Source organism: Euleptes europaea, chromosome 1, assembly GCF_029931775.1.
Source record: "Euleptes europaea isolate rEulEur1 chromosome 1, rEulEur1.hap1, whole genome shotgun sequence".
In the NCBI taxonomy this organism is placed as follows: Eukaryota; Metazoa; Chordata; class Lepidosauria; order Squamata; family Sphaerodactylidae; genus Euleptes; species Euleptes europaea.
In genome coordinates, this window is record NC_079312.1 from 141,660,207 (window position 1) to 141,947,088 (window position 286,882).

General features: G+C 42.8%; 1 protein-coding gene across 1 annotated transcript; it reads right to left on the reverse strand.

Annotated features, from left to right (window-relative positions):
- Window positions 1–8,770: 8,770 nt before the first annotated feature.
- LOC130476773 (ABC-type organic anion transporter ABCA8-like) lies at window positions 8,771–154,694 on the reverse strand. The gene is made up of 39 exons (XM_056848765.1): window positions 154,544–154,694; window positions 151,413–151,571; window positions 133,419–133,519; window positions 131,452–131,678; window positions 130,463–130,601; window positions 129,510–129,695; window positions 129,051–129,183; window positions 115,235–115,391; window positions 114,327–114,385; window positions 111,812–111,922; window positions 104,237–104,412; window positions 99,342–99,461; window positions 98,619–98,757; window positions 98,279–98,369; window positions 96,601–96,740; window positions 96,287–96,403; window positions 95,431–95,626; window positions 87,711–87,874; window positions 84,296–84,423; window positions 83,330–83,467; window positions 76,731–76,838; window positions 72,331–72,504; window positions 68,140–68,269; window positions 58,345–58,442; window positions 52,905–52,917; window positions 51,412–51,434; window positions 48,664–48,690; window positions 46,959–47,050; window positions 41,878–42,001; window positions 36,352–36,478; window positions 28,622–28,713; window positions 27,347–27,528; window positions 25,956–26,031; window positions 23,632–23,726; window positions 20,568–20,687; window positions 18,154–18,294; window positions 14,387–14,466; window positions 10,193–10,248; window positions 8,771–8,887 (listed from the first exon to the last, which is right to left on the reverse strand). Exons 1-39 carry the CDS (start codon window positions 154,692–154,694, stop codon window positions 8,789–8,791), a joined length of 4,689 nt encoding a protein of 1,562 aa, XP_056704743.1. The 3' UTR covers window positions 8,771–8,788.
- Between the last annotated feature and the right edge of the window lie 132,188 nt (window positions 154,695–286,882).

Genomic DNA, 286,882 nt, shown 5'->3' on the forward strand with positions numbered 1-286,882 from the left:
GGGCAGAGAATCATTGTGGCCACAGAGCTTCTCTTCCCCAAACAGCCAATGGCCTGAATGCTACGAATCTACACCTGAAAAATAATTGGTATTTTGTGGATTTCAGGGGGGACATAGCTGCCAGTATTCCAGGTTATTTCGTTCCCAAATACCAGTTTGTTATTCTGGCTCAGGCTTATTTTGAAATTATTCAGGTTTTGAAATTATTCAGTGAAATTATTCACTCCAGAGGGGGCTGGAGTGGCTGTTTTCCAAGCAAATGACACTAAAATTGCAGTGGTGTTAGTGCTGCCTGTCCACTAAAGATCCCCCCCCCCCAAGATTTCAAGTGAATTGGACCAAGTGGTCCTATTCTATGGGCCCCTGAATAAGATGCCCCAGCCATCCTACATTATTTCCTGTTGGGAGGGGGGATTCCATGCTTTCTCCAGGGCAAAGAATACCAATAACAAAACCAACAAGCCCAACAGAACCAAGAACAAACCAGAAAATCCCAGCAGAACCATAGGCCAGTATGACAAGTCCAACGTATCCCATTGGAAGCAAAGGAAAGGACAGTATTTTCAGCCCGACAGATGCTATGTCAAACTACAGAAGCCAAGCAGAACCAAGGGCAAATGTAGTAGTGAAAGCCCAACAGAACCAAATGTCAAACCAAAGAATTCCTCCAGAACCAACCTGGCAAGCTCCCTCTTATGTGTGATCCCATTTGCCTGCCTGCCTCTTCTCCTCTCTGAATATTTCCAGGAATATTTGGGATCAGGATACCCATATTGCCAAGTTTCCAAAATATCCATCTGGATCCTAAGAATATCTGAAATTTGGACAAGATATATCCAAGTGCACATCACTACTGACTACCTTCTCCTACCCTAGAGTGTGCTCAAACCAATAAGGAGAGGCATTCCTCCTCAAAGGGTTGTGAGACCCAGCACTATTTATGTTGCAGCTTCAAGACACTCACCATTGCGGCCAGCACTTTTCTGCCAAAATAAGGCAGTGGCTCCTCCCCACCTCCTAGTGGCAGATGCAGAGTCTGGTGCTCAGTAGATGAATATAACTCCAACAGTGCTTTCCAGAACACAAGGTAGAAATACTTATTTTCCCCATAATCTCCAACAGCTAAAGAAGGAGTTTGCTAAGGGAAATGTAACCAATTGTGAAAGGGTCCTGGGTTTGGACAGGAAGAGGCAGGACCCTAAGGGCACTGGGCCCTTCCCATGGTCCCTGGCTGGTACTGGCGGGATGGAGGGAGAATGAAATCCAGGGGGAAATTGTGGAAGAGAATTAAGGCAGGGAAGGAGGGCAGGCGGTGTCAGAGGAATAAGGCTCAGGAGGAGACATGTGATTTGAGAATTAAGGCCTGGCAGGAAGGGAGAGGAAGCTATAATTAAGCCAGAGAAGGAGTAGGTGGGTGGAGAAAATCTCTGCAAGGCATGTCCTGATTGGGGTGGAAGGGCTGGGGAGAGTGTATTGGGCAGTAGGTTGTGGAGGGAGGCTTTCCCAGCTGAAAGGAAATTTTAAAATAGGTCTGAAGTGGGAAGGACTGTGATTGATTCCAAGGCAGTAAGATCATTTCTCCATCAGCCAAGTGTACTGAGATGCATGGCAGTGAGGGTGGCCCAATTGCGTGGAGGCCGGGTGTCCCCTCATGGATTAGAATGGGGGAAGACCTGGCCTCCAGAGGCCAGCTTGACTCCTATGGATCCCAGTGGTTGATAGGGCAGTATTAACACAAACCACAACTCCCTTCTTTTTTACATCAACTACAGAGGTAAATACTTTGCCTGTTTTTTTATTGCTTAAGATATGCTCATGCTTTGATTTTATACGAGTTTCCTGAAGACATGTCTACTTTTAATTTTCCTAATGAGTAAAAAAAATTGTTTAAAAGGTGAATTTAATCCATTAATATTTATCAAGATGATCTTTATCTTATCCATCTTGTTCAGTTATTTTATAATATGCATAGATGTGCATTAATGCACATAAACTGATCCATCTGTTTGACAGCAACCAAATCTTTGCCACAGGTCCCAAAATGGTTTCTCAGAGCCCTGGGAACTTTTGGTTCATTTTGAGAAAGCAGTGCCTTGCTCTTTCTTGTTAGCTTTGGTCCCATATGCCCTTATGACATAGTGGGGTGCAGAGACAGATAGGGGGCCTAACACTACTACTAGATGTGGTTGCACTCCCCCTGAAGAAGCAGATCCATAGCTTGGGTGTGCTACTAGATTGTGACCTATGGTTGGAGGCTAAGCACTGCTTCGTGGCATTTAGCAACTTTTATTAGGCCCAGCTGTTTGCCAGCTACCACCATTCCTTGAAAAGGGTATTCCGGCCACCAGGATCCACATTCTGAACACATCCAAGAGAGATTACTGTAATGCAAAATGGGGTTGTGCATAACAGAATTCCTGAGCTGAAGATATATATGGAAATCACTGGTTCAGGTTGTTACAATTAAATCTTGGAATGGGAATAGAAATCTAGGATTCTTGGGAATTATGAATCCCCTTCCCCCAAGCAATCCATGCTTTTTCCCTGTTCAATTTTTTCCAGTATTTTTCTTTGATTCAACTGATTTTCTAGGCAATGGGATTTCTCCTTTTATATTGGATCCTTGCAAGGGAAGAGCACAGATCACTCGCAGCCAGCCACCTTTGGAGACAAGCAGCACAAAGCTGAGATTCTCCTTTGCTCCCTCCTTTGTGGGGGGTAGAGCCCTTCAATCAATCAAACACTTTATTACGGCCTTGCCAGAAAAATACATATAGTTAGTTCAACGGGCAAATATACTCATATACATACTATATGTTGTTAAAACATAATCCTTCTTTCTCGGAACTCAGTCCTAAACAATCTGAATACATAACTACATAGCCTTTTGAGGTTGATCCTTCACTCCTTAGACTCTTAGACTGACGGATTTTAATTGCTACTGCGCAGAACCTGGCAGTGGAGGATGTAGAGGGTAGAGCCCTTATTTTCTTTACAATTACAATAGGTGGGGGGATCTTGTTCAGGGGCCTGTAGAATTGGTCCTCTTGGTCCAATTTGCTTGAAACTTGGAGGTTCTTTAGTGAACAGGCAGCACTACAGTGCAATTGGGTATCATTTGGTTGAAAAAGCCCCCCCACACACAGTCATCCATTGGGAATAATGGCAAAGCTAAGGTTCTTGCTCACTTCTTTCTTCCCTCCTACCTTTGTGGAAACAGATCCCTTGGTTTTCTGTAGAAAGGTATAAAAAAATTGTCAGTCAGTCACTGCAATTATAAGAAAATGTAATGAATGCAGATAGGGTTTTAAAAACTGAACCCCTCAGTCCAATTCACTTGAAACTTTGCATGGTCCTTCAGATTAGAGGACGGACTATGTTCTGTGTAACTTTGGTGCCATTATCTTTATTAATAGCTGCCCAAGACTCTGCAATAGATTCCCCACTGAAAATGGTCCGGAAGCTCCATAACCCAGAAAACCTCATGGATTTGAATCCCAAGCTGCCGATGTCCTACATGAACATTAGCATTTATGGGGGGAGGAATCCCCTTGATCTCCGGATATAAAAATATAATTTTTTCTTAGCACATAACTCTAACACACAATACATGGGCTGCCTTTGAAAATGGTTCGGAAACTTCAGTTGGTCCAAAACGCAATGGCTAGGCTACTCTTAGGGGCTAGTTAAAGGGAACGTATCACCCCTGTGCAGAAAGATCGGCACTGGTTACCCATCTGTTTCCAGGCACATTTCAAATTGCTGATTTTTACCTTTTAAGGCCCTAACCGGTCTGGGGCCAGGGTACCTCAAGGAATGTCTCCTACCTTACTATCTAGTCCACCAGGTAAGATCTACCACTCAGTCCCTGCTGTCTGTGCTCAAGCCCTGCTGTCTTCAGAGGTGACGTGGGTGGTAACTAGACAGGGAATTTTCTATGGTGACAATTTGCCCAACCCTTTAAGAATTGCCTGTCACCTACTTTACTTTCATTTAGGTGTAACACATTGTGGCACCCAGGCTTTTAGAGGTTTTATCTCATCGGCTTTTTAATAGTTTGCTTCTGTTGTATGGATACTTTTATTATGCAGTTTTTAAATTGTAAAATGCCTCACGGAAGACTCTAAAGAGGTGACATAGAAATGTTCTAAAGAAAGAAAGAAAGAAGGGTAGTGAAAGAAAATCGACTTTTAGATCTCAGAGATCTGCTTAAGTATAGTGTAGCTTTTAAAGTTTGTTTGGTTACCTTATTCATTGTCTTACAAAATGTTAGAAATAAGGGTCTCATTCCCGGTCTTATTTTTGAGATGCTGCTATTTCTAGGGTTGCCAACCTCCAGGTAGTTGAGATAAGAAATTACCTGTGCTGAATCAAGTAAAAGACTAGGATAATTAACAGCACGTGGGCTCCATGGAATCAGGGGTAGGTAGGGCTAGAATAACAATCAGCTGGTAGCTATTGGTACAGAGAAATGAACAAGACACATAAAAAATCAAAAATGAAAATTCGAAGGTCAAAAAGGCCACCCTGCATAATATTAATCACACCAAAGAATTAAATTAAATAGTATATTAAAGATCATATACAATATTTCAAACAGTGTACATGTTGCCACAATGGACACAGTGAAACTGTTAATTAGTACATTAGTAATCATATACCAGATTGATGTATAGATAATATACAATATGTGAAAAAGGCACAACCAAGGAAAAAACTGTTAGCTTCACAGTATAGCAATAGACTAGAACAGAAATTTAAAAGAGGACTGTTAACTTCACAAGTCAGTGATAAACAAAAATAGGAATTTTTCAAGATTTAGCCACCAAGGTTTTCAAGAATAAAAGATTGCCAAAGGTTTTCAAAGGTAAGGTATTAACTAGAGTCTTAACGTCTAAACTCAGTCCAGGTGGAAACCACGAGGACTGCGCGGCGTTAGGCAACCACTGAGGACCTGAAGAATTCAGGAGGTTCTTGTGGGAGGCAAGAGAGCTGTCTTTACAGTGTCCAATCAGAGGGTCAAGGGTAGCAGAACGTGGTGCCGGTCTGGACATGTTTCGATAACTTCGTCAGCTCCTGGAATTAATTCAACGGTGTGCCGGCTGATATAGTTTACTTGCTGTTTGCCAGCTATGGTTTCTAAAATAAAGTTTAAAAAATACTTTTTTTGCTATTACAACTGATCCCCAGCCGATAGAGATCAGTTCCCCTGGCACTGAAGTCCCTCCCCTCCACAAAACCCGCCCTCCTCAGGTTCCACCCCAAAAACCTCCCACTGGTGGCAAGGAGGGACCTGGCAACTCTTGCTGTTTCATACATCTCTCTGGCCCTCCTGCAGAAAGTCTCTCTATGTTCAGTCTGGAAACTTCTATTAGCAGTACACTGCCCTTCCCTTTGGTTTGGGATTGAGCCTTGGTTGTTATCAAAACTCATTGCAATTGTGGTAGTACATATGAGCCTGTTATTTTTTTTTTCTGTGCCTTGTTGGAGGGTTGGTTGTTGAATTTTCCCAGGGGATCCTCTCCACATATTTGTCCCCTGGAAAAATCTTTCTTCCTTTCTTCTTAGTCTATCAATGTCATTGGTATTATCCTGGATTGTATCAGACCAAGTAGTTACTTCCTATAATCATGCATTTTACATTTTATTAATGTCAACAACTTTATATTATTGATTGTAGTCTGTTTTGTTTTTTATTTTATCTTCTATTGTTTTATTCTTGCATGTATACCTTGGAAATCATTGGCTTAGATTCTATGGAGCACTTCTGGTGATGGGAGGGATTTTTGTCAGCAGAGCATATTTTCTCACCCCTCCTGCTACAGTCCAAAATGCCCCAGGAAAATGCTGCTTGTAAGGGACAGAGAACCCTCAGGATGAGGGGGGAGTCAGAGGTCTGTAATGAGAGGGGGGAATTGGCTAAATTCCACCCCTTGCTTTAATGGAATATTTCCACAGGATCCATCTCATTGGTGCAAGGAAATGTATAAATCTTTTAAATAAAAACTAGTATTGCTGATTTATCTTTCAGCCTTTTAATTTCCATCTCCAGACATGGAAATTCAACTGTAATCAGAACTGCATCCTTTGATGCAATGGTTTTCAAAGTAAATACAAAGTAAAAGCCAGCGTCACCATGGCAGTTTTACAGAAGCGTGCAAATACAAAATTTTCAGACAAATATGCAAAGACCTTAAAAACTAGATCTCTCTAGGATTTATTCCTCCTTTTAAATGTTTTTAATGTTTTATTTTTTATAGATGTTTAAAACAGAAGAAAAATTAAAAATCATATCAAAACAACAATTACAATTATATTAAAAGAAAAACAAAGCGTCTACATATATAAATAAACAATGATATAAAATAAACAATAAATGATAATAGAAGTTATGAAAATAGTGATATAACAATTAGTATTAAATAGTGATTATAATAATAATTTTAGCATAAATCATATGATACTCGATGTTAAATAATTAAGATGAATTGTAATGAAACAGAATAGATTTTTAAAAACCTTGCAGTGGCTATTGCTATTATACATTTCTAAAAATACTTCCCAAATATTGAAAATTGAGTTCATCTATTATCATCTATCCATAATATATTGAAATGTTCCCCCCTTTTAACACATTTTCAAGACGTATCAAGAATATTATTAATAATTCATATATATGATTTCAACTACCTCCTCTGCTTCCCATTTTTCAAAAAAATAATATAAGTAGTATGCTTTACATTTATTTTGAAATTATTTAATTGGTCTTTTATTAATATAGTTCATTAATTTTGCTGTCACTGCATATTCAGTTTGTTTCCCAGCATGCACACTTGTCTGCTTTCTATTCTGCTGCAAATGTAACTCTGGCCACTGTTATCATGTATGTAAGCAATCCTTCTGAAATTTTTGGAATATTTTTGGGCAAAATGCCCAATAGCATATGAAGGGAGGTTATGAAAACAGGCCAAGGCCTAGCTTGAGTAGCTACTGACCAAAAGAGCCTGACCAATGTAAAATTGGCTTAGTTAAAAGCTTGACATTAGCAAGAATCAGTAATCACATGCTTTAGCTAAAAAATGAACTCTGTGCAAGGAAAAGAGACCATTGTGCAGGGAACGTAAAACAGTTCACAGCAACTTTTGGGAATTCTGCTTACAACACTGAGTGGGTTCTGTTGTACCAGTGCTCTTACAAGTTTAATAACAGTTAAGGTTGGTCTGAAACTATGTCAGGAAACTGCTCTGTAGGGGTATGCGCAGATGGCTTAATCAGCTCTATTAGCATTATTTTATATTGTCTTAATGCCAAATGTAGTTGTTTACTCATATGTATAAAACCGCAAGACATCTTGTGACTATCTGAGAGGTTTGCTTTTGCTGACTTAGAGAAAATGCTCAGACTTCCCTCTCCATGTAATAAATTCTTCCTGTCAATCCTCTGTGTCTTATCGGAGCAAGCCATTATCCACAAACCCCAATCTTTGAGTAGGGGGAGACAGGCTTGATTTCCCCTTCACATACTCTTGGCTTTCATAGTAAATTTAATTTCGGCATGTATTTCTTTCCAAATGTTTTTGGTCATTTTGTACTTCCACCACATGTGATAAAAAGTGCTGTCTACTTGTTTACATTTCCAACATTTCTCTTTGTAGTTCTTGTCCATCTTCTCGTTATCCTTTGGAGTAATATACCACCAATAAAACATCTTACACCAGTTTTCTCAGGAATGTTTGACTGGCTGTGAATTTTATATCTTTCGTCCATATGTTTTCCCATTGTTGGAGAGATATTTCTTCCTCAAATTTTTGCAACCATCTTACCATACATGTTTTCACTGGTTTTGTTCCTGTGTTAAATTGAAATAGCTTATAAATTTGTCCTAATATATGTTGTTTTTGATGTTAATCATCTTCAGTCAGCTTCCTTATTATGCCTCTTCCTATGAATATCCTTTTTAAATCTTGAAACTAGTTGAAAATATAGTAGCTATTGTTAGAAAGATTTCATGGTTTGTCTATCATTGGTTGGTGCATGCTTTGAGAAGTGACTAACCAACAGACAGCAGTAGCAGAAAATTAACGGAATTTGAACAAATTATTTCGAAATCAGGTGATCATTTGTTAGCTAAACTCTATCAACTTCTACTATCTTACGAAACAGCTCTGGAACAAGTAAAAACATCTATGATAAAATGGATGCAAAACATTGGAGAGGTGATACATATGACAACATGGGAAAGGCTATGGACAAATGAAATTAAATTTACATCCTCACAACAGATCAGAGAACTGGTACAAGATGTTTTACAGATGGCATCTTTATCATTTGCCAATACTTGATTTCTCCCTGAGAATTTATCATATCTCCATATGTTATAAAGTCATCCTTTTTTAATCACTTTTTGATGTAGGTCACACACACTATTTGAATAAATAGTATATTTTTTCTTTGTCCCTAGCTTTAATGCACATGGCTACTATGGGTATTAGTCACACAGAAGTAGAGAGATGAATAAACTTCAGGTTGTTGTCTTACGAGGTCTCCATTCTACAGGCATGCAACTCTATTATTTGAGTAAATACAAAAGTACACAGAAAGTATCCAGTGGGGAGGGTTTAAAATATTGATATAAACAATGTATAAACAGGTTCTAACTGCTGGTGCAAGCTACTTTGTTTCAAATGGTTGCACAGAACAAATGAGGCAGAGACACTGCATGCTGTTCCATCTCCCTCACATCCTCAAAGGATCAGCAGACTAAATCTTTGGATTAAGCCAACAGCGGCTTAGAAATCATCCTGCTGCAGTTGTTTCCATTCAAAAATTGAATCCAGAGCCACATCGAAATGATCTCGCTCTTGTTCTTTGCAAAGTTCTAGGAAAACCTAGTAATGCAAGAAAAACATAGCTTCTTCAGCTGACTGAAAGGAATTGCATGCATTTTAACAAGGTCATTTGCGGCTGGAGAAGCTAATGGTCATTTTAATTTATTTGAATGAGTAAATAAAAAAAATAAGTTTCAATCAAATTTGATCAGAACTCAAGAGTCTGTTTTTAGTGATGTACTCTAGATTTATCAGATACCAGTCCTCTCAAATTCATTACTCTCAAATATGGCAACTAACTGCAGTCCATATGAACACATGAAGCTGCCTTATACTGAACCAGATCATTGGTTCACCAAAGTCAGAATTGCCTATTTAGACTGGGAGAAACTCTCAAGGGTCTCAAGCAGAGGTCTTGCACATCACCTACGGCCAGATCTTTTAACTGGAGATGCTAGGGATTGAACCTGGGACCCTCTGCATGTCAAGCAGAGGCTCAGCAACCAAGCCACAGCCCCTCCTCTAATAATCCACACTATCAGCTTTGGCAGCTCTGATCGGGTTGGATCCAGTGATCCATCCGTCTTTCCTTTGTTCTCTTCTACCCAGCAGCCCCACTGCTGACAAAAGAGGAAGTAAAAGGCAGTTTCATCCTCTTTCCCCTCCTCAGCATAGTCCCACAATCTGTGTGAATATTAGTCTATTCAGGTCTTGTATTAGTCTATGTAGGTAGTCTATATAGGTAGTGGTTAATGTGTTGGACTAGGATCTGGGAAACCCAGGTTCAAATCCCCACTCTGCCATGGAAACTTGCTGGGTGATCTTGGGCCAGTCATACACTCTCAGCTTCGACTCTGGCAAATATTTGGATGGGAGACCTCCCAGGAATACTAGGAGTGTGATGCAGAGGCCGGCAATGGCAAACTACCTCTGAACATCTCTTGCCTTGAAAACCTTACAAGGTTGCCATAGGTCAGCTGTGACTTGAATGCAAAAAAAAGAAAGGTCTTGTGACCCCAGGTATCAACTTTCCTTGAGTTGCAAAGTACTATTGGGGGGCAGAGAAACAAGAGTATTGGATTATATGGATTATTGGATCCAACCCATCATATGTAAACAAAATATGCCAATCACCTGCTTGGCAATAGTACTGGATGTAGAGATCCAGTTACTATATGCTAGTGACTATATGCCCACTTCTGTTTTGCACTTAGTTCTTGATCAAGAAGAGAATGTACACAAAGAAACTGGATTATGGTGAATGGAGACATCTTCCACCTAGATTAACCCTTTCCATCAAGGATATGACACAGCTGTTTCTTACTATAAATGTTGTGCTGTTGTTGTATTTTTAAATTACATTACCTGTTCCAAAGTGTTCAGAGAAAAGCTGTACTCCTCCAGACTGAAGGTTCTTTTAACTGTGTGGATATAAAGTTAACTGAATTATGTTTTGCTGCCAGTTGGACAATATTACACAGCTGGTTTCTGCAATACAGTTTGAGCCAACTCATGCTGAAATTTGTCTGCATACATTTGGTTAGAGCCAGACTAACAGCCCATTCCTGAGGGGAGGGAGTTACACCGTCGCTGTGGGTGGCACAGCAATGGCGTAGCTGGGATGGCTCCTAAGCAGTTCACTGTGCCACGGCCCGCCAAGAAAAACTGTAAAAAAGCAGAAAATACATGGGAAGCGCTCAATGGCGTGGGTGCTCCAGGGTGATGGGGGCAGGGCTGAGGAGATGGCATGAGTGGGGAGGTGGATACCCGGGGTGGGGCCAGGCAACGGTGGGGAGGAGCAAGGGGTGGAGGGGCAGCAGTAGGCACGGCCAGCCAGGTGTGAGCCCCACCCCTGCACCAGAGATGATTGTAGGGAGGGAAGAGCCAGGCAGTCAGAGGCAAGCGGTGGGTGTGGCCAGCGGGGCCCAGCAGGGGGTTCTCCTGGAGTCAGAAGGGAGGATGGGTGAGGGCATGCTTGTGGTGACAACTTCCCCGCCCCACATGCACCAACCCAACGTGGGCTGGAATCACCTGCAGCCACCCCCAAGCATGCCAGCCACAGTGGGGGTGTGGGGCGTGGGTGGGAGCTGAAGGGTGGAGGAGGTGGGGGTTAATGTCTCAATCGCTGGAGGGGGCCATCCCCTGGCATGGGCGCATGTCTTTGGGGGAGCTCTCGGAAGCAGCAGCGAGGGCAGCCTGGGCAGGGGAAGGGCCCATTGCACATGTCAGGCTTTCCAGAGACTCCTGCACCCATGCCTGGTCCTCCACGAGGTTCTGGCCCAGACCAAGCGTCATCTCCAGGTGGCCCCTGGCAGCAGTCACATTAGTGGCTGGGGTCTCCATCCAGTGATTGGCCCATGCAGTCATCTTCTGCCACTCACGGCGGGCTTCCAGCTGCTTCCTCTCAATGGTGGTCCACATGGAGGAGGTCAGGGGATGGGCTGGGCTGGGCTGAGACCCCATACCAGTGGCCCCCAACTTCCCCATTCCCCACCCACCCATTCAGAGAGACAAGGACTACAGACGTTGAGGCAAGAGGACTATTAACTTGGGGGCAGCGGGAGTACAGAGATCAGGCCATTGGGGCTGGCCAAAGGGGCAACAATGTGGCCGGCAGGGGTTCAAGAGATGGGTGGGACATCTTGGCCTGGCTGCAGTTGGCTGCTGCCAGAGCATCCCTTCCCCCCCTGCTGCCAGCGCTGGAGTTGGGGTGCCGCTCGGAGTGGAGGTGTTGGGTTCCTGGCTGTCTGGCCAGCCTGCTGCTTCTCCAGGGCTGGGGACACAGGCCACGGTCTGAGGGCTGGATCAGTGGGCAATTGGTGATAGCATGTGTTCCCATTGAGAGGATGGACATGGCCCTGGCACAGGGTGGTGGTGCACCAGTGGCCCATCGGGACTGGTGTCGACGCCATTGGTGGCATGGGCATCAGACCCTCATGCCTGTGCTCCGTTCCCCTGCAGCTGGGCTATGAATGTGTTGTCAGCGCCCCTGGCAATGCAGGCGATGAGGCCTGGCTGAGCATCGACTCAGCTGTGCATCCCTTCCAATGGCATAACTTTCCGCTGTCAAATGTGGATGTTTCTGTGCCAAAAGCCCTTAGGAACCTGACTAGGGCTGGGAATATCGATAAACCTGAGCCTAAAATAAGCCGAAAAATTGCCATTCTGGCTTATTTTCGGCTCTGGTTTACCAGTAGCAAAAGGCAGAGGGAATAAGTCGAGCCGAATAGGCAATTCCCAGTAAAGCCGATTAGAGAATTGGCTTTTTAGGAATCGGCTTTTCCCCTGGCTTTTGATGCAAGGAGAGCTATTTCCTTGCTTCCTGCTGCAACTTACCTTGATTTTTTTGCTAGGGAGGAGAATCTAATGTGGGGAAGGAAGGAGGGGCATGAACTTTCATTTGCCAGGTCAGGAAGAACAGTGTTCTTTGGCCAATCACAGAAGTTGGAATTATTTTTAAACTTTTCTGTACTTGGGCAAAGAAAGACCTGGCCATTCCTGAGAGGTTTGAGAGTTTGGTGGCTTCCTGATTCTCCCTCTGCGTTCCTGGGTCTTGGTACCTCATCCTGACCTGCTGGATTACTTACTTGCTGCATGGATTGCTTTGGATTGCTTTGAATTGCATTGGATTCCTCCCTGCCTGCCTGCCTGCCTGCCTGCTGCCTGGAGGAGAAGACATCGAAACATTTGAGAATATCATCATTTTTCTTTTCAACTAGTTGCATTTGGGGGCTTATTTTCTAAATGTTGCTAGTGGGGTGGAGTTTGAAGGACTGATTGAGGGGGGGATCATGCTTCTTTCTACTGTTTGCTTGCTCAAACACAGTTAGATTATTTGTGGGCCTTTCAATTTGCTACATTTTGCTAAAAGCAAGCAGGCCTTTGTCCTGCTGTGGCTTGGTGGTGGTGGGGAATTGCTTCTTTGAGGGGCTGATTTGTTTCCCATTCCCAGTTCAACTGTTTGGATTCTGGCTGGGCCTGAAGTTCTGAATTCTGCTTGGCTAGTTGGTTGGTTGGTGTTTTCCTAGTTTTTTTTGTGGGGGGGGGGAAACCCCTTGGTTGTTGTTGTAATTGGTCTCAGTTTGTTTAGAGAGAGGGTTTTTCTGGCAGTCTGGTGTCTTCTAGTGTGCCACATCTGGGCCGGCAGCAGAGCCCCCAGACCTCCAGCTACCTGGCATCATGTGGCTGGATGTGGGTTGTGTGGCAGAGCGTGCCTGGGTGCTGGTGTCTGGCCTCCACCCAGCGCATAGTGTAGGTTTTGTATGGGATGGCAAAAGGGCCCCACTTTTGAGTTTGTTGTGGTGTGTTGTGTTTCACTATTAGACTTCTCTATGTGGTTTCTTGTGCTGTTGAATTGCGTTGGTGTCTGCTGGTGTAGGTAGGGCTTGTGTGAGTTATTTCTCTGCTTTTCCACCAGTACATAGACCAGTCCTCCCATAGCTTTCAATGGGCCATTATTATTATTATTATTTTTGCCTGGGCCTGTGCAAAGCTATGGGAAAGTCTATGGGGAAAGTCTATGCGAAGCTCCTGGGGGGGTCATTTTTGCAGGTAGAGGTCCCAAATATTCAGGGTAGCTTGAAGGGACTCTCCTTGCAAGAACCCCCAAGTTTGGTGACGATTGGGTCATGGGTCCAATTTTATGGGTCTGGTAGAGGCCCCTCCTCCATAGTAGCAATGCAAAATAGTCTTTTGTATTCCTTTTCTATGGAGGAGGGGGCGACCCAGACCCCATAAAATCGGATCCCCTGACCCAATCTTCACCAAACGTGGGGGTTCTTGCAAGGAGAGTCCCTTCAAGCTACCCTGAATATTTGGGACCTTTACCTGCAAAAATGACACCCCCCCCAGGAGCTGCAAAAAGGCTTTAATGGCCGAATTTTGGGGGGAAACCCAAAAATAACAGAATTCCCATATTTACCAGTATGGAAATGCAACTTTTTTGGGGTTTCCCGGAAAAAAATCGGGACCAATAAACCCAAATTTTACTGTTGTTTTTGTTTTTGTTTTTTTGCACAGCCCTAAACACGACTAGCGCCAGTTACATCCCTGGGGATGCCCCCTTTGGCGACAGCGTAGGCCCTTGTGCTGTTCTGGCACTGGCACGTAGGTTGGACTGCAGCTCCTGTGACATTGATCCCTGCCGCCTCTCCACGGCGGCCTAAATGCACTCACACCAGTGCCCATGCCAGTTTAGACAGCTCAAGTGGCATTTACACTGGCACTGGCCTTCCACAGCCTTCTAAGCTGATTTGGCCCCCAACCTCAGGAATGGGCTGTAAATTTTCCATCTGAAGAGCTGAACTTTCCTCCCCCTCCCTTTGTAGCTTGCTGATCTCCATGAACTGCTGCTCCTGGAGGATAGGGGACCACAAAGAATGACTTCAATAAAGTCTGCAGAAGATAGGGGGAAATGGCAAAAAATTCTGTTTGTGGAAATTTTAGTCTGGAACTAACCCATACTTTTCACAGCTATGAGAATACATGGTGCCTCTCACTCATCAGTCATCAACAGAAAATAATGGTCAAGATTGTCAGAACCAAGTTTCATATATCTACCTTTCTCTAGCTTGGAGAAGGCTTTTGACAGAGGCAGTGCATCCTCCATTGGTACTTTGTAGACCAATAAAGTGGATATCCTAAGAGGAGGAAAAACAATATTTAGCAATTAATACTCTTGCAGAAAACAACAATATGGGCTACAGGAAACCTCCAATCTTTCTGACTGAAGTTGGTTTTTGTTTGTTTGTTTTACATATCCAAGCAAGATGAGCAGCAGACTGCAAGGGATTGTATAACCAACAATTTTCAGGGTGTGAGTTATGTACCTCACAAAACATATGTATGAAGGTCCCAAGGACTCAAGATACACTTGCAACATAAATCACTTCCACCTGTAAATATGTTCCTAAGTGTGATAAAGAAGATTGGAGAAAAGGAAGAAACAATTAGTATTGTTTCCTTATCTTGTTCACCTTCTCTGTTGTTCACCAAGAAAATGCTGGATTTGGTGTACTATACTGACGGTGAGGGTGAACCCATTAAGATCTGGGGTGGGGAACCTTTTTTTTTTGCCAAGGGACATTTGGATATTTATAACATCAATCACTGGCCATACAAAATTATCAACTTAAAAATTAGCCGACAAAGCCCCAAGCAGGCAGCTGCCCCAGATGACCTCCCCCACGCGGGCAAGCAGGCAGGCATCCAACCGGTGGCACACTTGCCCACTTGGTGGCACAGGATGGTCTGTTGCACCTGCCGGGCGTAGCCATCCAGCCACATGCCGGAGTTGCTCCTGCTCCGCATGGTCAGGACTGGATTCTACAGCCGGCTCCTGCTACCTCCGCCTGCAGGGATGAAATGAGGACACACTGGCTAAGAACTCCCCCCCCCCACGCATTCTGGCCCTGCCCCCTTTAACCCCCCCATTGTCGCCACTTCCGCCCCCAGCCCTCTTGTAGTACAGAGGGAATACGTTTCTCCACGTATGGGAAAGGGTTAATACAGTTTATTGGGCGGTCCTAGCAGCTCCATAGCTAACTCTTCTGCAAGGGGGGGGGAAGGTTCCTTTTCTCGGCAAAACAAACTCACATCCGCCTTGAATAGAGGCTATTTTTGTCACCATAGTGGGCGGATCACCAGTCTTAGATCCTTCTGAGCTAGAGATCTGCCAGGACCCATGACGGGCCAGACCAAATGATTTTGCAGGCCTTAAACGGCCCCCGGGCCCTACGTTCCCCACCCCTGCATTAAGATGGTCCGCCCCGGTGCTTGATGGCTCCTGATGTCTTCCTGACTGCACTTTGGGACCTCAGCTGCTTACAATTATGTCTAGGCCCTGACCGCTGTCTGGAACAGGGAAATTGCTTAGGCTGTTGACAGCCCTAAGTGCCCTCTCCCCCAACAGAGCCAAGCAGTCTCCTTAGTTTACAGGGGAACTGATGGCAATGAAATGGGAAAGATGACAGCTAGAGCATAGTTAGCAGAAACCTCAGAGCGACACTGATTGAACACAGCAGAGAGCCCATATTAGAGCCTATTCTGTGAGAGTGATGGCAGCAAAAAAGGAATATTTCACCACCACCGTTGCATCTGTACATAATTGTCCAGCGAAGCTGTTCTGTGCAGCTCAGAGTTTCTTACATCATAGTCCCAGGGAATTGGACTCTGACCACATGATGGCCTGCTGTGATCAATTTGCTAATTACTTTGCAGATGAAATTGCCTAGACTGAATGGATCTGGGCAATTAGCAAATTGATCACAGCAGGCCATCATGTGATACTGGAGTGGTTGCACGCTCAGATGCTTGACTGATTTATATGGATACTATTCAGCTTGTGGCACCCAAGGATGTAGACAGGATCCTTGAAGAAGTGAGGCCTACCACTTGTGTCCTTGGCCTTTGCCTTTCCGGCTGATAAAAGCTGCCAGAGGAGGCTGGCAGAGTGGGTAAAGGGGAGAGGTAAATGCTTCCTTGAGAGCAGGAGTTGCAGTGCCAATGCACAAGGAAAAACCCCTCCCTGAGCCTTATCAAATTGGCGAACATTTGGCAGTCTCCAATCTTCGATTCTTGGGCAAGGTGCTAGAGTGAGTGGTTGCTTCTCAGCTCCAGGGGCTCTTGTAAGAGACTGGTTTGCTGGACCCATTTCAATCTGGCTTTAGGATGGGATTTGGGACAGATACTGCTTTGTTCACCTTGTTAGATGACCTCTACCAAAAACTGAGATCTCCCATTTCTGGGATAGGGTTACACTCCCCTTGAAAAGTCAGGTGCACAGGTTGGAAGTGCTGGTCAACACAGCGATCACCTTAGAAAATCAGGTGGCTGCTGTTTTTTGGAGTGCTTTTGACCAGCTTCCACAGGTATGCCAATTGCATCCATTCCTGACTCAGTCTGATCTAGCTACAGTAACCCATGCCTTAGTTACATCTACAGTAGACTATTGCAATGCACTCTACTGGGGCTATCCTGGAGGAGTGTTCAGAGGCTGCAGCTAGTTCAGAATGCTTCAGCTAGGCTGCTGGTCAGGGCCAGTTACTGCAACCCCAATATTACTGCAATTACACAGGCTTCTGATCCACTTCAAAGCCCAACTCCAGGTGTTGGTTTTGACCTGTAACACCCTACATTGCGTAGCACTGGGGTATCTTATACATTCCTCCCTGAGAACTAAGATTATAGGAAGAGAGCCTATTGACGGTCCTATCATCCAAAGAAGCTCATCTGGTGGGCGCACAAGAGAGGTACATTGGCAGCCCTACTATTATGGAACAAACTCCCCAGGGAGGTGTGCTTGGCCCCCTAATTCTCAATCTTTAGTAGGCAGTTGAAGACAGCTTTATTTACAATGGCATTTAATTAGTTTTAGCTCTTCTGGCTACTGGCAGTTTTAAATTATTGATTTTAAAGTATGGGTTTTATGTATTTCTATGCATTTTATAGTGTTTGTATTGTAAGCCACCTTGAATTCCTATAAGGTAGAATAATGAATGTTTTAAATAATGAATGTTTTAAGGAAGAGGAAGAAGAAGCCAAACTGAACAAGAATATAAAGCACAAGTTGGGGGCCTATAAGAAACGGCAGAGGAGGATAGTATGCATTATTAGGAAATTCACCCCCAACTCCATATTGCAGCCCTGCTAAACTCGAGAGCTCAGTGTGTAGTTTCCTGCTCATCTAGCACTGAACCTGGGTGGTAAAATGGAAGAGAGGAATATTAATACCTCTCCCTCTCAATGCTCAATGGGAGAGATGGGGTGGAGATGGGAGTAGAAAGAATGTGTGTCTCAGGGCATACATCCCCACCCCTCATTTCACACATACCCATTCCAGGATATTATATGATATTAAGAGTTCTGCCCCTTCAAAGCTTAAAAAATCCTTTATTTAAGACCACAGAAATGCTGTTCCTCTAGTCTTAGTTAATCATTCCAAAAACAAATCAGAGCTCTGAAAAGCATGCACTATTCTGGAGTAGCAGCATCCTCTACCATAAGCAGGCCAACTGTCTCTTATCCTGTTTTCCTCCCCACCCCACGCCCTAACTCAAATACTGCCTTCAGTATTCTGTAGCTCCTGGAAAGCAATCAGCATGTTCTGTAATTGTTGGGTCTTTTGTCTTTATTCTTTTTTTTACAAAATAATATTTTTCTGATAGAGCAGGTCACCCATAAATATGCAGAATCACCAACCTTGTCTGTAAAGTGTCCAATTCATTTATGTAGTCCTGGGACCATTAAATTTACAATTTGAAGGAATTACCCTATGTAAAATAATTCAAGAAATCTTGTAGCAAACTGTAGACAGATTTGGTAGTTACCTTTCCTGGCGAGCTGCATGTGGGAAGATCTGCAGAATCTCAGCGTTCACAAGCTCACCTTGCTCTACTCCCATTACTTTTATTTGCAGCAAATAATTTTTGCCAAATTTGCTTTTCAGATACTGAATAGAACCAAGGCATCTACAAAAAGAAAGAATCAATATGCAACACAGGGGCACAAACTGCAATTAATCATAATTTTCTTACCTTTGAAACTACTGCAGGCTCTGAGTACTTATATAATCGAACATGCCACATGATAATTATTTTATTTTTCTTGATGTTTGCTATTTGATAAGTATTCAGCTTAGGACTATCAGTTAAATAACTTTAAAGCCTTTTATGCACAGATTGTTTCCGTTTGGATATGCTGCTCTCTCAATGCACAGTGTTTGCAGTCAAATTCTCAAATCATTCTGCACAGGGGCTTTTCCCTGGAGTATTTGGGATTACTTGGAGTAAATTTCTGCATGCGCCAGTAAAAATGTGGAGCATCTGAGCCAAGGGGGGAGGGTCATCATCAATGTTGTCATTGTTATGTGGCTTGCCACCCCCTTTTTTTGATCATGCATGTGCTCTAGTGATAAATCAATCTTGCAATAGATCACAGGCAGGGAAAAGGCACTTATGCATGGCACCCCCCCTCCCTGGATTCTTCCATTTTAACTGAGTTGAGTAGCTGTGTATCCCCCCCATGTGGGGTGTTTGAAGAGGATGTTAAATGGAGACTGGAGAAATAAGCAGCCGCATAAAGTAGTTTGTGATTATTTCAGCATTCTCTCCCTAATCCTACACTCCCAAACAAAACAAAACAAAACAAAACCCTTTTCTCTCAGCCAAGGTCTGAAACTGACTAACACTTGGTGTAAAACTGACCAAATAAGCAGCTGAATGAGTCCTCTGTGATTACTTCAGCATTCTCTCCCTAGATGGGATTCGAGGGGAGGAGTTGGATGAAGGGGAAAGACAAGTGGAAGGGAGAAGCAAGAATGGGTGTGGGGAGAAAAGCCCAAATTGACAAGTATGCACAGGACCAGCTTTCAATTTTGGATTGAGGCAGACTTTAAACTTGGGCTAAAACAGCATCCATAAAACACAGGGAAAACGTGAGGGGAGAGTGAGGCGATTTCTAAAGGTTGGAGAAAATGTGCAGAATGAAAACAAAACCCCGAAGAAGTCGGAGGTGGGGGGCAACGGAAACAGCCCATGCATAAAAGGTCCAAGGCTCACATGGCTCATCTGACAATTTAACATAGATCACAAATAAGCTCCAAGAAAAGACAAAGAAATGAATAGTTACGCTTTTCAAAAACATTTCATCAGATGACGAGAGAGAAATGGTTGACTATCAAGTTCAACATGAAAGGCAGAAGCTGTTAATGAACTCTTAATGAGAAGGCCTTGTTACTGGAGGAGTAGGATCTAATCCAGTGCTGTGGGCACAGAGGCTGTACAAGGGTAAAAACTCAACTATAGTGCAAATGAAGGAAGAAATCTTTTTCATTCCATATGGTAAGAATGGTGTATGAAAAGTTTTCAAGAATGTGAGGGCATTCCACCTATCATTAGAGTAATCATATGCCCAGTTTGATCCTCTGTGCTGTGAGATTCAAGGGCACTGCCTAGCCTTGACACTGAAAACAAAGAAAAGGAATTCTGAGTGAAGAGGAAGCATGATGTATCTATATCATTTTAGTATCTAGCAAATGAAGGTCATGGAATGTGAGTGGGGTACATTTGGAACCGTCTGAGTAGTCTTCTAAGTACTTTAGTTATTAAAGACAGAACTGGGAGGTCACAGAGTAATGGTTCCCTCATCCCAATGCAGTAGAAAAACATAATCCCGGGACTTCCTCCTCATACATATTGTGCTGCATTATATAGCCTTTGACACCGTGGGCTGAAAAGTGGCCAATCTCAGGATTGAAATATCTCCTCCAGCTAATGAAGGGAAATATAATTCATCTGCTGTTATGTCTGTTCTGCTGAATGCACCTGCCCACATGTTATCCAACCTAGGCATCTGCACAGCTGCACCGAAATCTCTGAAACTGAATGAAGTCCACAGGCCTAGAGCTATTGCAGAGAATCAGGGATGTGATTCCTCTAGGGTTACCACTTCTGGGTTGGGAAATTTTTGGAGATTTTGGGGTGAAACCGATCTCTGTAATCTGGCAGTCACTTGTAATTCCAGGAGATCTCTAGGCCTCACCTGGAGGTTAGCAACCCTATGTTACCACCCTGCTTGCTGATGTAAAATTGTGCTGTTATGTTCTCCATAGGACCCTGAACTACTTTGCCTATGAGAAGCAGGAGGAACAAAATAAAGGCCTGTGAAGACTCCTTCACCTCTCATCAGCATATTATTTGCTCCTTATCCTGTTCCAGAAAATAAGATGCCCTGTGAAACCTACCTGAGCAGTCCAGACACCATGATAGCAACTCGGTCACACATCGCCTCAGCCTCTTCCATATTGTGAGTTGTCAAAATGGCTCCTTGGTCTTTGCCCTTTAGTAAAGCATGAATCACTTTCCTGCAGACAACATACAGTTTACTATGGGAAAGGAATGTTGTGGAAGACAAAATGGCCTGACCCTACCAGCTTGTTTTGAACCTGCTTTATGCAAAATGCAGCGCTAGCTATAGATGTAAGAAGAATGGAGCACTTCTTGCCCCAGACCAGTGACAATAAGGAAAAGCTATGCCAAAAACAACTATGGCAGAAGAGGCACCAGACAGAGAAGTTCCTGTTGGGAGAGACAGAAAGATGCCAAAGAAGCTACAAGAGAGGGAAGAACGTGGAAGAGGAATCTGGGTAAGAGTACTTGGGCCAGCACCTAGGGTTTCCCAATCCAGTTTGAGAAATCCCAAGGCATTTTGGAGTGACCAGAGTTTGGAGAAGGGAGCTCAGCAGGGATGTAATATAGATTCTGCCCTCCAAAGCTGCCATTTACTCTAGGGGAGTTAACCTGGGTAGAAGGGTGGCCAGCTCTGGGTAGGAAAATTCCTGAAGATTTAGGAATGGAGCCTTGGAAGGGCAGAAACTGGAGAGGAGGAAGGAGCTCAGCAAAGATGTGAGGCCATGGAGTCTACCCTTCAAAGTCGTCATTTTCTCCAGGGAAACTGATCTCTGTAGTCTCAAGATCAGTTGTAATTAAAGGAGCTCTCCAGGTTCCACCTGGAGCTTGGCAAGCCTATTCTATAGTTTTGAGATCAGTTGTAATTCCAGAAGATCTCCTGACCCCCCAACCCTTGAGGTTGGTAACTCTACATGCATCTCTTTCTCATGGAAGTTAACCAGAGACTCATCTTCTCAATCTGTAGAATATATATTTGTACCACCAAGGTTATGTTCTGAATCCTTGCTTTGGGTGTCCTTGCCTTTTGAAATTATGCAAATGGAAACCCAAGAGAGAGCCTTTTCAGTTGTGGCACCAAAACTATGGAAATCTTTCCTAGAGATATTAATTTGTCCCCTTCTATCACTGTCTTCCACCAGCAGGTAAAGGCTTCTTTGTTCCATCTAACATTCATTTAGTGATACCACATTCCTACCATTTGTTTTAATTCCTGTTTTCTGTGCTTTTACATGTGTATTTTAGCTTAGGTTTTAATTGGCTTTATGAAGTGTTTTTATAACGCTTAATTTTAACTCTTAGCCAGTCTTACTTGGCACTGATTGGGCTAAATGGCAGGATATAAATTTTGTAAATAAATAATATAATAATGATATTTTATCTGCAGCGGTCAATAAGGCACTTCTAAAATAAAACATTTGATAATTATGCTGTGTGTGTGTAAACTGCCATCAAGTCATAGCAACTAATGGCAACCCAGTACGGTTTTCAAGGCAAGAGACTAACAGAGGTGGTTTGCCATTGCCTTCCTCTCCGCAGTGACCCTTGTATTCCTTGGTAGTCTCCCATCCAAGTACTAACCAGGGCCAACCCTGCTTAACTTCTGGGGTCTGGTGAGATCAGGCTAGCTTGGGCTATCCAGGTCAGGACAATCATGCTGTAGCAACTATAAATGTGAAAGTACAGGTTTAATATCTTCTACAGTAGAAATACTGTTTTAAATGAATATACAGTTACTTTGTAAAACTGAGTTTCTGATCTCAGAATTGACATTAATTTAAGAGTTGCATCACAGAGATAGTTTTAGGCATAGTGTTGCCCAAGATTAAGTAGCCACCCAAATATCCCTACTTGCTCCTCTTCATGCCCTGCACCTGATACCATGGTCTTCACTTCTTAGTTGGGGTGTGCACTTGGTAAAGCAGAACAGAAAAAAAGTTGGAAAATACCATACCAGTACTTTTCAGCGCTTTTTGGGGGGGCCAAAAAAGAGAGGCTTTTTAAACTGTAGCTGGAAATCCTGATCCCGAAAAAGTTGAAAAAATCAGTTTTCTGGGATTATTTCAGGATCACTGGCTACAGCAGTAGAACCCCCTCCCCCAAAAAATGCGCTGGCACATTTGTACTGAGCATTAAGTTTAAATCCCCCCTCCCTTCGTCTCCATTATAGACTATGGGGAAACGTTCTGGGGCTTGGGGAAACTGTTTTTTAAGGTAGAGGCACAAAATTTTCAGCATAGGTCTCCTTACAATAACTGCCAAGTTTGGTAAAGATTGGCTCAGGGTCTAATTTTATGGGGGGGGAGCATTTTTCTCCATTATTTTCAATGGAGGATAGATGGGGGCACCCTCTTTATGGGCCCATAAAATTAGATTCCCTGACACAATCTTTATCACACTTGATGCTTCTTGTAAGAAGAGTTACCAGCATCAATGCTGAAAATTTGGTGTTTCTACCTTAAAAAACAGCCCCCGCCCCGAGCCCTGGAAAGATTCTCCATAGGGTATAATGGAGCCTAATTTTTTCAAATTCTCGAAAAAACCACAAAAAAACCATACCGGTATGAGGATTCGGGAATATTCAGGAATCCCCAAAATTTCCAGTTTCAATATACTCAAATTCAAATTCTCCTGAATTTTTTTTTTTTGCACACCCCTGCTTTTCAGTTCCTATACCCAGTCCTGACTTCCCCACACCATTTCTTGCCTCACAGTGAGCTCTGGCCCAAACGTTCTACTTCTCTCTGGTCACCTGGGCCTCAGCCACACCGATGCCTTTTCCATCATCCTCCATACTCTTGTCATGCCACTTCAGCTATCTTTTGCCTAACTAGTTCTGATAGTACAGACACTATTTCCTTTGTTCATCTTTGGTAGTTTTTGAACAACAAAAGCAAGATCACTCCATAATGCGTGGGAGATTAAAGTCACTTAATTTTATGGGAGATTTTTAGGCTACTTAGTAAATGTACCTGAGTATCTGAATTAATAGAAGTATCTGAACAACACTGAACAATTACAATTATTTATTTAGGTGCTGAAATATAAGCATAGATACGTATTTAGTGTTAATGGTCTGCGATGAACTGTCAATTTACAAAACCAGTTCTAAACACTCACCACACTTGATGTTTTCCTTTGGGATCCATTCCTGCTGTCGGTTCATCTAGTAACATCACAGTTGGATTACCCAGCACACTCAGAGCAAAGCATAACTAATATGGAGGAAAACAGATTTTATCTTTGCGAGGGAGATAGCATACTCCTGGACAGACTGTGTGTCTTTAGTGACAACCACCCAGATGAAGAGGCCCCAGAAATCTATTTTCCAAAGCATGGATGAGAACATGATAAAATATGCCAATTAGCATGCAAGAGATGTTTATAATGCATTTCATTTATAACATAACTTTCTTCCAAGGCATTCAGGATGGAGCACAGAGGGCTATCATATTTTCTCAAGAAACCTGCAATGTAGATTAGTTTGAGAGAAAATTATAATCCCAGGACCCCAATGGGTTTTGAACACTCAAATCTAATGCCAATCTTACAGCAAAGGCGTAGAATTTCAGAGATTTGTTTCCTGCCACAGTGTAATACTCTTTTACCAAATACCAACTAACCCTGGAAGTAATATCAGTGCAGTCCTGAACAGAGTTAAACCCTTCTAAGCCATTTGAGTTCCATGGAGCTGGGGGAGGGTGTAACTCTGTTTAGGATTCCAAGGTACATACTGTACTGGATGTATAATGCAAGTAAGACTTCTTGAATACTTGAAAATAAGTCCCACTCCCATTTAGACATTTTAACAGACAATATTCAATCAGAACCAGCTGCATTTGCAGTACAGGGAATATATGCTAGGGTATATGCTGTCTTCATTATACTTGGTTCCACCTCCTTTTATTCACCCCTATCAAGCCAATGAAATCTGAAGATTCATCTCAAAGTTAGCACTATGAATAGAGCCAGTGTGGTGTACAGGACAGGGGCCTAGATTTGAATCCACGTTCTGGCATGTAAGTCTGCTCGGTGACTTTGGACCAGTTACACATTCTCAGCCTAATCTAACTCCTGGATGCTTCCCTGTCAATGGAGGCCCAGGTCACAGCCATGGTCAAGGCGGCCTTCTTCCATCGCCGCTGGGCCTGGCAGTTGGAACCTTACCTCTCCCACCCTGATCTAGCTTTGGTGATCCATGCAACAGTCACCTCTAGGCTGGATTACTGCAATTTACTCTACGTAGGGCTGCCCTCAAGATTGATCTGAAGGCTCCAGCTGGTAGACAATGCTGCAGCGAGGCTCCTTACAGGGACTCACTGTGGGAACATATACAGCCAATGCTTCATCAACTGCACTGGCTCCAGCTGGAATACCAGATCAGGTTCAAGGTGCTGGTTTTGACCTTTAAAGCCGTACACGGTCAGGGACCCTTGTATCTTCAGGACTGCCTCTTCTGGTTCACCCCCCCCCCCCAAGAACATTACATTAGTCAGATAACAACTTACTGGTGGTCCCTGGCCCTAAGAATGTGCAGCTGTCCTTGATAAGAGCCAGGGCTTTTTCAGCCCTGGCTCCGGCCTGATGGAACTCCCTCTTGAGCAACATCAGGGCCCTGTGGGACCTCAAAGAGTTCCACAGGGCTTGTAAAGCGGAGTTGTTCCACCAGGCCTACAACCAAGGACAGCTGCAATGTCATCAGTGCTGCCCTCCCGCCATTTTATTTTAGTTAGGTTTATGACCTATGGGGGATTATCTGGCTGCAATAGTTTAGCGGTAACCATCTTTTTTGTCATCATCTACTGTTTTAAGATGATTATTTACAATTGTTTTTAGTGCTAGGTGTGTTTTAATGAATATTTACTGTGCCTGTAGGCTGGTTTTAATGTTGTTACCCACTCTGAGCCTGGCTTTGGCTGGGAAGGGCAGGGCAGGCTAGAAATTGAAAATAATAAACAAACAAAAATAAATAACTCACAGGGTTGTTGTGAAGATAAAATAGAGGAGAGGAACATAGTATCCTTTGGGGTCTGGTGGTAGGATTAGGTTTACCTATCCAGATAGCACACAGGAGACTCTGGAAGCTTCAGCAACAGGTTTCTTTATTGCTTCACAAATACTTGGAACTTCACAACTACACACACACAGAACTAGAACTAAGTGAGGCCCCTTCAATACAGGCTTTGATAGGAGAAACAGAAACTAGTTTGTGAGGGCTCACTTAAAGGCATACACACATATATACATCAATATATATTACAAGGAAAATCATGAAAGCTGCTCTGGCTCCCCACTGGGGAGAAAGACAGATTAGAAGGGAAATAAATAAATAATAAATAAATAAATAAATAAATACAAGGCATGAATGGTTGTAATATAGGCATAATTCAAGGACAGTTAACATTAAATACGTGGCCCACAAGTTCAACATTAATGAAACTTACTTTCCTACTTAATCCAGGAGCCAGTTTCTTGCTTGCCTTTTTCAAATGTTCTTGAAGTTCAAGAGCTTGCACAAGTCTGAAAGCAAGAACCATATATGGTTTATTCTGAAACTGATCCCTTTCACATGAGACTGGGAAAAAAAATACAGTATTCCAAAAAAACTTCAAGGATGCTTCAATAACCTTGGTTGCAAACTCCAAAGAGGGAGCCCTGTTAATCTGTTTTCACAAAAATAAAAAGGAGTCTTATGTCACCTTAAAAACTAACAGATTTATTACAGCATAAACTTTCATGGACTAGAACCCACTTCATCAGATGCTTGAAGTGTATCCATAGCTGGCTAAGGTTATACATGGTTACACAAAAAACTGTCAACAGTGACGTCAAAACGGGCATGGTGCAAGAGTACAGGCTGTAATATTTCTCTGTAAAATTCAAATGTATTCAATATGAGCATAAAGATTCACAGCCATGGTAATTAGCTATTACACATCCTCCCTAGTGTTACTAACACCTTAACACATAAGAAATGCCTCACTCAATTCATGCTATGGTCAACACTAATAAATTCAAATCCCCAAATTTCATGCTGATATCTCCCTTTCAACTTCTTCTTTGACTTAAGAACTCTGGCTTTGAAGACAGCAACAGAGTACCTTGGAAGGCTCCCACTATTTTCTAATTATTCCTATTTTTTAAGCTAGATGACTATCCAACTGAAAATGCATTATGACTAATGTTCAGATATTTTGTTTGTTTGTTTGTTTGTTTGATTTCTATCCCACCCTCCATCCCCAACTGAAGCCAGACTCACGGCAGCTAACTTCATAAAATACAACAATATAATAAGATGAAACCATAAAAACATACCTAGAATTTTAAAAATCAATTTAAATTCAACCAATTAAAAATGTAATATCTAATAACAGATGGCGTACCCTCAGAAAACAGGCCACGTCAAGCCTGGTAATGCAGCCAGGGCCCCCTAATTCAATCCAGGATAGCACCAAAGAAGGAGGGGTGGATAGGGATGCCAGATTCAATGGAATTGTTGCTGTCCTCAACTATAGGCCTGGCGGAATATCTCTGTTTTGCAGAATTCTTTCAAATCCCACAGGACCCTGGTCTCACTGGAAAGAGAATTCCAGCAGCCTGGGGCCAGGGCCAAAAAAGCCCTGGCCCTAGTTGAGAACAGCTGGATACTCTTAGGGCCAGGGACCACTAATATGTAAGAACCGCTATTGATCGCCCCTCCCACCTCCCTAAATGTCAAAATTCACAATAACTGGCTTTCCTAATCCTAATCCATAAATCTGGAAAGTAGATTTTATTCTCGGCATCCCATAACTCTCTCGTGAATCATATAAGCAGGACCTTTCACGCCTCATACTTATCAATGGCAATTGCAGCAGCATCTTTCCTTATCCCTTTCACAGCTGCATAAATCTCCAGATGTTCTCGCACAGTCAAGTTGGACCAAAGGGCATTCTCCTGAGGACAGTAGCCAAGAAAACCTGTAGCATTTTCTTCTGTTGCAAGTGATGTAATCACACTGGCCTTTTTTATTAGCACCTGTTCAAAACATCTGGGGTTATGATCTTCTTTGAACTTGTTCACCATAAATGCAACTTTTAACATTTCAAAGACTGCAAGGGGGGACGACGACATGTGATGAACCAAGTATGGGACAATTAATGGGGAGAATTTGTAACAGTGCCGTATAGGCCTAGTGAAATGAGAAGGACTAGGCTAACACCTTTGTGATGTACAAGGAAGCAATCAGCATGCCAACTGCTAAGGTAAGGAGCAATTGTGCAGGTTAATTTCACAAAAAATATTACTAAATTCAGTATTTCGAACTTTGCTAATAAAAATAATCTTTGTTGATTAACCATGCAATCCTGGAGGGGGTGGTCGAAAGCCCATAGGAACTGGCGTAACCTCACGCCAGTGTCAGTTCCCCTTTGCACTGTGATAAGGGGCACTTATGTGGTGCGGGGGCACTTACGCCAGCCCCAGAGAGCGACGCAGCAGTGCGGCGCTGGGATAGCGGCACAGCCTCCCCACTGGCGTTGTTCTGGCGGAGCTCACCATGATTTGGGAGGCGTTCCTCAAGATGGAGCTGCCTTTAGGCAGCTTCCTCACCCCTTTTGCCCTGGGAATGCCCTCTCACACTGCGGTGTTGCTATGCCAGCTATTTTGCTGATGTAGCCCCACTAAAGGCAATGGGACTATTTTCCAATTTCCTATTTTTAAATGGAGTTTTTCACCTTTATTCCAGCTGGGAAGCCTCTGTGGAGGCAGCACGCCTGCGCTGCTCCTGGCTGCCGCATTTCTCTCACCCCCTTAGGAATGGGCTGCCCATCTTACTCTGTGACTACTTTTCTATTTACATAATTCATTTTGGTTGGATAGGGGCTGACAAGTATCAGACCTTTTGGGAAAAGAGCCATTCTTGAAAAGGGGTGTGGGGGAAAAAATGGGAAGGATTTGGCAGATGTCAGGAGACAGGCTATAGACTGAGAGTGAATAGATCCCTACACAGGTTAAAATGTGTTTGGGGTGCTTGGAAAATATACGCTATGTCAGAATGAGTGACACAAAGACTGAAGAATAATTATCACAAATATTACTTTCATTTGTATTATAAAGAGGCGAATGATACCTGTCCAGCAGTCAGTTCTGCGTCTCCTGTAATCATATTGATTGTTGTAGTTTTACCAGCCCCATTGGGCCCCAATAGCCCCAAAACTTCTCCTAGAAAAAAACATATATGCATTTTTGAAGTAAGAATTGCAGTATGCTAGACTATTTCTTTTTCATTTTGGATTGTCTCATCATAGGGTTAGGAAAACTTGAGGGCAGCAGGAAAAGAGGAAGACCCAAGAAGAGATAGATTGACTCAATAAAGGAAGCCACAGCCTTCAATTTGCAAGATCTGAGCAAGGCTGTCAAAGACAGGACATTTTGGAGGACTTTCATTCATAGGGTCGCCATGAATCGGAAGCGACTTGACGGCACTTAACACACACACACACACACACACACACAGACTATTTCTATGCCACCTTTCTACCCAAATAAATTCTTCAAGGTGGCAAACATCAAACATTAAAACATTTCAACATTAAAAAAACATTTAAAATAAAGTCTATATACAATAATTCAATAAAAATGTATAAACACATAATATTAAAACCAATTATTGATGTATGCCAAACTGAACAAAACTGAACCATGAAGCATAATATAACAAAATAAAAATACATAAAGTGCATTAAAGTTTCAATATAGTAAGAGGAAAGGAATACAAAAAATGCAGGGATATATAAAAAGGTATGAAAATTATACAATAAATTGAACAGTCTGAGCTTGCCAGACATTATTCCACAAAGTTCAGTTCAACTTGGTTGCTGGCTTTTGAATTTGTACCCTTGTTCTAATTCATTTCACTGTTATCATGGAATAAGAGTTATGCATCATACATCAACATGTGCACACTCGACCCATATCTAGGATCTTCAAGTACATCTACTAAAAAGGGTGATCAAGATACTAACAGAGAAGAAGGCAGTTCATTTATCAAGAGAACAATTTACTATAACAGATTTTGCAGGGAAGTGAGGAAATTAAATGGTTTTACTCTGTAACAGAAAAAGAACAAAATAACACTCATTGAACCTACTCCTTCAGCGCATTCCTGAACCATCTCCCGTGCAACCCTATGAAAGGTTGAATGGGTTTTCTCGCGAAGGGAAAGGTTTCGGCCTGGGGGGGGGAGCAAAACCTCCTTTGGAGGCAGCGCAGCTGTGCTGAAACCAGTACAGCCATTCCTCTCAGGAATGCGCTGTTGGGAGCCAATCAAATGACTAATATTTAGCAAGAAGGAATGTTGCAACCATTAGGCATACACACTGCAGCTCTCCTCCCAATTTGTGAATGCATGTAAAGTTTGCAGCGAGGGTGTGGGATTGGAGACCTGAAGGAAGGAAGATGGGATATAGCAGGGGAAGGAAAACAGAGGTTGCAAGTGACTGTGGGCTCATCTACATTAGACGTGCGATGCAGGCCTGGTCAATAGTCCCCTTCCGTGCACTGAGAAGGTGGCATGCAGCACAGAAAAGGTGCCAGGACTCTTTTCCAGGGACATTTTTTCCTCTCAGTCTGCCCCTGGATGCTTTGGATGTGGCACTCTGTTTAAGAATTGGCAATCGTGACACAACACTAATGTATGAATCAGCAATCTAAGGCATTGGATCGGCTGATACTGAAGAGTCCAGATACAAATTTAGCAATATTTACTTAATAGCCCACAGGCCACATTGCTAGCCCAAATAAAAAACAGGTTACCTACCTGTTACTGTTGTTCATTAACTGCTCATCTATGTATAGGGTTGCCAACTGCCAGGTAGTGGCGGCACGAGGGCTCAAATACAAAACCACACTGGAACTGAACAGAAATCATGTATTATGCTGAACAGCATTACCTCATGCAAAAACAATACAGAAAAGAAACATGCTCAGCACAGGCATTCAAAATAAACAATCAATGTAACATAAACCAAGGAAGCAAAGACGCAAACGGGGCAAAATGCTCCCAAAGTTCTCAGTTGCAATCAAAAGTAAGCGGGAAAATCCCGTTATCAAGGTCCAAGTCTCAAGTCCTAAAGGTCCGTGGTAACAAAGGAAGAAACAAGGGAGAACGTGTGGCTAGTCGTTGGTGCACGTTTCAAAGGCTTTCTTCAGCTCCAAAGATTATAAGGCAACTGTGGCTTTTAATCCAAAATTTGATGTAAGCCAGTTGTCCCGAAGACCGTCAGCTGCGAAGTAAGGAATGAATAATAAAGTTCTTGGAGCTGAAGAAAGCCTTTGAAATGTGCACCAACGACTAGCCACACGTTCTCCCTTGTTTCTTTCTTTGTTACTACGGACCTTTAGGACTTGAGACTTGGACCTTGATAACGGGATTTTCCTGCTTACTTTTGATTGCAACTGAGAACTTTGGGAGCATTTAGCCCCGTTTGCGTCTTTGCTTCCTTGGTTTATGTTACATTGATTGTTTATTTTGAATGCCTGTGCTGAGCATGTTTCTTTTCTGTATTGTTTTTGCATGAGGTAATGCTGTTCAGCATAATACATGATTTCTGTTCAGTTCCAGTGTGGTTTTGTATTTGAGCCCTCGTGCCGCCATTTTCTTTAACGTAGTTAAATACGGCACAGGTGTATCCGTTATTGTAACTGCCAGGTAGTAGCAGGAGACCTCCTGCTAATTCAACTGATCTCCAGATCACCTGGAGAAAATGGCCATTGAACTCTATGGCACTGAAGTCCCTCCTGTCCCCAAACCCAACCCTCCTCAGGCTCCACCCCAAAAACCTCCTGCCGGTGGTGAAGAGGGACCTGGCAACCCTAGCTATGTATTCATATTTATGGGCGACGTAGATGGATTTGTCAAAGTCCTGCCCTTTCCTAACAATCTCCTTAAAACCTGATTGGAATGTTCATTGAGCTGCTAACAGCCAATCAAGGTCTATGTAATCTTGGCAGAGCATGTGGGGTGAGGGGAGTTGGATGAAAAAAGCGGCTAACCTGCCATTTCCCCCCATCAGACTGGGGTTAGCTGGCAGAAAGGCAGTTTAGGGAATTCTTCGTCTCAGGACATGTAACTGGTAATCACTTATTAATTAATTAAGTGTTGTTATTGCTGTTGTTATCTAATCAATATATTGATATATAGATTCAATATATTTAAGGTGTGTATTGGAATATAACTAAAATTTATTGGAATAGAAAGAAGTATGTGTGAAGTGTGAAAGTGAGATAAGGTCCAAACGCTGAAATTCCTGGGAGATTACATAAGGGGTGCTAATAAATGGACTAAAATCCCTTTAAGATCAATGAGTGGCATGAGAACAAACAGTGGGGGCAAATGAAGGGCAAAGAAGGGATAACAGAAAGAATGTGCCAATTAATAGGATGGAATATTATGGTCAGGTGGCTAAAAGCAGAAACATTTATTAAGTTATAAGACTTCAGTGGAAGCAGTCAGGTAAAGTATGGTGATCAGGAGAAACACATACAGGCAGCCCATTCCTAAAGGGGAGTTAGTTGAAAGCCAGGGATGGTGCAGTGATGCCACCTCCTGAGCGGGTCCCCAGCTGGAAAATTTTTTTAAATGAAGTTTAAAAAGAACTCCCCCATGGGGTTTCATGGGGCTATGCCACCTATTTTGCAGATGTAACTCTATGCCTAGAAAATGGTGCGTTCCCGGTAGAAGGGGCTTTGGAAGCGCCTAAAGGCAGCTCTGTCCACAGGAATGCACTGGGAATGCCCCCGGATGCCAGTGCAAGCACTTACCCCGGAAAAACACCGCTCGGGATTAGTGCCGGCACACAAGGCTCATGCTGCTGCTTTGCTCCCCTGAGCCAGTGTAAGTCGCCCTGCTCCAGCATCCATGCCACTTTGCACACAGCAAGTGGCATGGATGCCAGCGTTGGGGTCATGCCGGCTCCTAAGTGGCTCCGTTCCCCTTCATGATTGCATGGTAAATGAGTAATTGTCATTTGTTAGTCTTCCAAAGTGGAGGAAAGCTAAAGGGCCAGATCATAGTCTGATTTTAAAAGGCTTTGGTAGTCCAGCAATTCATAATTGTCTCTAAAAATTTTTTTATTTAGAAACATTTTATGTTGCCTTTCCAGGAACTGCCAAAGGCAGCTTACAAAATAAAAAATAATAAAACAAAACATTAAAAGGTATTAATCTAGCATTCAAAACCCGGTCCAGAATAAAAACACAGACCATAAAACAGACCACTGACAGCTTAAAATAACTAGGTTCCAGAGAGTAACCACGTTGGTCGGCAGTAGAAGAGATAGATTTAAGTCCAGTAGCACCTTAGAGACTAACAAGATTTTCAGGGTATAAGGTTTTGTGAGTTAACACTCCCTTTGTCAGATACCTGACAAAAGGAGCCTCAACTCTTGAAAGCTTATACCCAGTGAAGATTAAAGTTTACAGCAGTTTCCAAACTAAAACAGTATTAAAAAATAAAACCCTTTAATTAAAAGTGTGGGTGGACAGAAATGTTCAAACAGAAACATCAAACTACAGATTGGCTGACCTTTGCTCACTCTTCTCAGAAGATAATATTTTATTAATAACTGTTTCTTATGTCCTGTGCCCAATGTGTGCTATGATACACTTGTAAATTTTTCTTCCCCCTTCCAAGGATTTAAATAAAAGTTAGTTTTAGTTTGTTAATAATTCAAGACTCCTGATATGTTTTAAGAGCAGATGAGGTATTTTCCTTTATATTAACCAAAATAAGATAGGAGAGGAGAAGCTCTACACGAGTAATACTTTTCTATAAGATGGGGAGGTGGGGGTAGAAAACCAGTAAACTTCTTGGTTTTTTTACCTCATAGGAATCCTCGTAATGCCTTCTCACGTTGACAGCCCATTCCTGAGCTGAAGCCGTTTCCCCTATGCCGTTAAACAAACAAAAAAAGCCATTTCGCCCCGTTGAAAACAGCGAGGCTGCGCCTGCAAAATAGCAGGCGCAGCAACGCCATTCTGGCCGCCGGCACAAGTAGCCAAAAGGGGGTAGGAAGCCACCTAACCAGTGGCTCCACCCCCACCCCGCCCCCAGAACACCCCCTGCACCAGCACTGCCTCGCTACGCCATTGCGGGTGCCACGGAGAGGCCGCTCTGGCGCAGGGGAGAGGCATGGCTCTGTGGCACTTGGGTGCCGGCGGAGCCACCCTCCCCACCGGCGTAAGTGCGTGTAATCTTGTGATTACACGCACTTACACCAGAAGAGGGGTCAGGCCGTCTCCTAAGAAGTTTGCCCCCCCCCTTCAGGAATGGGCTGTAAGAGGTTTTAACTCCAGCACAATGGTATTTCTGACAACTTGCTGCTATTTACCGGTAAGTTAATCTAAGATGGGCTGGTAGTCCGAAAGGCAACAAGGATGGGAAAGAAATCAAATAAAATCCAATTCATATTACCCCAGAGGAAACATTATTATTTGATGTGGGGGGGGGGACTATTTTTCACTGCTCATCAGAACAGGAAAAATGGTTATCCCTCAACAAATGTGCTGCTACCTTTCGGGTGGTGGAGAGCCACCCCAGCATTTTTACACTTAGTGGGCATCTCCTATAGCAAATTGGAGAAATTTGCAACGTTGTGGTCAGACTGAGATGAGGAAGTATGTGTCTCTGAGATCAATAGAAGCAAACCAAGCTCCTGGTTTTCAGAGGAGTATTTTCACCATTCTGAACTTCTTGGGGCGTATGTAATTGTCAACCCTTCCCAGGTAGAAGATCCTCCATCCTTCTTGGGAATAGTAAAATACCTGGAATAACCCTTGAGACTCATTTGAGATGGTGATACTGCTTCTATTGCCTCTAGCAGGAAGAAGGATTCCATCTTTAGCAGAAGGATGGGGCGGGGTGGGGGGGAAGCATACCCAAGCCTGATAATAGCGAGGATCCAAGCTGTCAGATATTACACTTTTCCATATCACAAGATATTCAGGAGGTTGTTGAACAGCCAATGGGAGAGGTTAACAAAAGGGTCAAAAACTCTTTTGTTAACTCAGTACTGAGAGGCAGGATACTTTTTAAAAAATTTGGTGGCTCAGTGTTGAGGAGTTCAGGATTCACAGTTTAGGGTCTTGGTGGACACTGTAGGCACTGAGACCAGGGCAGATGGTTCCTGAGCCATCAAAATTGCCACATTGGCTAGAACTTTGGAACCTGAGAGTGCTCTTCCGCAGAAGGTGGTGCAGAGGCTGGTAGATCAGTTGTGACTTGCCTGTTTGATATATTTGAGGCTGTGAGTGCATGTCTGTAGGCACAAGAGACGTCAATTGCCACCATCAGTCAAAGGCTTCTTCCCACACTGACAACGGAGTGTCAGGGCCTCCCCAGTGGCAAACGTGAATCCAGGAACAAAGTCTTATCCAAGGATAACCAGGATGAGCCACAGGCCGTCCTGGGGGAAGATCAGAAGGCTCAGGGGACATCTGGCACCAGTGCTGTCCCCATAGACTCAGAGCCCCTGGATCCCAAGGTTTCAGTCAAAGGTCCTGTCCCTGAAGCCTCAGCTCAAGATAATCCTGCCAACACGCCAGCCTGAGGCAGCTATCCCACTGCGTTGTAGGGCCACCAGTCCCTTAGGTCCCTCCAACAGGAATAGCAGAGATGGCAAGCCTGTGAGAAGGGAGATCATCAATGATGAAGTGCCAGGCTGACAGCCCATGTTTCAGTTTAGGGTTGTCAAACTCCAGGTGGGGCCTAGAGAGCTCCTGGCCATTACAACTGATCTTCAGAGTACAGAGATTAATTCCCCTGGAGAAAATGGCTGCTTTGGAGTATGGAATCTATGGCATTGTGCCCTACCCTCCTCAAACCTTGCCCTCCCCAGGCCCCCCCCTCGCAAATCTGCAGGAATTTCCTAGCCTGGAGTTGGCAATCATATTATAGCTACCAAGCCAGATTATTGCCTGAGCGCATTCCGTGCTTCAGAGAACTGAGACTCCATCAAGCTCTGACTTGATCAAGTTCAGAAACAAATGGGGCTTCTTCCATTTCAGGATAACCATCTTCGAGTACTTGAAGGGCTGTCACATAGAGGAGTGTGCTGAGTTGTTTTCTGTTGCCCCATAAGGTCGGACCAGAAAGAACGGGTTGAAATTAAATCAAAAGAGTTTCCGGCTAGACATTAGGAAGAATTTTCTAACAGTTAGAGCGGTTCTTCAGTGGAACAGGCTTCCTCGGGAGGTGGTAAGCTCTCCTTCCCTGGAGGTTTTTAAGAAGAGGTTAGACGGCCAGCAGTGCTGATTCTATAAGCTTAAGCAGATGATGAGAGGGAACACATCTTGGTCATCTTCTGGGCATGTAATGGGGGGGGCACTGGGGGTGTGGGGGGGAGGTAGTTGTAAATTTCCTGCATTGTGCAGGGGGTTGGACTAGATGACCCTGGTGGTCCCTTCCAACTCTATGATTCTATGATATTTAAAGTCCTGGACTAAGGTGGTTCAGCCACTTTGCATGGCCAGTGTGCTTCTGCTTTCTTTATGAATACAGACCCAGCTAAACCCCAGTTGTGACCTTGACCTCAGTACTGCTCTGAAGGCCACACGCAGCTTCCAGCTACTGTGCAGAGTCCAGTTCCTGAGGAGTCTCTGGTTTACCTCAGGACCCAGCTTCTGAAGCCAGAATAAGAAGTTTCTGAGAGAACCTCTGAACAGGCACAAAGCTCATTTCTACACGACTACTAATTAGTTAAAAAAATTTTCATAATGTGTCAAATATTTCTGGAAATAAATGTAAAGTAAAAGTAAGTTTTTCACGTTCAAGTTATACATTAAAAACCTGTTTCAGCTAACCTTTTTTAACACAAAAAGAGACATTTCTGGTAGCCACATTCTTTTTCTCATTGTTCTTCTTGCAACAGGAACAAGCCTTTCTGCTTCTGTATTCCTTGCGCAGGTTGTGGACAATGATAACTGGTTTCTAAGTAAGAAGAAGAAGAAGAGAGAAGCTTGCTTAGTTTATATATACATAAACGTATCCCATGTTCTTTCTCTGGTACAAGGCTTTCTCCTTCTGGCATTGTGCAGGGGGTTGGACTTTATGACCCTGGTGGTCCCTTCCAACTTTATGATTCTATGGTACTACACTGTGCCAACGTCACAATCACAAACTTTTGCAGGCAGGCAAGAGAGGGGCACAGATTGGGTTGGACATCAAGCCCTGGGTTTCCATCTCTGCAGATGTTGCATCAAGGGTATCATATTAGATGTCAGAATACCATCAAGCTCCCCGGTTATTAATATAATAAGTAACATTACTGCAATAGTTACAGGATTAGGAAAATAATGTAGATCTATCCTTTAACCTTGTTTTGTTCTCAGCTTCTTGAATCACATGGGAGGATAGCCTCTATCTAAGAACTGCTCTGTTAAATTGGATGCAGCTGTTTCAAAGACTGGTACGGAGGGGGCATTTCTTTTTAAATGTAAGAATTAGCTAAATGACATGTTTTTCTTCAAGTGTGAAGGGTGATGGGATGAGTAATGTAAAAAGGCATTTTTGTCTTTTTTATAAGGAGACACTGCTAATGTGTTGGTGCTGGAAACATAAACTATCACATCTAAGAAAGGTCAAGAAACCATATTGAAATTTTAAGAAAAGTTCAAATTAGGGTCAAGGAAGTTAATCAATTCACAAAAATCAGCAAAAGATGATTCATTACTAAACACAAAAAAAGATCATTGATATAACACATATAAACACATGTAGTCTGCAAAGGGATTGTTAGACAAAATATACAGTTTCTCATAGTTAATCATAAATATGTTTGCAATAGATGGAGCACATGGAGAACCCATGGCCACCCCTTTAGTTTGCAAGTAAAATTGGTCACCATACCGAAAATAATTGTGTTCCAAAACAATGTCTAATAAATCCATAAGGAAATGTGTGGGGGATTATTATCTAATCGTGACTGAAAACATAACTCCACTTGCAAACGGGCCAAATCTAATGGGATATTGGTGTATAATGATGTGACATCAAGAGTGGCCATAGTACACCCTTTGGGTACTTGAATATCCTCAATCCGTTTGATGAAATCTTTTGTGTCTGCTACATAGGAAGAAGTGAAGATAGCATGAGGTTGGAGAAAATAATCAAGACATTTAGAAAGGGGTTCAGTAATGGAAGAGGACCCTGAAATTATGGGCCTGCAAGAGAAGATTGCAACGTTTTATGAATCTTGGGTAAGGAGTAAAAAACAACTATTCTGGGAAATTTTGCTATCAAGAAATCGCCAACTTCCTGGTTAATATAGCCTAAGGCAGATTCTTTGTTCACCACAGTACGAACAATTAAAACAATAGTCTGTGGGATTCCTAGGGAGTTTTTTGTAATATGATATGTTGGCAAATTGTCTTACGTTCTCATTATTATAATCTTCCCAGTTCTGTATAACGATGGCTCCTCCTTTGTCTACAGGTTTAATTACTATATTGTGATTCATAGCTAAATTATTAATAATATCAAGATCTTCCTTGCAGACATTAGGGCATATTGTTTTCCTATGTTTTTCAAGTTTTTCCAGATCTTAGAGAAAAAGATGTTGAAAGGTGGAAATGAGATAATTGTTAACAGGTGGAACAAAAGTTGAAGGAGAGCGAAAAGGTGAAGGATGATCATTATTACCTTTAAAGAATTCTGTAAATTTAACTTGTCTAAACAACTTAAACAATTTAACCTGTTGGTTCTTGTAGGTTATCCGGGCTGTGTAACCGTGGTCTTGGAATTTTCTTTCCTGACGTTTCGCCAGCAACTGTGGCAGGCATCTTCAGAGTAGTAACACTGAAGGACAGTGTCTCTCAGTGTCAAGGGTGTAGGAAGAGTAATATATAGTCAGAAAGGGGTTGGGTTTGAGCTGAGTATTGTCCTGCAAAAGTATTGTCCTGTAAGTATCAAGATAATGTGCTAATGAGGGTATGGTATGTTAATATGGAACCATTGTATCCTGAAGTGATCTGTTAATGTGTGTAATCCAAAGCTAATCTGTATGGCTATTGTTGAATGTTGTCTTTGTCTGGAGGTTTTTCAGGGCAGGAAGCCAAGCCTTATTCATTCTTAAACTCTCCTCTTTTCTGTTAAAGTTGTGCTGATGTTTATGAATTTCAATGGCTTCTCTGTGCAATCTGACAAAATAGTTGGTAGAATTGTCCAGTCTTTCAGTGTCTTGGAATAAGACCCTGTGTCCTGTTTGTGTCAGTCCATGTTCAGCCACTGCTGATTTCTCAGGTTGGCCAAGTCTGCAGTATCTTTCATGTTCTTTTATCCTTGTTTGTATGCTGCGTTTTGTGATCCCGATGTAAACTTCTCCACAGCTGCAAGGTATACGATATACTCCTGCAGAGGTGAGGGGGTCTCTTTTGTCTTTTGCTGATCGTAGCATTTGATCAGCAAAAGACAAAAGAGACCCCCTCACCTCTGCAGGAGTATATCGTATACCTTGCAGCTGTGGAGAAGTTTACATCGGGACCACAAAACGCAGCATACAAACAAGGATAAAAGAACATGAAAGATACTGCAGACTTGGCCAACCTGAGAAATCAGCAGTGGCTGAACATGGACTGACACAAACAGGACACAGGGTCTTATTCCAAGACACTGAAAGACTGGACAATTCTACCAACTATTTTGTCAGATTGCACAGAGAAGCCATTGAAATTCATAAACATCAGCACAACTTTAACAGAAAAGAGGAGAGTTTAAGAATGAATAAGGCTTGGCTTCCTGCCCTGAAAAACCTCCAGACAAAGACAACATTCAACAATAGCCATACAGATTAGCTTTGGATTACACACATTAACAGATCACTTCAGGATACAATGGTTCCATATTAACATACCATACCCTCATTAGCACATTATCTTGATACTTACAGGACAATACTTTTGCAGGACAATACTCAGCTCAAACCCAACCCCTTTCTGACTATATATTACTCTTCCTACACCCTTGACACTGAGAGACACTGTCCTTCAGTGTTACTACTCTGAAGATGCCTGCCACAGTTGCTGGCGAAACGTCAGGAAAGAAAATTCCAAGACCACGGTTACACAGCCCGGATAACCTACAAGAACCAATGAACTCTGACCGTGAAAGCCTTCGACAATAATTTAACCTGTGTCTGAAACAGAGAATATGATGGAGTGGGGACAAAACCTAGACCCAGACTGAGCACCCTCCTCTCATCTGCAGTTAAAGAATAAGATGATAGATTAACTACTAAGTCTTCCTTTGACGGAAAGGACGTTGGTAGTTTGGGGCACATGAATAATTGTTACCACTTCTTCCTTTCAGTGTTCCCTATAACAGGTATATAACAGGTAGAGTTCTTTCATAATAGGCAGTGTTTTTTACAACACGTAGGAATGTTCCTTTAATTATGTCTCATTAAGGACCCTATGGTAGTGAATAAATGTTTCCTTCCTGTCTCTATGGCAAAATGCATTTCTAAAGCTGTTCGTTTCTACTGTGAATGCCAGGGAAGATGTTTCATGTATATACAAAGGGATTGTTTGTAGAGTTGTGCATGTACAGTTTGAGATTGCATTATAAAATCATAAAATTGTAGTTTAGGATCTATCTATATATCTTTATATATAGTGACCACGTGGTGCTGTTTTTTCTTTACTGTTAGTCTTGCAGCATCGGTTGTGTATTTTTACTATTGTATCACCATTGCAGCCAGTGGTTCACCTCCATTATCTTATGTTCCTGTCATATTCCCCTTCCTCTGACATGAAGGATTGAAGAGAACATCACCTGTGCCCCCATTCCGTTTCAGCTTCCTCCTGAGAGCTTCATAGTCAGCCTTAATTTTTCGATGGTGTTCACTGCTGTGTCATTGGTTCCCATCACACATGGATAATGATCTTTACGTTTGACCAGTTTTGGTATCTGGTCTACAATATCTTTAATTTTCACTCCTGGCAAGCAACACACCTCTTGGGTCAAGGGGTCAGGCCTGGACACATGATGTTCCATACCCCTCAGCAGGGAGTCACCGACAACCAATGTTTTCCTTTTCCTTACAGTGGTGTTTCTTCATGTCCCCCTATTCTCCTCCTTCTGTCTTCTTTGTGTTTGTGATTCTTCCGCTGGCAGCGTTTCCAGTTCTGCTGCCACTGCAAGGGCCTGGAATCGATTCCTTAGTTCTAATGGCACAGAGTGCCATCTCGCTCCACGCCTTTGGGGATGTGCTGCAACACTCTGGGGAGTCTCATTAAGGCAGACAACCGCACTGTTGTCCCTTTGAATCATCTCCCCTTCCCTATGCAGGGCCTCCAGGCTTCTGTTAATAAAATCCTCCCCTTCTTTGGTGTCATGGAGCGTAGTAATCCTCTCCTCCAGGCTCCAAACCTTTTTTTCTAAGAGACCTATCAATTTACAGTTATGGCAGGTGAAATCCATCTTGTCCTCAGGGAAGAAAACAAACATGGCACACTTCCTGCAGGTAACTGAAAATGGTTTATGGGCATCCATCATCACGCTTGTAGTGAATTCTTTCATGCTCTCCAGAAGCTCTGCATCCTGCTCTGCCTCCCAGCCCAGCTTCCTCAGCTCTGCCTCTGGTGAGAGGAGCCTTCTAAATCAAAGGCTCACAGCCCCACCTCTCAATCAGCGAACAACAGAGGGTGGGGCCAGCAATCAACCCCACTCAGCAACAATTCTTTAACAGCTCTAGCAGCTCCTATTAGGTTCTGAAGAATCCTGTGTTGGCATTGTTCACAGGTTAAAGGACCATTTATGTATATATGGTATGTTTGTCTCACAGCAAAAAAAGTATTGGCATGGTATTTGTGAAATCATCAGTGAGATTTTGAAAAGTAATGTATCCTGTAATCCAGTGCTGCTTTTGTTTAGTCAGATACAGGAAAATTTGGAAAGGGAATATGAATATTTACTAAATAGTCTTACAGTGGCTGCAGGAGTATTCCTATCAATGTATTGGAAGCAGAAGATAATACCTTCAAAGGGAACCTGGCTCAGAAAATGCTGGTTCAATGTGTTGATATTATAATATACAAACAATTACGAGAGGACCCTTATGAAGACTGTTCAAAGATGTATGCCTTTTATTGTTTGCAGGAATATGAAACCAGAGGAAAATGTAAAATTAGGACTGTTGTATGTGTAGTAAAGATTTCTGTGTATTTTTCACTTTGATTTTAGTAATTATTAAAAAAAACACTTGTGCCCTTAAGTCCTACAATGATTTTATTCCACAAGAATCATATACAGAGTTCGTCTTTTAATTAATTCTGAAGGGCAAATCACTAAAATAAACACCAATACAAGTTATAATATAGAATATATTTTACCTCTTCCTGATCTGCTGAAGCCAGTGCATTTTGAACTCTTGACCTTTCGTTTTGAACATCTTTGTCATCATCTTCACTAGGTTCTTCAGGATTCTTACGAATGCTCTTTCTCTGTGGAAAAATCCTAGAGATCAAAAGCATCACAAAGAAATTGCAAATGAATATGTACCAAGGGATTATTTGCAAAAAGGAATGTAGCAAACTATGTGCAATAATGCTAGAATCTGGATTAACAGGCAAATTAAAAATTCACGAAGTCCTGCCATCACGTATCTACTTGTGAGGGACAACATTCCCCAAAAGCAATATATTTAGGCAGGTTTTGCATATCCCTATTTGGAATATTACATCATTTTACAGCAAGGACCCACAAAGAACTCATGGGAGGGAGACAATCTTGCTGCTCCTAGCCTCCTACATCTACATCCTTTCTTCTCTGCACCACCACTGCCACCTCACTCTTCCCCACCCTCCAACTGCTTCTTTCCTTCTAGTAACACCTTGTTACCTCCCTTGCACACTGCCACTGCCTCTTTCTCATCTGTCTCTTCCTTCTTCCTTCTTTTTTCTCTGCCTTCCTGTTGCCTTGAACCATGGGGAGAGATTGTGGCTCAGTGGTACAGCATCTGCTTGGCACATCAAAAGTGCCAGGTTCAATCCCAAGTATCTCCAGCTAAAAGAACCAGGTGGTATGTTATATGAAAGACCTCCACCTGAGCTACTGGAGAAACACTGCCATTTTGAGTAGATAATACTGACCTTGAGGGTCCAACAATATCATTCAGTATAAGGCAACTTCATGTGTTCATGTGAGAACCTTCCCCCTTCTACCACCTTCTCTTTCATTACCACTACTGATACTTTCTTCTCTCGCGCACAATCACTGCAGGCTTTGGCATTGTTTCTTAGTGTTGCTAAACAGCCACCCAAATGGCAGCTTTTGGACTAGTCAGGGTCACTTCAATTTCCCTCTGTAATCCCCTCCCTGAACTTTACCTTCTCTTCTCCCCTGGCAGCCTTCCTAGCTTCTCCTCTTTCTCTGGTAACTTCTCTCTCCCATTCCCACTCACCAGCCTACCTACTTTTACCTGTGCAGATTTCCTTCCTTCCTCCGGCAACTTCTTCCCTTCTCTCCCACCTACCTTACTACGTTTTTCAGTTCCCCCTTCAGCTTCTCCTTCCTCTCTCCTCTTCCCTAGCTTCCTTCCCTCCCTTCCATCTTTTAGCTTTTTCGTTGTCTCCACAACTTGCCTTTGACTGAAGGAATCCATTCTTTGGAAGACTCATCAATATAGGTGTGGCTGACAGCAAAAGCAAAGCTAAAACCTAGTACTTGTGAAAGCAGAATAGTGACAAACCATGGCCCTTTCCGGACTAATTGTTTGCATTGTTTAATGAAACGTTTTATATTTTCATGTCTGCACTGTTTTGCCTCCATTTGCTATTGAATACGATTTTCAATAGTTTAATCTCTGTGTTTTCTACAACCACTTATACAATGATGTTTCCCATTTCTCCATTTCAAAGGCAACTTCCTAAGGTGCCAACATGTTTGAGATGCCATTCATTTCTGCCCCACCATTGTCCACACCCACTTTGTTGCCCATCTCTCTCTCATTCCGTTCCCCTCCCCTCTCTTCCCACCAACCATTTATCTGCTTGTAATTTTTTTTAAATTTATGTATTTTGACAATCGCAGGAATGAGGAAGCATTGGACTATCCTCACCCCATTGATTCTGTTGCTTACTCCATATCGTAGGAGACATAACTCACAAAAGGGGCATGATCTGGATGTAGCATTCTCTGATATGGTTCCCACACCAAACAATCCCATGGACAGGACTCCCATCTCTCTCCCATTCCTCCTGCTCTTTAATTTTTTAATTTATTGTATTTTGACTAGTGAAGGAATGTGGGAGCATAGGACTAACTCCCCCACCCCCTGCCACTGATTTGTGTGGGGTTCTTTCCTGATATCTTATTTCCTGTACATGACTTTCATTGCACGTTACATTTTTGCTTCAGGATTTTCCGTCCCCGTCAGACAGCGAAGGGGGACATGGCCTTGATTTGTTCTGTGATGTTGTTTCCACACAAAAATCCTACAGCCAGGTTTTATCCTTGGAGATTGAAGGGAGAGGAACGAACTCTGTAAGCTGCCATCCATCAAGTGTGCAAATTTAATAGCCGAAAGGACGGCGGCTCTGTGATTGTTTGTCGGCGGAGGGAATGTGCCCGCATGGAGATTGTGGTTAGGGTCATTTTGAGTATCCATTTTGAGTAAATAATTTGACTTTTCTACAGGCCATGCAAATGTGGTGATTTTCAAAATGGCATTTGGATACAAGAATCACACAAAAAGAGTGGAGGAAACAATTCAAAAAAAAGAACCTAGTGAGCTGGTAGCCAGTCACAGCACAGTCACAGCACACTATCACATTATCATTAGAGCACATGTGCAAAAAAACTCACCAAAAAAAAAGGAGAGGAAGAGGGGGGAGCATCCTGCAACATCACAAATGATGCCACGCTCCCCCAGGGGGAAAAAGAACATATTGTGTTTGTTTTTTTTCAGGAAAGTGCAGACAGGGTAAAAACATTCTCAGGTAAAATGAATACAACAGTGAAAGAGGCAACATGTGAACAGAAATTTTGAATGTGCTGCCAAACCTTGCAGATCAACCATGAGGATAATTCACTGTAAGTGAATGGTGTGGAAACAGCCCATATCTGGAATATGTAATGTCAGATAACACAACACCTTGGAATAGTAAAGGTAAATTAGACCAGAGTAAAATTTATCTAAGTGTATTAGCAAAGATGAGGCACACTATCCACAAGAAATATAAACATAGACAAAATGATGTGGTGCAGATAAATGGTCTTTCTACACCTAGTACAAATTGTAAAATATAACACAATCATATACAAATTGTAAAAAACAAAACTTAAAAAAAATCAAAATGTATTAGCAAAGGCGAGCTAACAAGAGTGGTGACCAGCCAGATAACAAAAACGGCAAAATTGAGATTAACAGAGCCTGAACAAGAAACCTAGAAACCACTGAGATGTTTTTGCCTGCCTCTAACATCCCAGAGGTAAGTTTAGACCTAGAGAAAGAGGAGTGTATTTAAACCTATTTGATTTTCAATATGTTCAGATGCTGTAGTATTTTGAATTTCAAATACATCCTTTCCACATGTATTTTTTCTGAAATTGGAGTCATTCAGTCTTTGCAACCACATATACAAAGCCTCATGCTCTGGCTCATGCTGATCAAAGTATAATAGTAAAGTAGGTTGAGCTTACTTAGTTGACAATTTCTCTAAAATGGAGATTTAAATGATTTCCCCACACTGCCATATTAACTGAACTGAGGAATGGATTTTGATTTTTTTACTGAGTCTGGCGGTAGGTTATCAGCCTGCAATTCTATGAATAGCCTGCTGGTGGCAGCAGAGAGAAAACACTATTTGTGAAGGTAAATGAGAAGGATAAAACTGGAGAGGTAAACTCCTCATTGGGGTCTAGCAGCTTGAGACCTGGGCCAGCTTGTTAAAAACAAGGGCCGGCAGGGTCTGATATTGACTTTTAAATCTGTATCTGGCTTGGGAGCAGAATACCGTAAGGATCACCTACTCTCATAGGAACTTACCTGACCATTATGGTCATCTTTGCGGGGGGGGGGGAGTCCCATCAACTGAAGCAAGACAGGTGGCAAACCAAGAAAAGGCCTCTTGGTCACGGCACCAAAACATGTGGAACTCCCTTCCCAGGGAGATTCATTATTCTCCCTTTCATTGTCTTTTGCCAGTAGGCAAAGGTGTTGTCATTTTTTAGCTTGGTGTTCCCTTATTGACCATCCTTCCTGTTCACTTTGAATTGTTGATTTTAAATATATGTACCATTTTAAAGTTTAGTTTTATGTATTTTAACTGTTTGATGTTAGTTTTAACATGAGGTACACTAATTGGGTGGAAAGGCAAAATACAAATGTTTTAAATAATTAAAATAAGTAAATAAAATAAATTTTCTCTTTAGCAGAATACAGAGATTAAGAGGAGGAGAAGGGAAAAAAGACATTACTTCAGCTCCATGCTGGGGCACGGTATCAGAGGCAATGCCTAAACTGTGCACTTCAGAGCCTGTCCCTCTAAACTGGGCAGAAGGAAGAGTGCCTCAAGAAAAAACAACAGAAACGGTAAAAAAAAAAAAAAAAAAAAACTCTTCCCATTGCACCACTCTCCCCCTCTTAAAAATGTTAGATCAGGCTCTGAGGAGTCTAAACATACCTGTGCCTAGGGTTGCCAACTGCCAATCAACCGGGCTGCCCGCTGACCAGCTGATTGTCAGTGGGCGGATGCAGAAAGGGGGAGAGATCCCCCCCATGTGCTCCCGGGAACGCTACAGCCTCCTGTTCCATACTGGATGCCAGATCAGTTCCGATCTGGCTTGCAGCATGGAAAGGGAGGCTGGAGCCTTCCTCCTAGCCCTGCTGTGCTCACACTCCACAGAGCGCGCTCACAGCAGGGCTAGGAAACCAGAAGTGGAATCAGGAACGTGCAGGAATCCCTCCACCCAGCCCAGCCCATAAGAAGCTCCTGCCCAAGGTAAGTGGGGAACAGACAACCCTACCTGTGCCTCATTGAGTAAGGCAGGAAGATACTAGAAATTAGAGGGAAGATCTCAGGAGACAGAGCCTAACTCAGTGCTGAATGAATGATGGCAGAGTTAACATGCTAACATTTTCTTTCAAAGCTAAGCCTTAAGAATCAGCTTGGGTCATACATAAAAAACCCTGTAAACAATCATGAAATTAACGATTCATAAAATGTTTAACTGAGGTTTTTTTAAACTATGAAACATCTCATTTGCAGTATGGCTATCCCGGCAAGGCCTAGTGAAATGAAATGAGATGCCAACTGTGATTTGTGAAGATATGGAAATAAAAATAGGAAAAGTGGCCTTTTAAAAATAGAATATTCTGTTACTGCCAAAATGATGCAATATGCAAGTTAATACATAGAAGAAAAACAAGAAAAGTTTTTCAAGTTTATCTCAGCATTGTATGTGTACAAACCTAAAGACAGGATCTCTTCTCATAACTGGGTTGCCATACTTCATCTCCAGATAGCGCAATAAAATAATTAAAACTATGCTTTGAAATAAAGGCTAAATAAAAAAACAGAAACAGACAATTACCTTACTAACTATACACATTTATAATCAAGTTAATTCAAAATAATTTAATTATCCGCTTGCTTAAATTACTCCAGTTTTGTGATTAAATGTTGGATAATTCAGTATCTCCTTTTCTTGAGCTGCTTCTCCTTGCAGATAGCCTCTGAACTCTGGTGAGTGAGAACTGCCTTCAGGTGATTAGGCAAAGGAAAAGCTCATTTTCCTTTGTCCATTTAGCTTACATATAACACAGTAAAATGTAGGCAGATAATGATACTACACCATAGAGTGTTTTCGGGAATGTCACCGTGACAAGCCTATTCTTTCTGCTGAGGGAAGACACACAGCCTCCTAAGATTTTCTGGGATTTAAAAGGTAAAGGTCCCCTGTGCAAGCACCGGGTCATTCCTGACCCATGGGGTGATGTCTCATCCCGACGTTTCCAAGGCAGACTTTTGTTCGCGGGGTGGTTTGCCACTGCCTTCCCCAGTCATCTTCCCTTTACCCCCAGTAAGCTGGGTACTCATTTCACTGACCTCGGAAGGATGGAAGGCTGAATTAGGGTTGTTTTAACCTATAAAACTTCCCTCTGTCTCTCTCTGCGTCTTCCCTACAAAAGACAGTTCCTCCCTGCAGTAAATAAAAGGCTTTTGGGGTGGGGGCTGAACGGGGGATGTGGGAATGGAAGGATCCCGTCTCTCTCTCGCTCTCTCAGGCAATCCCTACAAGAGTAACAATGGCAAATGGGTAAAGGGTAACTTTTTGTTTGTCCGTGCGTGTCAAAGAGGGGAAAACTATATAACTCTCCCCAAGAGGAGGGTGAAGGAGCCCATTTCTATCTCTGTCTTTTGGGTGTAGTCTCTATGTTTAGCTTTTTTCAAAGTCTTTCAGTTGCTCTAGCAAAAAAAAAAAAAGGTTATTTCCTGTATTTTAGAGGGAAAACACACAAAAAACTAATGTTCACAATTCACTGAAAGCCCCCCCACACGCCAGTGAATAAACTACTATCATCTCATCCAGTCTCACACCAGTTAATAAACATCTATCATCTCATTCATTCTCATAAACACAAGCCTGTAACCCAGCAGCCATGGGAGAGGGGAGGGTGAGGAGGGGAACGATGAGAGAAGAAATAAAAAGGAGGCGGGGCTAAGGCTTTTTGATCAAGGAGAAAGAAAAAAAAGAAGGTACCCCCCTTTACTGACAGTCATGCTAGGAAAAGACAGTCATGCTAGGAAAAGTTGAGGGCAGCAGGAAAAGAGGAAGACCCAACAAGAGATGGGTTGACTCACCAAAGGAAGCCACAGCCTTCAATTTGCAAGATCTGAGCAAGGCTGTCAAAGAGAGGACATCTTGGAGGACTTTCATTCATAGGATCGCCATGAGTCGGAAGCGACTTGATGGCACAACACACACACACACACCCCTTCACTACTCCTGGAGATCATTTAAGTCCCACAAGATCTCCGGCCACCACCTAGAGGTTGGTAGCCATACATCATGTTAATTAGACGACCTTGAGACTACCTGTTGATAGCATAAATTATCAACGTTTTGTTTAAAATCTCATTCCTGTAAATAAAAGTAATGTCTACAGTTCTCACCCCAAATGAAGATGTCAATAGGTCCATCTGTTGGTCAGGCACAAGCGGCAACTATAAGAGAACCATAGCTGATATTTAGAACCAAATATTCTTCTGCACCATCAATCTCCCCCACATTCAGTTCTAAACACTGATTAAAACCAAGAACATTCTAATTAGTGCTAAAAAAATCTGACCACTCCAAAAGATGACCCAGAAAAAAAGGTGGGCTTTTAAAGGCACCTAAGAATGAGAACAATTTTTGAAAATGTATACTGTAAAGGGACCCCCTTCTACAGCAAGGGCCAAAATGGACATTACAAAATCTCCATCAGTCTGTAAAAAGTAATCTGTGTGCCTATGCTAGGGTTCCCAACTGCCCAGTGATGGCGTGCAGTTGCCCACCAACTCACTGGTCTTCATGCCACTGCTCAGCTGGCCGGCAGGCAGAAGTAGGCCAGCTGAGGGGAGGTGGCAATCTGCGCACATGGATGAAGTACTGGTGATGCTCTGGCACTGCCCCCCCCCCAAACTCTATGGTTTCCATACAGGTTTGGGAGGAATGTGCTAGAGCGTCCTGTGTGATGCTGGCACCTCTTGGGTAAACTTGGAAGTGACGTCATCACTCCGCACGTGCGCCCCCAGCCCTGACCCAAAGAAGCTCCCACCAGTGGCGTCAGAGGACCTGGCAACCCTAGCCTGTGCAGACATAATTTGGATTATCACCATCCAGATGTGAAACAGGGGGTTTAACCATTCCAGCCCTGCACAGTTTTGCTAATGGCAGCCAGGGTTCTTCCACACCAAGGATGGCTCACTTTTCAGCCAGCTGACTGGTGCACTGTTTTTCATGTTCCCATGTGCCTTTTTCTTCTATTTGTGCCCAAACCCTTAACAGCCCATTTAAAAAAATCTGCTTTACTTTAAACTTGTAAAAAACCCTTCAGTATTTCCTGGTTGGAGTCGGGACATTTCCAAGCTGTGCAATGTTGGTGTTTTCTTTTAATTTCTTTAATTTCATCTTATCTTCTTTCAGTCTCTAATTTTTTTAGTTTTCTGGTTTTTGTTCTTATTCTCGCTTCCTGCTTTTTGAACTGTGTTTAGTCTTAATTTATTTTTAGTTTCCTTATCTTGGGAGGAGATAATTTTATCCTTAAATGATACTGTATAGTGGAGAAGTTGAGCTGAATTCCAGGCTAATTAATGAGAGGAGGAGTTTTGTTCCTTTTTTAGTTAGCTGTCATGGTTTCATTGTTGAAAGATGAAGTCAAGACATGTGAGAGTAGCGTCTTTCACCCTTTTTCTGCTGGGGGGTGGAGTTGGGGAATGTTTTATAAAACTTTATAGGTTTTTACAGCCCTCTTTTTGAGGGAGGGAATTTCCCATAATTTTTTTAAAACAAATGGTTTTAATTCAAGATTTTACTTGAGCTACTGATAAGAATGTTTTAAATTTTAAAAATTTGAATTTGAAATTGCTTGAGTGTGTTTTGTCATTTTAGAGCTTCTGCCCGTCATTGTATTAGTTTTTATTATAGTTTTTGTATCCTAGTTTACCCTATTATTGAATCAGTATTTACTACTAATTATGGGTAGGAAAAGAAGTTTCCCTTTTGATTCAAAGTTGGACAATTTACCTTCTAATAAGCAAAATAAATGAGAAAAAAATTAAGGTTGAAGATACTACTAGCAATAGATTCTGGATCTTAAAAGAAGATCATGTTATAGATGACACTAACGCTGCCTTAGCGTTCCCTCAGTTTTAAATAAATGGTGTGTTTCTGGTGTGGGAAAGGATAAACCAGATCAGAATGATACTTTTACAGCACAATCCTAAAAGGGGACATATCCTCAGGGAGCTGACTAACTTTTACACCGGTGTATCTCCGCGAAGGGCCAGTTATGCCGGAGAAGGCCTCCAGTATCACTGTGCGGCTCTTGGGCACAGTGGATATCCATTGGTGCAACTGAGACATAGGCCCCTAAGCCAGCATGATTTTGGGCAATTCTGGGGGTGTGGCCAGAGCTGGTCAGCTCCCGCAGCCCTTTCAACCTGTTAGAAGTTCAAAGTTGGACCAGTGTATCCCATAGGCACCAGTTGTACTAAAAATCAAGTGTCCCCCCACTGGTGTGGCTATGCCCCTGAGGCCTGAAGCAGCTCAGGATGTCGACTACGGGTGCAACCAATCATCTCCCTCCCCTGGGGTGACCAAGTCCCCTCCCCCATACCTGGTTGTGTCCCCCAAGCCCTACAAAAACTCAGGCTATGATGTCACACAACTCACAAGGTAGGGTGCATGGCATGAGACTCTGTCTCAGAGATCCCTGCATGGACTGAGCACTCACTCTTTGGTGGCGGGAAAAGCACAGAGAGGGCATTTAGCACTACTGGGCAAGCACTTTGAGACAACACTCAAAGGGAAGAGTAATGTCCGTACTCTACGGCTGACCTTCCCAATTCAGAACCCAAACAGGTACCCCATCTCCAGAGGCAGGACCCAAAGAGGTGGCTGTGCACTAAGCAGGAGCCTGGTACCCAAACCTGCTTCCCTGTTCCCTTTGCTCGTGACTGGACTGCCTCTCTTGATACATCCCCCCAAGAGCATTATTATGATCTAGTACTCAAAATCTCTTGGTGATCCCTAGCCCAAAGTCAGTCCATTTGTCTGCAACCAGGACCAGGGACTTTTTGGGCGTGGCCCCTGCCTGTTGGAAGTCACTGTCGGAAGAGACCAGGGTTGTGCAAGGACCTCTCCCAGTTCCACAAGACCTGCAAGACTGGGGAGAGGAATGCTCTCTTTCTGAAGGCTGCTTTGGCCTGCACCATTGGCTTGGCTGTACAGCTGCTTCTATAGTGGCTTGAGTAAAATCGGATTTTAAATTGTGTGTTTATTATATATATTCAATTATTATGTATTGTTTTTATTTTGTATGTAATATGTATATTTTAACTTGTTGGAATCCCCACTGAATCCCGTTTTGGTGGGGAAAAAGTGGGAAATCAAACAAACAAATAAATCTGGATTTTTTTTCAAAAGATGTTTTCACACCCCAGCAATAGAGCCTTTATTTTTTTTAAAAAAAAGGTAAAGGTCCCCTGTGCAAGCACCGGGTCATTCCTGACCCATGGGGCGACGTCACATCCCGACATTTTCTAGGCAGACTTTGTTCACGGGGTGGTTTGCCAGTGCCTTCCCCAGTCATCTTCCCTTTACCCCCAGCGAGCTGGGTACTCATTTTACCGACCTCGGAAGGATGGAAGGCTGAGTCAACCTTGAGCCAGCTACCTGAAACCAACTTGCGTTGGGATCGAGCTTTATTTATAGCCAAAGTCAAAGTTTCTTTAAAGCCACTGGCTAATAATCCAGTTAACAGACCATTCCTGAGGGGGGGGAGGTTAGGCTGTGGATAGGACTGGCGTAGCCACGCCGCCTCCTGAGAGGTTTCCTGGCCAGAAAAAAGAAATTTAAAATGAATTTTAAAAGGAACCCCGTGAAACTCACCGATAGAGTTTCACTGGGCTGGGCCAGCTATTTTGCAGGCGTAACTGGACACCTGCAAAATGGCCAAATCCTGGGGTTAAAGGGATTTGGAAGCTGCCTAAAGGCAGCTCCACCCCCAGGAACACCCTGGGAATTCCCCCTCCAGACTCTTGAGCTCTTGAGCCAAGAAAGTGCTGCTGGAGAGGCGCTGCTGACTCAGGAGGCTTGTGCTGCTGTGCCGCTCCCCGATGCCAGTGTAAGTCACCTTATGCTGGCATCTGTGCCACTCTGTAAGGTCCAGAGTGGCACTTACACCAGCATAGGGGTCATACCGGCTCCTCAGAAGCTCCACCCCCTTCAGGATTGTACAGTAAGTCTATTTCTTACTTACTATTTCATGACATAAAACAGCAAAATTGTGAATTTCCTGCATTGTGCAGGGGGTTGGACTTGATGACTCTGGTGGTCCCTTCCAACTCTATGATTCTATGATCATTACCCAACCAGTTCAATTCTTGTGAAAGGTGATTTCAATGTGAGGATAGGGCATGATGAATGTTCTTCTTCAAAAACTGATATGTTCACATACTGAAGATTTTCTTAATTCAATATGGTAGAACTTTCAAGGACTCTGTAATAAATGCTGCCAGCTTACATTTGGCTCAATTCATTTTTCAGAGAAATTTAATAATATTGTCGAAGGCTTTCACGGTCAGAGTTAATTGGTTCTTGTAGGTTATCCGGGCTATGTGACCATGGTCTTGGTATTTTCTTTCCTGACATTTTGCCAGCAGCTGTGGCAGGCATCTTCAGAGGATAACACTGAAGGACAGTGTCTCTCAGTGTCAAGTGTGTAGGAAGAGTAATATATAGTCAGAAAGGGGTTGAGTTTGAGCTGAATCATTGTCCTGCAAAAAGTATCAAGGTACTGCGGTAATGAGGGTGTGGTTTGTTAATATGGAACCATTGTATCCTGTGGGAAATCCAAAGTTAATCTGCATGGCTATTGTGGACAGTAGTCTTTGTTAGTCTGGAGGTTTTCAGGACAGGAAGCCAAGCCTTATTCATTCTTAAATTCTCTTCTTTTCTGTTAAAGTTGTGCTGATGTTTATGAATTTCAATGGCTTCTCTGTGCAATCTGACAAAATAGTTGGTAGAATTGTCCAGCCTTTCAGTGTCTTGGAATAAGACCCTGTGTCCTGTTTGTGTCAGTCCATGTTCAGCCACTGCTGATTTCTCAGGTTGGCCAAGTCTGCAGTATCTTTCATGTTCTTTTATCCTTGTTTGTATGCTGCGTTTTATGGTCCCGATGTAAACTTCTCCACAGCTGCAAGGTATACAATATACTCCTGCAGAGGTGAGGGGGTCTCTTTTGTCTTTTGCTGATCGTAGCATTTGTTGTATTTTCTTGGTGGGTTTAAACACTGTTTGTAGGTTATGTTTTTTCAAAAGTTTCTCCATCCTATCAGTAACTCCTTTAATAAATGGCAAGAATACCTTTCCTATGGGAGACTGTTTTTTCTGAGTTTTCTGATTTTTGTTTGGTTTAATGGCCCTTCTGATTTCATTTCTGGAACAGCCGTTTGCTAGCAGTGTGTGATATAGATGATTAATTTATTCCTTGAGAAACTGTGGTTCACAGACCCGACTTGCACGGTCCTTTAATGTTTTGATTATTCCTCTTTTCTGTCGGGGGTGATGGTTGGAGTTTTTGTGTAAGTAGCGATCTGTGTGAGTTGGTTTCTGGTAGACCTTGTGACCTAACTGAAAGTTTGTTTTACAGATGACAAGGGTATCAAGAAATGGGAGTTTAGCCTCAATTTCCTTTTCCATGGTAAACTGAATGTTTGGATGGATATTATTGAGTGGTTTAGAAAGTCCATTAATATTTCTCCACCATGGCTCCAAATAGTAAATGTATCATCTACGAATCTGAACCAGACTGTAGGTTTGTAAGGTGCCGATTCTAATGCTGTCTTTTCAAAATATTCCATGTAAAAGTTTGCTATTACTGGATTGAGAGGACTTCCCATAGCTACTCCATCAATCTGTTCATAAAATTCTTTATCCCATAGCAAATAACTTGTTGTCAAACAATGGTGAAATAAGGTTGTTATATCTTCCGGAAAAATCTGGTTAATCAATGAGATTGTGTTTTTTACTGGAACCTTGGTAAAGAGGGATACATCAGAATTGACTCATAAATCCTGTGGATTGTCTCAACGTACTGATTTTGGTGATGAAATGAGTTGAATCTTTGATGTTAGAAGTGGTTTTTCCAATGTGGTCCTGTAGGAGGGTGGTCAAATATCTAGCTAATTCATATGTTGGGGAACCAATGGCGCTCACGATGGGTCGGAGTGGGACGGAATCCTTATGAATTTTAGGTAGTCCATATAATAGTGGTGGTTGTGCTTCTGTCTTGCATAGTTTTCTGTGTGTGTCCAGATGAAGAGTGGAATTCTTGATCGGTATTCTAGTTTTCCTGGTAATTTTGCAAGTTGGATCTCGTTTTAATTTTTTGTATGTGGCAGGGTCCAGAAGTTCCTCAATCTTCTTTTTGAATTCTTCTGTTTTTGTGATCACCGTGGCATTGCCTTTGTCAGCTGGTAGAATAATGATTTCTGGATCTGCATTGAGGGTCTTGATGGTTTTTCTCTCCTTGCGTGTTATATTGGTAGCAGGGGGCTTTGCTTTTTGTAGAATTCTTGCTGTCTCTCCTCTTATTTCCTCAGCATCTTCTTCAGGTAGATTACGAATGGCAGCTTCTACATTTGCAATGATGTCTTCCACCGGAATTTGGGTGGGAGTGACTGCAAAGTTTCCTCTTTTGGCTAGGATGGAAGTTTCTTCAGGTGAGAGTTGTCGGTCTGTCAGATTGAAGTTTTGTTGTCAAATTTTGGACTGGTCTGTCTTCTTTCCTGTAATTTTGCTTCTGTGTGGAAGTATGGCTGGTTAACCCATGTTCCATTTTTCTGTAGGTGAGATTATCAATCTTGTCCCAATCATGGCTTCTCATTTTGTGGCTAGTATTGATATGCAAGGAAAACAACTCCTTGTTTGTGGTAGCAAGTTCTCTGCTGGTAGTGTGAATTCTCTCTCGTAAGAGAGCCTATTCTAGATGGTCATGAATGCGGTTAGCTCGTGAAGTTTTAAAGATTCTTTTAGTTATGAGAAAAGATGGAATGGTTCCTGTGTCTCTGCATCACAGTAGAAAAGTTAAAGAACAAAGTAGATGTGCTTTCTTGTTCCGAAGTATTTCCAATCTCCGCATCTGTTGAAATATTTCCTTTCCGTAGAGGCGTTCAAAATATTGTCGAAGGCTTTCACGGTCAGAGTTCATGTAGGTTATTCGGGCTGTGTGACTGTGGTCTTGGTATTTTCTTTCCTGACGTTTTGCCAACAGCTGTGGCAGGCATCTTCAGAGGAGTAACACTGAAGGACAGTGTCTCTCAGTGTCAAGTGTGTAGGAAGAGTAATATATAGTCAGAAAGAGGTTGGGTTTGAGCTGAATCATTGTCCTGCAAAAAGTATCAAAGGTAATGTGCTAATCATTGTCCTGTAAGTATCAAGATAATGTGCTAATGAGGGTGTGGTATGTTAATATGGAACCATTGTATCCTGAAGTGATCTGTTAATGTGAATTAGCTAGATATTTGACCACCCTCTTACAGGACCACATTGGAAAAACTATTTCTTACATCAAAGATTCAACTCATTTCATCAACAAAATCAGTACGTTGAGACTCAATCCACAGGATATATGAGTCAGTTTTGATGTTGTATCCCTCTTTACAAAGGTTCCAGTAAAAGACACAATCTCATTGATTAACCAGATTTTTCTGGAAGATATAACAGCCTTATTTCACCATTGTTTGACAAAGAATTTTATGAACAGATTGATGAAGTAGCTATGGGAAGTCCTCTCAGTCCAGTAATAGCAAACTTTTACATGGAATATTTTGAAAAGACAGCATTAGAATCGGCACCTTACAAATCGCTACTTACACAAAAACTCCAACCACCACCACCCCGACAGAAAAGAGGAATAATCAAAACATTATTTTGCACAGTCTTGCACGGACTATGCAAGACGGGTCTGTGAACCACAGTTTCTTAAGGAAGAAATTAATCATCTAAATCACACACTGCTAGCAAATGGATGTTCCAGAAATGAAATCAGAAGGGCCATTAAACCAAACAAAAATCAGAAAACTCAGAAAAAACAGTCTCCCATAGGAAAGGTATTCTTGCCATTTATTAAAGGAGTCACTGATAGGATGGAGAAACCTTTGAAAAAACATAACCTACAAATAGTGTTTAAACCCACCAAGAAAATACAATAGATGCTACGATCAGTAAAAGACAAAAGAGACCCCCTCACCTCTGCAGGAGTATATTGTATACCTTGCAGCTGTGGAGAAGTTTATATCGGGACCACAAAACGCAGCATACAAACAAGGATAAAAGAACATGAAAGATACTGCAGACTTGGCCAACCTGAAAAATCAGCAGTGGCTGAACATGGACTGACACAACAGGACACAGGGTCTTATTCCAAGACACTGAAAGACTGGACAATTCTGCCAACTATTTTGTCAGATTGCACAGAGAAGTCATTGAAATTCATAAACATCATAACAACTTTAACAGAGAAGAAGAGAGTTTAAGAATGAATAAGGCTTGGCTTCCTGTCCTGAAAACCTCCAGACTAACAAAGACTACAGTCCACAATAGCCATGCGGATTAACTTTGGATTTCACACATTAACAGATCACTTCAGGATACAATGGTTCCATATTAGCATACCACACCCTCATTAGCACATTATCTTGATACTTACAGGACAATGATTAGCACATTACCTTTGATACTTTTTATAGGACAATGATTCAGCTCAAACCCAACCCCTTTCTGACTATATATTACTCTTCCTACACACTTGACACTGAGAGACACTGTCCTTCAGTGTTACTTCTCTGAAGATGCCTGCCACAGCTGTTGGCGAAACGTCAGGAAAGAAAATACCAAGACCATGGTCACACAGCCCGGATAACCTACAAGAACCAAATTTAACAATAGTAAACGGACATTCAAATATTGAACCAAATGAATATTTTACCTTTTGGGGATATAATGGTGATAGTGTAATTGATTACTTTCTGATTTCACTGGATCTTTTGCCTTTAAGTATAAGTATGAATGTTTATGACTACATTGGCAGTGCTCATCTCCACATTTCCTTTTCAGTTAATTTATCACATGGATGTCTAAAGAAGAGGGAGGAGGGTGACCTTTAACATGGAAAGAGAGTGGGCAATAACCGTAACAAAACAAGAACAATAAGTTTAACTGCAGACTTGTTGTCTCTAGCAGAAGAGAAGGAAATACGAACTCTTGCTAAGATACCATGTTTTTAGAATATTTTGATTACAAAAACAGGAATACAGGGTAAAGAGCACTGCACAGCACAAAAAATGTATGTATATTGAATACAATCTTTCTTTTTTAAACTATAGCATAATTTCTCCATCTGCAGTTGAAAGTCCCAGTGGCAACTCCTGTGTAAAAAGCCTAAATGGGTATAATTTTGATGGGGGCTGTGACACAGGGGGAGGAGGGGCTCCTGTCTCCCTCCTCACCGTTTTTGGCAGCTGAAACAACCGTGGGCTGCAGGAGCAAGTGTTATTCACCCTGTCAGGAGGCTATATGTGCAAGTGTTCAGTACATGTGCAGTCTCCCAACAAAATGAATAATGTCCCCCTCCCCATGGCTCCCAGGTCATTTTGGCTGCCAAAAATGGTCTGAGGAGACAGCAGGAGCCTCTCCTACACCACCACAGTTCCAATCAGAATTGGGCCCATCATTGCTTTTTACACAGGAGTTGCCACCAGGACTTGCAGCAGAATCATAGCTGCAAATCCCCATGGTCAACTTGTACAAAAAGTAATGTCTAGTTTGGCTCTGAGCAACACAATTCCCTGCTATAAATTGGCAGTTCTTATTTTTCATAAACATTCTGAAGCAGATCCAGTAATTCAATCCAAGCACTAACTATTAAAAAGGCCAAAATCATGGGGATTTTCAGGGAAATAAGATCTGCACATCTGTGGCTTTAAAGAACTGGAGAGTGAAGTATAATAGCTGTAGTTTTGCTTATTCTACAGCAATGGTCCATTCTAATAGCAACAGTCTATACGTAATCTTGCACTTCCATTTACCTCTATGAAGATCACTGAGAAGATGAACGCTGGATATATAGGAACCAAAAAAACCATCACATGAGTGGCAAAAATCTTTGAAATATTAAGTAAGATGGTACCAACAATGGCGAAAATTGCAGTCATCTAAAAGAGAAGAGGACAGTATTGTAAAATATATTTTGCAAAATTCTACCCACTTTTTATGCCAGGAATAAGAATGTGGTAATTCCCCTATCTCTCCCTGGAAATTCCTCTTCAGAACTCATCTTTTCTATGAAGATGACTGGAAGGACTTAATCATCCCCAACTGATTCAAAACCTGCTTATAACAATATTTGCTCATACTTATTCTCTTAACACCCTTTCTGCTCCCCTTCCACCTTTCTGCCCATCCCTGTTATCTCATGCACTGTTAAAAGTTACATTTCAAGTTCCTTTGGGCAGAGACCTTATTTTTAATTTATGGCACGCTCTAGAGTGTCAAGAACTTTAATAGGGCTAATAAATCATTTAAAAAGGTATTTCCCTATTTTCTGTGCTGTATGAAGTAAATAGATCTGCCCCCCCCCCCCCAAGGCTTTTAACGCAAATGAAGGATACAGGAAAAATAGCAACAAAACAGAACATTTTACTTTCAGTAGAAAAAGTGAAGATATAATATGCATAGATTATTGAAGACATTTTTTCTACACACTGGTTATTCAAAAAGTATGGCATCATCTATTGCCCTAGTCCAAACAAATGCATCCAATAAAAGAAATTTAGCCAAAAGTATCAAATAAAGCCAAAAGCTCAGTCTGGAGAAGTCAGATTGTGATTGGTAGCCAAAGACCACATTTAGCAGCACCAAGAGCATGCATGGTGCAGGTGCACAGATTGACATTTGTTCTACTCTGTTGGCTCTGAGATGCAGAATATGTGCTACAGGGAATACAGAGATCTCTTCTGCACAACTACTGATCACATCTAGGGAAGGCTTCTGCTGTGAGATGGAGAAATTAGGGCTACCAACTCCAGTTCAGAAATTCCTGGAGATTTAGGGGCAGAGGCTGGGGACAGTAGAGTTTGAGGAGGGGAGAGGGCTCAGCACAGATGGATTCCCATAGAGATCACTCTACAAAGCTGCCATTTTTCTTCAGGAGAACTGATCTGTATAGTCTAGAGATCGGTTGTCATTCTGGGAAGACCCCTGCCCCTATCTGGGAGAGAGGGATGCAGTCTTCTTCATTTTTATTTTTCTCAAATTGAACCTTTATTTTTAAAAACTGCTGTTTCAATAGCTGGTGACTAAACTATTTTCAACATGTTATCCATAAACAGATGGTTAGATTTTACAAGCAGTGAACCTGTGAGAATTTGTGGAGTTGAGGAATCGCATCCCTTTTCCAAGCTAGTCTTCTTCCTTGTGCTATCTCAGCCTTCCCTCACCGTTTTACTCCTTGTAGCTTTTCCCCTTTCCTGTTTCCTTCCACCTTTCTTAATCTCTCCCTTATGCCAGTTTCACACCAGTCCTTTCTTCCCTCCATCCCCCTCACAGCATCTAGCCTTTCCCTGATTCCTTCTAGCTCCAATTTCTCCCTGCTTTTGTTTCATTTTTCTTGCTTCTCTCCTTCCACTTTGGCTCTTCCCCCCATATTCCTTCTTGTGTTTCCAATATGCCCATTCTTTCTCCCTCGCCCTGCAGCAGCCATTTTGGATTACTTCAGTAACCACAGACTGCTGTCTGCAGTGGCCTAGGCAATCCAGGATGGCTGCCAAGATCTTAAAATATTTTTGCTTTATTTTACTTCTTTATTTATTTTTATTTTATTAAATTTAGGACTTTTCTTCAAATCTAAATTTTTGCCAAGATTTGTAGAAACATCTTCCACTTCTGTACCTGGCCCCACTATGCAGCTTTTTGATCCATGTTCTGGGGCCAGGTTTAGAATTATCTAGATTCATTTGTGAATGCAACGGTTAAAAGTTTGCAATTAACAAATGATGAACAAAAAATTAGTACTTATTTGGTGCTTTTAAGAATTGTTTGTTCATATATAATTCATCTCAGTGAGACTTCTGGCAACCCCATAAAGTAAACCAGAGCTATGCTCCACAGTTAGGGTTGCCAAGGTGCCCAGTGGTGGTGGGTAAAATCCCGCCAATCCACCGGGCTGCCCCCCGGATGCACTGGGAATCTCGGAGAAAACTCTATGGAAACCATAGAGTTTTGCCCGAGATCACTAGAGTGTCCACATCGCTTCTGGGTAAACCCAGAAGTGATGTGGGCGCGTCGTGGAGCTATGGGGCCTGGAAAACCTATCCACAGTAAAGATGGAAGTTGTGGCTGAGAGAGACCAGCTTGCTACTCAATACTCATAGCTTAAACGTTAACAGTGCATTCCTGAAGGGGGGGGCGGGCAAATGCTCTTAGGAGCTGGGTGACCCTTATACCAGCATCCATGCCACTTGCGCCATGCAAACTTGCACAGTTGCTGGCGTTGGGGCACTTACACCAGCCCCGCTGGACCGCAGCAGCAGCATGGCCCTGGGATGCCGATGCGGCCTTCCGCCAGCATTCTCCCAGTGCAAGTCCCTGTACCGGCATTCTGGAAGGCATTCCCAAGGCATTCCAGGGGGGCAGAGCTGTCTTTAGGCAGCTTCCCAACTCCTTTTGCCCTGGGAACGCCTCCTGGGATGGCAGTGGTCTTGTGCCACCTTTTTCCCTATAGGGAAAAAAAGGCTTCCCCCCCCCTGTGGCGGCTGGGAAACCTCTGAGGAGGCTTCTCAGCTGCATGGTCCCAGCCACCGTGGTTCATTCCCCCCCCCCTCAGGAATGCACTATACCTCAATGACATTCCAGCTCAGAACTCTACTCTTAACTACTAGGCAGAACTACTAGGCAAAACAAGCTTTGAACTAGGTTTCTCTGTTACACAGTAGATTAAAAAAAAAATCTTTCCTCAACAAGTGAATTTCTTTCACAGCCAGTTATGGATCATACAGTCAATTAATCAAATCATAAACTTTATTTCTTTCAGGGTTTTTGTATAGGTGTGTTTGTGTTACTGTGGTAACTGCAATTTAATAAGATGTAACCTCTTTAGAAAGTGGCAGAAATATAACACAGTGCTGCTAATAATTAATGCAAATATAGTCTGCAAGATTGTATAAAAAAAGCCAAAATCATCTTTTTGCACTGTGCTCACTGAAAAAAATACCATGGTTTTCCTTTGCTCTTGCCATTTTAATCTAAGAGTTCGTTTTACTTTTTGAATAACATTTTTATAAATAATTAAAGTATCTACTGAATGTTCTGTACTCACAAAAGCCGCACAACAGTTCACATCTTCCAAGGCCAGAATTCTTTCAGTTTCCTGTAAGAACGAGCTGACCGTCTGATTCTACTACCATTTTTATCTACTGACAATAGCGGCATTATGGAACAAGATCTATAATGTATCTGATTTGTTGACAGTGACACTTGAAGAAAGAGTGGTAAGTGGTCCCCTTCTATAAAGGGTAAAATTTGGAACTCCTTAATAGCCTGTAGGAGGGGAAAGCCTACTAGTATGTATTCTAGTGTACTGACTCTATTGCCAGATATAAAAGTGTATTCCCCAGGATGGTCACTGAGTAAGGAGCCGTTTAGAATATGGAGTCCAACTCTATGAGTCATTTTTACCATGCAAAGACCCGCAAAATCAGAATATTGATCTCTGGAGGCTCTTAAGACGGGAAGACTTGCAAAGCTTTCCTCTATTTCTCCTAGAGGGATCTTATATTTTGCCTCTAAGTCAGTCATGTCCAAAGTCCGGCCCTGGGGCCAATTGCGGCCCCTGGGCCGGTTTAATACGGCCTCCCAGCCTGTTTTGCAGAGAGAGAAAAGGGGGCATGTGGGGGCTGCGCCTGTGCGTTGCATCCCCGACCGAGGGGGCAACGCTTGGTTGGAGGGTCACCTCGATTGGCTGTCTCCGCTCCACCCCCCGGAATGAAGGCCAGCGAGTCTGAAACCCTAGAGAGGCCACTTCCTTCCTACCCAGAGCCCGTGCGTGAGGACACAGCCTTTGTTGTTCTGAAGCATGGAAAAGCAGCAGCAGCTCCTCCCGAGGGGTCAAGGGGGATCCTGAGGATGGGTTGGGGGGGACTCGAGGATGGGAAAGATGGCGGGGGGGAAGGGAAATGCAAGGGAGGTCAGAGGCTGGCCCCAATCCGGGAGAGGAAAGACATTCCCCCCCCCACGCACACACACAAACACCGAAAAGCCTGGGAGTGGGGGGAACTGCTCTGTCTGGCTCTCCTCCTTCCTCTCTACAGAAGACTGGGGTGGGGTGGGAGATGCAGCCCCTTCCCTGCATTGCGGAGGCCTCGCGAGGGATCCAGATTTGCAGGGTGGGTGGAAGGGAAGAGGGGAGAGACCTGAGTGGGGTCTTGAGTGGGGGGATTGTGAGTCAAGGAAAGGCAGGGGGAGAGGGGGCTGGATTTGGGGGCAGGGAGTGTTTGGAGTCAGACCCCCCAGCAGGTTCTCTCCAAGGCAAGTGGTTGCTTCGAAAGAAAGGATGGGGTGGGGTAAATAAATGACTCCTGGCATGTATCGTGTTTGGAAATGAGGCACGTTCAGATGGGGCCGAGTCTGCAGAGGACACCCGTGTTCATTCCAGAGGTCAAAGCCCCGAGCAGAGAGCAAAGAGGTCAGAAGGAAAGAAGAAGGGAAGAGTTGGTTTTTATATGCCCACTTTCTCTACCACTTAAGGGTGGCTTACAATTGCCCTCCCCTTCCCCTCCCCACAACAGGTACCCTGTGAGGTAGGTAAGGCTAAGAGAGCTGTGACTAGCCCAAGGTCACCCAGCTGGCTTCGTGTGTAGGAGCGGGAGAAACAAATCCAGCTCACCAGATTAGCCTCCGCCGCTCATGTGGAGCAGTGGGGGAATCAGACCCGGTTCTCCAGATCAGACTCCACCTCTCCAAACCACCGCTCTTAACCACTACACCACGCTGGCTCTCATGGGGAGAAAAACTCCACATTCCTCCCTGCACGGGAGATGTCAGAGTGTTTGAATCTTGGACTCCATGAGAATGAAAACCAGTTTATTTCCTGGCTCAGATGAGGAGAGGACAGAATACCCCCAGCATGGTTGAAGAGAGAGAGTTGACAGTCCCAGAGAGGCACATGAGCGGGAGGGGAGGGGGGAGGAAGAGTTCCTGCTCCCTCCCTACAGAAGGAAGGTTGAAGATTTAGAAGCTGGGGGGCATCCGGTGAGCTGAAAGTGGCTTTGGGGAAAGGAAGGAATGTAGCCATGGTTTTTGTGGTGCAGTCTGTGGTTATGGGCATAATAAGTATGCCGTTTGCAATAAACTTTGCATAAAATAGTTAATTTGCATTTAATTAATTTAATTGTCAGGCAAAATGGTCGGCCCTCATGCATGTTCACTTCATCAAATCTGGCTCTCTTTGAAAAAAGTTTGGACACCCCTGCTCTAAGTGGCAATTATTAGGAGCTATCCTGGCATTAAAATCGCCTACAAGCACACGTTTCACCTCAGGATGTTCCATAGAAAGAGCAACTAAATAATTCTCAAACTCTGACCAAAATTTGATTGTAATTTTTTTACAATTTTTTTTTACTGGAAGGGGGATTTTTTACTGGAAGGGGGAAAATAAACATTAACCGCAAGCAGCTGACCTCCTTCAAAACAAAGAACATTACCAAATGTGCCGGGGGGAGGGGTTCTCAATACACTTAACATTTAGGTTTGTTGCAATTAAAATACCCAACCCCCCTTTTAGTCTCCCCGGACCCTTTCCAGGGGAGGTATCCAATTTAAATGAATGGAAGCCATCTGGCTCTAGTTCTCTATTGGTCCACATTTCTTGAATGGCTATGATATCAAATTCACGTAGATAGACGCCGATATTGGGATCAGAGGCTAAACAGTGGAACCATCCCACCATGTTCCATGATATAATTTCCAGCCTGTTTGGTGATTTATCTGGAATCTTGCTCAAAATTAGGCAGCAGCTTCCCATTCATACAGATGTTGTGTTCCTGAAGCATCCTTCCTCCTTAGTCAATAATTCACAGCTCAGATGAAGGGAGAATTAAGAGTCTCCTCTGGGAAGGGAATGCCCAGATGGCAAAACAGGTAGCCAAATTTTGTGCTATAGCATATAAAGTTCGACCCCTAATGTTGGGCGACTGAAGTTAGATTAAATCATAATTTGGTCAATTTTAGTTTATTATAAATTATATGGAAATTTTAATTAGGAATGTGTTTTGTTGAACTGCTGTAATTTACCTTTTGTAGAAATGACACATGTGTTTTTACTGGCTTATGCTGTATTAATAAATCTGAATCTGACCTCTTTCATATGAGCTGCAGAGTATTCTTTTTGCTGCAGAAATTTTGGGAAAGAGGCAGAATTAGCAAAGCATGGAAGCACTTGGTTTCATTTTGGATGTTTTAGTGAAATCGATTCCCCTCTCTAATTCCAGACTTCTTTCCCCAGAGTGGCTGCTTGATCCCATTGCATGTGCACAGGGGGCTCCAGTGAGCAGCTGTGCCAATTGTAACATGCCCATATGCCTGAGCTCTGTGCACTTTTAATCCTCTTCACTTTGCCACAAATATGTGGAGATCAGTGAATCACATGGTGATAATGGCCATTTATGCATGGGTACTTTGACTTGCATTCTCCCCTGAACTGATTTGGTTTTTCATTGGAGTTATGTATGATTATTCCCTCCCTCAGAGTTCATCTCACTCCCACCCACACTTTCCCCAGGTTTTCCTGATGCTGTTTTGGCATGAATTAATCTGATCTGAGCTCAACTCAAGGTTGATGCGATTTGTGTGCATATGGTTACTCTTGGGTTTCTCTCCCCTTGTTCATTCTCGCATCTCTCTTCCTCACATCTGACTCCTCCCCTAGAAGCCATTTTGGTCAGCTTAAGCAGTGTTTGCAGATCTCATGGAACAGAGCCCCTGCCCCTACCCCCACCCCCAAACATGTCCCAAGTAAGTCCCAACGAGTTCAGTGGCACTCCCTTCCCAGTTGGTGTGAACGTGATTGCTTCCTGTAGAAACCGAAGAGACTTGCAGTCTGCTCCTATACAGGTTTACTCAGAAGTAACCCATTGTGGCTTACTTTTAAGTGTTGAGAGGAACAATAAAACAGGGAGGGTTTAATTTTTGCTGCAAACATTCTTTTACTTTGATTCCAGCTAATGGAATGTTCAGTTCAGTTGAAGACATTCTAGGTGCCAGTTTGAAATTCCTTCAGAGGTGCAGGAGTTTTGTTTTGGTTTCTGCGAAATAATCATGGGCTGGAAAGGAGGAAAGAGGCCTTTAAAAAAAAATAAAGGACATGAGAGGGCGGGCATCTTGGCCATCTTCTGGGCATGGAGTAGGGGTCACTGGGGGTATGGGGGGGAGGTAGTTGTGAATTTCCTGCATTGTGCAGGGGGTTGGACTAGATGACCCTGGTGGTCCCTTCCAACTGTATGATTCTATGATCCAGCCAGTGAAGCCCTTTTAGTTGCTGCGGGCTGCACTGCGAATTATTTAAGCATATGCTTCCCTGAATTCATCTTTGTCTGGGTCTTGTACAGAGTTTTTCCAAAGGTTTCGGGTGGGCACTGCCTTTTTTTTTAAAGGAACTTCTGCAAAAAAGCACAACTGCCTCAGCCATTCCCGCTCCCTCCGTCTCTTTCTAACTATGTTAGAGGTTTGCTAAGACATCCTTTGCCAGTGGGAAGCAGATAATTTGCAAAGCGGAGAGGAGACAGTGGGAGGAAAAATCCTTTCGGTCAGGCCAGACACCTGAGAGTTTTGCTCATACTCTGCGGCAGGGGAAATCTTCCTCACTGCTGGACTCCCATTGACATTAAAGAGAAGCTGAGTGGGTTCCCGGGACATTTATGGGTAAGATAAGCCCCTCCAGTAATAAATCTTAATGCGTCGTTTGTTTTGCGTTAAGGGTCGCTTATTCCTAAGCAGAACGCCTGCGCCGGGCTTAGGAGACAATGCAGCTGTGCTGCCTCCAAAGGAGGTTTCAGCCCTGCCGAAACCTCCTCCTGGTGCAAAAAATCCCACCTAAAAGGTGGCATATCTTGGCAAAAAAAGGGGGTATTCCTGGGCCGAAACGGCAGCCCCACCCCCAATCCGGCACTTTAACGTCCTGGAAAAGCCTCCCGGGACGCCGTTACACCCTGGGAACGCCTCCTGGGACGCCACCGCGGCCTTTGCCGGCATTCGGATGACAGCAGAAGGCTCCATCGGTGTCCCGGCCCAGCGCTGCTGTGGCAGCGGCTGGCCATAGCGGCTGGGCCTTCTCACTGGTGCTGGGGCCACTAACACTGGCACAATTTGCCCGGACGCCAGTGCGGGGGCCCCTTACACCAGTGTGGGCTCTGCCAGGCTTCCTAAAGGACTTTCACCCTGGACACTGGCGCTTCTCAGGAATGCACTGTTAGTCTTTCTCACACAAAAAGCAGGAATCAAACCCATAATAAGTCATGCCTCAAGAAATGTACTCAACGTGTAGCAGGGCATGTGCTGGTCTAGCTACTGGCTATGTAACTAGATTAATGAGCTGCAGGATGGCTCCCTCCATTGGTAGCAAGGTTAACAAGGAGAGGAAATTCAAGCTAAGGATAGCATCCCAGGGAGCTTTTTTGCTTCTCTCCCCCTCCCAGGAGATTCACATGAGGATTGCTGGCTTTGAAAGCTAGTTCAGTGTCATTTGAATGAACTTTCCTTAACCCAGGACTGGACTCCAGGTTCAGCCCCTTACGAAATGTGTGCATTGACTTCATGAAGACTAATGCATGTCTAAGATCGAGCCTCTTTGCAGCAGAGGGGAAAAGTAACAGGAACTCAAATAGGAAGTTGAGAACATCACAGGCAATTCTGGGGGGGATCCCCCCAAACGTCTTGGCTCCAGTGCCAGGTTTACTACTAAGGAGTTCCCAATTGTCAAGGTGTCTGACCCTCCCATCCTTCTGTATGATTGGCAGTTTTCCAGAGCATGCTGTCTTTGGAGGCAACCCCCACCGCAAGAGATTGCACCCTTAAAAATTGACTAAATGTTGAGAATGCAAAAACTTGGAAGTCCTGAGCTTTGATCATATTGTTCTTTGTTTTGTTTTGTTTGTTTTTTCTGAATCTAGTTTTAAATTATTGTTATTAAGTTTTATGATCCCATTCTTTTGTAATAGTTATGCCATTAAAGGTCTATGATGATGATGACTAAATGATCGGGGGGGGGGGAACTAATGCATGTGCCAATGTTGGGTGGGGAGACCAACCATGTGATGAAATTGCAGCAACCACTCCCCCGCTGGTTCGGGTTTTCATGGGGGAAATATGCATGGGCAAATTTCTCTTCATTGAGCCATGGGATTTCTTTGGGTCAATAACCACCATGCATATGGTTTTTAGAAACTGGATTAGAAAAGTGTGCATCAAGAAAGCGTTGAACCCAAGGTAAAATTCCCATACATAAATGGCCAATATCTTCACTCAAGGCCTTTGCACAAGTGTGACAAAGTCATCTAAGAGCAGACCCACTACTTGTGGGATTCTGCTAAATCCTGGTTAGTTGCACTGGGCATTATATTTGTTTTTCATAGTGAATGCTATCATAATATAGGCCTAATGCTCAAACTGCTTTCAGCTGGATGTCTGAACCAATCTTTTCAGTTTTCATATAAAATATCTCTTCTTTTAGGTATGGAGACATATATTTGTCAGTTTTTCTTTAATTATAATAGTTACAAATACTGGGGTAGGACAGATAATGAATCTAAAGACATCTCAAAGACGTCAGCGGTCTGACCATATACTTACCAAGATTAAGGTGAAAGAACAAAAACTGCTCGTATACTGTCTTTTGCGAAATATGAAAGCAACTACATACAGTAACAAAACAACTGAGGCTCCATAGCTGAGTAGAAATACCACCTGTTAGAAAGAAGGTCACATTTAAGCTTATTGTTAGATAAATGGGGCAAATATATGCAGTGCTTACCATTAACAATTGTACTTACATCGGTGTTATTCAAGTAGTAGTAACTAATTAATGTCTGTCTTAAATAACACTAATACTGCAATAGTAAATACAGGAACCACCAGGCAACTCATTCACATAACTTAATTGGCATGTTTGAGTGAATTCAGGGTGAAGTTCAAAAATAATGAAATAGTCTTGAGATTGCTCCTCCGCATATACTATATGCAGCTGCATACCACTGCAGAGATCAGTCTCCTAGCAATTTTAAGGGGAAAAACCTCACTTGCACTGTACCATTATTTTCCCAGCAAGAAAGTAAAGTAAAATGTACATGTAGATTGTCCTGAAGGAGCCAGCATGGTGTAGTGGTTAAGGTGTTGGACTAGGACAGTGATGGCGAACCTTTTAGAGACCGAGTGCCCAAACTGCAACCCAAAACCCACTTATTTATCGCCGAGTGCCAATGAGGCAATTTAATCTGAATACTGAGATTTTAGTTTAGAAAAAACAACACATACATTATTAACATCTTTTGCCTTAAAAGAAAAACACAATAACAGAGCTTTCAATGATACAAACAACTTTTTATTGAAAGGTAAAAGTTTGCATTTGGCATGCTTCTCCCCCTCACACACATGTGCAAACCTCCCCAGCGTCTCCCCCCCCCACACTCACTCACGCAAACACAATGGGGAGAAACCTCCGTAGCTTCTCCCCTGCCCCTAGCAAGCAAGCACCAGGCTGCAAGCAAGCAAGCACCATGCAAGCACAATGGGGAGAAACCTCCGTAGCTTCTCCCCTGCCCCTAGCAAGCAAGCACCAGGCTGCAAGCAAGCAAGCACCATGCAAGCACAATGGGGAGAAACCTCCGTAGCTTCTCCCCTGCCCCTTCTAGCAAGCAAGCACCTGGCTGAACTAGCAACCAGGAGCGACTGGGAAGTCGCCTCCACAGCTTCTCCCCCACCCCACCCCAGCAAACAAGGAAGCAAGCAAGAATCCGGCTGCACGAGCAGCCGGGCACAACTGGGAAGTCGCCTCTGCGCCCCCCCCCTGCCCCCTGCCCCCTGCAAACAAGGAAGCAAGCAGGGAAGCAAGCAAGCAGCTGCACAAGCAGCTGGGCACAATTGGGAAGACGCCTCCACAGCTTTTCCCCTGCCCCCCCAAACAACCACCCGGCTGCACGAGCAGCTGGGCGCGCTTGGGAAATCGCCTCCCCGGCTTCTGCCCACACACACACACACACACACACTCATGCAAGCACAATGGGGAGAAACCTCCGTAGCTTCTCCCCTGCCCCTAGCAAGCAAGCACCAGGCTGCAAGCAAGCAAGCACCATGCAAGCACAATGGGGAGAAACCTCCGTAGCTTCTCCCCTGCCGCAAGCAAGCAAGCAAGCAAGCACCAGGCTGCACTAGCAACAGGGCGTGATTGGGAAGTCGCCCCTGCAGCTTCTCTCCCACCCCCAGCAAGCAAGGAAGCAAACAGGGAAGGAAGCAAGTAAGCCCCCACAATCACACAAGCAACCTTCCCTTTTGTATGCATGCGGTCCCGCCTTCCAGCGAAGCTGAGAGGAGGGCCTGGCTAGTGATAGCTAGCTCCGTGGAGCTCCAGGCCTCGGCAGGTGGGCCATGAAGCTCCTGGCCTTGGCAGGCAGGCCGGGGGCCGAACGTTCCCCACCCCTGCTTTAACTGGAGAGGCTGGGCATTGAACCTGGGGCCTTCTGCATGCTGAGCAAACGCAAATGTTGCAACGGCCCCAGTTCTGCTGTCCCAGATCCCCCCCCTCCACCCAATTCTCCCTGTCCTCCCCGGCCACCCAATCCCAGTTCCGTTGCACCAGCCCATGGAACAGGCCCCATCTCCGCTCCTTCTTCTCAGTCCTGGCGCCCTGTTCTCCGCCACCCAGCCTCCGCTTCCTCCACCGGCCTGGCCACCCCCCCCCCCCGCGGACCCGGCCTCCCTCGAAGCACTACCTGTTCAGTTGGGCCGGTCCTGCTCGCCGGGGCAGCACTCCACGAAGCTGCAGTAGAAGCCGGGGTTGGAGAGAGAGCCGGTGAGCGCCCAGTTGAAAGTTCAGCCGAGCTGCTGCTGCCGGGCGTGGGAGGGCCTCTGGGGGCAGCAGGCAGGCAGGCAGCTCCTGCCTCGGACTGCTGGGAACCACGAGGCACCCGGGAGGTGGGCGGGGCAAAGCCGGAAAGGCCAGCGACTTGGAGGAAGCTGAGAGGGAGGGGTGAGGAACAGCTGAGCAGCGGCAAGCCGGGCGTGCCGGCGGAAAGGGCGACGCGTGCCGGAAGTGGCACGCGTGCCATAGGTTCGCCAACACGGGACTAGGATCTGGGAAACCCAGAGCCAAATCCCCACTCTGCCATGGAAACTTGCTGGGCGACCTTGGGCCAGTCACACACTCTTAGCTGGCAAGGAATACCAGAGTGACACAGTGGCAGGCAATGGCAAACTACCTCTGAATGTCTCTTGCCTTGAAAACCTCATGGGATCACCATAAGTCAGCTGTGACTTGATGGCAAAAAAATTGTCCTGAAGTATACACCTATGTTGAAGGCAAATTCAAGCAGTATGGATAACTCTGTTCTCACAAGAATCCCACTTTATGGGAATCACAAGAATCCCACTTTCATTTTATTTTGAGGCCTGGTTTGTTATTCTGAAGTCTTTGTCCTAATTTTTATTTTGGGATTTCATTGTTTGATTCCTTCCATATACTGTATATTTACATATTATATTTTACAACCTGGAGGCTTATGAGGAATGGCAGGGGAGAGAGAGTTTGGGGAAAATCCCCCCCCCAAACCCAACCATCTCCAGGTTTCTCTAAGCTCTCAGCGGCTTAAAAGGTAAAGGTACCCTGTGCAAGCACCAGGTCATTCCTGACCCATGGGGTGACTTCACATCCCGACGTTTCCTAGGCAGACTTTGTTTGCGGGGTGGTTTGCCAGTGCCTTCCCCAGTCATCTTCCCTTTACCCCCAGCAAGCTGGGTACTCATTTTACCGACCTCGGAAGGATGGAGGGCTGAGTCAACCTTGAGCCAGCTACCTGAAACCAACTTCCGTCGGGATCGAACTCAGGTCGTGAGCAGAGCTTGGACTGCAGTACTGCAGCTAACCACTCTGCACCATGGGGCTCTTCATCTCAGTGGCTTAAGAGGGCTGAATTGTTCACACACACACACACACACACACACACACACACACAAACTTTCCCTTTAACTGTTCTACACATTCCATCTCTCCTGGAGCAGGCCTAGTTGTCATCTGGTTGCTATTTTGGGAGGGAAGTTATTTTACATGGTCATTTTTTTTTCATACCTGGGGAGTTCCCCAAGTATGTAGAGAACCCTGTCTTGACTGTAGATGGACCTCTTTTTGCAAATTTTGTCATCTGCATTTTGGGAGTACTAAGCTGTCTTGAATTTGGAAGGTATTGGATAGAAATGTTTATAATAAAAATTGTTGAAGTTATTAGCACCTAAGGAGAGCACAGAGGCATTTATGCCTGCTTTGGCCCTTTCTGTCACCACCATGGGTCCATCTGGGAACTAGGGAAGGTCCCATTCATGTGATAACGTCCAGCGTGTCAGAACTGGCTACAATCTTCATGGCACAAATTGGATTTTTTTTTTCCATTCACCAGATGAATCCTCAGAGCACAGCCTAAAACACACTGGATCTGGGTAGAACCTGCTGGAAATTTTTGTGGGAGACCCTCTAAATTCCACAGTTCATTCCATGCAGCTAAAATCCCAAATTTTACACAGGATTTCTTGGGTTTTCTAGAACTTGGTAGTAACCATAATAGTAAACAGTTTGGTTGTACAATTGGCTGTGGAGTAAATATTGATGAAACCCTGGCCAACACGCAGACATTGACCAACAGCAACACTTAAATTATTGTATTACCCTAAGCAGCTACAGTTGATAATTTTAATTGAAAAGTACATTTTTTAAAAATACTGTCAAGATAACTTTTTAAATTGATGTAAATAAGCAAACTTACGGAGCAAAAAATTATGATGAATTCCATTCTGTCAATGGATACAGCTTGAACCCACTGTGCTCCAAGTACTAAAAACAGTATAATCCAGTGCAGAGGAATGTCCACTAGAGCTTGTCCACACCAGTATGCTGAAGGAAAGAGTCCTGAGACTCGTAGCTGGGAGTGAATTTTTAACTAGAAAACAATCACAAAATATTTGTCATAATCTTCAATAAACAACTTTGTTTAAATATGAGCCAAGCTGCAAGATCCGAGGGACCGCTTTTCCAGATACACCCCTCAGAGAGCATTACGCTCATCCAACAACATTTTGCTGGTGGTCCCTGGCCTGAGAATAGGGTTGCCAACCTCCAGGTACTATTCAAAATTAACAGCTAGTAAGTGCTTGCAGGAGTATGGTACACTCCTTCAAACTTTGAATGGTATGCTGTTTTAATTGTGTAATTATTTATTTTTATTTATTACTATTTATTCTATTTATTGGTACTTCACAATGGATGGCTTGCTATGGAACTATGCATTTCTTTACAGAATATTGCACGGAACAATCAGAAGGCTTGAGAAAGTCTATACGAAATGGAACTTTACCGGATTTCCATTGCTACTCTACTCTTGGTTCCTGGTGCTTTATGATGTGACTGTGAAGCACACTACAGACTACGAACTGAATTTAGCTGAGCACTGCCGGCATAGCCTTACAATTTGTATTTGTTTTGGAAATTTGTTCTAATGGTATAATTGTTGCGTTAGAAGTGGCTTTGTTTCCTATGTTCCAATACATTATTCTAACTGCAAGTTTTGCATTGTGATTTTCCTGACTTGGATATTTCTTGTTTAAGTGCTATATTTTGAATTCCAACCTCCAGGTACTGGCTGGAGATCTCCTGCTATTATAAGGATGCCAGGTGCCCAGTGGTGGTGGGTAAAATTCCGCCAGTCCACCAGGTTGCACACCGGCCAGCTGAGGGCTGGCAGGCACAGCAGGCACGCACGCGGGCACAGCGTGCGCGTGTTCTGTGCGCGTCACTTCTGGGTTCACCCGGAAGCAGCGCAAACGCTCTGGCAACCTCATCTGAAACTCTATAGAAACCATACAGTTTTGGCCGGGATTGCTAGAGACCTGGAAGTGACGTGGGTGTGCACGCGTGCCACACCAGGCACGCGCGCACACTGTGCACGTCCGCCGCAGCCCTGCAAAGCTCCTGCCAGTGGACCTACGGGGCCTGGCAAGCCTATGCTATTACAACAGATCTCCAGCTGATAGAGATCAGTTCACCTGGAGAAAATGGATGGCATAGCAAGGTGTGTTGTTTTAATTGTTATACAGGGCATAGCAAGGTGTGTTGTTTTAACTGAGAAATATACGGTTGGCAGAGGGAGAGCAGATATTGGAAAACTCTCACATTTTATTTTCTAATAGCAAAGTCAGCCAAATCTTTGGATTCTAGGGTTGCCAGGTCCCCCCACGCCACTGGCAATCCTAGAAGTAGAGAAGGAAGCAGGAAAAAGGGAGAGGGTATGAGGGCTTTCAGGAAAGAGAAAGAGGAAATAGTAGGGAAGGAGAAAATGAGATGTCTCCTGCAAGTCCTTGTGGATTCCTAGTATTTTTTAAAACAAGTCAGTGCCCCTTTCTCTCTTTCTGACACACACCAGTCACACATTATAGTAGCTATACAATAGCGAAGCATCAGAACATGAAAATAGTATCTCAGAGAAAAGAACACTCTCAGGCTAATGAAAGAGGGTGTTACTAATAACATATCTAATTTTCAATTTGGCCAAATCTGTGGATAATTAAAACTGGATACTGAAATAATGAACAGACAAAACAGACCTTTCTACAAACCTGAAAAGGCCCTGGGTGTGCAGAAAAATCAGAACTAAAATAATATTGTTGTTAACCCTGTCCCCAAAATGATCGAAGCAGTGCCTGTAGCTTTAAGAAATGAATGACCTCAACGGCCATTGCTAGGCAACCACAATAATATTGCTGGCTTTCAAGGGTTGGTTTCTGTCAGTAAAAGAAAGGCCCATTCCAGGGCTGTTTTGAGGGAGGACCTGTCATGAGTCAGCCTGCTGAGGCCTTCTTGGAAGAGGAGGACCTTGAAGTGGAGGCCAGGACTGTGAAGCAGCAGACAGGATAAGGGACAAACTTCAGCTGGCAGAGCAGGCACAGATGGGTGAATGTTCCCGTGCCTACAAGCAACCAAGACAGGGGGCTCACCTGTGTTAAACAGCAGCCTTCCACAGCCGCTGGAGTAGCAGCGCCAAAGGTTCAGAACATTCCTACTCAAGGGTAGAAGGAGTGCTAGGTTACAAGCACTACAAAGAGCACTGCTGGCTGACAGCGATAAGGATAATGAGCTTCCTCCAGCAAAGAGTGCTGAGTCAGAGGAACCAGAAATAGCAATAGTGGTTCCTCTTAGGCTTATTTAAACAGATGCTTACATCCAGGCTGGCATGGGAAACTTGTGCTACCTGTGACTGTCCCTGGTTCTGAGCTCTGTGTGCCTATGACCCTGGACTGAACTCTGACTATTCTCTTGGACTACATTTACTACTTGAAAGCAAACTCTACAAGTAACCCATCTTTGATTTTGGATTGCTCTTGACCCCGCTTCCCTGTCTTGGGTCCTGGGTCTTGACAGGACCCATCAACAACCACCAAGTGCTTGGTGGGTGGGAAGGAGAAACGGAAGCAGGCAAAAGTGAGGATATTGGGGTTGCCAGGTAGAACGGAAAAGAAAATATGTGGGGAGGAGGATCCAGAGAAAAAGTGAAATATCCATTTTGAGTTCTTTTGGACTCCCCACCAGGCAATTTGGCCTGGCAGCCAGCACAGGACCATAGTTTTTGCCAAATAGAGGCTGCCAGAGGAGAGAAAGCTAAAGACAGAGTGGCAGATAAAGGTAGGTTGACTTGGGGTGGGAAAAAGAGAAGGAAGCAGGAAAAGGGAAGAAGCTATGGGGGCTTTCAGGGAAGAAAAAGAAGAAATGATGGGAGAGGGGAGATGCCCTCCAATTAAAAACTGTGGCAAACATAAGACTCTTCCCTTAATTAAGAAGCATATTATGAATCTTGAATGTTTGAGTACTACATTCAGAGCATGTTGTGTCTGGTCCTCTCAATATTTTGGTACCCCCCGCCCCGAAAACTCTTCCATCATATTATTATTTAAATATCCCTCACTATGTGTGGGCTTTTTGCCTGGCTAGGTTTAATGCTAATCCTTCTCAGGTTCATCAGGGTAGGTTTTTGAATATTCCATATTCTGACCATCTAGGTAGAAACAACACCTCCTTTCATATTCTTTTTCAGTGCCCAGTCTTGGAAGATCTTAGAGCATCTTTTATTACTCCTTTTCTAGCTTGCCATTCTGAACTTTCAGCCTCAGATGTTTTGTATTTTTTATTTGATTCTAAAATTATTTCAGCAGTAGCCAATTTTTTTACAGTCCTTTCATCCTTCTTGTCATAGCTATTTCAGCTGCTCAAGAATATTGTCTTGTGGGGCTTTGAGTTGAGAAAGGAAAGGGGTTTATCAACCTTCCCTGAGCTATCACAACATGTGTGGTGTAATGGTTAGTGTGTCTGACTAGGATCTAGGAGACCCAAGCTTGAATCCCCACTGTACCATGGAATGTGACCTTGGGCCAGTCACACACTCTCAGCCAGAACCACCCAATGAGTTTGTTGTGCGGATAAAATGGAAGAGTGAATAATGATATAGGACACTATGGGTCCCTATTGTGGAGAAAGGAAAGGTATACATGGAATAAATATATAATAAATATAGCTGAAGATGGGAGGCAGATAAAAGATGTCAGGAAGAGGGGGAAGATTATGATATAGGGGTTGTCAGGAGGGTATACAGGGGCATATGATGTAGCTCCAGTCCTTGTGGGTTCTCTGCTGCACTCCTGGACCCCACCTGGTGGCTGACACCACACACCTGGACTTCACCCAGTGGCTGGCACCATTCACCTGGACCTGGCCCAGACCGATACCACACACACGTCATAGTTTTTCCAGGTAGAGGCTGCCAGGGGGAGGGAAGGAGGGAAAGCTGAAGATGGGGGGGGGGCAGGTAGAGGAAAGTTAGCTGGTGGGTTGGAAGGAGAGAATGAAGCAGGAAAAGGAGAAACGTTTATGAGGGCTTTCATGGAAGAAAAAGTATAAATGAAGAGGGGGAAATCAGAGGGCTATGTTCAGAGAACAGGGATTTTTCTGAAAACCTTCAGAAAAGGTGCAGTTGATACTAGGATTGCCACTGTAAACATAGGTTATGTAAGCTTTCATATGATGTTGACAGCCATATCTTAGTGGAAATCATAATGATAGTCATTGCAAATAAATATTTCATGCATAGTGCCCAGAAATATCTGTACTTATGTATTTTACCTTGTGGTCATGAATGCTGTCCATTGCAAAGTGTGGTGCAAAAGCAGGAAATAAAACAATAACCGCCAACAACTGAACTATGTTATACCATTTATCAGTGAGGGTAGGCTGGAAAAGGAATAAGAAAAATAGTTTACCAAGAAACCTGCCAGGTTTATAATAAGTATTGGTGCATTTAGTATATTTAGAAATTGAAAACAAAATTTAAAAAGAGCAATTAACTACAGGTCTAGAGGCAAGCAAATAGTAACCAAACAGAACTTTGATCAAGTAAATGAGTGGGTCATGGCAGGCAATCTTTGTGCAACTTGGGGTGTGCATGGACAACAAGTTGCTCAGCCTGAGCAGCCAGGCTAGAGTCATAAGCCTGCAGGTTCCTTGTGTCACCTGCCCCCTGTTTCACTAGGTTGTTTTTTTTTAGTGAAGAGTTCATTTTATTGCATTAGCTCAAATCCACAGCAAAAAATTAAAAAAAACAATCATAGTATCAAGTAAAACCAATATATTATCCATTAGAAGATTAAAATACATAATAAGTACTTAAAACATCCAAGTACTAACCAGCACTGACCCTGATTAGCTTCTGAGATCTGATGAGATTAAGCAAACTTGGGCCTTCCAGTTCAGAGCACCCATGCGGAGCCTCACTGCCACATTCTGTACCAGGTAGAGTCTCCCAATCATTCTCAAGAGCAGCTCTATGTAAAGTGAGTTACTGTAATCCAGCCTAGAGGTGACTGTCGCATAGATAACCACAGCTAGATCCATGCGGGAGAGGATAGACATCAACTACTGGGACCATCGGAGATGGAAAAATGCCGCTTAGACCATGACTGTGACCTGAGCCTCCATAGACAAGGCCATCAAGGGCATCAAGGCCAGACTCTTAACGGCAGGTGCAGATGTTAGTTGCATGCCGTCAAGAGTCGGGAGCCAGCATCCTGCCACAAGCCACCCCAACTGAGCCACAGTACCTCCGTCTTCGCTGGATTCAGCTTCAGGCGGCTGTTCCTCAACCATTCAGTCATGACACTCAAGCACCTGGTCAGTGTGTCCGGGGCAGAATCTGGATGGCTGTCCATCAACAGATAAATCTGGGTGTCATCAGCATATTAATGACATCCCAGCCCGAAACTCCAGACAAGCTGGGCAATGGGGTGCATATAGATGTTAAACAACATAGGAGAGAGGATTGTACCCTGTGGCACTCCGCACACCAGAGGGTACTGCTGTGAAACCTCCTCCCCAAGCGCCACCCTTTGTCACTGACCCTGCAGGAAGGAGCGCAACCATTGAAGAGCTCCAAATCCCAACATCGGCAAGGCGGTGGTCAAGAAGGTCATGACTGACCATGTCGAAGGCTGCTGACAGATCTAAAAGTATCAGCAGCCCTGACCCACCTCAATCCAGTTGTCAACGGAAGTCATCTGTTAGGGCGACCTGAGCCATCTCTGTCCCATGGCCAGGGCAAAAACCCGACTAAATGCGTCCAGCGTTGATGTATCATCCAGAAACACCTGTAGCTGCTTGACGACTGCACTGTCTACTACCTTACCCAAGTATGAAAGGTTCGACACTGGGCAGTAGTTGGAAAGATTCCATCTAAAGATGTTTTTTTTTTAAGAGCAGCTATACGACTACCTCTTTCAAAGCCCCAGGAAAGGTCCCTGAGCTAGCCTTGACCAGCTAGGAAGGGCACGAGTCCAAGAGGCAAGAGGTAGGCTTCACAGCTAACAGGATTGTGTCCACATCAGCCTCCGCAAGCCATCTGAAGTGGCCCAAGCATCTGAATAAAACTGTGGCCTTTGTTAACCCACTTCCTAGTGTTATATGTTATTTTCTTCATTTCCGCACTGTGCTGCTCATGCACTTAGGACTGCAATGTTGCTTAGATTCAGTTCAATTCAATTTAATTTTATATGGTCATTGACCAGCAAAACAAATATTCAAAAGAATTAACATGTTTAAAAGGATAAAATATAGCAATACATCTGTTCATAAAACACTATTTAGGATTAAGTGTTTACAATAAAATTAAATATTTATTTAATATTACCCATTCAGTGATATATTCTACTTCCCTTATCAGAATTAGACCAAGTGCTTCTATGTTTAATACCCAGCCTTGCGTATTTATAAGTTATTTCATTATTCCTGTTGGAAAGTATTTTCATTAATTGGATGGATCTTTGACTAGTTGAAAGGCTAGCCAAAATGGGTAGTATCAATTCTTGCCGAATTTGATTGTAAATCCAGTAATCAAATAGCACGTGTTCTGTTGTCTCTACACTACCATCCTGGCAGATACACAAAGCAAATGAAGAAGCCTTTTAGCGGCATCTGGTTTGCCTCTGTGAGAAACAAGATATTGGATTATATAGATGGCTGAGAAACTGAACAAGGCAGGCACCAACACTCAGAGTGATTTAGTGTTCGACTTGGAAGATGTGAATACAGAGGACTGAAATGGGAGCAAGAAAGAGGCCTGATGATAAGGATGACAAGGAAGGTGTAATGTGCCTTCCAGTAAGTAAACAGACTAAAATAGCAGATTATTTCATACCAAATATCTCAGATATTTACAATGTGCTGGTTACAAACTATTTCACACTTTTGACAGGAAGCCCTGACAATACACAGGAGGAGGAAGTGGTTAATGAAGCCAACAACAATGATAAAAGATACAAAGAGAAACTTAATTTAAAAGAGCTAACTCAAGATATAGAGTGCAAAAAAAAAGATATAGAGTGCAAAGAGATTGATAACAACATGAATAAAATATAGAACTGCTTGATATAATAGCTAAAACAGTTAGCGCTATCTTTGACTCTCTAAAAGATGCAAAAGCTTATTTTGAGAGGCTGTCCTGAGTGGTAATGGATCTAGTTAATGAGAGGCAGCTGGGACCAACTGCCTGTAAATCTCCTTCTCCTCCTCAGGTGCACGCTAATAACGTAGCCCCTACTCCTAACAAGCAAGAGAGAAATGTACTTTCAGAAAAGAGTAACCTTACTCAAAATTTGGTATTGCGATGTAGTAGAGTGTGCCTGACACTTTGCCCTTATAAAGGCCAAATACCAGTGTGGAACACTAAGAGGCTATTAAGCATCTGAGTAGTCTACTCAAGTGGAGCACCACATATGTGGATCTAGTGGTGATTGAAGCTCTCAGTAGCCCAAAACAGATACAGAAATGTTGCTCCTTTTTAAGTCCCCAAGAATCCCATCACTATTATTAAAACAGAAATGGAGATTAAGGCAGAAAGGGATTTTTCCAACTAGACTATTTCAGAATACTACGACTTCTCCACTCCTCCCCAATTATCCACCAAAAATTGTGTGGTAAAGGAAGGAGGTTCTTCCAGAGGGGATATAATGGAAGCAACACAAATAGACTTAATTAATTGGACTGAGCAATTAGAAATGCCTTCTTCTAGAGCTGTACAGTTGGGAAACTCAATAGAGGAGGATTTGGTGCATTTTGTACATTTACCAACGGAAGACCAAATGGCAATAAAAGGCAAACGTGAGGATCTTAGGAATGAATTGATGAGAATTAAAAAAACTTCCCTTATCTCAGAATGTTGCCTAGATTGTATTTTTGTACTATGAATGTTTTAGTGTTTTTCTTCAGCTTTGGTCTTATTTTCGATATTAAAAATTTATACATTTTCACTGATAATATCACTTAATCGAACTAGCAGATTAGTCAACAATTCCAAATTGGCTCTCATTTGGGGTTTTGATCTCCATCTAGGGTTATAACCACTAGGCAATGGAAATATTGAAAATGTAAAGGCATTCTCAGGCAGGTATATGCCTCTTTTTTTCCTGTTGGGCTATATTACCAAAAAAATCCAATTAGGATCAGCAGACTTCCCAGCAAAAATTTCTTTGTTCCCATTCAATCCATTGTGACCACAGGGTGAATCCTTTGAACAGCTATTGATTTTATTCAAGGTATGCTTTTGAAGCGATTTCTGTCCTGAAAAAAATTGTTGAAATACCTTGTATATTGGCCTTCTTGGATTTAGTCTTGTCCACAGATGCATTAATCTCTGATACACTGAGGAATAACTTTGCAGCCAATTTACTAATTAACAGACACAATGTACCAACAAAATCAAGATCAGACACAATTGTCTCCTTGGCACACTGAGACAATCCAAAGGAAGTGTTTTGGACCCCACCACGAGTATGGATTTCCTCTTGGAAAAGGAAGTAACCCATTCATTCCTAATGTGGATTTAAAATATGTTTCTCATTTGTAAGTGCTTAATAATTTGGAGTTGAAATAGGAGTACAAAGCCTTGTTGACAGGTCTATTTTATCTAATGTATGCTGCTACAGGTAATTATCCAACAGATTGCTTTAAAGGACCTGGATGGCTCAGGCTAGCCCAATCTCATCAGATCTTGGAAACTAAGGAGGGCCAGCCTTGGTAAGTACTTGGAAGGGAGACCACCAAGGAATTCCAGGGTCACTATGCAGAGGAAGGCAATGGAAAACCATCTCTGTAAGTCTCTTGCCTTGAAAACCCCGTGGGATAATCATTGACTGCACTTTATGCACACAGAAAGGTGGAGGGCTGCCATTAAAAAGCTCTCTGGCTGGCCTACAATTCTTCTTCTGCTTATGAACCACACCAGACGCCAATCACGCAACCTTGCACCGATTGTTAAGTGACTTGTTAGCATAGTTTTATCTTACACTTAACTCCAGAAACAGCTGTTGTTCACCATGTAAGTTTTCGGTACAGTAGCATTTGATTAATCAAATATGTGTGCGTTGCAGCTCTAAAAACCTCTAAATAATTACTTCAACCCCTGCACAAAGCTCCCATCTGTTTCCTTTTGCCAAGGGAGCTTCAGAAAAGCTTCACAATTCACCAAAGTATCCCAGGAAAGCAGATAAGATAAAGTCACTTTCAGCTACAGTGCATCCATCCAGCTTATATTTTAACTAGTATTTCTTTCTTACTGAAATAATGATCATTAGAAAAGCTTCACATTTAGGCGTTTCTCATCTTCAGGTAGCAAGTAAAAAAAGGTTTAGAGATCTTCCTCTTTTAGTGGTATGGCTCCCACATCATGAAATCCACAGCTAGGAGGACCCATTTATCTAGTATTATTCTCTACATACAGCAATAGCACTGAAATTCAACTGAGCCAACTAGCAACTCTCTCTTCCAGCAAGCTCCCACAACAGCACAGAGTTATTTATTTAATTTTATTTTTCAGATTTATAGTACATTCACCCCAGTGAGCTGGCCCAGGCCAGATAACATCATTTAAAAACTAACAATCATATTGTTTGGGTTCCAGTTAACCACTACTGCCCCTCTGGTATCTCTGCAAATGCTTCTTCCCTGAGGCCACTTTTCCACTAATTTTGCAGGATAAATTTGATTGGTGGGGGAAGGTCTAAGCAGCCATTGATTCTACCTTGAAAATCCCCTCCAGCATTATAAGAGAAATGTGGGGTTTGGTACCTGCTGTTTCCCACATAATATACATTTTTATCTTTACACACACACAAGTACTGAATGCAAAAAAATATGTATTTGACTGTAACTGACCAGGATTCTTTTATGTAGCGAAGCTGGATTCTTCTAAGACCTCTCCCTACAGAGTGTCACCAAAGCTCCAGCTGGTAGCATTTACATCGAAGTTGGTTGTGACTCCTTAATGTGCCACAATAGTGGTGTTTTAAAGAGGATATAGTGCAATCCTAAGCAGAGTTGTGTGTGTGTTAAGTGCCATCAAGTCACTTCTGACTCATGGCGACCCTATGAATCAATGTCCTCCAAAGTGTCCTATCCTTAACAGCCTTGCTCAGATCTTGCAAAATGAGGGGCGTGGCTTCCTTTATAGAGTCAATCCATCTCTTGTTGGGTCTTCCTCTTTTCCTACTGCCTTCATCTTTTCCTAGCATGATTGTCTTTTCCAGTGACTCTTGTCTTCTCATAATGTGTCCAAAGTACGACAGCCTCAGTTTAGTCATTTTAGTGTCTAGGGTTAGTTCAGGCTTGATTTGATCTAAAATTTGTGTTTTTGGCGGTCCAGGGTATCCGTAACACTTTCCTCCAACCCCACATTTCAAAGGAATCTACTTTCTTCCTATCAGCTTTCTTCATTGTCCAGCTCTCACACCCATACATAGTAATAGGGAATACGATAGCATGAATTAACCTGATCTTGGCTGCCAGTCAGTGTACAATTACCAATGCTCAAGTCAGTGAGTATAGAAGGGTGTAACTCTGTTTTAGGATTGCATTGTTAATTAGGGCCAAAATGCTCATTATGCAGGAGGTCCATGATCACATCTCCTAACCTCTTTAGTGCAGCACCAGGGAATCTCCCCACCCCCCGAATATGGCAGGAGGGATAAATTGCTTAACTGTCCCTCATGCCAGTTTATTGTCAAAACTGTACCCCTGAAAGTTGTTTGCACGTATGACAATTCTGGTATCTTTAAAACTAAGGATTATTCCACGTTGTAATGTATGTTTAAATTCCATTTTGATTATACAAATGTCCCTCCTCCCATAAAACACACAGACACAAGTAGCACAGCTTAAGGTCCATTTGAAATACTTACAAAATAAAATACGTTATTCCAGATTTGAATATGAGAAGTCGAATTAGACATTTGCAAAAGCGCATTGCTGATGATGTTGACAAGCACCGGAAAGCAGTTCACTACTTCCATGTGACACATAAGTGTGAATCTGTACTTCTGAAGGAAAGCAAGACATTGGGTAAAGAAAGCGGAAATTCATCACTCACATTTCAGTGATGAAGAATCCATGAACACATGAACTTATTCTGTAATTTGACTTGAGTCTCAGTGAGAAAGGCAGACTACAAATGGAGTAAGTAAATAAACTTATGTGATCCTCCTGATACTGATCCAGGCATATAAATGCACACATGAAAATCATCATGTGACTCCCACTATGTGTTCCTTTTGCATGGCTCTTAAATGGCTGCCTTTATCTGAATGTCAGCTAATAAGAATTTGAAAAGGGTATTAGAGAACAGCTGTAGAATAGCTGTAAACAGTCATAAAATATCCTTGCTTTAAAGTTCAGAGCATTGGGAAGCAAATTCTATTATTGGGCTTTTAAAAGCCTATGTGTATTAAAAAAAACACATTCAGAATAATCCTGCTCTGGAGCATAAGTGGGTTTTTTTTTCTTACTTGGAAGTTAATGGCTAGATTAATGCTCAAATCAGGAAAGGGGCTGGTTGTAAATTACATTCCCTTTTTTATATAATTGTAATCAGCTTCTGCCATTTGATTCTGAGAAAGGAGTAGCGGGTACCTATAGTAGCTACCAACCTTGATTACATATGAATGTGATCCACACAGGTACAAAATAGCACATATTCTTGCAGTATAGCTTGATTTTGACTTCATAATAATTTCATAGTACATTTGGTTAATGCCAACCAATAATTGTCTTATTGCAAGTCTACTATTTTCACACTTCTGGGCATCACTACTTATAATAAGTAACCTGCCTGTTTACTTCTAAAGTAAGTAAAACAACATTAAGTTTACCTCCTTTTCCCGGGCCACTTTTATAGCTCCATTGTGTACTAGCTGGTCACCGATGTTACTACCAGTGGCTGTTTCTGCAAAAATATTCTGACTCTTCACAGCATGGATAAAAGTGTCAATACTTGTACCTAAGAAGAAAGTAAAGCAGATTGGTCACTTGACTAGAGAATGAGGTTGAAACATTCACTTGCCAACCAAATAGGGAAGTAACCAACAGAGGCATATCACAGGACTAAAATAATCAATACATAGCGTTTTACATTTATTGCATAACTGTTTAGGGATCTGTGCTGGCAGTGACAGACCAAGAAAGGGATCTTGGGGTGGTAGTGGATAGCTCAATGAAGATGTCAACCCAGTGTGCGGTTGCTGTGAAAAAGGCAAATTCCATGCTGGCCATAATTGGACAAGGAATAGAGAATAAAACTGCTGCTATCATACTGCCCTTGTACAAATGTATTGTGAGACCACACTTGAAATACTGGGTAAGGTTCTGGTCACCACAACTAAAAAAGGATATTGTAGATGTAGCCAAATGGTTGCCATCTCCCGGACTATGTAACATGGTAACCGAACAGACACGTGTCCCAGCCGTCCCAGACCTGTGTCAAGCCCAGACGCTATGGAAAGAGAAGCCACTCATGGAGAGCCAGAAAGAATCCATTTTCTCTGTGCACAGGCCAAGTCCCCAGCAACAGCCATGTCACAAGGACATGGACACGCAGGCAGCCCACCCCATCCTCCATCTGCATAATTAATGGCTCATTGGAAGCCTCCGAGATAACAGCAGCAGAAGATCACACCTCTGGCATCGAATGAGTCACCCAGGCGCAGCTCCGCGAACTTTTGTCTTGGACCGGATAGTCCCATCTACCGACATCTCCCAACGCTCCCAGAATGTGCTTAGTCAATGGTTTAGGCTTAGCCTGTCTAAATTGCCCCCTGCCCCACCTCTCAGCCAACCACCAAGGTCTTTGTTCATGCAGGGAACCACCCCAGAAAGAGTATATTTAGGGACGCCAGGACACACTAAGCAGCTCCTTTTCATACCCCTATCTCTCGCCTACTGTTACTCTGTTGGGTAAGCGCTGCCCGACCACGCACCCCTCCCACCTTGCTGATCAAGTCACAGGAACCCCCTGCCCCCTTTCCCCTCATCTCTGCCGCACGGAACCCAGGACACCATCTTCAGGATTAGGTGATTATTACCCCATCTTCAAAGGGACCCTGCCAAACTGGAAAGCGTTCTGCTTTTACTACCTTTATTCTCTAGGCTCTGTCTGTATGTTGTGAAAGTCTGTTTCGCTTGTGTGCATATATATAATTGAGTAAAGACCTTTTAAACAAAACCTATCGCCTCCGCCTTATTCTGGGGGTCACGGAACGGGCTCTCGTATACACAGGTTAGATCCCATTTAGTTACGCCTTTGCCAGTTATTAATGTGCTATTTCCCATTTAACCGTTCATAACTGAGAAATTTGGCTAACACAGAGCTTGAGAAGGTGCAGAAAAGAGCAACCAAAATGACCAGGGAACTAGAGCAACTACCCTATGAAGAACTGTTAAAATGCTTAGGGCTATTTAGCTTGGAAAGAAGGCAGTTAAAGGGAGACATGATAGAGGTTTTAAATTGTGCATGGTGTGGAGAGAGTGGACATAATACTAGAAGGTGGGGTCATCTGCTGAAGCTGGAGGGTGAGAAATTCAAAACATAAAAGGAAATACTTCTTTACACAACACATAGTTAAATTGTGGAACTCCCTGCCCCAGGATGTGGGGATGGCTGCCAACTTGGAAGGCTTTAAGAGGGGAGTGGACATGTTCATGAGAGAAGAGTATTCATGGCTGTTATTAAAAATGGATACTAGTCATGATGTATATTCTCTCCAGGATCAGTGGAGCATGCTGAATATATTAGGTGATATGAAACACAGGCAGGATGGTGTTGCTGCAGTTGTCTTGTTTGTGGGCTTCCTAGAGGCACCTGGTTGGCCACTGTGTGAACAGACTGCTGGACTTGATGGGCCTTGGTCTGATCCAGCAGGGTTTTCTTATGTTCTTAAAATTAAAAACTAATCCTTATTTCCTGATTGATAGCCTTTGGACTATAATGTATCTTAGACAGAAAACTACCTTTAGGTAGATTTTTCCTCCAAAAGCATTTTATTTTTAAAAATTCCATTTAAATAAAAAAAATCTGATTTAAATTAAAAAAAACACACCCAGTGTTCCACTCAGAATTGGGCTCCTATAAATCAGGCCCCTAGCAAAACTCTATGTGCTTGGACATCAAGCTGGAATCCTTAGCAGAATTGGGCAACTGTGGACTTTAAAAATGCTTTCCCCTACAGCAGCCATGCAATGGCAGAGAAAGCATATCTAGGGTTGCCAAGTCCCTCCTCGCAACTGGCAGAAGGTTTAGGGAGGCAGGGTTGGGGGTGGAGTCTGGCGTCATCTACATGATGATGTCACTTCCAGTTAATGTGGAAGTGGCAGCATTGCACTGAGGGGGCGCACTAGCACTTGCAAAAAAAAAACCGGAAGTGACATCATCATGTAGATTATGTCAATTGCTCCCCCTCACTTTCCCTGGCCTGCTTCTGCCTGCTGACCAGCTGAGAGTCAGCAGGCAGCAGAAGCAATTGGTGGGCAGTTGCCTGCCATAACTAGGCAATTAGGAAGCCGAAGCATATCACATCCAGAGAACCCCAACCCACTTCACCAAAAACATAACATATTGTTTAGCCCTTACTCTCCTGAGGTCTCCAGAGTCCTTAGATTTTATCCTGCTGTGCATGACTGAGAAGGGCCCTGTTTTAGGGTCTTGGATTTTCTTTTCTTTTTTTAATAAATTTTTTTTATTGCTTTTATCTTGGATTTTCTGATCCTGTTGTCTTGGTCTAGTGGGACCTCTAAGGGATTTCATGTGTGTTTCACACGAAAAGCTCACAAGTAAACTCTGTTCTTGAGTAGGCCTTTGCTATAGTCACTGCTTGGTTGGGTTAATATATCCCTGGAGCTGGTAATCTCATGCGTCTTTCTTCCTGAGTCAGTTGCTGGAAAGATGTAGGCAGCCAAAGTCTCCATGACTGAGCGGCTTTTCCCCTCCACCATTTACCTGATCATCCTCCACCCACTTTCCCCTGTCGTTGACCCCATTCCTGGATCTTTGGTGCATCCATGAATCTCTACAGAAATTATGTTTCAATAGTCTCTCCTTCCTGGTTTCTGTTTTAATTATTGCTTTCTGTGCTTTTAGGTACATATTTTACTTTTGGTTTTAATTGTTTTATGATGTGTTTTTATAATGCTTTGTTTTAACTGTTAGCTCCTTTGGTGGCCCTAATTGGGCAGAAAAGTGAGGAACAAAGTTTGCAAAAAACAAATTAACAATATTCTATTTTGTATCCTTACCTGTATCATTAAGGATCAGAAGCCCAGAGAATCCTGTATCAAACTTAGTTCCTGGCTCAAAATAAAGGCCAGGGTGTAGTTCTGAATTATGTAGGTCCTTCCACAAAGCAAAAGCAAAGAAATGAACAAAAAGGGGAATGAATATAATTCCAGAAAGGAGAAACCTGAAATGAAGAAATGATGCAAATTAAGCACAGGAGAGAAGAGGCACCATATGGCCTTACTATATTAATAAGTTGAGGCACAATGATAGTAATAATGCTCCATCAGTTATTACAACAATTGAATATATTCTGGGAGACTACTTACATGTTACATTACTTATTTATTTTATTTTATTTATTTGGTTTTATACTTCGCCTTTGCTCCCCGGCGGGGCTGGGCTCAGAATGGCTCACAACAACAATCCATGCAATAATTACAAATACAGTAAAACATAAAATCACAAAATAAAATGAAAACAATAATTTCCAGCCCCATTAACATCCAACAGATGGTAATTAACAAAATCTACAAAGTTAATATGATGGCACTCTTTTTGGAGGATAGGGCCACTGCAAGGCCTGTAGATAGCGAGAACCTCCACACAGCAGTTGGTATCCAGAGTAAAAGGTAGAGGAGAGCAATAGGGAGACCAGTGCAAATGGAAAACCAAGGCTGTCCTAACCATATGCCTGGTAGAACAGTTCCATTTTACAGGCCCTGTGGAAAGCCCTGAGGTCCTGCAGGGCCCTGCTCTTACCAGGAAGGAGGTTTCACCAAGCCGGGGCCAGGGCTGAAAACTCATTGGGCTGGGGACTACCAAGAGATTGTTATTTGTCAAATGTAATGTTCTCTGGGGGTGTACCAGGAGAGGCAGTCCCGTAGGTATGAAGGTCCCAGACCATGTAAGGCTTTAAAGGTCAAAACCATCACCTTGAACCTGATCTGGTATTCCAGCTGGAGCCAGTGCCATTGACAGAGCACTGGCTGAATATGCTCCCTCAGCGAGGTCCCCATAAGGAGCCTCACTGCAGCATTCTGTATCAGCTGGAGTTTCTGGATCAGTCTCAAGGGCAGCTGTGACGGATAAGGGGTAAATCTGCAGCAAGAGCTGACAGGCGAAGAGTTGGTGGACCCAGAGAGCTGACACTCTGAGCTGAGAGAGACAGAAAAGACTGGCAGTTTGGGACCCAGCCTGACAGGAGGGCTGTGAAAGCATTCGAAGCTTGGGACCAGCCTGAGAGGAGGCTGTGATAGATTCAGAGCTGGGTGAAGGGACGAAGAAGAAGCAAGACTATACTCTGTGAACCTGAGGGTTCAGTGAAAGCCAAAGCTATTGACACACACAACCTGTGGGAGTGACAGGAGTGAGAACTGGGTTAGAGAGGGCCCATTCTCAAGTCACAAGGGGAATTAGTCTCTGAGGTAGAGCTATTCCGGTAGCAGGGAGGTGTGGAGGATTACAGCCACTAAGGTGGGGTAGTCAGAGAGAGAGCTAGACTGGGGACAGAGGAGAGTCTGAAGCTGAATGACAGAGACGGAGAGTCTGAAAGTCTGAATAATAGTTCTGAGGGACAGAACTAAGCTTGAAACTGAGAACTGAAGGAACTTGAATGAAGAATACATCTATCTCTGAAGTAATCTTGTGCATATAAAGCTGACTTTGAGTTTCCCCTCCAAATTCTGCCTTTTTCTTGTAAACCAATCTCTCTGAGTTCTCTTCAATTAACTTCCCTGTTTTGTCTGTTCAAGTTAAAAAGCCTCTTGTCTCCTATTTCTCACTGAGATAAATACAGGGGTGGGACTGGAGGAGAAGGAAAATAATCTCCTCATAAATACACTCAGGCCAACGCTTTTCCCTCAGCATATACTGCCGGGCTAAGAGAGTGGGATACTGAAGTGGTTGAAAGGGGTGTGTGTCATAGCAGCCCTACCTAGAGTGAGTTACAGTAGTCCAACCTGGAGGTGGCTATCACATGGATCACTGTGGCTAAATAAGGATGGGAGAGGTAAGGCACCAACTGCTGGGCCAGCGGAGGTGGAAAAAGTTTGCCTTGGTCATGGCTGTGACCTGAACCTGCATAGTTAAGGAGGCATTGAGGGATCACACCCAGGCTCCTGATGGCAGGTGCAGTTGTTAGTTGCAAGCCATGAGGAGCCTTCACTGCCATATCATAGGCTTTCATAAACATCCTATAAGATGCTCTTGAATCTTCATCAAGGGCTCGACGCCTTACTCACTCCAGCTGTCTAAGCTCCCACTTCATATTCTGGAGCCCCTCAGTATTCCATGGGGCCCGATTTCAGTGTGGATGAAGAGGGCATCAGGGTGCGATTTCATCAACAGCCATGGAGAGTTGGTTGTGCCAGTCCTCCACAAGCATATCTAGAGAATTGCCAGGGGGGATAAGATCCCTCAAAGCCCTCTGGAATCCAATCAGATCTATGAGTCTTTGCGGGCGAGCTAAAATAAACTCATCTTGCAAACAGGGCAGGAGCAGGAGGCTGAGCCAGACCTTCAAGACGAAGTGGTCTGACCATGGAATTTCCTCAATGGACATCAGACCAACATCTTCCCCAGAAGATCAAATCCAGCGTGTGTCCTGCTTGGCCCCGAAAAAAATTGGGAGAGCCATGGATGACACTATGTCTGAAGCATGCAATGAAGGGGTGGCATCGGCATGGACATTGAAATCCCCCAGTACTATTAGCCTGGGAAAAACCAAAGCCCAGCTTTCCACTGCCTCTAGAAAACTTGGCAGGTATCTGCTGGTGCATTGGGTGGCCTGTACACCAGGCAGGATAGCCAAGCTCTCCTTGGCTTCGCACACCAAGCCCACTCATTTAATAATGGGGATCTTCAGAGCAGATAGAGCCTTGAAGAAGTAAGCCTCCCAGACAAACAACGCTGCCACCCCCCAGCCCACTGTCCGAGACTGATGGAGGACCGAGAAACCTGGAGGGGAGTAAGAGCTTTCAGGGCGATGGTTTCGCCCTCTCACACCCAGGTCTCGGTCACACACACCAGATATACACCTTGGGAAGTAAAATAGCTCTACAGGTCGGCGGTCTTATTGCTAACAGACCTGGCATTGCACAACAACAGTGTTGGAGATTTGTTTTTCCTGGCTGCCCTACCATTGAATCTTAGGATGGGACACAGGTTGGAAGGAGTCCGAGCACAGCCATATCTCTAACTCTTTCCCTTATTACACCAGCTCCCACCCCCATATCTCCCCCATATATGCAAAACTTGTCGCCATATTCCAGTGTTATCTTTTTTAATTAGAAAAGCAGCTCCATGAGAGTGCAAAGCAAGCTGCTTTTCCCCTTACAGGGTTCCCAATATATCCTAATCTTGAACAGGCACTAAAGCCAGCATGGTATAGTGGTTAAGAGTGGCAGACTCTAATCTGGAGAACTAGGTTCAACTCCCCACTCTTCCACATGAAGCCTGCTGGGTGACTTTGGGCCAGTCACAATTCTCAGAACTCTCAGCCCACACGGAGGCAGGTAATGGCACACCTCCAAATGTCTCTTGCCTTGAAAATCCTACGGGGCTACCATTAGACAGCTGTGAATTGACAGCACATTCCACCTCCTTATGCACTTGGAAGATTTTGGAGAATTTTGAGTAGAATAAATTCAGAAGGGTAGCCATGTTGGTCTGCAGTAGGAAAAGCTAGATCTGAGTCTAGTAACACCTTAGATGCAACAAGATTTTCAGGGTATAAGCTTTCAAGAGTCAAAGCTCCCTTCATCATTATTATTCCTTTAGAAGTCCTGTCTTAAATTTTGGAAAGTCAAGTCAGGAAGGAATTTTTTTGTTTGCCATCAAATCACAGCTGACTTATGGCAACCCTATAGGGAAAAGAGAAAGACCCAACAAGAGATGAATTGACTCAATAAAGGAAGTCACGGCCTTCAATTTGCAGGATCTGAGCAGGGCTGTCAAAGATAGGACATTTTGGAGGACTTTCATTCATAGGGTCGCCATGAGTCGGAAGCGACTTGACGGCACTTAATACACACACACACACACATAGGGTTTTCAAGGCAAGAGATGTTCAGTTTGTTTGCCATTGCCTGCCTCCATGTCCTGCCCCTATTATTCCTTGGAGGTCTCCCATCCAAATACTTGCCAGAGTCAAGACTGAGAGTGTATGACTGGCCCAAAGTCATCCAGCAAGTTTCCATGGCAGAGTGGGGATTCAAACCTGGGTGTTTATATGTTGATCTTTCAGCATACCTAACCTCACCTCAAAATTTCCCTTTGATTTATTGGATCTTCTGGAACAGATCTCTTGTTCTTCCTTTCTTGTTCTCTTCTATTTCTTTACCTTGGTTATTAAAATAGTTCTCTTTGTCTCTATGTGTGAGTTGCTGGAATGCTGAATTTAGGCCTCTGGTTCTATTTCTGTCACCTTTTTCTTTTGCTTCTCATCTACCTTTAGCAATTTTATGAGTTTCATCAGGCATCCAGGAATAGTCTACAGGAGAATAGTCATCAGGCTACAGGAATAGTCTTTGCACATTCTTCCTTGATAATATATCTGGTTTCAACCCATAGTTCTTCTGGCTCACATTCACTTCATCTTAGTAATGTAAATCTCTTCTTTATATGGTCTTTAAATTCATCAAGAATGTTGTTTAGCTTATATGTGTCCCAGGAGGGGGCCCCACCCCCCATTCCCGGGTTGAGACGCAGCCCCCACACTCACCAGCCTGCCTGGAGGGGGTGAGTCATTGGGCCTCTCTCTTCCCCCAGCGCTTCACCCAGCCAGCAAGAGGAGGGGGGCCCCGACCGCCGGCCCCACCAGAGCAGCGTGCTGCCGGCCCGCAGGCCCGAACGGAACCGCTGCCGGAGTTGCGGGCCGCCGATGCCCCGGCCCGTCCAAAGCCAGCGAGGGAGCCCCGAGGCGCCGATGCCCCGGCCCAACCGAAGCCAACCAGGGAGTCGCAGGGCCCCGACCCAGAAGCCCAGCCGAGGAGGGAGAAGGCCATCATGGCGGCCCGGTCGGGCCGTCGGCTGCAGCCGGCCTCCCCGGGGCCCAGTTGTTGTGCGGGCGAGCTCGGGCAGGGAACAGGCGCGGGCCCCGCCCGACGTCCCGAAGCTGGGAGGTGTTGCCTCCTCGCCCTTATATGGACTTCCGGGGGGCGGGCTAGGGGCAGGGCTTGGGAGGGACTTCTCTGGCCTGGAGGGTATATAAGGCCAGAGAAGTCTGCCTGCCGGGGAGGATAAAAGCCAGAGATTATCCGCAAGGTGTGTCCTGTGGCATTCTGGCGATGTCCGAGGGAGGGTCGAGCTCTGACTCCCCCTCGGACTGGTCTGAGGCGGAAGAGACTGTCTCCGCCCCGACATCCTCCAGGCCAGAGACCCTGCCAGTGCCAAGGCCCAAGGCGCCTCACGACAATATGTTGGCACTATGAATATTTTGGTGTTTTTCTTCAGCATTATTCAAAGATTTGGCATTAACAATTCATTATCTGTACTACAATTAGTTCCTAGTCTTGTTTTATAAGAGACAATAGAGAAAAGCATTTAGCCTAGCCAAAAGAAAAGCCCTGTAATATTTTGGGACAGTCAGTTGGTGAAAGTAAGATGGAATAGTAAGGGAAGGCAATACAAAAACAAAAATATACAGCAGTCTCTATGAGCCCTACCAAGAGCTGATTGATAGCCAAATGCCTCCAATGCAATAACTAAACAATCAAACTAATACCCAAAGGCTATAGAACTCTGTTCATTCAGCTTACCATGGTAATTCAGTCCTGAACTGAGGGAAATATCATCATGCCCAGTCATTCAATCACCCTGCTGTCCCCCTTTCACCCCCCATGCCTCCTCCTGAGTACCTCACACATCTAATCCCACTGTAGATACTAAACTCATCCTTTCAAAGACCATACAAAGGGCAACTCAAGCTGGTTTTGTACCTAAGCCTACTTCCCCACCTTTGTGGTTAGCTTCCTTCCCAGACCTTTGCCCTTTTGTTGAACCACTGAATCCCTCACACTGAATCCCCAACTTCTTAGAAGATTTCAGTTTGGAGCTATCCTTTGCCTTAAACCAACTTTTTACTTCCTGTTCCAAATCACAGCTCAATGGAGTCTACCCTTTATGATAAAGCAGCTGTGACAAACGTGTTAGGTTCTGCCTTTCCCTAATAGTGACTAATGAAAGCTAATAAGAGACAGTTAGAGAGAGACAGTTGGAAAATGGCAGTTAAGAAAGCAATTAGGATTTGGCAGCTAGGGAATTAGAAGGAGAAAAGAGTCTGACTGAGTGAAGCTGAGGCAAAGAGCTGCTTAAAGTTAAATGGAAAGAAAAATCAATTTATAACAAAAGATCACAACTGCTGGAATAAGAAAACAGTTCAAAAGTTCAAGGGAAATGAAATATTGTAACCTCCATCTTACTTTCTTCAGTGTTATGTTCAAACCATAAATAAACGTTACTCCTTGTTTATTTAACCCTGTCGGCATAATATCTCAGAGAAACACACACACATACCAATGAAGATCTCGTATGTTTTAAAATATGAATAAATTGTGGCAGTATGTGAATGGAAAAGTGTATCAGCCCCCAACCCCAATAACCCCTAGAAGTGTTGGAGTGAGGGCCTGTTTTTAAAGGGGGCTGGACTAACCTGTCTGCTGATGTATCTGTGAGTGACAGAGGGGACCTGAGAGGTTATATGGTCATGGCTCTTTAAAACCATGGTCATGGCTCTCTAGAGACTACAAGGGTAACTATATGTGATGGTTTGACCTATTTGTAACCCTGAACCTGAGAGAGAGCAGTTTAGAGGGTGGCAGGCACTCTGTGTGGCCACACTCTGTGTGGGTGGGGAAGGGGCGTCACAGCAACATATTTTACCGCATTGCCCTCCCCTCCGACCTCGTGGGACTCCCGGGGTCTCCTGCCCAGAGAGGGGGATCCTGGGGGCAGCGGGGCACAGGAGGGGTAGGGTTACTGGCCCAACTTATTGGGAGGCAGCGAAGATGGAGAACAGGGCAGCAGTGAGGCCCGGTGGCCCAATGTTCTCCCAGTGAGCCTGCTAAGAGCCAAGGAGACCGCCGCTGCCCCCGTGCTACAGCTGATGGGTGGGGAGGAGGGCGGGTGGTGGGGAGGCCCAGGCGCCTGCACCAGCGTTTCCCCTCAGCTCCAGCCTGGCATCCTGAAGGAAATGGAGTTTTTCTTAAGAATGATCCTGAGTCTGATTAAGGACTAAACAAAGTGAGTTTATTCAGAAACCACAAACTTGGTAAACGACTGAGAGTCAAGCTTATTTCTAACTAGAGTCCATAACTAACAGGGCAACATGCGGTCTGTTGCTCCTCTCTTTCACTGTAACAAGAAGGAAGAGGAGGGGTGCGTTATGGGAACAAACAAGAACACAGGAAGAGAAGGGAGAAGGATCACAACCTTTCTATCTATCCAACTCTCACACTTGCTGCCCCCTGCTGATTTTCCTTTCTTTAACCAATCTTTATGCACTAGACATTGTATTTCCAACACATCCTCCATTTTGTTCCTCCCAACTGTATCATTCTATGTAGCTAACCTGGTAAGGTTCAAAGTTAATGTGTCATAATCATACCATTACTATATTAGCATTATGTAGTATCTTCAAGAAATTGATCCCCATAATTCTAATTTTTATAATATATCACATCCAAAAGCAGTCTCTGTTCCTAACATACTTAAGAACAGGAAGATTTCACAGAAACTCACAAGGTCCTCCAGAATTTGCTTTCACGCTTGAGCTGTAAGAAGTGCATTCTTGCTATGGCACACACTTGTTGTCTCCAGAGCTCTGTGCCACGTACTGTAGACTTTCCTGAATCAGAGAGCAATAGCAGATTTTGTTCTGTTTCATCAGCGCTGTGCCTTTTCTCTTCCACTTGCTCTCTATGAAGAACTCCATAATCTAAGACAATTTTCAAAGTGCAAAATAAAAAAATGTGATCGCAACTTTATGCACACTGCTTTGCCCTTTGCCCTTTCACTACTGCTTTCTGCCCTCCCCAGTCGCCCTTGACCACCATCAGCGTTGAACAGCTCATTTCCCAGCCAAACTACACATTACATTGGCCATAAATTCACCACAGGAACTTGGAGACATTTGCCATTTGCAAGTTTTCCATGGGAACTGTATTTAGAGCCACCCTTCCTTCTCCCACACTGAGGTTCTAACCAGAATCAGATGCCTGTGGTTCTTTTAAATAGAGTTTCAATGTAGCATGTTACTACAAGTCTCCATGGTGAATACATTTACAATGTAACATGCAGTTTGACCTCCAGTTTCCTCTCAGATCTGAAAAACTGTGAAAGGGAGTTATGATAGTCTTGAACTAGAGTTTTTCTGCTTAAATGTGATCCCTAGCCTCATAGGGCGAAAACGCATGGTCACTTTATCCTCCTTTAATCCCTGTTTCAGCCAGGATTCAGGCTGATTCGAACGCATGCGTTTCACCTAATGTGCGTTCGATCCTGGCTAAAACAGGGATTAAAGGAGGATAAAGCGACCATGTGTTTTCACCCATAGTTTCCCAGACAAAGTAGTAATCACTTCCAAAAAGTACTTTACCTTCTTCAAGTGTTTCATTATCCTCCAGTTTCAAGAAGACATCTTCCAAAGTTGTCATAGTAACCCCATAATTAATAATCCCTAAGTCTGTTTCACGGTCTATGTCACCAAACAGATCTACAGAAAGGGGAAAAAAACCCACATAAAATTAGGATTCCTAGTTCTTCATGTGATCTTGTAAGATCCCTTGTAATTATAATTTTTAAAGAACAACATTTTGAGAAATAACTCATTAAATAAATAATTGCATGCATAGAAAAAAGCAACTCAGTAATTTTGAAATTCTGTATTTACTTATTTAAATGTATAATTACCTGGAAATGTATCCATGTTTTCCAAGGGCAATGTATAACTCAGTTCACTTTCACGTTGTCCTGATAATTTGGCAGCAGGAATGCATCGTTTGACAAGGGATGTTATTTTCTCAGATTCACAAAACTCATTAACTTGCATCCTGTTCATATTAAAAATGCATTTAGCCAAACACTAATGGCCAGATCTTGCACTGACTGACTGATAAGGTTTTCTGAATCAGCTATCCAAAATCTAATTCAGACCCACAAGACTTCAGATTTGTGTAAGTTGAGCAAAAGAAACATGCATTATTTCGGTATTTCTAAAGCAGCATCTCCCCAATTTTGTGAGATCACGGGCAAAACTAGAAATTATCAAAATTATAAAAATTAGTAAAACCAAAGGGCTGTTGCTAAAAGCAGCAGCCATATTTATATTTTCCTTTTTTCTCTGACATAGCACGTAAAAATTATCTAATGTCTTCAAGTTGTGCACCTCCCCCCCACCACCACCACAGCTAGTGATGTGGGGCATGAAAACACACTTAATTACTACAGGTAAGGGGACAAGATAATAAACATGGGGTGATATTTATAATAGCAGCTTTTTAACTCTCTAACTGACCTCTGGGAAAAAATGTACTCATATTGCATTTTGGGGCATATTTCAACCCCAGGCCAAATTATCCATGCATCTAATGGTTACAATACCCACCCCCCCTAAAATGAGGATTCTTGTGTCAGAGGTCATTGTTTCATAGTACTAAAACATTCAGAATTTAAAAATACACTTTGACGTGAAGCAGAATATTTCTTTTGTATAGATTCACCTCTCCCCTTTTGCATATTGAATGACTCACACCAGTATGGCTCCTTTACAATGCTATACTTTCTTATATAAATCTGAAACAACAAAAAGTATATTTTCAACCTAAGCAATTAAACAACTAAGAAATTTTCATGAATTTTAAAGGAAAACCAGCTTAGGTACCTTGGAGTATTTTATATCCCATTAATTTATATTTCTATGGTAAGTAAATAGTATCCAGTTTTTCAGGAAGGTTCTTCGGATTGTCATGGAAAGCTGATCTCTACAGAGTACTTAAAAATGTCTTCTTGGGTAATAAATATCATGGGCTAGAAAAACTACACCAAGTGCAACATTAATAGATTCCTGGGATAGTTTTTACCCTAGGGTTTTGTTTGTTTTTGTTGTTGCTTTTTGTTTACAGAAAGCGAATTGCAAGTGATAACAGGCTGCACTTTGGTGACATTGTTTATTAATGTACATATGACAACATCCTAATAGGAAAAAATTCTAGACGCACTTTCCCCTGCATTCTGCCAACAAAGTGCAACTGGAGAGAACCAGTTCACCCCAGGTTAGTTAGATTAAGTTTATTCAATCTTCTGATCTTAAACCAATCTGAAGAATATAGGATATATGCCCCATTTATATCGGGGGCAAGTCTAAACTGGTCAATTTAGCAGTAAGTCCCATATTATTCAATGGGATTTACTCCTTAGGATTGCAACCTTTGTTATTTGGACTGCTCCTAAACTCTTCCAGTATTGCTTTACCTACTAAAGTTGCCATAGTAAATCATAACAGAAACTTATCTATCTATAACAGGAGAGAATGAATCTTTCCCATTTCAAAAAGAAGAAAAGTACACAACATTGCCGAAAATCAAAATACCTTAAGTGATAGCCAATGCCCCATTTTTTCTTCAGAAATAATGATGAACCAATGCATTTTAGCATGCCACATGAGATGAAAGCTTTCCTGTCTGAGGAGACAGAGTACAAAAATCCTTCTTAGAGATCTCGTTCAGTAACAACACATCTGTTTGCTGAGGATCAAATACTATACTTGTATGTACATTAATTGTAGCTGGCTGCTACCATGCATATTCAAAGAGGCAGGAGTAACCCAGATGAAGTGCCAGAAAATATGCTCAAAATCAAAATGCCTGTCCTACCCCGCATAGTCTATCTCATTCTCCTCCACTGTCTGCCTATACTTACAAACCACTCACCAGCAAGAATATCAGCTTCATCCATGAACTGCGTAGTGAACAGAGTTATGCGACCTGCTTTACGTTCATTCAGAAGGGACCATACTAGTTGTCTAGAGTAAGGATCCAGTCCTGTAGTTGGCTCATCTAGTAACAAGACCTGTGTGATGGAGTGTGATTACATTTTTCAATTCAAACTTATTCAAAAATTTGCAGTCAAATGTGATGCTGAGCTCTTTTTTATGAGGATGTAAATCTATAACAAATTTATGTCTTTAAAAATAAATGTTTTTTAAAGTTCTCCCTCTTCATGATCAGAGCAAATTTCTTACAAATGTCAAAACTTCATTTTCCACAGAAAGCTTAAGAAGGTGTTTTGAGACCAGAAGAGAAGCAGATTTACCAAAAGAGGTAAAATAAAAGAGAAATGAACAAAATGTCCCACCTCTGAAAATTGTTCCAATCCGCATCTTGTATTCCCCCAAGAATACCACAGATCAGAATTAAATAGTAAGGAATTATTGAACCCCTCACAGAGCGATAAGATCTATGCAACTACAGATAATTTATTAGGAGAAAAACATGAGAGCCCCAAGACCTATATTTCTTTTATGTGGGATTATACAACCTGGAAGATTTGCTTTCTTCTGGAAATCAGGAAGATGGGGAAATTACCATCTTCTTCCTCAAATGAAAATGAACTACATATGTGAAATATGCAATAGGTGTTTGTATCTGGTTTACCTGTGGCTCTCCTAACAAAGTAATTCCCAGGGATAATTTTCTTTTCTGTCCACCACTTAAACAATGAGCTCGGGAGTCTTGAATAGCATTCATATCCAACAGGGTCAATAATTTTTGCACCTGGAAAATATATAAATACACTGTCAAACATTGGTATGTTGTGTACTTCTTCTAGACCCTTTCTTTCCAGCATGCTGGTTGGTTGCAAATTGCAAATTATGTTTATCCATAGAACTAATTATAGGTCAGAGATTAACAGGGTTCTATCCAGCCTGATAGAGAAGCCAGCATGGTGTAATGGTTAAGAGTGGGGGACTGTGATCTGGAGAACCGGGTTCAATTCACCATTCCTCCACATGAAGCCTGCTGGGTGACCTTGGGCCAGTTACAGTTCTCTCAGAACTCTCCTAGCCCACACGGAGGCAGACAAACCACCTCCAAACATCTCTTGCCTTGAAAATCCTATAGGGTTTCCATAAATTGGCTGTGACTTGATGGCACTTTCTACCACCATACACTGTGATGCCCTGACCTGGATAGCTCCCAGGTTAGCCTGATCTCGTCAGATCTCAGAAGCTAAGCAGGGTCACCCCTGGCTAGTATTTGGATGAGAGACCTCCAAGGAATACCAGGGTTGTGATATGGAGGCAGACAATTGCAAACCACATCTGAATGTCTCTTGGCTTGAAAACCCTATGGGGTCAGCATGAGTCAACTGTGACTTGATGGCAAAAAAAAATACAGCCTGATATTATGGTGATGGTGATGAGGGCAGAGGAGTCCTTGAAGGGTTGCTACTGGGCAGCAGTAATGAAAGGATGTTCTGGTGGAGGATCTATCATAGACAACAGCAAAGACACTTCAGCTAATTCTGGTTAGTACTGCATAGAAGAAGGCAATGTTAAACCATTTCTGATCATCTCACACCTCAAAAACCCTATGAAGAGACAATCAAACACAGAAAACGATATAGTGCTGGAAGACAGGCCCCCAGATTGGATAGCACTCAGTCAGCTACTGAGGAAGACAAGTACAAATAGCACTGTTCTTAATGATGCAAACAGATTAAAGTAAAAGGCCATTCAGTTCCTAATGTGGCTAGATGCAAATGGAAAGTCCAAAGCTGTATGATACATATAATAGGAACATGGAATGTCAAAAGTATGGATCAAGGTAAGCTCAAAATCATAAAATGAGAAATTGAACTTTTCAACATCGGAATCCTGGGTATGAGTGAAGTAAAGTAGACTGGATTAGGAAATTTTCAGACAGAAAATTACAAATTATCTTACTTTGAAAATTACAAACATAAAAGAAACAGAGTTGCTCTAATAGTGAGGCAAGATGTAGCACAAGCAATTGGGATCTACAATGCAAAGTCTGACCAAATAAGATCAGCCAGACTTAAAGGAAAGCCTATCAACATAAGCATCATTCAACTTTATGCCCCAGCTGAGATGCTGAAGAGGAAAAAACTGAAAGCTTTTATACAATTGCCAAGGAAGAAATTGGACCCATCACACATCTAAACAAGATGTGCTGTTAATCATAGGTCACTAGAACACAAACGCAGGAAACAAAGTAGAATCAAGCAAAATCAAATGTAGTCAGAAAATTTGGGCTAGGAGCATGTAATGAAGCAGGAGAGCGACTCATAGAATTCTGTGAAGACAACAAGTTGTTCATTGCAAATTCATGTTTCAGGCAATCAAATAGATATTTGTATGCGTGGACATTACCAGATGGCCAATACAGAAATCAAATAATTACATAATTGAAAGCAGAAGACGGAGAAGCTCTATTCACTCTGCTAAAACAGGACTAGGAGCTGATTGTGGCAGATCATGAATTGTTAAAATCATAAATTAGAATAAAGCTGAAGAAAAACACCAAAACATTCATATTGCCAAAATACAATCTAAACAACATTCCTGAAGAGTTTAAAGACCATGGGTGATGCCCCTTCTCCACTCACACAGACTACCTACCACCCTCTTAAACCTCTCTCTCAAGTTATGTCAGGACACATAGGTCAGGATGTCACACTCGCCACCCTTCGTGTCTCTTTTACAATATTCAAACAGCCATGACTGTTTCACACTTCAGGTCCTCTCTCTCACTCACAGAGACATTCACAGACAGTCACAGGGTAGCCCAGCCCCTTTTAATAACAAGCCCTCACTCACACAGAGTTATTGGGGTTGGGGCTCAAACACTGTTCCATTCACACGCTGCCACCATTTATTTATATCCTATAATATATATATAGAGAGAGATGAGATATTAAATTGTGTGTGTGTTTCTTTCCCTTAGACACGCAGCCCACAGGGTTAAACAAAACAATAAGATAACTTTTATTTATGGTATTAACATAACACTGAAGAAAGTAAGGTACAGTTTACGAAGTTTTGCTTCCATCGAACTTTTGTGGTCCTGTTCCCACAACTGGGATCCTTTGATTACAAATTGACTATTTTTGGCCAGCTCTAAGCAGCTCTTCTGAACACAGTGTAACTCAGTAAGACATTCTCCTTTTCCCTCTCAACTCCCTAGCTGCCAACTCCCCACTGAAAAAAGACTGAATATATGCCTATACATTCTTGAGATGATGGAACTGGCTCAATTGCCCTGAGGCCTACTAGATGTTGGACCACTCTTAGGAAAGAGTGGACCACTCTTTCCTGATAGAAGAAAAACCAGAAACCTGCTAGGTAGAAAATAAATGAACTCTCTGGCATATCCTCTACTTACTGGCTTATACCCAATGATTCTGAGAGGATTCCACCCTATTCCTGGGAGAAGCCCTTAAAGTATTCTTCTACAGGAGTGCCTAAGACATACTTACCCTTGTTGTTTACTTCCTGACTTGATAACTCTGGTCCTTGAAATGGACAACTGATTAGATCCAGAGTATCTAGTTCCCTATCTAAAATTGCCCTTTTTCCTGTACTAGGAGGAGTCCTTCTGGTCAGACCTGAATCTTGGCTGTGTTCTATGTGAGCAGAAGGAATGAAATCAAGACTGTTTGAAATGGTTATCATCCATAGCAGAGAAAGGCATGGCTTTCTTTTTATCTCTTATTTTGACCATATTCTCCTCCAATTTTTCTCCAAATAATTTACATCCCAAGACAGGAGCAGTTGCTAGAGTTTTTAGGAATATCCAAAGGTAACTACACTGAATACCATGGCCCAGGGTGTAAACATGATGGCATCAAAGCTCGTGTCTGCCATGAATCCAGAGGCTCTTTCATTAGGCACATTCAACTCCAAAGTTGAATGTGCCTTGAACAGAAAAAGGGGTGTTATTGGACAATTGTCTTCTGCTCTGGGATTGTGCAGCCAGTGCCTCAGCCTCAGCAACTTCTTCTTCTTCCCATATGAGTCCTCAGATTAGAAAATGAAGGCCTTTGATCTGTGGAGGAAAATCCCTGTAGAGGGATCTGGAAATTGAGCTTTTGGACTGATGGGCCCCTTGCCAGCCTCTTTAGTAGCCCATGATTTGCCTGAGGCAGAAAGAGATAAGGAGTGGGCTGAGCTTTGGCTACTTTGTACTCTCTTGAGTGGCCAGTCTGAGGTGGACCTGGGCAGGGTGAGTTTCTCCCATGAGCCAGCTCCTTATCCACAAATCTTCTAATCCAGCACCTAATACTTGGAGAGACTTCTTCCTCTTGATCTAATTTCTGAGGGAAACAGTTGTCTTGGTTTACTGTGGTAGAGTGGGACTTGCCTCATGCTGTCCTGCTCTTTTGTCCCCAAAAATGGCTTTCCTGCTGCTGGTGACTTAAAATGGTCACCATTGCCCACTTCTGCATCTAAAAATGTGAAAGACTATGACTGTTTATATGCTTTTGGCTACAGTTGCATCTTCTGAGGCTGCCACACTGGGATGGTGTTTTCTTCTGCCCTACCACTTGGGGAAGATTGTAGTCAAATTAGCAATTAAGTGGGCCCCTGTAGAGGGGCTCTCAGAGCTGAATGGTCATTGCCTCAGTTTATGCCAAAAAGAGGACGGGGGGGGGGAGGGAAACAGATTCTGAAAAACACTGAAGATTTTTGGGGGTTGGGGGAGAGCAGACATACTGAAGACAGGACAAGAAGAGCTACAAACAACAGTGAAGGAAAAAAGCAGAGCTCTTGGGTTTCCTTGCTGTCTTGGTGGAGGCAGGAAAGGAACTCAGGACTAATGGTTTCTAAGGTGAGGAGTCACGGGAATTGTATCTTCTTTCATGCCTCCAAAAAGATGATTGGAAGGTCTCCCAATACTCAAAAATATGCCATCAGTTCCAACTGAGAATATCAGGCCCAAAGAATTTGAGACACTGTCTCCGTTATTAGGTCGGCTTACAAAATTGTTAGAAATAGATGTAAAACAAGTTCTTATCAACAGAATGAATAGATGGATAGATACACACATGTTCTAACTATTTGCTAAGCAAATTCTGGGCTTCCAAACATTATACTTTTAATATGTAACAGATAGTTTGAATGATTTTTATAATTTTACAATCACATTTTTTAGACATACCATATTGCATTTGATCAGTTTTTAGGCTTGTTATATGTTACTGTATCCAACTAAGTTTATCTCTCAATCGAAATTGCCATATTGTTTTGTATATTAAACTGTTTACCCTTCCCTTTTTTCCTTTTGTATCCCTTTAATTATAAAGAAAAATAAAATTTATTAATATATATATATATATATATATATATATATATATATATATATATATATATATATATATATATATATATATATATATATATATATCAGGCCCAAAAGAATTTGAGACACTGTCTCCGTTATTAGGTCGGCTTACAAAATTGTTAGAAATGGATGTAAAACAAGTTCTTATCAACGGAATGAATAGATGGATAGATACACACACCTACCTCGTTTTCTATATCATTGGATGGAACTCCCTTTAATTTGGCAAAGGTCTTTAAATTTTCTTTCACTGTCAAAAATTCAAATTGAACATTGAATTGTGGACAAACAGCGCTTTTCTTCCTAATTTCCTCCATATCTTCCCTTTTGGTTATATTGTACTTGAATATGGTGGCGGAACCTGAATAAATGATACAAAGGTGAATAATTATGTGGTTATTTGGATAAAGCAAAGGAATACTTCAATCTGCTTGGGACTGTTAACCAAAGAAATAAGGTCACATTCATGGCAGCAGACAAGTTAGTTTAGATGCCAGAAACAGAAAGCGTCCAGAATCAAACCAGAAAGCTCTGAGTCACCTGGATTCTAGGACTATAACTAATGCATAATAGTGATATGGAATTCACTGCCACAAGAGGTTGTTATGGCTTCTGCATGGAGCCTGGTCTATACATCTCACAAAATGAGGTGGGAAAGAGAAGGTGAAATTCTGAGATGGTAGAAGAGACTGTAGATCACATCTTGAATGCTGCCTCAAATGAAATAATTCCTTACATGTATAAAACTAATGCAGAAGGAAGCAGTCAGGGTTAGATACTCCCTGTTTTTGGTATGGGGAAACATTAAAAAATGATATTCATTCTGCAGCCTGAACGAGTACAGCTAAGGACTCTGGCAGAAACCCACATAGCAACTGCTGTTCTCATTCTGTTTTTTTTTTTTAATTTCTGCTCAGTGAATTCATACATCAGCTTTTTCTTTGTTTCCTGTCTTTTTGATATAATATGTGTGGGGTATTCTTCATGGATATTTGCTGCTGTTTCGATGCTGTTTTGCGTCGGAGGCAAATTTTGATTATTCACTGCAGAGCCGTGTTTTCCCCCACTGAGCAAAATAAGCCGGTTTAAAAGAGAGGCAATCCAAACCACTTCTGAGCCGTACTTTCCAGTAAAAGAGCATTTTGTTGCTCGGATGCCCATGAAGAAATGTTTGCTTCGCTCCCCGGGACGTCTCCTTTCTCCTCCCCCAAGAACGGTGATTGGCTGGGGGAGTTGCCACTCTAACAGCATCGCACCGGCAGGAGGGAGACCCAAAGCAGACTGGCTGCCCCTCTTCAGAAGGGTGACGGGAGTTTTGGCTTGGATTTGCCGCTCTCGGGATGCCCCCCCCCCCAACACACACACACAGGATCATGGGAAGAGTGGGCGGGATTAGGCGGATTTGGAGCGGTGAGTCATGAGCGGCAGCAGACGTAAGCAGCGCAGAGAAGTGCGCTGTTTCTCCCGTGAAAAATTGGGATGGGGGGAGAATCTGCACTGCCATGAAAAAGCCATTTAAATCAATTTATTATTTGCGCCGATTCGAAACCGAAGCAAAATCCACCGTGAAGAATACCCCTGTGACTCCTTTTATCATGATTAGGGTTGCCAACCTCCAGGTACTAGCTGGAGATCTCCTGTTATTACAACTGATCTCCAGCCAATAGAGATCAGTTCACCTGGAGAAAATGGGCGCTTTGGCAATTTATGGCATTGATGTCCCTCCCCTCCCCCAAACCCCGCCCTCCTCAGGCTCCGCCCCAAAACCTCCCACCGGTGGTGACAAGAGACCTGGCAACCCTAATCGTGATTCTCCTATTTTTTTCCGTTTGTGTTTGTACGTGCATTGTGTCTTTTTAAAAAGTTATGCATTCTGGAGATAAGCAACCTCATTTCCTTCACAGTTATCCTCAGTGTACTGTACTTAGTTTGTAAAGACTTATCTTTCTTTACTGTTTGTAGGACATTTTAGAAACATTTTCAGTCCATTTTAGAAACATTTAGCCTTCTCTCTCTACACATATCGTCATGTCATTCTTCTCTGGAATGTTATTAATGACAGATATCTTACTTGAAGTGAACTTAAAGCTGTTTATTCCAGCCTATTAATTTTGGCTATGAAAATAACTTTTTCAGTGTTTTGCTGAACTGCTTATAGATGTCTCCCATCACATTAATGTTACAATACTTCCTTTTGCTCTCTTCACTATAGTGTATCAACTTGTTCCTGCTATATTTTCTGACAATACACTTTCAAATATCTATCTTAAAAACATTCGTAAAGTCCCCACCCCCATCCCCAAGAATTTATTTTCACATATCTTTATTGGCACATAAGTGCCTAGTAACTGAATATGTGGTAAATTCTATTTTTCTCTTGTTTGAAGGGTTTTCTTAATATGTTACTACCTTTTAGGAGTGATATGTGACTATTTATGCTTTTTGTACCATCTTTTTTCTTTCACTGACTTTATTCTATGAATTACTTAAATTGTAGGTGTTCCTTTTTATTCATCATAGATATGGCTATCAAAAATATTCCCCTCACAAAATTTTTGTTTTTCAGTTCACATCCATCACTTTCATTTCTCTTGCACCAGGTTCCTAGTTTCTTTTCTAACTTAACACATCTGCTGCTGTTCCACTATAGACACCTTATTACTTTTAGATTGCTGCCACTGCCTTGTATTTTTCACTCTGAAACTTCCTTCAATTGAAAATGTTTCTATATTATTTCTTTTTACAGTTTTGCTCTCATTGATTTATATGACCTTGCAATCTTCCCTATAATCTGTTTTATATAATTTAGTGGTTATATTTTCCTCTCACTCTAGGGCACTGGTCTGAGCTTCAATCTTTAACTCTTAAGACTCTCACAAAGTCTGCAACAATTCAGAGCAGTTAGCTGTAAGTTTTCAAACTCACTGTCACTTTTAGCTGTAACCAACCCTCTCTCAGGTACTAAATGCTAATTTTGTCCTCCAACCCTTTATTACTGTCTGAGCTTTCAAATACTTCTAACATTCTGTTCCTACAAGAGGGCTTTCCAGAACTTTTTTCTAGTATTCTTTTGTAAATACTATTTTACTGCATACCCATATAGGTCGTTACCGCACCAACTATTTACAGCATTTATAGAAACATCTTATCTTTGTTTGCACCCAAAACTTTTGTTTTGTCTTGGAAATGCTTTCAAAGCATCAAATGACCTTGTTTTTTTTAAAAAAAAACCTCTTATATGACAATGTTTTCCTTACCCCATTTCAAAGACGGCAATCCAAGGGGTGCGAACAGTTGCAAACACTATTAATTTTTCCGCCCCCTGTTGGCAACACCCAATGCAAAGTCTTTCTCCTCCTATTCCACCTTTCCCCTCCCCTCCTGTCTGCATCCACCAATAATTTTCGTTGCTTAATTTTTTTTCTTAACTTCATTTGGTTTACCAAAGGAATGTTGGAATGTAGGACTAACCACATTGGTATCAGTAACATTTCTTGGTGGCTCTCCTGCCAGCACACAGCTCCACCCAACACACATGTGGGAGAGTCTAGCTTTTTTTTTTTTGCGCCCTCCTCACCAGCATAAGAGTAAGCGAGGCAGAGATCCCCCTCCCACTTTTCAAACCCAGGGAGGCAGCCTAGAGGCATGCCGAAGCAGGCAGGGTGTCACTCTTTTCCCTCAAGGATTTCTCATAAGAGACTGGCTGGTGCGCTAGGGAACCTGGGAACAAGCGCAGCAGGGAGCTGGCCCCATCTCGACCCCAACATCTGCCAAGCTGAAGTGTGAGGAGGGAGGAAGCAAGCAGGAAGCCCTCCCCCTCCATGCCTCCCCCATCACACTGTGGGGAGGTTGGGGTGGTGTGAACAGCTCCAGAGACTCTGGGTGCTGTGTAGTAGTAGCTGCTGCTGCTGCTGCCGTGTGGGGGGAGAAGCAAATTGCTGGTGTAAGTGCCAGAAAACAGCTCCCTTCTTGCTTGCACGCTCCTCTCTTTCTCTGTCTCTCTGTGCTCTGGGCAACAGTGGCAGCACGGCCCCTTCACCTCTCTTCATGCTTCCCCACCACAGAACCAGCGCCACTCGCTCTTTTGGCTGGGCTCAGTTCAGTGCCGCTGCCAGGGTTGAGCCTTGCGGGAGGAGCGGGTGGATGATGTGGGGAGGGGTGCCTGGCACATGCCAAAGGTCCTGGTCAGCCATTGCCTGGATGCCAATCACATATACAGGATTCCAATCTCCCTCCCCTTCCCCCTGCTCTTAATTTTTTTATTAAACATATTAGTGCTAGTGAAGGAATGCTGGAATGTTGGACCAACCCCAAGAGGATGGCGGCTCTGTGATCCACACTGTGGTCAGAATGGCTCTTGTTTATTCATGCAGGGGGGAGTGCCAGCATGGACATTGTAGTTAGGGTCTCCCTACATGCCCTGCAAATGAGGTGATTCTTAAAATGGTGATTTCCTTAAAATGTAGGAAAACAAGGAAACCCAGCCAATCAGAGAGCTCCTTCGCATCAACACTGAAGCACATGCGTGAAAACAAAAAAAGGGAGGGGAGGCGGGGGAGCATCAGCAACATCTACATGACGCAGTGCTCCCCCACGCTCCTCCTCTAAACTTTTCGCACTAATTTGAGAGGTGAGAACTGAAAATAAACTGTCTTGGGAGCAATAATAACAGGCACGGTGTGATCAGGAATCAAGAATACACATCCGAAACACACACATCAAGCATGATGATAATATACTGTAAGTTGTTGGTGCGGCAACAGCCATAGTCTGCAAATGGGCAGCATATCCTGTACCTTTCCTCTGCACAGCCCTGTTTCATCTGACTTACATGGAGCCATTTGCTTCTGAAGGGAACTTTTAAGGAATCGTGGAATGAAGAGTTTATAGAATTATGACAGTTTCTCAAAATGCAGCTCTTCTCTGTAAGCAAATGGGCTTGCCAATCTCCAGGACTGGTCTTAGCAACCCAAACAGATGCGTGCCACCACTGTTCCATACACTCGCCAAGCCCAAAATGCAATGGGGAAGGCTCCTGTGCCTGCCAGTGAGACTGATTGGAAGGAGCCACGGGCAGAGAAGCCTCTTGGAGAGAACCAGAGGGACTCCATATTCTCTGACCCAGTATCAAGAAGGCTGTCATTTTACAAAACACGTTCAGGCACGCACATAGTCCTTTCCCCCCCTCCCCTTGCATCATCAGCTATGATTAACCAGCCATCAACAGACATTGAGACAACAATGAAGAATCGTTATCACACCTTTGTGTCAGCTCGCTAATCTCATCAACCAGAGACTGCAGGTTTCTTCCTGGTTGCACAAGTCACTGGCATTAGATTTCCAAATTCCAACCTACCCACCCAGGAAGCTGGCCATTAAGGGCTCTGCCACCTTTTGTTTTAGCTTGGGAACCACCTGGATAATCCAGACAGCCCCTACCCCCTGAAAGAGTATAACTAAGGTCCCAAAAGTCCATACTACCACCTTAGGGCTTCCCTTTTGATACAGACTGTCACTCTGCCAGAGCGAGCAGCCATGCTCGAACACACAGGGGGTGCCCCCTGCCCCCTGTTTATTCTCTATGTCCCCTTTTTCTTCATCTTAGTCTACTGGAACTTGGGACAACTCAACAGGAAAAGGTGTAGTATTACCCCACCAACAATCTGCCTGCCATACGGCAAATGTCTCTGTACTTCTCTTTTTTAATTCCTAGACTCTGTGTATGTTTGTGTTGCACCACTGAATGCTTGAAAACATAAACTCTCTTAATTCGGATTCCATTGTCTCTGTCGTTATTCTAAAGGTCCTGGCTCCGGTATACATAGGTTGCGATACCACTTTATAAATATTGTAGTTTACGATTGCTCAGCTAATTTCCCCATTCAAAGAGCAATTCAGCTAACATCTCAGCTCTGGGGCTGAGTGGATTCTTATTCATCTAGCGCTGAACCTCAGCATTCTACTAGAATAGTGCAACTGCCAAACCAATGAACTAGCCTTAAAACTGAGCAGTAGCACACAAAAGAAGGGCATTTTTACTAGATGTGTATTTCTTTCATTATTAATTGAAATAATTATGAAAATGGGGTGTTCCATAATTATCATAATTAATATGAAAACACAACAAATTCCCCAGCTAAACACACACACACACACACACAGGCAATATTTGGTTGATGGTGAGGTTATAACGCCTCAGGATACATTTTGGTTATAAGTATCTCCCCACTCACAATGCAAAGGGTGTTCATTTTTCTGGATCAAAAATGAGCACCCACTCTGTCAGTGTGGCTTTTCTTGCTTTCTCCCGAGAAATGCTGGTCGTTCCTTGCTTCACGCAGCTGCCATCTTTGGACATCACTCATCTGCTTGGTAGATATATTTTCCCTGGGAACCTCACAACCTTATGTCCACCCCTCCTTCTTTTCATTTCCTAGTCCTTCAATTTATCAGGTTCTGTGTGTTTTGCTATGAGTATGTAAGAAATTTGAATATTTTAAATAAAATCCTTAACATTTATACAATGCTTCTTTATTGTGAGTATTTCCACTAGTGTGCTTATCCTGATAAAAATAGGTTCAAAAGTCCTGAGCGCCAACCTCTCACAAAGCTCATTTTGTCTCCATAGCTAATTCCTTCAAATAAACGGATACTCTTCTATTTGGCATAACAGTGGGCATTCCAATGTGTGAGGATATGGGGTGGGACTTTGCCCTTGCCTTGTCAATCTGCTTCTTCCTTGTGCTACTGTTCTTCAAGCTCAGTGCTGTCTGTGTTAGTGTTTGGGATCTTTCCTATAGGCACCTTTCATTGCCTGAAATAGGGGCAATGTGGGTCACCTAGGGGACTATGAACAATCTCTCAGAGTTTTGTCCAATTTGAGTGGGAAACCATGAAGGTACAGACCCAGGCACTTTACACACACACACACACAGAAAAGCCAATGGGAAAAAATAATGAAAAAAATTATGAAACTAAAACAACAATAATGAAAGAAACAACCATGAAACATACATATGAAATAGGTCAATAACAAAACAGACCCTTTTGAAATTAATAACAAAACTAAAGACACATAACAAACTCCCACACAGAAGTCTAGTTTTTATCTCCATGTTGCATGGTGGAATTTGAGGATGGTGGAAACTTACCCACATACTATAACCTTAATTTCACCCTTTATTCCAAGATACTATAAATTTGGAGGAGCTCTGTACTATTTGTATAATAAAAAATTCTGGGGTGTGTGATAAGTCAGAAGAAGCACTTTTGTTTCAAGCCCAATCTTCCCAGGACTTTTTCAGCTTTGCTGATGTCAGAGTCCTTAAAAGTTTATCGGACTGAGGGGGATGAATACTACATAGCACCAATCATCTGATCTTTATCTCCCCTCTCCAGAACACTGAAGGTGTTAAGGGTCTCAAAGAGGACAAATTTCCCTTCTCCTCTATTTTTGCCCTTTTTACTCAATTCCCCTCAACATTCAAAGTGACTCATGGCACATACCAATTCATTTAGTGCTTGAAATGGGTCTTATTTTTAAAGTTACAGGCCAATACTGTCCCGGGAGGGGCCCCCAACCCCCTTTCTCGGGCCGAGAAAACCCTGAGAATCCCTCTTCATGCCCTGAAAAGTGGAAGACTATTCTAAGCATGGTTATTTCAAAGGAAGTCTTGCTAATACTAATGAGTCTCACTTCTCAGTAAATCTGATTAGGATTGAGCAGACTACCTAATTCATCATGAAGTTTTGATTCTTACCAGCAGAAGGGTTGGAAAGCCCACAGAGAATATTTAGCAGTGTCGTTTTTCCAGCTCCAGTGTGACCAAGAATAGCAGTTATCTGACCTTCATAAATATTCAAAGACAAGCCTAGTATACAAGAAACGGTGTAAGCACTTAAAATGACAATGGAAGCTTAGGGGGTTACCGCACTTGTATTCCTACCGATGTATTAAGAGTTTGATACACTTTGTTTGGCCCCTTTAGTTGTGAAGACGTCTTCCAACCATTTATAAGCCATGGTATCCAAAAACCCTTTTAAAGCGATGTTTTTTACAACATTTTCAAACTCTTAATACATCGCTGGGAATACAAAGTGCGGTAACCCCCTTAGTCTCATTTTTCTTTTTCTTTAATGCACCTCAGCAACCATCAACCCCTATCAGCAAGAGTTAAGCAAGTGTAATTCCATTGAAGATAATCAGTCAGAAAGACCTTTGGCCAGAATGGCTTAGAACTGGCTGACTTGAGAACATGCTGAAGTGAGCTGAAGTATCTTCTTGAAGATTTCTATGTAAAAGGCAGTGCTTCCCCAATGACTTTTTGACAAAATGTTTGCATCATATTTATTTTAGAAATATGCTTTAGATTTGTAATTGACATATTTAGGAAGAGTATTAAGTCCTATTATTCTACATAAATGAGTCTGTTGGTTGGAAGGTAACTGGCATATGAAGGGCTGAATGGACCCCAATAGGGAAATCCCTTTTAAAATCTTGGGGGAAAGGAGCTGAAGGAGAACAAATGAGGAAATACGGGGAGTATACCAATTAATTATACCAATTAAGAGAAGAGATTTATAGCCAATTCCTGAAAATGCGGTGTGCGGAGTCGGCAGGGAAATCGCGCACACCGCAAAACAAAAAAAAGCTGTTTTGCGGCTTTTTTGTTGTTGTTTTACTGGGGCCTTTTGCCCCATAGAGGCTGCGCCTGCTAAAAAGCAGTCGCAGCAACGCCGTTCCCGGCACCGGCGGCGAGGGCTGAAACAGGATAGGAAGCCGCCTACCCGGTGGCTCCTCCCCCCGGAATGCCCCTGGAACGCCCCCCTGCACCGGCGCAGCCTCTCTACACTGTGGCCTGTGCCACGGAGAGGCCGCGCTGGTGGAGGGGGGAGGCGCGGTCCCGCGGCGCTCTGCCGCTGTTGGGACTGGCCTCGCCGCCAGCGTAAGTGCTTTTAAACACGTGATTACACACACTTATGCGTGACCTCGCCGCCTCCTAAGACGTTTCGGCCCAATTTTCAGGAATGGGCTGTTAAGGTATCTAGGGACTTAGAAAGAGAAAGGGCTGTACTGTTAAAAATACAAAAACATTATAGTTAAAATTTGTTAATTTATTGATTTCTTATAATTAACAGCTGGGGCACAGAAATATGTTACCTTCCGAATCACTCCCTTTGCCCTTGCTGCTAAAACACATTGCTGTAGAGATATAAGTCTGAGTATTTTATTTTTGTAGAATAAATTGCTTCTTTTAAAAGAAACTGTGGGTTTACAGTATCTTGTTAACTGCTCATTCCAATTTCCCACTTAAAAAGAATAAGGCAGGGAGTAATTCCCCCCCTCCTAATTTAGGGCTACAAACTTTAGTAAAGCTGATAAAGCATAGTCAGAAGTGTAGTTTAAAGAAAAGCTTTGAATGATGACAGCAGAAAGGCAATAGAGGGAGACTTAAGGGTGAGGGTCATTGAAAAATGCCCTCCTTGGAACCAATTTTTAGACAAAATAGGGGTACAGGAATTACAGGGTCCAGCTTCTATGTTAGCACAGCAGTTTGGGTGCCTGTAATATTAATCTTTGGCTGCTAAAAGAAAGGTGTCTCTGGGTTTGTCATTTGAAGGACACATATACACACTCTCTCTGGAACTTGTCTTGTTACCCAGAGGAATCCCCCTTCTTAGAGAGTCAGTGTTCTGACTGATTATCTTCTGTACATTGCTTTTTAAATGCAATTCTTTCCCAACTTGCAGTTTTCTAAATAAACTGGGTCTCAGTATTTGCATCTTAAAAGGTTTAAGGCTTCTCATTAACTGTTAAAGAGAGCAAAACACCACTAATATTCAAAGGGTCACAGGAAAAGACATTGCACCATCTCCAGCTACAACTTTTATTCCACAGGTAGCAGGTAGAGAAACACCTAGGTTCTAGTTAAATAAACTAGGGTTGCCAACCTCCAGGTGGGGACTGGAGATCTCCCACTTTTACAACTGATCTCCAGAGATCAGTTCCCTTGGAGAAAAAGGCTGCTTTGGAGGAAGGACTCTATGGCATTGTATCCTTCTTCAGTCCCTGTCCTCCCCAAACCCCACCCTCTCCAGACTCTAGCCCCCAAATCTACAGGTATTTCCCAAACCAGAGCTGGCAACCCTATAAATAAACACCAGTGACTTTTCTTAAGCAATTCATCTGAAAGCTAAAAGCTTTGGCAAACTTGGGAGGAGGGGTCAGGTTTTTTGTAATAGGTAAGAAGGAGAAAGCAATCAAAGACATCTCACCTCTCAAAGCTTCTGTTTTCATGCTCTTCACTTCATAAGTTTTTTTAATATTGTTGATTCTAAAAGATTAAGAAGCAATTCAGTGTTGGTACATTATTATAATTATCATCCAAGCACACTATTTCCAAGGGGAAAAAACCTGGACTTGTCTGACTTACCACTGCTTCAAATTCAGTCCAGATTTAGCTTTTTTGTACCTCACTACAGAAATTACATGGTGGGTAGAGTGCCTTTTCCTCTGGCTTATGCTCAGCTGGTTGTTATTCTCAGTCTAGAACCAGATTCACAGACCTGAATCTCCTTTGTGTTTTAATAACAGCAATACTGTGGACAGTGTCATCAAGTCACAATCAATTCATGGTGGCCACATAGTGTTTTCAAGGGAAGAGACAAACAAAATCACAAAAATCACAAAATCACACAAGGTTGGAAGAGACCACAAGGGCCATCCAGTCCAACCCCCTGCCATGCAGGATCCCAAAATCAAAAGCGCTCCCGACAGATGGCCATCCAATCTCTGCTTAAAGACCTCCAAACAGAGGTGGATTGACATTGCCTGCTTCTGCTTAGCAATCCTTGACTTCTTTTGAGGTCTCCCATACATTTACTAACCAGGGCTGACCTGCTTAGCTTTCAAGATCTGATGAGATCAAGCTAGCTTGGGCAGATCTAATGGCCCAGACTAGCCCAGGCTAGACAGATCTCATCAGAGCTTGGAAGCTAAACAAGGTCAGTACTTGGATACTGGGGCTGCTATGCAGAAGAAGCCAATAGCAAACTACCTCTACTCATCTCTTGCTTTGAAAATCCCATGAGGTAGAACTTCATGGGGTCTCCATAAATTGTGACTTGAGGGCATGCTTTACCTTTAACAGAAATATAATTCTGTTTGCACAGTATATTTTTACCTGATGGATTCCTTCGCATCAAATTCAGGAGCAACAGATTCAACATTATCACTGAAGATATTGCTATGGGTTTGTTCATGAATATAGCTGTTTCTTGATTTAAACCAGTAGGACTTCTTTAGGAAAAATAATGGGGGATAAGGCACTCCGTATTTGTCTAGTAGAGATACAAAAAAAAAAAAAACACCCCACATTTGAACATCAGAAAGTACAGTTAAATCTTGCTTTTAATATATTGTCGAAGGCTTTCACGGTCAGAGTTCATTGGTTCTTGTAGGTTATCCGGGCTGTGTAACCGTGGTCTTGGAATTTTCTTTCCTGACGTTTCGCCAGCAGCTGTGGCAGGCATCTTCAGAGTAGTAACAGTAACCCTGTTACTCTGAAGATGCCTGCCACAGCTGCTGGCGAAACGTCAGGAAAGAAAATTCCAAGACCACGGTTACACAGCCCGGATAACCTACAAGAACTTGCTTTTAATATTTAATGCTATCTTTTCTCACCACTTCTCTAGACAGTCTCACTGAGCATTGAGAAAGGATTATTCCTACCTGGACCTGAGCAGAAAAACAATAGGAACGAAAGAACTTTGGATTTTTTACTTTTAACAAATTGGTGATTGTGAAAGAAAAAAATATGACTAGAAACTGGGTGTAGGAGTCAAGAGTTTGTCTTTAGTTAGGGCTTCATAGTGTTTATTTTTGAGCAATATTTTAATATTCAGGATATTAAATTGAATTTATAAGCCAAATCTGAAGAAAGACTAGTCATTCAGTGTAACCCATAGTATAGTATTTTCATTCACAATAGATAAATAAATATGAAATATCATGCCATTTAACCTGGATTTGTCAATTTCTTTGGATATTGACATGATTGTATATGTATGTTTATTAGTTTGTTTGCAGTATGAAATTAGCAGATGGTGTTGGGGCTGAGCAAGAATATTCTAGGATTAACAGAGTCCTTTTTTTTTTTTTTTGCCTGCTTCGTACTGTACCCGGCAGTGGAGACTTCCTTAAATAGGCCTGATTAGAGCAGACTGGTAAATTCCTAATTAAGAGATAGGTTTGCTGAGGGTTGACCATTAAGTAGGAGTGATTGGCAAACATCCTGAGGCATCAGATGATGAAGGAGTATTCCTGTTTCTGAAACAGCCCATTAGTCATTGTGTGGTGGGCTGAGAGGGAATGCATTTGGTACTGAGCAGCATCAACCAAACCCTTAATTGTCTATGTGGCATGTTGGGGGATGGAGTTTGGGACCTCTCAGTCTAGTTCATGGGCAGGCAAGGCTCAATGAAGTCAGTGATAACAGTGGTCATGTTTGGAACCTGGATGGATTTGCCCAAAATGCTGGTAGGCCACTGGCTGGCAGCAACTTGTGTTAAATGTTAGGGTTGTTAAATTAATAAATGAACATGTTTTAACTGAGTATAATGTGGTATCCTGGCTGAATTCTGATAGCATGGCTTGTTTCCTTCCAAAGTTCCATAACTGCTCCAGCTACAAAGACACCAGACAACAATGGCTCAAGCATATTTATTGATTTATTTAAAATCATTATTAGCTGCTCCCTTGTGTAACTCAGACAGAACTCAAAGTGGCTTACAATATAAATAAAACCTTATTAAAAAGGTAAAGGTAGTCCTCAGTCACGCACCACTTTGGTCCTCTCTTGCCTGCTTTCGACCTCAGATTGACTTAGGACAAAGACCAACGGACTGCTAGTGACCCTAACCTCGGACTGCCTATTTGACGCCCCTGCTGTCTAGCCTCCGATAAGTATCAGTCCCCAGCCTGACTTTGGATTGTTTACTGGACTTTGCATTCCCCGCTGTCTCTACTGTTTAGTGCAGCCTTCAGGCTGCAGAAGCCTCAGCTTCTGTTCCCTCCTTCGCATCCTGCCACGCCCATTCTCAACTCCCTCTGCACCGCGCTGCAGTAGCAGTCCTGCCAGCCTGCCCGGCCAGTAGAATGGGGTGGTTTGCCTTTGCCTTCCCCAGTCATCTACACTTTACTGGGTTCTCATTTTGTCGACCTCGGAAGGATGGAATGCTGAGCAAACCTTGAGCCAGCTACCTGAAACCGACTTCCATCAGGATTGAACTCAGGTTGTGAGCAGAGCTTGGACTGCAGTACTGGTAATAAGGTAGAGGTCCTGAATAACTGACTGGCTACTGGGATAAATTGGCTAAGAGTGAACAAATTGAAAGTAAACCCTGAAAACACAGAGGTAATGCTGGTTGGGAAGGCGAAGATCTTGAAGGACATTGTGCTCCCCACTTTTGATGGAGTTCAGCTGACCTTGCCTGACTTAAATGATGTTTAGAGGGTTGGTTTTATTTGATTGACTGCTTGATGGTATGCCAATAAATGTATTGAAGTTTTGAAATTTGGAATGGTCTGCCTGAGGAGTCCAGGAGGCTTCCCCTCTCCTGGCTTTCTGCAAACTATGCAAAACTGGATTGTTCAAGAGGGCTCTTCTATGCAGGCAATAGAGTTGCACTGTACTAAATAAATTCACAAACTTACTTAGAAAAATATTAGGGACTGTGATCTATACTTCTGTACGTGGCTTGTTGAAACTGGGATCCCACTATGGAATTCTGCATCATTTAATGTGTCATGTTAATACTTATGTTTTGTTTTAGTTCTGTTTTTAGACTTCTAGTTGGTTCTACAATCCTAATCCTATTGCATTGTTTATTGAATGTCCCATTCATCGACAGTATTGACTTACTCTGTGTAATTCACCTTGATTCTGAGTTATTAAGGAGGACTATAAATAATGTAAATAAATACATAAATAAAATCACTGACTCCAAGCGCTAGTTCAGAAAATCAATAGCGTCCTTGGAATTTGGCGGAAAAGGAAGTTAGAGCTATCATCTGCATATTGGTGACATCACAGCCCATACCCCCTCACAACCTCTCTCAGTGGTTTCATATAGCTTCATATAGCATGGGGTATAAGATGGAACCCTGAAACATCCCACAAGTAAATGGCCATGGGGCAGAGCAGAAACCCCCCAATACTATCTTCTGAGACTAACCCCCTGATAGAGCTCAAACCACCATAATACGCTACCCCTTAGTCGCATTGCTGATAGGCAGCTCAGTAGGATACTATGGTCAATAGTATCAAAGGCCTCTGACAGATCCAGCAGAACTAACATGATCACATTCCTCGGACAAGTTCTCGATAGAGGTCATCAACCAAGGCGACCAAAGTATTCTGTTCCAAATCCTGGCCTGAAGCCAGATTAAATGGGTCCAGAAAATCAGTCTCTTCCAAGATCCCCTGGAGCTGAGAAGAAATAACCTGTTTTGGCACCTTGCCCGAGAATGGAAGATGTGAGATTGGCTAGACATTTTCTAACATAGCAGGGCTCAGGGAGGGTTTTTCCAAAACAGGTCTAATTACAGCCTCTTTGAGCATGGGAAGTACAACTCCTGCTCTCAAGGAAGCATTTATCACTCCCCTTACCCACTCAGCCAGTCCCTCTCTGGCAGCTTTTAACCACCAGGAAAGGCAAAGGTCAAGAACACAGGTGATAGGTCTCACCTGTCCAAGGATCTTGCCAAATCTTCAGGATCCACAGGCTGAAAAGTTATCTATATAAATTGGACAAGCAGATGCCAAAGGTACAACATCTGGACATGCATCCAGGCCAGCATCTAACCCAGAGCAGATCTGGGCAAAGTAAGCAGCAAATTGAGCACAAAAGGCCATCATGTGGTCAGAGTCTAAATCCTTGAGGCAATGATGTAAAAGTCCCTGAACCACATGAAATAGCTCAGCTGTTAACAATTATGTGCAGACACAATGGTGGCAGAGAGATGTTGCTTTTTCACCATGACCACAGAATAGGCTCCAATGTGGAATCTATGCTGTGTTCGATCCGTGTCGCTCTGAGTTTTCTGTGAGCAGCGCTTGCATCTAGGGCTGTCAATTCGGTTCGGCCCGAACTGAAAATCAGCCGAATTTCCCTTGATTCGGCGGTTTTTAGTCCGGGAGGAACCGAACTCCAAACTGGAGTGCAACCGGGGGGGCCGAATTCAGCGAGTTCGGGAGTTCGCGAATAAATTCGGCCAATTCGGGGCCGTCAGTAAGCAGCATAACCGTCAGTAAGCAGCATTCTCCTCCCCCGGCCAATCGGTGGCCAAGCTGGGTCTTCTTCTGGCCAATCAGTCAGGATCGAGTACTGGAGGAATCAGCTGATGTGCGGCCGGCCGGGGAAAGAGAGAGAGAGAGGGAAATCCTCATGTGTGTGTGAGGGGGTGCTTGTGCACATTCGCTCCTTTCCGTGGCTGCAGGGGGCGCATTTTTTGGGGTACCGACCCCAAACTTTCAGGGGATATTCAGACAGGTTTTCTTAAGAGACCACCCAAGTTTTGTAAACATTGGGTCAGGGGGTCCCGAGATATGGGCTCCCCCCCTTTTTTCTTTCCATGGCTGCAGAGGGCGCATTTTTGGGTGTGCCGACCCCAAACTTTCAGTGGAGCATCAGACAAGGCTTCTTAAGATACCCCCCAAGTTTTGTAAACATTGGGTCAGGGCCCCCCGAGATATGGGCTCCACCCCTTTTTCCTCTCCCCCTTTTCCATTTTCGTGGCTGCAGGGGGCGCTTTTTTGGGGGTGCAGCCCCCAAACTTTTATCATAGCTTCAGAGAATCCCTCTTAAGAGACCACCCAAGTTTTGTAAAGATGGGTTCAGTGGGGGCTGAAATATTGGCTCCCCCCCTTTTCTCTTTCCGTGGCTGCAGGGGGCGCATTTTTGGGTGTGCCGACCCCAGACTTTCAGCGGAGCTTCAGTCAAGGCTTTTTAAGAGACCACCCAAGTTTTGTAAACATTGGGTCAGGGCCCCCCGAGATATGGGCTTTCCCCTTTTCCCTATTGGGATGAATGGATCACCCTCGAGAGATGCATACATATGGATCTTATATTGGATACAAATGGAATCATATTGGATTACCCAGCCTCCCAGCCCCTCCTGCTGGAACAGAAGACAGCCACAGTAAGACCCCTTTGGGGGCTTTAATCTATATTTTTTCTTTTCTGTGTGTGTGTGGGGGGGGAAAAGCAGAGTCTGTGTGTGTGTGTGGGGAGGGAGCAGTTTCTGTGGGTGGGGGGGGGAAGCCAAAGGGGGCTTTTGCCGGTTCTGCCTGGGGTGTGTGTTCCCCCTCCAGTCTCTCTCTCCCTGGTTTGAGAGGGGGCTTCATTTTTATTCTTCAGGTTTTTCCTCATTCATAAGATCAGTTAGGTTATTTTGATGCTTGCTCAAAACTGGTTTTCAAATGGTGACTTAAAGAATGCATCTTCCTGGTCCCAAGTCCAATGCAAAAGGAGAAATTCCACCCCCTCCTGCTCATTATGCATAGCTAGCTGCCTCTGTCCCTTTCCATGGTATGCAAACTCCCAGGTGTCAGGTGTTGCTTTGCACTGTTGCAAAGGTGTTGCATTGCGTGCTTGTGTTGCTTTGCAGTTGTATTGTTTTGCAAAATTCTTCACACCTGCCCCGCCCTTTGCATGTTTGCAAAGGTGTTGCTTTCAGTTGTGTTGCTTTGCAAAGTTCTTAGCACCTGCCCCGCCCTTGCTCTCATCAGCTGTTTGTCGGGCCGGGAGCTTTGTGCGTGGGCGGCAAGCTCTGCTGAGAGATACACATTAAGGGTGGGGGGGACCCCTTTCAGGGCCCATATCTCAGCCCCCCCTGACCCAATCTTTACAAAACTTGGGGAGTCTTTCAATATACGTCCTTTGAAGCTCTGCTGAAAGTTTGGGACCTCTAAGCCCAAAAATGCCTCCCCCAGAGCCGCGGAAAGGCGCGGTTGTGTTTTTAATGGCTTTATTCGGCCGAATTTGTTTCCGAACTTTGAATTCCCGCCGAATTGAACGGATCCGAAGTGGGGGAGTTCGGACTTCGGCACGTACCGAACCCACAAGGGCCAAATTCGGCCGAATCCGAACTGTACCGAATTTTTTTTTTTTTTGACAGCCCTACTTGCATCCATAATTTCTCCCATTTCATTGCCATCAGCTCCTCAATGACCCAGGGAGATTTCTTAGCTCTGTCTGCTCTGAGTCTCATGGTTCTCATGACCAGTTTTCACTGTTCATGTCTACTTCCTCTTCATGTCTACCCACTCTTAAAGGCACGGGAATGTTGGAGTGCTCCATGTTTGCATTCAGCAATCAAAGAAGCTTTTTTAGTTTCATCATCACCCAAAAGCAGGATTGCAGAGAGGCAGGCCTAGGAGATGGGTCACCCCCCCCCTTAAAGCTGTCTCACTTGTAACACCACCAGCAAATTTTCCAAGGTGGCTGCATGCTCAGGAGGGTACTGCAAGCTCACAGGGCTTCAATTTGTGTGCCTCTTTGTTCCCCCGACTTGCCTTGCTGCTTCAAGGTGCAATGTGAGCAACAGTACAGTTGCAGGGTACACACACCTTCTTCTGTCACACAAGAAGCATTTACTCCCTGGACTTGCCTTGCTGCAGCCAAGATGTATGGCAAACTCCAGAGCAAAATGTTGAAGAAGCAAGTAGGGTATGTACATGTGACTGTGCATCGCTCAATTTAATCAGGATCTCTTCTGGTGTGTGGAAAGGGTTAATATCAGGAAAAGGTGGTATAGATTTATGGTCTTGCCAGTAGAAAGTAACCTGTTGACATAGCAAAGCTTTCCCTCATTGAGAGGCAGTAATGCAAGATGAAATAGCAACAAGAAGAGCAAAAAACTTCTGGAACCAAGATTTCTCTTTTTTTTTTTTTAAGAATATTTTTATTGATTTTGATATAATGGGATACAGGAAAGGAAAAAGGGTAGGGGAAAATATTAACAAAATAGTATTGTTTAAACCCCTTTACTATGTTCAAATAGTCATTGTTTGTTAACATACTATATTTATTCATCCACATCATTTTTGTAACATTTAAGAAAATTCATTGTCGTTTCTTGGTTTTAATAAATTCATAAAAAACGTGCCATTTGTCTTTGTTTAAATTTTTTGTGTCTGGTTGTAGTAGTTCTGTTAGATGCGCCATTGTTATAAATTCATAAGCTTTATCAATCCAAAGTTCGGTATTTGGTATTTTATCTGTTTTCCACAATGAAGCTAGGACTATTCTTGCCGCTGTTATTAAATATTTTAATATAACCTGTTGATTTTTGTTATATTCATCTGGCACTTTACTTAAAAGGAAAAGTTTGGGGTCATATGTAATAGATTGACCGATTATAGTTTCTATGTTCATATGGATTTTTTTCCAGAATTTTTGGACTAGTATACATGTCCACCAGCAATGATAAAAAGTGCCTCTAGCTTTCCCACACTTCCAACACAAGCCGGATGTTGAGCTGTTCATATTCTGGATGTCGCTCGGCGTGATGTACCATCTGTGCAACATTTTCAACCAATTTTCTTGAATTCCTTGACATAGAGTAAATTTAAGATTTCCACAAAATAGCTGTTCCCATTCGTCCGTTGTTATAATCTCGTTGAGGTTTTCCATCCATTTGATTTGGCATGTTTTTATTTGTTCATCTTCCGTATCATATGTCAACAGTAACCGATAAATTTTGCCTAAAAGGTGATCTGTTGGCTTGCTTATCAGCTGTTCAAAATCTGTTTTGCCTTGTAGGACTCCCCACGTCCAGCAATCTTCTTTAAACCTTGAAATTAATTGATGATATATTAACCAAGGCATCTGCGGATAATCAATCTGTAACTCAGTTAACGTTATGAGCGAGCCGTCTGCTTTTATCAGGTCCTGATACTGTATTGCCCCATATGTTTTTCTATCAGTTGCTGAGCCGTAAGCATTAAAAGGCGCCATCAATAGTGAGCTTTCAAATGTCAATCTAAGCTTCAATTTTTGCCATACTGCTGCCATATTTTCTACAATTGGATGGCCTCCCATTCCTTCTAAATTCTTCTTCCATTTCTTACCCCATAATAAGTGATGTATTCCACCTTGTAAATTTGCCAGTTCTAATTTAGTAGTTCTTTCATTGGTTTGCAAGATCCAATCTTTAATCCATACCAAAGTCGCCGCTTGATGATATATCTTTAGGTTTGGAAGGGACATGCCTCCTCTTTTCTTTGCTTCTGTCATAATTTTGAATTTTATTCGTGGGCGTTTTTTGTCCCACACAAATCTGTTAATTTTCTGTTGCCATAATTTCAGTGCCTTGTCCGGGATTTTAATGGGGATCGATTGAAATAAAAAATTAAATCTTGGAAGTATATTCATTTTGATTAAAGATATTCTACCCAACCAGGAGAGTTTTAGTTTAGTCCATGTTTGAAGTTCACTTTCTATCTTATTCCATACCGTTTGATAATTATAGTTATATAACTCTTGAGATTTTTTTGGAAAGATTATTCCCAGATATTTTATTGATTTAGTTGATGTTGTAAATCCTGAGGTATTTATTATTTCTAATTCCTCTTCATTTGTTAGATGTTCTAAGAAGATTTTTGTTTTAATTTTGTTAAGTTTGTAACCCACGAGTTGTCCATAAACCTGAATATCAGTCATAAGTTCTTTAATACTAGAAACAGGTTGCGAAATTGTTAATAAGACATCATCAGCGTATGCTCTAATTTTAAATTCTTCTCCTTGTATTTTTAGGCCAGTTATTCTCTGATTTGTTCTGATTTTGTTTGCCAGTACCTCTAGTGTTAAGTTAAATAACAAGGGTGACAGGGGACATCCTTGTCTGGTTCCTTTTTCAATCTTAATATCTTTAGTCAAGGTGCCATTTATTATAAGTTTCGCATGTTGCTCTGTGTATATACTAGATATCCAGTTAAATAAATTACCATCATTACCTATACTGTGAACCACGTGTTTTATAAAGTTCCATGAAATATTGTCGAATGCTTTCTCTGCATCCACAAAAATGAAAGCCATTTTCTCTTTTCTATGTTTCACCAGCTCACGCGCATTGATCAGAAATCTGATATTGTCTGCCATGTGACGTTTTGGTATAAAATCTGTTTGATCTCGGTTTATCAATGTTTCTACGTAGTCTAATAGTCTTTGCGCAATTATTGTTGTGAATATTTTATAGTCTGTATTGAGCAAAGAGATTGGTCTATATGAGGAGGGTAAAGTTAGATCCATTCCCTCTTTAGGGATAACCGTTATATAAGCTTCTTTCCAAGAGTCTGGTACCTTTTTGTTCTTGTATATTTCATTCATTGCTTTCACTAGTGTTGGAGCCACTTCTTCCATAAAGGATTTATAATATATAGCTGTAAATCCATCAGGCCCTGGCGTCTTTCCACTCTTTAATTTCTTAATTGCTTGTTTCACCTCTTCTATAGTAATTTCTTGGTTTAAGCAGATTACCTCTTCATTAGAAAGACAATTCAGATGATTCTGTTGAATATAAGTTTTTATATCCTCCATTTGTTCATTTTTCTCATTCTTTTTATACAGCTTATCAAAATATTCTAGGAAACACTGCGCAATTTCCTCTTCTTTGTGTGTTATCTGCCCTTCCATTTTTGCTGCATGTATTGTTCTTTTCTGTTTTTCTGTTTTAATCATAGCTGCCAGATATTTGCCTGGCTTATTTGCGTAGGCAAAATGTCTTTGTTTTATAAATTTTAGTTTTTTTGCCATTTCCTCTGCATAAACTAAATCAATTTCGTGTCTGGTCTTCTTGAGCTCTTTCAGGATTTTTTTGCTATTTGTTCGTTGATGAGTTTTTTCTAGCTGAGCAAGGCTAGTTTGAAGATCTATCAAGTGTTTTTCCCGCTCTTTTTTGTTTTTTGAACTTAGTGAAATATAGATACCTCTCATGTAGGCCTTTGAGCAATCCCAGATTGTTGCTTGGCTCATTCCTTGTGTATTGTTTCTTTGTAAAAATTCCTTGAGTTCTTCACGGCCTGTGTTAAGATCTTTCTCTTTGTTAAGTAACGCATCATTTAGTCTCCATCTGAATATTTTCTTTCTTTGATGTTGCCATTTTATTATTATTGGGTTATGATCTGACAGAATCCGAGGTAATATTTTGATGTATTCTAAGTTTTTCAATAGAGTAGTCGAAGTCCAACACATATCAATCCTTGAAAAGGTTTTATGTCTATCTGAGTAGAATGTATAATCTTTAATATTAGGATTTTTAATTCTCCAAGTGTCCAACAGATTGAGATGCTGCAAATCTAATTTTACACTTTTTGGTAATTTGCCACTTTTTTGATTTTTTGATCTGTCCAATTTGGCATCCAGAACTCCATTCATGTCCCCAATGATAATAATCTCATGTTCCACTAGTTCTTCAAGCATTGAAAAAAGTTCTGTGAAGAATTTTTCCTTTGATGTCAACGGCGCATATATAGAGGTTAATATTATTATTTTACCTGTTGGGAGTTGCAGTTTAAGTGTTAGTTGCCTACCTTTGGTGTCCTTTATAGTTTCCAAAACTTTAATGGTAGGATCTCTAATATATATTGCTATGCCCCTTTTTTTTCCCAATGCTGACGATGTATACACTGTACCGAGTCGTTTGTTATTTAATAAATAATTATATTTTCTTTTTATGTGCGTTTCTTGTAGACATAGTATATTCGCTCTATGTTTAGAAAGTGCATGCAAGGTTTTCCTTCTTTTTTGTGGCGTGTTTAAGCCATTGATATTAATGGATATTATTTCTAAGCTGTCCGTCATATTGTGTTTTATTTATAGGCTGCTGCTTCATCCATTAAGCTTTTTTGGTCTAACGCTGAATTATTTTTTCTGTTCCGTGGCGAGCCAGCTCCTTCAGTTCTAGTGCCTTTTCCTTTTGTTTTTATTTTAATTTCTTCTTCTAGTTCGTAGGCTTCTTCCATTGTTCGTATTAAAATTCTGCCTGAAGGAAGTTGAACACTTAAAAAGTATGCGCCCACCCACTTGTATCTAATCTCCCGTTCACGCAGTAATTTTCGTAAGGAGTCAAATTCACGCCTTTTTTTCCTTACTGAGAAGGGTAGATCTGGAAAAATCTGTAATTCCTTTCCTTTGTATATTAGCGGGTCCTCTCTTTGTTTATTCAATATATCCTCTTTTATTCTTTTATCTGCAAACTTTATTAGGATTTCCCTTGGCAGCTTTTTCAGGGTTGTGTATTTAGAGTTGATCCTATAAATTTCTCTGATGTCAACAGCTTCTTCATCAATCTCAAGATAGGTGGCAAGTAACTGAGTCATGCTTTCTTCTAAACTTTCTTGAGGCATATCTTCCGACACTTTTTGGAAACGCAAGTTGTTCTCTCTTACTTGCATTTCCGTTATGGCTAATCTGCTTTCAGTTTCTTCTGTTCCAGCTTTATGCTCCTGCTGCGTTCTCTCTATCTTTGTTTGCCTCAATTTGAGTTTTTTGATATCTTCTTTATTATCCAGTATGTCCTTAGCATTTTCTTCTATTTTTTGTTTAATATCTTGGAGTCCGGTCACCAATTCCTGTTTAACTGTCTTTACTTCCATCTGGACTGTCCGTACATCCGTTTTAACCGAGTTACATTCTTTGGTTAGCCTTTCTAGTTCCCTGTTGACCTTATCCATCTTGCTGTTTATTTGATCAACTTTTGCTTCTAATCTTTGTTCTGTTCCGGTTAGCTGATTTGTTAGCGCCGTCAGTTGAATCATCAATTTGTCCAGTGCCTTCTCCATATTGGTCTGTTCTTTGCTAGCTCTGTTCGGTTGGGATTGATAACTTATAGCTTCTTCTGCGCTATCAGTCTCTTCTTCCTTCTCCTCTTCTTCCAAGCTTTTTCTTACCGTCAGATTGCTGTCCTTATCTGTTTTCCTATTTTTTTTCATTAAATTGTATCTGTATGTTTTTCTTCTGGTTTGTAACTCTGTGTAATTACCAGACATGCACAGCTATGGCACACAAACGTTAGTGATTTTGGTTTCTTAAGATATTAATCAGTCTTATTTAAATATACAAATCAAATCATATATTTAACAATCAATTCCATGGGACCACATTAATTTTAGGACAACAAAAAAAATAGGTATTTTCAAATATTTACCTAATTTAAGCTTATTCAAGTTCAGTTAGTTCAATATGTTATCCTTAAATGTTCCTAGTGCATTTATTTATTTATAGCATCAACTTTCGCCTTTGATGTATATTTAAGTTCCTTTAGACAGTGGTTCTTCTTTTCCCCCTATTTAGATTTATTAGGGCTGGTCGCTAAGGATTCTGGGACTCGTAGTTTTTAGTAGTTGACGTCACCGGAACTACAGCCTTGTGATCCCGCCTTCGCCGCTAAGCTCACCTCCTCAGAAGTCGGCAAGGCCCCCTACACTCTGCAGCTCCTCCTCGCGAGTCGCTGCCGTCCCGTGTACCAGACCGGCCTCCAGAGCTCTCCCTCTTTATCCAGGGTTCGTTATCACCCCCTTCTATGCCGCCAGCTTCGGGGGGACGTCCTCGTCTCCTGACTCTGCAATCTTCCTGCTGCTCCGTGCCGCCACGTCCGCCTTCAGTCAGCCGTCCTTTTCCCTCACTACAGTCGCCGCTGCCTGTATTGCTGCCGCTCTCGCCTCCTCTCTGCCGGTTGCGCCGCGAATCTCCGGAGCCCTCTGCCTCCCCAGGAAGCCGCGCTGCCGCTCTCACTCCACTGCCATCTCACCACACCATCCAAAGATATCCGGCAAAAAAGACAAAACAAACAAAGATTAGTGATGTTCTTATCATTTAATAATCTGAATATATTTTTCTCTTTTATGTAGAAAGCTAAGGGGGTAATATTCAAAGTGGGAGGCGAGGGGGAGGGGAAGGGATTGGGGGGGTAGTCGGTTGGATGGTCGGAGCTTTGTAGGACTTGCCTGAAATTTGCCTGCTGGTGCGTCCAGAACCCCTTTTTTTGGGGTGGCGACGTTCCTCCTCTCGATGAGAGTTGACTTGCAGAGAAAAGTTTCTAACTCAGGGCTAAAAGTATTGTATTTTTAGCTACAGACCAGGTAATTTTCATTCCCGCTCCTGAAGGTGCGGTCACTCCGCCATCTTGCCCAACCGGAAGTTCCTGGAACCAAGATTTCTCAAGGCAAGCTAGGACTAAGTGTCATCTGTGGGTCAAATTCTGGATTCCCAAAGGAACCATAGATAAAACAAACCACGGTTTCACAGTATGTCTGAACTCAACCTATACATTAATTACAAGATTCCCAGAAAACAGAAGAGGCCAGAGCATAATGCAGTCATAGACACTGGAATTCTTCCTTGGTGTTCTCAGATGTACCTTCCTCCTCTGCTGTATGCTCTTAACTTTTGTTATTGTGATTTTTTTCCTATCAAGATGCCCTTTCTGTCATTCCTTCCATGAGACTGCCATTCTGTTTGGCTCAGATGGTTATCTTGGTATTATTGCATGCAATTAAACTACAGCCATAAGACCCACATTCTCCAATGGCCACACATGACCTGTTTTCAACACCCCCTCCAATTTTCCTAGAACACAACTTTTTCAAACATGGTCACCGTCTTCATGGTACAGGTAAGCAGGTTGGTTCAAATTCATTTGAGGGCAGCGTACCCACTCTGCTTTATAAAGAAATATTATATACAGTGAAGATTTAATGTAAAACTCTACCCTGTTCTTTTATCTTTGCTTGCAATTCACATGCCATTCTTTTGATCCCTTCAAACATGACTTCCAGAGAGCTTGAGCAAGAACTCTCTGAAGACAGAGACTTTCCCATATTATCTCCCTCCTCCTCACTAACAGCCACAGACAGAGAAAGAAGACTCTACAATAAAGAGAGGTAATCTGTACAGCTAAATCTTCAAGCTACTGAGGATTAATTAAATTATGCTTACCAGGAATGATTTTGTCAAAATAGAGAGCCAGTAGCATATAGAAAACACCATCAATAATCAGGCTATAAAAACACGAATCCTCTACTAAGTTAGACAACTGTAAGCTTTTTCCATATCTTTGACCCATCACAACCTGTAAGGAAAGAATAAAGTCTATGCTTGGGTCAAAATCAGATAGGCAAGAACAAGACTTGGAAGTGTATGACTCTCTTAGTAAGCCAGCTAATGTTCAAAATCTAGCCCCCTCCCCCTCCCCTAGTAGGCAATCACCATCCATGTCCATAGACAGGTCTCTGTACATTTCAGAGCAGAAGTTAATTGAGAATGGAATGAAAATGCATAGGCCACAATGCTGACTGGTGTTCTTGCTTCATTGTTATGTGCTGTGTATGTTCACAGTCAGCTTTACAAGGGTTTGAAAAAGGGTGAGGGTTCATCCTAGATAAAACAGCATTTTACCTTTGAAATTTCAGCACCAAAAGCAAAAGGACAGAAGAGGCTCAATGTCCATTCCAAAAGAGGGGGCATTCTAAATATCAATGTGGTAACACTGAGGGCTCCAAAAAAGAAAGTCAGGACAAAGACGACAGAGCTGGTGGCTTTCGCCTTCTTTAGGAGAGAACTGAACATGAAACAGAAATGGATCTGAAAAACAGGAAACATTTTCATTACCAATTCAAAGACATCATAAATAGATTGAATTTACACAAGTTTCACAGCTGTATTCCAACAAGATATTTTTTCTAAGAATTTACATGAGTGTGAGGGGGGAAAGACTGCACCCATGTGAACACACCATCTTACACAAAAATTGTGCATATATTTATTTTGTCTTATGTACATGAATCAGAGCACTCCCTAGGAACCAGTGGCAATAGGAAATTCAGCTTGTTGCCCACACCGGGGAGGGGGGTCCTCGGAAAAAGCCAGGGCATTGACACTTAGGGAAAAGGATTGTGCTGAATCTAGCAATATGTTTGCCCCTCCCTGTCCCCCCCCCAAAAAAAAAACTTGTCTAGTTTGGGCAATGTGCCAGGAAGAGCAATAAATACAGCTGTGGTACCATCTGTAATACAGAGGTATAGTGATATAAGAAAAGTGTTTTTAAAAAGATTAAAAAATGAAACCACACATTTCCCAGGGCACAGGGGGAGAGGGTAAAACAGAGAGCATGGTTTGATGATAACCAAAGTAGTATGGGGCCAGAACTGACCCCTTTCCCCCAAAATGCAGAAAATCTCCTACTGTCCCCAAGTACCTTCAAACAGTTTACAGACAGAACCAATAGGAAAGCCTGGAAAATACAATCTTTTCATGAAGATGGTATCAAATACTTCAGTAGCTTTAATCTGGCCATCTGCCATCATTCATTATGTGCATATAAAATTGTAAAATAAAGGTCAAAGACTTACAGATGCTACGCCATACAAGAACAACAGAAGAAACAGGGCAAAGAAGCTGCTTGTGGGAAGAAACAAATATTTGATAACAGGTGTCACCAAACTGGTCAAGATCAGGATGTACACTGCATACAGCAAACCCCAGGAAAGCCTACAAATGCAAACACAGATTTCTGGGCAGTTTACATTATTTGACACACAGGCCCTCAAGAACTCTCATTTTGAGAGAATACAGTTGATTGAAACAAGTTCTGTGTGTGAGAACAATGTCTATGATAGTTCTTTTCTACAACTGTAAATTGGAAATAGCTGATATGCTGGATGTGAGGTTAACATGGGAAACCAGACTCCATCAGGACCCCCAGTAATAGCATTTAGATCTACTGCCTATAACCTCTGTTTGAGTAAATCAGTGACAATATTGCTGATTTCCTTACACCTGCCCAAGGTAGCCAATTATATAGAACAGGGGCAGAGAAATGTATATCTTGGGGGAGGGGGATCAAGTCATATCTGATTTATGGCTACCCCTGGTAGGGTTTTCAAAAGGCAAGAGACATTCAGAGGTGGTTTGCCATTGCCTCCGTGTCATGACCCTGGTATTCCTTGGAGGTCTCCCATCCAAATACTAGCCAGGGTCAACCCTGCTTAGCTTCTGAGATCTCATAAGATCAGGCTAGGCTGGAGCTATCCAGGTCAGGGACAACATCATTACAGCAGAACAAATAAGGGGGGGACAACACAGGATTATCATATTCAATGCCATTTGTGAGTCCAGAGTGAAGTCTAATTCTGTCCTACAAATTCCCAGAACAACCATTATTATTATTCACTATCATGACCACCATTAAATGCATGACATCATATGTGTGTGTGTAAAAGTCATCTCATAGATACATACTGCTTCTCAAAACTTCATCACTCCTCTGCCTGTGATCATTTTCAACATCATGCCAATTACTTCAACTGGGAAGAGAATAGCAGCCAATCTCATAACTTACCAGAATGCCATATCTCTCATTCCCATAATCTTCATCAGTTCCTTCAGCTTCCTTTTTTCCCTTGAAACATTTTGTGACAAGAAGTATATAAATGGAGAAAAGCACATAGATAAAATCAGAATTATTGAACAGTATTCAATGCTATGTCCTGTTGAAACTGAAGGTGATCTCATATGGACACCACGAATTGACTTCATTTCATTCCACACTGAATGACCAGTGGTCAGCTAAAAAAAAAAAAAAGATCAAAGTGTTTTTTTAAGTTGCTAACAATTCCCACAGTGGTTTTTAATGTACAAAATATTTCACAGTCAACATAGCTTTCATTGCCATAAAAACATATCACTATTTCCAAAGCAGGACTACAGTTGAACATCAAGAAGACAAAAGTAATGACTACAGGAGAATTACACAACTTTAACGTTGACAATGAAGAAATTGAAATTGTTGAAGACTTTCTATTCCTTGGCTTATATATTTCACCATTTTTTTAAAGCCTATATGTTGCGTATTATTCTTAGCGTCAAAAGTTTATCAAACAAATAAAAGTTGATGGACCCAAGTATACAGCAGACTCAACGATCCCTTCTTATCCTTGCACTCGTGGTTTTTTTTTTATTGTTTTTAGGTGCAGGAGATGCTCTCCATGCAACAGGCCTGACACAGGGACTGATTTGTAACAGTACCGTGCTATCAGCATGATAACATGTTGATGTTACCCACTCCCTGAGAGATGTGGGGCGGGGAGGGACAAAGGAAGCACAAATGCAGCCATAATGCATATAGTCTTTTCAGATCAGTGCCCCAAAGAGCTACCACAGCAAACAGTGGGGGTTACCGCACTTTGTATTCCCAGCGATGTATTAAAAGTTTGAAAATGTTGTAAAAAACATCTCTTTAAAAGGGTTTTTGTATACCACAGCTTATAAATGGTTGGAAGACGTCTTCACAGCTAAAGGGGCCAAACAAAGTGCAAACAGTATTTTTTATAACATTTTCAAACTCTTAATACATCGCTGGGAATACAAGTGTGGTAACCCCAGTGTTTCTTTTATTGTGTTCCTGCTTAGCAAAGGGAAACTCAAATCCATGTCTGCAGATCTCCCAGAAGAAGTTGGGTTTGTTTAGTTTGGAGAAGAGAGGGTTGAGGGGAGACATGATAGCCATGTTTAAATATTTGAAGGGATGTCATGTTGACGAGGGAACTAGCTTGTTCTCTGTTGCTCCAGAGACTAGGACACGGAGTAATAGATTTAAACTAATAGAAAAGCGATTCCACCTAAACATTAGGAAGAACCTCCTGACGGTGAGGGCTGTTCGATGGTGGAATGCACTGCCTCGGAGGGTGGTGGAATACCTGTCTTTGGAGGTCTTTAAGCAGATGCTTGATGGCCATCTGTCAGGAGTGCTTTGATTGTGGGATCCTGCATGGTGGGGGGAGGGTTGGGGTCTCTGAGGATGTTAGGGGATAGTTATTAGTTTCCTGTATTGGGCAGGGGGTTGGACTAGATGATCCTGGTGGTCCCTTCCAACTCTATGATTCTATGAATATTAACTTCAGGGCTTCTGTGCTCATGCCATCAGCCTCCTTAGGAGTTTAGGGGATGGCCTTCTGGTGTTTCCTCCCATGCAGCAGATGTATGACATCCGGGGGCCAGAGCCACACCAGATGGCAGATGGCTGTGATCATGTATGCAACTCATGATGGCGTCAGTGGCATGCTGCTCCATGATTGGTAGATGTTTTGGGGGTCACCATGGACTCTGGTGTGAGCACTATGCTGTCTGTGGCTTGCCTTTGGGTGTTTCCGGCACTGATTTTGCCTTTTCAAAATGGCCATAGAATGCCAACTTGCAACACTGGTGCCATGTCAGTAAATTGGTGTCTATGATAATGCTGCAATTTTGTTTATATGCAATCAAAATATAAGAGACATATTAGCTCTGAAACTAAACAATCCTACTTACTTCTATAAGAGCAGCATCGATGCTAGTCTGCAGTGACAGAAATCCTTTGAACCAGTATCTTGGACTAGAACAATAATCAGATGAATAGTTGAAACAAAAATCTACAGGCAAGAAGAAACAGAGAAAGACTGTTAATTACATGCAAAATGCTTTTCAATAACAATTGAAGCTTCTTCAATAAAAGCAGTCAGTTAACTCCATGTAGCTCAAGTTGCAATTGAGTTGCCAATTAGAAGCTGCATTTGCAAACACTTGCCTTTTGTTAACAGCTATTAAATTGACTCAGGGTTGTTGTTTATTTTGACACATGTGTATTCTCATTCTGCCTCTCAGGAACTATAGTGCAGGTGCAGCTCATGGCACCTGGTTAACTTTCAATTCTTTCCTCATGAATGGTTGTCATCTTGGACAACATGGAATATTCTTAAAATAACTTTTTTTTCACACATTTTTATATTGCTTGGTTGATGGGCTTGTTGTGCAGGATGAACAGTGAATAGACTAGAAGGCTTCTCCTCCCAACTCTTGTGTGCTTGCTTTTGAAAAGGCCACATTTACCTTGTCTTTAGGGTTTACATGACTGCCATCCTCAGTGAGATTTCATTGCTGGATTCATGATTTCAGTTTACCCAAAACTAACCCAAAATTTACTGGGGGGAAATGCACAACCCTAAAATAATGGATTTATTCCCTTCTAAAGAAGGGCGGAAAATATGAGTCACAGCATGAAATGTTTCTGAGGAACTTTGGGGTCTCTGTGTTAAAAAGAGGGAAAACTGGGAGTTAAGAGGGTTAATAAATATCAGCTAATGTGAGAACTACAGTCTCATTATGATGGAATGAAAGATCTGAAATCATGCAGAAGTATTGGAGCATGAGATGCAAACTGAAAGTCACTACATTTTGAAAATCTGGTGCATGATGCCTCCTGTACCCAGACAGCCCCCAGCCCCAGCTGTCCGGCACCACCCAGGCTCGCGGGGACCCCAGGCAATGCAGCGGAACCAGGGACCAAACCTGCACAAGTTGCAGCAATGCCCACAGCCGGTGGAGAGGAGCAGGACGGCCCCACCCCAGGGGGAAGCATTGTGGAACAAGGAGCGCGTCAGCATGGTGGCAGCGGGCAGCGAGGATGTGGCGGCGCGGCTCCGATGCTCAGCTGGGGATCTGCCGACCAGCTGGGAGGCGGACGGGCATGCCCTGGGCGTGGCTGCGCTGGCGCCTTGCAGGGGATGTGCCAGAAGACGCCCGGGTGGGGGAAGGCTGATTCGCCCTTATAAGGGCTGCGAGGTAGAGCCCAGGGGGCGGGGATGGGAGGCAGGCACATAAAAGAAGCCGGGGAAGCTGAGGCTGAGGAGGAGACCAGTCAGAGGTCCTATTGCTGGCTACAGACAGCTGTGTGACCCTGGCGTCTTCTGAGGGAGAGGGTGACTCAGACTCTCCCTCAGAATGGTCTGAGGCCGAGGAGGCTCCCTTGGCCAGACCCTTCCAGCTCACTGAAGAGAAGAGGGCGGTTCCCCTAGAGGCCGCCAGCTCTACAATGGTGGAGAATGAGGGCATAGGAGGCATGGCCAAACGACCTCAACCCCACATATTCCCTTACCCAGGATTCCGTGGGAGCAGAACCTTATTGAGACCCCCGGTATTGTTGTTCCCAGGGGAGACTATGGCAAAGATGGAATCAGCTGAGAAGGCGCCTTCCTCTGCTACAAACGTCAGTCAATTCACCCAATGGATGTTAGAACAACAGGGGCGAATGATGAAGGAGTTGTGGCAACAGCAACAGGAGGCTCAACAGCGGTTGGTAAGAGACATGACTTTGCAACACCAGGAGGCACAGGCAAGCCTCTTGAGGGATGTTTGCAAAATATTAGAAAGTGGAAGAGGAGGTCTGGGAGACAGGACCGGAGTGACCAACCCACGGGTTCCCCCGGTACCCCTAGCCAAATTAGGGCCGGAAGATGAAATAGATGGCTATCTGGAAGCCTTTGAGCGGACGGCTGAGGCCTCAGGGTGGCTCCGGGAGAGATGGTCCTTTATCATCGGGCCCTACTTGACAGGGCCGGCCCAAGTCGCCCTGAGGTCCCTTTCTAAAGCGGATAGCACTGACTATAGGAAGTTAAAGGCGGCCATTTTGGCCCGTTATGCAATTTCAGAAGAAATGTACAGACAGCTGTTTCGGCAGTTAGCGTGGAAGAAAGGAGAACCTCCAAGGGCTTTTGTAACCACCTTAAAGGATCTGGCGGACCATTGGTTACAACCAGGGGTACTGAATAGCCAGGCGGTGGTGGTACAGGTTGTGCTAGAACAGTTAATCCAAGTAATACCCCTCCGAGCTAAAGAGTGGCTGATTTGCAACAAACCCAAGACGTTAAAGGAGGCCATGACGTTGCTGGAAAATGTGTTAGCCCTGGAGACCAGGGGACACAGTTGGGAGGTGGGCAAACCCGAGGTACGGTCTATTCCAAACCCCACTAACAACCGGGGAAGTTGACAGGCTCTCCCTCCCCGGTCAACTTCCCCGGTTCCCAGGAGCGGAGGACCAAGGGTCAGGATGCCCCCACCTCTCACCAGCTGCCCGCTACCGGGCCCCAGTGCAGAACCCCAGGGACAGCCCGTGAATGATGGGCCTAGTAGTGAGAAATCCAGCAAGGGTCCTTGTTACATGTGTGGCCAGTGAGGCCATTTCTGGAGGGATTGTCCGTTGATGGAATGCGACCTGGGCTGGGAGCAAGCCATGCAACCTGACTCCTGCGAGGGTCACCCAAAACCACTACTGGTACAAGTTTGGCTCCAGAGTCAACGGCTGCAAGTCTTGGTGGATAGCAGATCGTCCATATCCATGATGTTAAGTTCTTTGCTCCTGGACGACTTACCGGTGGTGCGAATGGCTACCGTAGCATGTTTTCATCAGCATATGGAATAGTTACCAGTAGTTCCCATGACAGTGGAATGGCTACACCAAGAATATACCTTGTTAGTGGCTCGGGTGAAAGCGCTGCCCTACCAAGCTTTACTATTATTATTATTTTTATTTTTTTCATTATTAATTAAGTGAACAGAAGGAAAAATAGGGAAAGAAAATTAGTATTAGTAAGATATCATTTTGTTAACATGTAAAAAAGTATCTACCCCTCTATTAAGTATAATACAGTATTCCATATGTTGCCATTGTTGCCATCTAAACAACTTAGTATTGTTATCTAGGTAGTAACTTGATTTGGTTGATCATTTATCTGGTAATCGCAATGTAATCATAAAAACATTTCCATTTCTCTTGATTTTGTTTTTGTGTATTGTCATTCAAATATTCAGTTAGCTGTGCCATCATTATCTATTCTAATGATTTCTTTATCCATGTTTGAATTTTTGGAATGTTATCTGTTTTCCAAAGTGATGCCATGACAACTCTCACTGCTGTTACTAGATATTTTATTATCACTTGTTGATCCTTGTCCATAGTATCTGGTGTTTTGTTCAGAAAAAAAAGTTTAGGATCATATTTTATGCTTTGTCCCAAGATGCCTTCCAAATTCGTATGAATCCTTCTCCAGAATTTTTGAACAGTTTCACATGTCCACCAACAGTGGTAAAAGGTACCTCTAATTTTACGACATTTCCAGCATAGTCCCAAAGATTTGCTGTTCATGTTTTGAATGTCGCTTGGAGTTATATACCATCTATGAAGCATCTTGAGACAATTTTCCTGGATGCTTTGGCAGAGAGTGAACTTAAGATTCTCCTGGAACAGCTGCTCCCACTCTTCAGTCGTTATTATTTCATTTATATTCTCCATCCATTTAATTTGACAAACTTTAACTTGTTCTTCCTCTGTATCTAACGTTATTAGAAGTTTGTAGATTTTCCCCAGAAAATGTTGTGTTGGTTACTCATTAGTTGTTCGAATTCCGTTTCCTTTCTAAGTTTACCCCGGACTGTACAATCTTACTTAAATCTTCACATAAGTTGATGATATGTAATCCAAGACATTTCTGGGTAGTCTTCATGAATGTCTGCTAACGACTTCCGGGTCGCACCGGCTTCGCACTCCAGCTCTGTGCTGCCGAGGGGTGAGAAAGACGCTCCCCAAAATCTGGCGAGCGGCACCCCTTGGAGTAAGAGGGGATGCGGAAATGTACGTGGGCAGGCGGCTCGTCATAGCAGCGATAGCCACCGAGAAATCGGCAGCAGTCCCTCTGACGGGCTTAGCCGAGGAGCCAGCGCCATCTTCAACTCAGCAGCCGGGAAGAAAGTGGTGGAAAGGATCCAATTACAGCAAGTTAACTCTTCTTTTTTCATATGCAAATAAAATAAACTGAGGTGTCTGACAGCTAAATCTGCATAATAAAAGTACTCTGACTGGCTATAACTTCATTACGCCTTCCAGATCGGGACTTGGCTTTTTGCCAGATTCCTTTCAACTGTGACGCAGTTTTAAAAAGTTTTTCTCTGCCAGTGATTGAATACAGCTAAGACTAAATATAGAAAAATCACTGGCATGAAATAGCAATACTTATGGAGCTGAAATGAGAGTTTTCTCTCTGGGCTAGTTTTGGAACTGAGAAAATTCCATTTTTCATTATCACTTCAAAAGGGATGATTTAAACAAAGAACACCACACACACACACACACACTCTTTGTGGATTACAAACTTTGCTCTTTCAGCCTGGCAGGATCAATGGGAGAAAAAAAAGAGAAGCACGCCAAAGAATTCCTTAAAGACTCTAAACAGCTTCAAGTGCAGCAAGGAGCTCAGCATCGCAGAGCCTCTGCTTCTACTGTAACAACTCCAGTTACCTCACCTTTAGTAGGCACATCTGTGGTTGCAAAGATGTCAAAGCAAAAGCCAGAGGTAACTCTCAATTCTTTGCATGAACTTTTAACTAAAAAATTTCAAGAGGTATCAGAAATGAAACAGGAACTGAGTAAGAATACAGCTGCAATTTCCCAAAACTCACATATAGCACAAAATATAGCTGCAATATCAGCTATGCAAGATTCAATTACCACAATGACTCTGAGACAAGACAAGATGGAGACTAAGTTGGCAAAGAATACACAGGAGAATAAAGACCTTAAAAAAAGAATGGATACAGTGGAAATGTCAATGGAGGCATCTAATGAGAGAGATGAAAAACAAGAATATCAAATGGCAATGATTGAACTTAAAATTAAGGAGAATTCGATTTGTATACGCGGTTTGAAAGAAAAAATGGAGGAGATTTAAAAGGTTACCTGAAAGTACTTTTGGCAGATTTTTTACAAGAAGAGGAGGAAGTAGTGGAAGGGATTATCATAATGGCCTACAGAATTAATTCTTCATATGCAACCAAGAATAAAGTACCAAGAGATTGTCTTCTTCAGCTCTTCTCCAGAAATCATCGTGATCTTATTCTCAATCATCACTACAAATTTCCACTGAAAGTAGAAGATACTCCTTTGAGACTGATGAAAGAAATTCCTGAAAGACTACTGAGAAAAAGGAAAGAGTTTGCAGAGATTGTGGAAAGACTCAGACTCAGCGGGATTCAATTCAGATGGGAATTTCCTCAGAGTATTTCTTTTTTATTTAAGGCTAAAAGATTCAAAATTACGGATACCAGCAAGGCTGAACAATTCTTAAGAAGATATGACTCTGAACTTCTTAAACCAATGAAATCAGCCAAACAACAGCCAACCAAAGAATCTACAAAAGAGGAGAAGGCCTCAGAAGCAAGTGGTGGGGCTTTGCCAATTGAATCAGAAGAGGAGCCCGTGTCCGATTAAAAAGAGGGCTGAATGACTATTAGTTGGGCCTAAGAGGATCGGGGGGGAGGTAGGGGGTATGGGATATAAGTTGAATGAATATGGATAATACTTTTGATACTAAATTTATAATGGGACTAATGGAAATTTAATATGTTACAGGTACTTTCTTAGAATATTAACGGTTTGAATTCTCCCAATAAGAAGAAGTAAATATTTTATCATCTTCAAAAATCTAAAGCTAATATTGTTTTGTCGAAGGCTTTCACGGTCAGAGTTCATTGGTTCTTGTAGGTTATCCGGGCTGTGTAACCGTGGTCTTGGAATTTTCTTTCCTGACGTTTCGCCAGCAACTGTGGCAGGCATCTTCAGAGTAGTAACACTGAAGGACAGTGTCTCTCAGTGTCAAGGGTGTAGGAAGAGTAATATATAGTCAGAAAGGGGTTGGGTTTGAGCTGAGTATTGTCCTGCAAAAGTATTGTCCTGTAAGTATCAAGATAATGTGCTAATGAGGGTATGGTATGTTAATATGGAACCATTGTATCCTGAAGTGATCTGTTAATGTGTGTAATCCAAAACTAATCTGTATGGCTATTGTTGAATGTTGACTTTGTCTGGAGGTTTTTCAGGGCAGGAAGCCAAGCCTTATTCATTCTTAAACTCTCCTCTTTTCTGTTAAAGTTGTGCTGATGTTTATGAATTTCAATGGCTTCTCTGTGCAATCTGACAAAATAGTTGGTAGAATTGTCCAGTCTTTCAGTGTCTTGGAATAAGACCCTGTGTCCTGTTTGTGTCAGTCCATGTTCAGCCACTGCTGATTTCTCAGGTTGGCCAAGTCTGCAGTATCTTTCATGTTCTTTTATCCTTGTTTGTATGCTGCGTTTTGTGGTCCCGATGTAAACTTCTCCACAGCTGCAAGGTATACGATATACTCCTGCAGAGGTGAGGGGGTCTCTTTTGTCTTTTGCTGATCGTAGCATTTGTTGTATTTTCTTGGTGGGTTTAAACACTGTTTGTAGGTTATGTTTTTTCAAAAGTTTCTCCATCCTATCAGTGACTCCTTTAATAAATGGCAAGAAAACCTTTCCTATGGGAGACTGTTTTTCTTGAGTTTTCTGATTTTTGTTTGGTTCAATGGCCCTTCTGATTTCATTCTTGGAGTAGCCGTTTGCTAGCAGTGCGTGATTTAGATGGTTAGTTTCTTCCTTGAGAAACTGTGGTTCACAGATCCGTCTTGCACGGTCCATTAATGTTTTGATTATTCCTCTTTTCTGTCGGGGGTGGTGGTTGGAGTTTTTGTGTAAGTAGCGATCTGTGTGAGTTGGTTTCCGGTAGACCTTGTGACCTAACTGAAGGTTTGATTTACGGATGACAAGGGTATCAAGAAATGGGAGTTTACCCTCAATTTCCTTTTCCATGGTAAACTGAATGTTTGGATGGATATTATTAAGATGGTTTAGAAAGTCCATTAATTTTTCTTCACCATGGCTCCAAATGGTAAATGTATCATCTACGAACCTGAACCAGACTGTAGGTTTGTAAGGTGCTGATTCTAATGCTGTCTTTTCAAAATATTCCATGTAAAAGTTTGCTATTACTGGACTGAGTGGACTTCCCATAGCTACTCCATCAATCTGTTCATAAAATTCTTGATCCCATAGGAAATAACTTGTTGTCAAACAATGGTGAAATAAGGCTGTTATATCTTCTGGAAAAATCTGGTTAATCAATGAGATTGTGTCTTTAACTGGAACCTTGGTAAAGAGGGATACAACATCAAAACTGATTAATATATCCTTTGGATTGAGTCTTAACGGACTGATTTTGTTGATGAAGTGAGTTGAATCTTTGATGTAAGAAGTGGTTTTTCCAATGTGGTCCTGTAGGAGGGTGGTCAAATATTTAGCTAATTCATATGTTGGGGAACCAATGGCACTCACGATGGGTCGGAGTGGAACGGAATCCTTATGAATTTTAGGTAGTCCATATAATCGTGGTGGTTGTGCTTCAGTCTTGCATAGTTTTCTGTGTGTGTCGGGATGAAGAGTGGAATTCTTGATCAGAATGCTAGTTTTCCTGGTAATTTTGCAAGTTGGATCTCGTTTTAGTTTTTTGTATGTGGCAGGGTCCAGAAGTTCCTCAATCTTCTTTTTGTATTCTTCTGTTTTCATGATCACTGTGGCATTGCCTTTGTCAGCTGGTAGAATAATGATTTCTGGATCTGCATTGAGGGTCTTGATGGCGTTTCTCTCCTTGCGTGTTATATTGCTAGCAGGGGGCTTTGCTTTTCGTAGAATTCTTGCTGTCTCTCCTCTTATTTCCTCAGCATCTTCTTCAGGTAGATTACGAATGGCAGATTCTACATTTGCAATGATGTCTTCCACTGGAATTTGGGTGGGAGTGACTGCAAAGTTTCCTCCCTTAGCTAAGATGGAAGTTTCTTCAGGTGAGAGTTGTCGGTCTGTCAGATTGAAGATAATCCGTTTGTTGTCAAGTTTTGGACTGTTCTGTCTTCTTTCCTGTAATTTGTTAAACTTTTGCTTCTGTCTGGAAGTATGGCTGGTTAACCCCTGTTCCATTTTTCTGTAGGTGAGATTATCAATCTTGTCCCAATCATGGCTTCTCATTTTGTGGCTAGTATTGATATGTAAGGAAAACAACTCCTTGTCTGTGGCAGCAAGTTCTCTGCGGGTAGTGTGAATTCTCTCTCGTAAGAGAGCCTGTTCTAGATGGTCATAAATGCGGTTAGCTCGTGAAGTTTTAAAGATTCTTTTACTTGTGAGAAAAGATGGAATGGTTCCAGTGTCTCTGCATCGCAGTAGAAAAGTTAAAGAACAAAGTAGATGTGCTTTCTTGTTCCGAAGTGTTTCCAATCTCCGGGTCTGTTGAAATATTTCCTCCCCGTAGAGGCGTTCAAAATATTGTCGAAGGCTTTCACGGTCAGAGTTCATTGGTTCTTGTAGGTTATCCGGGCTGTGTAACCGTGGTCTTGGAATTTTCTTTCCTGACGTTTCGCCAGCAACTGTGGCAGGCATCTTCAGAGTAGTAACACTGAAGGACAGTGTCTCTCAGTGTCAAGGGTGTAGGAAGAGTAATATATAGTCAGAAAGGGGTTGGGTTTGAGCTGAGTATTGTCCTGCAAAAGTATTGTCCTGTAAGTATCAAGATAATGTGCTAATGAGGGTATGGTATGTTAATATGGAACCATTGTATCCTGAAGTGATCTGTTAATGTGTGTAATCCAAAACTAATCTGTATGGCTATTGTTGAATGTTGACTTTGTCTGGAGGTTTTTCAGGGCAGGAAGCCAAGCCTTATTCATTCTTAAACTCTCCTCTTTTCTGTTAAAGTTGTGCTGATGTTTATGAATTTCAATGGCTTCTCTGTGCAATCTGACAAAATAGTTGGTAGAATTGTCCAGTCTTTCAGTGTCTTGGAATAAGACCCTGTGTCCTGTTTGTGTCAGTCCATGTTCAGCCACTGCTGATTTCTCAGGTTGGCCAAGTCTGCAGTATCTTTCATGTTCTTTTATCCTTGTTTGTATGCTGCGTTTTGTGGTCCCGATGTAAACTTCTCCACAGCTGCAAGGTATACGATATACTCCTGCAGAGGTGAGGGGGTCTCTTTTGTTTGTTTACAGGAAACCCATATTTTGCAGAAGGATTTATTTAGATTGGAACAACCGAGGTTGGGTAAACTTTGTGCATCATGTAATGAGTGCAGAAAAACTAATGGTATAGCTATGTATGTACCTTTGATGTTTGAACCTAGAACTATCTTCCAAGATAAAGAGGGAAGAATATTATTGGTAGAAATAACCTGTGGCTTTCAAAAGATTATGTTGGTAGGAGTTTATGCACCGAATACCGATCAAAAATCATTTTATACTAAATTAACTACAATTTTGGCTGAACATGCTTTAGAAAAAATGATATGGATGGGAGACTTTAATGGTGTTGTAGACACTAAGATAGATAGATCAGCAAAGAAAAAAAAGGGAAAATCTGAGGGCAAACTACCAGGAAATTTTAATGCGTTAACAGATCAATTGAATATGTTTGATGTTTGGAGAATGATACATGGTAATAAGAAGGGTTATACTTTTTTTTCCTCTAGACATTTTACAAGCTCTAGAATAGATATGATATGGCTTTCAAAAGGACTTATGTATATATCAGAGAACCCTGAGATTATGCCTAGGGTTTTATCAGATCATAATGCAGTAACAGTAAGAATTAAACTAGGAGATAAAATAAACAAACCTTGGGTAATGAATGATTTTTTATTAAAAAAATAAAAAGATAGTTGATAAATTAAAGGTAGATATTCAAAATTACTTTCGGGAAAATACAAACAAGGGAACCCGAGAAGATGTAGTATGGGACGCAGGTAAGGTAGTAATAAGGGGGCTATTAATTCAACAAAATACTAGATGGTTTAAAGAGAGAGAGGCATGTAAGAAAAATATTCTAGAGGAAATTAGACAAATAGAAATACAGTTGAGGAAAGAACAAGATAAATTATTAAAGCAGGAACAGCTTAACAATTTGAAAAAATGGCAACATCAATATTAATTTTTAATAAAAGATGAAATTGAAAAAAATATTTAATAAACAAAAAATTTTTAACATGTAATTAAACCTGGTAAGATGTTAGCTTGGCAACTTAAATATAAACAAAAAAATCACCAATAATTAAAATTAAAATGAAAGGCAAGATAACAGATGATAAACAAATAATTAAGGAAACTTTTTTGGAATATTATACAGAGCTTTATAGAAAAATTTAACGACAGAGAAAGAAATGGAGGTATATCTCAATCAATATGAATGGGAAAAATTAACACAGGAAAATAGGGAACTATTGGATTCATTAATAACTTTAGAAGAAGTCAAAGAGGTTATCGGGAAGAGCAAACTAAATAAGTCACCAGGGGCTGATGGGTTTACAGCATTTTATAATAAAATTTTTCAAGAGGAGTTAGCCCCATATCTATTGGAAGTAATGAATTCTTGCTTGCAAAATGGATTTATTCCCCAAACATTGAAGCAAGCGAATATTGTACTAATACCAAAGCCGAATTCAGATTTACTGGAAGTTAAAAATTATAGACCTATTTCATTATTAAATAATGATTATAAATTATTTGTTATGATTTTAGCAGACAGGTTAAAGGTGTTAAACCAAATTATACATGAAGACCAAGCAGGTTTTTTACCAGGAAGACTGATAAGTCAACACTTAAGAGTAGTAATAGACCTTTTGGAATATGCTGAATATAATACAAATCCGGTAGCTATGATATTTTTAGATGCTGAAAAAGCATTTGATAATGTTAATTGGAAATTTATGGAAAAATACTAGAAGTTATGGGTTTTGGATCTAATTTTAAGATGGCTATAAATAGTATCTATACAGATCAATTTGCTAGTTTATTGATAAATGGTACAATGTCAGCTTGATTTGAAATTCAAAGGGGAACGAGACAAGGTTGTCCTCTTTCCCCTTTGCTGTTTATTTTAGTACTAGAAGTTTTACTAAAAAAGATTAGACAATCAATGGAATTAAACGGTATTCGAATTGGGAGAAATCAATATAAAATTAAAGCATATGCAGATGATTTAGTATGTTTTTTGATTGACCCTTTAGAACAAACAGATAAGTGGAACAAAATTTTTGAGGTCTATGGTAAACTTGCTGGTTTTAAAATAAATAAAACTAAAACTAAAATAGTGGTTAAGAATATGACTTTGATTCAACAACAGGAATTTAAAAAAGACAGGATTTAATATTGAAAATAAAGTAAAATACTTAGGTATATGGATATCATCAAATAATTTCAATTTGTTTCAGAATAATTATGTAAAACAATGGCAACAAATAAAAACTGATTTTGCAAATTGGGAGAAGATACCACTGTCATTATGGGGTAAAATAGCAGTTATTAAAATGATGGTATTACCAAAAATGCTATTTTTGTTTCAAAATTTACCAATATTGAAAGGATCACAGATATTTATAAATTGGAAAAAAGATATTTTAAATTTTATATGGGATAAGCAGAGTCATAGAATAGCATATAACAATTTGATTGAACTAAGGCAAACAGGAGGCCTTGGACTACCAGATTTGAGAATGTATTATCAGGCAGCCTGTTTCATTTGGTTAAAGAATTGGATTTTGTTAGAAAACCCTAAAATGTTAGAATTAGAAGGATTTAATTTAAGATTTGGGTAGCATGCATATTTATGGTATGAAAAAGAAAAGGTAAATAAAGAGTTTCACCTTCATGTTATTAGAGCCGGATTATTACAAATTTGGAAAAAATATAAAAGAGTTTTGGAATTTAAAACCCCTGGATGGATTAACCCAGCAGAAGCTTTCATGAAAAGAGGAGTTCAGTTAAATTTAGATCATGGTATCTATAGAAACATTATAGAATGTAAACAAGGGATATGGACATTAAAAACTAGGGAAGAGTTAAAAATTACAGATTGGTTTAGGTATTATAAATTAAAGGATATATTTAATAAAGATAAGAGGATTTTATCAAATAAATCTAAGCTCGAAATTATATTATCTAAGGGAAATAAAGGAATGATAGTAAGAATGTATAAATTATTAATTGAAATGAATTTGGAACAAGAAAGAATAAAACCAGTTATGATTAAATGGATGAGGGAATTAGGATATAATATAGATTTAGAAATTTGGGAAAATTTATGGAAAAGAGAGTATAACTTTACAATTACTAATGAAATAAGGGAAAATTTATATAAGATGTTCTATAGATGGTATATAACTCCGATATTGTTAAGTAAAATGAAAAAGGATGCAAGTGATCTGTGTTGGAAGTGTGGAGCTCAAAAGGGTACATTTATGCATGCCTGGTGGTATTGTAAGAAAATTAGAAAATTTTGGAGGTTAATTATATTGGAAACTAATAAGTTGTTAAATACAAAGATTAAAAAAGATCCCGCATTTTGTTTACTGGGAATTCCAAAAAAGAATATGGATAAATCTGATAGAGTGGTATGTCAATATAGTTTTGCAGCAGCAAGAATTACAATAGCAAAGAAATGGAAATAAGTAAATAAACCATTCATAAAGGACTGGAGAGAGAAATTGTGGATGTATATGTGGATGGTTAACAGATTCTTTACATGGTAAAGATATGGAACAGTATAAAATAACTTGGTCAAAGGCCATCGCATTCTGGGATGAACTGGCGAAAATGAATTTTAGTAGTATAGTTAATGAATTATAGTTAACATTTTATATAGATAAAAATAGTATAAGATAAGTTTAAATACTGTCAGACTACTTCTCCGGAAGTCAACTGGTGGTGGGTGACACGAATAAGGTGGGTGGAGGGTTTAGGGCACTGGTTAAGGCATAATATTATAATAGTAGATGTAGAACTGGATTATATGTGTATTGTTATATTTGTTATATTTTATAATGTTTTTATGTTTTATGTTAAGTTTTATGTTATGTTATATGTTTTATGTTATTTAAAAAAATGAATGTCTGCTAACGTTTTGAATGTTCCATCTTCTTTGATTATATCTCTATACCTCATTGAGCCATACTTTTTTTGTCCATAGTGGTGCCATAAACGCTGAATGGGGCCATCATTAATGAGGGATTAGGACTTAATCTTGGTTTTAGTTTTTGCCACGTTGTAATCATATTACCCACGGTTGGATGATCTCTCTTATCTTCCAGCTGTTTTTGGGGATTTCCCCCCCCCCCATAAAAGTTGATGTGGACCACCTTGCAAATCTATTAATTCTAATTTAGTATTTCTGTTATTTGGGTAGGTTATCCAGTCCTTAATCCAAGCCAGGGTTGCAGCTTGATGATATAATTTTAGGTTTGGAAGGGCGAGTCCTCCTCTTCTTTTAGTATCCATCATTATTTTAAATTTAATTCGTGGACGCCTTCTCTCCCATATGAATTTATTGATTTTTTGTTGCCATATAGTATTTTATCATTTTTTATTGGAATCGTTTGAAAGAGGAAATTTAGCCTTGGTAACACATTCATTTTTACAATAGCAATTTCACCCAGCCAAGAGACTCTTAGTTTAGACCACATGAGAATATTTTTTTCTATTTTGTTCCAAACTTGTTCCTACCAAGCTTTGATTGGAAGAGACTCTCCCTGCTTTGCGGAAATTATGCAGGTCCTTCTTAATGAGTCAAAAGCCCTAATACCAGACCGAGCTCATGTGGGAGAGGAAGAGGTAAACCAGCCCGGACCGTCTAATACCCCGCTGACGAGATCCTCAGCAGGTGGGGAGCAGGATACACGAAAGGCCTGGGAAGGAGACCCTGTGTTTCAGCATTCCCAACAGCAGGACCCCACTCTTGCCGCCCTTTGAGGGATGGTATTGGTGAGTGAGGGGAGGGTGATGGACTCGCGTAGGGCTCAGCGATGGCCCCAGATAAGATTGAAGCAGGGACTCTCCCCAGGGAGAGATACTACAACTGTTAATACCACAGGCATACCAGGGTCAGTTGCTCCAGATGAATCATGACCACACATGGGTGGGACATCAGGGAGTTAAGAACACCCTGAACAGATTACTGGAGAAGTTCTTCTGGTCCTCCATTTCATGGGATGTAAAAGCTTTTTGTCGGTCATGCCCCGAGTGTTAGCGTTACACTCATAGGGTGCCGGCCCGGGCCCCTTTGCATCTATTACCCATTATCAGGGCCCCATTTGAACGAATTGCCATGGATTTTGTAGGGCCACTTCCCCGGACCCCATGGGGGAATAGATTTATCCTCGTAATTATAGATTACGCCACAAGGTTTCCCGAAGCCATCCCCCTGAGAACCATGCAGGCCGCAGGGGTGTGCCGGGCCCTGATCCAGGTATTTTCCAGAGTAGGGTTGCCGAAGGAGGTAATTTCCGACAGGCGCCTCATTTACGGGAAACATCACTAGACAGTTATGTAAGGTGCTCAAAGTCCAACAAATCTTTACATCCGTGGCCCACCCTCAGACGGATGGGTTGGTGGAACGGTTTAATCAGATGCTCAAAGGGATGCTACGCAAGGTGGCTAATGAGCATCCCAACCAGTGGGACTTGATGATAGACCCCATACTATTCGCAGTTCGGGAAACCCCTCAGACCTCCACTGGCTTTGTGCCTTTTGAGTTATTGTATGGGCGTAAGCCCCGGGGCCTATTGAGTCTGATCGAACAAGAGTAGAGGGGTACGTCTCAGGGGCCTGAGGAAGTCGAACTGTCGGAATATGTGAAACAGCTACAGGATTGACTGGAGGCCTCTTGGAGGCCAGACACCTCCAGAAAGCACAAGACGTCCAGAAGGCATATTATGACCAGAAGGCCAAGGCACGGTCCTTACAGATGGGCGACAAGGTACTCGTGAAAGCTTGCATGTTTGGGACAAGGGAGGGGGATCCCTGGAGAGGTCCCTTCGAGATCACAAAAGTTTTGGGACCTTGCACATATGAGGTGCGGTGCGGGTCGCGAGGACGACAGAGGAAGCAGGTACACATAAACGACCTGAAAGAATGGGTAGAGTGGGAAGCAAGGGCGCAAGAGTGTCATTTAGGGACAGAGCCCCCAGAGCTTCGGGAAGGAGATATTCCGTGAGCTTCGACCGATAGCAGCCCCGTAGAGCCTCATAAAAGAAGCCGGGGAAGCCAAGGCTGAGGAGGAGCCCAGTCAGAGGTCCTATTGCTGGCTACAGACAGCTGTATGACCCTGGCGTCTTCTGAGGGAGAGGGTGACTCAGACTCTCCCTCAGAATGGTCTGAGGCCGAGGAGGCTCCCTTGGCCAGACCCTTCCAGCTCACTGAAGAGAAGAGGGCTGTTCCCCTAGAGGCCGCCAGCTCTACACCTCCCCATATAAGTGCAGCTGCAATCATGCCTCATTCTTGGTGACACAGACAATTACTCAGACCAGAAAGCCCATATGTTCATGCCTCTCCTTCCAAATTTAAGTAATTTGGGTGCCAGAGTCAGCAGGATATGGTGAATGGCTAGATGAATGTAAAGGTGGTGCATATAGGCCTCTATTTTGAGCAATGGACAGCATACCATACTACATATGACTGTGTACACCACAAGCAGGCTGGAAGGGGGAAGAAGGTTCCATTAAACTCATTCCAATCAAAATGAATGGCAATAGTATCAAACAAGTAAATAGCTTTAAATATTTGGGGGTTGCGTTACAGGCATCGGGGTCAAATCTCGCCCACTGTAACTATGTGGCAGAATGTGCGGAGAGTTCAGTGCATGCTATAATTACATTTTTCTACTCAAGGGGAGGTTTCTATATTCCAGCTGCTTTAAAGCTATTCCAAGCAAAAACACTGTCTCTAATGGAATATGGATCTTATATAGGGTCATCAACTACAGGGCTAGAGCGGCTAGAGAAAGTACAGTCTAAGTTTTTGCATGCCATCTTACAAGTTCCTTCCTGTGTCTCTAACTCTATGGCTCATCTTGAAATGGGCATGATTAGAGTGAGGGTAAGGATTTGGCTCATGCCCTGCTATCAATGGTTTAAAGTAAAACAATCCCAGCAAGGACTTCTACCGCTGCTTGAACAAGACCAATATAAATCTAAATGGGAAACAGCAGTCTAATATGATCTAGAAAGGTTGGGTCTATCCCCACAGGACCTATTGAAATTGGATAAAAACCACATTAAACAAATAGTAAGACAAAGGGTAGAGGACATCAAACAGCAGCATGACATAGCAAGGACACCCAGCTTCTTACAAAGAACATATCTATTAGCTCCACTCTCATATCTTATGGAGCTAAGTGCAATCAAACTACGTAGAATCTTTACACTAGCTAGATGCGATGTACTACCATCTGCTGTATTGGAAGGTAGCTATAATATTCCACTTGCAAGGAGGATCTGTCCATGCGAACTTGGAGAAGTCGAGACTAGGGAGCATATTTTCTTTAAATGCCCTATGTATAATCAGCTTCGACTAGCCATATTATCCCCGCTATTGGAAAATCTATCTGGTTATTCTAACAAATATAAACTTGGAAAACTACTGGCAGACGAAATCCCTTCGACCACAAGACAGGTTGCCAAATTTTGCGTTGCAGAGATTATACTATGTAGTAAATTAAAAAGCAAAGATGCAGATAAAATTGAGTTTAAACTACTGGATTTCAAAAGCGGAGAAACCTGATGGCTGTTTTGTTTATAGAAAAGACATACTAGTTAAATTACTATGCGGTAATTTGATTTTAATTTTGATAAGTTTTTACATCATATTTTATTTGAAATGCTGTAAGATTGTTACATATAGTTTGTATTTATTGGTCTTTGACCGCAAATAAAATTCATTCATTCATTCAACAAATTCCAATCCCCCTGCAAACTTGGAAGGGGGCACAGAACATTACAGTGCGGGGATACCTTCCTCAAGCTGTGTAGGATCCAAGCAATTATTTTATTAATTGCTTTTTTTACATTATATATGATAAGTTAGGGTTCAGACACATGAGGCATGCACCAAAATAAAAATAACTGTAATCGTTTATCACCAAACAAACACTGAATTCTCCTCACTTTCCTGAATGCTCTCTAAATCATACCACCTGCAGTTCCTCCTCTGTAGCCAACAGGAATCCTCTGTACTCACAACCTGTGTGTCCCTTATAAGTAGGGCTGCCAACCTTCAGGTAGTGACTGGAGATCTCCCAGAACTGCAACTAGTCTCCAGACTACAAAGATCAGGTCCCCTGGAGAAAATGGCTACTTTGGAAGGAGAACTGTATGGCATTATGCCCTGCCGAGGTCTTTCCCCTCCCCAGGCTTCACTCCCAAAATCTCCAGATATTTCCCAACCCAGACCTGGCAACCCTACTTATAAGGAAGTGTCTCCAAATTACAACAATCACTACATTAGAAACATGCTTAGACTGAGAGTACAAAATGTCACTTGATTTCATTGTATTTACATGGGTATCTAGGAAGTCTAATGTAAATATAAATTTATCTTGCATTTAGGGATTGCCAGCCTCTAGGTGGGGCCTGGAGTTCTCCATAAATTGCAACTGATCTGCATACTTCAGAAATCAGTTCCCCTGCAGAAATGGCTGCTTCAAAAGGTGGACTGTATGGCCTTGTACCCTGCTGAGGGCCTCCCCCTCCCCCATCCCTGCCCTCCCTAGGCTCCAACCCCCCTCCAAATCTTCAGGAATTTCCCAGTTTGGAGCTGGCAACCCTGCTTTAATTACCTGTGCCTGCAATGTAGTCATTTGGAGAAGATACAGCTCTTAAAGGAAATCGGAGTCGATAGGAAAAGTTATCCTGAAATATAACGCCAATGATGCCTTCATCCTTCTTGTGGGCTTCTTCTATTGCCTTTTCATCTTCCATGAGTTCTGTTCTTATACCTTTAGTATGGAAATTGTTTAGTTATTACAAGGAACCCCACATAGCCTTCTTGTTTTCAAAGACGGCTTTCTGCACCCGAGTAACACTCCATGGTTCCCTCACGAGAGATAGGCATGAGCCAGAACATCAGTTCTAGAATTCTTGAAGGAATCAGTGGCTAGGCTGAACTTTAATTTGTTGGCTCAAACTCTACTTGGCTCAACTCTAGCTGGCTAAGGCAAAGAAAAGTAAATTGCTTGCAACCTTGCTTCAAGGTTTGGGGGAGTACAGGGTCAAGGAAGGTGGCACAACCCCTCCTCTTCCCATTCGGAGGCCTGGGGAAGATTATCCCATTTGGTGTCCAGATTGCTGAAGATGAGCTGGAGATTGGGTTGCCAACCACCAGGTAATAGCTGGAGATCTCCTGCTATTACAACTGATCTCCAGCTGATAGAGATCAGTTCATCTGGAGAAAATGGCTGCTTTGGCAATTGGACTCTATGGCATTGAAGTCCCTCCACTCCCCAAACCCCGCCTCTTCAGGGTCCTCTCCAAGAACCTCCTGCCGGTTGCAAAGAGGGACCTGGCAACCCTAGCCGGAGAGGGAGGAGCCTCACAAAACAATGAGTAAAAGGGGAGCCTGGGCTGAAACTAAGCCCTCATTCAAATGGGGTCACTGAGAGCAATGTGAAATAATTACAATCTGGAGTCTTTTGAATCACTCTCAACCAAAATAATCAAGAGGAAATAAAATTGGCTAAAAAACTGAATGAAATTTAACATGTCTTTTTTTACAGAATTTCATTATTCACCCCTGATATTTACCTTTGACTTACTTTTCACTTGAATGCAGATTTTCTTTTTCAAGCGAACAATTTAGAAAGGAAAATGCTGGTGCTCCACGACTCTCCACAATTGGCGTCACGGGCAATATAACAAACAGAGAGAGGGGGCCTGCAAAACTTGTGAGGGAGATTTCATCTGCACCATCCCTCAATCTCTCCATTCCTTCTCCCCGCTCAGTTGGCTGCCACAGCCACCTGTCTGCTAAAGGGGAGAGCAGGAATGCAGAGGAAAGCCTGTTCCAACCCCTGCCCTGCCAGCAGACAGGTGGTGACAGCATTCAGAGGCTTTAAGCAGGAAGCGTGGGGGTGCACTTACTGCTTCATCCTTCCCTCCCAACCTCTTTAATATCTAGTTAATTGAGGGTTAACAGTCTGAAGTGCTGCTTTTGCTACTGCCTCCCCTTCCCCACACTTGCCTCCATGTCCACTCCCAGCTCTCCAGCCACTGCACCGTCTTTATTGTTACGCCGCTTTCTCCTCTCTGGGTTTTTTAAATCTCCTATCTAATGCTGACTATGATCGGATGAGATCTGCAACAGCGTTTCTTTTCAGAGTTGCAAATCTGCACCTTGGGAGGAGTTTTGGGAGGAGTTAAAAAGAAACTTTTCAGATTTTTCTGCAACTATAGAAGTTGTCCTGGGTTTGCAAAAGAAATCTTTGTCTGTACATGGCCCCAGAAATGCTAATTTTTTTTAACCTACATTCTGTGGCCATTGTTTAGGATTAGATCCATGATTTTAAGGCAGGTTTACCCAGAAGCAATGGGACAATCTAGGATTCTTCCCCCAAACCTCTGTGGAAACCAGAGAGTTTTCGGAGGAGCTCGCTAGAGCATTTGTGTTGCTGCCAGGTAAACCCGGAAGTGATGTCATTGTGCTATACACACGGGACACCACACCCAACTACACAAAGCTCCTGACAGTTGCCAGGAGGGACCTGGCAACCTTACTTTCCAGGTAACAATAACCATTCCTGTCAATACTAGAAACCCGGTTGTCACTGGTGCCCTCCCTCTAGGCTACCTAAAAGCAGAAAGCCTGTCTGAAAAGACAGATACTAAATGGTTTTACTGCTTGACCTAGATTTTTCAGAATGGTTTTTAAATCTGTTCTATGCATCTATCTTGATGAAATGTTCTAGAGAACTCAGAAGCTTGTATGTTGTATCACTCTGGTTGATTTTTATAAAAGTTATGATGTGGTTTTGAACCAGCATGGCTTCCTGACATGAGATCCAGTGTGGTGTAGTGGTTAAGAGTGGAGGTTTGGAGAGGTGGACTCTGACCTGGAGAACCAGGTTTGATTCCCCACTCCTCCACATGAGCGGAGGATGCTAATTTGGTGAACTGGATTTGTTTCCCCACTCCTACACATGAAGCCAGCTGGGTGACCTGGGGCTAGTCACACTCTCTCAGCCCCACCTACCTCACAGGGTGTCTGTTGTGGGGAGGGGAAGGGAAGGTAATTGTAAGCCAGTTTGATTCTTCCTTAAGTGGTAGAGAAAGTCAGCATATAAAAACCAACTCTTCTTTCAAACTGTCTGTTTTTCATACATTCACACCAATTCTGAAAAGCACTTTAAAGAGCACAACAGGAGGGGATCAATAGGCAAAGAGAAGTGTGTAATAATATTACATTTAATAAAAATAAAAAAAATAGTCAATGAGAGGTGCCAAGTCCCAATCCTGCCTGAAAATGGCCCTTTGATATGAAAATCCTTTCACTTTTATTCTGAAGGCATGGAATGCTGAGAGAAAGGCAGTTGAACATAATGTTATTGTTACAAAAAAAGGTGAACACATGAAGCTATTTTATAATGAATAATACCCTTGGTCTACTAAGATCTGCCCTGTCTTCTCTAATAAGCAGCATCTCTACAGGATGTCAGGATGTGTTCCATGTCACCTACTACCTCTACATTGAATTGAACTTGAGACTAATGCATGCAAAATACATGTCCTGCTAGTGAGCCCCAGCCCCTCCTCAGGTGCACACAGAAACATTCTCCTTGTTTTGTCCCATGTCCCAAACCTAAGGCCTGCTGTAGAAAAGTCTCTAGAATTCAGCCAAAATGAGCACCGACTCAGATGAAGCCTTGCAAAAGCAGTAATATACCAGACAGTATATACCTTCATGCATTGCATATACCTTTAATAACAGAGACTTTTTCTACTTTCTCCATTATCTCTCTTGCTGTTTTTGTTCCTGGAGTATAAGCAATTGTAAGTGCAGTAAAATTGAAGGGGAGGTCATCTAGTTGTCCAAGGTCTCTCTGAGGTATTTCTTCAATTGAGGCCATATAGAATAATACTGGTATCATTAATATATGAAGAAGAAGAAGAAGTGATAAGAACCATTCCTGGAGATAATAGAGATGACAATGAGCATAACACCTGCAATAATTCATTGGAATTTTGATGCTATGAGTATATCTTGCTTAAATTATAGGGTTAATACCATTGGGCAGCCACAGTCACTCATGATGATGGGCACAGATCAGAGGGATTCACTCTGTACTCACAGCATAGATATATACATTATCATGCAGACATGCATGCACACATATACACATAGCAGGAGGGATCAGGGAGAGGTAAAGACGCTATACTCATATTATGTAAAGAATGACAAAGCCAGTAGAACAAACTGTGGTATTGATTTTTTGTTTCATAAAATTCTGTTTTATTTGATCCAAAATCCTGGTTATAAACTCATGAAGCTTATTGGGTACAAAGGAAAAGTGTGTGTGTGTGTGTGTGTGTGTGTGTGTGTGTGTGTGTGTGTGTGTGTGTGTGTGTGTAAAGTACCATCAAGTTGCAGCTGACTTATGGAGACCCCAGTTAGGCTTTCAAGGCAAGTAAGAAGTAGAGGCGGTTTGCCATTGCATTCCTCTGCAGAGTCTTCCTTGGAGGTCTTGCTTCCAAGTTTCGACCCTGTTTGGCTTCTGAGATCTGACAAGACTGAGCTATACCATGCCGCCTTCCCTCCCAGAAGAAAGTGACCAATCATGAAAATCAAGAAAAGATGTGTAAATATATATTTTAATTACACACACACAAAGGTGCTTAACTGCCATGGGAGCTACAAAAAGGCATTGGCCTGTGAGCCACACTTTACCTATTGACAAGTCACATGTAGCTTGGCCATGCTTGCCTATAGAGTAATCCTTTTGACCTGGATGGCGCAGGCTAGCTTGATCTCATCAGATCTCAAAAGCTAAGCAGGGTCAGCCCTGGTTAATAATTGGATAGGAGACCACCATGGAATACCAGGGTCACTATGCAGAGGAAGGTAATGGCAAATCACCTCTGTTAGTCTCTTGCCTTGAAACACTCTATTGGGTTAACATAAATCAGCTGCGACTTGACAGCACTTTACACACACATTCCTTTTGGCACATACATCACCCCCAGTTCAGCTGTTGTGGCATGCAACAATCAGTGGGCCTGGATGGAAGTATCAGTTTTCGCACATCTAGACACAGCCAGCTAGTAATACAGCCTAGTAAATTATAAGAAATACAAAATACTCAAGAATGTACAGTCTGATGCATCCCTCGAAGTGGCTAGAGCTTCTCAAAAGTAGAAATACTCCAGATGCCACTCACCTGATCTTCCCATTTCCAAGTTCCGTACAAGACTTGGATTGCAATGATCATTAAAAAAATTTTCTGACAATTGTTTTAGGGAAAGTCTTCCAATAAATCACCATACATCAAAGATTATGAACTTCTCTAAGAAGAGAAAATAGCCCTCTTTTTATTGTCGAAGGCTTTCACAGTCAGAGTTCATTGGTTCTTGTAGGTTATCCGGGCTGTGTAACCGTGGTCTTGGAATTTTCTTTCCTGACGTTTCACCAGCAGCTGTGGCAGGCATCTTCAGAGTAGTAACACCCTGTTACTACTCTGAAGATGCCTGCCACAGCTGCTGGCGAAACGTCAGGAAAGAAAATTCCAAGACCACGGTTACACAGCCCGGATAACCTACAAGAACCAAAGCCCTCTTTTTGTTGGGGACTAGATGGCACTGATGTTGATCAGGTTAAAGAGTTTGCTTGGTATTCTTTTTTCTTATACCATTAACAACTATATATTAAGCATCAGGTTCTCCTTAATAAGGCAGTTGGAGTTTTTAGTTCAGAGAGAAAAATCTCGTACTAAACAAGGAACACAATGTATCAATACCATTTCAGCAGGAGTGCAAGTTACAAGAATGTTATTCTGAGAGAGTGTCAGCAGTGGCTGTGAGTACAGACAAGGTGAAACTAGCAGTCCTACAAGCTGGAAAATACTTAGACACCAGTAAATACATTTAAGGGACCCACATGAGATGCTGTAGGAATACTGTTTTCCTCCTGCCATAAACTTGGTCTATTGTTTATAGAAAACACAGCAATGGAAGCCAGTCTCTCTTCTTTCTCGTGAATGGTTTTTCATTGTTACAACATTCAAAGAACAATGGAAAAGTTGCACAACAAAACCCAAAGCCTGTAAGTGTTGTGCAAATTTTGTTAAATTTTTACACATTTAAATGGAATCCAAATTCAAGGAAAGAAATGCTATGCTCATCCAGAATCTTAATTATTTTCTCACAATTAGCTTTTTATACTTGCCTGGAAACATTGTGTTTTCATCCTCCATTTCACAATTATATTTTTCAATAAGAGTACTTTAATTTGTTGACACATACTGGCATTTCTCTGGTGTTCTTTCTTCATTTCAGGATCCACTTTCAAATTATAGAGAGAGAAATGTTTTACAGCAGGCAAAGTACAATGCTGAGTGAAGGTAAAAATTAATGGTAAAACAAAGCCTCCCCCCTGCTTATTTGAACAGGGTTTGGTACATATCTGTTTTCTTAAAGAGATCGATATCTGAAAATGGGATGATACCAAGCACTAGTTGGACTCAACAAATGCCAGGGCTTGGCCCAACCCACTTGGCCCTATCTTTAACTGTCCCCTTTTCCTTATCATGCTGTAAAACAACTAGTGATTAACATGATCACTGAAGTAATAACGGCTAACTGCCTTGTGACCCAGAAAGTGAGCTAGGCTCTTCATCACTGGTGTGATTCCACTTCCCTAGAACAAAATATTTAAACATTTATGAAGTATTGCTACTACTGACATTGAGGTGGCAAGTTAGCATCCTATAGTTATAATGTGCCTTTGAGGCCATCGATTCCAACCCTTATTCAATCTAGGAAGTCTAATGCTAGGCCATTTCCAACAGATAGTTGTCCAGCCTCTACCTGAAGATTTTCAGGAGAGGAGAATCCCCCACATAACTGGTTCCACCATCATACCACTCCTAACATTCCGTTGAAATCTACCATGCAGTAACTTAAGTCAATTAGCTGTAATTGTCTTCAGGAGCAGCGGAGAAACGGTTTCAGTTGAGTTTCATTTTCTAAGTTTCAGTGCAGCTTTCCAATCAATCAAGGCAATTTTGAATTGTATTTCTTTTTGTATTAAATTTGCAGATGATACTAAGTTGGGAGGGGGTAGCAAATATGGTAGAAGACAGAGCCAGGATACAGAATGATCTTGGCAGGCTGGAGAATTGAGCTAAAACTAATAAAATGCATTTCAACAGAGATAAATGTAAAGTTCTGCATTTAGGTAGGAAAAATCAAATGCATAATTATAGGATGGGGGAGATTTGTCTTAGCAGTAGTGTGTGCAAAAAGGATGTAGGGGTCTTAGTAGACCATCACTGAATATGAGTCAGCAGTGTGATGCGGTAGCTATGATGCAGTAGCTAAAAAGGCAAATGCGATCTTGGGCTGTATCAACAGAAGTATAGTGTCCAGATCACGCAAAGTGATGCTATCGCTTTACTCTTGCTCTGGTTAGACCTCACCTAGAGTATTGTGTTCAGTTTTGGGCCCCACAATTTAAGAAGGATGTAGACAAGCTGGAACATGTCCAGAGGAGGACAACAAAGATGGTGAGGTCCTATGAGGAAAGGTTGAAGGAGCTGGGTATGTTTAGCCTGGAGAGGAGAAGACTAAGAGGTGCTATGATAACCATCTTCAAGTATTTGAAGGGCTGCCATATAGAGGATGGTGCTGAGTTGTTTTCTGTTGTCCAGAAGGTCAAACCAGAACCAACAGGTTGCAATTAAATCAAAAGAATTTCCGGCTAAACATTAGGAAGAACCTTCTAACAAAGCAGGCTTCCCCATGAGGTGGTGTGTTCTCCTTCCCTGGAGGTTTTTAAGCAGAGGCTAGATGGCTATCTGCCAGCAGTGCTGATTCTATGACCTCAAGCAGATCATGAGAGGGAGGGCAGGAAGGTTTGCATCAGTGTTTTGCTCTTGTGGCCTTTTCTTGCATGCCCAGGGTAGTGCGATTACCACTTTGGGGTCAGGAAGCAATTTTCCTCCAGGCCAGATTGGCCAGGGATCCTGGAGGGTTTTTTTTTTTGTCATCTTCTGGGCATGGATTAGGGGTCACTGGGGTGTGGGGGGAGGTAGTTGTGAATTTCCTGCATTGTGCAGGGTGTTGGACTAGATGACCCTGGTGGTCCCTTCCAATTCTATGATTTTGTCTTTGCTGTGCCTCCCAGTATTGCATTATCTTCACATCTGATAATGAATCCCTTCACACCCCCTTCACATATGAGTCACTGATTTAAAATGTTGAAGTGTACTGGGCCAGAGTACCCAGCACAAAGACCTACAGCATCCTATGCAAGACCTTCCTCCAGAGACAGCAGCAACCACCAGATGACTTTTGACACCTGACTTGCATGACTCACCCAGACCCAGCTCCTTGCTACTATTCAACAGCAGCCACCTCAAGAAAACAAGTTTTGTGTAATGGTTAGAATTTCAGACTAAGATCTGTGAGACTTGAGTTTGAATCACCACACTGCTGTGGAAGCTCACTGAGTGACCTTGGGCCAGTTATACATTATCCGTCTAACTGACCACATAGGTAGGAGTTAGGGTTGTATAAAAAAAAAGAACATTTGGTAAATTTCAGGATCAGGTTTATTGGGCACAATTTTGTGGGTAAATACAAAATAAGCCAAATACCCATACCGATAAATGGGTATTTCGGCTTTATTTCCGGGTTTCCTAAAAAAAATTGGGTCCATTATACTCTATGGGGATTTTTCCCCAAAGCTCCTGTGGGGGCATTTTTGGAGATTGAGTCACCAAATTTGCAGCATAGCTTCAAGGGACTCTCCTTAAACAGACACTGAAGATTGGTGAAGTTTGGGACAGTGGGTCCAATTTTATGGGCCCACAAAGGGGTCGCCCCCATCCTCCAGTCATTTGCAAGCCGAACTGTCAATTGGTTTTCAGGTTCAGAAGTTCAGCATTGCCAAAGACTGGTGGAAAGAGCTGATTGGCAGGCTGGCGCCTCAAAGTCTGGGGGCTCTGTTCAGATCTGGGGTGCATATGCAATGTCTATTCAAACTAGCTTCTAGTCTATGCAAACTAGCTTCCAAACTGAAGAAAACAGCTTAAATGCAAGAAAAATACAGCACAGAAAACATTTCTTTTGGTGGCAAATGACAGTGAACTGTTGTTATAGTCATCAAAAATCTGATTTCAAGAGTTAGTCATGGTGTGGGGAAACGAAGCCGCTATTCAGGGCGATCTTTAGTTTGAGAGCAGATTTTCATTGGGGGGTGGTGATATTGAAGCCACCCAAAGTCATGACCAAGGCAGCTCTTGTGAAAGAGATTGCTCATCCACATGGGTGAGGAGTCTTCTTCTGAAGCCTGTTTGTCAGCAGCTGTTGAAGCGGGCGCTTTTTAGTTGGGGGGTATATCCCTCCGGATGGGACTGGGTGAGCCCAGTGTTTTAAATGACCCTTCTGTCTCCAGACTATCCAGATCACTCCAGTGAATGGTGATGGATAGTTTGGTCAGATCAAGTTGGCTCTGATTACACGACCTCTACCTCAAAGGGGCCCCAACTATGGGGCCCTAACAAACCAGGCAAAGATAGAAAAATGGGAGAAAGCACAGAGCCATGCATCTGAGCAAAGGCGAATAACTTTTTTGGGAATCGTTTTTTTGGGAATCAGCTTTTTTGGGAATTGCCTATTTGGCTTCGGGCAGATTCCCAGGTTTTGCTATTTGGTCAACACAAAACCCAAATATTGCCAAAATGGCTAATTTCATGTTTATTTTCAGTTCGGGTATATCACAGCCCTAGTAAGATCACCAGGATGCCTCCTGGTGAGCCAATGGCCTCCCCTTGACCTATATGAAGCGAGGAGAGGCAAATGAGAGAGTGACCCTTTTCCAGGGCAATTTTCATTCCCAGTCTGCTCCAACTCACAGGGTATTTGTGAGGATAACATAGAGGAGAAGAAAATTATGTAAGCTGCTATGGGTTCCCATTGTGGAGAAAATTTGGGCATAAATAAAGTAAATAAATAAGAAATATAGTTGAAGATAGCAGGGCAGATAAAAGGCAGATTAGTTGGTGGGTTGGAAGGAGAGAAGGAAGCAGAGAAAACTGAGGATATGGGCATTTCCAGGAAGAGGGGAAGAAGAAATAGTTGGGGGAGAACAGGAAAATGATGTGCCCCTTGCAATTCCTTGCAGGTTCCCTACTATGTAACAGGGCTCTGCCTGGCAACTGTCACCGCACAACTAGACCACAGTTTTCCCAGGTAGAGGTTTTCAGGGGGAGCCAAGGAGGGACAGCTGAAGGAGGGGCCGATAAAGGTTGGTTGGTTGATAGGTATTGAAGGAGAGAAGGAAGCAGGAAAAAAAGAGGCTATGGGGGCTTTCATGGAAGAAAAAGACGAAATAGTGGGGGAGGGAAACATGAAATAGTCGGTCCCATGCTTGTATGTATCTAATTCACAGCAAGGCTAGATCTGTGAATACTTAAGTTTAGAGACTGGAGAAATGAACAGACAAGACAGATCTTTCTGCAAACCTGAAAACACCCCATCTTTGCAGAAAAATCTGAAATCTAAAACAAACAAAAACTTACAGGGTTAAAAACTAACACAAAATAAAAAGAGCACCTGTAGCTTTAAGAAATGTATGCCCGCTGTAGCCATTGCTAGGCAACCACAACAGTATTGCTAGCATTCCCGGCTTGAGTTTCTGTTAGGAAAAGGCAGGGGGAGGGAGTCAGGGCACTTTCCAGGGCTTTTTTGGATTTATTGAGGATTGAGCCAACACTAACTACCAGGAAACTTGATACCACACGACTTACCTGGTTCACCCAGGTCCTGCTGCTTGCTGCTTTTCAACAGCTGCCATCCAATGAAAGCCAGTGTAGTGTACTGGTTAGAGTTTCAGACTACACACTCAAATCATTATTCTGCCATGGAAACTCACTGCATGACCTTGGGCCAGTTACACCTTCAGAGCTTAATTTGCCTCACAGGCAGGAGCAGATTTGCTATTAAGAACCCAAGGATACCTTCCGGTTTAGCCAATGGTATCCCTCCCAGCGTGATGTAGTGGTTAAGAGCAGTGGTTAGCAGCAGTGGGCTCTAATCTGGAGAACTGGGTTTGATCCCTCACTCCTCCACATGAGTGACGGACTCTATTCTGGTGAACCGTGTTGGTTTCCCCACTCCTCCACATGAGGCCAGCTGGGTGACCTTGGGCTAGTCACAGTTCTCTTAGAGCTCTCTCAGCCCCACCTACCTCACAGGGTGACTGTTGTGGGGAAGGGAAGGTGATTGTAATAGGAAGCATATCTCATCACTGTTTTATCATATTGATTGGCTCATTTTGAGTGCAATCCTGAAGGGGGTGGAGCCTTCCAGGAACCAGCATGACCTCTATGCTGGTGTCCATGCCACTTGCACCATGCAAACCGGCCTGGATGCCGGTATAAGGCAACTTACGCTGGTATCCCTGGATGTTGGCAGCAATGTGACGCTCGGGCACCAGTGCTACCTCCCATTGGCATTGTCCCAGTGTATCTCCCTGCACCGGCATCCTGGGAGGCATTCCCGGGGTGTTCCTTGGGGCGGAGCTGCCTTCAGGCAGCTTCCTAACCTTTTTTGGCCTGGAAATGCCCCTTCATGCTGCCGCATTGCTATGTGAACAACAGTAAAAATACACAACCGATGCTGCAAGACTTACAGTAAAGAAGAAACAGCACCATGAGGCCACTATATATATAGAAAGATCCTAAACTACAATTTTATGATTTTATAATGCAATCCCAAAATGTACATGCACAACTCTACAATCATACTACTAAGGATAACAATACAGAAGCCATTCAAAGCCACATAGAATACTCTATATGTTCTTCATATATATAAGCAGTCTATTTCAAGTCTAATGTTTGTGATAAAACACCGGTTGAAACAACACTGATTGAAGATTGAAGATGGTGTTGAAGATGGCTAAAAGCTGAAGATGACACCCTGGTATTCAGTTGTTTTGTCTAGCTTCCTCAGTTCAGACTGTATCCATTAAAAGGAGATGTATATACATTGCTGTGCAGAGGAAGGCACTGGCAAACCACCTCTGTTACTCTCTTCCCATGAAAACCCCAAAAGAGGTCGCCCTAAGTCAGCTGCGACTTGACGGCACTTTACACACACATATACATGAAACATCTTCCCTGGCATTCACAGCATAAACTAATGCAGCATTACTATGGCATCTATTTTCCTGGCGTTGTCCCATTAAGCACTATGGGGGATTTTCATGGTTTTCTATTTTTTAAATTTATTCCTTTTGTGGCTGGAAAGCCTCTGAGTGGCCTCTCCCAGCTGCTGCGTATCCCCCACCCCACCCCCAGGAATGGGCTGCCCATCTTTGTGCACTGTTCAAAGTGGTGGCTTTGATGTATTTTAGAAATTGTACTGATTAAGATCTTTCTTTTAAACAGGTTCTATTTAAAATTTTAAACTTACAGAAGGGAAAAATGGTCTTAACTCAAATAATCAATTGTTTCAGCAAATATAGATCCTACTTTCTTACAGCAACTATTGGCAGTTATAATTCTCATCTCTCCCTTAACTCAACAGAATTACTGAAAACTATACAATAGGGGTGTACACTTGGTTATACTTAAGCTAAAATTAAACCCCAAAGTAGCTGTTTCAGGTCAGTTCAGGTTACCTTAACAGTGTATTCCTAAGGAGATTTATTCCAGTCTAAACACATTTATTTCAATGGGCTTAGACTGGAGTAACTCTCCTTAGGAATGCACTGTAAGTGATTCCAAACACTCCTGAAATTCCAGGAATAGTGAAAGTTGATTTTCTATAATTTTGCATGTGTTTTGTGTTTTAGGGAAGTCCAGGAGCCAGGGGGGAAAGAGAGGAAATTGGCCCACCAAACAGCAGTTAGTTGGCATCTCTAGTCCCTTTAATTCAGGAGGCCAGGTCTACCTCATAGAGTATTATGGCAATTTAAAAGGGGCCAGAGATACTGAGTATTTGCTGATGGCTGGGCAGACCTGGCCTGGGAGGCTAGATCTACCGCCAGAGGAAGTAATGGGGCCATTATTTCCTATGGGCCAAGTCTCCCAACCATCAGGTGTTTGTCAGTATCTCTGTTTAAATTTTAAAGAACAATTATGTTCTATAGGTCTAGACCTGGCCCCCAACTCAGGAGGCCAGTTTCACCCTGTAGGACATAATGGGCTTTTAAAACTTAAAGAGATCAGATGTTCTGACTAACAGCTGATGGTCAGGTAGATCTGGACTGGGAAACTATGTTTACTGGCTATAGGAAATAACAGAGCCACTATTTCCTATGGGTAGTAGACTTAGGCTCTCAGGCCAGGTCTACCCAAACCATCCACTGTTAGTTGGAGGCCAGGTCTACTCAAATAGAACAGAACGGTCCTTTAAAAGTTAAAGATACCAAAGATGTTGATTAACACCTGTTTAGTGTAGCTAGATTCCCTTCCTCTGTCCTTTCCTGCTCTGGCTTTGTGTGGGGGGGGGGGAATGGGGAGTGTTGGAAGAATTGTCCTGAAATTTTTGGTCCAGAAAAATGCCTGAAATGGATTCCTGAAATGGCAAAAACATTCCTGAAAATTCAGAATAACAACCCCCCCCCAAAAAATAATAATCTGGAACTGAAATTAAATTACAAACATTTTGGAAGTTCACATCCCTACTACACAATAAGAGTCTGAGACAAGGAATGCATGCAGACAAAAAGGTTTTGTTTGGAATATTTGCTTTGCTGGTCAATGACCTTAATAAATTGAATTGAATTGCTGCCAATAGTTTTCGGATCAGTACAGAACAGTGGTCTGTTCTTTTAAACGTTCCAAGGGACTTACTGTTTGTCTACTGCTCCCAATACCCACCTTCCTCCCCTATCTGTTGTGGTCTTTAGTTTTACTCCGCAGAAAACACTGGAAGAGGAACAAGATGAGGAGACACAGCACAAAGATCTCTGACCCATCAATCCTGCTACCAGGAGACAGACCTTCCAATAAGCTGTACATCCCCTCCTCCTTTCCAAAAACAGAAATCTACTTCAAAAGATAAAAATAAAGTAGGAAATAATCTCAAGTAGGAAATATGGGTCTTTTCAGATTCATAAACAATGAGCAGGAGACTTGTTTTAATGAATCTATGGGTGATGCTAATTTTTTAAAGGAAGAACAAAATAAACTACAGGAATCAAAACTGCAGTGCTTTCTAAAGCTGCTTGGGGATTACAACATAAACGCTCAGTCCTTAGGGCAGAATTTTTTTTGGGGACCATTGGCATGCATAGCTGCAAAAACACATTAATTTTAAGTTTCCCAGGGATCAGATTTGGTGTTATTTCTCAAATATTTCAACATGAAATACAAGTACTAACATTCTTAAAAGGAAACACTTGGTTAGAACACTATTACTAGAAGGAAATGAGATCTCCGAGAAGTTTAGACTGGCGTAGTTAAAGAAAATCATTAATACTTGAATCAGCATTGGCAGACAGTTTCAGAAGTTAAACTGGACTCAGATTGCATTTAGTTCTGTGGTCTTTAACATTTTAATGATTGAGAGTTAACTAAACTGCAATCAGTTTCCTGTTCAAATAGTAACCTTTTTTTTTTTTGAATGAGCTTAAAAACCTGAACAAAGCCATCTGCAGCATCAGATATTAATATCATAGAAAGCTTACCTTAAGCAAGCAATCAGAGCTGGGAGTGCAGCACAGAATTCAGAAAGAACAGCAAACTGACATCAGTGGCAACTCTTTCTGTTTCATGGTGCCGTTATTGTTTCACTCCATTAATACAGCCAAAAAGGCAGGGTCAGTCATGACCACTTTGTTTTCACTAGTTCCTCCCATCCCAAGTCTTTCCCCTTGGACAGTGCAACAACAAGATTTTTGTTGTTCTGAGTGCTTATTCAAGGCTCATGCAGAATTCAGCACAGCCAAGGTTATTTGGAATATACGAAACTCTTTCAGCATCAAATTGGAAAGGAAGGTACGTTTTTCCTATGGTCCATGATATATAAATGTCAGGAGAATAAGCAGCCAGACTGAACCCTTTTATAAACATGTATGGTCAGAGTTCACCTGGTTTATCTCTGTGGGTTAAAAGTATTCATTGTGAAATACAGCTACATGTGATCTCCAAAACATCACCACAATGTGGTGGAAAATGTACTAATTTACTAACCAAGTAAAAATATTTCAAAATACAGTGGTTATCTTCACAGATAATCTGATCTGTGATATTTACCTGAAGTTATATCCCTCATCCTGGAATCAGAAAGCCATGTTGGTCGGCAATACAACAGCAAGATCATGAAATGCTCTCTACCAATAAAATCAGAAATAACCCAGGACAGACTGGTAGAAGAATGTGAGTGGAATGTGGAAGAGTCATGTTAATTTGCTGTTTTATGTTTTGTAACTCTAACAACCCAACAGGAACAAACTATTCTGCTGAGGGTTGTGAATTACGGTGGGCTCAACTGTTTCCCACTCTGGCCCTGCAACACCATCTTCAATTGTACCAGACAGAAGAAAGTGACCAAATCATACTGATTACAATGATATTCCCCTTTTCTGCCTCATTAACTTTGTCTCCCACCGCTCTGTCATCTAACTGGAGTTAAATATTGAAAAATGTCTCAAAATAACAAGCATGCCTGTGTGTTACAGACATTTTCAGGAATCTTTGCAATCAGTGGCAGCACCTCAAGAAACCAATGGGAGCATAAGAAGAGCCAAAGTATATTCTGATTGGCATGTTGTGTCACATACTAAATTCTTCCCAAACAGAAACTTCTCTTTAGTTCACATTTTCACTCCCCAGTTGGAAATGGATGGTTGGTCTTCTGTTAGGACAGAGGCTCTTCTACCAAGTCTCCTGTCCTAAGACCAAACCAAGCATGATAAAGTTCATGAACTATACCTGCCTGAAAAAGGTAAATTAGAAATCAAAATGAGGTTGCAACAAGAGGGAAAGGGGATTTAACACTTCAACCTCTATTCGTTTCACAAATGGAAAACAGGCTTTTAAAAAAAGGATCCATCTTTTACTCTTTAACATACTAACAACAGTACAGGACGCCCAGTTTCAGTGAGCAAAACTAGGCAGAAGCTGAATGATTAAATTTGTTCGTGTGCTGTTCCTATCTGTAATCAGGGTTTGCACATTCAATTTAGAGTTTAGATATGGAGACTATATCTTTTTGGTCCTCAGTGCTCAACCATCATGGATACAGAAATACAAAGAGAGATGGACAGACACAAGCAAATATACAAGGACCCGTCACCAACCAGGATGACATTCACTCATCATAAGGTGGTGTGTTTCCTTCTTCATTCTTCCTGATTGAGTAATGAGGGGCACCTCCCGTGTCTTGTGTCAAAATGGCACACATGATGCAAACTATAAAAAAAGAAAGAACAGTTGCCTAACCACCATCTTTTATTGCTACCTGTCCTTTTGTTGTTGTTCCGGGCAACAACCTGACTGGCAGCTGCCATTGAAACAAGTTCAATGACAAACATTTCAAAATCATTGGTCACGGGGAACTATGCAAGTACCAAAGCAGGCAAAAGAGAATCAGCAAGCAAGGTCACCTACTGCACATGCACGCAAACACACATACAGAAACAAAAGGCATCAAGACAAAGAGTTAAAGTAACAAATAATGCAAACAAGTTAGCAGCTAGACATATTGTTATGCCAAACTGCAGCTGTTTTATTATTAATGTAATGCAAGACAATGAACCTGGTAAAGATACATTCCATTGTTCCTTTTGGGTAAACTACCCCTCCTTCCAACCATACTGTAGTTAGGCTCTCCATTTTAAAAAAAACAAACACATTTTTTTTCTGATATTTTACACACTCAAGACTTTACCACCTTCCCTCTGGCACCCCAGGGCCCTCACTAACAGCTCAAGGAATTGTATGCACTCCAGGTCAGAACAGAGTGCACTACTAGGGTTGTGCATATTGGTATGCCCAAACAGAAAATAAACCCGAAATTAGCCGTTTCAGCAATATTCAGGTTTCAGTTTTACCAAACGACAAAACCTGGTGGTCCACCTGAAGCCAAATACATGATTCCCCAAAAAAAGCTGAAATATATATTCGGGGTTTCGGGTTTCAGCTATTCGCCTTCTGGGGAGTCTTCATGTTGTGGTTTGCTGTCTTTAAAGATGAGCTATCTCCTTTCTTTGTAATCCTGCCCCCTGGCTGGTTTCCAGGAGGGAGGGAGCAGGCATCTTGGAGTGGCCAATAGGAAGGCTCACTGGAGCTTCCCATGTGGCCAATGGCAGCAATGCATTTTGCATTGTTGCAAAGTCAGCTGGTGCAGTCTACCTGGATTGCAGCAGAGGACAACCTAAAGAGGAGGAGGGAGGAAGGCCAGGAGTTCTCAGTGGCCAGTAGGAACCCAGGTAAGGAAGAACAGTGTTCCTTGGCCAATAGCAGAAGGTGTTTTTTGGCTGGAGTTATTTTCAAACTTTTCTGTGCTTGGCCAAAGACTATAAAAGCAGGTCTGGTTCCCAGTGAAGTCCCTGGCTGTCTCATAGAGTCCAATGAACAGACAGCAAGGAGGAGGTTAAGTTCAACCGCAAACAGTTCTTTATTTAGCTAAACACAGAGCTGGGTGAGAACCACAGATAAGGCACAGGGTTACTCACAAAGGAAGGTCAGCATCATTTATGCATTAGAATGGGGCAGGCCCATAGCTGCTTACAAGCAGATTGATACACAAAAGCACCAATACACGTTAAGTGTCTACTCGATGTTAATTAGCATAGCCTATAGATATTGCCCGAAGGCGTCACTAAGCGAGTGCTTGATCTTGTGAGCTAGGAGAAGAAACTACATTCCTAAAGTTTGAGGTAGTTCAAAGACAGCTTTCTCTCTACTGGTGAAAGGCAGTACCAGGCAGAGTATGATTTGTTGGTTCAAAGCTTTTGGATGCCAACTTCCCTAAAGCTTCTATGTGTGTGCATATGAGTACATAGTGTTTTATACCAGCCCTTATATCTGGGCACTACACCAGACCAGGCTATTCCTCACAGAGGTTTTAAAGAGTCTGGTAGCAAAGCTTGGCTTTAGCGCCTGCCTGATTCTCCCTCTGCATCCTGGTGCCTCATCCTGACCTGCTGGATTACAACCTGCTGCTTGGATTGGATTCCTTCCTGCCTGCTGCCTGGAGGAGAACACATCGAAGGGTTTGAGATATAATCATTTTCCTTTTAAACCGGTTTTTGTATTTGGGGCTTATTTTTTATATTTTGCTAGAAGCCAGCAGGCCTTAGCCTGTTGGTTGGTGAAGGGGGTTACTATTTTTTTTAATAATATTTTTATTATTTTTTATACTACTTAAACAGAATATTCAACAATCAATGTAAGTAAGCATCAAAATGTAAATTCTAATAAACAATTGTTGAAACTACATATTTATATACTTAAAAGTAGAATCTAAAGACTTCCCCTACACCTCCCTCAATCTTTTAATTTATTTGTAATCTCCTTAGTTTCAAAATTTAATTCTACAAACATCCATAAAATATTTTTTACTTATTATTTAGCCTTACTCATAATCTAAGTATTTACTGCTTCACTTATCTATATTAAAATAAAACGAAATTGAAAGCAGAAAATTGAAAAGCAAAGGAGAACAGAAATAAAATAAAAACGCTACTTTTTATAATTTAAAAAAGGATTAAATAGTAGGTACTATTCTTAACTTCTTTCAATAATAAAAATCATTTTAGTTTCTCCATTTCTCCCACATCATAAGTGTTGGTTATGTTAATGCCATTAGCTGTTTCCTTTCAATCAAGTCCCCCCCCCCCAAAAAAAGAAATCTAAACCCTTTGGCCCAGTTTCTTTATCTTAAATTTCCAAAATCTTCCTCTTTGTCTCAATGGGTCCATCCGTCGAAGGACATCCATGGATGATGTTAGTGCAATTTCCTCTGTAAGTGACGATGATGGGGGGTTACTAGTTTGAGGGGTGGGAGGCCCTGCTTCCATTTCACCACTGCTTGCTTGCTGTTTCACAGTTCCACTGTTTGGATTTTGGGGGTTTCTCTGCCTCATTGCTGGCTTTCACCTGAAAGGAAAGGGGATTTGATTGATTGTTAGGAGGGATACTGCTTCCATTTCTCCACTGCTTGCTTTTTCACAGTTCCACTAGTTGGGTTTTGGGGGGTTTCTCTGCCTCAGATCTTGCTGGCTTTCACCTGACTGGAGGGGGTAATTTGATTGATTGTTAGGGGGTAGGACCTGCTTTGTTTTTGTTGTCATCATTCTCATTGTTGCCTTTAGAGAGAGGTTTTTTGTGGCAGTTTGGTGTCTTCTTGTGTTCTCTGGTCTGCATAAGGTTTTGGTGGATTTATTGAGTCCAGCACTCTCTTGGAAGGTTTCTGTTCAGCCAGCCAATACTCTAGTACAGGGGTGTCAAACATAAGGCCCGGGGGCCAGATCCGGCCCCTTGAGCACTCTTATCTGGCCGATGAGGCAAGCATCCTCCCAGTCCCAATCTGGGCTAGCAAGGCATGGCCCAGCCCGACCAAGTGACATTTGTGTCATATCTGGCCCTCATAACAAATGAGTTCGACATCCCTGCTCTAGTAGCTTTAATAAGGGCATGTTAGGAACTTGTTGGGTTACATTTCCCTCAAATATAAACCATAGCTGTAGGATTGTAGTAGAGTTAGGCTTCTGTTAAGCCTTAATAAGAGCGAAAGATATCGATTTCCAAATACTTAAATAAACAGTTTAAAAAGTAATTGGTAGGCTCTCCTGAGCTCTGTTGAGACCAGCTGAGGTTAGAGAAGTAGTTCCTTGCAGAAAAATTTCCTCGTGGTTCCTTGGGAATTCAATGACGGAGAACAGAGTTAGATAGGGTTTAATATCCTCAGGTACTTCCCATTTTTAAAAAATCCTAATTCCATCTCCAGGACAATGTGAGAGGTTAAACTTGGACAGGTCTACAACAGGAACTCATCACCAGGTAGTTGTTTAAAAAACAACAACAAATTACTAACTGAAGGTTATGTTAGGCCCTCTGTTTTTTTGTTGTTGTTTTTACAAAAAACCCTTAGTTTTCTTGGGGGAGGGTTCATAAAAAGTTTTCAGGGCAGGGACTGATCATGGTACAGGAAAGGTAGCTAGGCGCTTAATTACAGATAGCCAGAGTTTGGCCCAGGGGAACAATGAGTGGCAGGGGTGCAGCTCAGAAGGGACCCAGGGCAAAGCAAAGGAGAAGACTGGGAAGGAGGGGAGAGGGCTGCGGTTCTCCCCCGACCTGAGTGGAGACCAGCTCCAGAGCCACTGTCCATCAACCCACCCTCTGGCTGGAGTAGTGTGATGAAGAATCCACACAGGACCCTCTTTGTCGAGGGGGCCTCTGGAGCTGCCCCACCTGGACATGTGACCGCAGGTGCTGGCAATGGGCAGAGGTCTGCTGCTCAGGCGGTCTCTCCTCCTTCTGCTGTTGTTGACCCTTCCAGCAGCAGGGGAGGAGGAGCAGTCTGGGGTGACTTTGGGGCTGAGATTCATGGACACAAGTCTTTCAGAGCTCACCCCAAGGTCCAGGAGGGTGGTGGAGGTGCTTGCAGAGGTGCTGGGCATGGAATGGGCTTCCGTTGGGGCTATAGTGCAAGTGGAGAGATTTAACTCTTCCCTCCATGCAGTTTTGCCAATTGAATCTCTACCAGAACACCACTCTACATTAATCCTGACAGGGGGAAAAGACAGAGAGAGGGGGCAACAACAGGGGCAACAATAGCACAACCACTTTTAACTGGCAAAACAGAAGAGATGGGGAAGGTAAACTCCCCAGCCCCACTTGTATCACTGCTCCAATTTAAATTTGAGTGCCCCTTTGCTATAATGTTTCTTTAAAGAGCCCTGACCTGGATGGCCCAAGCTAGCCCAATTCATCAGGTCTCGGAAGCTAAGTAGGGCTGGCCATGGTCAGTATTTCTATGGGAGACCACCAAGGAATACTAGGGTGGCTATGCAGAGCCAGGCAATGGCAAACCACCTATGTTTGTCTCTTGCCTTGAAAATCCCAAGGGGTCACCGTAAGTCAGCTGCAACTGGACAGCACTTTCCACCACCACCTTTAAAGAAATGCTGGAAAGATCTATTCATAGACCTCCCAGTGTCTCATCCAGTTGGTCCCCAAGGCTGTCAAGGATCACATTAGTGAAGAAAACTATCACACTTTAGAAAGAGATTTTAATTAGTGCATTCTGTCATTGAATTTTGGAGTCCAAGGAACTTCCTTACCTGCAAGAATCTTCTTTTGCCTTCTTTAGAAGAGTGTGGAAAGCATGCAGTTATTTGTGACTTCTTTTTTATCATTTTTTCGTTGTTCACTCTTTCCAATTGGTTATAATAACAACAAAGATATTGTGCCTCCAAGTAAGAAAGACCATGTTTATAAAGTATCATTAGATACACCAAACCCTGATTTATCATATAAGTGCAACCTAAGATTAAAGATTCCCTTTGATCTGGGTTCATAGATGTGTTTTTCATTATCTGTGATCTATATCATTGTGACTAAATAAATTAGGTCATTTTAAAATAAATGTGGTTGCTAAAATGATACATTGGGTGACTTTTATAATCAATTGTGTGGGTTTTTTTCAGTTACTGTCCATTAGAGACTGCAAATATATAGCTAATGAGTTATTTTGTTATACATGCAATGCAGGTGGGTAGAAACTGCTGGAAATGAAATGAGAAACCTAACAGTTACAGCCATTTACAGTGCAGCAGCTTCCTTATGTCACCAAACTGAAAACATGTTTTGTACTGAACACGGCAGAACTCTCGACTCGGGCCAAAAGACAGGGTGAGGAGAGGGCAGCCAGCCACCTCCGCATACTGTTGCTCTGGGACAAGATGAGAGGGGGAAACAAAAAGAAGCACCACTGGGGAGAAAGCAGCAGCTGTAGTAGAGTACATCGGCCAGCCAGATGAACAAGGAACATGCTGTACTTTACTTACTAGGGCAGAATGCTCTTCACATACTGCAGGAACCAAATCTAACCTGGCAGAGTGGGCTGCCTATTGTTTTATTGCTGGCAGAGTGGTGGAGCTAATTTTCCATTCAGCAGAATCAATGGCTATGATGATACAAATTTAGTGAACTAAGATAAAATAAAATAAAATGTAACTCCCCAGCACAGAGCTGAATCTGAAAGTGTATGACTATTCACACACTGGAAATCGGTCCGGGGGGAGGGGGGGTAGACAAGATTGCCTTCTAGCTCCTTTATTAGTTAATTTATATTTGAATGATTTAGCAGCAAATTTTCAAGAGGTTTGTCACCCACCAAAGCTAGCAAACCATAGTATTCCAATCTTGGTTTACGCTGATGTCTTTTGTCTCATACCAGAGATAGATTGCAAAGATCATTACAATTTTTTTTCTGAGTATTGCTTTAGGGAAGGTGTTCCAGTAAATCACCATAAATCAAAAATTATGATCTTTTCTAAGAAGAGAAAACTGCCCTCTTTCCTTTGGGTTCTAGATGGTATTGTTGCTGATCAGGTTAAGGAGGCTGTTTATCTTGGTATTCTCTTTTCTTATAATCTGAGTTGGAACTTCCACCAAAAGGCTGTATCTAATAAAACCAAACCTGGTGTTGGGGCAATTGTTAATTGTTTTTAAACCAAATGTGGAAAATATATCCCTGGAGCTATTCAAGTGTTTAATCTAAAAATTATTCCAGTTATTTTTTTTGGTGCTGCTATTTGGATAACTGCTGTTAATGAGTGTATAGATTGTCCTTTGCTTCAGTTTTTATGGAGGCTGTTAAATGCCCCTCGGTGTGTCACTGGTGTTGCCATTCATTCCAAGTTTGGCCAAATGTCTCTTGTTGTTTGCTTTTATGCTACAATTTAGGCTGGTTTTTTAAGCTCTGAGGGATGTAATGACGCACCCCCCTTCCAACCACTTCAATATCCCACTCACTCAGCCCGGCCGTATATGCTGAGGGGAAAAGGCGTTGGCCTGAGTATATTTGTGAGGAGAATTATTTTCCTTCTTCTCCTCCAGTCCCACACCCGTATTTACCTCAGTGAGAAATAGGAGACAAGCGGCTTTTCAACTTAAACAGAGAAAACAGGGAAGTTTATTAAAGAGAACTCACAGAGATTAGTTTTCAAGAAAAGGCAGAAATTTGAAGGGAAAACTCAAGTCAGCTTTATATACACAAGATTGCTTCAGAGATATAGCTTAGATGTTTCCTTCACACAAGTTCCTTCAGTTCTCAAGCTTAGTTCTACCTCCCAGAACTATTATACACATTTAGTTCTATCCCTTAGAACTACTATTCAGATTCAGCTTTCAAAACTGCCCTACAGCTTCAGACTCTCAAAACTCTGTCCCCAGCCTAGCTCTCTCTCTGACTACCCCACCTAAGTGGCTGTAATCCTCCACACCTTCCTGCTACCGGAATAGCTCTACCTCAGAGACTCATTCCCCTTGTGACTTGAGAATGGGCCCTCTCTAACCCAATTTTCATTCCTGTCACTCCCACAGGTTGTGTGTGTCAATAGCTTTGGCGTTCACCGAACCCTCAGGTTCACAGAGTATAGTCTTGCTTCTTCTTCATCCCTTCACCCAGCTCTGAATCTCTCACAGCCTTCTCTGGCTGGTCCCAAGCTTCGAATGCTTTCACAGCCTCCTCTCAGGCTGGTCCCAAGCTTCGAATGCTTTCACAGCCTTCCTGTCAGGCTGGGTCCCAAACTTCCAATCTTTTCTGTCTCTCTGAGCTCAGAGGGTCAGCTCTCTGGCTCCGCCCACTCTTTGCCTGTCAGCTCTTGCTGCTGGTTAACCCCTTATCCGTCACAGATGTCTAAAAAAACTAGGTATGACTCATATAGATCCTCATGGGGAAAAAAATGATGTGAAATTGTCATTGATGGGCATATTCTGGGATATGATAAGAGATCTTGGGAAATCAGAGGCCTTCTCTGAAATAAAAAGCGTATTAAAGAGATTATGTTAGCACATCATTTCATGCTCATTGCATTGGCTCGTCTCACTTTTTGGGAATTCCTCCCCCACGTTGCTTGCCTACTTATACCTATTTCTCGACAACTCCAGTTTCTTAAGAGCTTTTTTTCTTGCTAGATTGAATGCTAACCCTTCTATGGTTTATCGCGGAAGCCAGCGGGTTATCAGTTGGTCCAAAACACGCCACTAGACTCCAGCTACTTTAAAAGTGCTTAGTTTATTTTTCAGTGTATAATACAACACTCACTCCCGACAATAGCTTCCCGAAACATCAACAACCAACAATGAGCTTCACATTCTTCTCAGTTATATACATTTCTACCCCCAGATATCAATTAGCCCACCTGCTGTTACACCCACAGCGTTAGATCATCCTACTGGCCATATCTGGTTTAATCCAGTTCATTCTGCTGCTTCCAGGCCCTTGCAGCCTCTTGCATCAGACCAGATCCTTCTGATCTGACAGTTCCTTGACAGCTTTACTGACCAGCTGTCTGTCACAATATTATAACAGGCTTGTATTTCCGACATGGTTATGCAAGGTAGATACATGAACCTACCATATTTGGACAGGACCTGCCTGTGTTCTTCTGGTTCTATTGAATCTCTAGCACACATGCTCCTGGAATGTCATTTTTATGAGTATCTAAGATGGAGATATATTATTCCTCTTCTAACAGATTGGACTAGTAACTCTGTGTCTGAGCTAACACCCTATTTATTAAGTGACAGTAATCCTAAGGTTACATTGGCAGTGGCAAAATTTATCTCAGTCCATATATCCCTTAAACAATAGACTTAGAATTACATTGCTCGAGATTTATGAATCAAGGTGCTTCTAATGGATAAAGGAAAAGATTAGATTTACAACGGGGAGATGTTATTCAGCATAAGGAGGCATCTTCCATTGAGGTGTACGATCTCCTAAGATGCAACATAATGGAAATTTGTAAACTGGAAAAATCTGTAAGACATTTGTAGTCTTTTCCCCCCTTTCATTCATTTCCTATTTATTTACAGTTATGCTTGACAATAAAACTGTCAAAAATGGAGGATAAAACTTTTCATCTTATGAAAGTATACCCTAATTTAATTTTACCTACCCTGATATAGTATGTCTTCCCAGCATATCATCTTTTGTTTGATTGTTTCTTCTTTCTTGTAACCACATTCTAGTGTTAGAATACTTTAAAGGAGTTCCCATCATAGTAAAACTGCAAAAACAAACACAGAGATAGTGTTATGGCAAAAGGCCCTGTTGAAATTCTTTTGCGCACAGATGCTTTAGATAAATTAGTCCAGGGGTGTCAAACATAAGGCCTGAGGGCCAGATCTGGCCCCTTGAGAGATCTTACTTGGCCCATCAGCCAGCAGAGGCAGCCACCCCCCACTCTCAATCTGGGCTGGTGAGGCATTCCCCAGCCTGGCCAAGTGACATTTATGTCATATCTGGCCTTTGTAACAATTGAGTTTGACACCCTGGATTAGTCCATCCGTGCAGTTTTCAAAAGTTGGCTCCACCTGTACATGAAGCAAGTGGGGAAGGGGAGAGGGTTAATGTTGGCTGGCTGAGCAGAAAGCACTAGCAAACAGTGGAGACCTCATGACAAAGACAATATAAGCAAAAAAAAATTTTTTTAATTTCTCTTATTCCTTTATCTATTTTTACAAACTATACTATGCCAATAAAGGTATTTGAATTTGATAATATAAGCATCTCAGAGGACTGTTGAAGTGCTTGATCATCCATAGAGTCCAATAAATAGACAATGAGGAGGAGGTTAAGATTAAAGCAGTCAGTTCTTTATTTAGCTAGATAATGGAGCTGGGTGGAGCTAACAGCTAATACCAGAGCGGAGAGTCACCACGACAGAACAAAGGAGAGGAAGGATCCTTTATGCCTTAGGATCGGGGCAGGAACATTACCTCACAAAGACAAAAGAGCCAATACATAATTGGACAACTGAATACATTAATTAGCATAGCCTATAATGTAGCCTGAAGGCGTTCCAAGAAAGCTCTTGCATTCGTAAGCGGGAAACAGAAACTACATTCCTAACTACAGATAAGAGAGTTCCCTTCATCAAATCAAGGACGGTTTTGCTTCACATTTGAGGGGCCCTATCAGCCCATATGTGTATTGAGGCCTGTGTCTCTTGGTGCCAACCTCCACAAACAAACCATAGTGTTTATGTGTGCTTTGCATCAGCCCTTATGTTTGGGCACAACACTGTGGAGCTTTAAAAGTTGATGAACTTTGATTTCTGTTCCTTCCATTCCTTCACCTTTTTTCTCCATTGTAATGAGGCTTCCTACTGTTTTGCAGCTTGGATTTGTTATTTTTATCTATTGCTGTCCCCACCCCCTCACCACTTAGATATATCCTTCATTTCATATGGATAGGGCATTTCTCTTAACTTCATCATATAAAAATTATATATCCTACCACTCTGAAAAACAAGTTCAGTTTTCAAGAAGACAAGAACAGAAGAAGAGTCCAAGTATGTGTTCGGACACTAGCCAAGCACTGAGAAAAAATTATATAAGGGAACAGATGGGAATTTAGCATTTCCTGTTGTGATTCATTTAAGAACAAGCTCTTGCCAATATACACATCCACAGCTCCAGACTCTCATTGTATAAATCAGCACATCAATAGGCAATATGTCATTTGGCACGAGTAAACGGGATGCAATCAAGTACTGATTTCTTCCATTCATTTCCAGAGTGGTTGGAGAATAAGAGGAATCCTGTTCAAAAATCTGTTTTTTTCTCTGTCTTCTCTGGTATTTATGAGGCCATGGAGAATTGGCAAATGGTCCCTACACACTAGAGATATCCAACTAAAACTCCTGGCCGCACCATCTAAGTAGTAGAAAAGAGCAAGAGTCCAGCAGCACCTTAAAGACTAACAAAAATATTTTCTGGCAGGGTATGAGCTTTCGTGAGCCATAGCTCACTTCTTCAGATACAGCTAGAATGTGAATCCATCTGTCTTTAAGTAGAGGAGAGTGAATTCAGACAAGCATTAGTATGTAAATGTTAACAGTATGTAAACGTGAATAGCAGGCGTGATGGGATTAGGTGTGGTCTGCAGAAGAGTCTGTGATGTCCAGGGGAGAGATGGGTGTGGAGAAATCAGCATTGGTAATGAGCCAATGAATGCAAGGTCTTTATTCAGCCCAGGTAAATGCACTGTCTTTAGTTTGAATATCAACTGTAATTCAGCAGTTTCTCTTTCCAATCTCCCTTTGAAATTCCTTTGTAAGAGAACTGCTAATCTTAAATCTGCAACAGAATGTCCTGGAAGGTTGAAATGTTCTCCCATTGGTTTTTGAATATTGTGGTTTCTGATGTCAGACTTTTGTCCATTTAATCTTTGTCTAACAGACTGACCTGTTTGTCCAATGTAGATTGTGGAAGGGCATTGCTGGCATGTGATGGCATAAATCACATTAGAAGATGAGCAGGAGTATGAACCTGAGATAGTATGGCTGACATTGGTGGGTCCAGAGATGATGTTCCTAGAATCTATTTGAGGGCAAAGTTGGAACCTTGGTTTGTTGCAGGCCTTGGTGCCAAAATCCATGTTCCTGTTAAGTAGTTTATCATCATGGGTGAGAAGTTGTTTTAGGTTAGCCGGCTACCCACTGTGAATCTAACTAAGGTTAGCTGTCACTAAATTTCATTGAAACAATCCATGTAGTTTCTGGATTGGTGCTGCTATCTTTTGAAAAGGAAAGAATGAAGCCTCTGACTTTTGACTTCTGTTCCTGGAAAAATGTTATACTGAACAGGAGGGGGCATACAAGGATCACCAGAACTTTGACAGTTTTTGGGATGGCATACACTATCTTGTGGGGTATTTAGAACCACAACATTGTTTTTGTTAGTTTTTTTAAAATAAAACATTTCTTCAAGTGTTAGGTACTGTAGATATGGTGGCTTTACTGAGGTGCCTGTTAATGTATTTTTAGACTGCTTCACTGCCATAAGGGGGCTGAAGCAGTGAGCAGAGATAAAACACATTAAAACACAGAGTTAAATGATAAAAGCAGCAACAGTCAACCATTTTCTACAAGAAATTACAACCGATAGGACAGCAAGAGAATAAATAATATGTACATCTGCCACAGACAAAAACTATCACATAAAATCTATCAATATAGCCAAAGTATAGAAAACAGCCTATCCCAAACAGGCATGCTGAGAACTTCATGGCAAACATGATCTTACCCTGTTTGGATGCAACAATCTACATACAAACCAGGCCTTGGTTCACAAAAGGGAGAAATCAAAAGCATGCCTTTTCATAGCATTACTGTCTTTTCTAGTGAGTCTTGTCTTCTCAGGACATGACCAATGTATGGAGAATTCAGGCTTGATCTGATCTAGAACCCACTTATTTGTCTTTTTAACTGTCCATGGAATCCATAAAATTGTTCTCCAACACTACATTTCAAATGAGACATAGAGTAAGGGAATAAATTACAACACCTATGCAAGAGCACATGTGTGCAAACTGGCCACTACAGCAGCCATTAAAATTCAAGTTATCAGAATCAGATCCAGGAGGACAAAGAGACAGAAACAACATCCACCATTAAGCAATTTTTTTCTTATGAAATTCTTCCATTCAATGTGACGTTTATCATTCTTTCTTTAAACAGCTGGAGGCAACATGCAGAGGAGGTGGGATGGAACTGATTTCATTTGTAGGCATGAGTAAATATGGCAATTCTTCACTATACATGTCTGAGCTATTTGCATGCAAACTGAACTGCCCAGGGAAAGGTCTACCAATGTGATCCTGACATACAATCATGAGACAAGCTGAACTGGCAGGTGCTCAAATATGTCTAATGCCAAATGCTTGGGTAAATAAAACATTTTTGCCTGGTATCTGAAACTTAATAAGGATGGTATTAGGTGGACTTAAGACTTTATAGATCAATAACAACAGTTGTCCCTGGAAACAGAGAGAAGACAGTGCAGATCTTTTCGTACAGGTGAAATATCTGAATTATAGAACAGAATCATAGAGTTGGAAGGGACCACAAGGCTCATCTAGTCCAACCCCCTGCACAATGCAGGAATTTCACAACTACCTCCCCCACATACCCCCAGAGACCCCTATTCCATCCCCAGAAGATGGCCAAGATGCCCTCCCTCTCATCATCTGCGTAAGATCATAGAATCAGCATTGCTGACAGATGGCCATCTAGCCTCTGCTTAAAAACCTCCAGGGAAGGAGCACTTACCACCTCCCGAGGAAGCCTGTTCCCCTGAGGAACCACTCTAAATGTTAGAAAATTCTTCCTAATGTCTAGATGAAAACTCTTTTGATTTAATTTTAACCCGTTGGTTCTGGTCCGACCTTTTGGGGCATCAGAAAACAACTCGGCACCCTCCTCTATATGACAGCCCTTCAAGTACTTGAAGATGGTGATCATATCCCCTCTCAGTCTTCTCTTCAGGCTAAAAATACCCTGCTCCTTCAACCTTTCCTCATATGACTTGGTCTCCAGACCCCTCACCATCTTTGTTGCCCTCCTCTGGATACGTTCCAGCTTGTCTACATCTTTCTTAAATTGCAGTGCCCCAAACTGAACCCAATACTCTAGGTGAGGTCTAACCACAGCAGAGTAAAGCGATACCATCACTTCATGTGATGTGGACACTATACTTCGGTTGATAAAGCCCAAGATCACATTTGCCTTTTTATCTACCGCATCACACTGCTGACTAATGTTCAGTGTTTCATCTACTAAGACCCCGAGATCCTTTTCGCACACACTACTGCTAAGACAAGTCTGCCCCATCCTATAATTATGCATTTGATTTTTCCTACCTAAATGCAGAACTTTACATTTATCTCTGTTGAAATGCATTTTATTGGTTTTAGCCCAATTCTCCAGCCTCTCAAGATCATCCTGTATCCTGGCTCTGTCTATACTAGTGGGCCAGGCAGGGGTGACATCGGGGGCAGAACAGGTGTGTGAGTTGCCCCGGAATATAACCAGGGCTGGTGTCACCTCGCTTGTGGCTGGTAAGGGCGTGACTGTAATAATTGTTGTGGCCTCCACCCTAGGCCATCCTGTTCCTGAGCCCGTCGACTATCAATGCCCCTCCTTTTGCTTTGGGTTAGTTTTCCCCCCTCCAGAGTGTTAGCAAGAAATAGGGTGGATTGGACATGACCGCAGCCGGTATTGCCAGTTTTTCCCTACATAATACTTTTGTAACTGTGGCTGTTTTTCCCACAATTCTCACCCTGGTGCTTGTGGTCTCGAGCCCCCCTTTTTGTTTACAAAGTTTAGACTCAACGGATTGGGGTGCATTCATAGGCCGCCTAGGGGCATCTCCATTTTCCAAGCTGCCTTGGAGGTTTTTAACATGTGCTATGAAGAGGTATGTAAGACATGGATCTCGCACCTCAGTGCCAGTCAGTTTTGCTGGACCTCTTCAAAAGTGATCTTCTGTGGGTCGGAATACCTCAGGCATCTATGATAAGGGTGGGCGCGCTATGGCTTTCAGGACAGGACCTGAGTTTTCACATGTGGCACCACCAATTATGGGGCGGCTTCGAAGGTAAATGACATGGCAACGTAACGTATTGGGTTCTCTTCCCCCTACTTTGCCTAACTTTGGGGTATCCCTCATGAGTGTGGTACCCTAAAGGCTCCAGTGGAATACAGGCATATGTTCCACTGGCTTACCGCTGGCATTTCGCAGTCACCTACGCCTTTCCTGCTAATTTTCATTCAGTGGTGACACATCCTTCCACCACACGGTTAGCACGCTATCTTCCTTTGTGTGGGGAGGTGCACTGTTCGGCACATGTGGCATGAATCTGCCCTCTGTTTTCATCGGGAGCCTAAGGGTTCATTGGTCTCAAGCTTTAGGCTCAACAGAGGTGGTATGTTGATAAAGCAATACATTGGGTTTCAGTACCCTGTGCCAGCTTGAGATTTTTGGCATTTTTCTTGGATGGTCAATTAAGACGTGCACACACAACCTTTTCCCTTCAAGTAACCTTCTGATTCCCTTCCTGGCTCTGTGTGCTGATGTATGTGTCAGGTACATCATGGCTTCCTACCTATGGATTGGGCACCTTCTGCCAGGGCGAATGCTGCTGCCTCAGTGCAGCCTCTGCTTTTGGGCCCTCCCATTGACCATGGCCAGGTGGGCTCATGGTTTATGGGACGCGTTCTAATTACAGAAAGCATCTGTTAACATGTCCTCTCGTTTCAGCAAAGTTGGAGGAGGGTCTGGACCCTTGTGCGCAGCCTCGGGCCATGGAGCTGAAAGGTTGCGTCTTGGCAGGCGGCTCTCGGTGATGTGCTGATTGTGCAGTGCTCCTGTCTCATATGCTGACCGCCGTTTTGGGGTCAGGAAGGAATTTTCCCCACAGGCCAGATTGGCCATTGGCCCTATGGGGTTTTTTGCCTTCCTCTGGGCAGTGAGCAGGTATCACTTGGTGGAAACCCGAGAAGGTTTGAATTGGAGCTGCTTCTCCAGATGAAGTGTGCAGCAAGCAGTTATTGTATGGACTCAGTGTGGAGACGCCGCTCAGATATTTCCTCATGGCAGTCTGAACTACCGTCTCAAGGGTGGAACACGGCTGGCTGGGAGCAAGACTTTTGGCTCCGTGTTATTCAGCACTCTCTCCTTTGCTGGTCGCAGCAGTTGGAACTTTGGTGGTTTTGGCATTGGGACTGATCCAAATTGGGAAGAGGTGCCTCTTCTTCCCATTTTTTGGAGACCCCCATAAGGGGTCTTGGGATGGAGTACATCATTGTTGCCCAGCTTGGGGGTGGGTTTGGGGTACTCCACTCCCAGGTGGCGTTGGCTTCACCCAGAGATTTATGTCCTGGTGGGGTCATCTAAGTTCTACTCTGGTTGCTGTCCCAACATGCAGTTTAAGACCGTTTATCGATGCTTTCGATACATCGGATAACAGGGTGGTTATCCGATCCCTGGATCCGGCCCTATGCTTCGCCAGTGCTCCATCTGTTGTAATCAATCAAAGCTGTGGCCATTTGTTTTTCCCAAAGATTTAAGTGTCTGTGTTTTATTTGGTTTACCTTTCCCCGGGGAGCCGTTTGCCCATGGGATCACAACTTCACACTGCATGTGGTACATTTGATCCCATTCTGTAGCTTTTATCATCACTTTGATCAATTTTTTGCATGTCTAGACAAGCTGTAATAGTAAAATACATAATAAACAGTAATGGGATGATGCTGCAGTTAAAGATCTGCACACAACAATACAACAGTTCCATTCAGCTCTCCCACTTTCAGTCCTTGAACTTTAATCCTGCAACTGCCAACTACATTGCTTAATTGTATTTGGAGAAACAGTTGCCAGAGGTTCCTGACACTATTGATCATGGCTGGAGTTCAATTGATGACCTGGGCAGGGATTGACAGCTGAACATAAATGCTATGCATATTCTACCACATTTTCCCTGGCATTGGATTGAGACAACAGTTCATTCCATCACAAGGCAACCTTTGTATTCAGCACATGAGATCTATGAGCATCCCAGTCTTCTTGAACGCACTGTCAGATTACATGCCTGTATTCATTTTGTAGGTGGACTCCAAATCTACTACTTTATGTGTGTTGTCCTCAAATCTTCTCTGGAAAATGGCCTCACCCAGAATTATTTAGGCACTCATTTTGCTGCTTCTGTCAGTATTTTGACTGTGTACTGCTAACATTTCTGAGATTCTACTTCAACTGACTTTTTATTCTTGAAAAAATACTATATTTCAAATATCGTATATCTGAAAAAGAAGCTTCTCCAAAAGCTTTTGAATAATGTCCGTGACTGCTCTAGGAAATAAGGAGACTTACATGTGTCTCCTTGTCTTCCATTCCCAGTTTCTGCATGACCTTTTGGAAGCCCGGCCTTCTTCTGTGAAAGTGGACTTTCAGCTTGGCTAAAAGACCCGTTGTGTCAATAACAAAGGCACTTTGTCTTGCTTCTCTTTCAAGCAACTTGGAATATGTACAAAATATGAAGAGATCTTACTTTTAAAGGGGGCATTAGAAAAAGTAAATGTCATTGGCATATAAAGATGCTGCCATGGTATTACCTTTTCAAAAAGATATTTTTAAACCTTATTTTATGCAGCGTTAGAAAAGCCAAAATATTGTTAGAGTGTTTTAACATTGCTACCACACACCATCAATGAAAACACTAGACAACAATATGTGAATTAAGCTAGGGGTTGTTATGTATTTCCTAATGAATTGCTATTTATTAATTTTATTTTGTTACCAAAAGTTCCTTAAGAAGCTACCCCATAGATTAGCCAATGTTTGGGCAGAGTCACCCTGGTTCAAATGTTTTTAACCAGGGTGATTCTGCCCAAACATTGGCTAATCTAGGCCTACACACCAAAACTGAGCTGATCATTAACACCATTCCTCTAGGCTGGTTAGCCTGTGTGATCAGAGGATAATGTTCAACACCAAGAGAGTATACTTCCCCAGGAATCTTGACTGTCCAGTACACAGTACCTGGTTTGGTTAGCTTCCCCTATCCACAAATGCCTCAGAGTGCTTGCCAATCTAATTTAGTATAAACATTTAAACCTGCTCTTAAATAGGGGGACTGGAGGAGACCCCCAGTACCCAATCCGTCAGTTTGAAATGTTGCATGGGATTTACTATATAGTTGATTTATGAGTTGTGTAAAATTTGCACCAGCAACCAAGGCCAGTCCAAGCAGTCAAAGGAGTTATGTAGACAGAGATATATGCTACCTTTTGATTGCTTTAAAAACATGAATGTATGATGTTCAAGACCTTTATTATACTACTTGTTATTTGCAGTTGAGGCATGAAGGCCACCTGACTTTATAGAAATATTTGGTTATCATTTTATTTCATTTCTTGACTGTTACTGCTGTTAATATCTTCACACCATGGATGATGTGTATGAATGGGGCTATACAATCCTGTCCAATTTTTATTTTCATGTGACTTGCATGTCACAATTACTCTTGCCAATGTATGAATTGAAAGAGTAATTTCCAAAACACCAAGTGTTTCCAGTAGTAACTAAATTATACTTATTCAAGGGAAAGTTGAAATAAGGGAGAGGGTCTTTCTAGGGTCAGACCAACAAAACATGGAAACAGAATGTTCTGCTCAAGGGCTTAGAACTGTTCTTTCACATAGGAAAACAGAACTTTTTTGGCCTTCTCAACTGTACTCTGACAACAAAATAATTCTTGTGCTGTTCCATCCTGCATGGTACAATGAAATGCAGAAATTCTCAGAAAATTCACAGGCGACTTCACTTTGTTTGGCTTTCCAGGAAAAGAAATAAGTCTGCTACAGAAAACTAGCTAATATACAATTGAGTACAGGATTTCATGCAGCTTTTAAGAAAAATGAGTATTATACAGCATTGTGAATATCTTCTCACAGCCTGCCATCCACTGGTGAGATGTAACATTGCAAGGTTTATGTTATCACATAACGGTTATGAAACAACTGCAGGAGAGTGCATATAGCTTGCCCATTTCCCCAGATGTGAGCCTTTTTTTTTACACTTCTGTTAAAGAACGGGTCCAGTTTTAAGTGATCATGGCTATTCTGGCTGTCAGAAAACAATTACTTGCATTAGCTGCTGTCAAGCCCTATGCATTCAAGCAGGTATGTGGGGAAAGCTGCTGTCAACTCAACAATGGAAGGCAAGTAGTGTGATCTAGTACAGGAAACAATCAAGTTCCTGAAGCAGCAACTGACAGAAGGACTAGAGGCAGGTACCACAGTCAAAGAAAGAAATGAGGTCAAGTTGTAGAAGATAGCAGGGGAACATAATGGTTCTGTATTTTTCCCAGTTAGCTAAATAGCTGTAAAGTAGAGATGCCAGCATCCAGGTGGGACCTGGGGATCCCCTGGAATTTCAGCTCATCTCCAGACTACAGAGATCAGTTCCCCTGGAGAAAATGGATGCTTTGGAGGGTGGACTCTATGGCATTGCACCCCATTGAGGTCCGTGTCCTCCCCAGGCTCCATCCACAAATCTGCAGAAGTTTCCCAACCTGGATCTGGCAACCCTATCCACTATCCCCTCCAATGGCCAGGGCATATCTGGCAACCCTACTGTAAAGCTCTGACCTGCTATGAAAATAGGTAGTTTTACTCAGAAGTCTTTTATAGATTGCACTGTATAAAGGACATCCTGGATTTGAATTCCTTTACCATATGATGTGCCCTGACCTGGATGGCCCAGGCTAGCCTGATCTCGTCAGATCTCAGAAGCTAAGCAGGGTCAGCCCTGGATATTATTTGGATGGGAGCCCACCAAGGAATACCAGGGTTGCTGTGCAGAGGAAGGCACTGGCAAACCACCTCTGTTAGTCTCTTGCCATGAAAACCCCCAAAAGGGGTCGCCATAAGTCAGCTGCGACTTGACGGCACTTTACACACACACACACCATATGATGTGCTTGCTGCACAGTTGCTAAGGGTCAAACTAGACATTACAACAAAAGGATTACAGTTAACTGTCCTTCAGTGTTACTCCTCTGAAGATGCCGGCCACAGCTGCTGGCGAAACGTCAGGAAAGAAAATACCAAGACCACGGTTACACAGCCCGGATAACCTACGAGAACCAATTACAGTTAACAGTTTAGTTTCAGAGGGCAGCCATGTTGGTCTGCAGTAGAACAGTTGGATCTTAGCCCAGTAGCATCTTAGGGACCAACAAGAGTTTCAGGTTATAAGCTTTTGAGTGTCAAAGCTCCCTTTGCAGGCATGAGTAGAAATGTAGACCTCTGAGTCCTTTCATCCTAGTCAGAAGGTAGGAGGGTTGTTGTAAAGAATGCTTGTAAAGGAGGATACAACGGTACACTGCATTTTGTAATCAGCTTGATTAGAAGAGAGGGAAAATGCTTGGGGGCAGAAAATTAGAATCCAATGTCCCTATTCACACGTTCATAACAATGGATCCCCCAGGGCTGACCACAGTCCACTCATCCACCTGGCTATCACTCCACACAAGTCCTGCAACTCCTATAATCAACATAACCAGGTTCAGAAGGGAAAAGTCTGTGATCCTTGCATGACCCAACCCTATGTTTTTTCTTCATAAATAATTTATGTGTTTATATAAAGAAACAGATTAAGGATATCTTGCTGTGAAGTGATGTGTCCTAAAGCAAAAAGTTGAAATACGGAGGACACACAGATGCAATTTAAAGAAAAGCTCTGAGTGGTGCAGAAATAGGTATCTGTCCACTACATAAGCACATAGGCTATAGCAGGGTGAGGAACTGCAGGCATGTGTCCCCACACCCCGGTCTTCCCAAAACTTACAGTAGCTTTAAAATATACCACACAAAATGCTACAAAAACGGATCTCACCATTTATTTGTCGTCTTTAGAAGTCTTTCATCAGTGCTGCTGGAATGTTTGCAGTTTTGATATCACTGCATTTGGTATATAGCAAAGAGATTAGTACAAAAGACTTTTGATGAAAACCACCATTCACTGTTCACCATTAACCATTCATTGTTACTGTCTTGATTAGGGTTGTTCATATCAATAAACGTGAACTGAAAATAAACCCGAAATTAGCCGTTTCAGCAATATTCAGGTTTTGGATTTACTGAACGCCAAAGCCTGGGGAACTCCCCGAAGTGGAATAAGCGATTCCCAAAAGTTCAGCTATTCACCTTTGCTCAGAGGCACGGCTCAGTGCTTTCTCCCATTTTTCTATCTATTTTTTACTGGTTTTGTCAGGGCCCCATACTTGGGGGGCTTTTGAGGTCAGGGTCGTGCAATCGGAAACAACTTGGCCTGACCAACCATTCAAGGGGTTGATCTGGATCAAGCATAAGAGTTTTTTAAAAGACAGGGCTCACCAAGTCCCATCCAGAGGGATATACTCCCCAACTACAAAGAATCGGCTTCAACAGCTGTCACACCACCAAGCTCCCAAAGGAGAATCCCTCACCCTCGCGGATGAGCAATCTCCTTCAGGCAGCCCTGGTGGTTGAGACTTTGCCTGCTTCCGATATCACTCCCCTGAAAACTTGCTGTCAAATGAAGGTCGCCCCGAGTAGAGGCTTTGTCTCCCCACACCACGACCATCTCTTAAAATCATATTTTTGATTACCACAATAAAGGACTGTTCACAGGATATCATTTGCCACCCAAAGAAATGTTTTCCGAGCCTTATTTTTCTTGCATTTAAGCCGTTTCCCTCAGTTTGGAAGCTAATTTGCATGGACATCATGCTATGCACCCCAGATAGGAAGGGAGCTCCCAGACTTTGAGGTGCCAACCTGCCAATCCGCTTTTTTGACCACTCCTCAGCAACGCTGAATTTTTGAACCTGAAAAGTTCAACTCGGACAACTTGGCTCACAAATGCCTTTGCAGGCCCATAAAATTGGACCCCGTCCCAAAGTTCACCAAACTTCAGTGATCATCTAAAGAGATTCCCTTGCAGACACAGTGCAAATTTGCCCCTACAGGAGCTTTGAAAAAATCCCCATAGTCTACCATAGTCTACAATAAACCTAATTTTTTCAGTAAACCTGAAAATAAAGCCGAAATACCCCTTTACTGGTATGGGTATTTGGCTTATTCCAGGTTTACCCCCCCAAAAAAGCAGGCCCAATAAAACCAAACCCAAAATTTATCATTTTGTTTTGTTTGCACAACCCTAGGTGGAAACTTTGGTGCTGTGGCTGACTTTTCAGAAGCCTGACTCTCATTGGAAATGACTCAGCTTAAATGTTTTTTTGTCAAGGAGCTGCTGGCTGAGAGCGATGACTGAGAGCTGACTGAGAGCTATGATGTAATGAAATTACACAATGTGATGTTATATGAAAGTTAAGAAGATCTTTTAAAAGTAAGTCAAATAAACCGTATTCTTAACAAAAAGAGAATGATGGGGAAAGTTATATTTAAAGAAATATCATAAAGCCATAAACTGACTGTTTAGTACATGGCCAGGCCAACAAATGACCTAACAGTTAATCCTTATAAGGTGAGAGCAACAACGCTGCTGCTCGAAGTTCCAAAAGTGCTGATGCACTGGAACAATCTCAAGATCAGATCCTACCAAGTATTGTCAAGTGTAGGGAAGGATACTGATCTTGGAAGGTATAAAAGGAGGAGCTTCTTAGCTGAGAGAGTTCCTAACAGGTTGATGCTCGTTGGCCTGAATGAACCTTACCTGGGATGTAAAAGCTTTGAACCTTAATTCTTGCGTGGATTGAGGCTCTCAGACCTTCCATATGGGTTAAGACTTTCTTGCCTAAAAGTGTTTAGTCCTTGTGTGGACTGAATACTTACAGATTTCTCCAACATTTACAAGTCTTCCTGTGAGACTGGAGAACTCCCTAAAAGGGGGATTCTGTTCAAGATAGCCAGCCCTTTCTAGGACTGGATGTCTGAACTGAATGCCTACAGCCTTCTCCATCAGATTTATAAGATGGAGACTCTTAGAATCCATCAACCTTTGTGTGGAGTCTAAGAGTTTAGATCTTTCCATATTTAAAATGGAAACACTGAGAACTCATTTATTCTAGCAGGGATTGATGGGTTTTCACTAAGATCTATCTAGCCTTGTATAGGCCTCCCAGTCCTGACAGACATGGAGACTGCAAAACCTATAGCTCCCTTCATACAGGTCTCTTCAACCCTTCAAAGAGTTGAAGACACTAGGAGCTTATACTCTGAGCATGCGTCAGAGATTTCTCTAGCTAACAGAGAGAATTCTGAACATTCTCTGAGCATGAGTCAGAGATCTCTCTAGCTGACAGAGAGACCTCTGAACTCAGTTCTTACACAGAACTCTGACATTCACATAGGTTTAAGCTTTGCATAGCTTTCTAGTTCTAACACAGCTAAAGATGGCATGCACATACACGCAGAAACTCCCTGATCTTAGCATAGATCAGAGGCCTTTCATAGGCTAAAAACACTTAGAGATTTCTCTATAGTTTCATGAACCTAGTCCTGGCATGGACTGAAAATATGTGTTAAGGGCTCATGACTTCAGCTCTGGCATGAACTCATGGAACCAGAGATTTCTCTAACCATTGCATACATCAAAGACATTTAAATACTAAAATAATACATAGAGGACCAAAAGGTTTAAATATCTTTAACATGAATTAGGAACTTTTCAGATCTCTCTAGGCCCTGCTGTGCTGGAGAGGTTTGCAAATGACATAATTAGGTGAAGTATGTCTTATGTTTTATGATATTATAGGTACTTTGAAATAAGATGCTTTTAACTAAATTAAATCTTATTCATTGCACTAACCATTTTTTTACAAGATTTCTGTAACTTATATTTCCTGAATGAAATATTATTACTGGTTTAAGGTTTGAACTCTCATATAGAGGGATAGATATTGTTTAAGATTGCTTGCATACATGAACATGTTTAAGACTCATAATGTCTGAACTCTGTAACCATTTACATGCATATATATTATGTAAAATAAACTGTATATACATTCACATCCTTTTCATAATTTATTGGAGCACTTCAAGCGAAAGCTTACTTCAGTAAGAAGCATTGAGTCCTGCTCAGTAGGTGTCTAACTGAATAAGATAACATACTTCTTCTCAGGAAGGGGTCCATTCTAAGAGCATAGGCACTGAAAAGCATAGACCAGCTTCAGTTATATGCCTTCAAGAAACACACATGAAATTAAAGCAGAAGACGAAGACGAAGAAGAGTTGGTTTTTATATGATGACTTTCTCTACCACTTAAGGAAGAATCAAACCAGCTTACAATCACCTTCCCTTCCCCTCCCCACAACAGACGGCCTGTGAGGTAGGTGGGACTAAGAGAGCTGCGACTAGCCCAGGGTCACCTGGCTGGCTTCAAGTATAGGAGTGGTGAAACAAATCCAGTTCACCAGATTGGCATCTGCTGCTCACATGGGGAATCAAATCCAGTTCTCCAGATCAGAGTCCACCGCTCCAAACCACCACTCTTAACCACTACACCATGCTGGCTCCCATAGTTACATAATATTTACATAAACAATTTGCAGTGAAAAGTAATAGAAGAATTAAAGAACAAAGAAGGGAGCTTTATCATTTAAGAAATCAAAGAACCAGAGGGAAACATTTATACTGTTGCTATGATATGTGCTCCAACTACTGCAAGAGAAAAATTCTTTGACAACCTCTTTCAGTCAATTTTAGACTCCCAAGAAGGAGAGGTAATAATTTCTGGAGACATTAATAGGGTTTTAGATTCCAAGGACAGATCTAAGAACAATAAAGGAGGTAAACTTCCAAAAAATGTCTTTAATTACATGGACTTATTGCAATTACAAGATGCTTGGAGGATAAAACAATTAAATACCAGATACTATACCCTTTTTCTGGCAGACATCAATCTTATTCAAGAACTGATATGTGTTAGATCTCCAAAATACAGTCAGTCAACCTTGAAAATGCTAAAATTTTACCAAAAACCTTTTCTGATCATAATCCAGTAGAAATTATTTGGCATTATGGAAAGAAAGGACCTAGGAGATGGAAACTCAGTGACAATCTATTACAGCAGGTAGATGTTATTATGAAATGTCATAAGGACCTGAAGGGATTTTTTAGTTTAGAGAATACACCAGACATTGCAAATTCAATGATTTGGGATGCTAGTAAGGCATATATGAGAGAGAATTTATTAGCGATAACAGCTAAAAAAGGAAAAATTGGACCATTCTAAAAAAACTAATGGAGAAAATTAAGAGGCTGGAAGAAGAAGAAGAAGAAGAGTTGGTTTTTATATGCCGACTTTCTCTACCACTTAAGGGAGACTCAAACCACCTTACAATCACCTTCCCTTCCCCACAACAGACACCGTGTGAGGTGGGTGAGGCTGAGAGAGTGTGGCTGGCCCAAGGTCACCCAGCTGGCTTCATGTGTAGGAGTGCGGAAACAAATCCAGTTCACCAGATTAGCCTCTGCCGCTCATGTGGAGGAGTGGGGAATCAAACCCGGTTCTCCAGATCAGAATCCACCTCTCCAAACCTCCGCTCTTAACCACTACAACACGCTAAAGGGACATTAAAGTAAAGGGACCACTAAAGTAAAGGGACATTAAAGGAAATTAAAAACTTGAAAAAACAATTAGACTTGCTCAAAACAGAAGATTTACAGAAAAAGATAAGGTTTTTAAACAAAAACATTTTGAGCATGTAAATAAACAGGAAGATATCTTTTGTATTATCTAAGAAAAGAATTAGAGAAAAGAACAATTACAGGAGTGAAAAAGAATGATCAAATTATCCATTCAGGACAAGACATCAAAGAACAATTTCTTCTGGGTTTTTTTCCCCAATGTATATAAAAAATCTAACCACCCAAAATGGATTAGATTACATTAAAGAAAGCCAACCAGAAAATTTCACTTCAGAAGAAAGAGACATTAGGAATCAAACTATTACTATACAAGGAATTACTATACAAGAGTTACAATAATAAATGCCTCAGGATTATATTTACCTATACTGGGGAAGCTTGGGGAGCAGGGACATGGAGAGGTGCACAGCATCATGTGCACCATGAGGTCTCTTTCAGGAAAACCTGGTAGCAACATTGAGTAGCACCAGAAACTCTATAGTAAAACCACAGTTTCCAACAATTCCTTGCCCTACTCAACTTCATCACAGCACATACCACTCCTGCCACTGCTTAGAGCCATAGTGGGAGGCCTGTGGCAGCCCTAACCTATACCTACCAATCTTTGATGTATCAATGTCGCCTCAAAAATATATTCCAAACTATAGATAACCACTTAGCCTCAGAAGAGACATCATTAATGCACCACATACTAACCAGGGAAGTGTTCACTACAATTAACAAACAAATAGTATGACATCTTATATCCCACATTTGCCAATTTTCTCCTATTTTAAGGCATTTACCATTTAATTCTGCAAGAAGTATCACATTTTGTTTCACAATCTTCAATATCACTAATACCATCTAGTGCCATACTTCACCCACATATACTAAAACAGTGACACAATTTGATAGGCTTACCACTTTTTACAAGATAGCATGCATCTCGTCAGTTCTGAATGGCATGTACCAATTAAATTTGGTATGTGTGTCTCTTTGAAATATTGAAAAGACAAATCCCTTGCTGATTCCACCCACAAGTTTTTCTCCATTTCAGCAATTCTAGTTATGCTCTTCTCTGTCCCCCCCCCACAAATAACATTATCCTCCACTCTTGCACAAACCATGAAGAGCACTTTTTTTGTGCTAAAAATCCCATTTTTATTTTTAAAATAGACATCTTCTCCAGCGCAGCACTGAGACAATCTTTTTCATGGGTCTAAAAGGAAAGGTACACCTTGTGTTTGAATGAAAAGAAGCACCCCCTTCCTCTGCATTTTCACAGTGAACTGCTTTGGTGTCATTGCTGACACCCACAAAATGAAGATTTTTAAAAAAAATTGGGGGTGGACAGGACAATTCAACGTTGTTGCTACATTACAACTATAAAAGTGGTGAGTGTTTTTTTTTTTATTAAAGTTTTTATTTATATATTGGGGAGGGTACAGGGGAAAAAAGGGAAAGGTAAAACGTTATATATATAAAAACAATACAATATTAGATAGTAAGCTCAGTTAAATACAACAAAAAAATTTAGTCAATTGTGATACATTATGATACATTCTTTGAATAAAAAATGATTGTAAAATATCATTCAGTTAATCTACTTATGCCACGTTAATATTCTATTATATAGAAATCCAGAGTTTGCTTAGCAGTTAGTTGAAACATGTTAAATAATACATAGCTTGTTATAAATATTTAAGCCGGCGTACTTCAATCAGTTAACTACAATTCATATAAGTATAAAATGACGCCCACTTCTCATCAAATTGCTCTATAGATTCATTAGGTTTTAAATTTAACTCAAAAGTCATTTTAGCCATACTAGCATATTCTAACAGTTTATCTTTCCAGTCTTCGATTTCGGATATATGAGTTTGCTTCCAAGTTCTTGCCAGTACCGTTCTGGCTGCGGTTGTAGCATATTTAAAAACGTCATGGAATTTCAACGGCAAGTTTTGTGGCACCATACTGAGTAAATAAAATTTGGGATCGAATGTTATCTTTGTATCTAGTATCAACTGAAGTTCTCGATGGATTCTTTTCCAATATATTTGTAGTTTTGGACATGTCCACCAAACATGGAAATAAGAACCATCCGTGTCTTGACATTTCCAGCAGGCGCCTCTTTTTCTGGGAGAAGTCATCTGGGAAAGCATATTGGGGGTCAAGTACCATCTGTAGAATGTTTTATACCAATTTTCTTTCACTTCTTGGCACACTGTATATTTCATTTCAGAAGTGCAAAGTTTTTCCCATGAATCCATGTTGATCATTTCTCCAAAATTTTGCATCCATTTTATCATATTAATTTTCACTTGTTCTTCTTCTGTATCGTATTTCAAGAGGAGTTTATAAATTTTTCCTAATAAATGAGAGTCACTTTTGGATATTATCTGCTCAAATTCTGTTAATTCATGAAATGGCCGGGGATGTAAACAATCTTTTTGTAAATTAGACCTCAGTTGTAAGTAGGTCAGCCAGTTTAGTTTTTGAAATTTTTCTTGAAGTTTGATCAGGCTTTTAATTTCTCCTGTGGGCTCTATCATTTCATTGTAAGTAAAATAAACACCCGGTTTCAATTTGACGTTATCATGATAAGCTTCGATTGGCGACATTATAGATGGTGGAGAAGGACTTATTCTCTTTTTGTATTTTTTCCACACTTTCAGTAACGCCATTTTGATGTTGCAATCTTCTGGTGCTTTATCCTTTTGAATTTTTGTTGTAGAATCCCATAGAACTTTGTGAAAACCTTGTCCGAGGTGCGCTCGTTCTACAATAACATGTCTGTTTTTAGGATGTTTTATCCATTCTGTAATCCAGGTTAGACAGGCAGCATGGTAATATCGTTTAAGATTAGGTAATGCCAATCCTCCTCTTTTCTTTTCGTCTTGTAATACTTTAAATCTGATTCTCGGTTTTTTCCCATTCCAAACAAATCGGTTGATTTGTTTTTGCCAACTTTCTATTGTTCTGCCAGGAATGTCAATCGGCAAAAATTGGAATAAAAAGTTTAGTCTTGGGAGTACATTTATCTTTATCACCGATATCCTTCCCAACCAAGAAATATTCATTTTAGACCATAAACTCAAGTCCCTTTCTATTTCTCCCCAGATTTTCAAGTAGTTTGACTTTAAGAGTGTCTTGTTTTGTGAAGATATATTTACACCCAAATATTTAACTGGTTCCTTGGTAATTAAACACCCGGTAATTTCTTTAATATACTTGTCTTCATCAGTTGTAGTATTAAAAGTCATAATTTTCGTCTTTGTTTTATTCAATTTATAACCGGAGTACTTTGCATATTCCATAATGTGATAATGAACATGTGGAAGTGTTTGTTCGGGGTTCTGACAGATTAACACAACGTCATCTGCATAACTTTTAATTTTGTGTTCTTCATTTCCTGTTGTAAGACCTTTGATTTTTGGGTCATTTCTTATATAGTTTTCAAGGACCACCATTGATAAATCAAAAAGAAGTGGAGAGAGTGGACAGCCTTGTCTTGTGCCTTTTGTAATAATAAATTCTGTTGACAATGAACCATTAATCAAAAGGCGTGCTTTCTGGGCCGAGTATATTGTGTTGAAAACTGTGAGAAGAGTGTCTCCACAATCCATTTGTTGTAATGTTTTGGAAATAAAATGCCAGGAAACGTTGTGGAAAGTTTTTCTGCGTCTAAAAAAATCATTGCAGTTTTTAATGGTTTTGACTTTATATATTTGATTGCACTAAGAACCAATCATACATTGTCTCTCATAAGTCTCTTTGGGATAAAGCCAGTTTGATCTGGATGTACCAATTTACAAATATATTTTTGAAATCTTTTGGTAATTATAGAAACAAAAATTTTGTCGTCAATATTCAGCAAAGAAATTGGTCTATAAGCTTGAGGGAGATAATGATCTGTACCTTCTTTTGGAATCAAGGAAATGTGTGCTTCTTGCCAAGATGGAGGAATCTTGCCGTGTTCAATTACCTCGTTGTAGAGAGAGAGTAAGACCGGAGTTAGTTGTTGTTCAAGCAACTTATAAAATTGTGGTGTTATTCCATCTGGACCAGGTGCCTTATCTAGTTTCAAGTTGTTTATGGCGTCTACGATTTCTTGAGTTATCTTCTTGTTGAGACTCTCTTGTTTTTCTAATGATAGCTTAGGTAGTTGTGCATCTGCTAAGTAAGTTGTTAACCCGTGTTCTTGCAGATCATCCTTCGCATATAGTTGCTTATAATAATCAACAAATATTCTTTCGATTTCTTCTTGTTTGTTATGAATTATCCCATTAGCTTTAGCACTGGTTATTTTCCTTTTCTTCTCCTGTTGCCGAAGTTGATTGGCTAAAAAACTACCAGGTTTATTTGCTCTTTCGAAAAGTCTTTGCTTGGCATATCTAACTTTTATTTTAATTTCTTCTGTTTCTATCAGCTCAATTTGATGTTTGGTCATCTTGATATCATGTAAAGTAGTTTGATCTGGCTTAATTTGAACTTTTCCCCACAATATTCTTAGTTGATCCTGAAGATCTTTGAGTTTCTTCTGTCTTTTTTAATTTTGGAATTCAGGGCTATCATTTTTCCTCTGATAAAAGCTTTGCTGGCATCCCATATAACAAAGTCAGACATACCTGGGGTCCTATTTAAGATAAAAAAACTCTTTCAAATCACGTTTACATTGTTCAAGTGTTTGTTTTCTCTGCAGTATTTGATCATTCAGACGCCATCTTCTGATCCCTGTTCTACCTCTTAGCAAAGTCAATTCAATTGGATTATGATCTGACAATATTCTAGGTGCAATCTGTATCCTGTCCACACTTGTTATCATTGATCTAGAGGTCCAACACATGTCAATCCTAGAATGTGATCCGTGGCGATTTGAATAAAATTCTCCATATATCGATTAAATTAAATTCTTTCATTAATTTAAAAATATTCTTTGGTAGTTTTCCAGATATGCTGTTGTGAGTCTTGTCAATCGTTGGATTTACAACTGCGTTGAAGTCTCCTAAAATTATGATTTCTCCTTGATGACATTCTGCAAGATTCTTGAACAATGTTTCGTAAAAGATTTCTTTGGCAGCATTCGGAGCATAAATGTGTGCTATTGTGAAACAAATTCCATCTGACCCATAAAGAATTAAGATCTGGTAACGTCCATCTGGGTCTGCTATATGAGTCTTGACTGTCAAAATCTTCTCATTAATGTAGATGGCTAGGCCTCTCTTCTTCACTTGGGCCGATGCAAGATAAGGAGTTCCAAGATGATTTGTCTGTAAAAAAATTTCATGTTCTTTTTTAATATGAGTTTCTTGAAGACAATGTCTTTCTTTTGCTTTTTTAGAATATGAAAAACTCTCTTTTATTGGGGGAATTAAGACCATTGATATTCAATGATACAATCTGTAAATGGTTCATGATGAAATTGAAGTTCAAATCTACGGTGCTGCTGCTTGGTCTAGTTTGTCTCCTTCTGAGGTCTTCTTATATTTTCTGAGTTCTCGTTTTTCAAGTGGTTGTTTTTTGTCTTTCTGAGTCAATTGAGAGCTACTGGAAATTGCTTCCGGGGTGTCTTCGGAATCTTTTGGAGTAGAGCCTTCTGATGTTTTTAGTTCTTCGAGTAAGTCTTTTGCTTGAAGTTGATTATGAATTATTCTTTTCCCTTGTGGCAGTGAAATCTCTAGGGAGTATGGAATAAGCCAAAGAAACCTAATTTGTCGCTTGGCCAATTCTTGCTTTAGCTCGCTGTACTCTTTTCTTTTAGTTAGGACGCTTCCCGGAAGATCAGATAAAATCTGTATTGAATTCCCTTCCCAGATCAGTGGATCGTCTCTCTGTGTCCTAAGCAGCAAGTCTCTGGTTCTTTTGTGAACAAATCTCACCAGTATATCTCTTGGTTTGTTGTACTTAGTAGCGTAGGATGAGTTTATTCTGTAACAAAATTCCAGAAGAGTGTCGTCCTCATCAAAGTCGTAGTTGTCATGAAGTAATGTCCTAATGTCTGACTCCAGGCTATCTTTTCCAAAACGTTCAGGAATCCCACGAAATTTAATATTTTTATCTCTGAGCTTCACTTCATGTGCATCAGCTTTGGTTGAGAGATCTTGAATTATTTTCGATTGTTCTAGAAGCTCTGTAGTATGCTGCGTTACTGAAGTCTCTGTCTTCTTGCTTCTGTTTAATTTTAATGATTTCTTGAGAGTTAAGTTCAAGTTTTTCTTCAACCTTTGCAATACTTTGAAGCACCTTCTGCTCTGAATCTTGTATTGATTTCTGTAAAGAGGTTTTCATATCCAATATCATCTCTTGGGTACGGAGAAAAAAATCCTGACTTTCTTTGGCCATGACCAAACTTTTTTTTCCCTGTGAAGTCTCTGATGTAGGCTTAAATTTTGCAACGTCAACCTCTTGTTCTTCTTCAGAGTCCGCAAAATCTTCTAGAAACTTTTTTTGTTGTTTGCCTTTCAGCTTCTGGGATTGTCGATGTGCAAAACTAGAAAATCTTTTCCTCATAGTAATAAGAAAACCTAAAAAAATGTCAATTCAAATCTCACAAACTTGGAGTTATAATTATTCTCTTCACTCTCCCACCCACACAATATAAGAAAAATATATTTAAATCTAAGTTATTTTCTTATTTATAGAATCAATAAACTAAATCAATTCATTTAATCAGTTAGTATGGTTTAAAAAATGAAATTAGTTGAATTGTGTATCAAAAATACAGTCAGTTAATATAGTTTAAAAAATAAAATTGGTTGAGTTGTATATAAAAAGTCAATAGGTTCAGAGTATAACTGTATTATGGAAGCTATCAATAAAAAAAGAGAAAAAAATAGTCTTCAGTTAATTTCTCGTTGTAAAATAAAAAAGCAAAGTCTCAACTTTGATATAGGGATGGGAAGAGGGGGGGGGAAATCAACCGTAGTAAATCCAGAGACCACAGGAGGGCAGCAAAGCATTAATATGATTCTTTCAAAGAGAGAAACGAAAGTAGTCCTTTAAGAAACAGGCTCCATTTTGTTGAACTCCATCCAGAAACTGTATTGTTATGTTACTTCTTGGCAAAGCAGAGAAAAAAAACTTACAACAGCAAAAAAAGAAAAAGTAGTGTTGGGGGCGCGGAGCTAACTCATATACGAAACGTTGAACTTCTGGGGGGGGCAAGATAAAGGCAAGAAGAAAGCCGAAATGACTGGCTGCTGCCGCGCCGCCGCGCCGCCGTCTCTTTTCTGTCTCCTACAGCCCACTCTACCCCTGTCTGCCCACCCGCACCCGGGTGGACCAACAGCCCAGAGCAGCCGCCCAGAGACCGATGATAGACTTTACAGCACGAAAAATCTCAGCCGCATCCAGCCGGAAGACTCAGCCACAGAAGAATTTTCCCCCCTCCTCTCTTCTCCTCTCCTCTCCAGTCGTCTTCGCTCACACGCAGCCCCCTTCAGCAAGTATTCAAAACTTGAATCATTAGTAGGGTAAGTTCTGAGTTTGTTGTAATTTATAGTTTGTTTTTATATTGTTTATAAGCAGGTTTTCTTAAAAAACGGAAGTGGTGGGGGGAGGAAAGGTTTGGACGGAGGGCCGCCATAGTCTTAGTAGACTCACCCCCAGCTGCTTCCTTCATCACCAGATGCATGGAAAGGCGTTTTGCTGGCAGTTGGACCCCCGAAAAAGGACCGGGGGGGCTTTATGGAGAGTTTCTCCTGTATAGCCCACTCCCCCCAAGCCTGGGGGGGGGTCTCCACGGAAGCGGTTGGGAACCCGCGAGGAGGCTCGCGTCTGGCAAGCTCAGTCTCCGCCGGAAGTTCTCTGGTGAGTGTTTTTCTAAGCTCCCTAGATTAGCAATTGAAAAGTTCCTGAACTGCTCTCTCCCCAAGCAGTAGATGGCAAGTTAGTCTTTTAAATTCAGATTACTGGACTGGGACACCCTGTATCTTCCTGCAATCAGCATTACCGAAAGATTAAAGTTTTGCGTTAATAAGCAATATGCAAATGCACAGGTTTTTAAAAGTGCATTATTGCGCTATTCTTGAACAATGCTACACAATATGTGTGCACCAAAAAAGGGGGGAGGTACAGAATCATGACAGCAGCATGATAACAGTGGGAGAGGGCTGTCCATCTGGCTCTGGTGTAAAAGAGAACACATGGCTAACAAGGGGTGGGGGAGATTACTCTGTGCTGTATGGAATCTCTGATGCACGTGCAAATTGAGAAACAATTACACTGGCGACATGACCCCCATGGGGAAAAACCCTCATCTGCACTCAGACCCTAAAAGAATATTTAAAATAATATGTATTGAATTTGTTAGATGCCATGAGACATGCACATATTTTGTTCTTGGGTATGTATATCGGAGTTCTAAAAAAGGACATGAGATTTGACAGTCATCGGTTTAGTCATAGGCAGATGAGACTATCACAAAAGTGAAGGGAATGGATAAAAGATTTTATACATCCTTCAGGACACTGGTAATATATTTATTTATAACACATTGCAATTTAAAAGGACTCAGGAAGAGTAAAATATATAGACAACTATAAGGAGACTGACAGCAGGCTACATCACAGAAGCCTGAAGGAAAGGTTCCAGAAGTTTCTAGTGAATGTTCTGTATTCTAAGGAGTGTCCGTTGGTTTGGGCAGAAGGCCATCCTGTACATAGTACAAACGGTATCCAGACTTTCCATTGGATATTTAGGGCGAATGGCTTTGTAATCATCATCATGTCACCTTGCTCACTCCTAAGGACATTTTGAACTGAATCCAGCCATCACCAAAAAACTCAGGTGAGGACTGTTTACAAGCTGTATTCTTTCCAAACAACAGGGGGAGGAGAATACGTAGGAGAAAAATGCCTCTCTGCCATTTTAGAAATAATGACTATTGCTTTCAAACTAAATTTGAAGGATGATGGGCTAGTAACTCAACAGCCAGACAGCTGTCATTGTCCAGAGGGCATGAACAGGCAAAGCTCACAGTCTTGTACTGTGTTTTTGAAAGGAGAAAGAAGCTGGGAAAAGTACATAGTTATGCAGTCTGATGATCTGAAGTCTGCCATCATGAAACTTGCAAGTTTGGATTCCTTAGGATCAGATGTTTAACCTGCTGTACCTAAAATCCAGAAGGAGCAGGCAATTCCACCAGATTTCCTTTCCTCACTACAGCCCTTCAGATCGTAGCAAATTTAGTTCTCAAGGGTCCTCAGAGAGAATTTTCAGACTGCTGGAAGAAGAAGAAAGATCCACTCCACCAACTCCTTCTGCTGAGTTTGTTTGTGGGATCCATCTCATAAAGTCCAAAATACACATGTAAGCATTTATGTGTTCTGAAAAGAAAAAAAAAAACACTTTGATAAATGCTCATTTTTAACAAATCAGAAAATATGGTATCATGAAACAATATAAGACAAACATTCAAGAGACCACATCTAGTATATAGCCAATATACCACTCTCCCATGGAAACTTCCTTTTTCTATAGTTCATTCCATGTTTTTCTAACTTGGCAGTGTTCCCATATATAGTGTCAGCTGTCTGATCATAAAGATTATTTCAAGTAAACAAGATCCAATGCACTTTGACAAGCATAGCCATCTTATCAGGTGGGAGCCATAAGCACAAGTGGTTTTCAGGAAACACAGGAGAGAGAAATCACTTAGCCAGACCTTCAGTTCCAAATAACTTAGTATAGGCCTTTTAGGATGGATGAGCTAAAATTCATATGAATAAATCAATAATAGTAGCAACAAAAATTGCTAGATATTGTTGTTATGCATATTTATGAGCAGCTTTTCTGGATTAAACAACCACATACAGCAGCTAACTGATAATGTGTGTGTGTGTAAAGTGCCGTCAAGTCACAGCTGACATGGCAACCCGGTAGGGTTTTCAAAGCAAGAGACTAACAGAGGTGGTTTGCCATTGCCTTCCTCTGCACAGAGACCCTGGTATTACTTGGTGGTCTCCCATCCAAGTACTAACAAGGGCTGACCCTGATAATCAATACAACAGTTAATATAGATAAAAGCAAGCAATTAAAAAAAACCAGTAAAACATTTAAAACAAAGCATAGAAACAGCAGCAATATAAAATGGTTAGGGAAAGCTTTTATAAACAGAAATAACACAAACATGGGGGTGGTAATGCACATCTTCCCTGGGATGAGAATTACAAAGAGTGTGTACCGCTATAGTGAATGACCAAAACTACATCCCAATCAATTTTTCCTTCAAAAATGGGGGGTGGGGGTAGGGAGATAGCAACATCTCCTTTCCTTCTTGGGTGCGGGGGAGTATACATGGGAGAAAGTGACCCCTAAAATCTGAATCTGACTCCTATTTTCACCCCCAAAGGAAATACAGGTGAATCCTTCTTTATTCCTGGAGAGCCCATCACTGTGGTGATTGTTGACCATGTTTGGTTCAGAACCCTTCATTCTCAGTGGCTCCACAAACAGAAATGCCAGACTCTGGAAGGCAAAGGGGGAATTTATGGGGACATTTGGGCAGGAAAAGAGATGGAACCTGAAAAATTCATCAACGTTTGTCCATCACAAGTAAGTGTTCTTCTCTGCAGTTTCTCTCAATCATCTCTTCTAAAGCAAAGCCCACATCACTTGACTTTCCTTTCATTCTACAGCTGCCATAGGAATATTCATAGTGATAAAATCCAGCAGTGGATACTAGACACATAGAACCAATGGGTTCAGACCACTAACTGTGACTAGATGCCCACAATCATCATGCAATTTTATACGTAGTGTATTATATTTATGAAGTACAATATGCAAAATCAGTTTAGCCTTCCAGCTCAAGGTGTTTCTATTGAGACCAGTTATACTAAACAAATTGCTCACACATTTCCTTAAGCAGATGATTGCTAAATCTGGTGCTGATACATTAGGTCAAGAAAATACATGCCACTTTTGAAAGAGTACGGCGTAATAGGAGTACATTTTCAGGTTCCTAATTCCACAGTAATGACTACAGGAGAATTACACAACTTTAAGGTTGACAATGAGGAAATTGAAATGGTTGAAAACTTTCTATTCCTTGGCTCCATCATCAACCAAAAGGGAGACTGCAGCCAAGAAATCAGAAGGAGATTGAGACTGGGAAGGGCAGCCATGAAGGAGGTAGAAAAGATTCTGAAGTGTAAGGATGTGTCATTGGCCACCAAGATTAATTCATGCCATCATATTCCCTATTATTATGTATGGATGTGAAAGCTGGACATTGAAGAAAGCTGATAGGAAGAAAGTAGATTCCTTTGAGGACTTGCCCACTGGGGTGGGGGTCAGGATCCCCCCCCCCAGTGTCCCTCTCAAACCCTGAGGCCTTGCCTTGGTGTCTCCCGCTTACCGCACTTCTGGGCACCACGGGGACAAGATACTGCCTGGGGTCGCCACTGGAGAAATAGCTGCTTGCCAACTGCCAGCCTTCCTCCCTCCTCGGGCCCCCCTGTTTTCCAATAGCGTGTTCCAAGCTGGTGGAGGTCTATGTGGTACAGAGAACTATGGTCAGCATTCAAAGTTTAAAAGTATTTATTAAAAGTAAAACATTCCCAGGCATACTTTTAACGCAGCAACAGATTGAGCAAGGGATTCAAAAGAACTGGGAGAAACGCAATTCCTCTTTCCTTCTCTCTATACATGCCCTATCAAATGTTGGAACATAGGACAGGCTCTTAAGCTTAGTGTATGGTCTCGATCTAGATTCCATTACCTGGAAGGCTTCATCGGCGCCTGGGGCCAGCACATGTCAAAATGGCTGCCTCCTCCAGGCCTCAGATGAGCTCTGTCTTCCCTGAGTGTCCCAGCCAAAAGACGGCTCTCTGCTCCCTCTCAGCAGTTTTAATCCTTTTCTGTCTACACCCACTGACTAGGTCAACCTGAGTCAAAGAGGCTTTTCCTAGAACCTCCAGAAACTTTCTTCCTGGAGCCCCTTCTAGCATTTTAAAACCTCCAGGTCTCTGATACCTGCTTGTGAAGTGCCTTATTAACTTTAATTATGGGAAAACATATATTCTTTCACATATATGTATATTCACATGTATAACATGCCATGCTCTGATATAACAGCTTAACATAAGACACATATATATGTGTCTTATGCTAAGCTGTTATATCAGAGCATGGCATGTTATACATGTGAATATACATATATGTGAAAGAATATATGTTTTCCCCATAATTGAAGTTAATAAGGCACTTCACTTGGAGAAGAGGGAAGGGCTTGACCCACTTCTTTGTCTCCTGATACCTCCATCTGCATTTCTAAGAAGGTGGCTCAGGTGGGGCCAGGAATCATTTGCCATGCCTGCTGCCTCCCTCCTTCCCAAGGGGAAAAATGGTTTAAGGTTTCCCTGTAAACTTCAAGGGAGAAGAAGCCCATTTCTTCACATTCCCCACCACCTTCACCTCTCCTACCATCTCTTGCCTGTTGGTCAGCATTAAGTTGAGTATGGCTGAACCCCTCGTAGCTTCCTCCACCATTGGATGGAGGAAGTTGTCAGCCAGGCAGGTGAGGAACTTGCGTGACTGTGATCGCTTTGCGAAGTTTGTCTCCCAGCACACATCAGGGAAGATGAAGTCACCCATAACTACCAGGTCTTGTTGTTTGGATACACTGTCAAACTGCTCAAGGAGGGCAGCATCCACCTCCTCATCCTGGTCAGGAGGTCTGTAGCATACTCTAACCACAATACTGTTTGTCCTTCCTTCCCTTATCCTTACCCAGATACTTTCCACTAGGCTGTCACCCTCCTCCTTCAGTATTTCTTGACAAGCAAACCCTCCTCTCACATACAGTGCCACTCCACCACCTCTTTGACCTTTTCAGATTTTCTTGAACACCTCATATCCGTCCATTACTACATTCCAGTCATAGGAATTGTCCCACTAAGTCTCTGTAATGCCTACTAAATCATATCCATCCCACTGCATTAGAAGCTCAAGCTCTTCCTTCTTATTACCCAAGCTTTGGGCATTGGTACGTAGACACCTGAAGCCCCACACCTTCATCTCTTTTAGACCTGTACCTCCCAGGTAGGCCCCTGCTGTTTGCTCTCCTTCATTTAAATTTCTACATTGATTGTCTCTTTCCTCTTGTGGAAAACCTAGCCCGTGGTCCCAGAATCCAAATCACTCATGCCAGCACCACCAACACAGCCAGTGGTTCACCTCTATTATCTTACGTGTCATTGGTTCACACATGGACCATCAAAAATGTGTTTACCAGTTTTGGTATCTGTACTACAATATCGTTAATTTTCGCCCCAGCAAGCAACATACCCCTTGGGTCATGGGGGTTAGGCCTGGACACATGACATGCCATACCCCTCAGCAGGACGTCCCCTAAAACCAACATTTTCCTTTTCCTTCCAGTGCTGTCTCTTCATGTCCCCCTGTCCTCCTTGTGTTTCTTCCACTGGCAGTGTTTCCGGCTCTGCTGCCAATATAAGGGCCTGGAATCGACGCCTGAGTTCTAATGGCACTGAGTGCCATCTCACTCAACACCTTTTGGGGACATGCTGTGGTGCTCTGAGGAGTCTTGTTAAGGCAGGCAACCACACTGTTGTCCCTTTGGATTGACTTCCCTTCCCTATGCAGGAACTTGAGGGTTCTGTTAATAAAAAAAACCCTCCCCTTCCTTGATGTCATGGGGAGTAGCAATCATTTTGTCCAGGCTCTGGACCTTGTCCTCTAAGAGCCCTATCAACTTACATTTGTGACAGGTGAAGACCATCTTGTCCTCAGGGAGGAAAACAAACTTGGTGTACAAAATATTGTCGAAGGCTTTCACGGTCAGAGTTCATTGGTTCTTGTAGGTTATCCGGGCTGTGTGACCGTGGTCTTGGTATTTTCTTTCCTGATGTTTTGCCAGCAGTATAAGGGCCAAGAGCCTTCTGTCGATATTTGGTGCTTCTAACTTTTGCCATAGTTTAGGCCTTGAAATTGAGTCAAAGGCTGCTTTTAGATCAATAAAAGCTGCATACAGGGACATTGGACCCTTCGAAGTGTATTTTTCACTTAGGTACTGCAATAGCAGGCAGTGGTCAGTTGTAGATTTGCCTTCTCTAAAGCCTGCTTGCTCTGGCACTATCACATCTTGCTCCAGCCAAATAAGGAGTTTATCCAATAAATGTCTGGAGTAAAGTTTACTGATAATACTTAAAAGGCTAATAGGCCTATAGTTTGCAGGATCTTTTCTATTACCCTTTTAAAAAATAGGAACCACAATTGCCATATTCCACTCCTTTGGGATTCAGCCTGTTTGATCAATGTATGTAAATAGGGTTGCCAAAAAGGGGGCCCACCAATCAATTTTTTCCTTTAATAATTAAGGAGGGATACCATCAGAGCCAGGTGCCTTGCCATTTTTTAGCCATCCTATGTGTGATTTTATTTCTGCTGGAGAGACAGGGGGCCATTCTCCTAGCTTTCCCATATTTATATCTAACACACTTGATTCAGGGTCATCATATAGCCCCTGAAAGAAAGATTTCCATCTATCGGGGGCTACATTTAATTCCATAGGGGAATTAATTCCATAGGGGAATTAAAAAAAACCCCTGTAAATTAGAATGCCATATGTCATCTGATTGACTTTCCATTCCACAAGGATTCTTGTGACACTCTGGTCCAAGCTTAAGTTTTGTTGTTGTTTAATATGTGTTACTGCATGACAGTTTTTATCTACTGTAAAGCCTAGTCCTTTAGATTCATCCATAATTCATCTTCACAACACACCTCTAAGGTAAACCATTAATATTCCCATTTGATGGATTGGAAATTACTAAAAAATCCATAAAATATCAAGGAACTCTATAATTGGACTGAGATTTGACCTCCAGTCTCCAAAGTCTACTCTAGCACATTTATCAACCGGTTCACAATAAGTTTCTCCATGCAAAGAATTTTAAGCTAAGCTGTAATTATTTACAAAATAAATGTACCGTAATTACAAAATAAATGTAACAGATGTAATTATTTACAAAATAAAAGGGATTCCTTTGTCATTATTATAAAATTTGGTGTCACAACACTGCTTTGCAGCACAAGAAATAAGTTTATTACAAAACCATTGTCCTTTCAGGAGGGAACTGCTGCAGAAGCTAGGGCCGAGTGTACTCAAGATTTATGTAGAAGCTGGGTATTTCTTCTGGGCAGTTTGAAGGGTTTCCTCTTTTCTTTTTTGAAGGTGTATATTTGCCATGCTACAAAACTGGATTTCTTTCTTTTCTTTTTTTTTAAGCAATGGTTAACTTATGGTTACAGGGGAAAGTATGGCATCAGGTGGCCAGCACTCATGACAGCTTTGAAAGCAGGGGAGGCTTGGACAGAGCAACTACCAGGGACTTCCAATTCAGCCTTAAACTGCCTTGAAATGCAGGCTTAACTGAGGCCAGCTGACAGAGCTATAGCTAGGGTACACTGCCCTATCTAGAACAGTGATTTGCCTCACTTAAGTATTTTTCAGAATGACTCTTTTTAAATCTGTGACATGTCAGAATTAAGCCTTGGTTTTAGCATAAGAAATTTTCTGGTTAAAAAAAGAACCCTCAAAGGTGGCTAGTGCCCCCCCACCCCATAAGTGATTCTGCTTCAAATTCTACCTCTAAGCTGTGCCTAGTCAAGATTCCCCCTGGCCCAAAGTAGATTTTCAAGTCCACTATTATTATCACCCTTGTTATGGTTAAGCAACAGGTGGAATTCCCATTTTATGGGTTTGGGCATGGCAGGAAGCTGAAAGAGAAGGAAGTCATTTATCTAAGGATTATGTTAATTAACAAAGGTAAAGGTCCCCTGTGCAAGTACTGGGTCATTCCTGACCCATGGGGTGATGTCACATCCTGACGTTTAGTAGGCCGACTTTGTTTTACGGGGTGGTTTGCCAGTGCCTTCCCCAGTCATCTTCCCTTTACCCCCAGCAAGCTGGGTACTCATTTGACCGACCTCGGAAGGTTGGAAGGCTGAGTCAACCTTGAGCCGGCTACCTGAAACCGACTTCCGTCGGGATCAAGCTCAGGTCGTGAGCAGAGCTTGGACTGCAGTACTGCAGCTTAACACTCTGCGCCACGGGGCTCCTCTTATGTCAATTACAAATAGGTAAATTCTTGTAAGGCATGTGGAATGGTATAGTATACCCCGATCTCATTGAACCTTGGAACCTAAGCAGGGTCAGTACTTGGATGGGAGACTACCAAGGAGGACTTTGCGGAGGAAGGCAATGGCAAAGCATCCCTACTTAATCATTTGTCTTGAAAACCCTACGGGATTGCCATAAATTGGCTGCGACTTGACAGCACTTCACACACAAAAATACTTCTAACCATAAATAATTGTTTTTATTGAGCTTGAGTGTTTCTCATGCTAACAACTGATAGACATTTCAAATACATATAGACATTTGGGCATGGAGACCGCAATATTGAAGTTGATGTTGGCTGTGAGGAAATCACTTATTTTCCATTCATTTCTATGAAACCCCACCAGGAAATATGGCAGTCCCACCTAGCAAGGAGCCTTCATCCCTGCCACTTCAGCTTCCTACTTTCTTTGACTCCAGGTTCCCAAAAGCCTCTATAAAGGTTAGTGAGAAGAGGCTAGCAGTCTGTTCAATCTAACAGTTAGATCTCTTGGGCTGTGCCTCAAAATCTTGTGCTTTCTACACTTTTATTTGCCTTGTTCTGCACTGGCCCTTCCTGAAGCTGGGTTAGCTCAGAATCCCATCTGGACTTTTTGCCTGCTCCCTCTCTGCCCTTAGCTTTTCTAATCTTCAGGTTGATTGATCTCATGGAACTTGCAAGGTCTTCACAAGGATCCCTGATTTCTCCATCTCTCTCTCTCTCTCTCTCTTGCTTCATCCAGCAACCATTTTCAAACCCCTGACAATTTATTCCTGGGGCTAAAGAGCCCGTATGGAGTAATAGTCATGTGGATCAGGAGACTGCAGTGGGAAGGGGCAAAATTGCTCCCTTCTGTTTCTTCCACCAGTGGAATTCCACTCAGAAGCAACAAGGAGCATTTTGGCCCTCTCCCAGCCTCCCAGTCCACATCGCTATGACAACCCATGGATCCTGAGACCCCAAGAACAACATTCCACAGGCCAAAAATGGCTGATGGGGGAAGGATGGAAATCCCTCAGCCATCAGCACTTTCTACTGCCAGGTTGCAGGATCCAACCACTTATCTGAACCACTCTCACCGGCCTGTGATCAGCCCAGATTTGCCCAGACTGCTCAGGCCCCAGCATGTCTCGACTCTATCCCATTCCAGGGATGAGAAGGTCAGCCTTTAGGTCCTAGTGTAGGACACTTAGGGCTACCAGCTCTGGGTTGGAAAATTCCTGGAGATTTGGTGGGGGGTGCCTGGAGAGGTGACGAGAATTTTGTTCTTGGGGGTCTCAGGATCTGTGTGTTGTAATAGCTAGGTGGACTGGGAGGTTGGGAGAGGGCCAAAATGCTCCTTGTTGCTTCTGAGTGGAATTCCACTGGTGGAAGAAACGGAAGGGAGCAATTTTGCCCCTTCCCACTGCAGTCTCCTGATCCACATGACTATTCTATCTCTCAAATACCATAGAATCCATTATCCAGAGCAGCCATTTTATCCAGGAAAATTGATTTCTCTAGCCTGGAGATCAATTATAATTCTGGGAGATGTCCAGCCCCCACCTAGAAGTTGGCGCAGTTTCTATGGCCTAGTAGTCCCCCTCCTCCTACAGCCACTAGGAGTGTAGAGCTAATCTCCACATCTTTACCCTAAATCCATTCTCCTCTTGAAAAAGTAGGCAATACATACATTAATGTACTTGATTTACATACTTCATTCTGGGAACTGGTTTTTAATTCCTTAACACAGCCTATTAATTTTATTGATTTACTTAAGGCTCAGTTCTGTCAGTCTCTCATGCAGTAAGGCCCAAGGAGCCCTCCCAGAAGTGCTTCTTTCCCCACTGGCAGGAGATAGGTGAGGAGCAGGCAATAACCTCTTGCACACGCAAAGAAATGCACATATGGGGCTGAGCAGGGCCATTTCCAGGCTTGAGTGGCCCCTGGGCAATAGAATACAAGTGGACCCCCTTTCCTCTTTGGTACAGCCCCTTTTGCCTCTAACCACACCCCTTCCATTTGGCCCCTCCCCTTTGGCTCTGCCTTTTCTTCTTCAACCACTCACTTTTCCATTTCCTTATTCTAGTAAAAAGATCATAAAACATTTTTCTTTCTTAGTTGTTTTTATTACTTTGTACAAAACCAGTGAGAAGAAAATATGCCTTTCGTCATTTTATTTGGAGCACTATTCAATAAAATTGACATTATTTGTGCAAAAGCAATACAAATATTGTTCCGGAGGAGCCTCTGTATAAAGGTCTGTAGAAAGGTTTCCCCACTCTCATACTGAAAGTGAGGAGGCCAAACTGTATCACTCCAAAATGCTTAAGCAGTTTAAAAACCCCAACATAACTGAAGATTTTCATTTGGAACCATACCACAGAGAGAAAGGAACTTAATTTTATCACTCAACATAAGATCAAAGGAGACATAGCTAATATAAGAAAAAAACCTTATTTTTAAAATTGAGAGATGCATCACTCTGTTTTTTAAACCAGGTGTTACATCTTTGATGCTGCTAATCCTGCAAAATATCACAATCCAAATCTTTGACTGATGGTTTTACACATATGTACTTTAAAAAATTGTTTAATACATTTTTAAACTGTTTGTTGCCTTGAGGGCCCTAATTGGGTACAAAGATGGCTAACTATTTTTTTTTGCCTATGCATACCTATGTGGCACAAAATATATGTACCATGAGAAAGGACTTCTAATGCATCAATTACAGCCCATTCCTGAAAATTGGGCCGAAACTTCTTAGTGTGTGTAATCGCGTAAGTGTGTGTAATCGAGTGTTTAAATGCACTTACGCTGGCAGCGAGGCCAGTCACGCTGGCGGCAGAGCGCCGCGAGACTGCGCCTCCCTCTGCCGGGGGGAGAGAGGCTGCGCCGGCGCAGGGGGACGTTCCAGGGGCAGCTTCCTATCCCGTTTCGGCCCTCACCACCCACGTGCGTGATTCGGCTTAGGAAGAGGCGCCGCATTTTCAGGAATGGGCTATTAGTTGTGGTAATTGCAGCAAGCTCCTTACAGCACCCCTTCTTTGCCACCCCCTCAGCAGGCTCTCTCCTTGCTGCCACCTTTGGCACCCCTCGAGCCCCCCAGATTCGCCGCCGCACACTTCTGTTTACAAAAATTGTGGATTGTAACAGGTTTGTGAAACTAACCAAACTAATCTAATATCCTTGAGAAGGAGTGTAAATATTACAAGGCTGTCAGATTAGTTTGACAGGTGCATGATAGATCGGATAGATCTGGTAATGAGGCAATCAGCCTGGAAAGTCCCTGGAGAGCTAGAGGGAGCTGGCCTAATCCAGTTATGACCAGGTGGCTGATGCAATACAGGAGCAATGTCAGAATGACTAAGCATCTACTGTGATTGGTGGCTGCGACCACCAGGTGTATATAATGGAGTGAAACTGAAGCTCTGTGTGGGATGCTATGAGCGGAGAGTGTGTAAGAAGTATCTGTATTTTATCTTTGCACTGTGAAATAAACTACACTTTTCTAAGTAGCAGAGGACTTTCTGATGGTGTTATCCAGGACAGACTGCCAATCCGCTGGCTTCCGCGTCATCCTCATGTAGCTGCGCCCTGGGTCTCCTGTGCCTCTGCTCCAGCGACTTTGGGGGGCCCTCTGGTGGCACTGTCTGTGGATGGACCTCTGACACAGGCAAGTCTCCTGGGCTTGGTGACTGTAGACACAGGGAGGACCCATCTGCCTGAGGCTGCTCTGCCTATGGCTACTCAGCCTGCTGCTGCTCCTTTCTTCCATAGCCTTCAGCTTCAAGGTCTTCCTTGTATGACGAAGCCCCAGCAGGCTGACCCATGACATACCCTTTTTAAAAGATGTGCCCCCTTGAGAATCCTATAAAATCTGGTGGAGGGGGGGGAGGTCACATATGCCAATTTACACTGCCTCCGTGCCTGCAAGAATTTTAACTGCATCTAAAATGGGAATATGTGTTCCTATTTGGCAGGGAGGGCCCCTTGAGTTGAGTTCATTCCAAATTGGGTAAAAAGCAAAACCAAAAAAAATTACATTCATAAATGTGTTCACCATTGAAACCAGTGGAAATGATTAAAAAAAACAACAGCAACCCTGAACAGATGTAACAACTATACCAAAGAAGATAAAATGAACCAAAAACAACTAGGATAGAATATCTTTGCATACCCCTCTCTGATTCCTGAATCCACATGTTGCTTCCCATGTTTCCTTGGATCTGTCTAAATCTTCTGTGGAACAGTCAGACCCTGAAGTGTGAATATAATATCCAGTTATGCAACTGCCAATTATGTGAGAAGATAGCAACCCCTATTGTGCAGAATAACCACCAACTTCCTGATACTCACCAATATAAGTTAATTCAGGCCATGTGATAGGAAGAGAAATAGTTTCTATCCAACCTCTCCTCAGAAAGTCAAGACACAAAATACCAAGTAGAAACCACATACTTCCTTCAGACCTCACCAGCATGGCATGTGGCCAAGCGAACCACAAAGGATACTAAAACTAAACTAAGCCCACTAGCATTGTGCCTTCACAACCCCACCTTAGGTATGTCATTTCGTTTGGAAAAGACAAACAAAAACATTCTTTTAGAAAAGCTAAATTTTTCCAAGGCTTCAGGAGCTGATACAAATAATGCTGATGTCCTTAATACAAGAGGCTTGTGTTAACGTATTATGTTAATGTAACACCATACGCAGTTATGGTGACATGGTATGTTTAGCCAAATGGAGTGGGGAGGGTAGTGCCTGGTCAACATTTCATTTGCTTGGCTGCAGAGTGAGACAGGAGTGGGAACATGGCATGTTACCGCCCGTATTGCCAATCGTCACCGTGGTTATAGCTGAGTTACGAATGGTTTTGCAATATTAATTTTTGTTTCCCAAAATCGTTTTGCAAAATGAAAAGCCCGTACTTTCCCCTTTTGAAATCTCCTATTTTACCAAAATCTGCTTCTATTTTATAAAACGCTTTACTTTTAAAAATAACTATTTAAATTGTATCCCCATCTGCGCCTTATACTGTGTTACTGAGTTGCTCTTTTAAAACTATTAGAATTTAGTTAAATTCATGTTATTTCCTTTTACCTTAAATGAGCCAGTGGTTTTCAGACTTCATTCCTTTAGGAAATACTTTCCACATCAGTCTCTGCATGTCTTCCATGGAACCTCTGGGTATTGCTGAGGATTGTTACTGGGGTGTGTGGGAGTGTACACAGTTCACAATGTATGAAGTCAGGCCTGCATGGATAACATTGACCTCACATGAACTGAAGATATAACATTGGTTTTTTCACCCGTTATAATTTTGGTGTTCCTATCTTATGTATCAGGACAGTATGCTATGTACAGTCCTCTGAATATGAGTGTAATTTGCCACCTTTGGGACCCAGAGTTGGATAGAAAAGCAGCATAGAAACGTTTCAAATAAATAAATAATTTAAAAATTAATAACCTTAATTTGGGCAAATTCACCATTTTGTGTAAATTGGGCAATATGCATATTTTCATAGTGTGACCGCCCGGCGGGACCCGTGGAACCCATAAAGCATCAGAGCAGCCCCAGCATAAAGGCCAGAAGAAAACATGGCCTCCGCAGGGGGAATGCCAAGATGCTAGTGGAGGAGTGGGACCTCCGTCGGCAGCCACAGAAGTAAATGGTGGTGGGGAGCCAGCAGGAAGGGGAAGCATTATGGTGCAGAAGTCATAGTTGAGAGCCAGGATGGGGCAGGTGGCAGGAGAGCCTGATGGAAGTGGCGAGCCAGTGCCAGGTGCAGAAGGAAGACATGGGCTGAAGGCAGAAGCACTGGTAGGGTGGGAGTGAGTTGGCACCAGCTCAGGGATGGCCAGAGCCCAGGAGCAGGAGATCTCAAGAGGGCTGGTGTGAGGAAAAGGGACCCAGGAAGCCTGCAGAGATAGTGGCACATGAGGTCCCTGGTGTAGGAATGGATAACCAGAGGCACAGAGCAATAACCCTCGGGCTGAGGCTGGTGCAACAGGCTTGGTCAGGGCAACACCTAGAGGTTTATAGAACTGCAGAGCAGGTTTAGATTAGTGTCATGAGGGGACTGGGTGATGGGAACAACTATTGTGCTACACGTGGAGGCTTAGGAGGACCCCTAAGGGACTTCACCTATTATTCTGGGTTGGGTACCCAGTCGGAGGCCCTGGTAACTAGCTTTGCTACACAAATGGAATCTCGGGGTGTTTTTTTTAAGGTACTTGTTCCTGCCTATCAAACTTGAAAAAATACATGCATTGCTCTACTGACATAAAATAGCTAACATAGGTTATCAAGAGGATTGTGTCATGTGTAGCACACTCTCCTTATATGCAAAGTGTGTGTGTGTAAAGTGCCGTCAAGTCACAGCCAACTTATGGTGACCCCTTTTGGGGTTTTCATGGCAAGAGACGAACAGAGGTGGTTTGCCAGTGCCTTCCTCTGCACAGCAACCCTGGTCTTCCTTGGTGGTCTCCCATCCAAATACTAACCAGGGCTGACCCTGCTTAGCTTCTGAGATCTGACGAGATCAGGCTAGCCTGGGCCATCCAGGTCAGGGCATATGCAAAGTAGGAATGCCAAAATAATAAAAACCAACAAAGGGCTAATCTCACCACTGCCTCATTGGTTGGAGATGGGGGGGATGGACCGACAAGGGCTGCACTGTTACATCACTTCAGGGAAAAACCTGGAAATGATGTAGAGTAGTTCTAAGAATCCTAGAGCTATCCTATGTCACTTCTGAGTTTTTCCCAGAAGTGACATAGTGATGCAGCCAACATTGCTTTTTTTTTTTTTTAATCTCCCGCCATCACTCAGAGCAGCCACAAGCAAAGTAGGCTGTCAGCAAGAGGCCTCCCAACATAGCAGGAAGCCTGGCAGCCTAATGTAACATGTTGCAGGGGAGGGGAAGTTCCATAATAATAGCCAAGCTGACTTTCAGAAAAGTTTGTCCAGTGTTACTAACCTTCTAATTAAGGAAGCCCTGGATAAGTTTCCAGGAAACACCGTTTCAAAACTACTGATACATAGAGTTGCCAACCTCAAGGTGCTAGATGGAGATCTCCTGCTATTACAATTGATCTCCAGCCAATAGAGATCAGTTCACCTGGAGAAAATGGCCGCTTTGGCAATTGGACTTTATGGCATTGAAGTCCCTCCCCTCCCAAGCCCTGCGTTCAGGGTCCACCCCAAGATCCTCCCACTGGTGATGAAGAGGGACCTGGCAACCCTACTGATATAAGCAATTGTGTGTATGTATATTTTCCCACTGCAATAGGAACCAATGGAGTAACATACGAGGTGAGAGAAAAGACCATAAAAAGAAGAAGGATTCTGCCAAACAGCCAATATTTGATGATGGGCAGCTCTGCAGTATTGGTGAACCTCTCAGAGATATTGAACGGGAGGATGCTGAGAAAAAACAGGGGAGCAGTGGAGAGCGTACAAAGAACTGCAAAATGGATTCGAAGAACCAGCCGCATGGTAAGCAAGTACTCATTGGGCCTAGTGCCATCCTACGGACTAGGAATGTATTGTTGAGAGCAATGGCCTCCATGGGTTTGTTTTTCGCTTTCTTTATTATAAGAAGAATAAAAGAAGTTTGATTTGTTTGGTTTATACATTTTAATAGTAATCTGGGGGGAAATTTCATGCCATTGCACTTTTTTTGGGGGGGGGTTTACAACTTTACCCTTTTTAAAAATTGCCAACTGCTTCCAAAAGCCTCCAAAGTGGAGTTGTTTACCACATATGGTTTTCTTTCTGTACACAAAAAACGACACTTGCTGCACAAATAAACCCCAGTAATGTATTGACGTTATTGTGTGTGTTAAGTGCCGTCAAGTCGCTTCCGACTCATGGCGACCCTATGAATGAAAGTCCTCCAAAATGTCCTATCTTTGACAACCTTGCTCAGATCTTGCAAATTGAAGGCTGTGGCTTCCTTTATTGAGTCAATCCATCTCTTGTTGGGTCTTCCTCTTTTCCTGCTGCCCTCAATGTTTCCTATCATGACGGTCTTTTCCAGTGACTCTTGTCGTCTCATGACGTGACCAAAATACGACAGCCTCAGTTTAGTCATTTTAGCTTCTAGGGTCAGTTCAGGCTTGATTTGATCTATAACCCACTGATTTGTTTTTTTGGCAGTCCACGGAATCCGTAACCCTCTCCTCCAACACCACATTTCAAAGGAATCTATTTTCTTCCTATCAGCTTTCTTCACTGTCCAGCTTTCACACCCATACATAGTAATAGGGAATATGATGGCATGAATTAATCTAGTCTTGGTGGCCAGAGTCACATCCTTACACTTCACAATCTTTTCTAGCTCCTTCATGGCTGCCCTTCCCAGTCTTAATCTCCTTCTAATTTCTTGGCTGCAGTCTCCCTTTTGGTTGATGGTGGAGTCAAGGAATAGAAAGTCTTGAACAATTTCAATTTCCTCATTGTCAACCTATTGACGTTATTACTGGGGTGTTTATTTCCCAGCCAATGTAACATACTGAGGTGAAAAACATCCCATGAGTTTCTGCAAAAGAAAAAATGATCCAGGGAAGAACTGAAGCGTTATACTAGTCACTATGTTGGCAAAAACAAACATTTATGTCACCACAAACATACGCTTTTGTAGACAGAAAATGTTCACAAGTTCCAACGCCATTATTGATTAATAATACAGACGTTTTCCTTCACAACTGATGTTGGTTTAGTAATATCTTGGATTCGAAACATTTTTGCTGTTGTTTCAAATTTAAAATAAAAACATTAGATTTATAAAGTAATTGAACTGGTGTCAGGTACTCAATATGTAAAGGTGAGGCAAACACCTATTCCAGGGGTCCCCAACATGGCATTGGCTGACATTTTCCTGGTGACTGCTTTTTCAAAAGTGGCTGGGGCAGCTGCCGCCACAGTGAAGCATTTTGTGCCGAGTGGCTAAAGGTAATCTGGGTGTATGCAAGAAAATATTTTAAAAGCAAACATTTCATTTTGAAAGTCTCCCGGTTAAATAGTTTCTTTTTGAAATGTTGAAAGTTACTGTTTGAGTTCTGCATGACCTTACTCCGTGACCTTCTGTAGTTGCATCCCACCTCCTGTGGCAGCTATTTTGTAGTTGTGCCCACCCACCCCCATGTCAGACTTCCAAAGGTGCCCACAGGCACAATAAGGCTGGATACCCCTCATCGAATCAAATAAAACATTCCACCTCACATCAATGCATGTGTTCAGGCTCTGGATATTTGGCTTTACTTGGCAACCATTTACTATCGCTGGAATTTAATTCAAGTTAGTGAATACATCCCAAATACAATTTGTGTGAGCTTTTTCACAGTACTACGAAGAAGATAAAACTGGGAACAGACCTAATAACATTCTCCCCAGTCATAAAAGTTACCTTAAGGAGGACAAGGGGCCGTTTTCTGTGTTCCCTCTGACCAAGATGACAAACAGTGGTCTCAAACAGCAGGAAAAAAGATACTGGTTCATCATATTGGGTGGGGTGGGGGGGAAGTTTCCAATTTGTAATAGTGGGGGAGCACTTGAATAGATCACCTAAAGATGTTGTAAAATGTTGTTCATTGGATGCTTTGAAGAGCAGATTGCTTGGGTTAGTTTAGGGGGTCATGAAGTAGGAGGTAGAGCTGGATGATCTCTTAAGATCACTTTGAGCCCATATCCAAAGCCTCATTTTTCCAAATACATGTTGCCAAGTTACATGCAAAGGCATGTGAAAAACATGAATTCCTAGTGTCACGTTATCTTTCAGTCTGATGCTAGAAGTACCGTATTTTTTGCTCCATAAGACGCACCTGACCATAAGACGCACCTAGTTTTTAGAGGAGGAAAACAAGAAAAATATACTGGTATTCTGAATCAAATGGTGTACTGCCCCTGCATCTCTGCCCTGGGAAGCAGCTTGGGACCCTGGGGTCTGAAAGGGGTTGGCCGGACTCCCTGCCCCCCAAGAGGGGCACCGGCGGAGACCCGCCCTGGGGACTTGTGCGGCGGCTGGTGCCTGAATGCCCCGTCTGCACGAGGGGGGGGGGCGTTACGCCTGGGGAAGCGCCCTGAATCCCCAAGCACATAGACGGCGCTCCGTGCCCCGCTGCTGCTGCGCTGGGCGGCTGGGAGGGGCCTCCCGCCCCCCAGCTGGCTGGCAGCTTCCTAGCCAGCTCCTGGGGTGCACCGGTTCTGCGCTGGGCTGCTGCGGCCGGGGGTCGGCCGTGGTTCCCAGGGCCTCTCAGCAGCTTTGCCCTTCTCCCCGGGGGCCGGATTCACACACATTCACTCCATAAGACGCACAGACATTTCCCTCTGTCGTGGTACAGGCGAGGAGCGAGGGCTGTAAGCATAGTCTGGGGAACAGTCCAAGGTCATTCACAGCGAAGGCAGAGTCCGAGATATCAATACAGGCAAGGGAGGTCCAAGGGGTTAGTCAGAGCCAGTCCAAGAAGTCAGGATACCAGGAATCCAAAGGATAGCAGGGAAACAAGGCAGGTACTCAAGGAGGTTGGTGACAAGTTGCTTGCACAACAGCCAAGCCTAACTGATGGCTTAAATCCCTTCCCCTGCTGCTGTAGCAGCCAGCTGATGCTGATGAGGCTGAGTACACAGGTGGTGCTTCAGCCCTGCTCTTCCTCATCACTGCTACTGGGGAGGTTCCTCTGTAAAGCCTTCAGCCTAGCACTCTGCCGTCTCTGCTGCATTGCCAGACGGACCTGTTTTCTTCTCTGCTCCAGTGGCCCTGGCGAGGCCTCTGGAGACACTGCATGTTGCAAGGTGTCAGGTCCAACTGGAGTCCTAGAGCTGGCAGGCTGCAGACATGGTGAGTCATCTCCTGACTTTGGCTGATCCTCTATTCTGGCCTCTGCTTCCTCTTCATCAGAGGAGGTCTCTGCAGGCTGACTCTCTGCAGGCTGACTCATGACACCCCTCACTTTTGAGGAGGAAAAAAGTGCGTCTTATGGAGTGAAAAATACGGTATGTCTTTCAGGTATAACTTTGTATTTATGAGGCCAAACACTATGCATTTGTCAACAAACATCGCAGTATACAACCCAAAGCCGCTCTTAGAACTTACTCTTCTATTATCATCTTGGGGACCCAGTGCCAATTTAGGGTGGGGGAGCTCCAGGAGCCACCCACCACCTGCAACCTCTAGAACCACCCCAGGGCCGACCCCCCCATGTCAGAAAAGCACAGGCATGTATTGAAGACACTGACAACAGTAACTGGGTGAAAATGGCCACAACTTTATTTGGTTACAGCAAGAAGGCATTAGCAGGCCATGGGGCATAATCCATTGCCATCAACCAATGCCCTGTTGGCTGATGCGCTTTCCTCCCAGCCCGCCTGGTGGGACCAGATCAAGAAGGCAATAATTGGAACCTACTTGGATGGAAGCCAACTGTGTGTTTCACTGTCACTTGGTGGTAGGCCCTTCTGACAGCTCCCGATCTGGGCATGTCCCTTGACAGCCCCCCTAGCTGGGGCTTGTCCCTGACAGCCCCTACTGGCATATCATGTCCAGGCCTCCATCAAAATCACTTATTGGGATCCTCAGCGTGGGGAAAAGGGGCACACAGGCTGGCTTCCCCCCCAAAAAGGATTGGGCCCCATGCCAAACTGCCACAAGAGCTAGACTAGCCCCACACCATCTCAGGTCTGGCCGCCTCCCACCAATGCCTAGATCTGTAACCATGCTTTCAGGCCATGGTGAACATCATGCAGCCAGATGTCCATCCCCCAAGGTGACAAATGGACCTCGTGCGGGCAAAACAGTCCATCCAGCAGATAAGTAATGTGGGGGTGACGGATCGCAGCACCTCCAAGATCACACACAGCTTTGCCAAACATTGCCAGTACCTTCTGCCTGGCCCACTCCACCTTCTCTTGGTGCACCTCCCCATGCCAGGACTGCCTTTCCAGAAGGTCGGACCATAGTATGCTGGTGCCAGGAAATTCCACAGTCAGGGCCCTCATGTCTGCCGTTGCTGTGGTTCTCAGGTCTATGCCTTTCTGTGATCCCAGATCATTCTCACCCAACTGAGAAGTTCTTCTGGGAATGGATCCGGGTGTCAGTTCACCCCTGGGGCCAGCTTGCAGAATCTCTCCTCCTAGAGGTGAGACAATGCGTCTGCTAAGCCATTTCCCCCCCTCCACATGTTTTACTGAGAAGGAGATGTTAGTCAACAGGCCCCACTTGAGCGGATCCAATCACAAAATTTAAGAGCGGCCCTCCACTTACCCTGTTGCATATCCAACGCAACTGTATGACAGGAACGGTGAAGGTGGAGGCAAAGGCATGTCTTGCTTCCATTACTCTGTGGCCCAAATTAAATCTTAACCTTCAAGGCCTGTCACCTTTGATCTTGCAGGACAACTTGGTGACTAAATCCTATGGTGTGGTAGAGAAACCTTAGCTGTGGCCCTGGACAAGCAAGCACAAAATGGGCAGCTAGGAGATACCACCCTGCAGGCAAAGTTCAAGTGCCCTACCAGGGACTGTAGTTCCTACAAGGTACATTTGTCCCTGGCCAGGAATAGGGAAAATAAAGCCTGCAAGTGCCATAGATTAACCTCAGGCAGGCAAGAGGTTCCCTTAGACTAAGTCCAGCTCCATGCCCAGATAGTCGTGTTGTAGGCCCTTCCATATTTTCGTGCACCAAGGAAACCCCTAACTCTGCTGCTAAACCCTGAAAGGCCGTCACTAATCCAGCACAGGCCTCTGTGCCCGCTTTCCCTAGGAAAAGGAAATTATCCAAATAGTGTGTGACAAAGGGCGAGCTGGCCCTGTCCTACACTGCCAATTCCAAAAAGCTACTAAATTTTTCGAATGCTGCACAAGCCTCTGAGCACCCCATAGGCATTGCTTTGTCTACTTATCACCTGTTGCCCAACCGGAAACCAAGCAGACAGTAATCATCTGGGTGTACTGGCAGCAGCCTAAAGGCTGACTGGATATCACATATGGCTTAGCAGTGCCCTGGGGCCACAGGTTCTGGCCAGGCCCACTGCTTGATCGAACGAGGCATATTGCACCAAATAATATTCCTAGGGGATTGCATCGTTGACTGGGATTTTTAAGTGCGGCGGGGAAAGGAGGCACAGTGGGAACAGGAATTTAAAAGCGGTCTGGATTCTTGTGTACTGGATGCGAGTAATTCGCGAGGTAAGTTGCTAGTGCGTCAACGGGGCAGGACTCACCTGTGGTTCCACCACTCTGTGAGTCCTCATGATGCCTTGTCCCCCTTTTCTGACCCTGGTGCCTCCACTTACAACCTTGCTTACATTCCTGCCACTGCCTTGTTCTGGATCCCAAGCTGCTGGCACTGGAGCTGCTGGAGCTGGAGAAGAAGGACTCCCTTCTCTTCCGCCACTGGATCCTACCCTGCAGGCAGCTCCCCAAAGCTGATGCCGATGCATCCTTTGAGCTGGATGCTGCTCTTAGCTGCCCCACCTCGTCTACCAGGTGCTCGACTACTTTAGTAAGGCCCTATAGTGAGCACCCAGCAGTTTTGGTGGACTTAGGGCACAGGGCTGCTGCCTCTTTCCCTTGTGGACCAGCAGGTCTTCTAGCCCCTGATGCCAACACTCCCATGTTCTTCAGGGCCTCCAGCACATCCCCAGGTACAAGGGGGGGACTCCACCCTCTATCAAGCTGCCTTAGCCTTTGCAGCCCAGTTATTAGGTGGCATGGTCCAGCTGCCTCTTCTTCAGCTCAGTAGCCAAGAAAAACTACCCCAAAGTGTGCCTTGACTGGTTGCCAAAGGCCCACCAGCAAGCAGAGCAGGAGCAAATAAAAAAGGGGGGCCACTGTAAGCACACCCCTTGATTTCAGCCAAAGGAGAACGTGTCTCCTGTGAAAAAACTCCCCCAGTGATTCAGCAAGGCCTAGAGGGTGCGGGGAAGACCCTTGCCTCTTGAGTGGTTCAGCCCTCAGAGAAGCAAGCCTCTTTAGGTTGACGCTACCACTGCTGCTGCTGCTTTCCCATGCTTGCTTCCAAGGGCTCCGTGAAAAGGCGCAGCTCCTATCGGCTTCACAATGCGAAGCTGACTGAAGCTCAAACTGAATGGGGCCTCCTTTTACGCTGGGGAGCAGGACCTGGTGAAAACACTCAGGTCCGACTCCCTAACAGGCACGCCTCCCTCAGACATGGGCCCTGATTGACCTATTCAAACCAGAAGGGGGGCGCACGGCGGCTGACAGTTCCCCAGCCGCCGGAAGATGCAGGGTGCCATTTTCTGGCCACGTGGAGCCGGTCAGGAGCATGCGGCCAGCCATGTGTCTCAAGAGCGCCGCTGCCCTCACCGCTCTACCCGCCCCTGCAGCCTCACTGCTGCAGCAGAAGCTGGCTCGCTTTGTGCCCCCCCCCCCGGCACGAACCCGCAAATGGCGCTCATCAGGTGAGCTCTGAGCCCCTGCTTAACGAAGAAGTAGATGTATTCTGCTCTCCCGCTGTCTCTTTTGGAAATCAGAAAGGAGAAGTTTCTTTTCAACCTTTAACAAATAGAAAGGTTTTTCAGGAATGACTCACTCCTTGCCTTCCCTGAATTCAATAGAAGGAGAGAGGGCCTGCTGCCATCCTTTTGTGCGTCCACCTCTGCTTTTATTGGAAAAGAAGCATGCTAGTTGGAAAGCACTACACAGAGGGTGTGTATGAAAACACTAGCCAAACCATTTCAGGCTCGTCTTGATTGTAGGCCAGTAGCTACAGTGCCGTCAGTGGTTAGCCTAGAAACCATTTCTTGTAATCACTTCCTAGAGACAATTATATAGAAGACCCCTGATCAGACATTCAAATCTAGCCAACTGGTGAAAAGCTCTGCCAGTTTATGCCCTCTTGAAGCTGATTATTGTGACATATCTGGCCCTTTGCAATTTTATATTAATTCCTTTGGAAATAATTCTTAACCGGCTGAATGCCCTTCTCTGTAGCAAGGCAAATAAGGCTCCTCCTCAATTTAGCTATCGTTAAATGAGGAGCGCCAGTAAAGCTTGCGCCACCATTTTGTCTTTGCTAGATGGTGGTGTTATACTGCATTTAACACGAGCGCTTAGGACTGCCAACCTCCAGGTAGGGCCTGAACACCTCCTAGAAGTACAAACGATCCCCAAACTACAGAGATCATTTCTCCTGAAGAAAATGGCTGCTTGGGAGGCTGTAATTAGAACCCACTGAGGTCGTGGTCCTCCCCAAACTCCACCCTCCCCAGTCTCCAGGCCCAAATGTCCAGGAAACTACATCTTATGGAAAATTACACGGCTGAAAGCAACAGCCCTGTTCCCTTTCCACCTCTCTTCTGTAAAGGTACAGGAATGTGACATGGCATCACCATGCTTTGTGTTTCCCTGCAAACAGCAGCCAATGAAATGAACTATTACCCAATATGAGGGAGGGACGGAAAAGACAACATGTGGCTCTTGCTTAACTGTACGGTTAAGGTCGGCGTATCAGGTCACTGAGTTCCAGGCAAAAATAATAAACCTCACCCAAATTTCAGTAGGCGGCTCAGTTTGTTCCATTTCACAACAGTAAGAATGCTTTCACTGCAGAGTTTTTTTAAAAAAACAAGGAAATGACTGTTCCCAAAGCCTTCAGGAGTAAGGAATGCAATGACTCCATCCAGATCTCCACGTCCTTCCTCTGTCAAAAGTCCCATGGTAGCCAACGGGCACATATTTGAAATATTAGAATTACGAAATGGGAGGATTTCATAGCAGAATGGGGCCAGCAACAGATGGTTCTATCAGGCAGAATGCTTCATGGAACTGCCACGGTATTCAATAGATTGTAAAGGTCTGACATATTGCTAAGAAACAGATGGGGACTACACTGCCCTTTTCACTTTTGGAATGCACAGCTGCAAAATGCGGTTTGGATTTATTTTGTACAATGTGAGCTCCAGGAAGATTAATTACATAAAAGGTATTGTGGCTCTACAATAAAATGAGTCCATAATAACACAAATATGAATTTCTCTCCTATCTAGGCCACCAATTACCTCTGGGCACCTATTAGTAGACTACTTAAAACACATACCAAGGAATATTCCTACCCCATGAATTATTATTATTATTAAATTCAATTTATACCCTGGACTATTTTCCATCCATCAAGATAGGAAAATTAATATTGCCGGCAGATATTTTGCATCCTTATCAAAGAACAATATAGTGATATTAAAGGGATATATTCAGTTTGATGAAAAAGGAGACTATACGTGTATAAATCATAAAGGGGCAAGTGTCATAGATTATTTTGTTGCTTCTGTTGATCTTTTTAAAAGAGTTGAAATCTTGGAAGCAATGGACTAGGTGGCAACCACAAAATAGCTGCCGCAGCAGAAGGAACTAACCACCCACTGTCAGAGAATGAGGTCTGCATAATTCTAATAGTAACTCATCACATTTGAGGCAGAAACTCTGCTTCAGGATGCCTTTTAAAATGAATATATTGTTTTAAATCATGTTCTTGCATACACACAGCTTACCTTCAGTTACACAGTGAAGACCCCTGTGCAGTGATGGCAGCTGCTGCTACAGCAACATTTTTAAAAAATCTGTGAAACCAATCAGATTTCTAATGGTGAATCAAAAGGCCTGCCGGTAAGGCCCAATCTGGCCTTACCCTTTTTCTAAAAACACTTGGTCGGTACCAGGAAAGATCCGAGAGCACTATTGCACCCACAGGCACCTTGTTCTGCAAATAAATTGAACAGATAAGGAAATAATATACATCCTTGTCTGACACCTTTGCCAATTAGAAACCATTCTGTTTCTCCATATTTCATCATAACATTAACCTCTTCTCCGGAATACAGGTAGCAAATCAAAAATATCAGACGTTGTGGCATACCCATTCTTTTTAAAACCATCCATACCTTTTCATGATGCACACAATACAAAATTTGCTGTAATATATGAAACACAGGCTGATTTTCTTCTGACATTATCTCATATCTTTCAACATAAATTTGCAGTATGATCTCTAGTGCTTCTTCCTTTTCTGAATCCTGCTTGAACACCAGGCATTTCTCGTTCCAGATATGGTAACAGTCTTGGTTGTAAGATTCTGAGCATCACTTTGATTGCATGAGAAATTAATGAGATGGTCCAATAGTTGCTATAGTCTTTGATGTCTCCTTTTTTGAATTAGAATGTAGATTGAGTGTTTCCAGTCGATGGGCCAATATTTAGTTTTTCATATTGGTTGACATATTATTAAGATTTTGTGTGTGTGTAGGTCTTGCTGCCTAGCAACTGGAGGGGGGGACTTTTCAAGGCCGGGAGATAAGGCCACTTTGGCATACCAATGCCAGGTGCAAAATTACTCCCTCTTACCCTCCCCAATAAGTGCAAGTTGCTGGGGAAGAAGATGGAATATGTCAGCCCCCTTAACCCCTTCCACCCCAGTGCTGTCATAGGATGATCTACTATGACAGTGAAGAAGCATGTGGTTCACCACTATTTCCTCGTATTACAAAGGTCTTCTGGGAGTTTTCCACTACATTCCACCACTTGGTGAACCACATTTTCTCTGCCATACCCTCTTATCCAGACCAAGGTGTAAGTTTAACATACATGTGCCTACAATACATATCTGTTACATAAAGCTACTAGGTGCCATGCTGAGTGCTTCTATGTGCTGTACAAGTCAATTCAGTGTTCCCCATTTAACATTTATACATTTCCCTGTTACCCCAGGAACCCATCATTTGAGTGACAGCAGAGGTCACTTGCAGATTGACAAAGTAGTCACGTTGCCCATTCTAGATCAAGGTCTCGAACTGCAGTTGCTTGACAGGGTTTTGGGGATACAGTTCTGACTTCAAGGTAGACACCCATCAGCATAGGTCTTAATAGTCATCTCCATGCAAAAGAACAATGAGAGAGAAACATTAAGCATGCATACATCACTCCCTACGCTTTAATTTTGCCATATCTAGGCAAAATGGGCCAATAGAGCCTGCCACAGCTACCCAGTAGGTGGCTCCTGGTCCTTCGCTACTAATTCCTCCAGGGTTTATTCAAGTATACCACCCCTCCCAAAATCTGAAGGTGTTTACCACAGGTACCAGTTCAGCACTGTGGCTGTATTTTCCTTTCCCAGCCCAAGTCAGTATGATTTGCCATTTAAGCTGCATGCCACGCTCGTTCTCCCCACCATACTTGACTGAACCATCTGTGAACCAAGTAGTTTCATAAACCACTTCTGTATAAGGGGGAGCCTCCTTGACCGGCGACTCTCCAAGCGGTTCAATGTCTTCCTCCCCCTCCTCCCCCATTGGTGTGAGAGCGAACACCTTTCCCTGCAAAGCACTCACACCTTGAGGGCCAGGGCGAGCTCGCTCAGAAATGTACCCCTTCCATTTAACAAAAGATGATGGTTGAGCCCTGCCTACCTGAGGACTGGCTGAGTCATTTTTCACCCAGTTCATGAAAGGTAAACTGGGTCTCATTATCACCAACTCCTGGTTTCGACCAGCTCCTTTGGTTTCGATCAGAGCCCAGTAGCATGCTAGCAGCAGGTGTTCCAAGGGAGAGTAGTTTGCCACTGCGTCTGGCAGCCTCCGCAACCAGAAGCCCAATGGCACACATTTCCCCCCTCCCTTTCTGTCAAAGACTTAATACAGTCACCTCCATGGTAGCAGATAGCAGCTCAAATGGAAGCCCTTTTACAAAGAGACCCAGGGTCATAGCAGATACTACAGCAGCCTTGGCCTCTGTCAGGGCAGCCTGCTGACGCTCCCCTGTTCCCATAGGCATCAGTATACACTGTGGGGTTCCTGTGCCCATCAGGGTTCCCATGGATTAAAGCCACCTCAGCTCCTGTGTCCCTCCTGGTGAGACTGGTAGGGGCGGATATAATGATTCCACTTCTTCCGGAGCTGTTGGAGTTGCTCCCCTTACCCAGGGAGTTGCTTTGCCTGTGTTTTTTTTTACTTGCACATTTCTCCTTCCACATTTTAAACAAGTCAGACGGTGGAATGCCATCTATCTTGTCTTTCGACACCCCCTTCTCAAGAAGCTCTATAAACATCTGTCGCCTTGTAACCCTGCATCTTCATTTATCTGAATGCTTTTCTCTCCGGTCCTTCCCCTCTTTAGCTGACCATGTTCTGGGGTTGCTCTCCCCTGGAACATCACCCAGCTGTCCCAAAAGAATTACAATGTCCCCCACGTGTCAACCCTGAGCTAGTCCTAACAATGCTAACAGCGCACCACACAGGTAGGGTGGACCTCCTCTTATTGCCCTCATGCTGGCTGTGAGAGGCATAGGGTCTGGACTAGGGCTGTTGAAATTTTTTTTTTTGTAAAATTCAGATTCGGCAAAATTCAGCCCGTTTTGATTCAGGAAATGCCGAAGTCCAAACTCCCCCCATTCGGATCTGTGGAATTCGGTGCCAGGTTCTGAGTTCGGGGAAAAATTCGGCCGAATAAAGCCATTAAAAACACATTCGCGCCTTTCCACGGCTCCGGGGGCGGCATTTTTGGAAGTAGAGGCCCCAAACTTTCAGCATAGCTTGAGGGGACCCTTCTTGCAAGAACCCCCAAGTTTTGTAAAGATTGGGTCAGGGGGTCCCAAGATATGGGGCCCGGAAGGGGTCACCCCAAAATCGCCCACAGGAATAAAGGCATTAAAAACACATTCACGCCTTTCCGTGTCTCTGGTGGGGCATGTTTGGAGGTAGACGTCCCAAAAATTAAGCGTAGCTTGAGGGGACCCTTCTTGCAAGAACCCCCAAGTTTTGTAAAGATTGGGTCAGGGGGTCCCAAGATATAGGGCCCGGAAGGCCCCCCCCCAAATTCGCCCACAGGAATAAAGGCATTAAAAACACATTTGCGCCTTTCCGTGGCTCTGGGGGGCATGTTTGGAGGTAGAGGTCCCAGAATCTCAGGTGACCCTTCTTGCAAGAACCCCCAAGTTTTGTAAAGATTGGGGCAGGGGCCCCCGAGTTATGGGGCCCGGAAGGGGTCCCCCCATCTGCCCATTGGAATAAAGCCATTAAAAGGGATGTACTAAAATGGATGACAAGTCAGCCCATTGGAAGCAATGGGAGTGGCTGCCCATTGAAGATAATGGGAGAGGGGAATGTCGGTTGACTTGCATTGACTCCACTGAAATACATTACAGGGGATGTACTAAAACGAATGACAGGCTAGCCCATTCGAAACAACAGGAGCGGCTGCACAGCCCATTGGAAACAATAGGAACCAGCCAGAGAGAGATTCACTGACCCACAGTTAACTCCACACGAAGTTGGCAACAGGTGAAAACAGTAGAAAGCACATTCCCACACAGAGGCAATCAAGCCCACCCCCCAGCAGAACAGGTAAACCCATCTCCCTTTGGCTTCCCCCCTCACACACACACACGCACGCACACAGAATCTCCCCTCCCCCACATACACACACACAGGAAAAAAATTATAGAGAAAAGCCCCCAAATGGGTCTTACTGTGGATGTCTTCTTCTCTTCTATCAGGAGCAGCGACTGGGAGGACTCAGGAGTAATCCCATATGATTCTAGCTGATTCACACACACATGCTCTCTGGCACAGGAGGTTTTGCCTTGGATTTGAGCTCTCTAGATGCACATTAAGGATTGCCTGCTCCCATTCATTCCAATGGGTGGATGGTGGGGGGGACCCCATAACTCAGGATTAATTACCTTTTAGTCAGATCCCCGGGCCGAGGTAATGGTACGGCCCAACTGCCAAGGAAACCAGACCCCCAGGCCGGGGTAATGGTATGGCACAACTGCCGAGGCAACCACCAGACCAGACCCCCGGGCCGGGGTAATTGTACGGCCCAACTCAAATGTGTTTTTAAAGGCTGTAATGGGCAAATTGTAGGGGGGACCCCTTCCGGGCCCCATACCTCAGGACCCCCTGCCCCAATCATCACCAAACTTGGGGTTTCTTGCAAGAAGGGTCACCTCAAGCTACGCTGAAAGTTTGGGGCCTCTACCTCCAAAAATGCCCTCCAGAAAGTCTCAAATGTGTTTTTAATGCCTTGTTTTTAATCCCGGGTTTCTTCCAACCTCTACCATTTTTTCTCCTCATTGGAACTGATTGAAATTGCGCCTTCAATATCTCACTTCTAAGAAATTCCCATCCTTCATGCACTCTCTTCTCTTTCAGTATTCTTACCCATGGGATCACCCAAAGTAGCCCTAAATTTACTGAAATCAGTTTTCTTAAAATCTAGAATACATGTCCTGCTACTCCTTGCTTCTCCTTTCTGCTGTATAACAAACTCCAGGAGACTATGGTCCATCCTAAGGATCCCACTCCTTCCACCCCATAAACCAGGTCATCATTATTGGTTAATATCAGATCCAAAATAGCTGTTCCCCTTGTTGCTTCTGTTTACACTTTGGGCCCTGACTGCTTCTTCCGGCCACCATGGCCCTATGCATTTATAATGAGTGCCACTTGTTTTAACTACTTAACCGATTAGTAATTGGGAACTGGTTTTATTGTTTATGGTTTAATCACATTGTATGTTGCCATTAATGTTAGCCACCCTGAGCCCGGCCTCAGCCAAGGAGTGAGGGTGGGGTATAAATCAAATTATAAATAAATAAAATAAATGCAGCTTTACAGTTCCTAAAAAGGCAGAAACCTAGGTCCTGGAGGAATACAGCATTCCTACATATAGCATTTGGGTACCAAATGGGTTTGTGACTTAGATAGATTAAGATTTCTATTTATCCACACAAAAGGTAATTCAGCATTTTTGGTTTGGGTCATAATAAACTCCCACCCAGGGGAAACTGCCTCCTCTATTGGCTCCCTGGGCTTGTCCTCAAAAGCAAATACTAGGAAACCAGGTCTCATAACTGCCACTACCAAGCACAATATAGAAGGTAACTCAGTCAAGCTACAAGGAAAGAGGCTGCAGCAGAGAACGCTCAACTCACTTGCTTTGGACAAATTGTATCTAAGTGAAGCTTCTTTTCCCAAATCTGAACAGCTGCTGTTCCCCACCCACCCCCATGCATTAAGATGCCAGAGCAAGTAGATTTGACCCACTTCTTCATCATGTTCCAAGATTTACAGTATGGATTGTGGGACAAGAGGAGTGACAGTGAGCACTCCTCCCCACATCCCTTTGTCCATACTACCACCATTACAAGGAGATGAACAAGAGGTAGAGCTGTGTTTGGATGCAAGAAATAGAAGGGGAATGGAGGCAGCTAGGCAGCCTTCTCATGAGCTACTGGGTGAACAACCTCCTTCTTCCCTTAAGGGCCTCTTAATGTCTCCAAATTTGCTTAGGAAATCTGGCATGCACTTTGCTAGTGAAATCTATGTATGACCCTCCTACCACAACCTGGTTTTCTTTCCTCAGACTCTCAGTTACCAAGAATTGGTCAACATCAACTAGCATCTCCTATTCACGCTCCTTCAGAGGACATGGTGCAAAGCCGGGTGACAACGCCACAGCGCAATAGCATCCCAGGTCAAAGGAAACATGAGGTAACAACAACGTTGGCTCTTCCTACTGTCTCTGACCTTGTATTTCCCCCACCAATGTAGGCTAAAATTTCAGGATCAAGGGGCTCCAGTGTGAGTTCTGATTAATTAAGGGATTCAAGTGTCAAAGGAGTTTGATTGAAAGTAGAGCCGTGTTAAGTAGACCAGGCTGGATTCAAAGCTTTCCACACCTAGTTTGATCTGCCATGGGGAACTTGTTGGGGAATAGATAGCGAGCTTCGTTACATGTCAGACAGACAAGGGTTATAATTGATTGTATTGATTCTGACCAGTTCAAGAAGGTGATGTAATCTCCAATGTGTCAATTAGTTATTGGTCAGTGAGGATCAGTTGTAAACATGTGTGTGGTCATATAACCAGAATCTGCATATTACTGCTTTCTTCCTTTGTTTAGAAGAGAAAGCAGTACCCAGTTACCTTTTGGATCTCAACCAGAGAGGATGGGGCAACTCTGTATTTTAGAGATGCCATGTGCTTAAGTTTAGAAACTGCCAGATCTTTTTCTGGTACGTTTAAAAAACTAGAGATGTAGTAAGGATTTATTGTTTTAACCTCAAGTATACCCTACCCTATTTTATAGTGAGTAAAGTTTTGTTTTTGCTAAGACAAAGGACTTTGTCTGTTCATTGTGTGCGTGTGCTTTAATTGACTTTCACCAGCCATGATCATACGATCCATAATCCTCTGATAAAGAATTTCCTAACAGAACTTTAGATGTGTTTCATGAAAATCATCCTCATCTTTTGAAAGTGATGGGAGATTCTAAAGCAGCTTGTGATACCTCGCTGATTATGTATGTTTACTATTCAAAAGGGGGAAGGGGGGAGCATTTTGCCTATTCTGGCTCTTTGGCTCCCAGCCTCCTCTTTCTGCACACACCAGAGTTAAATGATCATGTAGTGGCCACTTTGAGGAGGTCTGAAAGAATAAGCTATTTACCATGTTTCAGCCATGTGTGGGCAGTAATGCAATGATGAAAGTGATGAATGAGGAACAGGGTCCCCCTCCCGCTTTGTCTGGTTTGCTGCTCTAGGCTCTGTGGAACTCAATTAAATCCTAGAGGGCATGTCAAGCAACCAGTGTCATTAATTGGCCCATGCTTGTTTTGTGAAGCATCCTAAACTTGTGAAGTTGCCAACATGATAGGTATCAAGCTGAAAAACAAATATGTGGTAGTGGAAAGAGCTGTCAAGGCGCAGCTGACGTATGGTGACCTCAGAGGGTTTTCAAGGCAAGAGACAAGCAGAGGTGGTTTGCCATGTTTGCCATTGCCTGCCTGCATAGCAACCCTGGACTTCCTTGGTGATCTTCCATCCAAGTACTAACCAAGGCTGACCTGCTTAGCTTCCAAGATCGGACAAGATCAGGCTAGCCAGGCCATCCAGGTCAGGGCAAACAAATCTAACCTTGCATGGCTTAGTCTTGTTTTAAGGTGTAAGGGTGAGTCATATTTTATAACTAGAGGAAGTTTACAGTGGTTTCTACTTCTTCGTTATGTGGTACCAAAAACATCTAAATAATAATTAACGTGATGTGATTTGCTGCCTTTCTGTCCTGAGCAATATTTTACACGGTGTCTGCTTGCTTCTATTCCCTTAAGCTCCTGTCTTACTTAGGTCTCCTTAATGAGGAAACATTGATGATTAATCTGAGAACATATGTAAAATATCTACAAAAGTAGGTGACACTATAGTGGTTTTGTATTTGAGACATTTCTACTGAATCATAATTTCAAAACAGCAAAGACTGAAAATTGTATTGTCGAAGGCTTTCACGGTCAGAGTTCATTGGTTCTTGTAGGTTATCCGGGCTGTGTAACCGTGGTCTTGGAATTTTCTTTCCTGACGTTTCGCCAGCAACTGTGGCAGGCATCTTCAGAGTAGTAACACTGAAGGACAGTGTCTCTCAGTGTCAAGGGTGTAGGAAGAGTAATATATAGTCAGAAAGGGGTTGGGTTTGAGCTGAGTATTGTCCTGCAAAAGTATTGTCCTGTAAGTATCAAGATAATGTGCTAATGAGGGTATGGTATGTTAATATGGAACCATTGTATCCTGAAGTGATCTGTTAATGTGTGTAATCCAAAACTAATCTGTATGGCTATTGTTGAATGTTGTCTTTGTCTGGAGGTTTTTCAGGGCAGGAAGCCAAGCCTTATTCATTCTTAAACTCTCCTCTTTTCTGTTAAAGTTGTGCTGATGTTTATGAATTTCAATGGCTTCTCTGTGCAATCTGACAAAATAGTTGGTAGAATTGTCCAGTCTTTCAGTGTCTTGGAATAAGACCCTGTGTCCTGTTTGTGTCAGTCCATGTTCAGCTACTGCTGATTTCTCAGGTTGGCCAAGTCTGCAGTATCTTTCATGTTCTTTTATCCTTGTTTGTATGCTGCGTTTTGTGGTCCCGATGTAAACTTCTCCACAGCTGCAAGGTATACGATATACTCCTGCAGAGGTGAGGGGGTCTCTTTTGTCTTTTGCTGATCGTAGCATTTGTTGTATTTTCTTGGTGGGTTTAAACACTGTTTGTAGGTTATGTTTTTTCAAGAGTTTCTCCATCCTATCAGTGACTCCTTCAAGAATTTTATGAACAGATTGATGGAGTAGCTATGGGAAGTCCACTCAGTCCAGTAATAGCAAACTTTTACATGGAATATTTTGAAAAGACAGCATTAGAATCAGCACCTTACAAACCTACAGTCTGGTTCAGGTTCGTAGATGATACATTTACCATTTGGAGCCATGGTGAAGAAAAATTAATGGACTTTCTAAACCATCTTAATAATATCCATCCAAACATTCAGTTTACCATGGAAAAGGAAATTGAGGGTAAACTCCCATTTCTTGATACCCTTGTCATCCGTAAATCAAACCTTCAGTTAGGTCACAAGGTCTACCGGAAACCAACTCACACAGATCGCTACTTACACAAAAACTCCAACCACCACCCCCGACAGAAAAGAGGAATAATCAAAACATTAATGGACCGTGCAAGACGGATATGTGAACCACAGTTTCTCAAGGAAGAAACTAACCATCTAAATCACGCACTGCTAGCAAACGGCTACTCCAAGAATGAAATCAGAAGGGCCATTGAACCAAACAAAAATCAGAAAACTCAAGAAAAACAGTCTCCCATAGGAAAGGTATTCTTGCCATTTATTAAAGGAGTCACTGATAGGATGGAGAAACTCTTGAAAAAACATAACCTACAAACAGTGTTTAAACCCACCAAGAAAATACAACAAATGCTACGATCAGCAAAAGACAAAAGAGACCCCCTCACCTCTGCAGGAGTATATCGTATACCTTGCAGCTGTGGAGAAGTTTACATCGGGACCACAAAACGCAGCATACAAACAAGGATAAAAGAACATGAAAGATACTGCAGACTTGGCCAACCTGAGAAATCAGCAGTAGCTGAACATGGACTGACACAAACAGGACACAGGGTCTTATTCCAAGACACTGAAAGACTGGACAATTCTACCAACTATTTTGTCAGATTGCACAGAGAAGCCATTGAAATTCATAAACATCAGCACAACTTTAACAGAAAAGAGGAGAGTTTAAGAATGAATAAGGCTTGGCTTCCTGCCCTGAAAAACCTCCAGACAAAGACAACATTCAACAATAGCCATACAGATTAGTTTTGGATTACACACATTAACAGATCACTTCAGGATACAATGGTTCCATATTAACATACCATACCCTCATTAGCACATTATCTTGATACTTACAGGACAATACTTTTGCAGGACAATACTCAGCTCAAACCCAACCCCTTTCTGACTATATATTACTCTTCCTACACCCTTGACACTGAGAGACACTGTCCTTCAGTGTTACTACTCTGAAGATGCCTGCCACAGTTGCTGGCGAAACGTCAGGAAAGAAAATTCCAAGACCACGGTTACACAGCCCGGATAACCTACAAGAACCACTGAAATTGTATTGGCATGTTTGGCACCTCTCTTTGGTCCCTAATTAAGCCAGTACAGCAAACAATCAAGCAAAATAATGGAAGGTTATCCAAATTTCCTCTTTCCTTTTGGTCATGGATGGAACACTGGAGAAAATTCAGTTTCAGGTAAGACATTCATTTTCAAAATAAATGTGGTTTACGATGAAAATACTTGGCTAAAATATAGCAATTTAATAAACACCAGGTGTGTGTGTGTGTATGAAGCAAAGATTGTTCAACACACTAGCATATCATCATATTTGACATGAAGCTACATTTACTTCTTTATGACAAGCTATTTGTTAAACTGAATAGAACCTCCAGTGTGATTCCATGGATCCCTAGTCCCCCTCTCACAGAGCCACAATTACTAGGATTTCCTGGAAACAGAAAATTAATGTTAAACCTGTGTATGGCATAGATATGCTCACTGAATCCTAAGAACAGCCCTGCTAGAGCAGATCAATGGTTCCTCAACACAGCATGCTGTTTTCCACAGTTAGTGACAAGATACCACAGAAAAGCCCACAGAGTCCAAAGTCTCCTCCTGCTGCTGCCCTCAGCAGCTGCCATACTGTTTCCAAACATGTGGGGGGTGGGGACAACAAGTCAGCAGTCATGGCTAATAGCCACTGATGGCGCTATCCTCCATTAATTTGTCTAATCCCCTTTCAAAGCCATTTAAAATAGTGGCCATCATTGCATTCCAGTGGCAGTAAATCTCTTCCCACCCAGCCATCATTTCCCACCCTGGATTATGAAATGGCAGTTTTATCTGCATTTCAATTCAGTTCAGAGGCGGGATGGGGGAGAGAAATCTTAAAATCCCATAACCACTAGCAGGAAATGGTGGCCAAGGAGGAAATAATTCATCATTGACTATTAGCAACTGTGTCTGATGATTCCCCTTGCCTTGAGTTAACCCTCCCCTTTTGCAAAAATACGATTTTGTTGCTCATGAAGGGGAGAAGACTGGCAGCAAGGCAAACCCTATTTCAAGTCAGACCAAAATTTGAAACTTTCTCAGCCCAATGAAATGGAGCAAGATTTTTTGAAGCGAGGGCTCAGAACTATAAGCTGCAGGTGGGCTTCTATGTAGAAAAGTAGCACATTAAGGCTTGAATCCTTCTCCCTGATGTGCAAGCATTTTTCAAGGGGGACCGTTCAAAAATACCATCTCCCATCTGCAGCCTGAAATGGTACAGTCGTCTTTATCACTGAAACCTTTTAGCACATCATTCTGCTAAGTATGCAGAGTAGGCCTGCTGACTTCCAATGCATCTTTGACCATATTTAGAGGGTTAACACTAAACTAGACAAGCTACATAGACAGCTTTTCTTTTCTTTTTCTTTTTTTCCATTGCAATTCTAGAGCCTTTTCAAACACAATCTGGAAGAAGGACTCCTGAAAAGAATAACACAGCGAAAAATCCGTCGGCGTGTCTTTGGAGAAATTAATACCCAAAAAGTCAATCAGTTTGGGACAGCCTGTTCAGCTTTTCATGCGCTAGCAACTACAGTGCGTAAGCCATTGAAGCATATGCAAACTAATGCTTGTAAAGTCATTTCCGTTGCTTGGTGCTCCTGCTTTCCTTGGCTGGCCCCTAGCACACAGGAGAGGGTAGAACTAACCCTTCTGTGCAGACAAAATGCAGTCACGGTGCTGTGATTTAAAATAGAATATTATCACAAAGGGAGAGGGACTTCTTTAAATCTTTCCTGTAGAACTATTTTCCCACAAAAATGCCCATCTCCTGAAAGCTTTTACATATGCTGAGGGAAAAAATATGGATACCCATTAACAGCACAAGGGAGAGGGAATTAAATAACATACACACACCACTCTTCCTCTTTTTTTACAGGAGCTATTTGTTTAGGGCGCCTTCTTTGTATTAATTGAGTTGGTTTCAATATATGTTTTAACCTTCCCCTCTTCAGACTATCCTCCTCTTTCTTCCCCCTTCCCTTATCTGACAACCTACCCTCTCTTTTGCCCCCACCCCTTCTCCATCACTCTCCCCTCCCCTTCTCTATTAATCTACTCCCCTTTATTTCTCTCCCCACGTTCTCCCCGCCCATTATCTGTCAACCTCTCTCTTTTGACCCCCACCCCTTCTTCATGGTGTAGTGGTTAAGAGCTGGTGTAGTGGTTAAGAGCTGTGGTTTGGGGCGGTGGAGTCTGATCTGGAGAACCAGGTTTGATTCCCCACTCCTCCACATGAGCGGTGGAGGCTAATCTGGTGAACTGGATTTGTTTCCCCACTCCTACACACGAAGCCAGCTGGGTGACCTTGGGCAAGTCACATTCTCTCAGCTTCACCTACCTCACAGGGTGTCTGTTGTGGGGAGGGGAAGGGAAGGTGATTGTAAGCCGGTTTGAGACTCCCTTAAATGGTAGAGAAAGTTGGCATATAAAAACCAACTCTTCTTCTTCATCATCATCATCTTCATCATCAATCTCCCCTCCCCTTCTCTATCAACCTACCACCCTCTCTGTTTCTCCCCTCCCCATCTTTCTCTCTCTTCCCCCATCTCTCCCTCTCCCTTCTCCTTACCTTACTCACCATGGCAGCTGCAGTGTCAGGAAACTCTCCAAGCCTGGAGCAGCTTCCCTATTGCTGAGCCAGGCATGGCTCCAGGCCATTGGGCCCAGCCGCAGAGTCTGGGAGCTGTTCTGGGCCTGAAAAGCCTCCTGGTACCAGTGTTGGCATGGCTGACCCAGAGAGCCTCCCAGACACTAGTGCCACCATGGCTGGGCGCAGAAAGCCTCCTGGTCTCTACCACTGCAGCTGTGCCCAGAGAGATTCCCTGCATCCTCTGCTGCCACAGCTGGGCCTGGAATAGGGTTGCCAATCTCAAGGTGGTAGCTGGAAATCTCCTGCTATTACAACTGATGTCCAGCTGATAGAGATCCATTCACCTGGAGCAACTGGTCACTTTGGCACTTGGACTCTATGACATTGAAGTTCCTCCCTCTCCAAACCCTACCCTCCTCAGGGTCAGCCCCCAAAATATCCAGATATTTCCCCAACCAGAGCTGTCAACCCTAGCCTGGAGCCTCTCCTGGCATCCATCACAGCTGAGGCTGGGCCCAGAGCAGCTCCCTGAGGAGGCTGCCACCAACTGTACAGGTAAGTGAGGTTGTTTGGGGGGAATTTAAACCCCTCTGATGTATTTTTTCAACATTTCTGATTTTTCTGCAAACCGGGGGGAGGGGTCCCCCAAGTTTGTGGAAAAATCTGTTCAGTGTCAATGTGGACCCAATACACAGATTTAGATATCTACCGGGGTGGGAGGGCAAGACTGCTATTAGATATAAAGATTCTGGCATGATGGCCCTACCCACACTTACTTGGGTCTGATTCAGTATAAGGCAGCTTCAGGTGTTCATGTGTTCAACATCCCTAGTTTTGTGTAGTTTTCATGTCTGTTCACTGTTCTAATATGCTGAGACTCTTGCACCATTTTTAAGGGAGATGGTGGTTCTTCTTTGTTGCATATTTTAACCATGAGTCACAAACTGTGTGTGATGATATCATGGTACTATATAGATAATGAGGATGTGAGGACAATCTGGCTGCGACATCTGTCTCCCCATTGATCGCCAGGGTTGATTCGGCTGATCTGGCTGGCTAGGCGGGTGTCCCCTACCTCCCTCACCGCTCGATGTGCGTCCCTCCCGAAGATGCGCGCTCGGTGGAAGAGGACAACCATCCCAGATAGGAGTGTACTGTTCTTTGGTCAAGGGTATACTATAGCTGCGCTCCCCTGCTAGAACCTCCAAACAAGATTTAGATATCTACGGGGGGGGGGGGGGGAGCAGGACTTTGATATTAGATATAAAGATTCTGGCATGATGGCCCTACCCACACTTACTTGAAAGCAAGTCCCATTGATTTTCATTATTTTAAATATGATTTTCATGGTTTGAAATAAATGCATCCAGTGTTCCTTCTACAAATAACTGATGGTGAGACCTCCTGGAATTATAACTGATATCCAGTTTACACAGATCAGTTCTCCAGAAGAAAGTGGCAGCTTCAGCAGGCAAACTGTATGGTATATCATAGATTCTAGGTGAAATCCCTCCCCAAATTCTCCCCTCCACAGGCATCCCCCCCCCCAAATCTCCAGGAATTTTCCAGGTCAGAGTTGGCAACCCTCTCATGAGAACAGCCAGCTTATGCGGAAAAATATTGTAGCCATGACCACATGTAAGGTACCATCTCCAACTCCATCAACTAGAAAAACTGTGATTTTTTTTCTTTCCAATTTACAGGAAAGGAGCTGTAGGATGCAATCCTATGCTTGCTTACTTGGGAGAAAGTCTCACTGTACTCAATAGGACTCACTTTTAAAGTAAACTATGGCAGAATTAAGCTGGAAATCTCCCATGAATTCACAACTTTGTTTGTGTGATGTGTGGTTTGTGGGAGGGAGCCATGTAACTGAGCTATATAAAGACATTTGCTTTCATTGCAGTCTCTTTCCTTCTCTCCTTCACTTCAGCCCTATGCTTTGTTATCTGTATTTCATGGCTAGCAGTCTGTAAGCAATTCTTGAACAGGAACCAATGCGCCTGATCTTTGTAAAGCATGTATTGATAGTGCTTTGTCCCTAATAATGGTAATGCTTTCAAGGATGGCCTCTGCATTCATGGTATTTCCTTCTTGTACCCATTACAGGAGATGCAGAGTTTCACATTACCCAGTGACTTACCCATGACTCCACGGATGATGAGCAAAGGAGTAGTCTGCACAACAGAATCTGATTTAAAATCTTTGCAGCTGACTTTCCCAGAGTTATATGGTGAAGAGTCTGCAGAACAGCCCACACCAAGTGACAAAAAGAATCCACTGGACCAAACAAAGATGCCTCCATTGCCTCCACTGATGGCACCTTCCAGATCTAGGCTATCCCACATTAAAAAGACTAAGAGCTGCCATCTTCCCTCAGTTGCCAAAGTGGTTGCATCCTCATCATTAAAGTGGGGAAAGTACTAACATATTCTCGATGTTTCCAGCAAAAGGTATCCAAAATGCTCTGGTCTTAGGATCTGCCATGCACCATGAGCTTTCAGCCAAGCCAAGTCCTTCACAAATGTTATAGGACAAGAACTTCTATATATTTTCAATCAAAAATTCTAAAGTTTTTGGGTCAAATAAAGCAAGTTCAGTGGGCTTCACGGGCAGGTAAAACTTCCTCGATTTTAATCACTTGCATATACTACTTTAATAAAAAAAATGGATATTTTTATTTTTGTCTGAAATGTGACACTCATAGATATGGAATAGAGGAAAGCTATTAGAATGTACATTCTAGCCTATGTCAAGTTTTGTTTTACCAAATCACAAATCTGGAGAACATGCAAAGCAGTATAATATTCACTTGTGGAAAAGCACCTTGGGATTTAAGGCATGTCTACATATCATAATGTTCAACCAATTCTAAACAGATTTGGCATGGATTTTTGTTGCAGTTGTGTAGGTGGGCTAGAGATCTTCTAATACAGGGCTCTCTGCAACTTCACAAAACTGAGCACAAAAACAACAGATTTGAGTAGGATGTAAGGAGCAGGTCCAAATATTGTTCGAGTGCGGTCCATATTTCCTGGATTAGATGTTTAGTGCCAACAGAAGGGAGATATACATTAATAGCCAGGATGTTTTTTTTTTCCTGAGCTAAAGTAGGGAGGCCTGTGCCCAATGGCCATAGGGTGACAGCGAAGTTACTGTCGCGAGTAATCTTTTGGCCGTAAGAATGGCCAGGCCTTCTATTGCTCTTCCTTTTCTCTCCCTGGTGATGGCTTGAAGGTTGTCTATTATAAATTCTTCTGCCTGCAGAGGCTCTTTGGACCAAGTTTCTTGAAGGCAGATGATATTGTATAGGGCCAAAAAGGTGTTAAATGAGTTGTCAGTCCTTTTGGAGGACCAGCCTGCAATATTCCATGTCAAGAGGTTGACAGTTCTTTGACCTTGGTCCAAAGGGAAAGTTGATGGATCTTCCTGAGGTGATTGGGAGCCTGAAGTATCTTTGTTCACTGCATTCCTTTGAAGGTTTCCAGTCCATTTTGTAGATTGGTTTGGAAAGGGAAGATTTGAGGGAGGGACAAGGAGTTGCAGCACAGGGGTCAATGTCTGTAGTGTTAAGATTTCCTGGCATTCAGAGTCCATAAGTTCTTCCTCATTCTGGTTGTGATGCATTATACTAAGCCAGGATTGGGACTTACTTTCACAGGGGGCAAGTCCCATAACTGGGCTTTCAGAGGTTGGATTTAAGACATTTAAAAGACTGGCAAAAATTACCACAAGATCCTGTGTTTGCGTTGTTTCACAATTTATTAGAGAGGTTACTTGTATTTCTTCTTGGGGCTTGGTTTTGTCCTGATGGGAATCTTTTTCTAAACTGAGCCTCTGCCGAAAGTTTTTTAAAGGAGCAGCTCTAGCTTGTAGACTCACTAAGGATCTCTTTAGGTCTGATAAGATGGACTCTTTATCATATTCTTTTGCTGATGACTGGGAGAAGTTTAATGGCTGTGCCTCACCCTGTATTTCAATGGTTAATTTCCCTTGCTTTCTGGCTGTTGGATAAGATCCAAAGCTTGACCCTATCGCAGTGTGTGATAAGGATTGCAGCTCTTCGCTTTCAAGGTTGGTGTAATCAGGAGTTGGCAGAGGCACCTGTGGCTGTTACTTAGTGGGGAAAAGAGTAACTATACTTTCATTAAGGAAAAAGTGGAAGAAGCAACAAGGGGAACAGCTATTTTGGATCTGATATTAACCAATAATGATGACCTGGTTTATGGGGTGGAAGGAGTGGGATCCTTAGGTGGGAGTGACCATATTCTCCTGAAGTTTGTTATACAGCAGAAAGGAGAAGCCAGGTGTAGTCAGACACGCATTCTACACTTTAAGAAAGCTGATTTCAATAAATTTAGGAAACTACTGGGTGTGATCCCATGGGTAAGAATACTGAAAGAGAAGGGAACGCATGAAGGATGGGAATTTTTAAAAAGTGAGATATTGAAGGCGCAATTTCAGTCAGTTACAATAAGGAGAAAAAATGGTAGAGGTTGGAAGAAACCAGGGTGGATGTCTAAAGAACATTTGGTTGAGATAGGATTTAAAAAGGGCATGTACAAGAAATGAAAAAAGGGGGAAATCAACAAAGAGGAATTCAAACAAGTAGCCAGCACATTCAGGGAGAAAGTCAGGAAGGCTAAAGCGCAGAATGAGCTCCGGCTTGCCAGGGAAGTTAAAAACAATAAAAAGGTTTTTTTTGGTTATGTCCAGAGCAAAAGGAAGATCAAGGTAATGATGGGGTCATTGCGTGGAGAGGGAATGCTGTAGATGTAGTGTACCTTGATTTCAGTAAAGCCTTTGATAAAGTCCCCCATGATCTTCTTGAAACAAAGCTAGTAAAATGTGGGCTGAACACTGCTACTGTTAGGTGGATTGGTAATTGATTGACCAACCGAACCCAAAGGGTGCTCATTAATGGCACAACTTCATCCTGGAGAGGAGTGACCAGTGGGATACCACAGGGGTTTGTCCTGGGACCGGTACTATTTAATATTTTTATAAATGCCTTGGATGATGGAATAGAGGATATGCTAATCAAATTTGCAGATGACACCAAGTTGGGAGAAGTAGTTAATACCCCGGAGGACAGAGTTCAGAGTGACCTTGATAGACTGGAGAGCTGTGCCATAAGCAATAAAATGGATTTCAATAGGGAGAAGTGTAAGGTACTTCACCTAGGCAGAAACAACATAAGGCACAGGTACAGGATGGGAGATAGTTGGCTTGACAACAGTACATGTGAAAGAGATCTGGGAGTCTTAGTGGACTACAAACTGAGCATGAGTCAACAGTGTGATATGGCGGCTAAGAAGGCCAATGCAATTCTGGGCTGCATTAATAGAAGTATTGTGTTGCATTGGTCAGACCTCACTTGGAATACTGTGTCCAGTTTTGGGCTCCACAATTTAAGAAGGATGGTGACAAGTTGGAGCATGTCCAGAGGAGGGCAACCAGAATGGTCAAAGGTCTGGAATCCATGCCCTACTTAAGGAGCTGGGTTTGTTTAGTCTGGAGAAGAGAAGGTTAAGGGGTGACATGATAGCCATGTTTAAATATTTGCAGGGATGTCATGTTGATGAGGGAACTAGCTTGTTCTCTGTTGCTTCAGAGACTAGGACAAGGAGTAATGGATTTAAACTAAGAGAAAAGCGATTCCACTTAAACATTAGGAAGAACTGTCTCATGGTGAGGGGTTTTGATGGTGGAATGCACTGCCTCAGAGGGTGGTGGAATCCCCATCTTTGGAGGTCTTTAAGCAGAGGCTGGATGACCATCTGTCGGGAGTGCTTTGATTGTGGGATCCTGCATGGCAGGGGGTTGGACTGGATGGCCCTTGTGGTCTCTTCCAACCTGGTGAACATGTGAACCCTACAATGCATGCAGGTGGGCAGGGAAGAATGGGAACCAGTGAATAGGGGCCCCAGTGAGTATGGGAATAGGGTTGCCAGGTAGGGTTGCCAACCTCCAGGTGGTGGCTTGAGATCTCCTGCTATTATAGCTGATTTCCAGCTGATACAGATCAATTCCCCTGGAGAAAATGGCTGCTTTGGCAATTGGACTCTATAGCATTGAAGTCCCTTCCCTCCCTAAACCCCGCCCTCCTCAGGATCCGCCCCAAAAACCTCCCGCCAGTAGCGAAGAAGGACCTGGCAACCCTACTGCCAAAGCAGCCATTTTCTCCAGGTGAACTGATCTCTGTCAGCTGGACATCAGTTGTAATAGCAGGAGATCTCCAGCTAGTACCTGGAGGTTGGCAACCCTATAGGGCAATGAAGGGAATATTGTTCCCCATAGGTCTTGGGAGTCTTGCAGGAGGGAGAGCAAAGGCTGACGTGGCAGTAGCAGCACTCCTAGCAAGCAGGTGAGGAGGAGTAGGGCAGGGGATAAGGAACAGAAACTGCTGCTGCCTCCCCCACTTCTGTGTGAGCTGGGTGTGCTGCATGCGGCCCTGCAGGTAAAGGAGTAGGAAAAGTATGAACCACTAGCAATGAAGGCAGGTGAGAAGATGAAGAGCAGGATCTGGTGAGTGAGTGGCCTAATGGGATTCCTCCCCCCATCGTGAGTCTTGTGAGTCCTCAGTTATAACACTATGATGTTAAAACAAAGACTGAGAATTCAGAGAAACTACTAGAGATGGTTATAATGGTATTTGCCAATTTTTAAAGCCCTCAAGTGGTGGGAGGAATGGCTGTTGCAGGGGACAGGGAAAATGGTGCCAATGTGGGCAGAACTAGGATGATCTATAGCACAAAAGTTTTTAATTGCATTTCCTTCATCATATTTAATGGAACGTGGGTACAGTGCGGTCACAAATCTGTTAACTAAAAAAAGAAACCAACTGCAAATAGCTAATCGTCATGATTTAAGAATGCTGCTGACAAAATTGGAACCGAACATTAATAAATTGATGGCAGTGCACCAGGTTCATCCTTCTCGTTAGGGTTATTTTTAATGTTATTCATGATTTTTATTTTAATATTATCCTTCATTATCTTAATTTTCTGTGTGTAATGCAAATGTTACTATGGTTGATTTTAAAAAAATAGTTTTACAATTTCAAGCTTCAAGGTGTCTTATTTACAACATCTCTCTTTACTATGTTGTAGGCCATAGGTAGAAATATCGAAGAAGAAGAAGAATTGGTTTTTCTATGCTGACTTTCTCTCCCACTTAAGGGAGACTCAAACCGGCTTACAATCACCTTCCCCTCCCCACAACAGACACCCTGTGAGGTAGGTGGGGCTGAGAGAGCTCTAAGAGAGCTGTAACTTGCCCAAGGTCACCCAGCTGGCTTCGTGTGTAGGAGTGGGGAAACAAATCCAGTTCACCAGATTAGCCTCCACCACTCATGTGGAGGAGTGGGGAATCAAACCCGGTTATCCAGATCAGACTCCACCACTCCAAACCACCGCTCTTAAATACATAAATACATAAATGAACACAAATTTGTCACTGCATCTTTCTGTTTGTTTGCTTAAAGAAGGTAGATTTCCAGGGGGGCACTGAGTAATTTTTTTTTTTCTGAAAAGGGGGAGGTAGGCCAAATTCGTTTGGGAACCTCTGATCTACACTCTGCCATCCACATGTGTGCCAACCTTTGGTGTGATCCTACCCATAATATCACAGCAAAGGAGGTTCAGAAAAGATTGCTAGAAAGGCAGTGAAAAACTTAAGAACTGCATGGAAGCAACACAATGCTGTGGGGAATGCTATGCATATTTGTTGTAAGCTGTGTTGGGCCCCTTTGGGGAAGAAAAGTAGGGTACAAATCCCCCAAAATAAAGCAATCATTGGATGGGGACATGCCACAAAATGAACACTACAAAAGCACATGTATTTTGAAGGCACCCATTTATTTATAGTTTCCCATGCTTTTGGGTTAGCTGAATTAAGGAAATAGGAAGATGCTGTCTAAGCATGTCTCACGTTTGTAGGTTAGATGAAAGCTCAGATGCTAACCTTGTTTCAGTGAGAGCTGGCCCAGATCATTCTACCAATAAAAGAGCCTGCTTAAGCTATTGGGGCTAGTTTGGGATGAGAAGGACTAGACTGCTCAGGTTACAGAAGAAATCTATAACTGCAGCTTCAAGACATGTTTTGTTCATTCTAAAGTTGCTTGCTTAATTATGCCTCTAAATCAAACTCAATGATGCCATAGTGTTGTTGTTTTCAATCTGGCAGTTTAAAATACGTTAATAATGAGTTACAAAGTAAGATTGTAATGTTGAGAACCGTAATTGCCCAGAAATCTTCACCTCACTTCTATCACCATAATAGCAGTAATCATCTTGGGTGGAGTTTTATGTCTCTAGTTTTTAGAAAAGAGAGCTGGAAATCATGTTGGAAACTCTCAACCTGTACTAAATTCTATCCTAAAATTTGATTACAAAAGTTTCCAGGGTTTGGGAATAGAGCTAAATATTAGAAGGAAGCACCTGATGCTGCTTAAGTAATTTGATTTCAGAGTTTCAGAGTGGTATGACACCACACAGCTAGTGCAAGCCTGCACAACATGTAATCTAATACTGAATGTAGACAACTAGTAGGGTTGCCGACCTCCAGGTAGTGGCTGGAGATCTCCCGCTATTACAACTGATCTCCAGGTGACAGAAATCAATTCCCTTGGAGAAAATGGCTGCTTTGGCAATTGGACTCTATGACATTGAAGTCCCTCCCATCTCCAAACCCCACCCTCCTTAGGCTCCATCCCCAAAATCTCCAGTTGTCTCCCAAACCAGAGCTGGCAACCCTAACTACTAGCCATATATTGTGACCTGCCAGGTGCTTGTCAACCTTCCTGGATTTTTTTGCACTGCAATCCTAGCAGCGCATTCCTGAGATCTAAGGGCGAAATCCCTTAAGAAGTCAGGAAGGTGCCGCGCCGGTGTCGGGCAGCAGCACTGGCGTCCGGGCCCCTAACGGTGGCGTTAGTGGCCCGAACGTCGGCGGAAAGGCCCAGATGCTGGTCACGGGGTGCTACCGTGGCAGCACTGCCCTGAGATGCCGGTGGGGCCTTCCAGTGGCATCCAGGGAGGTGTTCCCAGGGTGTTATGGCATCCCAGGAAGTGTTCACGGGGCATTCCGGCTCCAGCCTGGGAGAAGAGCTGCCTTTAGGCAACCTCCAAGGCCCTTTCAGGCCAGGAACACTAGGGTTGCCAGGTTCCTCTTCGCCACTGGCAGGAGGTTTTTGGGGCAGAGCCTGAGGAAGGCAGGGTTTGGGGAGGGGAGGGACTTTCATGCCATAGAGTCCAGTTGCCATAGCAGCCATTTTCTCCAGGGAAACTGATCTCTATCGGCTGGAGACCAGTTGTAATAGCGGGAGGTCTCCAGCTAGTACCTGGAGGTTGGAAACCCTAGGGAACGCCCCTTTTTATTTTTGGTGAGATACGCCACCTTTTAGGTGGCGACGTATCTCTCATGCAACCCTATGAGGGTTGCACAAATTTTTGACGCTGGGAGGAGGTTTTGGCAGGGCTGAAACCTCCTTTGGAGACAGCACAGCCACGTTGCCTTCAAATTCTGGTGCAGGCATTCCTCTCAGGAATGCACTGTTAGAATACTTTCCTAGGAGTAAGCCCCACTGAATACATCTGAGTAGTATTCTGAGTGTACCTGTTTAGGGTGGCACTGTTGCAATCCTAAGAAAACAGCAAAAATTGAATTGATCAAACTTCTAGTAGACTTTATTGGTTTGGTGGATAACAAGTTATGCAGCCCATTTTAGAATTACCACAGTGTTGCCACATTCTAAATAGTTTGAGTTTCTGGTCTCTTGAAATATCTCTGTAGCACAAACTTATTTTGGGTTTATCTAGGGTTGTTAGGCCACAGCTGGCAACACCCAGGAGCAATTGGTAGGAGCAATTGGCAGGGTGCCTAGTGCAGCAGCAGCAGTCACTTCCAGTGGACTCTAAACTGAAGAACCGGGTTTGATTCCCCACTCCTCCTCCACATAAGCGGTGGACCGGGTTGGTTCCCTACTCCTACACATGAAGCCAGCTGGGTGACCCTAGCCTAGTCACAGCTGTCTTAGAGCTTTCTCAACCCCACCTACCTCACAGGGTATCTGTTGTGGGGAAGGGAAGGTGATTGTAAACTGGGTTGATTCTTCCTTAAGTAGTACAGAAAGTTGGCATATAAAACCCAACTCCTCTTCTTCTTCTTCTTAAGCCAGTTTTACCATAGAGTTTTTGCGGAATGATAGTGTCCCATGTCACTTCCAGCATATGCCATGGCTTGGCTCCCACCCAGTTCCTTAAAGGGAGTTGCTGGTGAAGTTCCTGGTTGTCTTATAGAGTCCAATAAAGACAACTAGGAGGAGGTTAAAAGCAACAGTTCTTTATTTAGCTAAACTCAGACCTGGGGTGAAAATAACCCACAAATAAGATGCAGAGTTACTCACCAGAGAAACCAACGAAGCTTAGTATCATTTATGCATTCGCATGGGGCAGGCCCATGGCTGCTGACAAGCAGACTGATACACAAAAGCACCAATGCACATTAGGTGTCTACTCCACTTTAATTAGCATAGACTACAGATATTGCCTGAAGGCGTCTCTAGGCAAGTGATCTTGGAAGTAGGTCTTGTGATCTTAGAAGTAGAAAACACATTCCTAAGGATGAAGGTAATTCAGAGCTTTCTACTGGTGAAAGGCCGTACCAGGCACAGAGAGCATGATTTGTTGGTTCATGGCTCCCGGATGCCAACTTCCCCAAAGCTTCCATGTGTGTGCATATGAGTACATAGTATTTTATACCAGCCCTTATATCTGGGCATTACATTTGGAGGTCTCCCACTGTAGCAGGAGGCCTGGCACCCCTAGGTTTATATCAGTTTAAATGTTATAGCTTCTTTCAAAAGACTGCTATGCTCTCCCCAACAATAATGAATACCCTCACAATTCCCTGTGTTCCCTGGGGAACCAAATTAGTGTTACGCCGGTTAAAGTCTGTAGCATGGATAAACTCTAAAGGCCAAAGTACATGTAACATTGAAGAGCCATGGCTGGGTCTACTAATAAGACTTTGACCCTAAAAAACAGCTACAGAGAGGCCAATTTAGATTAGAGGGCAGTGCTGGGCAAGAAACAATTTAACTCCTTCCCTCTGTGCCATTTCCCCAGTTGAAATTAGGCCTCAGAAGCTGCAGACAGGCGCCCTGTCTTTGCCTACAGGGGTGAACTGCAGCTTGGGTAGGGCACGGAGCACTGCCTGGCAACTAACAGAAGGGTAGTGAGGGTGGGAGCATCCTTGGAGAAAAATTAAAAAGAAAAATAAGGCCCCCTGTATACTCACAGTGATAAGCCTGTCTTATCGTATCAATATTCAATCACAATAAAACAGTCGGAAGTTGAAGATTCAAAGCAGTTTGTTTTATTGGCCAACACGCAAAAAGCCTGGTGAAAATTGCCTGAAGCGCAGGGCAATTCACACCCACATCAAAGGGTTGCAAGCATGAATATAGACTTCGATAATGGGTGGTTACAGAGGCGTAATACACACGTAAGACCCAACGGCCCAATACTTGGGACCTCTAAATTAGAATAGCCTATAACAGCATTGAAGGCGTTGCAGGGAAAGTTATGATCTCATGTCCACTAATGAGCAAGAAGAGTTTACAGTGTCAGGTGCTGCTATGTTTGATCCTAAGCTACTGAAGTTCTTATCTTGGATCCTGGCATTTGCCAAGGCTAACTAAGGGAGTTTTCCTAGCTGGCCCGATGAGGGGGGGGCAGCTTATGAGAGCATACTAAGATCTTCTATAGCTTCTCTAATTAACTTCTAACAAGCAAAGCTGGGCCTCTTATACTCAAGGCCTTTAACATATATGTGCTTGGTGTGACTTTATAATAGATGCCAACTCTTATATGCTGAGTCTGGCATATTCATAAGTGCAGATTATACTTTATTGATTACAAAGAATATATTTCAAATCAAAGAATACATTTCTAATACATTTCCCATAGAATATAATGATTTCAGGCATTACAACAGGAAGTTCTGACCATAGAGTTCCTATGTATTGCTAGAGCTACCCAGAAATGGCAAGGGTAGCTCTAGAAATAGCCAGAAGCTCTATGGTATAAGATTACTATAGCATTTCTGATGATTCCTAGAGCTACTCTCATCACTTCTAGGTAGATCAGGGATGGGGAACCTCAGGCCCGGGGGCCGTATGCGGCCCCCGAGGACATTTTTTGTGGCCCTCAGGAGCTCTGGGGCCCTGCCGCGGAGGCGCGGTGCAGGGCAGCCCTTCCTGAGGGTGTTCCTAGGGCCATGGCTTGCAGGGGCGCTGCGGCACCCTTTGGACCTCCTCTCGCCGACTGACGGCTGTTGGTCGGCGAGAGGAGGGGGAGGGACGCTTCCCCCAAGGCTGCCCCATATAGCCGCAGCATGCAGGAATGCCGGAGCACACTGTAAGCCCCTCTCACTGCCTATCAGCTGTTGAGCAGCAAGGGGAGGGAAGAGGCCCGCAGCTTCCAGTGGCAGAGCATGCGCACAGGAGCCGATCGGGCTTCGGGGGGCCTTTTGTGGACTCTGGGGGGGAGGGCATGGAGCCTGGGGCCAGGTCGCATGGGGCTGGAGGGTGTGTGTGTGGGGGGGAAGGCTTTTCTCTCTCCCTCTCTTTCTGTCTCTTTCTTTGTCTGTCTCCCTCCATCCTTTTCTTTCTCCCCCTCTTTCCATTTCTTTCTCCCTCTCTTCCTTTTCCTCTTTCTCTGTTTTCCTTCCTTCCTTCCTTCCTTCCTTCCTTCCTTCCTTCCTTCCTTCCTTCCTTCCTTTCTGATCAATGCTAAAGTCTGTTTAGACACCGTTTAAAGACCGTTGAATCTTCTGGTTCCTTAAAAAGGCCGTTGCGACACGTTTTTTGGGGACATTGTTACCTCCTGTTTGTGTTCATTGTTCATTGTTCTTGCACAATTTTGTGTGTTTTTTTCTTTGCTTGAACTTCACCATTGTTGTCACTGTTTTGTATAATTAATACACTGTTTGATACTTTTTGCATAATTGAGCTGAGTGCTGGATCTTTTTTATCTGCTATACTGTACAGAGCAGGTGATTTTTGTGTTTGGATTACCTGGAGGTTGGCAACCCTAATCTCTGAATATAGTATCAGTGGACATTCCCACTGCCAAAGCATTGACAAGGTGACAACTGGTCCTTCAAGGAGCGTGCAATGCAACCTAACCTATCTAAGAGACACAAACACCCCATTATGTTTTGTTGAACTGACAAAGATCCAGATAAATGAGAAAGGGGAATACATATACTGAAGTTGAACTCAACATTCAATTTACTATATTGGAAGTATTTCTTGCAGCCATGTTACATCATTACAACGTCAATTTTGCAAGGTCTGTTTCTTTCCAAAGCTGTTTTGTCTTGCAATTTAATTCATTATATCCTCCCCCCCCCCCAAAAAAAAAAAAAAAACCCTGATGGCTACCTGCCACCATAATGAGAACACTGTAAACATCAAGGAAAGTTAGTTCAGAAATGAGGTTTGGTAGCTTCTGACATAAGTCATTCTGAACTACAGTAGACTCACAGTGCGATCCTATTCAGAATTATTCCAGTCTTGGCTCATTGGTTTCAATAAGCTTAGACTGGAATAATCATGCATAGGATTTCATTGTCAGAGGATCATAAATAAAGCAAAATGGGATTTTTAAAGTAATTAAAAAAGGTAGCTTACAAGGGAGAGCAGCTACTTCTACACTACACTTTACTGCTAGTTTTGTAACAGTTTCACTTTTATGTGAAATCCTGAGAACTGCAGCTTGGAACTGAGAATTCTCCATTAGATATTCCGAGCACCCCATCACCCCCAGTAGGCTTTGTTTTCAGCAGTAGGCATATCGCTATAGCTTTATAACACTAGCAATATACCTCCTGCTAATTTAGTTTTTGAGAAACAGTGTGGTGTAATGTTAAGTGGCCGATTCTAATCTAGAGAACTGGGTTTGATTCCCCATTCCTCCACATGAAGCCTGCTGGGTGACTTTGGGCCAGTCACAGTTCTCTCAGAACTCTCTCAGCCCACACAGTGGCATGTATTGGCAAACCACCTCCAAAAGTCTCTTGCCTTGAAAACCCTACAGGGTCACCATAAATCAGCTGTGATTTGATGGCGCGCGCACACACACACACACACACAATTTAGTTTTTTTAAAAGCACCCTTGAGGATAGGGGGAGGGGAGGCAGAAATGGCAGGCATGAGGGAATACCAGGGAGAATACCTTGTGTGAACCCTCCTCTGTATTTGCAGCGGTAATAATGTTATTCATTTTCATGCACACAGTCTTTCCCTGGTGCAGTCGAAAGCAATGATCACGCACAGGGTGAAAGGGCAAAAACAGAGTTTATTTTGTAGCTACAAAATTGGCACAGGGGAATAAGTTCCAAAGCCAGTTCAAAGCAACACTAGAAATACACCACTTTTAATATCTTATCAATATCCTGATTGGCCCCAAACACATTTTGTTTCATCTTTACCCACCCCTTCTATCCACATTGCACATATTTCTTAGTTCTGGTTCAAGGTTCAAGTTTATTGCATAGGGCCAAAGGCCCTATAAATTCGTATGGCACTGTTTGAAAACATATATGTTTACATTTTAATATAAAATTAAAACTCAAGGAGGAAGAAAGAAGAAAAGTTTCTGTAAATCGCTAAAACTTATCAAAATATTGAACATAAAATTTAACTCACAAAAACCAAAACTGCTCATGACTTAAAATGGTAGCTTTTAATGCTTGCCTGGATAGAGCTCACTTTTGTGAATGGAAAATCCCGCATCTTACCATGTCAACTCTTATAAATGGGATATGCAGTTCAGTTTTGATCTCTAAAAATATTTTGGGTCAGTCTAGCCTGGATTTTCTTTGCCGCTAGAGCAAAGAGGGCGACTTTATGTGAGACGGCTGCCTCCATGTCTACGAGGAGAACTAGAACTTTTTCTTTCACTGTACAATGATCTAACTTGGCCAAGATTGTCCCTAAGAGTTTTTGCCTTGGCATATGATATAGGGGGCAAACCAACATGTAATGGCAAAGGTCCTCCAGTTCTAAGCCTCTGCAAATGCATGTACGCTGGGCAACTGGATGTTGGGAATAGCATCCTTCCAGCATAGCTGTTTGCATTGTTTGAAAGCTGATTGATGTATAGGCTGAACGTAATTTGAAGAATGTAATCATAGCCAGGTAGTGTCCCCTGGAATGATCTACTTTTATTTATACCAAGGTGAAAATTTGGATCCAAGTAATATCACATCACATCTCATCAGATCTCAGAAGCTAAGCAGGGTCAGCCCTGGTTAGTATTTGGATGGGAGACCACCAAGGAATACCAGGGCTGCTGTGCAGAGGAAGGCACTGGCAAACCACTTCTGTTAGTCTCTTGCCATGAAAACCCCAAAAGGGGTCTCCATAAGTCGGCTGCGACGTGAAGGCACTTTACACACACACACACACACACACAATAGCACATACTGCATCAATCCTATAGATCTGGGCCCTGCAGTTGAAGTAAGCCTGGGAAACCCCTTGAACAACATTTGGCAAACCATACAATTGAAGGATTTTATTGTAGTTAGATGTCCAAATGAGATTTTTTAAGCTTAATGAGAAATAAGTGCCTGGGAGATGGCTTGCTGGAGCTGTCTTCAGCTTGTGCCAATAATTAAACTGGGCTTAGTTCTGTACAAGAACGTTCCAGGGGCTCCCTTCTACTATCAAAATTAAAAGCAAGAGCTAGCAGGCAATGAACAGTAACACCACAATATATAATAATGGAAACACTGATAATTTTCAATAATTATTAAAATATGCTATCAATGAGAGCGCAATGGGGAATTGTCCCCATGTAGAAGAAGCCAACGGGCAGTTCTATCCTGTGGTGCATCTATGCCTCAAAAAGGCAGATCTCAGAGGAGAAGTGATGATACTTCAGCCATTCCATATATGTCTAACGTCCACACAGAGGTGTCAAAAACATACCACTTTTGAAAGGTTTTCAAAAAAATTATTATTATGGATATTTATGGGAAGTTTAAAAATTGGCAGCAAAAGCAATGCACTCAGGAAATTACCTGTCTTGATTTTTCATTAAATAATTCCCCCCCCCCCCACATATTTGAAGAACACCTTGGCTGTCACTCAGGGCTTTGTAGGCGAAACAGGAAAGTTGAATCAGCAGGGGATACCAAGCAAAAAAATTACAGTCTGTTCATGTTTTAAAAAAACGGGCAATTTACACCATTTGCAGAAACAGCAGTAGCTTGTCTGGAGGCCAATTAAGTTGGCTCACTGCTCAACTCAATTAAGAAGTAAGACTGCAAACAGTCTTCTGGAGCTTCGCTGGAAAGTCTCAAAAGATTTTTAAAAGCCAACAACCCTTTTATGCTTCTATCCATACACCCAAAACCAGGTGGGGTTCACAAAATGGCTCTAAATGACCTATTCCGCCTGCATAAGTCCAATTAATTTCCACAGACTTGCTCCAACTGAGGAATATTATGTTATAGTATTTGTATCCTGCATTTCCTCTAAGGGACAAAGCAATTATTCCATTTTCACCTCTTGTGAGCCAAACTAGATATGACATTTCCCCATAAATCAGGTCTGGGATTCTCTGACTTCACACACATACTTTTATAGTCTGATGACAGCTGCTGGTAACTAAGTTCCAAAACACTACAGGGATCAGATTCAGGCTGGGATTGCAGTGCAGGACGAGGAGGGGCTTCAGCCACAGAGCTGCCCCAAGGAGCCATTTTAGATCAGAAAATGGCACAGAGGAGAAAATAGCACCACCATCCTGATCCGAATCAGGCCCCAGCAGCTGCCATCAGACTCACTGTATCAAACTGTAAGAGTATGAGTCAGATCAGGGGAACCCAGACCTGATACGTGGAAAAATGCCATGTCTAGTTCTTGAACTGTGTGACTTGGCCAAATGTATACAAGAGAAATCATAACACAGAGAGAAACTATGCTGTGGGGTTTTTTTTTTTGTTCTTTATCAAAATGCAGCTGCAGGGGCCTGTCAATCTGACTGGAACAGTAGCAGTGGGGGTGAGATATTTAACACTTTCCTCACAGTTTTCCTGATCAAAATCCCCCTGCCCCCACTGTTTGTTTTAGAGTGTCTAGAGACTCAATGCAGGTCTAAAAGCAAAGGGGGGCAGCAATTTAGACCAGGACAATGGCACAAAGTGTTAAACCCCCCCCCCACACACACACAGCCATTATTCTGATCAAACTGAAGTCCCCTGTGGCTGCATTTCATTAACACGTTTTGAGGAGGTACAATCAGTCTCCCATAAAGTGTCCAAATCCAGCACTCCAATCACATGTACTCTCCGAGCAGCAAAGCATGATATTCCACATGGTAGATGAATAATCCATTTGATTCGAAATGGAGAAATGTCATGTGGCATTTTACAGCATGAACAAATATGATTCTTCACACAAGATTAGTGATCCCCAACTAGGGTTGCCAGCCCTAACCTGGATGGCCCAGGCTAGCCTGATCTCGTCAGGTCTCAGAAGCTAAGCAGGGTCAGCCCTGGTTAGTATCTGAATGGGAGACCACCAAGGAAGACCAGGGTTGCTGTGCAGAGGAAGGCACTGGCAAACCACCTCTGTTAGTCTCTTGCCATGAAAACCCCCAAAAGGGGTTGCCATAAGTCGGCTGCGACTTGACGGCACTTTACACACACACACAACTAGGGTTGCCAGATCCCCTCTTGCCACCAGTGGAAACCCAGCATGGAATGGTGTCTCTTGAAAGTCACACAAACTTCAGCACAAGTGGCACATCTTGTATTCATTGCCCCATGACTTTAAATGCAGGGTGGTCTGAACTAGACTGGGGCAATCTACCCTTCTCTTCTTAAATGTAGCTCAAATTACTATAATTTTCTACCTGTCTCCTCCTATGCACCTAAATTTACTGGAATTTCTTCACAATACTTTAATGGGTAGCTTAATCAAAGGTATAATTTACTGAGATTTCAGTGAAGCTCTCTGCATATATATAAAAACCTTCTTGGCCGTGCATTTATATTCCTCCATTTGTTTATGCTATTTTTATTTCTAAAAGAAGGCTTTGCCCTTCCACCCACCACACTGCAGTCCATTGAACTTCACTGTAGATGCACCAGGTTATACTTTGTACTGACTTCCGTTTCCCAAAATACTAGTTTGGAGCACATGAAATCTGTTTATGAGAGAACCTTTTAAAGTGCTCATTGCCCAAAGTTCACGCAAAAAAAGTTCTAAATTCAAAGCATGTCTCTCATTCAGAACTAGTTCAACTTTTCTCATATGTACAGCAATGAAGTTTTGGAAGAAGTTTGACCAGTGGAAACAGAGTAGAAAAAACAGTGTATTTCAAAAGTCACTCGATGACACTCTTTTTGGTATAAATGACACTTCCAATTTAACGTAAGAATAGACAAATGCTTTGAATAACCAAACAGCACAGGATTAAAAATGCTGTGTTGTTTATATAGTTGGAGTATCCTCAGATGTTCAGACATAATGCTGATGAAATGTTTCATTTGTATGCAAGTCATATTAATGTTTTTTCCCTCTGAAAAACCATTAAAAATGTTTCAAGTCACTGAACCTTACTGAGTTCCCCTGATTTATATATGTACATTTTTCAGTTGATCATCTAGTTCCAACAAACTCTGTCACAATTTGTAGAATCCACAAGGGTTCAAATAATGTGGCACCATGATGGAAACTAGAGACTATTTTGGTGCATTTTTAATGGTTGAGTAGCCGCATCCTGTTTGTGTGGAAGAGAAAACAAAAGCTAAACTTTCAGTCCCCCTGGGGGGCATTTTTGGGTGAAAGACTGTATCATCTCTTAAAATGTACCACAAATGACCTCAAGTTTATTCAGTGTTCTGGGAAGGTTTTTCTCACCATGAAACGTGCACACATTTCAGCAAGGGTAATTTGCAGGATGATTTTGATGGACCGTATTTCTTTTCTTAGTCAGTATCCTGCCACAATCAGCCCTATGTTTCTTGTTTCTGAGAAAGCATGGTGATACCTTGCAAAAGAGCAAGATGAACCAGGGAATGGAAACTTGAGCCTGGTTCTGTCTTTGCCATCAGCTTTTCCTCTTTCAAGCCTATGTACGTGCCTTACTACCACCATTAGAGAAAGACATGTTTGTAATAGGCCAACAGACTGATAAGCCACTGCCTTCCCTTTCTACTTCCCCAAGCTGCAGGGGACTTTCCTATGAACACTGAAATGCACCACCCTCCTTCATGCTTTCCCATTTATGCAACATTGAAGGTGAAAGAGATATGAAGGCAGGTACTAGGTACTTGAATGGAGGACGTTTAGCATTTTCTATTAAATGTATATGGACAGGTGACTACAAAACATATGAAGTGCCAAGGATAACTGCGGCGAGCTACCTGGCAATGGCATGCCTGGCTGGGCAGGCAGTATCTGCCCTTGTGCCCAACAACAAGACTCACCTAAGTGGACCAGGGTTGGATTAGAGGTAGGAGGGTGGAGCTAGGATAGCCTCAACAGCAGGCAGTTTGGCAGACTGCTATGGAGAGTCTCAGAAGGTGTGGAGGCAGTGGGAAAGCCTGGGTGAAGGAGGGGGCTATCCCTTCCAGACCCCATAACCCTGGGCCCCCTAACCCAATCTTTACCAAACCTAGGGGTTCTTGCCAGGAGGGTCCCCTCAAGCCACCCTGAAAGTTTGGGACCTCTACCTGCAAAAATGCCCCCCAGGAGCTGTTAAAAAAAACTCCAACATGCAAAAAAAAAAAAAAAACCCTCCATGTAACTCAATATGGGGGGGGAGGGGGGAGGTTAATTAGAGTGACCTAGTTCTCAGGCTAGGTGTGAAAAAGGTGTGAAAAGAAAAGGAATCAATGTTAGGTTTTTTCCCACGGGTCTCTGGGGGCATTTTTGGGGGTAGAGGTCCCAAACTTCCAGGGTAGCTTGGAGGGACCCTCCTTGCAAGAACCCCAAAGTTTGGTGAGGATTGGGTCAGGATCTGGGGTCTGGAAGGGGGCAACCCCCCTTCTCCATTAAAACAATGCAAAAAGTTTGCATTGGTTTTAATGGAGGAGGATGGGGCGACCCCTTCAAGACCCCATAACTCCGGACCCCCTGACCCAATCCTCACCAAACCTGGGGGTTCTTGCAAGGAGGGGCCCTCCAAGCTACCCTGGAAGTTTGGGACCTCTACCCCCAAAAATGCCCCCCCAGAGCCACGGAAAGCCCGGATCGGCAAAATTTGGCTGAATTTATTCTGGAATGCCGAATTTCAAGCCAAATTCCCCCTATACCGGATAGGGGGATTCGGAATTCGGCATTTCCCGAATAAAAATGGTCCAAATTTTGCCAAATCCGAATTTTACCGATATTTTTTTTCAACAGCTCTAGATCAGGGGGCTAGAGCAACTATCCTATGAAGAGCGGTTAAAATGCTTAGGGCTGTTTAGCTTAGAAAAAAGGCAGGTAAGGAGAGACCTGATAGAGGTCTAGAAAATTATGCATGCTGTGGAGAGAGTGGACAGGGAGAATCTTTTCTCCCTCTCTCAAAATACTAGAATGCCAAAATACTAGATCTGCCGAAGCTGAAGGGTGAGAGATTCAAAACAGATAAAAGGAAGTATTTCTTCACACAACACTTCACACAACTGTGGAAGTTAAATTGTGGAACTCCCTGCCCCAGGATGTGGTGACGGCTGCCAACTTGGAAGGCTTTAATAGGGGAGTGGACATGTTCATGGAGGATAGGGCTATCTTTGGCTACTAGTCAAAATGAATACTAGTTATGATGCATACCTATTGTTTCCTGTATCAGAGGAGCATGCCTATTATATTAAATGTTGTGGAACACAGGCAGGATGCTGCTGCAGTTGTCTTGTTTGTGGGCTTCCTAGAAGCACCTGGTTGGCCACTGTGTGAACGGACTGCTGAATTTGATGAGCCTTGGTCTGATCCAGCATGGCTTTTCTTATGTGTTCAAATGTTCAATGCCAGTGATAGTTTGTACTTGAAGTCTGTGGAAGTTGAAGGACTCACAGAGGATAATAGCGACACCTCCCCCTCAGCCAGTTGTATGGGGTTGGTGGAGGACAGCATTACCAGGGGCATTAGTTGGGAAAGACACATCACATCATTTTCTTGCAGCCATGGTCTCCTATGTGAGCCGCGTCATTTCCAAAAAATGCTTAGGAAAAACAAAAGCCACATCCTTTTTACACTGAGTTTTGAGGAGGTGGGAAGAGGCTAAGGAGTTTTAAATACGTATCATTCTGGATCTTGGCTTCATAGCAGCAACAGGAGGAAAAATCTGGACAGAAAAACAATAGTAGGGAGGTAGAGGAGGATTTTCAAACCTCTGCCCAGAAAATCATTAACTTCTTCCTTCCCACTGAGTGACATGCTAATTTGCTTTTGTCTTCTCCTTCTAGGGAGTGCAGTGTTTTGTTTTTGATTCATCATTGGTTTAAGAGAACAAGCCAAATCGCTTCTTGTCTTTTACAGCCATTGATAATCGCCTTTAAAATGGCTCCCACAAACAAGAAACCTTTATTTCCTATCCTTGAAGGAAAATGGTCAGCAGGTCATAGTATTTAGCCTTAATGAAGTGTGTTTGGTTAACCTGTTGTACTTTTCCCTGTCTGTGACCTTTTTCGGACTTTAGCTGGTCATTACTGGCACAGTTCTAGCCCACATCAGCCTGTGTTGATCATTAAACTGAATTTCTCAGAAGTTCTTCAGGTGTCTGAGATACAGCCAGCAACCGTGACAATGCTAGAGCACTCCAATTCCTCTCAAAACATCCCCTTTATTTTTTTCAGGCTATGATGTCAGTATCCCCCTACTTCTCCCCCTTGTAACTGACTGAATTAATTGTTTTTTAAAAAAAACTGGAGTACCATATCAGTCTTTAAAATACAATCTAAGCATATTGTTATTCATTTATATCCTGGTTTTTTTCCACCATGGAAAGCAAGGCAGCAAGGCAGTTTTCAAGGGCTCCTATCCAGATAGAAGCAGCATCAGATCTGCTTATTTTCAAGCAAGGAAGCACCATACAATAAATGCACTCCAAAACCATCTTGGTTTATCCCTAATCGCAACAGCATCAATATGCCAAAAAAAAGTGATGCCAACATAGGATTTCGGGTGGGGGGGAGATTTTCGACAAGTTTAAAGGTCTGCTCTTGAATATATTTAAAATTGATTGCAAAAAAAGAGTTAAGAGCACTGGTTTCAGTTACCTTTAAATACTGCAATGTTATTGAAGAAAGTCATCCATTTGTATAGGAAAGGGATTTGTGCCTCTGGCTTATGTGAACAGTCAGGGCACTACTGGATGAAAGATCTGCATGTGCTGCCTGTCTTTTTCCAAGCACGACTCAAAGTACTGATGGTAATCTTCAAAGCCCTTGGGACAAAGTGCCTGAAGGACTACCTTCTCTTGTGCTGTCCTGCCTACCACGAGCCTTCTCCTTATCCTGAATTCCTTGGAGAAGGGGCAGGATAAAAAGATGATCACTTGACAGACAAATAGATTCAAAGGGTAAAAATTGACATATGTGTGGATAAGTACTAACAGCCCATTACACGTACTTATGCTGGCAGGGAGGCCAGGGCCGCTGGCGGACGAGCACCGCGGGGCCACGCCTTACCCCTCCGTCACCGTGGCCTCTCCGTGGTGCTGGTCACGGCATAGCGAGGCCACGCCGGCGCAGGGGGGGTGGGACAGGGGGATGAGCCGCCGGCTAGACAGCTCCCTAACCCGTTTCGGCCCGGTACACTGGCGCCGGGGACTGCGGTGCTGATACTGCTTTTTAGCATGCGCAGCCTTGCTGTTCCCTATGGGGCAAAAAACCCCGCTTAAAAGAAAAAAAGGCGTGAAACAGCTTTTTTTCCTTCAACGGCATAGGCGAAATGACTTAGGAAGAGGCGCCGCTGTGCCTCTTCCCCGCTGTTCCCCTATGCGGTCAGCTCAGGAATGGGCTGTAACAGTACTGCTTTATCTCTTGCAGATTATTTAGCTCAGATTAACTATGCTTTCCTAGATCTTTCCCCACAAAGAGTTCCAGTGCCCCACTCCCACCTTTCAATGTATCTTTCTAGTCTAATCGATACATCAGAATTTACACTAACAATTATAGAAGCTGAGTGAAGCAGAGTAGGAAAAAACCAGCTTAAAAAGCATTCTATCAAAAGTACCCAGTACACATGAAGGAAAAATATCCATCAAAATAGCCATCCTAATTTTAAAATGTGCTGGGATCATTTATACCTTGGGGATTTTAATATCTCCTCAAAACGTGAAGAAATGTTTGTCGTCTACTGTCTGAATAGCAGTTGCATCAAAAGAAGATACTGTTGAGCCACAATTATGTCACAGGCCAGACAGCAGATGACAGCTATCCAGCTATGTTTTTAGGTGACCCTGTAATTTATTTGCCTGACTACTCAGCCAAAAAAAGAAGATACAAAGAGACAAGATGCTGCACATCAGCAAAAGCAGAAGCAAACAATAGGAGCAAGGTAGGGGAGAGGAGGTCTAGAATGAGAGACGGAACTTTTCCAAGGTAAACAGAAATTATTTTGTACTAGACACAGAAATGCTAGGTTTGACTAGTAATCTCAGCACAATTTAATACATACCACTGACTGCCTCCTCTTTATTTATGCCCCTTCTCATGACACATGTGAAAAAGAGGATATGCTTGTAACACCCCAATTATCATACCAGGGATCCTCCCATCATACATACTATTATACCTGGTCAAGGGCCACACTGACAAAATTTTAACAGGGCACCATTAAAAGGCAAAAATAGGGACAGTGATTCACCAAGGACACGTTCCAGAAAATAGCAAGCACACCCGGTAAACAGGGGCAAGATGGAAAGTATGCTATCATGATCCCTCCATGTGGCCAACAATGCTCCTTTGATGGTACTGTCAAGTTCACACAACAAAATAATGGCACATTCATGGCAGTGATTACAGCTTTAGAATGTGTTGAATATCCCGAGCAGCAAAATTATTTAAACAAAGGTCAGTTTATTTTATTTACTTCATTTATAGCCTGCTTTTCTCATGGGGAGTGGATGCATGGTGGCCGGGAGCAGCACAGCCATGGTGCCTTCACAGAGGCTTCTCTGCCGCCATGGGGGAAATAAACAATTTAAAATGTAAAATGGGAGAAATGCCCTCACAGAAAACAGCGGGGCTACCCCACCAAAAAAGGTAGAGTAGCAACACTGCGCCTCGAAGGGGTGTTCCCAGGCCTATATGGGTTAGGATGCTGCCTAAAGGCAGCTCCACAGCCTGGAACGCCCCAACACACGCCAGCATGGACTCCCACTTCCGGGATTTCGCTCCCATTGTGGCTGTGCTGGTGGCGGAGCCCCACACAGCGGCATGGCTTACTGGCACCGGCATGAATGTCCCCTGGGCCAGCATAATTGCCCTTTATCCCAGGATAAATGGGCACTTACATCATCATGGGGTCATGCTGGCTCCTGTGCCAATTCCCCCCCCTTTTCAGGATTGCGATCTGATAATTTTTTTTTAAAAAAAACCAAACTGCATAAACCAGCCAATAAACAATGCTATTGGACTAGTATACGATCTGAGGCAGGGGCCCCAACCTTTCTGAGCCTGTGGGCATCTTTGGGATTCTGACATAGCTTGGTGGGCACAGCCACAAAATGTCTGCCACAAAATGGTTTGCACAGGAGGCAGAGTCAATAATGAAACTGCTTCTGCATCTCTAATGGAGAATCCGAAGTCTTGCTAGGCAAAAGTCCCATGTAGCCCCACCCACTTTCTGAAAACATTTGGCGGGTGCCAGGAAAGTTGTTAGCTGGCACCATGTTGGGGACTCCTGATTTAAGGAATCAACTGGTAAAAAATTTCCGAGACTATACCACTGAAAAATAGCATGCAGGGAAAAACACACTGAACATTTTTACATGCAAAGTTTTTTTTTTCCCTGTAGGAAGTATTCAGACACGTGACACCTTACTTTCTACCTAAGTTCTATGGTCAAGAATAAGCCTTTCCACTTGGTTATCTTGACTGTGTGAGAATTCCCATACCAGCATGGAAGGCCTCTGAATATTGTCAGAGACCTTTTGTATAGGGTGCAATAATTCAAGAAATACCTAAGGCAGAGGTCCAGGCATTTCAATATAATGAATTGGCTTATGTGAGATAAAGAGGAGTGAATAAGGAGGCTAAGAACGGAGTTTCTCTTCTTCCCACCCTCACATGAGACTCCTGAATAAAAGCTGAGAAAGCTGGCTGTAGAAGAATGATTCAAAACTGATAATCTGGCTGCCATTTAGTGGCCAGACTGTAGGAGTGGTTTTAAAGAGGATGATTCATGTTTTGGTATGGGTGGTTTTAATGATGATTTCATTTTTATTTTGGTTCTGCTCCTTGGTTGTTTTGAACTTGCTCCTGAATGTCTCAATCAAGTACTCCATCCGTCAATAAAGTGAACCTTGCATGGCAGACTTCCAAATTGCCAAGTGGTATCTTGCAGACAGTAATGTGCTCCTGGAATCCCAACTATCTCCTTCCAGACCCTAACCTGAAGGCAAGTAGGTGGCCCAGCCCAGAGTGATGGCAAAACCATTTGCTTTGATACCCCTGGGTCAATCATCTTCCCACCATTTCTTTCACACCTGTTCAACTTCACAGAGTAAATCACAGAGCAGTCTTTTCCTGGGAAGTGTGTCATATGGATTTGATTTGATTTTTCCTGGTGTCCCTTGGCATAGTAAAATCAGGATTTTAATTCTTTACTGAGCACAAACCTAGAGTAAACATTATTCATTCCAGTCCTTTTTTTATTTTTTATTTTGGTAGTTATGATTGACCAGAACAGACTGTATTTTAAATCCACATGACATATCCTCTCTAGTTTAATCCAGTTCAAGAGAACTGGGTCACACCACCATGAAGAACAGCATCTTCAGTACGTTAACCCTGTTTGAAATGGAACTAAGTATAACAAAGAAAGAGCACTTCAGGACATAGCATGAAATAAAATAGCCACCTTGAAACCACCTGAGTGAAACTGGTGCTATCCAGCAACCAACTTTTTCATAGCAGAACTGACCACATCAGGACACTCACATTTCCCAGAAAGTCAAGCATAATTTAAGACTGCAAATATCACAGAAGCACTCCAGCCTCTGGCTTTGGTCTGGTGGTGCAGGAGTTCTACCTCCCCATGCTCCAATGCAACAGGAACATTCTGCTGTTACTCTTTGGGACAGTGCAGCTGGGATCCACAGAGGGCAGCAGTATAATATTCATGATGATTCTGTCTCACAATAGATGGGAGGGCTTCCAGCTCCCTGAGCAGGCACATCTGCTGCGGCACTTGTAAAGGGGTTAAGTCATGAAAAGTATATATGTATGGAGCTGTTTCATTCCACCCACACAAATGCTTTAATATTCTGTCAAGTTTGAATATTCAAGGGCCTAGTCACAAACTTTTCAAAAACGGGCTGTGTGTACTGACAAAATGTACTGTTTTTCAAGCATAGCCTTATAACCAGAGATTTCATAAATATGCCTGCCATCAGAGCATTAGTCTCATTGATGATGAGGTTACTCCTCTTCCTGGTTTGCTAGTGTCCTAGATCAAATGACTTATTCTAAAATTACAATTTCCGTAGACAGTGTTTTTGTATAGGGTTGCCTGCTCCAGGTTGGGAAATTCCTGGATATTTTGCGAGTTGAAAAAACTCAAGTTTGGATCAAGGCAGAATGTGTTTTAGGACCCTTTCAGACTGCCCTTATAATCTGTTTGAGCAGCCAATTGCTAACAGATTTTTGAGTCATTTCAGACACAACCATTTTGGCTTCCGGCTGCTAACAGAATCATTTTACCTTTTCAGACAAAGCCACTTGTGTCCCGTTGGCATCCTGGGGCTCAGCCTTTTTTAATGAAAACTGTTTTCTCCTGTTTTTAGTTATTCCTTGCACTTCTGAATCGCTCCAGCATGCTGTTTAAAATGTCTGGAGCACTTCCGAAAAAACAGCTTTCCCTCCATCTTTTTTAGCAGCACGTTCTTTTTTTGAATGTTCTAAGATTAGCTATGGCTATAGCACTAATCTTAGCATATTCAAAAACAGAACGTGCTGCTACATATTAAAGCTTTATTAAATCAAAGTAATGATAGGGTTGACAGGTCCCTCTTCACCATTGGCGGGAGATTTTTGGGGCGGAGCCTGAGGAGGGCGGGATTTGGGGAGGGGAGGGACTTCAGTGCCATAGAGTTCAATGGCCAAAGCGGCCATTTTTCTCCAGGTGATCTAATCTCTATCGGCTGGAGATTAGTTGAATTAGCAGGAGATCTCCTGCTACTACCTGCCAGTTGGCAACCCTAAAGTATTATCAACAACCACTATAAAGAGCATCAAAAATGAAAATGAATGTTTAATTATCATTGTGCTTGAGGGAGAATCTAGCACATTAGCTGACACATCAAAATGTTCTTACAGGGCTGGGGCCTTCTGCAATTGCTGCTTCTTCTGGTGAGCTCAGCTAGCAGTTAGAGTTGCCAATCACCAAGTGGTAGCTGGACATCTCCCACTATTATATCTGATCTCTAGGCAATAGAGATCAGTTCACCTGGAGAAAATGGCCGCTTTGGAAGGTGGACCTTGTGGCATTATACCCTGTTGAAGTCATAGAATCATAGAGTTGGAATGGACCACCAGGGCCATCAAGTCCAACCCCCTGCACAATGCAGGAAATTCACAACTACTGCCCCCCTCCACACCCCTAGTGACCAGAAGATGCCCAAGATGCCCTCCCTCTCATCATCTGCCTAAGGTCACAGAATCAACATTGCTGACAGATGGCCATCTAACCTCTTCTTAAAAGAGTCCCTCCCCTCCCCAAACCCCACCCTCCCCAGGATCCACCCCCCAAATATCCAGATGTTTTCCAGCCTCGAGTTGGCTACCCTACTAGCAGTGCACATTGAGCAGGAAGCCTTCCCCTGTTACAGCAGAAGCACAGCATGGGTGACTACAACTATCCATCCAGGAAGTCAGGCTTCAATAATGTGCATGGTCCTACTGAAAGTCAAGACCTACCTTTCAGTGGTACAGTGCACATTATTGAGGCCTGTGGAGTTGGCCCATTATTGAAGCATCTGTTTGCCAGCAAAGGGAGCTCTCACAGATTTTACAGTGAAATCTTTTGAGGCAAAGTGCTGTGTAGCCCTAGCCAATCACATCTTGTCTACCTCATCTAGGGTTGCCAACCTCCAGGTGGTGGCTGTAGATCTCCTGCTATTAAAATTGATCTCCAGGTAGGGTTGCTAGGTCCCTCTTCGCCACCAGTGGGAGGTTTTTTGAGCAGAGCCTGAGGAGGGCGGCATCTGGGGAGGGGAGGGACTTCAATGCCATAGAGTCCAATTGCCAAAGTGACCATTTTTCTCCAGGTGAACTGATCTCTATCGGCTGGAGATCTGTTGTAATAGCAGGATATCTCCAGCTATTACCTGGAGGTTGGCAACCCTATCTCCAGGTGACAGAGCTCAGTTCCCCTGGAGAAAATGGCTGCTTTGGAAGGTGAACTGTATGGCATTATAACCCTTTGAAGTCCCTCTCCTCTCTAAATCCCACTTTCCTCAGGTTCCACCTCCAAAATCTCCAGGTATTTCCCAACCTAGAGCTAGCAACCCTAAACACATCTGTCAGGAGTCACCAGGCACACTCCAGTGGTATAATCAGTGGTGAATGTCTAGAACAAGAGGAAGAGAGCAGGAAAGTTTCTGGTAATTCTGCTGAAGCTTCATGATTGCTACAGTCATCTCTCCCTGTCCAACCTCATGCTGCTCTAGGTCAGTGGTGGCGAACCTATGGCACGCATGCCAGAGTGGACACTCAGAGCCCTTTCTGTGGGCACTTGCGCCATCGCCCCAGCACAGAGTTCGCCTGAGTTCGTTACTAGAAAGCCAGAGGGACGCGGGGCCGGGCTGCTCCCCTCCCCATCTCCATGCGCACCTGAGGGCCTTTCTCACATCACCCGCCCCTCTGCCCAGCAGCCCAATGGGAGTGCTTCCTCCCTCCCCTGTCTGGGGTAAGACATGTCAAGGAAATGGGACACACACACCCCAATTCCAATTCAGCTGCTAGAAGAGATGACATCTCAAAGATGCAGATGAGAACCAGTAACTTATGTAGTCATACAATGATATGTGTCACTTATTCATAAGTTTAAAGAAATAGTATGATCACAATTACAATTATTTTAGCATAAACCTCCCCTCTGAATTCCATGGACTTTCCATTATTTAAACTGCTGATTTGTCAGTATTTACCAAATATCAAAGTTCTGCTTTCTGTCTACTGATTAGCTTTTGTGTAAATATGTAAATAGCTTCTGCCTCTGCCAATATCTGCTCTGATTTCTAAAACCATTATTATTTAAAATCCATTATTTTATCCTATCATTTTATTATCCCCCCTAATTAAGTCACTTCCACATCACCATCAGGTGAACCATGTCTGTGCTTGAATCCTACCTGGGATCCAGATAGGTTGGGAGGTACTAAAACTCGGTATAGACATGATCCTGTACTCTCAAGTCTTTAACCTTAGCATGGTAATGATGGTTACCTTTCTGAAGAGTCTGTTTCCTTTGCGCTTCCTCTTCTATATTGGGATACATTAAATCCAGGTGGATCCATAACCTCCTTCCCATCAACAACTAGGCTGGATTCACCCCCGTGGTGGTCTGGGGAGGGTTGATTCTATATTTCAAAAGAAATTGAACCAGCCTAGTCTCCAAAGTCCCATTAGTCATCTTTTTCATTCCTCCTTTGAAAGTTCTGATGGCTCAGCTAAGCCATTTGAAGCTGGATGATAGGGAGATGTTTGAATGTGTTTAATTCCATTCTTCCTCAGGAACTCTTTAAATTCCTCTCTGGTAAAATTTGGTCCATTATCTATGACCAGTACCACTGGAAGTCCATGACAAGCACAGGTCTGTGGAAGTTTGTAACATGTTGTAACTGAGGTTGTGGAGTTCATTGGGTGGACATCCATCCACTCGAAGTGGGCATCTACTATAATCAAGAACATCTTTCCCAAAAAAGGACCTGCAAAATGTGTGTGTTGTGTGTTAAGTGCCGTCAAGTCGCTTCCGACTCATGGCGACCCTATGAATGAAAGTCCTCCAAAATGTCCTATCTTTGACAGCCTTGCTCAGATCTTGCAAATTGAAGGCTGTGGCTTCCTTTATTGAGTCAATCCATCTCTTGTTGGGTCTTCCTCTTTTCCTGCTGCCCTCAACTTTTCCTATTATGACGGTCTTTTCCAGTGACTCTTGTCTTCTCATGATGTGACCAAAATACGATAGCCTCAGTTTAGTCATTTTAGCTTCTAGGGTCAGTTCAGGCCTGATTTGATCTATAACCCACTGATTTGTTTTTTTGGCAGTCCACGGAAAATGTAGGTGTATCCAAAACCAAGGTTTTCCTGGCCACTACCATGGATGTAAAGGCGCCAGTGCTGGTGCCTGTTGGTGTTGTTGACACTGGACACTGTTGTTGACACTGGACACTTGTTGACACTGGACACTGTTCTAAATCTTCAGCCAAATGTGGCCACCAGATGTAGCTGCGAGCTAAAGCCTTCATGCGAGAGATTTCAGGATAGGCTTCATGCAGTTCCTGTAGAACCTTTTGTCTTCCTTGGTACCCCACAATATGCACCCATTTTCCACAATATGCACCCATTTTCCACGCTTAATTCAGGCTTTCTGCTCCAATAGGGACGAATTGCTTCTCCAGGATTCTGTGTGGGCCAGCCATGCAGAATAAACTGTACTATTTGAGACAGAATTGGACCCTGCCTGGTCCAGACTCTGACCTGAGAAGCTTTTACTTTTTACTGGGGTTTGATCAAGATGCTCCATCAATAAGACAACTTCCTCAGGAACATCTTCAGTCTTGGGTACTTCTGGTATTGGTAATCTGCTCTGGGCATCTGCATTTCCGTGTTGGTTACCAGCTTTGTAGATTTTCTTATATTGGTACACTGCTAGTGTCAGGGCCCAATGTTGTAACTGGGCTGCCGCCATGGTGGGAACAGCTTTACTTTCATTAAAGAGTTCAATCAGTGGTTTATAGTCTGCGACAATTGTGAACTGTTTCCCATACAGATACTGATGAATTTTTTTAACGCCAAACATAATAGCTAGGCCCTCTTTCCCCACTTGTAAATAACCTTGCCTGTTTTCTTGAGTGACCTTGAAATATATGCTAGAGGCTGTTGTTCTTGACTTCCCATTTTGTGTGAAACCACAGCCCCCATGCCATAAGATGAAACATCACAAGACAAGTTATTTCCTTTGTAGGGTCAAAATGGAGCAGTAGATTTTCAGATTTTAGTAGGCTCTTAGATTTTTGAAAGGCTTCTTCTTGCCTCTGCCTCCAGTGCCAGACAGTCTCTTTCCTTTTACAATCCTTTTGTGAAAATTCAAACAAATCCCTTGTTAAATTCCTTCACCACTGCAGTGCCAGGATGGCTTCTGCCAGTGAACTGCTGTCCAACAACCCAGCCTTGTGAATGTTTCCTCACATAGAAGCTCCATTCTCTGATTTCTCCAAACCACCTACCAAGAACATTATTCAAAGGAGATATGATAAGATCTTACAATCGAGTTCTTCTCTTCTATTTCTGTCCTCTTTTTCTCTCCCTTCTGGCATTTTTCCTGATGGCACTGAATTCTGTCTTGGATGTATCTAGTCTTGGATGTATCCCAACAGTCAAAAAGCCCTTTGGGGGTGATTTCTTGGGATGGGGCCAACCTTTCTGGGCATAACCAGAATTGTTTGTTTTATAATTAGGAATAGGAAGCAATACAATATGATTGCAGGGGCTTCCTACACAGCAGAACAAAATGGCATTGAATATCTACCGGTTAAGTTAACTTTCAAAATTAAACTGCACTTGTTGAATAATCTAGCACACACTACATGTCATGACTCTATGCTTCTTTTTCACATGGAATTCTTCCTGGCTACACTAAATATTATTACCATATATCTTTCATACAGCACATAGGGTTTGTCCCCACAATAAATCCTATGAAGTTAGGTCAGGATCATTCCTAATTTACAGATGAAAGACTGTGAACTGTATAGAACCAATGGAGCATGACTAACATGTTGAATTTAGACCTGGGAGCCCCAGGTTCAAAGCAAATTAATCTCACTTTGTAACTTTACTGCAGTCTCTCTTTCAGGCTACTTTCCCTGCCTCATAAAATTGTTGTGAAGATAAAATGGGACAACTGCCTTGGAGCAAGAAGCCTCCCAAACTAGATTCTCTATCTGCTGGACTACACAGGATAGTTAAGAAAAGCAGAGAACAATCCAAGTAAAGAACTGTCATGAATTGTTTTCTTGGCAGTTAAATTTTCCATAAGACTATCTGCACTGGGTTCCTCTCATGAATTTTCTGTTCTCTATATTCCATTGGGCAAGAGAATACATATACATCTTAGCCTTACTCAGAAATAAACACCACTGAGTTCAATAGGTATTATCCCCAAGTAGGTGTGCATAAGATTGTAGTCTAACAGTGCATTCCTAAAGAGAGTTACTCCAGTCTAAGCCTATTGAAATGAATGGGCTTAGACTGGAGTAACTCTCCTTAGGAATGTACTTTAAGTTTGCATCAACATTGTGGTGTTAAACATGTGCTGAATGTATCTGTAACCCCTGTAGTCCATACCAGGCAAGATCAGTGATTATTTATTTACATCATTTACACCCCGCCTTTCTCCCCAGTGGAGACCCAAAACACCCTACCCCTTCCTCCAATTTGATCCTTTGAGGTAGGTTAGGCTGAGAGTGGGTGACTGGCCCAAGGTCACTCACAGAACTTCCATGACAGAGTGGGGATTTGACCCTGGGTCTCCTAGATCCTAGTTTGGTCCTCTAATCACTACATCACACTTGTAGAATCAGTACTTCTCACTTGAAGAACCAGTACTTCTCATGTAATCTTCACATTGCATTAAATATTTTTATAATAAATAAGAATAGATCACAGTTTCTTATATAGGGCAACTTACAAGGCCAAACCCTCTTATTGTCAGCACTAAAACTGATCTCAGTCTCCTTCACACATATGCAAACCAGCCCCCTCTCCATTGTCAAGAGGTATTTCTCCCACATTGGTTTAGCAATAAAGTGGTGAATAGCAAGTGTAAAAAAGCAGCCATGCAAACTGACTGTGAATCATATAGGATTTGCAATGCCAATTTAAAATCTTTCAGTATCTATTTAGCACTGAAGAGGCGGGGCTTCTCCTGGATTAGGAGAATTTCCAGTTGTAAATGCTGTGGTAAAAGCAGGATGAGCACTTCAGGCAAAAGTCATCCACAACATTGTCTAGAGGAATGGATGGCACATCTGTACTAAATCTGATTTCTTCCTCTGTTGCTAAGCACCTTGGTTGGGTGCAGTGGCTTCTAATGTCTCATCTGGAGCTTGAGCCAGAAGTTTTGTTTCTTGAATTATAATTACATAGTCTTAAAAGGTCACCTAAAAGGAAGACTGGCAGAGAAATCTTAATGTAATGCCATGGATGAATTAGAGTGCCTTGAAACTTAAAAGTCAATTTCTTTTAGCCGGGGGGGAGGAGTTCTTCAGATTTCAGCCAAACTCAAGTCATGTTGGTAATATGAAGAGAGCGGTAGGAAATATTGTGACACTTTATTAAACCTTGGCTGCACACTCATTTGAATAAGAACAGCAAGGGAAACAGCTGCCAAAATCTCTGTACCCCAGACTCAGACAAACAGCTTTATGATTTAAAAATATTCAGCTGCATCTCAGGAATGCCAGCAAAAGCCTCAGCCATTTCACAGAATATTAAAGGAATATTTGGTATAAAACTGCCTAGAATTTTTCTAGATGGTTACTGTTGTTTCCCAGTACTAGCAGCAAAATACTCTCAAAACATCTATCTCAACAGCATGTTGCCTGTAGCAGGATGCGAGTGGAACTGTCGACATCCCAGTCACTTTACATTGCTATTTTCATAACATCACCAGACAGTACGTGTAGAGCCTGATTCCCCAGCAACAAGTTGCAATCTTCCACTGACATACAGACTAGCTTTTCAGTAGCTCGAAAATGGGACTTTATCTTTCCCCTACTTCAACACAGGACACAGCAATACTAATCCAGATTTCTATAATGTGGTGCAAATTGCAAAGTTGGCATTGACTGACGTCCATAGATTTGTTCAGAATTGTTATTCTCGCCATCAAGTAGCTGGCAAATAATGGATTGGCATGAAAATGTCTTTGGCAGAAACCCACAAGAGCACAGTGTGCTTACTGCAATTTAAATGCCGAGCTGGCATTTATCGAAGGGGATTTAGTATTTGAAAAGCAGAAAATGCTTGTGATAATTGAGTGTGAGAGTTGTTGGAATTACAAAGGTAAAATTAACAATTTCTTTGGTGGCCCTCTCAAAAAGTCACCTTTCTGCGGATTCATAAGCCCATTTGTACTATGGGTACACCAGCTGTTCCCCTGTTCAGTACAGTGGTGTGAAATGAAACAGGACCCTAAAAAAAAAACCCTCTCACCAATTTTTATTGTGGCCTGTTTGGCTGCTGCTTCACTGCCATTTTAAAAACCTAGGTATTTTTCTTCCTGGGAATAGGGATTGCAGCCAGTCAGCAATCCTGTAATGTAAATGATGATATCATGATCCCACACAGCCAATGAAATTTGGTTATGTCACCAAATGCAACATTATTGCTGAAGCTGCCAAGTCAACCATGTCTTGTCATTTGGCTACAGTTTCATTTCCTGCACGTATTATTACGACTTTGGCATCTTCCCTTTACCCCCAGCAAGCTGGGTACTCATTTTACCGACTTCAGAAGGATGGAAGGCTGAGTCAACCTTGAGCCGGCTACCGGAAACCAACTTCCGTTGGGATCGAACTCAGGTAGTGAGCAGAACTCAGGTAGTGGACACTGCAGTACTGCAGCTTACCCTCTGCGCCACGGGGCTCCTAAATTCTATAATATCAGGTCTATAAGGTGCTGCTAGACTTTTTGCTCTTTTTACCTTTTACTGATAGTTTGTTAGGAAACACAAGAAGGTGGCAAAATGCAGCTAGATGGAAATTAGCAATATATTTGGTCATTCAGACATGCCCACATTGCATGCCCAGCTTTCAAGCTTTTCAACTGTTAAGAGCTGAAGCATAAAGTTGGAAAGAAATTATATATATCCAGTGTACTAAAACAGCTGCCCCTACATGTCACCAGCCTGTCACCTGTTTAAACCAAAAAGCCTAAAAAGATTAGCAAAACCTCATTTCCAGCTAACTTATTGGAAAGCTATGTGTTCTGTACGTGTTAATGAAGGACAAACATATTGTCTTTCTGTTATTTTTATTCAGAATGTTTTTGAATTAGCATTAAAATTAATAACATTAGGTATAGAAAATAGTAGTGGTAATAATCAGGATTAATACAGTATTAAAGACCAGGCCCGTTGACGCACTAGCAACTTACCTCGCAAATTACTCGCATCCAGTACACAAGAATCCAGACCGCTTTTAAATTCCTGTTCCCACTGTGTCTCCTTTCCCCGCTGCACTTGAAAATCCCCAGACCGGCAAGCTTCCAGGCATGCCCAGTCGGCGCTCCAAACAAGGGTTGCGATTGGTTCAGCTTTAGTAAGGGAGGCGGGGCGAGTGCAGGGGTTGGCTGGCAGCAGGATTGAGGACGCATTGCATGTTCCCACTTCAAGGCACCGAGTGTGGAGGTCGCTTTATTTTTTTAACTCGCCTTATCAGCGGATCCTCTTACAGCGGAGAAACTGCGCTCTGGAGAAGTCCTGGAAATCCTTCGGATGAGTTGCAGTGGGAACATGCAAGGAAAGCCCGCGGAAGCCGGCGCCGCAAATGGTAAGTGTGGACACGGCCCTGGTTGAGGAGCCCCGTGGCGCAGAGTGTTAAGCTGCCGTACTGCAGTCAAAAGCTCTGCTCACGACCTGAGTTCGATCTCGACGGAAGTCGGTTTCAGGTAGCCGGATCAAGGTTGACTCAGCCTTCCATCCTTCCGAGGTCGGTCAAATGAGTATCCAGCTTGCTGGGGGTAAAGGGAAGATGACTGGGGAAGGCACTGGCAAACCACCCCGTAAACAAAGTCTGCCTAGTAAACGTCGGGATGTGACGTCACCCCATGGGTCAGGAATGACTCGGTGCTTGCACAGGGGCCTTTACCTTTTTTTATTACAGCATTTATAAAATGGATTTTATTATTAGTAACTAAGAGGTTATTATTTTATAGTACGATGGGTATTGGCACACTTTGGAAGGGTGGAATGGCTGAATGTTTGATACTGTATGTATGTGGAATTTGTTCGGTTTTTCTTTTCTGTAACTTTTAAAAAACAATAAAATCTATTAAAAACATATTGTCTTACACATGATCAAAGTGGATGCTGTTTGCAAAAAGCACACACACCTTGTGAAATATTCAAAGTGATTCTGCTTGCGTCTTACATGCTAAACATCCCTCCCCAAACGTTGTGCAAAAGGATAACAGTGGGTATGTTAGAGAAAAGATCTGTAGTGTTGATGTTACTTCACATTAGGCAGGGAAATGAATGTAGATGGACTAGCTTTTCACCTTCACAGGAAAAAAAGTCTGAAGAAAATTTATTATTAATGTTAGACTGTTAAAATTGGATATTAGAGGCATATTTGCAAAGATTTCTCATGGAATAAAGACTAAGATCACACTTTCCTGATCTATTAATTAGACATCTCTAAGCATGAGACAATAAACACAGTCTAATGAGAAATTCCCGTGTGAGCCCCACTCCTTTCCGTTCAATAAGATATGGTCAGTGCTTTGAGGAAAACCTCTGAAGACTGATTAGGGTACTTATTTCTGAAGCTGGGATGAACTGTGATTTAAATTGGATTTTCTTCCTCAGTCAAGTTAACTATACTAATCTTGTAATGTTGAGGATTTAAGAATCATAAAAGCAAAATCCTTGGTATTGCCTCATGTGATTGTTTTCTGACAAAGTGCTACAAGGAAATGAATGAACAATGGCTCCATACAGGGACTGGAGATCCAAGATTATCAGTGAGGATGACAATCTAATCCAGTGCTACATTCCACCACTTGGGTGGGGGACATTTCCAAAAATCCCTCATTTGCTTACAATGAGATAATAAAAATGCCTTAAGCAGCAAAGCTATGGTTTACTGTGGCCATTAACGCATGGCTGCTTTGTCCCGCCATTCTCCTGGGAATGTAGAAAATTGGGGAGGTCTACATGCACGTGCTTCGCCCAAGCAGGTGTTGACCCCTCCCCCTTTCGCCACATCCCCAGGTGTTCCCATTCCTCTGTTGTTGTGACTTATATGGAAGGCTCGCAACAGAGGAAGGAGTTCGCCCGTGTGTGCTCAGAGCCCGGGTCAAGTCCCCGCAGGGAGACTTCCGGGCCCTGACAGCAGCGGGGCGGCTCCTTTCCCCACCGAAGCTACTGCCCAGCCCTGGCGGGGGCAGCAGCAGTAGCAGCAGCAGGACGTTTTCCTCCCTCCCACACCGTGCCTCTCTCCCACCCCCCGCCCCGCAGCTGGAAGTGTGCAGAGCAGCAGCAGCCTTCATTCACCTCCACCCAGGGAAGGTGGGGAAAGCAGCTGCCACTGCTCTGCACTCCCCCTTGCTGCTGCGAGAGGAGAAGGCAGAGGGGCGAGAGACCGGGCACCAGCGCACAGGCCGCCGGGGAGAAGGCAGATGGCCTGATAGACCAGTCCCCACCTCCACCCCCCACCCACACACCAGCTTCCCCTCGCCTCTGTCCGGGGACGGCAGGGTGGAGGCACGTGGAGCAGCCATGGCAGCCTCCACTCCCCGCCGGCTTCCCCTCACCTCTGCCCTGAGACAGCGGGGTGGAGGAGAGCAGAGCAGCAGCTCCTTTCCCCCCATGTGTGTAGTTTTTTTGGGGAAACGTGTGATATTGGGGGGGAGGGAATCTGCACACGCCCATGCGTTAATGGCCTGTTTTTGACTCACCCTCCCAGCAATCCCTTGATATCCTATCTGAAATCTGCAAGCTAATCCTTGCTTTAAAACTAGTGCATAGTGAGCAGATCCTAGGTCAGTGCAACCAGTTTTCCATTGCAAAAGTCACTTTTAAAGGTAGATAACTGAAAAGAGGCCAGGTCCCCTGGAAGTGCTGGCTGACATGCTGACAGGTCAAATTCCAATGCAATGATGTACAAACAGGTAAGCCTGGATTAACCATTAAGTGAAGGAGAAAAGCCCTAAATTAGGCTCATTGTAGTCATTCTTCCCCAGCACCAGAAAATGCTCCTACCCTACTTATTGATCCACATACCCTCCACAGAGCTCATAATAAGGTAGATAAAGAGCAGTAACCACATTTGCAGCTTGTAGGTGAATGTAGAATAGCTGGTATAATACCATGACTAAAAGATGAGCTTCAAGTTGCAATGTTCCAGTTCAATTCTCACCTCTGGAGGCATGAGGCAAATTATTCTCTCAATCAGGGTCAATCAGAAGGGGAACCAAGAAGGCCATTTGGCCTGGGCCTCAATCTCAAAGGGGGGCTTAAGTTTGGACACTTGTTTATGTTGGGGCATTTGATAAGTTTCGCAGGATTTTTTTGTGCTCATAGTGGGTTTTTGTGTGTGTGTGCTTTTAAATCATGTAATTCATTGTAACTTGGGGCTGCCAGAACTCCACATACCTCCAGGGAAGTGGCAGGAGACCTCCCACCAGCAGCCCTCTTCCCCTGCTGCAGCTTGCTGGGCTGGCATGAGGGGACTGGGGGGGGGATTCAGTTGTGCTGATAACATACTGATGTCACTTCTGGAGCTACCCGGACGTGATGTCAGTGCATTGCCATCAATGTCACTGAGGAGCCCCTTCCCCTTAAGCCTCCTGCTGGCATCCCTAGTAGGAGCCTCAAGCCCTTCTGTACTTATGAAGGGGCCTGCTGTCTCTTAACCTCAGCCCCCACCCACAGGGATATGAAGGAAAATAATACTGGCTGTAGTGGGAACACCTGAGAGTATAGGGTTTCAAGAACCCCAGACTCAAGTCCAAACATTGCTAAGAAATTAAAAAGTCAGAGAAAGGATAGTTTCTAGCTGTAAAGAGGTCTACGTGTCATAAAAGCAATTTGCTAAATTGTGCTTAAGAAATGGAGAGAGCTAGTTGCTGAAATATCCTCTGGTAAGTATCTGAAAGCAAGAGAAAAGAGAAGTTAAGAAGTCTGTGGTCTCGGAGGGTCTCTTGCCTCTTGCATGAATGTCTGGAATACTGGGCGAATAACTAACACAAAGTAAGCATTTAGAATAGAAACTGCTGCATCAATGTGCAAAAATAATCTGGAGGAAGATGGAACAGTAGTTAGGAATTGCTGAAAATCTTGCTTAAGCCTTCATTTCGCTTGTATACTTGGAAGCATGTTTGTCTTGGACAAATTATGGTCAGAATATGTGCAGAAAAGACCATTGTAAAAAGATGGTGTGATTGAACGTCTGACCTGAAAGTAACTGAAACATTTTTATTCAGAAATGGACCATCTAACGAATAGAAGCTCAAAGTAATTCAATGCGAGAGAAGCCCAGAGAAAATGATATCATCCAATAAACTTGTGGGCGCTGTCTGTCCCTGGGAAGACCAGACATGCTCTCTACCTCCGAGCTTCAGCTGGTATGCGTAGTTCCTGTGGGTGAGATGATGTAATATGTTTTCTATGCTTTTACTTGATTATTGTGTGGAGATGCTCTTGCTTCACTAGAATTCTGAAAAGAACCTACAGCACTGTGGCCTATTCAGCAGAGTTGAGCTAAGGGCAACATGGCCTACTTTACAAGTGTACCATAATATTACAATGACATAATGTACACGAAGCACTTTTCATACTTTAACCCAAATGCAAAATATTATTTAGTTCTAGTAGCTAGTACAGCATTATTTGTAAGACATCTTTAGCCTACCTTTCTCCTAAAAGGGAGGGAACAATGATTTTTTTTTTTAAAAAAAATACCAGACTAAAAACAATTCAAAATTACATAGGCATGCATAGGAAGGCTATTTTACCATACCAGAGTCACGGCTGAAAAAGCTCTAGGGCAGGAAGATGTTGATCTAATCTGGCACTGACAGTCTGATGAAGAAAGCATCCGATGAAGTGCATCTGAAGAGGCAGTCCAGCAAATATGCAGAATGTAGGCCATGAAGATCTTTATTGGTCTTAACTAGCACCTTGAATTGGACCAGTAACAAACAGGTAACCAATGCAATGATGTTAACAGTGGTGTAACATGTGAATTGCAGCTATAGTAAAGAAGCCGCAGCATTTTAAAAAATTGGTTAGATGTCAGGAAGTAAACAGTGGGAGTAAAAGAACAAGTCTCACAATGGAGAGAAATAACCAGTAGGGTTTCACAGGGATCACTATTAGGACCAATGCTATTTGATCATCATTCTACTTGTTCATGACGATCTGGAATCCCAGGTAAGCAGCAAAGCAGCCAGGATGGTGAAACCCTAGGGTTTCCAGGTCCCTCCGCCACCGGTGGGAGATTCTGGGGGCAGAGCCTGACGAGGGCGGGGTTTGGGGAGGGGAGGGACTTCAATGCCATAGATTCCAATTGCCAAAGCGGCCATTTTCTCCAGGTGAACTGATCCCTATCGGCTGGAGATCAGTTGTAATATCAGAAGATCTTCTGCTATTACCGGGAGGTTGACAACACTATGAAACCCACAGCGGATTTTGAAGAGGCTCAGACTCACCTGCCAAGCCTCGTTTTGGTGGCCCAAGCAGGGAGTGGGCTGAGCCGGCGTTCAGGCCGCTGGGGTTCAGTGGGGCCTGTCGGGGCATATGAAAAGTGCTTCCCCAGGGCCTCTGCACTGCAGCAAATGGAAGCTCGCATGTGGCCCAGCTGAGGGAAAGGAGTGCTGGGCCAGCCGGCTCTGCTCTTGCCTCCGCGCACCGACTTTAGCCCTCCCCCCAGTTTAAACAAGCCAGTCGGGCTTGGACATGCTTGGGGGCAGGCCTTGCTGTGTGCTGAACCTGGGTGTTTTCATGGAGCAGCACAGTATATAAAGAGGCCCGCTCCATTCAGACAGCATTCAGCTTCGAATTGGGAAGCCAGGAGCATCAGGGTCTCGTCAGAAAAAGCTAGAAGTGACAACAGCAGCAGCGTCGGAGGAGAGGACGACCAAGCAGAGACTTGTTCGGCGATGAATCAGCCGAACTGAAGGGCTGAAGGGCTGGCACCCCCCCCCTCGCCTCTATCTGGGGGTTATGGGCAGGAGCACCTTGGGAGGGGCCAGGGGTGCTCCTTCGTAGAGCTGCTGCAGGGAGGCACAGCAGGAGGGCAGCCCACTCACATCTACTGAAATAACTAAGGGCTATAATCACTAGGGTTGGGTTGCTTTTAGCCTACTCCCCTCCCAACTCTCCTGCGTTAGGGGAAGGTCTGCAGGGCTGTGCCTTACCCCATCTTCTACTGCTGGTTGGGCGATAGGAGGGTCGACCATGCCGCTTAAAAGAAGACTGTGGCTGACAAGGGGCCTAGTGAGGGTTCTCCTCCCTGCACTCATGGCCTGGCTGGGGCACCCAGGAGGTCCTGGCAGGCCCTGGCCCCGAAGCCAAGGACTCAGTCATCAACGGCAGCTTCCAAGCATTTTAGGGGTACCAAGGCAGCAGACGGGCCCTCCTTAACTGGCCTCGCCAGGGAGGTGGAGCGTCTTCGTGAGGAGATGGTGGAGCTGAGGAGCCAGAAGTCACCTGTGACTGTGTTAGCCAAATTGCTCGGTTATGAATATTTATGTGGGGAAATTAGCATTCAATAACCGGCTATGGGCATAACCTGCAGGATCTAACCTGTGTCTACGGGAGTCCAAACCATGATTCAAAGAATAAAGCGGAGTCAATGGATTTTTGTTTCAAAGGGTTTACTTATTGTTAAAATAATGTGTGCACTCAAATCACATGTACACAACAACACCAGTTCCTAGGAAATAGAGTAGTTTTAGAGAAGTTTGCCCATGTGGCAGGCACTTTGATGATGGGAAATACTGCACCTGTCATGAAGCGGAGTTGTCCTGGGTTCCGTGGGCTAAGATACTAGGAAAGAGGGGGGGACGGAAGGGGGGTTCCCGAGGTTCAACCAGCAAAACGGGAGGGGAGCGTGGTCAGGCTGCACAAAGCCCAAACCACCAGAGTGATGGCATGCATGCCAGGGAAGACCTAAGGTAATGTATGGATTGTGGGGACCCCAGATATACTCTTTACTGGGACGGGGTAATGAGATTACCCTTTCGTGGTTCCCGTTGCAAAACAAAGGTGACAAAAAGACTAATGGTCGGCTGCCAGGGTGAGGCAAGAGGGCAATTGAGAAAACTATCCTATTTCCATTGATTTGCGCAATTCCGGGAGGACAGGGAGTTGCTTGCAGATTAGATTAACGATCTAACAAAAAGACGCGCATAGCTGTGTCCGGGGCGTGTCACTTTGCATAGCCGGAGGAACGATCTCTTGTTGGTATCTCGATGTCTTCCGATGGGCTATCAATCATGCAGATGAGCCTGGAGGGGGGGTGAAGACGAAGACTACATGCTTGACAGCTCCCTGAGAGATGGCTTCTGCTGGAACAGGGCACACAGGAAAATGGATTCCCTCTGGTTTTTTCAGAGAAGCTTCTCCGCCCATGGTTCCTCCTTGTCAGTTTCACTGGCTGGCGCGGAAGCCTTCCCATTGCGTTTGGGACTTGGCGCACATCTGGAACAGTGTTGGCACGCATCTGTTTGGGGTTGCCATGACCAGTCCGGGAGATTGGCAACCCGTTTGCTCACAATTGCACCTGTGGAAGTGGGCCCTGCTCCCAGGGAACACCAGAAGTCCCCTGTGGCTGCACCCATGGAAGTGGGCCCTGCTAGTTTAATCTAGTTTATCTAGATTTCAGTAAGACTTTTGATAAGGTTCCCCATAATATACTTGTTGACAAATTGAGAAAATGTAGTTTAGATCCTATTACTGTTAGGTGGATCTGTAATTGGTTGACAGATCTCACCCAAAGAGTGCTTGTTAATGGTTCTTCATCCACTTGGAGAGGAGTGACTAGTCGAGTGCCTCAGGGATCTGTCCTGGGCCCTGTCTTGTTCAATATCTTTATAAATGATCTGGATGAAGGAATAGAGGGGATGCTTATTAAATTTGCAGATGATACTAAATTGGGAGGGGTAGCAAATATGGTAGAAGACAGAGCCAGGATACAGGATGATCTTGAGAGGCTGGAGAATTGGGCTAAAACCAATAAAATACATTTCAACAGAGATAAATATAAAGTTCTGCATTTAGGTAGGAAAAATCAAATGCATAATTATAGGATGGGGGAGACTTGACTTAGCAGTAGTGTGTGTGAAAAGGATCTTGGGGTCTTAGTAGACCAAACACTGAACGTGAGTCAGCAATGTGATGCAGTAGCTAAAAAGGCAAATGCAATCTTGGGCTCCATCAACAGAAGTGTCCAGATCGTGCAAAGATCGCTTTACCCTGCTCTGGTTAGACCTCACCTAGAATATTGTGTTCAGTTTTGGGCACCACAACTTCAGAAAGATGTAGACAAGCTGGAACGTGTCCAGAGGAGAGCAACAAAGATGGTGACAGGTCTGGAGATTAAGTCCTATGAGGAAAGGTTGAAGGAGCTGGGTATGTTTAGCCTGAAGAGAAGACTGAGAGGGGACATGATAACCATCTTCAAGTACTTAAAGGGCTGTCATATAGAGGATGGTGCCAAGTTTTTTTCTGTTGCCCTAGAAGGTCGGACCAGAACCAATGGGTTGAAATTAAATTAAGAGTTTTCATCTAGACATTAGGAAGAAATTTCTAACAGTTAGAGCGGTTACTCAGTGGAACAGGCTTCCTGGGGAGGTGGTAAGTGCTCCTTCCCTGGAGGTTTTTAAGCAGAGACTAGATGGCCATCTTTCAGCAATGCTGATTCTATGAACTTAGGCAGTTCATGAGAAGGAGGGCATCTTGGCCATCTTCTGGGCATGGAGTAGGGGTCACTGGGTGTGTGTGGGGGAGATAGTTGTGAAATTCGTGCATTGGGCAGGAGGTTGGACTAGATGACCCTGGTAGTCCCTTCCAACTCTATGATTCTGTGATTCTACTTTGCGGTGGAGAAAAAAGAACGGCTCCTCATCACAAAGCAGTGTAGCTCCAGTTCCAGTGACACCTTCAGCTCCAGCAGTTCCAGATCCAGGTCACAGTGGAAGCAACATCAGCGGAAGAGGCAGAACAAGTGGAAGAGCAAGAAAAAGGGAAGGCAGCTCAGGGACGAATCAGACAGCAGCGGAAAGTTGGGTGAGTCTTCATTGGGGGAGAAGTCTGTAAGCATCAGGGTGGAACAAGGCTTCCATGTGGGAGATGTCCAGATGCCAAATCACCATGACTCCCACTCCCAGGGCTTTCCCCACCTCACTGGCAGCCGATGTGACCTTCTGCCTGTCCCGATCCACCTTGCTCAACTGCACCACTCCTCTCCAAACCTGCCTTTCCAGGTCAGACCATAGTATGTAGATGTCAGGAAATTCCGCTGCCCAGGCCCGCAGGTCTGCCACCATTGTGTTGCACAGGTCGACGCCCTTTCTGGAGCCAAGGTTGTTTTCACCCAGCTGGATCACCAGCACATCTGGTGGTGCTTTTAGCTTTGCCTCCCATCTCAGCATGGGTCCCAGAGAGTTCTACTTCATGCCCCGGACACCCATTCACATCAGATCTGCCCAATGACCCAAACCCAGGCGACAGCCCCAACAGGATTCAGTGACATATTTTCCTGCCCACTGCACAATACTGTGCCCACAGATCGAGACCCTCTTCCTTCTGCAGATTAACAATATACTATGATCTTCTGTTAATTTAAACTGTGGCACTAGGTTGTCCTTTATCAAGGTTGCCCTTTATCAGCAGTTCTACTTCCTGTAAGTACTGAATCTCTAGCTAACATGATAAGGGATTGTCAGGAACTAACATATGTAGATCCAGCTGGAAACAATTTCAAAATAAGTCTATATGCAGATGATGTTTTTTTGTATTTAACAAATTTGGAATGTACAATACAAAAACTAGTTTAGAATTTTTTGAGAGTTATAGCACCATTTCTGAATACCATATGTGTGTGTGTAAAGTGCCGTCAAGTCGCAGCCGATTTATGGCGATCCCTTTTGGGGTTTTCATGGCAAGAGATTAACAGAGGTGATTTGCCAGTACCTTCCTCTGCACAGCAACTCTAGTATTCCTTGGTGGTCTCCCATCCAAATACTAACCAGGGCTGACCCTGCTTAGCTTCTGAGATCTGACAAGATCAGGCTAGCCTGGGCCATCCATATAGATAAGGATAAAACAGATTTAATTGGAATTAATATTGGTGGCCCCTTGAAAAACCTGGTTAAGACTCTTTATGGCTTTGAATGGTCAACAAAGGCAGTTAGATACTTAGGGAAATGGCTGACTTCAAATATTAAATATCTATATAGAGAAAATTATATTACAATGTTCTTGCTTTGAAAAAATCACAACCTTAAAAATGATGATTATCCCTAGACTCCTTTCCCTTTTTGAAAATATACCTATAACTTTGACACTAAAAGTACTAAATTCATGGCAAAAAGAATTCACAGAATTTATATAGACTAATAAAAAACCAAGGAAGAGCCCTGTGGCACAGAGTGGTAAACTGCAGTCCAAGCTCTGCTCATGACCTGAGTTCAATCCCAATGGAAGTCGGTTTCAGACAGCTGGCTCAAGGTTGACTCAGCCTTCCATCCCCCCGAGGTCGGTAAAATGAGTACGCAGCTTGCTGGGGGTAAAGGGAAGATGACTGGGGAAGGCACTGGCAAACCACCCCGTAAACACAGTCTGCCTAGTAAACGTCGGGATGTGCCGTCACCCCATGGGTCAGGAATGACCTGGTGCTTGCACAGGGGACCTTTACAATAAAAAACCAAGGGAGCCTTTCTAATTTTACAAAAAGGAAAATTAGAAGGTGGGTTAGTATGTCCAAATGTGGTTAATTATTATCATGCAGCAATATTAAACATCATTCATAAGTGGATACATGCAAGTCAAGAAGAACCTTGGTTCAAGTTAGATCAAGAATGTAGTTCAATTCCGTTGCCTTATATCCCATGGTATGCTTCTAACCAAAAGATATCAGGAGAGACTGTATTAAGCTTAGTAACCCAATGATTGAGGTAATAATTGATAACTGGACATCTTTTAGAAGGATTTTGAGCCCAGATGGTTCATTATTGCAGTTCTTCATATTTAATGCACACTTTAGGATCATGCAGCCTTGCTCAGATTGCGTCAAAACAAATTGTACTAGGCTATTGGATGTAACCCTTAATGGGATCTGTCTCCTTTAAAAATCAACATTTTCTACACATCCTGCCTTTTCCTCTGAGTGGGGTGTAACAGTGACAGGCTACCCAATTCTGGTTCAGGTTGGATGGAAGGAGTTCAAAGTAGTTAAAGTTTTCCCGATGAATCCCACCTTCTTGATGATTTGGCTCAGGCACCAAGCCCAAGAGAAGAATGAGCTGAGTGCTGGAAAAATGTGAATCATGGCTACAACTTACAAATACTAATGAAATTGATGGGCAGTAGACTCTGGACAAATAAAAGTTATTAATTTTTCAGTGAAAAAGTAATTAACCTGTAGAATTCAGTGCCGTGTAGTGATGGCCACTAGTTTACTGCTCAGGCCCCAGCAGCTCCCCAATGGGTGTCAGCCCCTATCACCAGCACTGACTGATGTCTGATCATCAATTTAAGTAGCAGAAGTGCTTGAAGTGTAAATGAAAGCACTCCCCCTCTGCCTACAGAAATTTCTAAGTTCATATTTCAGATCACAAATTGAGACCATTTATTATTTATTTTATAGTCAATGTAATGTTATACAGTAAAAATGGCCTTAAAAAATGTATTTAAAATATTTGTATCCCACTTTTCATCTGATCACTATGACACAAACTTGTATTTTAAAATAAATGCAAGTAAAAAAGAAACAAACAATATACACTTTCTTACGTGGTCTTCATTTCCCAAGAAAACCTCAAAGTTTTTAAACTGATCAACAAGACCTGATTAACTTTGTTTGAACCAGCAGTTACAGCAGTTGCAAATTGCCTTTGATTTGCAGAAATGTTTTGCTTTATGAAACAGTTCTCCGTCCACTCCAGTCATCTTCAGAGGCCCTGATTCAGGTGCCCCTGCTATTTGAGGTTAGATGGGCGGCAACTCGAGAAAGGGCCTTCTAAGTTGTGGCACCAAAACTTGAGAACTCCCCTCCCAGGGAAATTTGTCTGTATACTCCTATTGCTGTATTCTGCCAGAGGGTGAAGACTTTTTTGTTTTATTTTGGAATACCTCCAATAACTGTTATTGGCTTTCCTCCCTGTGTTCATGTGTTTTTATTGCATAACTTTATATACACTTTATTTTAAATGCTGGTTTAATGTTGAAAAGTTTTAATGTTTTGATGTTCACCACCTTGGGGATCCTGTTTGGCTGAAAAGGCAGCACAGAAATGTTTTAAATAAATACATAGTGTTCCCTGCAGCAAAGAGGAAGTCTACGTGCATACACTTCTTTTGCTTTCTACAAGTATGCACACATTTTCCTTAAGCTGGGAGGAGTTACCTCCTCCAAGCTCCCCTCCCCATCAGGGGACTATCTCTGAACATGGTGCACCCACAGAGAGACTATACATCAAAAAATCTGAGCAGTTAATCTGAGCAGTTAATCTATCAAAGGTATGGTCAGCCATCATTCCAAACAGTACGACTCAACACACTGGGATGCTTGCTAGGAACCTCCAAGAGAATGCATGTGGCAGAGAACCACAGTGACAAAGAAAGAAAGAGACAGTGAAGGGATGTTTAACAATGCCTTGGCTAGGTAAAATATCTTTGATTATAACTAATATCATTCCAACATGGTCTTTTTCAATCTTTATCTACTTGAAAGTATTGCAAACTAAACTAGAAGAGTGAGGGGATCTGGTAATAAACTTTCATCTGGGTGAATAAAATATCTTCTAAAGGGTGCAAGATGTGTCATTTACGGGGCAATTTTATGCAGATTTACTCTATTGCACACTCATTAGAAATCAATGGATTTAGACTGGAGTAAATCTGCATCAGGCTTTAGCTGTTCCTACTCTCATAATGTACTACACTATGCATTATTCATCTCTGTTACATTTATTTTGACAGTAGGGCAATTATCACAAGAAGCAGTTTGAATGACGATTTCCAGAGCACATTAAAATGTGTATTGTGGCCAAGAAATCCGTAACATTAAATCTAAATTTAACTCTTTGGTCTATCATATAAATATTGGAACATATTTAAATCTACAATTATCTCTTCAATGGTTGCTCCCAGACTAGACAATTAATTTGGAAGAGAAATAATTTGTTCACTCAGTAGTTGCTAAGAATCCAGATGGCATTAATTGCTAACCTGTTGCTTTTCAATATTTTCCATGCTCTTTTCTTTTTTTCAAACCTGGTTTGTGTCACAATGTAATTGCAGTGTCAGCTTCATTTGCCAACTAGCAAAGTACTGTCAAGGATTCCCGGGGTTACTGTTCCTTTATTGTTTAAACTTTCCTCTTTTAAAGCACTAGGGTCACTTTAATTAGTCCCTTCCTGTTCATTTGCAGCCACGGTGTTCCAGAATTGATGCTGCAACAGACAAGAGGGGGATGTTGTTGGTTATCTTTTTGCAGCCAGTTCAGTTGTTCACCCCCCTTTTTTATTTGCTTTCTCAGTTGCAAACAAATTTATTATGTATTTACTTTATTCAGACCCCCACCTTTCTCCCCATTGGAACCCAAACCAACTTACATCATTCTCCTCTCCTCCAGTTTATCCTCACGACAACCCCTGTGAGACGGTTGAAGCTGAGAAAGTGTGAGTGATCCTAAATTACCCAATGAGCTGCCACAGCAGAGATTTGAACCTGGGTCTCCCAGATCCCAGTCTGAAACTCTAACCACTACTGCTTTGATGGAGTAGCTATTGCTGAACAGTAACAAACAGCCAGGCCTGAACAACTCATACAAGTCCTGTGGCAGCCAGTCACCTGCGGGTCCAGAACAAACTTTGCATTCCCAAGAAACTTGTTTTTTAGATGTCCTTTTGTTTATTATGACCTATTTGAACACAGGAGGGCAGCATACCAGAGTAAAATGCAAACAAGCAAAAAGCCTTAACTGCAGAACCAGCCTCTTAACCTATTTTATCCAGCGGTGAAACTGCCAGTGATTTAGATTGGGAGGATTTCACTCTGTTGGCTCCCTCTGAACATTTCTGAAGTTATAAAGCAACCCAGTATTGGCTCAAATATATAATAAGTATTCTGTTGCCTAGTCTTTGCCAGTTGGAGAGGCTTGAAAGTCATAGGATGAATTCAGTTCATCCACCTTCTAAGGGAGGTATGCATTACGAATTTAAAAAAAAATGTTCCATCATGACAGCTTGCAACTTGTTTGATTTTTTTTTTTTTTTAAGCAAAGTGAAATTTGCAAAATTCCTGGGCTGGGTTTTCAATGCTGGGTTTTAATTAATACCTTTTAATGT

What these genes read in the sequence shown, in the direction of transcription:
- LOC130476773 (XM_056848765.1), bottom strand. Translation starts at nt 154,694, where the DNA reads ATGGCCTCAATTGAAGAAATACCTCAGAGAGACCTTGGACAACTAGAT. An exon ending in TGAAGCTGATATTCTTGCTG is followed by an intron (nt 98,370 to 98,618) that starts GTGAGTGGTTTG and finishes CTGTCTCCTCAG; the next exon opens with ACAGGAAAGCTTTCATCTCA. An exon ending in TCTGATCCTTAATGATACAG is followed by an intron (nt 84,424 to 87,710) that starts GTAAGGATACAA and finishes CTTTCTTCTTAG; the next exon opens with GTACAAGTATTGACACTTTT.